This window comes from Trichoplax adhaerens, genomic scaffold (assembly GCF_000150275.1).
Source record: "Trichoplax adhaerens TRIADscaffold_6 genomic scaffold, whole genome shotgun sequence".
Lineage (NCBI taxonomy): Eukaryota > Metazoa > Placozoa > Uniplacotomia > Trichoplacea > Trichoplacidae > Trichoplax > Trichoplax adhaerens.
The window spans coordinates 5,283,868-5,494,883 of record NW_002060948.1 but is presented as its reverse complement, the minus strand read 5'-3'; the positions used below and the strand labels follow the sequence as shown (position 1 = coordinate 5,494,883).

Below are 211,016 nucleotides of genomic sequence, written 5' to 3'. Positions count from 1 at the left end.
ATCCAATCGTTATAATTTTTTCTCTATAACTGTATTTTCTTATGTCGGAGACAACGACATAGGAAACATATAGTTTTGAGTATATAATAGGATGAACAAGGATACATTGTATAGCTGTTATCCTGAAATGGTCTACATATACTTTACGTTGGAGACAACACCAAACAAAAGAATATAGCTTTGAATGTGGAAGAGCAAGGATAGATTATGATAATCTGGATAGTCTTCACATACCTTATGTATTATACTAATATATTTTAACAGGTATAAAAATATTTGAAATTCTTTACACGTACGACCATGATCCAAACGACTTTTAAATTATAGATATAGCCTACTAGTGCGAAAATAGTGTGAACAAAATAAATAAATAATATCTGCAACTCCAGTAAGAGTAGACGAAAGTCATCTGCGCCCAAGTATGAGCAGTCTTTAGTGATAAAGTAAAAAAGGACTGAAATTAGTTCTAGTGATCTAGCTATAGTTTCATCGAATTAAATACAGTATTTTATACATGTGTCACAATTTCACTTCTGCGACAAGGTAATGTACAGTAAAAGTCTATAAGTAGCTACTGACTTAAACGCTCTTTTACTTAACGTTAAACACATACAGCAAAATACTGTAAAGATGAAACTTTTATTAGCAAAGATACATCTACAACTTTTTACCACACCACTCAACTCAAATGTTCCCGTTTATATAGGAACCGTCCAATTTGTAAACAACAACAGTATTGTGATTATACCTTACTAGGAGAAACATCTCGAACTGAGATATTCCTTATTACCTAGCTTTCCTATCAGTAAATATTTTGAATCTCTTACTCATACTTAATCTTAATCTAAGCTCGTAGGTTGTCTAATTCAACTATCATCAATTAGAACTTGAATCATCTTACTGCTATCTATCACACAGTAACAATCAATATCAAATATGTAATGAAGTATCGCAAACAACATCCACGTTAAGGCATTACTTATCTTACCTAGCCCTACAAATATGGATATTCTCCATACTAGCTACTACTGTACTTATTAAACTATCCTAATGATAAGGCAACACCGTAACAACATGAGAATAAAGTATCTCTATAAAAATTGAAGCGATACCCACTAATGGCATCAATACGACTGAAATTAGTTTCTTTGATTTATTTATAGTTTCATCGAATTAAAGTATTTTGTAGATGGAAAAATCAAGGATAACTGTCTAGTATAGCCAATATTTAGAGATGGTAGGAGATAACTGGAAATCTCTACTGAATTATCCACGATTCTATTGAATTGTACGCAGTCTCGTAGAATTAAACTATTGGTATAATATTTAAACTTTAGAGTTTGTATATTGTTTAAAGAATGATTATGAAATAACAAACAAAATTTTTATCACTTAAGGTAACGATCATGGAATAATAAATATTATATACCTGATTCATATCAGGTCTATTTGATTAATTCATTATCTTATTAAATCTTGCAAAATTGATCAAAATTATAATCTAGTTGGTCTTATGGATGTAAAATATAATATGACAAGTTATGAAAACGGTTTATTCACACACCGTTTAAGAGCAACTAAAAATATGTTATCGACTAATTTTAACTACGAAATCTAACTAACAGTATTAAAAATTGATGATTCGGATTACTAGATAAAAAAATTAAATGATCAGAGACACCAGTAACATGGACTACTGAGAATTTCTACTATGTTTTAATTTCTGGTAGTCTATGTAGGCATTATAAATTATAGTATTCGAAGCTCAGAAACTGATAAAATATTTGACATCTAGCCATTGTCTGTGGTATATTACCTATGTTCCAATTATTAGACCATTTAAATCGGTCGTTATAGATCGGCTATCTCAAATCTTGAGAAAAGGAATTATAGGTATTAGCAGCTGTTAAAATGTTCTGTAGTGTATTCACATTGTTTAAAGTCACAAAAATCGTCTTTTTGATTGAACAATGAATTGTTTAATTAAAACGTCATTCACTTAAACTAGTCGAACAGAATTAATGCCTAGTAACCTTAAAAACAAAACCATGTCATAAGAGATGCGGTAAAATAGAAATAGTAACAGCTATGAAAGATAAATAGCATGGAGATAATAGAATTTAGTCAGATAAAAATGATGTTATTAATATAGGCATTATCTATTTAATTAAGTATTATACGAGTAAATAACCAGAATTAGCCTCAGTACAATTATCAGCATGAAGCGAATAAATAATTTATCAAATTAAATAAAAATTAACAATTGAGATAATACCAGAATTTAAAACAGGATAAAAATGAAATATATTACTATAAAGAGAAAAACAATTTCAGTCATAATTATAATGATTACTTTGACCACCAAATTATCAATACTATGGAAAGCCAAATTAATCAGTAAAATAAGGAATAGCTCTTCCATAGCATAACAAATTGGTTACATATTTATTTAATATAGCAAAAGTTGAATGAGAAATAACTTATTATAGAATAAAGTGATATAGCATACGTTGTATCGCTATTAACTATATATAATATACTTATTCATATTAATAATTTTCCACAGGTACAGTTATCACTTATTGTACTAAAAAAAATGATCTTATCTCTATAGAATCGTTCGAACCACTTTAAATAAACATAATTAGCAAGTTATTCAATTATATAAAGTAAAGATTAAAATCATGCTACGATAAACTATCAGCCTAAACTATATCAGATAGGAATATGTTTATATCGGCTTTCTATCGACTTAAATTTTCTACAAAGATATTGATGTAATGCAGATCATCATTATAATAGCTTAATAAATTATTATCAAATTTATTTTTGGTATTATGCGCACATATTCTATATATATGGCGCGATATAACTTTGCAATTTTGTTTTTAAAGTTGAATTGCAGTGAATAAAAACAGTAGCGCTTAAGTCAATAATAATAAATCTTAACCGTAAGAAGAAGGTTACTAGAATAAGCTTATAACTTGGTACATATAATGCTGCATATTTCACAATCTTACGTACAAAATAGACAAATAGCGAATAAAAAGATATAAAGACAGTAAATCAATCCAAAACCAATGTGATTATATGATTATCACAGTGTTCTTAAAATTACAGAAAGAACGTATAACCCGTAAAGATTACCAGTGTCCTTAAAAGTCAACTCAAAACCCGACTTGAACCCTATTCGAGAGAGGGGTTCGAGTTAAGTAATTCTGTACCGATATAGTATTTGTATGGCGATTTAACTCATTTCGGGTTTGAAAGTCAACAGTTTGGTTGGGTTTTATCGGGTTCGAGTGGTGTATTTACTCCATTTAGGGACTCTAAAGACTAGGATCCACTTGATTCAAATATGGATATTGAAATAGGCATTCATATTCTTATTTTCTATAAAATCATTTATAACATTTATAAAGCCGTATTTCATTAGCGATTGCTAGATTTTAAAGCAAATAAAAATTTTCAACAACAGAGTAGACATTTGAAATGCAAATCCAATTTTCGACATGGTGTGGTAAAATTTTACCGGACTTGTTAAAAGTATCAACAAATATATCTTATTTATTTAGGACTAATATTGTAGTAGAATGATGTAACAGTACCGTTTAAATTTAACTTCTGAACAATAAGATCGAGCAAATCCATAATACCTTCATCAATATTTTACTCAAATGACGATTTAGCGGGAGTTCTCTGTCTTGACTTTCGATTATTATAATAAAAAATCGCCCTCAAGGCTTGATTTAGAGATTGCTGCTAAAATGTTGATGAGCAGGAAGACATGAAATTTTGAAATCTCTTAATGCCTCATTTTTAAGTCATTGTTCGATGCCATTCTAAGAAAATTGCAAAAGCAACCATGTTCATCTGCATTCTATCATGCTATTTTCAAGACGACTATTTTAAATGATCAATTCTAATAGTTTTTCAGGTTAATAACGCCTTTCCGCTGGATAAACTTATTCCGCATAATAATAGAATTTTTCGTTGTCTTACTGTGCATAAATACTTATATAGCTGAAATTAGTATATTCCAGGAGAATATAACAGCATAATGATGATTTTATCTCAAAATTATAATTTTAAATTGGTCTCAGCTTTTAGTGCCATATAAACGATAAAATTTTACCAAGCCATCGTCTTCCATCGTATCTTAATAATAGATACAAGTAGATTGACTATTTTGTGCAAAGTAATCGTATAACATCAAATGTTAGCGATATTGAGAAAATCAAGCATGCAATGAACACAGTTGTAATATCGGAAAGACTTTTTGGGATATTTGAGATAGAAAATTACTATCAACCCCAAATAGATCTAGTCATGTCATGATTACCCATTCAACTAGCTTAGAAATGAGTCACCTCACGGATATCATGAATACGATGTGGATGGGCTTCACAATTAGTAGTTGTGCTAACTGTTTCGCCTTTACCACTCGATGTGAATGTTTTACGATTACTTCGAGACCGTGGATATCTACCATGTGGATTATAGGCAATGTCAATCACTTCATCTTTAATCGTTGTTGTTAGAGCAACATACAAGATCGGATTGATGGCTTGATGGAAAAATATTAGCAAGACGAGAATATTAATAATCGATGTTGTCTCGGCAATTTGACTGGGAGAGCGTGACAATACCAGATAGCATATGCAGTAGGGCAACCAACATAAAATGTACAGAGTCACAATTAATGCTAATTGTTGAAATGATTTCATATTAGTTTTGCATCGCGTGGCATGATATAGCGAAATTTGATTTAAAAACTGGGCACGAGAGAATACAATCATAACGATACGAATATAGAGGAAAATAGTGCAAGCACATGGTAGAATGTAAATATGGCATACCAAGAGCCAATTTAACATCCGAACTAATAGAGCATCCATTGGGTTTTGTAAGAAATGTCTTAAAATAAAATCAACAATTGGAATGATAAAGCAAAATAGATAACAAGATAATGTAGCGCTGGCAATAACTGTTTTAGTCATGATACTTTTATAACGTATAGGCTCACAAACGCGCAAAAATCGATTAAATGTTACGACAGCAATCAAATAGTTAAAGACAGCAATAAATCCTTGTTGAAAAACTAAAATTAGATCCATTTTAAATAGTACCTTATGGATAATGTTGGCAGTAGCTGTTCCAGTAGCTGCTAAAAACATACCGCATAGGTAAAAATTATTCCATTTACGCAGTCTTTTGCGACAGATGATGATTAAAAATATGCTCAAATTGATAAAAATAGTTAAACCACTAATGATTACATGAAGAATATTTAAAATGGCTTGCAAGGATGGACAGAACGTAGAATTTGGAAATTGCGTTATAAAATAATCGACTGTGGTTTGATTGATATCCTCATCTATATCTATCGTTGTATTTTCCATGTCTTGTTGCAGTTGTAGTTCCAAGGCTAATAATGAAGAAACTGGAACTGAAAATATCAAGTTGAAATTAATATTTTTTTTAATAGCCACCTTACGCACTATATAGCATATTTCGACTACAAATGATGAGAAGCTAAATGGTAAATCTAGAAGTTTAATGATGAGGGCGATAGGATAGGAAAGAAGTTTAATCAGTCACACAGTTAGTTACTAACCGCATGAGTTTAGAAATAAACATTTATTTTATATCTCGTTTGCATGATAAAATTTTACTAAAATTTCTGCATAAAGTATAACCATTTTTAGCTACATTAAAAACTCACCTTTCTTCTTCACCAAGGAATGCTTCAACTGGTGTTGTCAAGCGGAAATATTGCCCGACTAACATGAGGATAATATTAACATGAGATTAAGTATAATCTTAAAACCAAATCATCTATGCATGATTTCATTCGATAAGGGAATATTTAATGCATTTCATTTTATTCTAAGGACAATGAGTCCGATAATAGATTACATAAACTATAGATCAGTAAATAAATATAATTCTCAAAATATACGCTAATAGAGTATGTTTTCATGATACAATTAAAGTGGAAACTATTCTTATATGTTTGATATTCTATTCCTAGGTTAACGATAGCAAAACTTTCCCAACTCAGACAAGATTAAAAATCGACTATAAAAGCATTCTTAAAGTTGCATCTGTCAGCAAGAAATTAGTATAAAACTTTTGCAATATCTGGAAAATATGACTTGTGAATGATATAAAGTGTGATAGATTGATTTAGAACTAGAATTTAGTTCAATGTTAATAATAAGGCCCTGGTACGAAGCCTTAATGCTAAATTAAATGCTATCGTTGATTGACAATTAGATTTATTAAAGATTTATAGATTAAAAGTATTGTTTGAGGATCACTTTATTAAGTTATCCAACTCTGTTTAGGAGAATATTCTGAATAATATCATGTATATACATTCCTGTCTAACAACAATTATGCATGAAATAGCTATATATGCCTTTCTACGCTAGCATGGAAATAAGGTGCATATGCGTACACAATAATAGTCCGTACTCTGGAAGGTCTTTATGTTATAGAATAAAGACATATTTTTATTGCTTATTATGTTATGTTGTTTAAGATTTATGAGAATTATGCGCAAGCTGACTCGAATAAATACTCGAATAGAATATTTCTAATATTAGTAAAAATGTTTTTCTAGTAAAATAAGATAAATAGTTGGCTAAAGGTGAACTAAGAATAGAATATATTTCCATCGCTTATTGTATAATATCGTTTATGATTTATAGAAAGCATATTTATATCTGCTTGAATAAAATGCTTGAAGAGAATACTTATAATATTAATCAAGATGCGATTTCTAGTAAAGACAATATAAACAAAGAAGCTAAAGCTAATTTATCACTGTACAGTATATTACATAACTGTCTTCTGCCTTTTAGTGATGAGAAGTTGAAGGACTTGATCTAATATGGCAATAACCGATAATGGTTTAATGTTCTATTTGTATTAGGCAACGCTAATCATACAAGTCTTATGTTGTTGAGAAATTTGAATAATAACTTTTATTTAACGTGTTATCATATCAGTATGAAGTCAGAAAATGAATAAAACGAAATCTACTCGTAAAAAGTATATCATATTCTCCCAAACTTAATAAAATTTTAGGATAGTAAAGGTATATAATAGTTTTTATTATCATATTAATAAAAATATTCGAGATCATATTTCAATGGATTACATTTAGTTTGCTATTCTAGTTTAAAATTAGGTTTCTTGTCGCTAAAAACATCCAATTTCAACAATAAAGTCTAAGTCTCATATTGTTATGAAATTTGCATACTAATTTTTTATTAGCATGTGATCATGTAAGTACAAAGTAAGAAAAGGAATAAAACGAAACCTATAGATGAAAACAGGTCTTGTTCTCCTTCTTACTGAAAATTGATGATGGCCGAGGTATGTAATTTTTTACCATTTCATTAAATATATCCGAGATCAGATTACAATGGATTATTTGGTTGCTTTTATAGTTTAAAATTAGACTTTCTTGTCGCCAAAAATGCCTAATTTCAACAATAAATGTCTAGGCATATTTAATATTAATAAGGCTTACTAAAGCGTTCTTCTGACGGATATTTACCATTGCCGTCTTGGCCATGCATATCTAATTATTAATAATGATAACTGTTCTATCATACAAATGATTTGCACTTCCAGCACTAGCTTCTGGAGGAACAGAAACTGTATTGAAAATTCCCTGCTACAGTAATTCGTATTTACAGCATAGAGTTTATTTTATATATGATATACTTTACTGAGGCAAATTAAGTAAAATTCTCACTTAAGTAGTACAAATTGAATATAACACTTTTCATAACTTTATATCAGCTAGGAATGAAAAACGCTCTGGAATCATTTACAATTCTAAAATAAAATTGCAAGTTTAGATGCATTGGTCAAATAATTTAACTATTTGCTGTTTATTTTTCCCCTTAAGTATTTATACTGGCTTTGCTTGTTATATGTACGGTATCTAGGGCATATTAATCGAAAGTTACCTCCACTATTTAAGAGGTATTATATTTGTAACAGGAGGGATCATAATTAAGATATGAAATATTTAAACTCTCAATTGGCAATGCATCAGCGATGGCCAAAAATGGTGATTATTACGTTAAGATCTCTACGTAAAAGGTATCATTTTTAATTAATAGGTTAATTGACCTTCCGAGTGCATTACAGCTAGATATATATGCTAGTTAATGATTTAGAAATGAACACTATAGGTTGTCTAAGCATCTAGGCAATGGAATAAATTAATATTATTCTAAGGCTATTTAACATCGTCCACGATATCGATAATTAATGATCATCTATCTCCATAGGCCTTCGCAATTCTAATAAAACATCACCCACTGAATGTCTGTAAGCTGTGATCTTTATCAGATTTAAAATGAAGTCGATTTATAGGATATCGAAATTAGAAATTTATAATGCTAACGATTTTAATTGCCCTTAATATCAGTTGTCTAGGAGCAGGAACTTGTCATAATCCAAATACCATACTGTACGCAACTATCTACCAAATATTTAAAAGTTGAACATATTTCTTTCTAATTTTGCCATTAAGCAATGCCATAGTTCTACTTGCGGATATTCTCGTATCTAAATTTCATTATTCAATTCATTATTTATACAATATTTTGATGAATTAACTGTCTTTCATATTTAATGATCAGGCAATAGCAAGTTTAACATTTAGAATATTGTAAATTCCCACGTAAAGAAATTTTTGAAATATCCATCTGCTAAGTTCTCTAGAGCATAGGTATTTATAAAATAACATCATGCAATAAAAATATCATTGTATGAAAATCTCTTACCAGAAAATTTATTTATCAATATTTTTACGCTACAATAGCAATTTCTAAGTTGCGAGCGAAATTTACGGGGCTGCTACGGTGCTTTGCCACCGTAAGGTAATTACTTACGACAATGAAATATGATCATTAATTGTTAATTGAATTTGGAATATTAACTTTAGTTGTAAATGCACTATTGCACTTCGGACAGTTGATGAATATAGTTTTGTATTAAGTAATCTAACTGGTAATAACTTGCACCTATGAAATTTTGCAGAGCTCCGAGGCTCAGAGAGTATGAAAGGAGCGAGCTCTTAATGACTAGTTGTTTCGAAATTCAGTAGTCACGAAGGCTCGTTGAGCGAGATAATAAACTTACTACTGAACACTTTTCGAGTAATCGATTACCTATGCGTACCTCGAGAGCATTAGGATATTACTTACTAGAGGAGTGAACGGTTCACAAAGAAGAAAATTTGTGACAATGGCCTAAATCTGTATAGAAAACTTCTCCCCTTTAGCGTGACTAAGTATGCATAAAATTCAATAGGTGTATTATGGGTTTCTACCGCAAAACTACTGGTGAGACTACTTAAAATCTACTAAATATTATAATGAAGTGACATATAATTGAACATTTACTTTTATAATATAAAGTAATCTTTAAAGTGCAACTTGTTATGTTTAGATTAAAGAACGTTAGAGAATGTTAGGTCCTGCAAATAATGACAAAATTTGCTCTATGAACTTTTTGTCAACATGGATGAGATTCTCTTTAAATGTTCATTTGTACCATGTGTAATATAAGGAGATTCAAAAAGTATGGTAGCTATCGTAATTATAGAAGTCCTAGAGACGGATAGTTAGGTCCACTTGGGAGAGTTACTCAAGGCTAAGCTACTTAATAACCATTTTACTAATGTAAGGGAGGATACAAATATTAGGAAGTCTGCTTAGTTAAGGATACAAACCGCCTATTAGGTTGAGTGGCGTATTTAGGCTGTATGGCATCACGCAATTTTGACTTTATACAATAAAATAATTTGTCTATCGCTAGTTTATTTATACCGTGCATTAATGATGATATAATGATAATATTATCTTGCTAAAGTGCTGTGTATATTTTTAATGAAAGCTCGACATAGTGTATATGTTTGGAATTAGCCATTATACCACTGAATCAATGCTTATGCACAAAGTAATCTGCAATAGACAACTCTTGCTAGGCTTAAGCTAAAAATCCTAGAACGCTATTTCTACTAACGGCTACAAATTTTAATTGTCTATACCTACTCTAAGTAGCCATCTTTAGCATACAAAGGACGAAATTTCTCATTATATATTTATACAAGCGGTATACGATTTTTGCTACGCATCGAATCGCTACATGCATATTATAGAGATTGTCTGAAACATTACTCTTGCAAGGTTAAATGTAGGAAATATTTCCAAAATAAATATCTAACGATAAAAATTTACTCGCATCTTGCGATTTAACACTACGGTCTTTTGCCTATAATGGACGAAATTGCTCTTTTAATATTCATATGACCCATTCATGTCTACAACTGTGCATCGTAGCACTGAAAGCATGCTTTAATATTGCAATGTAATCTGAAATAATACTCGTACCAGTTTTAACCTAAAAACTGCTATTTTTGCAATACATCATGATGGTTAGTCTAAAGCAAACAAAAATACTTATTATTTTTTATGCTTAAGGAATAAGATTGCAATGATACATCTACCACTGAATGCAAACTTTACACAATGTAGACTATAGAGTACTTTAAAATTATTCTCGCCAGGCTTAACCTAAAAATGTGTCATTTGCACCATAAATATGTACTAGTACATGTTTATATTTATACTAGCTCGTATAAAGCAACCCTAAACTCCAATCTTTAGTTAATAATTAAAAGACGAAAATGCTCGTTTAATATTTATACAATCCGCGCATGATTGTAAATATACTTTATAGCATTAAATATATGATTTTATACAATTTAAAGTTTTCACGATCACTAAATATGGAAAAGGAGATTAAGAATTCTAATAGAAATAAGGTACTGTTATAGAAACGAGCGAAGAACTTCATATGAACATGCAGCGTATATCACTCCAAGAACATATTTCAAGTTAAATTCAGTATGAAATGTACATGTACAGACAGCTGTAAATTACTTTAACTGCCAGATATCTACATTATATTACTTCAATACACGATACTTTACATTTAGAAAACTATATCAACAGTTGTTCAAATCCTTGAATCTCACTACGTTTAGTTTAGGGAAGGCTATTTCTACAATAGTTACAAATTCATTTATGTCTACTCACTGTATGCTATATTCCTTGGTTTATAAAGAAGGAAATTGCTTATTCAATATTTATGAATGTGGTATATGATTGCAAACATACGTCATACTATAAACTGCTGTTATGAAATGTAAGTAGTTAGAAGAGATGGAGTAGTGTATTTAGAATATACTGTAACTATATTCTACTCTTAAATATAGACATGTTGTATTGCTCTTATATTTAGACAGATCTATAGTCCGCTTACTCTAAATTCATATATAGACTACTGTATTTAGTTATTACGGTACTCTCTGTTTTCTACAATCATCTGCTATTTTGTAACCTGTTATGGTATATGTTGTATCTAATTCCACAATCCTATTCTCCGCATGTGCACTATCTTTAAAACTACAAATACCGGTGATTTCTACCTCAGAGTTCGTTAGCCTCTCAGTTAGTCTTCTAGTTAGTCTCTCACAGTCTAATACTTCTACTCGTTACTCACGACAGCTTGCACGCTGATCTACCGTAACTACCTCACTGTACTTCACATTACTAACCTACAATAAAGCATAACTTTTATAAACCCCTTTGGTGTAATAATTGTAAATGGCGACTAAATTTCAATCTTCTGAGACATTGAACCCTCCATCACAGATAGCTTTAAATAGGTTTAACCTAGAGAATATCATTTAACTGATTGATTGCTCTATACACGATCTTAGTCTATAATAGATAAAGTTCTCCGTTTTACGTAACATAGTGTGTTAATGTAGGCAAGATATTATGCTAAAGAATAGAATTTGATGGTCAGTAACACATTTGCATACAATATACAGTGTTTATGACAGACAGAGAAGGCATCTTTAGGATGGTGGAATATGCTATAATATCGGCAGATATATAAAATTTTAGATAAGTACAAAACACGCATAATTTGAATAGAATATACTTGTTCGAGGTTACTTATCTAGTAATTTGATCTGTTAAATTTTAGAATATATATATATCATGTTCAATTTGAAGTTCTCAGTAAATTTATTAGTGAATTGTGGAAATTATACGCTATGACAACGACAAAATATGACCACTGGCAAGATGATATGGTAACACAGTTTAGCATATTAAGAATTAAGGAGCTTTTAAATAGCGTCGGTTAACTTTCATGCAGATACTTTTATATGCCAATCTATAATCAACTATTAATTTAATAATAACTCATAAATTTATATTAGTAATAATTGCTATATTAAACTGGGATTCTGTATGAAATCTACTTGCAAACTTTGGTTAGCTTCCTGAATTAGTTACCGTAGAGTATGCATACGCTCGCATGAATAATGTTACGGTACGTATAGTAATTGTCAGCAAGTTATTTCACAAACTACTGGAAGAAATAATGATATTATAATTTGACAGACATTGGCCCATTTACCGAGATTGTTTTTAAATTGTCACTATAGCCTGGTTTATAAGGAACTAATCATGCTCAGTGAAAGTCAACAAATATAGACAAATAAGCTGATTTCCGAAATACGCTGCGTAGAATATTGCAGATTATTATTTTGTTGATATGAAGCAATCCATTTACTAAAGAAAAATAATCTTTGTTAAATTAATCAAATACAATATTCAAGAAAGGGCTTTTTTACGTCATTACTGCTATAATCATATTTGAAATTCATTCTGAGCTGATCTCTTATTATACAAACAGAAATATTAATTACGGTATAGCCTCCCTATTACTTTAGTCTGATAATTAAGTATGTATAATAATTCAATAATAAATGGCATGTATAAATGGATAGCAGTAATTTCAGAAAATGTAACTTTTAAAAGATGTTTATTATAGACAGTTTAGGACTGCGAAAAGTGCAAAAGAAATCAACATCACTAATGTATCGTATTTGTCGGTGTATATCCTGTAATTTTTAAATACAATAACATTGTAAAAATACTATACAATTTCTTTAATCTAGTACGTCAAGCGATGAATATAATGGTCATTGTGCTATTCAAATTTATATGCCATCAATCATTTTTATTGATTTCACAGTATTTGCGTGTGCAATTATAATGTCTATGTATAATAAACATTTCAATTATAAACACCTTAAGCTCTTATTGTTTGCTTTTAACAAAGGTAACTTATAGATTGTCGAATGATGGATGATATAGATCAAGTATCCAGCTTAAGCATGTACTTTGAATCGATTGCGTTCACGTAGAGCGTAGTATAAAAAAGAACTGAGTTTATGGATAATGGTTAATATTACTATCTATATCAATGTACAAACATGATCGTTTAATCATTTTTATGCATTGATTTCGATATTACACAGACTACTAAAACGATATTTAGTAGCCAATTAGTTAGTGTAACGGAGTAATTTTGATAGTTTAGAAACTTCACTTCGCTACATAAGTCTTATTCGCTTCCTGTGTAGAACGAAATGAAAAATTGTAATTTTTTTGTTTACTATTTATAATTTTAAGTTAATTTACTACAATCATTTACATATTAATAAATGATCTTTCTTTTTTAGTCAACAAATAATAGAAATTTTTTTGTTTTGTTATTATTCATGGTTCGCTGGGCTTTATCTTGTTATTGAGTCTTAATATTTGATCATCTAAAACTTAACTATAGCTTTACTAGATCAGGTTAAACATTTCCTTATTTGTCCAAAAAGAAACTATTAAATGACATTATTATATTTATATTTAGACGTTTTACAGTTCACTAAACTTTATCATATTATTTACTTAAATCGACTAGCATTAGAGAAATTTGTTTTGTAGCTCTGTCAATCTTTCTCTATATTATAGCGTACGAATATCATTAGTCAAGAAGTAGATTAAGCTAAGAAAAAAACAATTATATTTAGATATTACATAAGACACCGTAACTAACATTTATATATAGATATTGTATGGTATTGTTGTAAAGCCGTCCAGTAAAATCATTAAAGCTATTATCGTAGAATATGTTTTGAAAGCGGCAAAAGGAATTGCTCGTTTGCATAGCTTTCAATCAGATAGATCACTTTCATAAAATTAGAATTCGCGACCTTAAGTTTATATTTAGATATTTTACTTTATCTTATTATGAAATTTCGATACTAGATATATTTGTGGTATTTAATTAGTTTTTTAATCAATTACATTATTAATACAGAGTTACCTTCGATAAGAGGTAGAATTTCAGATTACTGTGTTTAAATACTTGCTATACAGTATATTAGTTACTGGCACAAAATTTTTTTATACATTTCAATTAATATAATATTCACTGATGTAGTCATACGATGTAGTTACAGTATTATCGATTTCGATCTGATCGTGACGCATTGATTTCATACTACATTAGATTTTTTAATAAACAGTATCCGTTAGGCTTTATATGCCACATCGTAATATCAATTTTAAAAGATAAAATATAGCTTAGACTTATATCGAATAACATACAGTGCTGGCTTCTTTACACTTAACAAAGTAAATCTTTAATTGTTTATAAACAAGTAAAATAATTGCATATTTTTTCATAGTCTTTAATATGAATACTATGGTAAAGGAATTACTAATAAAATTATTAGTTGCTGTAACCATTTCCTTTTGGCATAATGTATATTTTCGACATCTATTATCAATTTTAGTATATATTTATTGCTTAGTGATCAGTGATTCTTTATGCTAGGCTAATTTAAACGATTATATCAAATAATGAAAGAATGATCGTATTTAGCTCCTTTTAATAAGCAAGACACATCTGCTGCATTTATTATCCAGATCGAGTGTTAAAAATAAATTTATTATTAAAATAAAGGCATTAAAATCAATAAATAATAAAATTATTGACGTATAATAAGACGTCAGAAGTTTGTATATATGTGTTAACAAGAATTTATAGCTGCAATCTTATATATTACAACAAGCATTGCCTCATATTGATATCAATGTGTTCAAAAATAAAGCGCCATTGTACTAAATAATGCCGTAGTTTCATTAAATATGAATTGTAAATAATCATATCGCGAACAATATTTTCTACTTACTATTAAAATAAGTTAACAAAATATTAGTATAAGACATTTTTGCCATTATGGTAGGATCAAGGTATAGATACTATGGTATTGGGTGTTAATTTTGTATTATACCCAGAATTGTATTAAAAGAATAATTTTATGCCGTTAGTTAGTTTGCATAAAGCTCGGCTTGTTTACATTGACGGTGTGTATATTCTAGGTGACTTGATCAATTCTACTAAAAAAGCAGATCTTAATTATGATATTATTTTTTCGTCCTAAATCAGCTAACTATCATTAATTCCAATTGTAAGCAAATACCAAAGCAACTAGTCAGCTTCATGAGACCATGAAATTTTAAAATGCAAGTGCCGAGTATCAAACTTTCTTCGATCTATTTCCTCCAAATAATTCATTATAATATATATCTAATGGACAGTTCCATATGCTAATCAGTAGATACTGTAGTAGTAATCTTCTCGATATACTTTAGTGCATTTATTTTTATTCTAAGTTGATTATTTAAGGTTCTATTACTGTAGATTGTAACACTGTAACTTTGTTTAATCTACAATATTAATATTTTTAACTAAACTAGACAATTCATGCCGATATGCAAATTATATTTTGAAAAAAGACGTTTAGGATAGTAGTTCGGATGTTAAAATAGGGATCTACCTAAAATTGTTTTCCGTGATTGTATCATATCTATATAGTTCGAATTTTTATTTATAGCTTGCCCTGATATGATGTCTATCTCTATTAATAGTGTTCTATCCATCTGTAATGTAACTTAGTATTGTGATTGTAGACTGTTAGCCATGTGTAGTATAATGTACGGTAGATATTTATCCTAAGAGATATTTGGTAGCTGTAACTATAGACTGTAGTGGTAGAGACTCTATGCTAGAGTACAGATGACTATATACAGTAAGCTGTTGAGTTACTAATATGGCTATAGGTAAAAATAGAACTGTAAATCATATATTAGGATATGGTTAATTCATTGTACTTTGGCTGGTGTGAATAATGTCTACGTAAGTACTGTAGTCGTATCCATATTGGATTAATGATGGTCCGCAGTAGAATAGTCTTACTAAGAATAATTTAACTATGTGTAAAATAAGGTAAAAGGTTGCCATGCGGATTGTAGCTGCGAATGCTACGAAAAGTATAAAGCATGCAACTTTAGATTATTCTGTTAGTTCGTTCTAGAAGTCTTTAGAAGTAGTATTCGGCTAGAGTAGAGCTGTGTAGTTAATCTTTGTATAAGATTCAATAAAGCCCTTATTTTTCTAAAATTTGGAATTTCGTGATTGGTATATATCACACCATCTTCAGCTGCATTTTGCTGCACTATTATATCATGAAATATTCATATCAATCACTAATGTATCTTACAATAGGCTAGATTATGGTGGTTTGAAAGTAAAAATGTGCATATTGTTATTATGATCCTACTTGTATATATTTATTATTAGCGACGTTCGAGATATTATTACTGTCAGCTGCGATATACGTCATATTAGCATTAATTACAGTAAATAGACTGGTAAGCGAAGTACTGATAATTATTCTTGCATTTCCGTGTCCGGTATTAAAAAAATTGTGATTGGCTGGTGTTACTAAGGCACATCTTGACCATATTTTTCTATTTCAATAATTATAGCCCTTTCAACATCCATCAAACTAGAGAAAAAGACAGTACTTAAACGTTCATTATCTACCGACAGCTAATAATAGTTTTCCAATACTTTTGAGCGTCAATGTCTACTCCTACAACTATGCTGTATGTCACTTTATATTTAATTAGTAAACTTATATCACTCAAGGATATCTAGATCATTTATAATGAGATGCCTGGCGGCTGATTGAAACTCATTGTATTAGATCGATATAACAGAACCACAAATATTTTAAACACTAAGACAAATCGTATCAGTAACATTCTACTCGGAGGGGCCCTAATATTTCATTTAGCATTTGACTATGGTAATTTGATGACCGGAACTTTGCTAATTGCAGTAATAATTATATAATATCTGAGCTACGGATATTTTGACTTTCATTACTTAATTCATCGGATGCCATTTGGTTATGGCTGATCCATTAATTGATCAATCGCACCTATTCGATCGGCAAATTCATAAAGATATTGTCCGATCACGAGCGATTCTAATTTAGTATCAAAATATCAAATACTTTATAATAATTAATGTAATAACTGTAACTCAGTACCATAGTAAAATGAAACATCATCTATGCATGCAACAATTATTCTTTAGATTTAAATTTATTTTAGTATAAAAGTCTGTATTTTATTCGCTATTTCAAACAAGAGACGATGTCGCTTACCAGTAGTACAATTAAACTGAAAATGGTGATTCTTCTGTCATTCTTCACTATCAACTTATATGCATGGGATCAAGCAAGCTTTTGGACCTCATTTCTTTAATAATATTAGTAGGCTCTTCTCTCTATCATATGTTTACGCTTCTTAGCGGTATCTACAGCTATTTCTTGCTATTACTGTACATATTTTTATCTTAGATACGTAAGTTAAACAATTTAATGGCTCGTTCGATCGGATAAGACCATGTATTTGCTTTCATTAGAATTGACTTGTTTGGATGCTTAGAAATGATTTATATCTGCAGTAATAGTCATGCAGAAATGGCAGTCTCAATACTAATATATCTTGTGTTTATATGGCAAAATATTGAATCGCAAAAAATTAAATAAAGCTAGACAGAAACAAGCAATTCTGTAATCGTAATTCTATCATCTGCTATTATAATCATATCGCACTACGGTGTTTTGCTTGATAGTGAATGCATATTTACTAATTCAGGCGATTGCCTTTTAGTAGGCCAGTAGTCATCAATTTCTTTTTATTTTGATATTACGAACATTAAAATACCACTATAGTAGCAATAATAGTTAGATTACGATTGTATTAATGTTGAGAGTTTGTGTTTAAGACTATGCTGTTCAAATATGATTCCAGTTAATCGCTAATCAGCAACCACATATCGATCGAGATCTTAATTAGTTTTATATTTATTCAAATTGTAAAGTTAACATCAGTGTTATATTACCGAAATGTTAATCAATTTGCGTTATTGTACAGCTAGATTCAGGAGTAAAAACATATGGTAAGTTAGCATGGAGCTTTTATTGAGACATTTATAATTTTTCAACTATTTAATTGAATACCAGGTGCAGTAATTAGTCAGAATATCTTATAAGCTCCCCAGGCTCTGCCATTAATTAATACTTATACTAACGGCAATACAAGTATTAATCTAATTTTAGTAAAAGATGTTTAAACTATGTAAATATATAGCATTGGGTTGGCAGTAGAAATAAATGCTATAATTATTTGATTTTTTATTCTTCAAAATTCTGTAAATGTATAAGTACGTAGCAATTGAATATGGATCAGCCGAATTGCAAAATCGATTCGATGATAATGATCATTCTAAAATCTCATTCTAGCCTGGTAACTTTTATTTTTGGATATCAGATAAATATATGTAAAAAATAAATATGAGTACTGATAGATGAACTAAAGCATTCCAGAAAAGTAATTGAATATTGTGTTAGATCGCTTAGGAAAATCATTACGACCTCGTTAATAATCAGTAGAATAATATCAGATAGAGTAGGAAGATAATTACTTGTAACGTTGCATTACAATAGAAAAATTTAAAGAAAAACGAATTCAATTCCATTCTTTTTGTTGAATCATTTAAATTTTGATTAGAATGTAAAGTTACTGACAATTATAAAAGATTATATCCTTGACAATGTCAGATCTAATATTCAAAATATCCTTGAATTTTATCAAATAAATGGAAGTTAATTTTGGATACAAATCAGTAGAGTTGAGAGCTTTTTTTAAGATATGATCGTAGCCTATGACAAACCTGAAGTTTCTCGCTTCCATCTTCAAAATTTGAAGGTATATAAATTATCGGATACTCAATTATTGACTGATATACAATACAATCAACCAATAGATACACAAATATCAATTTCTAGACTAAATTGAAAATCCATCTACTTATTTGCAAATAAACGAAAGTACAGTCCAAAGTTTTTTATTTAATAAGTACTTAAATTTTCTGCTGCGTTATATAAAATTTTATACATCAATAAATAAAACATTTTTATTCTCTAAATACCGTATAAAGGTGTCAAAATAGATTTTATTAAACAGGCAATAATAATGCTGATCAATATAACTATTTGAAGGAGACACAATAGTTTTCTAGACAATAGAGTCGTTCTCATGACATACATATAAGTAGATGCTTATAACATAATTTCCTAGAAACGGATAAATAAGAAATGGGTGAATTGAAAGCAAAAAATTGATATAACGCAAATATGAAGATAAGTCCTTTTCGTCTCTAAAAGTTTTAGTACTTAATTTATTGCAAAATTTGACGCAACATTTGTACTGTAATATTTTCAAACCAATTTGTATTCCTGCATCATTAATAAGAATTAGAGTGGTCGGATGAATCGAATAGCAGATTAAAATCGCTTTTACTAAGCTACTTGGCATCAAATTATTTATGAATCTATATGCGTTCATTTTTGACTTGGCGCAATGTTTTTATGATCAACAGATTTCCTATATTTTATCATATGCTTCTGCTCATTAATTTCATGCTAACTTATTTTGCATGAGTAGCTATCGATTAATTGGATACTAGCCAGCTATAAAGCCGATGGAGTCTTATCTTTGCAGAAGGTTAACACGATAGACATACTCTTCTTTCGTACAAAAGCTTGTAGCCATAGTCAATAATTAATTTATGTTATAGATTGCGCCACATATAAGCTATTTTGTAGTATTATGTTGTTGGTTTCGTCTCTGTATTGAACCTTGACTCATTATTCCTGAGTTCAATAGAGGCATTTTCGGTTATATCAACTGTAACTTTATGTGTTAATTAAAAACTTTCGATGTCAAATTTTACATTAAGAGGTGAAAACTTACGAATATCTATTTAGATCATTGATCGATTACATTAGTCTTTGATAGATCAAGGCCAATTGTGAATCCCAGTTATCGTCAAGTTGAGATATTGAATCTTTTCTAAGCTTGTAGCTTTATAATTTCGAATTGCAAATATATATATGTCGCTACCAGTAAGCGTTGCGATGGATATAGTCTAAATACTATCAAACATTTTTATCCCAGAGAATTTAGGTTTATAATTCCAGGAAAATCATTTCGTTATAGTTTCTAGGTCGAGATTTCGAGTAAATACTGTATTATGTAGATACATGTAAGTACAGTATATCTGAAAAAAGATATATATATAAATATGTCTTCTCTTTGACTCCTTTCTCAATTAAACTGAATGCCGCAAATTCTAATATAACAATGAATAAGACAGAAGAAGAGCTACATTTAGTATTGCATAACTTGAGCGATTAAATATTCCCAGCTATAAGTTTCTTCGCTGCCGTTTGATGAGGTAATAAGGTAATAAGGCTGTTTAATAAATGTTTAATATTAGAATACAATGGAATTGAAATTAAAGATATTTAACTATCTAAACCGCGTATAATATATAAGAAAAGCCGACAGATTATCTATTATTAATTATTCAAAATCAATCACTAATCAATTTTGGTAATGTACTATGAGTAGAATCATGGGAACTTTTAGAAGCCTATCACTTTTAGATATTAAAATTTAAAGGAAAGGAGAATCATAGCTAATACAAAAGAATTCTCTAGTTGTTTTTTGTAATTCCGATACATAAAAAACGGAAATGAAATATAACGTTGTATTACATCGTTTATGACTCATAGGATAAGGATAAGTAGTAACAATGTCTGGCGGTAAATCAAAGTATATGAAATACAAAATGCGTTTCCAATCTAATTTGAGGTTACACTCGATATAGAATTAATTTTTGATTTTAATTTTTTTACGTAAGATGAATTACTGTGCCTAGATAGTTTAGATTGGGTTACATTGATCAACTGGTATCTTCATACTCTTGAGGTATATTTAACTCTTCAGGAATTCCTCTACGAATAAAGAAATAAATGAATCATAAGAATGAAAGACGCTAATTTAATGTAAATTTAAGTATCTTGAGTCTTAACTACAGTGAAAGGACTATTTTTCTAATTCTCTCACTACATTCTATCCATACTATAGCATGGTTAATAGCGATGTTCATTCCATACACTGTGTAAATATTAAACCATGAAAAACTTTGATGTCTTTCTTTCAATAATATTTTTTAAGCTATAAAAAGCCTACGATAACTTTTACATCTCTATACACTCTGCTCAATCTATTGCTTACCCTCAAGACAGGTTAGACGAAGGTATTGAAATTAGGTTAATTTGATTTTATATGAGTAGATTTACTGACAGCTTAGAGGGTAATTAAATTTTAGTATTCTATATACTATAATACTTTAATTTTCAGCTCAACAACAGTACAAGCCTTAATCGTAATTTAACAACTTATTGCAATTAAAGTTTAATTAATTTACGCGTGCTAAGCATGGAACAGCTTTCTTACTCATAGTCATTAGTTAACTGTCTGATAACGTAGGATGTAATGTTTTCTTTGAAGGGACGTATATGAGTATCTCATGATATATTATTAACACCGTGCAGGCTGCATTCTTATTAAAAGGGCATTGGTCTAAAAGTTCAGATGCCCTTGTAGAGTTTAAGCATTCGCTTATACGTGTATGTTACCTTGATTCTGTTATTTAATATAAACGATTCAGTTTTCCTCAATTTCTTGGGGTATCAGTCTGCAGGTATCAGAAAATTTGATGAAACACTTGAAACGATACCGCAATTAATTGAAACTTGGCATTTTATTTTGTTCCATTAATATTCAAGTTTCATCTAAAGTAATACAGACTGCCATTGTAATGCGGCTTCTGTCAATATAAATTCTATTTATTATTAATATTATTTCACGAACTTAAGGGGAAATAAAAACAATTCAATTTTTAAGGTATACGTCAATTTGGAGGCTGGCAATATTTTCATTTTTATCTGCATTTACTTTGGCGCTTACCTCTAATAAGACAATAATACTTTGTTTTAAACTGGATGAGGGTTGAATATAATAGTAAGACATTTATCTTGGCAATTTCTTCAATGGTAACAGTATGCAGATGGATAAGGAAGTGATATTATACAATAATTTTTTAAATAATACGTACACATACAAGAAAGTATGCTGTTACAGGATCTAAGACAAATTTATTGGAATTATATTAGTACTCATCATCCGTTTACTTACGTACTTGGATCATTAACATCCTTACTTGACAATAATGGATAGGAAGTCTAAGTTGCGATAGTATTGATGACATTCATGTTGTCCTTTGTGCATATAGAGCCTGATTGGAAGTTCACTAACATCGCGTGATGTGCTTGATTTTCTTTTTTATTATCCAATGCTATTATATTAAGCCGTATTTATATGTAAATGTACTGTAAGTCAAATTGGGGGCAGTTATATAATATAAATTAAAAGGATGTATATCATCTGGAGACTTTTTATGCGATTTCTTCGAGTTTATTAACCACGGGCCGTGCCATTATCATCCGAGAACGTTACTCACATGCTCATTCTCAGGTCTTACATTAATAATATATGCAGTTGTTCTGCAATTGGGAATGTATATAACATTGATTTTATTACCTATAGGCAAAGATGAGCCATTCATAAGAATTAAAGAAAATGTGATCTCATGAACATGACCTAGTAAAATTGTATCTACACCGGTAATTACAGGCTTTATTGATTCCTTTATGATTACCAGGCGAAATTATCAAGTCAACATTACCGGTTGAAGAATAGGCTATAAAGACGATATTTGGACCCCCGATTGCAACTAAAAGATCGGAAGTAAAAAGAAATTAAAATATTAGCCCACCTCTATTTTGTATTCTATTATTACTATTGTTCTTATAACCTATTGTACGGAATATTAACAGAACCTTATTGATTGGCCTGCTTTGATCTAATCCTAGGCATCATATTTGATAAAACTTACTTAACATTATTATGTCTACGATATAGTGGCAATTGAAAGCAGAGTTCAATTAATACTATCATATTAAATTGACGGCTAGGCCCAGTAACATCATCGAAGAATACAATACTTAAGCGGGCATTACAATATACTAGCTAGAGGACATGGCCAGGTGCTTTTTTACTTCCGAAAATATGATTATTGTATGATTTTCAATTGTTCACATTATTAGTAATAAATTAAGGATTCAATCAAATTGGACTAGGCTAATGAATTATCGAGAAATAAAAAATGTTTCGATGAAATATTTTTATGAGTTATCATGTTCAACTTATTCCTTGCAACAATGACCATTAATTTATGCCATTGCAAAATGCCATCATGTCTTCTGCTACCCATACAATAGCTACTAGAGGTAATCTCCACGCAAAATTGAATTAAAATTGTTAGTTAATCAAGCATGATTTTGTCTGCTTTTACTTTGTAGTCCTACATCGATATTTTATCCCCTTTTAAATGATCGTTATTATAATTCTGTTGTTTGAAAGTCATCTATTGACTTTGTTAAGTGATTCATAATTCATGCATGAAATTATTGCTAGCCATGATATTGTGAAACTTAGCAGCGTGATCATATCATCTTTGAATCCATTCTCCAATTGGATAGTATCACTTTTCTCCTATATAATATCATCTTTTCTACCTAAATATCCAGTTCATTCGTTCAATTATGACTGCTACTAGCCTGGTAAAATTTTAATATCGAATTCTATAATCAATAAATCGACATATAACGCAGTTTTAATTTTCTATGACATGTTGTACTGATATATTTTCCCTAAATCGCATAATATTCATATTCAGTAGTCGTCTAAACTGAAAAATTCTCAGTATGATTTATTTCAACAAAAATACGTCATTAGGTTTTTATTTAACTGCAATGTTTATATAGGGTAGATCTATAGTTCGACCAGATCGCTTAGATGATCAATTCTAATACTCAGGAATCCGATGATATCTATATTGAAGGCTGCCATGACGTAATTAAATATTTATTACCTAGACTGTAGGGATATTCCTTAACATTTTATTCGATTTAGTAAGGTATTTTAGCATTATCGGTGGCTGTTCTAGTCCTGTCACTCATCTACTTCTAATATTTTAAATTGGATATTATTTGTAAATTATTACCCAAAGTAATAAGTTACTAAACTTTTAATTTCGATATAATTTATTCTCATTCCGTACAGTATAAATAAGTAAGTGTAGATTGTCATTACTTTGATAATGTGCTAATTCAAAATTATTAAGTGTTTTACTGGAGGGTATAAATTTTAGTCAATGCTGGTAAGTAATGGCAATCAAAGTATTGCCAATTATTTACTATTTAATGACATTAAAGTGGATTGAAAATGAATGATAATTTTTATTAGCTCCAACTCCACTCCTTTCCCTTAAGCTTGGATTACAGAAAATTTCGATCATCATTTCTACGTTGTACTGATAAAAATTGGATGCTATTTTTAAATATTGTAGCAACATAATGATACTATATGTCAATAAAGTAAATAAATATAAAAAGTAAAACCAAAGATTGATGCTGAAAATGTCTTCTTTGATCGATTTCATATCCTATATTGTCAACAGAGTGAATGATAATGGCAGCTTCTAAAAGATCTATTTTGACATATTTTTCTCTAGGGACTTGACCTGAGGGGAATATATGCAATGAATTGTTTTCTATCCTTAAAGTTGTAGATTAGTGGGTGTACATGTCGCTTTTACCTAACCGAAACAATAACATGATCTCACTTATATTAATACATTGATAGCAACAACAACAACAACATCAGTGTTGATAATAACAATAGGAACAACAAATCCATATTTTACCTGTGACAGTTCATGTAATGTAAATGGATAAAAGAATAGCAACTTCTATCGGATGTTTTCATAATTTCTATGCGTTTTTTTTATAACGGAATTAAGTCGGTCAAAAAAAGTACAACTGGAACATATGTGAATTAAAATTTGAGCCGAAATACAGTAAAGTAAAAAATGAAGCTTATTTACTTCTAGCGCATCACGATTCTATCTATTCAATAGAATAAATCTCTGTATGTTCATTTAGCCAACAATATTATGGCGAAATAAATAGTATTTAGCAAATTGAATATGATAAGTGTGAATTCCATCGTACAGGGCAAAAAAATATCAATACTATTCGTTAATTGTCTATTCTCTATATTTTAATTTGCAATTGGCTGGACCACTATAAGAGCGATGATAACAATATACTGTTACACTATCTTGAATGTCTAGAGGAATAAGGTGGAAGGGCGAGACTTTCATTTTTTAAAATTTGAATACTTTGCTAGACTATAATAAACGCTAGCTCCTCCTTCTTTATTTATGCCTTTGCCATCAATGTCGGTTTATAAGTCAATTACTTTCGATACGTTTACGCTCTGTAACGATACAAATAGCATCTCTGATCGATAAATTGGCAATACCAAAGTTCAATAAAACTATGAATAAAGGAGTTAATAGGCAATAAAAATTTCATTCTTTCCATTGATTAAGAGATCATAGATAATTTAAAATAGCGGAAAAAAGAATAGAGGAAGAGGAGTGGGTAAAAAAGTATTACATAGTGGTTTGGTGCTATTTCATTGATTTAACCGATTGAATGTTCATGCTCGCATCCTTTACGTCAATATCTCAATTTCCAAGCAATTCATCGATATTATTTGTCTTCACGCAAGTTGGCCCTTTATTTCAATTGATCCATAGCTATTGACTAAAAAATATTTACTGATTGAGCCGAGTCAACATCGCATTTAGTATCCAATGATTTTCATTCTATATCATTAAATCATTGATCGAATTATTGATTGAGAATATACAAGTATGAGAGGTAAATCTGACTTAATTCATTATTTATTGATTGATGTCGAAAGCTGGCGACGCAGCAGTAGCAATTTATTTTTGATCTCTTTCTGTTACAAAAATACACACACTGATTTAATGCTTGATGGTCCATGGTTAGTATGATCGGTAAAGACTTATTGCGTATTAAAATGAACTGTTAATTAATAAAATAACCTATAAAAAAATGAAATTGCTTCAATTTAGTTCCATCAAATTTTTAATAATCTTAATCGGTAATGGATCAACTACGCTGATATTACTATAATCAAAATAGTAGCATTTTATTAATCTACAGCAATCTACTCGTATATTACATGTAAGTAAGGTAGCTATTTTGCCAGTAGTAGCCTCAGGGCATAGAAATTAAGGTGACCCAGTCTGATTTGTTTTAGATATCAAATAAGTTAATAATTAAAAAAAATTTTTTTCATTTTTCTTTTTGACACCATTAGTTGATAATTTAAAATATTTACTAGTATAGCCATTAAATATATTGATTGAGGTCGCAAGATTGATTTAGAAAGGTTGTTTTATTATTCTACATCTATTTCAATTTGCTGGCATCTATCGTTTTAGCATTTATTTTATATCTGTTACGTATTCTCTTCACTCCATAGATTTGCAGGACATTACAGGTTCTTCTCAAAATTTTTAATATTATTGAACTACATGTTTCATAATTGTTTTTCTGCAGTAAAAATTGAGTCCAACATGACATAAAGCGATCATTAACTCATAGTAACCTCTTTCAATTGGATTAATTAAGAAGATATATTGACATACAATATCTAGAACTAATTTCAATTTTATTAATTGGCAGATAGCATTTAAATAATTTAAAACTAATGATGATAGAGCGTAAGCATTGGCAATCTAGTTGCATTTAATTCGATCTAATTTCACCCTAAATTACTTAAAGCATTGGGTATCACTAATTTTTATTTCACTAATTATTGTCATCTGATTGGATATATACTTGTGCCTGTTGTAAAACTCATTACTGTCATAGAGTTGTAGATAAAAGTAATCGATTTAGACGTTTAATAACTTTCTCTTTCTGATCTTCCCATTGCTCAGATTACCGATAACTAACTAATAGAATTGGACCGTAACCTATTGCATCAAAGACTGTAATACCGAGGTAATTATCAACTAATCGTTAGATCGAAATATAGTCCCTTATTTTGTCTTAAAAGGAAAATTTTGAATAACGTTTCTATATCAGTTTTGATTGTTTCTTTTCAGTAATTGCGGTAGCTATAATATAACTATTACAACTTTGGATTAGAAAAGTTTATAAACCTTCCACTATTTGGCTTCTTCACAACTCGCTTCTAAGGTACTATTCTTATTCTTGAATATTATTTTCGCTTAGTTTATCCTAATCATTTGACGATTTACGGCTAAGTAGATTCACAACCTAATAGAAGTATTAAGATGCAGAAAAAAAATTTTCAGACACTTTCTGGTACTGAATGCTACAAAATAATGCATTCTATGTATTTATTTTTTATGCAGTTATATCGCCAATATTTTTTGTAATGATAAAATTTTGTGGAGTATCGTAATTAAGAAAGAAATCTCACGGTATATCTACGAGTAATGATTAATCCAACTGAATTATTCGTATTACCAATTTTGTAACTATTAGTGGTATGCTAAAAATATAGTCAATAGCACATTAGAAAAGGAATTACTGTTATTTTCTGACATGGTTCTTTACTTGTTCTCATGCCTTTAAGTTAAGTATCCATTACAATAATTAGATCATTTAAACACGTTACTCTAGTGTAAATTTATTGTTATCCTAGGTGAGTTAAGAAAAATTACGCTAGCTAGTGTATCCATTTCATTCTAACTAGAAAATAATAAAAAATTGCTATTTCAATATCAGTACCTTAATTTAGTAATCTAGGATTTGTAGAATTGCCAAATATGAATCCATTCACAATTTTGACGATATTGAAATTAATTGAATACTACATAACCTAATTCCAAGTTTAAAGAGATACAGTATTCTCATTCATACTTTTGTATTTTGATATTTAGATTTGCAATATCTCTCTTCAAACAAATAAGTCATTGATAGCCCCAATTGGCATGAGAATATTCAAAGTATTGCGGAAAGTAATGGATGTCATCACTGTGAATAGCATCATTCTGTAACATAAAGAGTTGTTTTCTTAATATTACTATCGCCACAACTTGAAACAAAAGCAAAATATTAATACGACTATTTAAGTCATTATTGATAAAACTTGAAATATCAGTCTTCAAGAAGAATTGCAAATCAAACAGGAAAGGTCTTTATATCGCTAGACGCTAGCTAACTCAAGAAAAAAATGTCCTCTTCAAATGATAATCCAATGAGTGATCCTGACAACTTTATTGACTCAGTTGCGTATGAAATTACTGCAGTGTCCATTGGCTGTCTCGCTGTTATGACTAATGTAGCGGTTATGATGCTAATTTGTGCGCGTAAAAGGCTACATAATTCATCCAATCTAATCTTGTGTAGTAAATTTTTCGCCGGTGCTCTCTTCGGTGGACTCTATGTTATACCAACATTTGGTTTCCCTCAAATCCAAACATTTTTCCCCTTCTGCATTATATTACCATTATTAGCTCAATCTATGTCGATTAATATTAATTATCATATAAGTTTAATTAGTTACGATCGTTACTGTCATGTTATTTATCCATTACACTCACCTTTAACCCCAGTTAAAAAATCTCTGTCTATTTTATTAATTTGGATTGCTTCACTGGCTGCACCAGCTATCGTTACTATGTCAGTTGTGCCACCAGGAAATATGACAGCCTGTGATGTCAATTTTCAGCTCGATACTGGTAGTCAATTGCTGTTAAAATCATTTTCTGCACTCCTCTTTTTCATACCATTGGGTGTAACTATTATTTTTTATGTTCGTATACTAATCGTAATTTGGTCACGTAAACGATCCATTTCAGCGCTAGTTTCTAATAGACCGTTAATATTGCGAGCGAAAAGGAAAACAAGAGCTATAACTCATATTTTAATGATTATTGGTATCTTTTCCTTTTGTTGGTCGCCTTATATCATTTCAAGTTTTATTAATGGTTGGCTTAATGAAGATGTATTTTACTATGTTTACGGTATTTCAATTTTGCTAATCTTTATTTATGCCACCGTTAATCCACTGGTCTACTTATTCAATACTCAGAGTTTACGTATAGAAATGGTTGAAGTTATTTGTATTTTTAAAAGTAAATTCCTTAATCATAATCACAATAGTTGGCAAGAAACTTCCTTTCATTCTACCGCTCCAGTCGCAGCACGTACTTGGTCCCTCTGGAGTACTACAGTTTAAGTATGCCAATCTTGGGCTGTAGGACTATTCTATTTGTGCCATATAGAGAAAGTAAATAAAGATCTTATTTAATTGAATTTAATATATCTAAATCAGAATATTGATTGAAAGTGTAAAATCAATTTTTTTTTCAAGTTATGTTATTTCAGTTACCTTGCTAGCCGTGGTTAATCATTATATCTATATTATTGGGTATCTGTAATTTTGCATTTACTCTTAAATACTCTTTTCCTAATTATGCTGTTATTCCTTATTGTATTCTGCTACGGTCCAAGAAATCGGAAAAATAATTAATTGAGTTGACCGATTACTTCAAATAACTGCAGATATCGAAAATATAAAAATGGCGATCATACTCTTAAATATCCATTTTTACATAGCGATTTATCCTCTGCTGATAGATTCTACCGATATATTGCTTGATGTTTTACTCTATTCCTAAAATTTTCTATTTAATATACTTCGTATCCTTTATTAATCTATGAGGCTATACTTTATAATGAATGATCGTTATTATGCATTCATTATTAAAGTAAAATCTTGTAGGGCATGGTAAAATTTTTAAAACTGTTTTATGCCAGTAACTGTTGAAACTAGGATACTGGCTAATATTACTGTGAATCATTTTACTAACTACTATTCATAGTATTTCATATCATTTTAGAAAGTGTATCTTTCTTTCGAAATTATGTTCTTAATCTTACTTCTCCATAGTACGGTATAACCTCTGTCAAATAAAGTACAGGCAATTTGACATCACGCCATTTATTTTCACGATTAGATTGGTCGAAAATTAATAAATCATTCACGAACAGCAACGTTTGGTTTATACAACTGAGTATGATATTGCTTTATAATGCTCTTAATTTAAAATACCGTACGTATTTTCTTGATCTTAAAGCAAATAATAAAATACTATTGATAGCTTCAATGTCAATTGACAATGATTGACATTAAATTAAATTATAGTTCGTAAATTTGCTTATTAATTGTTAGTCATTGATTTATCTAACACGGCTAGCGGAAATAAGTGTCGTAGATTACATTTTGTCACCTATAAATATACTCTATACCACGTTGGATAGAAGCGTAATTCCATAAAATGTAATTCCACGTGGAAAGATAGCCATTATAACGCATCAATATATCTAAAGTATATATATATATATATATGAACACACTAAAAAATAAATGACATCCCCTAATATGCGGTAGATTAATGTGAATGGACTACGACTTTACACAATTTTACAGTATCGAGTACTGTGATACCATAACCGGTAGCATATCAAATATCCAAAGTACATATCCATTAATAAATAGTATTCTTTTATATGGGATATACAGTATTTATTATTAATATACGCGTAGATGGACTATGGCCTTATATGATTTTACAGGGTACTATGAAACTATTGCCGGTAGCATGTCTTGTAATTACAATATTATACTATAGAAATAGTCTGGTTGATTATATAATGGCCATTGCCTACACGTTGTCTAGTACCTAACTTTATCATAGTCGATATAGGATCTGAAATGATTATTTTGCTTTCGATTTCAGTTATGAACGATGAATATACGATGTTTGAGACAGTATCATTATCAATCATGAACAATTGCGGTATCCAGTTTTGTATAGGCAAAGGTTTGAATATGGGCTACTAGAAATTATAGTATTTCTAATAGTTCATGGTATAGGGTAGACGGTGGAAGTGAAAATTTGATATTATTTTAGATACTTACAGTACAGTTTCTTACAACCAGAAGCTTGGCTTTAATGTGCAGTTACCTTGCGGTAAATGTATGAATAATGTTTTTTTGCGATTGGCATGGCACCTGTACTAAGACTGATTATAGAGGTGGTCTAATGATTAAACATTAATTAAAAACATCTGAACATCCGTAGAGGTAGGTATTTTTTGTTCGTGCTACTATAATACACGTAGACAATACCTGTCTGTAGCATATACAAATAAAAATGACATAAATATTTAGTAATTGTGCAAGATTTCAGTAACAAAAGTGTCTTAGCCTCTTCAAGATCATTAAGGACTGATCACAATAAAGGTATATGCTAATTCTACCGGAATTTCTTTCCGAGAGAGTACGAAGATGCCTATTCAAGATGATTAAATATGTTACATATGTTTCTGAGAAAAACATGCCATTATTCTAGATTTCTTCCAGACCGTCTATTGATCAGCAAAGATATTTTGAAAACTACTATTGCTTTAGCTGTTTTCGTAGAGATTCATTGAAGTGCCATGATTTTCAAATGGAATTAAGGTTAAATAAAATAGTGCAATCCTATTTATGTGGCAGAAATGGGTATATTTTGTTATGTAGTGACAATATTGAACCACCTATAGGACTCGATTTGTGCTGGATTACTTAATGGTACGGTATTTACAGCATACTGTAGCTACTCTATCGAAGTGCCATGATTTGTTAGTCGAAGTAACCTTTAGCAAGATGGTATAACCCTACTTAAAGAGATAGAAATTGGTGTATTCGATCATCTACTGTACTGACAACTTTGACCCACATACAGTTCTCGATTGCGCTAGATAACTTCATAGTACTTCTAGCTAATACGCGTAGATACGAATCTACGACTTACAGTAATCTGGCAAGGACAACTCAGTTAATAAGTTGAAAATAGTGCATTTGTTAACGACTTGAGCCAGATGGTATTAAGTAAAGAATTGTATTTTGGATCATCGTTAGGGAAGCATGATGTCAGCATTTGGTACCCCTCTCCGTTAGAATACGTAATACTATAATTCGATCAATCACTGGTACAAGCGTTGGCAGGTTTAATGCCTACAACCTGCAAGCGTCGACTAGGATTGGCAGATATTACGTCGTGGAGGCTCTTTCCTGTAGAAAGAGGAGATTATTAATGTTTGCAGTACTGTAATGTCCATGATTGACATCCACCTGAGGTGCTAAATTGGTTTTGTGCAGTATGACAGGCGATTTCGTTGATAGCATATAGTAGAATGACCAAAAAAATGATAGCCTCTACATTATTTGCGCTGAACGGCCACTTCTCCTCCTTCTCTTTCTTAGTACTATACTTCCTGTAGCAGACACTTTGAAGGGAAAAGTCCATGATTGCTGTAGTCTCATAAGACTCTTTGGCAGTCCAAATCATCACATTCGTCAATGCTAAGTCCGACTACAGAGTGCTGACTGTGAAGCATTTTATTTATTTATTTATTGTCCCTCTCGTTAGTCTGCACCGATTGTAGGACAGTCGGTAGTAGTTTCTATCCTCTTGATCAGTACAACACTAACGTGAAACATATCGAGTGAATGCTTGCTTGTCAAAATATCAACCTGCAAAGTTGCTGAAATTGAAGAACTTAATATAAATTTATAATTTGTATGTTTGCTGTAAAAGTAACCAACATTTAATAAAATAATTTATTTAAACGATGTGATTGCCAATACACCGTATGTATCCAATAACAATGTTCTGTATCCTGTCATCAAAATCGATAGTAAATAACGAACGCTGGCCCACATCATACAGTGCTAATAGTCATCTAGTGTAGACCAGTTGAAAATTTTGTTTAGTAGTCCATGATTAAGATTACCTTTGACGAGTTTTAGCAAGATAGTATGTCCAGTCGATACAGTACGCACAATCGTGTATCTGCAATGTACGTAGTGATACTATGTACAGCTGTGTATATTTTGCTTTCAGAATCTTGTTCATAATTAAACAAACTACATTAAGTTAAATATTCTTATGTACCCGTAGGTAATTGGTATGCAATTGATAGGCATTTTTCATCATTTAAAGTACCTCGAGAAAGGATTTTGGCAATCTGAAAACAAAATAAACACAGCGTACAGTACAGTATAGTTCAAGGGTAGGAAAGGCAAGAAAAGAAAGCGACTGCTGTACTGTAGTATATAGTACAGTCTGATTATTTTCCATAGCACCGTGAAAAAATAGAATTGTGTAAGTTAAATCAGGCCCAAACTAGATCAATACTATATTTATATGTAGGCTACTAACTCAGGAATGCCAATTGGGTTCTTATTTCTCTCGATATTGGAAATTTTTCCCATAAAATTAGTCAGAAGTTGAAAATCTCGACAGTGCTAAATGCAACTTTTCTACAGTACAGTACAGTATAGTCCGTCACAACCGTCCATGCCTCGCCAATTTTTGAGTCAGTATTATTATACGAAGGGGTGCCCGCGTACGCTATCCTACATAATCCTTTCCTTGCTGGATGATCATCATTAATAACTGCTTTTACTGAATTAATAAATAGTAGAAGAATAACCACAAGCATCAATCAAGTAATACAATAGCGCAGAACTACAGGAAAGTACAGCAGATTACTCTGGATGATAAATAACACCTTTCTCCCGAACGTAATGAAGCTATAAATTGACGAGATTGACGACGTAAAATCGACTTTAAATTGATTTCCAGTTTAATACGACGATCAAGGAAGCCAACAATCGTCTAAGGCGCCAAAAGAATATCTTTCTCAACTGGCTACTACTTTGCTCAGCGTAGACAAGTTAGCTATTATTTGTAGTAATGACTAAAGCGAACTGCCAATGAATGTTAAGGTGATCACTCGAGTGGTTGATCAACAAACAATCATGATTAATCAAGGCTGAATTCATTTGTGGACTCCTGATTGAACCTTCAACATGGTGCTCATGGATTAAGTATTTTAATCATTCACTCTGAAAAAATTCCGATATTGATTGAAAGTGTTTCGTCAGCAATTTAATTTCTTTATTTTATCAACAGTTTTTTATCTTCCTTTTCGAAATCAATGCCATTATACCATATTATGACCCTGAAAGACAAGTTACGCAATTGTCTACGTGATTGGTATGCAAAAGTAGCCAGCTGCCTAGCCCATTGTCGGAGAGATTATCAAAAATATCGATGGAGAAATACTTACAATCGCAGCGAAGTAACCGCTCCTTACCAACGATCCTATATCATTTACGGCTATCGAGAAAGCGACTTAACAGTGATAGAATGTATCTTGAGCACTTTGTCATTCAACAATGACTGTATCAACGTATGGCTGTGCTTCATCAATTGCATCTATTTAACTGTAAGGCTAGTGAAACATCTACACAATGTTGCTTTTTGGTATGATGGAAGAGCTTATCCCTTGATGTGTTATGCATGTGGTGCTTTATGTTATTTTATTGCTCTGTTACTCTCTCATTTGCTATCAGCAACTTCTGAACCAGCGAGAGGTAGAGTTATGTTTCTATATCGATCGTCAACAACAATATTCTACGTAGGCTTATCAATAGCTCTGTATCACTTTTCGAGACCTGCTATTTTCCCTTACATGCAACTATATCTTTACACAACTGCTCTTTTGGCAATGTTATCCACTACCATATTAAATCTTAGTCATTACCAACGTAATATCAATGCAACTTGGTTGAGAGCAATTCACTTGTCAACTTATTTTTGGATGGCAACAATCAGTCATGTTTTCCTTATATTAAGATTTACTTCTTGCTTACCCATTGATTGCAATTGGTTGTCACTACCCTTATTTACTTGGCAATTGGTTTTCTTTTGTATCATTGTCTTAGCGTACATTTTGAAATTTCCGGAATACTATTGGCCTGGTACTTTTGATAAACTTGGTCACAGTCGGCATTGGATATATGTGTTTACTTTAATTTTGATCAAGTTCCAACTTGATGCATTGATATCTGATGCTATAGAGCGAATAGACACCACCAATCTAACTGTGCCAACGATCTTTTCAACTTACTTTCTTATGCTCGTTGTATTTGCCTACAACGCTGGATTAATGAGGTATCATATCAAGAAGGAATCTACTAAGAATGTAACTGGTCACAATAACTTGCCTTATGATGATTCATAGCGGTACTGTATCGTCGAATCAAATTGAAGTACTGGTTAAAAGATTACATACGAATATATTCAACAACGGTTTCATTTAGTTTATTTATTTAAGTATTATCTATGTACTGACAACTATGCTAAATTTTTTAACTTTCCTATATCTAGAGCACTGTTATCGACCTCTTGTAATAATTATTTATCATCATCCCAGTTCATGTTATGAAAGTTAAATTATGGAATGTTTTTGTTCGATATGATATTCGCATATCTTACTATAGTGGTACGAAGATGCCATTGAAAGCTGTATTGGAGAAAAATAAAAAGATTTAAAAATGGTGGTAATAATTTGCAAAGTAGAGCTGTTTATCTTTGTACGCGTACAAATGAATAACATAAAATAGACGAAAAGATAAGAAAGTTTAAATTAAACATTTTAATCTTTGGATATCAGTTTAATTCGTTATCATGCTCTGTACGCTATTACACTGTAGAAAAAGTAACCTGACGTTAAAATTGCGATCGTACAAAAAGGAGTTTTTATGCTGTAGAAGCACTACATCTCTCAAAACCTCCGTTTGGAATAAGATACGGAGGCGTATTGGTGGAATATCTTATCGCTAACTCAGTTCCCTCGTACCGTAAGAATTAATTATTAGGCTGTCAAATTTAAACTGGGTATATTAACGTTACGTTGCTAGGGTAACATCATGAACTAAAATGTCCAAAAACTTTTTCGTATTTCCTGTATGGTATAGTCTTGTGTAGTGCCATAAACTGGCAACGAAAATATCATTCAGACAAAATTTGAAGGGAGGAGGAGTATAGTCCGATTTGCTTAGGTAATTGCTAAGATAGAGACTAATGTACATCAAAAGAAATTCATGTAAAGCATAAACAGATAGTCTGTACAATGTAGCAACAGATTGCATACAAGTTATGAAATAAAGTGCCGTTATACTTTATTGAATAAGAAATGAAAGAATATGCGAAGACCACTAAACAACGCACATATCGAAATTATGAACCATGAAGAATTAGCAAAGAATTATAATGTTCACCTGGTTTACAAACGAATTATAGTACAAGGCTGCCAGAGCTATTATATTAAAAGTCGGTTTTAGGTTTACTGTTATTGACTAGTATACTCTATTCGTTGACTAATCTTTTCAATTGTATGTCATGTATTTTGGAGTTGAACTGAATTTAGCGTATGCCTTGATAACTTTATTAACAGCTTCCAAGAAATCCTTTTCCGTTGCAACCTAATATGATACGGAAAACAATGTAAGACGGCGATTATAAATATCAGAAAGAAATACATCTACTATTACGGGCTAAAAAAGTAATGACCTTTCTCCTAGCTCTAATAGCAAACATCCCTGCTTCTGTACAAACGCTACGTATTTCAGCTCCTATAAAATGAAAGAGGCAATAAATTTAGAATCTCCGTTGTGTATAAGCAAAAACCTTAAGCATCTTTTAATCCATTCAATGCAATGAAAGTAGTACCTGTGCTATTGGGACATAACCTAGCTAGCAATTCATAACGAATTCCCTTCTCTACGTTCATTGATCGTGCATGAATTTTAAATATATGTGACCTTCCCTAAATGCACCAATGAATACGTACTTTTTACATCAACTGTGTTAAGTCCATCATAATATTTTAAAGAAATTATCACAGCATCATTGCCAGTACATTATATGGGTATGATATGATATACCTCAAGGTCGGGCAATCCAAATTCCACCTTTCGATCTAGACGACCTGGACGCATTAAGGCCGGGTCTAAAGTGTCAGGTCTAAAAATATGGTGTCGAAATTTAAGTATTGCTATCAGAGCCTTGGCTGACAAATTTTGAAATAATCACCTGTTTGTCGCCATAAGAACCTTAATATTCCCTCGAGGATCGAAGCCGTCTAATTGATTAATAAGTTCTAACATAGTCCTTTGTACCTCATTATCACCACCAGCACCATCATCAAATCTTGCACCACCGATGGCATCGATTTCATCGAAAAATATGATACATGCCTTCTTACTACGGGCCAATTCAAACAACTCTCTTACCATACGAGCACCCTAACATACGAAATTGAATTTTTTATAATAAAAAGGATTTCATGGTAGAATTACAGAATTATTTCATAAATGAGATTATTCGTGTGAAATACCTCCCCAACATATTTCTGTACTAGCTCTGAGCCAATAACACGTATAAAACACGCATCTGTTCTGTTAGCCACGGCTCTAGCACACAAAGTTTTTCCTGTTCCAGGAGGACCAAATAGTAGGACACCCTTTGGGGGCTCAATTCCCAGATTTACAAACTTTTCCGGCTATTGAGAACATTCATTGTTGCAAATTAGAAGTTGGATGGAAAAGCTTTTACTTTACGACGAGTAAATGAGACGTACTCAATAACTATAACCGTACTTACGTGTAACATCGGCATTTCAACAACTTCTCTTAATTTATCTATCTGTTCTTTACATCCTCCTACATCTGAATAAGTCACATCTGGCTTATCTTCCACCTATGACCATTTAAGTCGAAAATATTTCCTTAGTACCGAAAAGGAATGCATATAAAACGCCCGTATATTACCGAACCTGCATCATTGTAACAGCAGGATCAATCTTCGGAGGTAGTGGTAAATGAATTTGATATTTATTGCGATCCACTCTAAATCAGCATAGGGATATTAAATATGAAATTTTTACTAACGATTATCGGAGAATTTTTAGTTATGAGACTAATCATGATAAAATAAAGACAAGACGTTTTATTTTCTTTACCCAACTCTCATTCCCTCTTCAATGTCAGTAGGTGCGACATGATCTTTTAAATCTACCACAAATTTAGCAAATTGTTTAACATTGATGATATAGCGTGGATCTTCGCCTTCAGCATTGATGATTTTTGTGCAACGGGCAACCTGTACAAGTTAATATGAAAGTATTTATTACTTTGTTGAAATGATCAAGGGATTCTAGTTCTTCAATAGATTTATAGCATTATTATGCTGAGAATTTGAATCATTTATTAAATAATAATGTTGATATTACTGGTAATGATGTTAATTATTTGGTAAGAAATTTTACACTGGTAACTAACTTGCTCACTACAAAATTACTTAATGGTATCGATATTATTTTGAAAAAGTTGTACTGTAATAGGATAGCAAATTTTTATTTCGCCTAATGCAATGTTAAACAGATGTTGAAGTGATTTAGAAGAAATGTAACGTGATAACTTCATTATTTACGATGAAAGTACTGAGCTTGATCCAGTACTAAACTTACTTGCAGAGGTTGTTCTGCCTGAAGTGTTTGTTTATCCGCAGGCAAATCCCACATCGCTGGAGGAGCGAGTCCAGTATCTGATTCTTTGGTGCCTGGATTATTTGAAATTATAGCAGAAATACGAGCATTTAATTGTATTTAGAGATATTGTACTAAAATACACATGTAAGGCCGTAGTTGTAGGACGTCAAAAATTAAGCTATCGATTACTGATTCTGCTCCTAAGATGTACTTCTCATACCCGTTATTGTTCGAGAATAGGCAATAGATATAGTGCGCTAATCAAAATTACTTACCAACCAACTGTTTAATTTTCTTAGAAAGGCTCAGTATACTGTCATCAGCAACTTTGATACGTTTATCGTAGGTACCTGCACCCTATAGAATGACAGTGACAAAGTGCATTATGATAATCAGCTAAAGGTACTGATTTTAGCTTATTGGAATTTTCTATTGAGCTATGCAATTAAATTGAATAATTGCAGGAAATTGTAGAAAAGCTAATCCACACTTTTAGCATTGAGTAGAGGAAAGTGAAATGATATCACTGCAAGCAGCATGTAATACTGTCCTAAACTACCACAATCATTCCGTCCGATGGCGGAGTAGTAAAGAAGGTCTCAAGTCTAAGCTAACTATACAGTATGATAGCAGTCAAACTTTGACTTGGTAAAATACTGTCTTGTTGCACTGGACTGTACTCTTCCTAATCGAGGTACGATTTTGTGCTGGACAAGAATAAGATGTAGGCATTTCTATCCAGATTACTTACATAAGTCTTCAATAATGCAATATCACCTTCATCCAGTGCTAGAAATGATGAAATCAATATCCAAGGTTAATTCAAATTACCATAGAAAGAATAGCGTGATTTAAGATTGGTGCAATAAACTAGCAGTTCATTCTTGACATGCGCTTTATCATTGTACAGACTACAGTATCTACATAGTCCGTTGAAAGTAGTATACCCGTCCATGGATAGGATAGGTTTCCTCTAGTGAATGCGGGAAAAGTAGACAACGGATAGAGTAGAAGGCTACGAAAGAAGCGATTAACTTTGTATACTACAATATGTCATAGTTATCAACAGGAATTCACTGACGCTAAACTACAAGATGTTCAGATCAATTGATGAATTTTGACCGATTTCCAGTATAGATTAAGCAACCCAAGTTTCATTCAATGTTGTACAATAAAGTGAAACGGAAGCATTTCAACGCACTATAGGAAACAAATCGTGTCGAATACACTGGTAGAGTACCTTTGAATGGTTTATCATCCTTTTCATCGTCGTCATGAACTTTTCTCATATCATTTCCTAAGTGGTCCGGCATTTTAATTGCTCTATCTTTCTTACACGATCTTCAAAAAGAAAATGGTGCCAACACAGTAGACAGTTCTAGAGGGACTGGTAGATCAGTGTTGAAGGAACAAGACGTTAGCGATTGACTGGCTGACTGCAGTACTTGTACAGTAGTGTCGATTTTTTGAAACGTCACTTCGCCTGTGCGTCGTCTCTCGTCACTGATAATAATTGATGCGACTTTAGCCACGATCGTGGCGAATGCTGAACAAGCGCTCTTCCAGTACTTTACACTGTGTAATACAGTACACTGTACTGTAGTGTACAGTACTGTAATGACTCAGGAGAGAGAAAAGCTGGAACAACACTACTGTACTGTACAGTACAGTATGACTCCTCTATGGTAACAGTACAGGTAGTTCTAGACTTTACCCACGATCGTGGCGAAAGCTGGAACAAGCGCTCTTACAGTACTTTTGACCCTGGTCTACAGTATCGTACACTGTAAAATGCAGTATACTGTACTGTAGTGTAATCACTCAGGAGAGAGAAAAGCTCGAACAACAACAGTGCAGACAGGTAACAGTACAGTACAGTATGACTGCCTCTATGGTACAGTACCGTACAGTGGTACTAGACTTCACCCACGATCGTGGCGAATGCTGGAACAAGCGCTCTTACAGTACTTTTGACCCTGTCAACAGTACTTTGTACTGTAGAAGACAGTATACTGTACTGTAGCGTAATCACTCAGGAGAGAGAAAAGCTGGAACAATAGTACAGTACACAGTACTGTATGACTTCCTCTATGGTAACAGTAAAGTACCGTACTGTACTGTATGTCTGCCTCTATGGTAACAGTACAGTATGTCTTCCTCTATGGTAGTACTAGACTTTACCCACGATCGTGGCGAATGCTGAACAAGCGCTCTTACAGTACTTTAAACTGTGCGATACAGTATACAGTACTGTAATCACTCAGGAGAGAAAAAAACTCCAACAACAGTACTGTAGTTTTTGACTACCACTATGGTGGTCCAGTACTCAAGAGAAAAGAGAGTGACTTGACTACGATACAGTGTACGGTACAGCAGAGTACTATACTTTTTTCCAACAAAAAGAAAGGAAGAAAAGAAAGAAAGAAAGATGGATGAAAGAAAAGTACGTAAAGTACTCTAGTACACTACGGTACCAGTACACTGTACAGTACTGTACAGTACAGGCTTGCAGTACGACCGGTTCTAGTAGTTTTTGCTGACTCCAGTACCGAAGTCTTGACGTCCTTGATTACAGTGTACAGTACGTCTATTCGTACTGTACACTGTGCTGCATCAATTTTTTCAATTTTTGACCTCATCCTTTGTACAGTACAGTATAATACTGTGTCTACTGTATCTACAGTACAGTACATACAGTACAGTATGTACTGTACTGTACTGACTGTATAGAAAATCCTTTTTATTTATTCCCTATTTATTTAAACGGGGGAGTTGATAAGGGAGTCGACGTGGGGGTATTTCATCGACCTGAGGCAGTTGATGCCACGGTACGGTACGGTATGGTATGGCACGGTACAGTACGGTACGGTATAGTACGGTACGGTACCGTACTGTACTTAGTGCCAAGTACTCAAAGATGGGCTACTAAAGCACGGTATTCGCTGACTGTCGGCGTCCGATGTCTAGCTTCTAACTGGCAAGGAACTTGGCTACCAACTGGCCACAATCATGGCTTCTGATGACCTCTGTGTACTGTACAAATAGACTGTACTGTACTGTACCGTATTCGGATGACGGAAATTTGGCCGTACTGCTGCTGGCGATGTTTACAGTTGAAAATTTCATTTGGGCACCCAGGCAGGTTAAAGTCCGCGATATTTTAACTTGGATGCTGTCTTCAAGAGCACATTTCTGAGCAAGGAAAATGGCTGACGTAGCAAACAAGACTCCTTCAACGACAGGATCTGAAGTAAGCACGTTGACATTCATCTGCATGTATTACAGTCTACTCGTTTACTGAATAGCAGCCTGTTATTGACAAGACTGCGTTAGGCTAAGTCAATTGTTGAATCATTTTCAAGGGTGGCAAGGATGCCACACCAGGAGCTGAAGAAGGAAAAAAAGAACAAGCTGCCTCCAATACGCCATCATCCAATCAATCGGAAACCGTTCGTGAAAATATGGTAGGATACGCCGTAGTTGTAGTACTGTAGTGTAGTAGGTGTTCATCGTCATTCTATTCGATCCAATACAGTACTGTACAGCACATTTAAACTATCATCATCAGATGGACAAGATAGTATTCACCATAGTACTTGCTGCCTTGGATGTAGCGCCATCAACAGCTTGTTGATGATGATACCCTTGACAGTGTATTCATTCAATCAATCATCTAGATATCAACTGCCGTTAAATTTCTTCAAAATCCCAAAGTACGACAAAGCCCTTTCCCTCAACGAAAAGCATTTTTACTCAAAAAAGGTACTGTGATACTTCACCTTAATAATATACCATGTTGAAGCTCTTGCCTACCGTGGACAGCAATCGACGACTTTCACGATTAAATTCAATTCTACTTTATCAACGCTTTAGGTTTAACCGCCAAAGAACTACAAGTTGCTATTGATCGATCTGGTACAGCTAGCGATGAGGTAATTCCACGACACTTGTACAACAGCTTAGTTTATCCCAATTTGCTTTCATGATACAAGCTACAACATAAAATGCTATCATTTCTAGCATCGCCCTATTCAAAATCTGACCAATAACCAAGCCACCATATCACCAACTCAACCTGCAAGTGTTGTGGCTGTACCCAATACGCAAGAAGTCGTTCCGACAACAGCAGCTATTGCTTCCAGGCATTACAGATGGAGAGATATTGCAGTTATTGCCGCTTTAGTTGCAGGGGCATTTTATGGAATCAAGGTGTTAATAACTGTAAGTAGGCACTGTACTAGGCAATCATTTCAAATCGTCTATCCCTATGACAACAAATATAGCTATAGCTAGGGTGTTGTACTACAGTAGTAACTAAACAGGCATTCATATTGAATATATTTCAATATATAGAGATTTATTATGCCTTGGTTTAAGCAGCAAAAGGATAATAAAGAACATTTAAGAAGAATCGAAACAAGCGTAGGAGAATTAAGAGCTGATGTGGCTATCACCGGTAGGCTGATATAGATCCCAAGTTACGCTAGATGTTATTAAAGTTATTCAGCTCGCTTTCTTATTCCTTTTCAATTTTTAAATTATACTATAGTAGGAGGTCTCCAGTCAACTTTAGAATCTGTCAAGGTATTGCATAAAATAATGAATTGAAAAATTGATTGCTTGACCATCTTCATTGAAAATGAATCTTATTTCCAATATTTATATATCAGGATAGCGTGAGCGACTTACAAACCAAAGTAGATATGATAACAAGAGGCCCATTAAATCAGGTTGACTGAATGATGATGTTGAACTATTTGTTATCTTAGTGTTTATGTTACGTTTACAGATAATGGAAATTTTGTTCAATGGTTAGGGTGGTAACGTTGAATCACACGTGGTTGGCGAGTTAAAGAAAGATCTAGCAACAATTAAAGGTCTTATGCTAAGCAGGTAAATCTATAAATATGGATGTTGGACTGCCATGACTAGAAAATCGTATCAAAAATGTTCCTAGTAATGATTGATATTGATTTCTATGTCATCAACTAGACAACAATTTCCCTCTGCACCGAAATTGCCTCAACGTAATTCATCAATCCCTTCCTGGCAAAAGAGTTCTACAGAAGTAGGCAAGTTAACCAATGGAAGTAAGTAATGGAAAGGGCTATTTTGTTCGCTTCTGCACAATATAAATGTTCTTTATCATGACTCATTTTTAAGTTAATTGATAACATGACCTATGTATTGACGGTTTTGCCTTAATAGGTATTGAAAATGGAATAGACAAAAAGATTGATAACAAATTTACCGCTGTCAACAACGAAGTAAACGATGATGAAAGTACAAATCATCGGGAAGATGCTGCATCGGAATTGCATGAAGTACAGTCAAATGATGTTGAAATTAACGGCATTGCAAGTGAAGCAGACGAAAGATATGGATAATTTCAATAATAAAAACCTTGTTTAAATGTCTAATCTCTCGTACTCTATAGGCGTTATGCCAATAAAATGATCTAACTCCTTATTATATAATGATCAACTGTATATTACAAAAAATTTCTGTAATTTTTCTAATTTTGTATTGAAGCGTTTCTCAAGGCTTAAAGATAACATGTTAAAATCAAGATTAGGGAATGTTTTGTGAACATGGTTACATTTATGTCTTAATTTTTAGAACGATGTTACTTTACAGACCTTAGTGTAAAGAGCACTTTGAAAGCATACTATTGCTTTTTAATTTCAATCTTAGCATGATAAATGATGAAATCGATGTGAGATTATACAGTAGTATTATGGGTCCTTGATATGCTATCATTTGTGCTATCATCAGCAGTGTCATAGTCATAATCTGCGTCGCCTTCGTACAGACGTATCTATTCGACTGCTTTAATACTTATGTTTAACGCACATCCAATTTTTATTGTCTCGATCATACGCAACTTCAATCTTGTGATAATTAACCATATAATTCCTAAAATGAAACTTATTTGAATTGATTTACAGCTTGCATTAAAATAAAAAATCGACATATAACAAGAGTTGATTTTTATACATTAGTCGTTATTCTAAAGGGAGCAATATCAGTATTTTGTATTTTTATTTTATTCCATTTTGCTTCATTAGGCTTCTGCTGTAACGTATCGTACTGTATGGGCATGTCATAGAATTTTAACTAGTAACATACATTGTACTGTATGATGAAATACGGCTTCCAGTATTGCGTACTCCTTGATACGTTTGTTTAGAACAGAAAAATTTGATCCAAGTAAATAATCTGCGAGTTTTTTTACGGTAGTACGCACATACCTAAGCCTTGTAATGGCTTATCTGTAATAGTATAACTTGACCGTATGTATCGGCATAGCATTTTAATGATTCAATTCAGCTAGATATACTATTCCGTCAACCACGTAAGGCTTAACGTCGGTAAACTCTTCCTTTAACCTGGGTGGGTCATCTTCCATTAACTCCTGGAAAGCCTTTTGATCAAATTAAAGTATGTTTTTTTATTTGTATTAGCCACATAAGTTATATATTTATGCTGGCCATAATAGAACAACAGTACAATAGTCTGCTATAGAAATAAGAATTGCAAGAAAATAGGAGTATCTTTAAATTACTTACAACACAGGCAGAATTTTCTAAATTATTTCCCCAAACATAGAGGCCCATAAGTGTTTGATTTTTGGATAATGAATCAGCAATAGCACACAATCCGGATCCACTAATACAATTGCTTGCTATATGTAAGCTAAATATAATCGTAATTAAAAATTCGGTCTTAATCATGTATTCTACGAATCGAATGTTACAATAGGTATAGTATTAAATCAGATCTCACTTTAATTAAATAAAGCTGTAAAAAAATACCTTTGTAAATGTGTATTAAATGATAAAACTCTACTAAGGTGAATTGCTCCATCACTTTCTATTCTATTAAAATCCAAATTAAGGTGCTTTAATGGAGTATTTTGTAGCAACAACTTGGAGATATGACCGGCACCATCTCGAGTAATGCGATTACTGTATTCAGTTTAAGAAACATGAGTTCAGTATAATATCTTCAATTGTTGTAATATTGTTTCACGTACCAGCTTAGATCCAATTCTTCTAAAGCAGTATTATAAATTAATGCTTCTACGAGTCTTTCAGCGCCAAAATCACGAATATCATGCTTTGATAGATGTAATTTCCGCAGCGAGCTATTTACCTATTGTAAATAATTCATCTAATTTTATCAACAATATCAATTGAAAATAATTTAATGGTTCTCTATCTGATATTCTTTCGTTACCTTCAACATGTTAGCAATGTGGACTGTAGTCTCTTCCTAACGAAGGGTTTAGAGATTTTGTTTAAAATATAGTTATAACCAGTAAATTCATAGTAGAACTTTTAACTGATAAAGAATATGAAGACGTTAAGCTTATTTATTTAAGAATGTACTTGTTGGCTGAATAGCAATGGCCTATCGATATTAAGGATCTGTACAATATTGTTTTGTCGTAGAACAGTCGCTATAGCTACGACACATTCAGTTTTCTGAAATCAATAAAGGTTTTGAAAAATTTTAGAAAAATAGGCAATAATAAATTAATACCTAGCACTATTGAAATTCTTTACCATATCTGTATTGGCCAAATATAATTCTTTTACTGATAAATTGACCTATTGATGCATTGTTACAAAAAGCGATTGATTATTTCTTTTTGCAAATTATACCACCTTTAGCTTAGATTCAGTACAATTGAGATATGGCATCTGATTCAGTTTAACCTGTAAAGCTCCTGCAATAGCTAGAACTCCTTTACTTTTCAGCTTGTTTCCACTGAGATCAAGAACTGTAAGTGTTTCGGTCATCTATAATTAAAGTTTGACATTCTATCAATATTCAACGATTAAGTCATAATCTACGTTATTTAAATGTTTTACCTGAATTCCTTTAGCAATGTATTCTCCACCAGCTGGGCCGATATCGCAATATGAAAGATTTAAAAGTCGTAGAGGATGATTTTCCTAATCATAAATAAGCACTGAATTAGGGAAAGACAGGATCTAGCATCGTGAATATGTAGTCGAACAAGAAGTGTCTAGTTATTCTCACCAGTAGTTTTCCAATACACTTTGCACCCTCGTCAGATATGTTATTATAAGCCAAATTTAAGGTTGCAACATGAAAATTCACCTTCATTGTCCTGCAGATCATGTTGGCATCCTAAAATTTAGAAGTTATTACGTTATTAGCACTTTCTTTGTAGCATACTGGATTTTAAATCCTCTAACAGTTAGATTTGCAATGATCAGAGATTTTAGAGCTATGATGCTATAACTACAGTGTCTCCGTTAATAACTATATCTGCTAGATATGTATGATTCTCTTAATTCACACGATTCGTATACAATATTTGTATGACAGTATATACTAGCAAACTGCATCGAATGTAAATTTAACTGTGATTTGCTGAAATAACATATAATATCAATAGATCATGATTGCTGTAACGCAGCAACTGGTATAATGTAACTATAAGATTTTTATGCTTCAAGTTAGATCATTCATTGACAATATTACAATTTTGCTACCCAAAATACGAGTATACAACATCACGATAACGCTGCTAAATGTGTCAAATATATAATATATTTCTTACATCATCATCTAAGCGTTGCTGCTGTATTAGAGGATTATTGCCTTTCATAGTTAGATGAAGTAAGTTTGTAGGATTCCTTTAATTGGTATGACAAATATGAGAATGAATAGGAATACAGTTGAAGAGTTATTATCATTTCCGTAGCCGCATGGTAGATAAAATTTGTAGAAAATTCTACTTTTGTAACGATCGTTGAAAGATGTATATTTATATTATTTACAGTGTATACTCTTCGTTAGCAGTTCTCATGGACATTTCGATAAATTTTGTTGGCCGCATATTTGCTTCTTTACAGATTTTCAAGTAATCGTTCTTTAATCCATCTGGGTTAACGGATGTTTGAACAAAATCTTGAGTGTGGATGCCGGCAAGATCTAAATTTGTCGCCATGTCTAAATCAATCGTGCGTACCGTTTAGTCCGATGCCTTAATAATATTATTGATCAATTGCTAGTATAATTGTATACTCGATGATGTGATTATTTCTGCCTTTTCTGCAGTGGTTAGTAATATCGACAAGTTGCCATGGAAACTAGGCCACGGATTATTTCTTTTTGAGTTAACCTTTCTGACTTCCTATCTACTGTATATTATTGTATATCCTTTTACTAGTAAATGGTATCGTAGCTGTAGTGACTTGTACAATACAGAGTACTCCTCAAAGTCAAAAATCGCTCAAGTTAAGAAATAGATCGTCTAATCCGAGACTACTAATAAGAGAGTAAACAGAAAGGTTTCATTTTACATGATTGTGATCCAATCTAAGTAATAATAATTATAGCGTCGCCTGCACTTACTATTCAGTATTGTACCGTACCACTGAAATCGTACACCATACTGTACAAAACCAACTTAGTAGCTCATTTGGATGACAATCATTATAGACAATACTGTATAGCCGAGGACATTTAAAAAGTACAGTACAGTATAGTATAGGATTACGGACCTACGTTACACTTAATATGGCCAACAAACTGTAGGCCTCACCATTTTAAGTAAACTGAACGATCATTTCCCGTTTGTCTCCTTTTTTAGTAGTATGGAAATCGACAAGGTAGACAGTAAAGTGCGGAGTAATATTTGTTGTACATGCTGTAATACCTAGGGTTAATCACGATCAATAAGCCATTATCGGATTACTGAGTTGGACTTGGAGATACCTCAGCCCTCAGGTATCTCGAAGTCCATGGCTGATGGTGCTGATGGAAATCGGAGGCGAGACACCTGATCACCCATACAGTACAGTAGAATTGCAAAAAACAAACATTTGACCAACTGGCAACAGGTACCCATAAAAAAAAAAGGGCTGGCTGCATAGAACCAAACCGAACTATAGACCTTTCGTAGTTTCGATAAAAATAGCGAGTTCTACAGACAGTATCTAGGGATTGATGATAGGAAGTCAAAGACTAAAACTTTGTCCATCTTTGTGCAAATAATCAGTCATACCTTGCATGCATTGATAGTATAATCTATTATTGAAGGAATAAATTTGCAGGTGACATCTCTTGTTGCGCACTATCAACATTGTCCTTCTTTTTTCTGTAACCCTCAATAGCACCCAACTGGACTCCCAAACCTTTACAGTGTACAGTGCACAGTACAATGTACACTAGTCTACAGTACCGTTGATTGATCGCCATAACAATGACTTCATCATCGTGAATCATCTTTTTCATACATTGGAAGGGCAAGCTTGAAGAAATTTTTCATATCCATCGATCCAATCTGTTGAATTACCACTTTAGTTCATCGTTGAGAAAAAAATTAGCTACCTGTAGTATTGATTTAGCATTAACGACCTTGACTGTATTGGGAATCATGCGAATCGTGGTCAAAGGTAACACTGGTGATATCCCGGTGGATGCAAGCCAAGACATGGAAGTGGAGAACTTTAAAGCATTACTGGAAGTCATGAGTGGTTTACCGGCTGATGTCATTAGTCTTTATCATAGCGGTGTTGAATTAAGCGATGGTAAAAAATCTTTACAAGCTTATAATGTACAAGATGGGAGCGTCTTGACGTATCAGCTAAAAGGAGCAGGTAATATTATTATATATAACTGTGATGATTGTAGGTAGCGTAATTAAACTGAAAGGATAAGTTGTTGTTGTTAGGACGATAGTAGGAATAGCAATCTCTTATTCACTTATTGATCATTTACTTGTTGATCATGCAATTCAATGATGATGTAATTTCCATATCTATGTGTTATCGTAGATGATAATGACTTACTAAATTCACATTCTTCTTTTTCTACATTGACAACCTTGACGGGTGTACATTGTACAGTAGATTTTATATCTTACGTGGACTAAAACAGTAAGATATTTTTGTAATTCGATTAATCACTATACTGTTATAAATCAGATCAAGTTCTATCAGTTTCCAACATTGAAATCCGAGCATCATTCAAAGTCGTAGTTTCGTAATGTAATTATGATGCTTCGGCTACCTTGGACATCCTCATTAAGTATAACATCTTACTCAATAGTGACGGCAAATCGAAGAGCAATTGCTTTGCAAGTCAAGTACTCGTATGGTTATGATAGTAGCGATTAAATTACCATTCGCTTTCTGCTTAATTTATTGAAATAGAATGGCTGGTCAATGGCCTAGTATATTTGTACTGTCTATGCTCTACTTGTACGTGGATGTTGCTGTATTATTAAGGCATATAGTTGCAGACTATTAAGTACCAGATAGAAAAGTATCTATCCAGTAATATGAGCTTAGCTTAATGCTGTCAATGACATCTTTCGATTAAGAGAAAAAATACAATTGTGATAATAACATCATATTGTAGTTTATAGTAATAGTGTATTTTACATCTACACATTGACGTACATACGTATACGTGAAGATGATCAACTTCTACAAACAAATGATTGCATAACATGAATTTTCACAGAATTAAGTAAGAACTTTGCTAAATCAGTCTCCTATCCACGATTTAACACCATGGCTAACTTGCGCGATTAATCGAACGGTTATCGTGAACTTGCCGTTGTTGATGCCAGTTTCATATTTTACCCATTTTTAGAGCCTAATCGCCAATCAACTAATCCCATTGGTACTACTAGTAATCCTTCAAGTAATGCTTCTTCAGCAACTAGTTCGATTATCCCGCAATTGGATTTCAGCTCTATTCCAGTCCCGCAAACAAGAGGTCACCAAAGTAGTTCCCAGTATGCTAGGCCAACATCAGCCGTTGGCGCTTTAGCTGGTAATAATACAAATATACTACCGCCTCAAATGACTAGCAGCTCTAACCGTTCGCAAGCGGCCGTTCCACAATTAAATTGGAATTCTATTGCCATCCCCGAGAATGTTCAACAAACTCAAAGTCAGGGTAGAGCTACTGAAGCGGAAATGATGCGTCAGGCATTACTCAATGATCCACGAAAACTAGCCATCTTGAAAGAACGTAATCCTAATTTGGCCGATAACATTCATAATGCATCCAAATTTGCACAGATAGCTGAAGAACAGCATCAACAGATTGCCGAAGAACAACTGAAAACTATACGTGCTATGAATGCTGATTTATTTGATCCGGAAGCTCAAAGACATATTGAAGAATTAATTCATAGACAGAATATCAATGAAAATATGGAGGGAGCAATGGAATATAACCCAGAAGCTTTTGGCCAGGTAAGATTACTAATATTCTTGGTTGTAATAACAATATTCTCCATCACTGGCAGCCTCAGTTTTAGGCTCAAATAATGTACATTGCAGCACAATATGCAAATCGATTCACTATGGCATACCAGTGCTCACACAAGTAGATTAATTAGTATCACAATTTTATTTTTAAATGTTAAATGACTACTCATTTCCAGATCATACTACACACGTTATATGTACATCATAAAAATCAATATATTAAGTATTTCTTCAATATGATTATCTTAATCTCTACGTTATTTTTAAGATTGAAAAGTGAGTATTAAAAGGTCAAATTCGTTGGTAATAGGCAATATTCTACCACTAAATAATTGCGTTCTAATAGTGATAACCTGTTTCAACTAACTGGCGTATTTCACAATCACTAGGTAACCATGTTATACATTAAATGCAATGTGAATGGATATCCGGTCAAAGCTTTTGTTGATTCTGGAGCTCAACATACAATCATGAGTGAAAATTGTGCTAAACGCTGTAATATTGTGCGCCTAGTTGACAAAAGATTTCGTGGAGTAGCTGTAGGCGTCGGCAAACAAGAGATAATTGGTAGAATTCATATGGTAGATATTCAAATTGAAGCAGATTTCCTTACATCATCATTTTCTGTGCTTAAAGACCAGTCAATAGATATGTTACTAGGACTGGATATGCTAAAAAGACATCAGGTAAGATTGTTTTAGTACTTAATTAGCTCTACAGATAAAGTTGATACAAGCTTCTAAATTGATGTTTTTTGCTCTGCTTGCATATTAACGTCAATCACCATACCAAATTATGTTGAAACATATTTTGTAATTCCATTTTACTGGTTCTACTGACCTATTAGTGCTGCATCGATTTAAAGGAAAATATTTTAAAGATTGGTACGACTGGTACATCAACACCATTTCTACCTGAATCAGAGTTGCCGGATCACGCTAAATTAATCTCGCAAATGCATTCACCAGATGGAGTCGAAGGCAGCAATATTGGTGGTAGTAGCTTTGGAAACTAGTGTTGTCTGATAGTTAAACGATCGTATTACAATTTTAAACTTACACTAAATGTGTCAGTAGAATTCTTCGTATGGTTATTATTTGGATTTCGTTTAAATCTAGCCTAGTAATCAATGTAAATTTCATACAATTTTGATTTATTTAAGTGCATTACTGTATGATCAATGCTATAAGGAATTAGGGTCATATCGGGAATTTTGAACTTTCTTAATTATATATTATTAGTTGGTTGATTGATCCTCAAATAAAGCAAGTAACAAATTCAGTTATAAGCTATTTATGTGCTGCATTCCTTTCTTTACTGATTTAGTAATAACGTGCATTTATGAATGACTTCTGTTTAAAGTCTTTTCGGATACATATTTATAAGGTGACAAATTCTTAATAATTACATAATATTACATAACGGACAAATATAGTCATCTAGCTGATACAGTCATCAGGATCGATAGGGATTAAATTGCTATTTCAATTTAATGTGCCGGTACTGTAGTTTAATCTTAGCTTGCTTTTCTCGTTAACTCTGACTATTTATGGTATTACTACTGAAAAGTTTGGCCAATATTACGTGCAATAACGAGCAATCTAGTATAGTGACGCGATGGCTATCTAAAAGTTCTATTATTGCAATCATATACAAATAACTTCAAGTAGAAATTGTTGTGAATGTCGTTTTATTAACGTCGAATTAATAAAAAAAAAAAACAGTTAACAAATAATGTTATATACAGAAAGTAAAGTTTTGTTACATGAAGCAAAAATTGTAATATTATTAGGTCGATCATGGAAGCAGATTCGCGAGAATCTGACTCTAAAGTTTATCTTCCTTATTATATTTCATGTTTATCAGTCGATATGTTTGCTATCATCCAAATAGCAAACTAATACGATATAAATGTATGTAAAATTGAAGTAGGTGCATTTAAAAACATTGATATTTTTTAAAATTAGCTATACCAAAAGTAATTATAGGCTTGATAAAACGGCTTGAAACTGCGTAAAAAGCATGTAAAAAATTTTTCTAAATGTTCTTCCTGTTATTAGAAAATCTTAAATTTAGATTCAAACTGGAACTATAGAATTGGAATAAGTTAAAAATTCTATTACCATTAGCCGTAAGGATTTACATAAATTCTTTAATACGTACAGATCGAGACAATTATTTTAGCATTGCTGATTTTTTCTCATCTTAAAAATGTCAGCAATAGAATTTAATTTAATTAGTTAAAAAACAAAGAGCTATTGGATTATTAACATTATAATTCTATCAATCACAAATATAAAGTTAGTAAGTAGGCAGTTATTGCTATAGCTTATAAATACAATAGGCTCAAACTATTTTTCATTGCAATCTTCACTAATACTGCCGCATAAACATGTACACATCTCAGTAGATATGTTTTCATTTCAAAATGATCTAAATCAATCGATTTTGAATTCTATCTTAGAAGTAAAAAATTAAACCTATTCATTGCGCAATTAACAAATTGAATCGTAGTAAGTCTTCATTATCGCTTGCCATCTCAACTCTTAACTGTACTATCTCAACATTGTTTACAGTATAATATTATTAAAGAGAAATTTACGATTAGAAATAACAATGTAAGAAATCAATTATCTTTAATTTATATTATTTAAAGTTATATCGATCCTGCCATCGATAGTAAAATTCTTGCAATAATTTTCTTCTCTTCCTATTTAAAAGTTGGCGTAAACGGCAGCGATTAGAAGCCCATGCATGCCATGATCCTAGTACCTGTAATTGTATTTCCCAAGTCATTAGTATGAATAAACTTGAAATTTTGGAATTCTATACAATATTCTTAACTCCAAGTTCGAAATAAATATACTGTATATGAAGTAAACGCCTAACAATGTTACAACTAATTTTTAAAAGCATCATAAGAAAGAGGAAGAAATTACCTTGCTTAGCAACTGTTTATTATCCTGCTCGACGAAGAGATTAACAACCCGTATTCGAATAAATAATCTCCTCCACTGGCTCCAAGCATTATCCAGTAGGCATAGTTGTCGCTATAATAGTTAGTAAAGGAAGTTTGTCAAATAACGATAACAAGTGAACTTACTATCAACATTAAATCTATTCCAGAGTATCCAATTTGATGATCCAATTTTAATATTTTAATTAATCCTGAAATCGTAATACGTACCATTTTTTTCGCTTTTATCTGATTTATTGCCCTTGTTTTCCAAGATAAATAATATTTGATTAATAATTGGCGCTTTTCCATTTTAAGTTGATTTCTTTCCACGTACGACTGCTTCCAATCAATAAAGTATTCTCTACTACAAGTTAATGTGTAAGAAAAATTAGTTAAACTTGTATAAAATGATAATTTTAAAACAACTAAATAGATTCTTGTACCTTAAATTGCTATAGCTTTGCATTAAAGCAGTCGTTAATAAAGCCTAGAAGTTTTGATCATCATGTAGAATTAATTAAATTAGTATGATTATCATAATATCTTTATCTTATATGGCATAAGTGATCGCATATTTAATTCAACATGCTTATTACCTCAAGCTTAGCAGATTTCTCTTGTAACTTCTTACTTTGGACTTTCATGACATTGAAAACCTGCAAAAATTAATTATAAGATGGAAGAAATGCACAGCGTCCGTATTGTTTATAACAGAGTTGACGAGTAAATAAGTTATACTGATGCCTAAGATAGAACTAAATATAAATACTATATTTCTTACCATCATTAACTTTTTTTTTATATGAAATCGATCTGCTCGACATTCCAAGGCGTTTATTTTAAATTCATGAATTACCATTTGCTTTAACTTATCCTCACGTTTCTGTTTAAGTATTGTTACAGCAGTCTTTGCTTTCACAGCAATCTTAAATTGCTCTTTCCATTTCATAAATTGCTGCTTCAACTATAAGTGCAAAATTTGAAACATATCCAAATATATTAAAAAACTTCAGATAAATAGCAACGACAATTAACTTACTAGAATAGGCCAAAATAATATCTAATGCAGTATTATCTACCCTAAAAATTTTAGCAATCTAGCATCGTGGTCAGACATATATTCATTAAGTAGTTTAGACATGCAATTTCAAAAGTCGTAATTTCGTATAGTAACATAATAGAGGGATTTAATCTGTTAATTTAAAGTAGTACTTTGAGAATTTCTAATATAATGTTAACTAAACGCACCCTACGATTTGCAATTTGTTGCTGGATTTGTTTAATGTTGCTCTTTTCTACTTTCTTTGCGCCGCTATGCTCCAGCCAAGGAGTCCAAATTCTATGTTTAAAAAAATACCTCATAGTTAGGACTAATTCATCCTTTTACTTAAAAAAATGTCTATTAAGGATTCACTCTAATTAAGGCACTATTCTTTTAAGATAGATGAGCTAGATCCAGAAATAGTACATATTGCCTTACTTCATCATCAAGTGTTGCTGATAATGTTTTATTGCAGATTGGCTGGCTTTAGTCGTTTTATTCCAGTAATAAAATGTCAATTGAACTTGGCGAGAAATTTGTTCTATTTTATATTTCTGACTCATATTTCGACATGTTTTCACTTCTGCATTATCATTAAAAAATATAATAGTCAGTATGATCGTTATTCTGTTTTACTGCTATAATAAACTAAACTAAATTTATTCAATTCTGTAATTATTCTTATTACTTATAACGATATGATAATAGGATGCCTCAATCGATCATATTAGCATTACATACTTATGACGTATTGATGCCACTTGTAAAATATGGTTGATAACTTTGAATACTTTACAACCTAGAATAAAGATTTATTGTAGAATTTCTTAGTATTGCTACTATATAAATCCAAAGCAATACTTGTATTCGTCCAGCCTTATTGCATAGGTTAAAAGTACCTCTTGGCCCTTTCTTGTCAATCTTTCTTCACGGAAGCGCTTCATCCATAACTTAAAATGCTACGATAGAAAGATAAAATCATTATGTAAGAATATATTAACCAATTTTTACGACTGCATACTTCATATATAATCAAAAAGAAGGTAGAACAATATCATACTTTGGCTTGACATCTACGGATTTGCACCACTTCTAGTCGCTGATAGATTACTGCTAATCTCCAATTTACCAAAGTGTTGCGCAATGCTATGGAATCCTTCTTTTTTGAAAAGTCTTCCAGAATCAATTTGCATTTATTTACTTGTTTTAGAGCATCTTTCCACACAACGAACGCTTCTTGTATCTGTAAAGTCGTAATAAATATCCCAGAATACGAGTGTTATATGACGAATGAATAGTATATTAACCTTTGCTTTGATTAGACGTTATATAGTCATAAACAGTTACCTGATATTGGTTTCTTTTACAAATAAGACTATTTATTTTCATTTTCTTGGTTTTAATTTCAGAAGTGTACAATTTCCAAGCATGAAAGATTCTAAAGATTGCAATTATATCACATGCTAATTTAATAGCAGAAAACCCATAATCAAGTAGAATAGTCTCTTTATTTTAATCAAGGAGATTTGTAGAATTTTATTTATCCTCCATTTGGTAACTACGTGTAAACACTGAAATAATGCTTGTACCTTTTCGTTATCATTTTCTTGCACCTATTTTTACTAAACCACATTGTTCGCCATCGATAAAATATTCCTTTCATCAATTTTCGATCCAATGAAGTGGAAAATGCATTAGCGGCAGCGTTCATGTCTTTAACATCTGTATTATAAATAAAGTGAGTATCAGTTTATAAAATTATAGCCGTTTATGTTGAAATCCAGCTATATGCTATTTTGATACGTTTAATAGAACTAAAGCAGCCTTACCTCGGCCTGCCTTATACCAACTTAGTATATACACTCTCAGTAGACTAATTTTGCTCTGTAGGTTTCATAGAAAATTGTGTATATTAATTTAAAAGTTAGCCAGAGATATACTATCAGATATAAGTAAAGTAATAGATTTTTGTAAGAAAAATAATCATTTATGGGTTAGGTACAAACCTTCCTCAATGATTGATATTCTTGTGTCCAAATATCGTAGTACTGACGATGCAAGAAGCCAAATTATATTTATTAATATTGCACTCACGCGTAATGTTACACGACATTAAGTATAAAGTTCTGTATTGCTACATACTAGTTCATTATAACGTAAGTAAACACTAAGCTACATAGTTCTAATAGCCTCATTTAGATATAGCTAAAGTGAATTTTCGAGTTAATATGTGGTCAGTCCGTAAATCCAGTCAAATATATAATACCGATAACCTTATAAAAATATTTACAGAAACTAGACACCACCGATACATTTAATTTTTAATCTGTGAAACTTATTCTACCTTTTTCATAACCATTTTTTCACAATATCGATTTTTTCTTATTTCCAATGCGTGCATCCGCAATGCGATAAAAGCATCGTGCGCTACTTTCATTATTCTCTTATGGCAATTATTTTTGACTAATTTTTCCGTTTCATGAGCATTCTTCCAAAGAGTCAGCGCCTTTTTTAACTGAAATTGTAATTGCAAGTATTAGAATTATGTATTGGATCGACGATCTATAGGAATACTTATTAGATAAAATATATAGGCAGTAGTCATAGCTATATGCTATGACTTACAATTATCAAAGGACACTTACCAGCTGGTTTACAATTTGTTTCCGCAATTGATCTTCTTGCTTCCTGAGTAAGGCACGCTTGTGAGCAACTTGATGCCAATTAATTAATACTCTACTAATTCAAATGTTGGAAAAATGAATGACAAAACGTTTAATTAATTGTAGATGATGTTATTATAAGAAAGTAGATATATTGGACATACTTTTTAGCTAAGTTGTTATTGTAATGTTGTTTAGCTCGAATAGAGTAATTCCACTGATTAATCCATCTTTGAAAATATCTCTTTCTTTTCAAGCCTTGTATATGGCTATAGTACTCCATGGCTATTTGCTTTTGCCTTTTACTTTCTATTTATTTCATATATAGATAAAATATAGTTATAAGTATTATTGCATTCTGATAGACATTATAAAGGGCTTCAAAAGAAACATAATCAATGTAACTACCATCCGCAAAATTTTAATGACGCGTTACTAAAAATCTATATCTAAGCGTGATCGTACCTGCTGACCACCATCTCCAAATTTTCATGATTTTTATCATATTATTTTTATTTATCGCCTATAAAATAAAAAATAGATAAAGCATCCGGTGTCAATCATACTGCCGTAATCATTAAATCAGATATAAATTTATTTCAAGATTCATTTCTATGTTGTCAAAGAGTGAATTCCAAATTTTGCTATATATTAATTTTACCTTTCTGTAAAGATTATTGCAATTTAACGTATAGATTTCCATATCTTACCTCTTCCATATTGCGACTATCCACTTTAGAATTAGCGCTAAATCGCCAATGATTGAAAATTTTCCTTAGACAAGTTCGTACTATGAAGTCATGGCATAAATTCTCTCTGTCTTTACTCTTCTGGAAGCTCGTAAACCAATACTTGAATTTACTAAGTTTCAAATTATAAATAAGGATAGAATGCAGTATTTAGATTATATATTTGATCGATATGATAGTATTAGAAATAGTTTATATGCCAATAGTTATATTAGTAGATTCTCCTTCTCTTTATAGGCCGAGGTGAGAATGTAGTATTAAGATTAAAGACTATTACCGATCGATACGGCAGTATTCGAAATCGTTCATAAATCAATTGTTAAATTTACTAGGGTCTATGTTACAAAATGTTGCTAGAATATGATATTTAGACTAGTGACCGTTATTGATTTATATGATAATAATTTCTTACAGGAATAGCCCATAATTCTTTGTTTAAATTTACTACATTTTATGTCAACACTTTAAAACAGATTTTAAGACTTTTAGTATCGTAATTAATATTGATCCTTATTACCTTTTACATAAGTTTTCTTCATAAAATTGACGAGCAAATTGTTGGTGTTTGGATGCACTCAGCCAAATATTGAACGAAATTCTTAATTTCCTTTTATGGCAGATTTGCACAAATTTTCTTCTGGTATCTTCTAATTGCTTATCTTTAGCTACAGAATTACGCCATACAAATAAAACAAGTATTGGTTACGTAATCGATTGAAACAACGAAGTAAATCATATCTACATATTACAATTATTTTATGCAATTAAAGGAGCAAACATATAAGACATACCTTCTACTATTAATCCTAATTTCTGGAATTGATCTTCATATTTTTGCTTGCTAGATGTCTAAATAAGAAAACATGTATAAGCAATTGATTTTTTTAATAAAAAATTTGTATCTGTTATAATAAAAATCGGATTATAGCGAAGATCATTTTTTACCGTTCTTCTAGAGATATAAATTCTTTTCCCAATTTTACATACCCTTTCAAGCCAATGGATAAAGAATCGTTGTATGAGAAGGCGTTGATGGAGTTGCATCGCTAACGCCTGTCGGTCTTTCTTATGTGCTCGATATTCTTTATATTTATATAATTGCATTAATGCACTTTCCATCAGCAGAGATTTCTATATTTTGATAATATTGAATCTATAATTAATAATTGGCTGCATGCTAATAAATAGAATTTGCCAACTAACTTGTAATCTACTAGCTTGTACACTTTTTCTGTAAGCTCCCTTCCATCTTAGAAAGAATTCTTCCAATCTATCATTATCGTTTCCATCGATAATTTTCTTCAATATCTCTTGACGTTTACTCTGTACATCAATAAATGAGCGCCATTTCAGATAAGTATCTTGAATAATTTTTTCTCTCTTTTCTTGGCTGATAGGGTGACTGTAGGATCGGAAAGCAATATAAAGAAGAAGAAAATTTATCAGAAAAGCCATCTGAATTAAGATCATCAAATATAATATCCTAAATTTAAAGCACAATTTAAAGTAGAAGATACGGAGAGCATGATATGAAGCTAATATTAACCACAGATCTTTCGGTTGAAGCTTCTAATTATTATTACTACAACTAGCTAAATATCTAAGCCGAAAGGGCATCAAAGCAGGAGTGATACTAAACCACTCTACATTTCAAGACTTTTCTATCCATAAGTTATTACATTATCAGTTATTTGCAATAATCCGATCTAATATGCGATACAAATCAAAATTAATGAAGGTAAAATACTTGGTAATTCCATAGCAATGTATAGTATATGTCTATGTAATTATTGTCGGTATTGAATATATATTAAGATGATAGATCTACGTGCTTATAGCACTGCAATATATATTTATATATTTGTATTATTTGTATGTTAAAATTACTGGTAATCATATTTACTACTTTCCGTTGACAAATTTTAAGAAATTTGTAGAGCAGGCGTTTGTTATCATTCTTCATTACAAGAATAAAAATGAAAACGTACAATTTCTCAGCAATGAGGATGTAAATGCAGAAGAATATCATGAGCAATTCATAGTATGGTTACAGTACCTTTTGAGAATGTAATTAAATTTATTTGGCTTCCTTATGGTGCCGCGATTTCTAAGTTGAGACTGTTGATTTAATCCATTTAGTTGTAATCGACGAATATCGTTAACGTTTCTTTCAGCAACTATCTTTTTCTTGATATCATCTATCGATGGCTTTGAATCAGTATATGATCTCTTTTTTGTCGGTGTAACTAAACTAGATAAAGATGGATTACTCTTTAACTCTAAAAGTGATCGCCCACGATGGCGTAAACCTATAAGTGGATCATAATATCTTTGATTAAGATCCTCTGTAGCCAACTGGATACCGGAACTTTCACTACCTAAACTATCACGCTTGAGATGCATATCCACTAGTTGATATTCGCTATTTATATCAGGATCATTTTTAAACTCAGGGCTACTATCATCATGATGACTATTATGCAGATTAGATGCATAAGGAATATTACTGCCATTGCCATAATCTTGATATTCAGGCCAATGATTAATATCATATACATGGTCTCTTTCAATTGGGCTATTCTCACTAGTGCCTTCAATACTAGAACCTTTACCGGTTTCTTCATCCATTTTGCTATCATGTTGGCTAGACTTCTTTGAATAATAGCGATCAGTCATTTGAGCTATATAATTAAAATGCTCACCCTCAGTAGTATCATTACGATATGCTCGTATAAGTATATCTGGCGATATTTCCGAAGTACTTTCAGAAAGTGCATTTTCGTCACTATAAGATGATAACATCGTATTAGTAAACAAGGATTGCGATCGATCTGTTAAATAATCAATATAGGATCCAAATTGATCGATATTTGGATTGTTATTGGGGGTAACAGTTTCAACGGATTGTTGTGATGAAATTTCTGATTCATCTTGCTGACCACGTTGTGCATTTTCGTGATGGTAAGAATCGATCAGGGTTTGTTGCTTATTACTTTTCGCTTGGTGGTTAATGAAGATATCGGAGTCGTTGTCATGTAGTCCTTCACTATAAATAATCGGGCCGCCAGGCTTTGAGGAGCTAATGCTAGAAATATCCCCAGAATAAGCATCTGCATGTGTGCAAACGCTGCTACCATCTTTCGTTTCATGCTCTGAGTGCTTTAGACCTGATCCATCGCTATTTTGAGATGGCCAACTGTCGATACTATGTGTTCTCATTAAACTTTGAGTAATTGTCCAAGTTGGTATATCTAAACTTTGTCTTTGATTTAAATACATTCGAGCTTGAACCTCGCTATAATCATCATCAACACGATCTGTCCATAATTCTGCAACATCCTCATATTCAGTTGTAATAATGATTGGTAAACTCATGCCTCGTGTTGCTTTTCTCTTAGGAATATCATTTTGATCTGATAGCAAAGGATTATCAATACTGTCAGGTGTTTGCTCTTTTTTCTTATCGTAATTAGAACGAAGGCAAAATTCATTTTCCGATTGGCAACGATGAAAAGGTGGTGGCATGAATTTAATAGCGCCAGTTTTGGGGCTCATGCGTTTTAATATATATCTTGTGGGAGTATTTTTTATGGATTTAAAACTTTGTTTCATGTTTTCATCCAACAAATTAGATATATCAGCTTTCCTAATCGCGGACTTTTTAACTTGTTGATAGATTTGCAGGCTATCAGTAATACTTGTAAAATATAAGGGATGTAACTTTGGATGTTTCGTTAAATTATTGTTTTGTAATTGAAATTCTTTATATTCCAATACTTTGGTAGCAATATCGTGCCATAGGTTAAAATATCGCTTTAAATGTTCACGATTAGCATTTTCCTTGTATCCGCTGAAAAATTAGAAATAATTTGAAATTAATGGCAATTGGAAATTGGATAATTTATTTCAAGCGCATAATCTTTTCTACTCTTAGATAATAGAAAGATAGTGTTATTTCCCCTATGTGTCTACTACGTCATCCAATGCACTCATATAAACTACCATTCGCCTAATCTATGAGAATAGTGACTATAGGATATGTATGTACGTGGACAGTATATGCTTGCACATAATCGACATCACAAGATCTACATTATACTATCTAGTAGTAATTTAAATGTACTACGATTAACACTGTCAGTTGCCTATAATTGCTGTACAGTAGGTATATCATAGGTCTATTTTAAGTAAAATTACTTTCTACCTTTAGTATTAAAGAAATTTATCATTTTCTCCTATACTATAGTAGGTAGTAAAACATCAAAGATATCTAAATAAATAGAATTCTGAGGGAAGACATAGCACAATACAGTTAATATATTTTAAATCTTATGCAGGCTATGCTAGCTTGAGTAAGATTGTCTAATTTTACTCAAAATACTAGTATATACAGTATACAATATTAGATTACTATCGGAATATAAGTAGTGCAGTCAAAATCTCCTTACTTAGCCATTTTATAGAGTTTATAATAACGAATCCAGGCGTAAAATTTTGAACTTAACGTTTCCCAATCTTTGTATTTCTTATTGAATTTTAGTAACCAAAGTTTAAAACTACTTCTTAGTAATGCTTTTTCCCGAGCCTAAGAATATATAATAAAAGAGATCGTTAATAAAAAATGAGATTGCAATAATTGCTAACATCAATTCATGGAAAAATTAATGCTTTCGACTATTAATAATTTCTTAAATTTCAATTACCAATGTCGCCATTTTTACTTCTAGTTCTTGATTAATATTTTCAAATTTAGATTTCCACTGTCGGAATATTCGTTTCGTTCTTAAATTTCGCCCATATCGATCCATAATACTGGGATATTGATGTGAATAATACATCTCTAGTGTAGAATAAATAAGAATAGTTTCACCCCCTTAGATAGGAATCAAAATTAATCGTTAAATCTAATTAGTTAATACTCCATATTATTGATTAATCAGTAGTAAGTAAATTATACCTTTCCAACGATTGAAAACATTTTGTAATTTCTTCGATTGTACTTTATTAAGAAATTGATCAGACAACTGCTTCGTAATGCATTTATCCCTAATGTTCGATTAAGTAAGAGGTTAAAATAGCTATAACAGGTTATCATATTTTGTAAAACAGATAATGTGCATTGATATAATGTTAAATGTAATGAATAACTGGAGCATTCTTACTTCCATGTATGAAAGATATTTTCTTTTTTTTGTCTTTGATATAAATCGTATAAATCTTGATGTTGTTGACGTTGTTTAATAAATAAATACCATCTATCGAAAGCTCTGTTTCGATTTTTGTAAGAATAATAAGCAATGATTATTAATAAGCATAATCAAGTTATCAGTGGCAAAAACAAGTGCTATGATATCTGATTTTACAACTTATTTGTTAGGATAAAAAATATATTATAAATTGATAAGTGATAATTAGCAAAATCTTTAATTAGTATAATTTTGGTATCCTGAATTTCATTATCAATAAATCATAATCATTGGATAATAAGCTTGCAATTCCATGAAATATTTCTAACTTTCACTATAGATTAGTTACATAATAGTAGACCTACTTGTTGACTATTTTTCGGTGAACTCTTGCTAATAATGGAGCAATCAGTCTTGATCGATACAGCTGTAGCCTCCATTTATTAAATATATTACGAGTAAGTTGATGATTTAGTATAAGGCGACCTCGTTGAATGCTCTGCTCTCGCATTCGAATCTGTTCATAAGCTGCACACCAGCGATGAAAGGAAGCTAAAAATATTAAAGTAAGAAAAATAAATAACAATAGGACATATATAATTTGCCGATATCAAATTATATCCATCTGAATAAGGGAATGATGATGATTACAGCATACCTTGTAGCATGACATAGCGACGATGGGATTGAAAGTGTTCTGCTTCATCCTTTAATTTTCTCCTTTCCAGTAATTTCAACCATTTACTAGCAGTTTTCCTAAAGAATGCCCAGTAACGTTCAGGATCAATTAATTCTATACTTTTACTTCATTTTACTCTACCGTAGCTACATTTCTATGCAAAAGCATATTTCTATCATATCGTCACTAGTTTTCTACCTGATCAATCTTTGGCGTAATTTCTGTTTCACAACTTGACGTAGGAAACGATTTTCTAATTTTTGTTTCCATAATCTTAAGACGGACATCATTTGTAGACGTTCGATCGATGTTACAGCAGCTATCTGACATTGTCTAAAATGAACGAGCATGAAGTAGATTTCAAGTTGATTAGGATAGTTTGACAAGATGAAAAGTTAAAAAATGATTTAGAACAATTTAAAATATGATGGGGTACCTAAGATCGCCCAAGACTCTTGTATTTTGTTTCCAATGTAAAAAGTACATTCTTAAGCGAACTAATTTTAGACGTTGAATGAATTTTTGACGAACGGTCCATGTTTCGATAGCATTTTCTCTCCATTTTAGCAGTATTCTTCTTTGCAGACACTATTAGAAGAAAATATGAGAAAGTTTGCTTGTTGGATGATCAATCGAAATATCCAATAACAAATGCAATATTGCTGAAATAAATTCTACGTATTAGGATAGTGCTAATACCTTTTTGCCCTTATTTTCTGCTAGTTGATGGAGGTGTAGTTTACTGTGGTATTTAATAATCCATACATTTATATATTTCCTAAAATTATTGTAAAACGATTATAAGATACCAATTTTTAGTACATTCATAATGCTGATAATTTCGTTTCTTCTGTTCTTGTATAGATTAAAATAACCTTATGTTTGTAGTGTTTATACATAATATAACTAAGAATTTTAATAAGTTCTTACTTCATTAATTTTGTATGGCAAGTTTTATCAGCCATTGCATCCTTGAATTTCTCTTGCCATCTACGTTTATTAAGGATAAGAATTTTTATGGATTATGTTACTTTGACCAGCATATATACTGGATAGTAAAGGTAAATATGCATTTCAATGTCTCTATTTTATTACCTGCTTAACATGGACTGAACCAGAATAATTTTACGGTGTTCCATAGCGGTACTATTTTGATGGAGGTGGTAAGCCCTAATTTGAAGTAAATCATTTAAAAATATTTCAATTTTATAACATTGCTGCGGTTTATGCTAATTTGCGAATTGGATATTTAGTAACAGTGTAATATATCAATTAAGCTGCATGCTATCGTTTATATAGGTTACCTTGAATGTTGTGCCCAGTCATGCCATTGCTTTAAATATTTACTGAATGATTTGCATCTGTTGAGGATAGTTATAGATCTTAGAAATTAATAACTTGTAATACTAATGATTACTTAGCGAAACTTTCATAGTGATATTTAAAAATATTTTGATATTGGGATTAGGAAGTGTTTAGGTTAGATTGTAAGATATAGACAGTATCTGCAGAGAATAATTTAAGTTTTATAGACTGTCTTTCTATTGCCGACTTTCGCTAGCATACATATAGCGTAAATAAATATCATTAATATTTGATAGTTTATTGATTCGAATCGACTGCAATATTAAGATATTGGATATACATGAAATGGGAGTATGATTTCTTTTGTTATGGGTACGAAGTAACTAAAGGAGATCTTTAAACGGAAAAAATTAGATTTTACTAAGTTATGTAGTCTACTTTTGGAATATGATTTATTTTATTAGGAGTAAGAAGCAACTGAATGAGATCGTAGAAGTGAATACTTTAGTTTACTACTGCTGCGTGCAATTTACATTTTCTCTCTTAACTCCAATTGCTAAGACTACAAGATTTAGAACTAATTGTAATTTGACTTTAAACTATATTTTATATCTGTATTAAAACACTTGCAATTTAATGCTACTGACATTACGGTATTAGTAAAAACGAGGGTATATTTTATCTATAATCCCAGTTACATTCAATTTTTTATAGAAAGCAATCCGGAAATTTAGTTGACGAATAAATTACCCTATTAAGGTAAAATTAATGTAACGAATATCTTACTTGTAATAAGTTTTCGCCTTTTGATGCCTTTGAAACGATTCCTTAATTAGTGGAAATATTCTCTTTATAGTACTTTCTTCTCGAAATATTCTAATAATTTTAAAATATAAAGCTTTGAACAATATTCTATTTCCAATAAGTATGTAGTACATTTTTGTGCACTAATAAATGACTGAAATAGAATCACACAGTCTGTAAACCATGACTGTAGAACATGTAGGGATGTAAGCTTTCGAGATTGAATTTTATATTCACCTAGCAACTTCGTTTTGGCGTTTCTTAATCCTTTCATTAATTATAAATGTTCTCCAATCATTCCAATGTTTCGATAAGAGGGTTATCCTTAAAGAATTGAATTTAAATAATAATTACTGGCTGTAATTTTATTAAAAGATTGCTTCAGATAAAAGTCATAAGATACTCTACTATATTCGTACATAAACCAAATTACAGCAAAAAATTAGGTTTAGTGGCGACTCAAATATACTTCTAGCTATTTCCAATATTATGATTACAGATAAATTCTAACAAAAGTTGGTTAAAATCTTATTTTAGCTGTCTCTAATATCACAATCACTGTCAATTCTAAAGAAGCTTATTGAAATTATAAGTGCCGACTCAAATATACAGTATATCAATATTACAACCAGAATCTAAAGGATTATATTAAATTATTAGTGCCGATACAAGTTTATTTTTAACTATCTCTAACATCAAGGTTATTGCCCAACCTAAGGCTATATTTAAAATATTTGTACAAGTATTTGCTCAGCTATCTCTAACATCATGAGTATTGCTCAGTTTAAAACTGTATTTTTAACTATTAGTACAATATCTATTTAACTATCTCTATGCAACGGTTGAGCCCAATTTTAAGCTACATATTAAAGTATTATTATGAGTATCCACTTGACTACCTACAAATTTTGATTGCAGCTAATTGTTTGATTCCATTAAACAATTTTTTAACTATCTACAAAATCATTATTTCACTCAATTCTCAAGCAGTCTATTCAGCTTACTTGTAATGTAAAGAAGAGATCTTCAACGCTTGCCCTTGGGAAAACTTTGCTTTCCATATCTTATAGGACGTAATGAGTACCTGTCTTTTATAATTATTTTTTAAAATGGTTGCCCTGGAAATAAGACAAGAAAATTTGTTTCAGTTTAATAGGATCAATAACTACCTTACTTCTGTATTTAATGCAATCGAAATAAATAAAGTTTATTGTAAAAATGAGATGCAGGAAAATTGTGGAAAGCTTTCTTATAAAAGTAATAATCACTGTTTCTAAAGCATCTGTTGATTAGCTCAACTTTTTTTTACGAAAAGCTATTGCTGGTTATGGAAATGCTACCTTGCCGATGTAATGACAAACTGTCGCCAGGAAGAAAATGCTTGCCGAATCATGGTATAGCGACGATCAGCATATCTCTTTTGCCACTATTGAATGTTTAAGATAGAGATGAAAATGATTCAATATAGCATTTTCCTTCTTACAAAGCAAATATACAGTTGTGATAAATAAAGGATAATTAGATCATCCAAAGGGTATAGTTCAAGAATTACCGTTAGCCAAGACTTTTCTAGGATTCGTTTATTTACATGTCTATGATGAATATCTAGTTTTTCTTTATCACACATTGTTAACCAATGCCAACTATTAAATCCATGGTTTAATAGATGAACTCTCCTTAGTTTATCCGCTAATAATTCCTGAACAGGCCTTCTTAAGCGCCAAGCACGGAAGCATTTCGACAAAAGATTGCGACGATAGTGTTGATTAACTCTATCAATATCGATGTGTGTAGATATGAAATTTAGAAATGACTATGAGGTATTTCAGTACGTTTGCCTTTTATAACTTTTATGCTGTCTAGATATTTAAGGTAATTTTAACAACTTTAGCTTTAATACGTGTATGAGACATTCATACTGAATACTTGCATATGCACTATGAAAGCTCAGCTTACTTTTGACTAGGTAACGAATAGCTAAAAGTAGCAGTTGTAATAAACACTTATTCGATAGTTATTGTTGCTAATAAATGGAATATGGGTATTTCAATATATTTAGCGTTTCTCTATTTTGTAATATTCAAGAACGGGGCAGCTATGGTAAATCAGCACAGAATATTGTCTGCAAGACGACATTATGATTTAACTCAATTTTAAATCACTTTAAGTTGAATACATGTAGATGTATTACTATGAGGGGTATGCTGTTTAAAGCCTAGTTTATTCTTTGGTAGATCAATCTTAATTGAATGCTGCTGTATTTAGTTCCTTTATGAAAGAATCTTGCTAGTAGTGAATCGAAAAATTATCGGAAATGAAGAAGCATGATACTATCTTATTGATCGTGAGGAATCGTCCTGATTATCCAAAAATTGATAACAGTGGTTCTTAGATTATTATTATCACCACGACTGACCTCTTTACAATGGAATATTGATGCTTCTTTAACGACTTTATTAATCGAACATTTAAATACCAAAGACAGAAATACCGAGCCTAGTTTTTACGGTAGAAGAAGAAATCAATAGGAGTCAATATTCCTATTCAATCGATAAATGGTGAGAATAGGCCATGCCTATACAACAGTTAGCACCCTGTTTATCCTATCTTGATACTTACCAGAGGCAATTTTTTTTGCTGCTCTACGATATTAGGAGTAATCCGTCGAACAATCGTTAGAGCCCATCCTGCAGGGCTAGAATATTGGCTACTGAGATTGATATAGTGGTTGAATTTATCTGGTTTGTCGTTTTGGATTAGATAGGAAGACAGATTAGAGTTTATGCTATCGTTATTCAGAGATTGTTGAAGATCTCTATCGTAATGCCATGATGAGGATGTTAATCCTACTGGATATTCTTCGATATTGCTTTGACGGGAGTAACTGTATAACTAGTAAGAGTTGAGAGGTAAAGCTTTATTTGATGTTACATCAGTTGAGAAATAAAATGGCCATATACAAGTATAACAATCGAAGGCCACAGAGATTTTACATGTGTACATTATTACGCACAAAACGGTTGAGTATCAGGTAGAAAAATGATTTTACAGTGTTTTATGCCCTATTTTAACAGGTTTTAAGTTTATTAAAAGTGGAAATTGTATACTGATACCAGATCGCAGCAGTTCTTTTTAAAGTAGTATGGTAATTTAGCTTAACTACGTGGTAACTGTTATGGCGCACGACAATTTAAAAAGGTAAGGTATTAGTATGTCGTAGCGTATCCTCACAGGATATTCAGAGAACTTGTATATAAGATTAAATTGCTTGAAATGAGTCTCCAATGTCTTTAACTTAGCTACTCGCTTGCCGAAAAAGCATAAAAGTATAGAGATAGGTATGTTAACGAACTGCTTCTAGCTATACTGGATGATATGTAAATAATATAACCAGTCTAAACAGGGTAAGTTAAGTTAAGATATTGAAAACATTAAGACTGAGATATCACTGTTTGAAAAATGGGCAAAATTGATCGATACTTATATAAACTTGAAATAAAAACGAAAATAATAACGACATATTATTCTGTAGTTCTAAGATCGGAGTTTGATCTACTTGATATTATCCATGAATTACAATCAAAGAATCATAATAAAAAATTAGCTATGAAGGCAAAACTGAAATCCAAAATGTATCTACTTAAAGTCTGTCAGAGAGTGGGGATGAATCTCTGATTAATTGGTACAAGAGTAATAGAACTTTTCGTTTAAAAGTCTATGAAATTACGATCAAAGAGTGGGCTAAATGGATCGATACTCATGACCTAGTAACCTTCAAGAACGAGAATAATCATGATAGCTATTCTGCACTTACAGGGTAAGAGTATATTCTACTTGATATTATCAGTAAAGTACAATCGGGAATACTACTGTAGTATCATGATGAAAAATTAACTATTTAATGGTCAATTGAATTCCAAAACGTATTTATTTAGAACCTACGAGATTGTGAATCCATCTTCATGAATTAATATGACTGGAGAAATTGAAGTTTCCACTTAATAGAAAATTGAAGCTTACCTTTTTTACTTTCCTTTTCAATATCGATCGATTTTGCTTGGATCCTTGATCGCTATCGGAAGGTACATTGGTGGTTTTATTTTGACTTGTGTGATTAAATAATTTATGGAAACTATCATGATCGTTCATGCTATAGAAAAGATTAGTATTTCTATTGGTATCTTGATGATTCGAATTTGGATCGTATAATGTTAAACTATGTGATTGAGATGGTTTAGAATGAATATCGGATTTTCTGCTACTACGGCTACTACTACGACTTATACTATCGGGCTTAACTTTGGACGAAAACGATGATGCCAAAGGACTATTTGTTTGCTTGTGTTTTGTTGATGGTTGTTTTGAAACAAAATAAGAAAGATATTTATCCGGTATTTTAACTGGTCGTCGAGGGGAAATGGTGGATGATGTCGTCGATGATGAATTTTCCCTCCAATAGAGGCTGTCTGTAATAGCATCCGACAGTTGTGCCATTTCTTTCCGCTTTTTATCATTGTTAATCGATGATGATGGGGTTTGATGTCGGCTAGTATGGCGGTCTTGCGATGCTTGCAAGGAACTGTCTAAGATTCTGGTGTCGATATTGGAACTTCTAGCGTTTGTCGATCTTTTAGTGTAGCTAACATAATTACTCTTACTGCCACCATGATTATAATTGAAATCTGACGGTAAAATATCATATACAATAGCGTTAAATTAAATCAAGAAGGTTATATTTCAAATTTAGCTCTACCGATCTGACGGTAAAAATATCGTATGCAATAGTGTTAAATTAAATCAACAAGGATATATTTCAAATTTAGCACTACCAATCTGACGGTAAAAATATCATATGCAATAGTGTTAAATTAAATCAACAAGGTTATATTTCAAATTTAGCACTATCAATCTGACGGTAAAAATATCATATGCAATAGTGTTAAATTAAATCAACAAGGTCATTTTTCAAATTTAGTACTACCAATCGCTTTCAATTTTGAATTGCTTCTTTAAAGTGACTAGATGCAGCAGTTATCGGGCAATGTTATATTACGAATTGCAATATCGTACCTCCAAATATGAGTCAATTCACAAACTATCGGCTAATTTTATACTATTAAGTAAAAGTAACATTACAGTATCTTGTCTCCAAAATGTGACTAGATCCATCAACTATCACCTAATTTGATGATGCTATATGGAAATAGAAATTGTTGTATTTTGCCTCTAAAATACGACAAAATTCACAAGCTATCCGATAGTAAAAGGTAGAATAGTATAGTCAATAGTAAGAGTGGACAGTATCGTGCTTGAATTGTGCTGGTTAATGATAAATAAAAAATTACTTGCCTTGAGATGATTTCAGCCAGGAATCTAAATCTTGACGATTTTGTCTATTGCGAGTATTGAGTGTGATCTAAAACCACAATGATAATACCTTTAGCTTATCTAATATCGCCTAATTAATAAGTAGAAGTTGGCAGCATATTAAGGAAAAAGAAGCAGACATCTGTAATTACCTTCGGCGGATCCATCCTGGCGATAAAATGATATCAATATGCTATTTTATCGTCCTGCTTGCCATATTTCTTCCTACCGTCTGCAATTCAATAACAACATGGAAATGAAAACCAGTCAATTACGTCAATTTCATCATGGACATTGCTACTCCTTCGACAATTAACTTCCTCGCCATGTTAACTTTATTATTATGGATCACGGAAACTATTCACTTGTATCTAATATGCCAATTTATTTACTTACTTACTACAGCAATAATATACGCAACTCGAATAGCACTTCATGCATGTTATAACTTAATTCAGTGCCATTTAGGCCATTTCTGTCGATAAAGGGCAACAAATTGAAAGTCTGAAGTTAATCGAACTCTTTGAAGAAGTGGTTATTGACTAGATAGCGAATCGATAAGTTTAAAATAAACTATTTTACTATGCTTTGTAAGTGGTATCATTAACTACATTGAATAGTAACTATGGGATATATTAAGTGAGAATGCTGGTCTTTCGTGGACTCCAACTGTTCTATCAATGAGTGACATGATGAGTAATTTTTTCCATGTCCTTTCTGTTTATTTCAATCTACCGTACAACTGCTACGATAATAACGAACAAATTAATCGTTTACAATATAACGAAATTGAGATATCATCATCTTGCGAATCTATTCGAGAAAAAAATTTCATTGTCCAACCATGTATACTCCAACTAACTTCACCAATACAATCTAAATTGAATTTATGGCGGGATAGAATCTAATTACTGTAAAATAGCGTATTTAATTTCTTCAATATGTCCTTTTTAAAATCCATTTCACTCTCGGCTATTTTATAAGCTTATTCTACGTGTCATGTTGAAGTGAAATAAAAGTTAATATGGAAAATATCAACTTAAAAGAGGATTAGAATTAGTTCACAGACTTTGTTAAGATGGCGTCGTTCTCTTGAAACAATATACACGCATTATAGTCATTCTTAAACAAGGCTATTAACATATTGTATAATATGTGGCTACCTGAACAAGATGTTCATCAATTCTAATTTTAAATCATCTCATGTTCAATTGAGTCAAGGTAATAAAGTAAATAAAGTACAAAGTTAATTACCGATAGATGATAAATGAATTGGAAGATTTCTTAGAATGTAAGATAGCACTAACGTTGATAGCAGCAGACTCTATTTGAAGAAAAAATCACTGGAAAAGAGGATCTCTTTTGCACTAAACTAGCGACTGCTACAATTCCATAAGCGAGTGTTCATTCCCGCCTATTCTACTCTATTTTTTGAAGCCGTAATATTTAATAAAGAAAAATTGGACCACTAAAATCATAATTAATTGACTTTGAAGCCGGCTTAGCGATAGTTTTAGTAGATGAAAAGAAAGCTAATAGGAAGCAAAAAAGAAAAGAACATACGATAGGCAATGGGAAAGCCAGCATTAAAAGCGGAGGACAGCAAATTAGGAAGAAGAATGTCAAAACGGGTAGGAAAGTTCAAAATAGGCTGAGCTTTAATCAATTTTATAGATGATTTATTAGACTAACGCCATGGTAGTACCTGCTAATCAACATCTCATGATCGGCTATGAGATACTTTAAATATGTAGTTAACCGCAAATTACTCTAGGTTCAATTCCGTATTTGTCATTGAAATGGTCATGGCGATTGGACTGTATTGATGCTGTCGACTCGATAGGGCAACGGTATGATCAAGTCGTTTAATAGTAATTTTAGTTGATTATTAGCTTTAATATTCCACTTGAATAGGTAAAATAGTATAGGAACTTTTTCCTTCCATTGATCAAGCACTGACTGTGATATTATATTGTTGAACGAATTAGTTAACCCAACCCTCTAATTGCATGTGTCAAGACGAATCATTGACGAATAGGCATAAGTAGAAATATCATTTTAATAACTTAATATTCCAACGGAGGGGTACAATTAGAGAGGACATTCAATAAATTCCCATAGGGCACGACTATAATTTGAACAATATAAAAATTATGCCCTATAGCTTTGTCTTGACACAGTTTATCCTTATTATTCTTAACAGAGTTGTCAGTGCCATTATCAAAGGTAGAAAAAGCCGTTTCGTTCTGATATCGACGACTAAACTGGAATAGAACTTGGGGTTATTGTTGTTCATGGCAACTTTTGTTCTCTTCAGTAATTATTTTGAACCTCCTTTCTGAGGAATACGTATTTGTTGTGATTTGTAGCTATTCATGTATCGAACAGGATAAGGCGAATAAAAAAAAAGTGCTAATGTTGTATGGCAGATTTTCATGACAAAGTAAAATGGGATAATCGACTTTTGATAATAGATCCATATTGCATTTCTGTTCAATGTTTTACATCGCCGACTGGCTTCTATAAGAGGGTCATTTGATAGGGAATGAGATTATTGATAAATTGAGTTTAAGAAAGGTTTGATAGATTTTTTATTTCCAACATAATGTCTACCTGCATGATAGTCTATGTATTTGTCTATATCGATCATGTCATGAATGGCATTTATTTGCTACCTCCTACAAGGAACTAAAATTAGAATGATTAATCTCTTTTCAACGAGATCGGCGTTCGCTTTATTCTTTTAAATACTACAATGATTAAAAAGTAGATAGAGCACAGATCAATAACATCTGCTTCTATAGATACAGTATCATCTTGTTGATAGGATGGATGGAGGCCATCTATTTTTTTGTGATTGTTAATTACAGTGTTGTCTAATCATCTAATTAAGGCTAAGTTTGAAATAATCCCCTATCTAGAAGGACAATCACTTTCAATCTGAGCGTAAATGTCGATAATCCTACAGCGAAAGCCTTTACAGATTGAATAGCTATCCAATGATGAAGCTAAAAGAAGCGATAGAAAAAGAGTCATTCTACAAATATCTTCATCTCGATGGTATATTTGTAATTGAAGAAAGGGGTCAATAATAATTAGGAAGTCACAATGATCAGTCAATAAGAAACATGTAACTTGCTACAGGATTGCATTAATGAAGTGATGACAAAGGATAGCGTCTCTTGTCTACAGTTTTAAATTGGCATGAAAGATAATTTCTATCCCAGAGTTTACTGTGGTTAAGATAGAAGATCAAGTAAAAAATGAAGGGATATCATCAGTTATGATTATATTACAGTATGTTATCTTAATAGAAGTCGTGGTCAAGGTTATTAAGAAAATAAAAGCTAAAATCGACTTCATGTCGTTGTAGAATTTTGACCAAGGCATCATTTCAAGTTATAATCATCGGCGTATTGATATGTTTTCAACACTTTGAATAATCTCTTTAGCATTGGTCTGTCTTCTATTGAGTTGATAGCATAGCTACGATATCATTATTTAGTCAGCGTTATCCATTATCATTGACATTACATAGACGTGAAAGAGATCAAATAATATAGGATTGAAGGGATAAGTTAAGGGCTAGATATCATGGCATTGAAGGAGTCATTTTAGTTTCGTGTTATGGCGGTAGCACAAGAATTGATGATTAAAATAGAATTTAAAGTCGTCATCAACTTGTACTCTTTCAATAAAAGAAAAAAAAAAAACAATATACTATCATGAGCGATGAGTAAAAACAGCTGTTACCTTTACTAATTTTAGATCATATATTCGATCGAAGAGAGATTACTAAAATAAAAAAAATGAGACGTTGTTTGCTACAGCAAAGTACAGGTAATGCTTTGACTAGTAAAGGTCAAAAAGAAAAAAATCATTTGACTGTAGATGGTAAAACTATTTATCACTGTCTTCTTATTGTGTTGTTTACCGTTATTATAAAATCAAGGAAAGATTCGTGAACGTTTTATAACATGAATCCTTTTGATATTTAAGCAAAAGGTAGTGTAACAGCCATGATGATAATCAAAGCTAGCACGTCAACTAGGTAAACAACGGCAGCAGACGTCAAGGTAAAACAAAAAATGATTCTCCGTTAGCGAGGAGAAAATGAACTCAAGAGATCAATCATTCCTTCAAGCATTGCCATGCATGAAATAAAGTGTAAATACGGTTTATCTATACACTATAACTATAATTAGAGTTATTACGTGAAGCCATCCCATTTTTCAAAATTGCTTTGGGATAAAGTAGTAAACTGATGATTGAATAAAATGATAGTTGTCCTGACAATATAGCAATCGGAGTCATGATGGCGTCAACATGCTGCGTCTTAAAAAGCCAGCTAAAATGACAATTGTATTATTACTGACTAACCTTGTTGTTATTGATGCTAATTTAATGGATCCAACATGGAAAATGTTGAAAATTAGCACAGTGATAGAATTGATGTTGGATAAGTATTCTTAATCGCACGATTGGATACTGCAACTCTTGTTATCATGTAAATGGATGGCTTAAAATGGAATGGAGAAAGATCTACGCGGCGTAGTAATTATCGTTAACAGGCATGATCAAGACAGTAGAGTTGCGCTATCGTTCAATCTATTTCCAGTTTTTACATAGCAATACGATCAAGTTATTGTAGTCTAATTAATTTAAATCTGGATCCACTCCAATAGGAAAAGCTATAGCACGCTAATTCTCCTTCTTTACTCTAATTAATTATTACTATTCTTTTGTTTGTATTGACAATCTTTCAACTAGTGATCGCTCTTATTTGTCTAAATAGCATTTATGCGTCCATATCTTTATTGGATGTGATCAACAATTATTTTTCTCCACAACAATAGTCGTCAAATGTACACTGACAAGATATACAATAACTGATCATTAACTTGAACATTTCTATTGCCTAGGTATACATGGCTTTTGTTCTAATTCTACAAAATAGCCGATACAATCATGTTGGTTATCCTTATTTTCATACTTGAATCATCATAATGTACCATGGCTTCAATATTAGTCCATTAAATCAAATATTATTGGTCCTTATTTATTCTACCAAATCAGTCGATATTTCCATCAACAATATCAATACAAAATTCATGATCAACGTAACTGGATGGTGTTGGTAGACGAGTTGTTTTCCTATTCTAAGAGTGTGTTGATTGGATAGAGTACAAATGGGATAGAAATAATTACATTATTCCTTTTTTAGTTACTATTATCGTACAGCATACTGTAAAATGAACTTTCATGCCTTTCTCCCTAATTTTTTATAAAAGTAGTCCCACCAAGTTCTATTGTGTTGGATAATAGAGTAAGGCAATGTGCAATTTAATCGCTTTTTAATGAGTTAATGTGTAGTATTCCTACTCAGTAAGCTGTAGTGAAAATACTTTAAAATAATACAGTTATGAGATGTTTCAAACGATGGGATCATCTTCCCTTTCGCTTACAGCCAGTGATAATCTATAAGAATCAAGATGAGATTTTATGACCAATGTAGTAATATCGAATCAACATCATTTGTCTATTCTATGCGTGTCTTTTTCTTCTTTTAACTTGATTACGATGATGTTAGTCATGAAAGTTCAAGTCTGATAGCGTTATGAGTAAAAAAAATTGAATACTAGCTTGTGGGATTAACGTTAGTCCTTTATTAGCAACAGTCTGATTACAATTAACGTCAATGTATGTGCATATCTATAACAATAACTGAATCAATCGACTTCTTCTATGGCTTTTGTAGATATGCTTATTAGTCTAGCTATCCTAATCATGCATCAATACATGTTTGTTCAATAGTTAATTTTTTGTTTTCTAATTAACATTGCATGCGGCAAAGTATTGTACTATACAACATATGCTGATAGGCGTATTGTATACGAAAAAGGAGTATGCTTATAATATTGGATTGTAAGAGGACTATTCTAATGACAATCTCACGAAGAAAGCCTTTATTTCCTTTTTGTAGTAGTAAGCTTTCTTAGTCAGAATTCATGTAGGATTGTAATTTTAGTTGAAAGATAAAAACTAGATATTAGTATAGGAATGGAGAATTTTAGGCAACAAGCAAGTTTTCTTACTCATCAGTCTAAAAGGGAGAGATGCAGGCTATATATTTAGTCAGTACGATATTCAAGTACAGTATTGCAACAGTTTCAGTTGAAAAGAAAGGGGTTCATACTAAGTATAAGTACATATGCGCATTAATTATAATTATCCAGTAAATGATGTTGCTAATTAGCCAACAAGATGCTAAGACTTGATCAATGCATTGTTGGATAGAGTGGATTTAAATTTAGGCAACAATTTTTTGGGGGACAATTAATCTATAACGGTCGGGCTCGGGTTGGGTCAAGGATCGAAATTTTCGCATTTGTGGAACGCTGGTCTATATGATTGTAAAACAGAGGGAGGTATGCAGATTTAGCCAGTATTCAAGTATTGTTGCAATTTCATTAAAAAAGAAATAGATTAACGCAAAGTACGTTTCAGTATGCGTATTGATTATATTTAAATTATCAAGTCAATTGTGCTAATGATATTCACATGTCGGCACAACTTGGGATGATTTTAGGCAACAAGCAATTTTCCTTACAGATCAGTCTGCTTCAACCAAGCCATACATGTAGGCTTTTAGTCAGTATTGAAGTACTGTCATGTTGCCATTTCAGTAAAAAGAAATGGGCATACACAAATATACTTATTGCTTGGTTATCAAGTAAATGGTGCTACTCATTCAAATCAGTCAGTCGGATGCTAATAGACTCCATCAATACATTGATGGATGTGCTCGAGGTGATTTTTAGGCTACAAACAATTTTTCTTGCAAATGTGTCTAAAAAGAGAGGGATGCATGCAGGTGCATAACTTGATTACTGTACCACCTGTCATGGCTATTCTCTGGGATCATCCACGTCATGTGTGATCGTGTAATACTGTTTGGACACTTTATTTTATGTCCTATTCAACATCTACGTCAAGCCGGTCTCCCAGTTGGAACATTTTGTTTATTATAATTGCTTGTATAATGACTTCTCATTTTGTTATTGCAAATGTATAATTTGAATCAATGGATGGACTGGATCAACATTTGAAAAGCTATCAGTCAATGTACGTATTGGAGGTAATATCGCTGCGTCTAAAAGGATAAAAGATGCGTAAAAGTTGATTGAAGGAATAAAAAGTGAGTTGAAAGCGGAAGATCGATACCGTGTAGAATTATTCCGATAGGGTTGATACCCATGAATATGACACACCGACCCGTTAGCAAGCAGTCGAACCAAGATCACTGTTCTACCTGATAGCCTACGTGTACTTTAGCTAAAATTAGCCTTACTGCAGTTTCCAACGGGCTAGTAGGAAGTGAATTAGGATGAACTTCATTTTGCGAAGACATCAAGGTGTTTTTCTACACTAACATAGGTGAAAAGCAAAATTGGACATTTTGAAATCCGATGTCCGTTTAGCTGATTCACTTTTTTTCATGACAGGGGTGTAATATACTGTACAGTTATAAATATTGAATAGTAATCCATTCTCAATTTTACTGTATCAAATTACTAACTATCGTTGAGGAAAACAGATCTGAACTCTTTCCGTTATTTATTTATTTTTATTTTATTTAAGATAATAATAAAATAAATAAAGTTTGATTGACCTTGTGCAACTGCCGAGAGCGCCTGGTTTTTTGCTAGATTATATAGGGGGAGGGATACCCAATGTTGGTGTTGGATGTTGTAAAAGGGTAATACTAATAATTATTATTATTCGACCTCAACATCTGCCTCATACGCCATAGCGTCCAACCAATTTTTGTTAATTCATTCCTGCAAGCAAGAACTTTAAGCCAAAGTGCATTAGGCATTTAGCTACGGAGGCTACAGAGTACGCGAGGGGCTCAAAATGCACGCGGACCACTCAAGTCCAGTCGAAGGTCGATTTGACTCTCTCGTGCCCTGTGATCAAGTAGGAAGATAGGTCGAGACTTGTGTACCACGCCCATTGTATCAAGCTCCAGCAGCCTTTAAATTTGAATGGGAACGCTACAATTTTGCCATAACAGTTGCCGCCGGATGGCTGCAATTTTCCACATAACGTCGATAGTTACGTTTTTCCATAGAGTAGGACAAGTAATTACGGTAGTGGCTGTAGTAATATCATGAGGGGGGTACAGGAAAGAAGAAGAGAGGGACCACCCGTAGTAGTAAAAAAGTCAGATTTTGGTTTTTGGTATCTGGTCTGGGTCAATCTCATGACATGGCAGTTCCCAACTTGCCATTACCCTATCGTCATGGCAAGTTATGGCAATACAATATTATACGAATATGCAAGTGTATCTAGTCGAAACTGTACAGAGTGTACTGTAGTCAATACTGTACTGTAAAAAATGCTGCAATCCAGTGTGATTGGGGTAAAAATAGTGCATCAATTGTTATTTTATAGTTGTTTTAGAGAGACCACAAGATTTTAAAATCAGCCGAAATTAAATTTCAATCAGCGGCACAGGAAAGACCTTTCATCGACACCCTAGTGTACACTCTACAGTACTTTATTGTGCGGCAATGTGCACGGCATGGTACTGTCTGAGTGTCTGTATACTACAGTACATACTGCACGTCCAACACTGTAAAAAGTACTGGATTATACAGTACAGTACAGTACAGTACTGTACTGTACAGTACATCCTGCACGTCCAACACTGTAAAAAGTACTGGATTATACTGTACTGAACAGTACAGTACTGTACTGTACAGTACATCCTGCACGTCCAACACTGTAAAAAGTACTGGATTATACTGTACAGTGTACAGTACAGTACACTGAGTACGGTACAGTACATACTGTAGGGTACTGTACTGTACTGTACTGTAACATGTAGTCTGTCTGTCCTGTAGTTGGGTTGAAGGTGGGAGATCCGTGGCAAAGATTTCATCCTGGTCTGGTAGTATTCAACGGATCTTGTACAGCACAACTATCCCCAACCTCAGGCCAAGTCTGCCAGTACCGCACAAGGCGAGTGACGATTTAAAGCTGCCTAAACTCCAAGTCCACGCCAGGATTTGAAATCATCTTTCGTCAATCTGTCCGGTTCGTTACAATAATCGGTAGGTGTTTGTCCTTTTTATTCGACAATTTTGATTTATGCTGAATAGAGTTTGAATCTATCCTATCGTTAATCTTGAAATCATGGTTATGCTGGTAAAAATGGCCCATGCAGTGCAATACTGTATCTCTCTTTCTCTTTACACGTACAGTAACGCAAGGCATCCTCGTAGTAACGACTAAGAAGTCATTTAAACGCAGTCATCAAACCTAGATCCGGCTAGGAAATGAGCCAAACACCCACAAATGCAACATAACCACATTTCAGATTGCGGGGTGGATACAGTTGACGAATCAACTTAAAAGTTGATCCCAGTTCACTATTGAAGTGGATATTTTTCTCTCCACTCATTTTCACTGGTTGACTAAAATAATAATTTTCCTTGTGTATTACGTATTGCAGCAGTGTTGTCCCTTTTAAAATTACCTTTTCCATTACTGTACATGATTTCGTTGGATATATTATCTGCTTACTAGTACTATACGCGTACAAGCAATAGTGTTGTAGGATTTTCAGGGTATGCAGTAATGCATTGGGTAAAATTGCGAACATCAATTTCGATTCCTACTACGATACTGCACTGGGAAGATGGATTGCAATATACTCTACTATACACGTTGAAAATGGAAAAGTTGAAAGGTTGAGATCGTCTAACTACAGTACTGTACAGTATATCAAGGTTGAGTGTCCAGTTATAAAAATAATAATCTTGCGATACTGTATCTTTTCTCTGATGCGATAATGTCAGGGCGTGACTATTGAAGTTATCGTACTTGTAGAAAATCGTTTACTGCTGAAAGGCTTTGATTTGATATTTCAATTTTACATCTCCATTGACATTGCACAGATGGACACACTAGTACACTGTACAGTATATGCTTCAGCCAACTCCTATGGTTTTACTATCTTCCCCATACAGTACCTCTTGGACTACAAAGTCAGTGGTGTAGTATTGAAGATGATCGCTGATGTTTTCACAAATTTTATTATTCATGTCGTCCATTGACATCGTATAAAGTAGAAAGTAAGACGTTAGTGACTCGTCGACTTTTAGACAGAAAATCACTGATTGACTCAGTAGCTACTAGCGAGCTTTTAACTACTGGATGAGTTCCGTAGCTTCGTCTTCTCTGACGACATACTGTATAGTAGCACTGTCTAGGTGTAACCGTAGTGTGTTGTATTGATCATTTTTGGGGGGTCCTAACTGGCTACAGTATTTCACCTTCAGTACAGTAACTGCGATCATAGCTTACTGTATTCATAGGTAATGTGTCCAGTACAGTATACTGCTTTTGAGTTGAAAAAAGAACATTTTATGGGCATAAAATAGGGAGGGTCCACCAAGCCATCCATTGTCATCCACTGCTGGAGTCTGGTAGGAAGCAAAAAAGCAGCTGAGGAAGCTGGCGAAAAATACTTATTTTGCAAGTGCAATACTGCCTGACTGAAGTTACTCAATCAATGCTATCGTTACTTAGTGTACACTATACACGTGTACCTGATTTGAACTACAGCCATGCGATTGAGGAAGACTCCCGAAAACGGTCACAACACAGTGTACAGTGTACAGTGTACAGTACTGTAAATAAACAGTACAATGTCTCTTTCAAGAACAAATTTCTCCAGTGTGCACAGTTCATCCAATCCATCACATACTGTACACTACTGCACTGTTGTGTACTGTACGCCAGCGAGAAAAAGTCACCGGATACCTCCCACCGTACAGTACTGTCCTGTCATGTACTGTAGCCTTCCAGGACCGGACTCAAATACTGCGTAGGGTACAGCCATGGTACAGTACAGGACTGCACAGTTGTTCACTGTTGAAGATCAACGTGCTGTTGTCGTTGAGGTTGGAATTTCTAGAGAAAAATTATCCATCCACTCCAGCTAAACTGGTATCCTGGATAGCAGATTCAACGGTAGATGTTCATTTCTTATCCATACATGCACTGTTGTTGATCAAAAGTGGCTTGTTTCCTCTATCAGTGTACTGATGTAGTTCAATTGATGAAAAACATTTTCGATAGAGGTTTTTATCTAGTCATACCAACGTGCCCCGTCGATTTGTCGGGCGCACACAGCTTCCCATTGCAACATCATCTTCCTACATCATTTCTTCCCTGATGTACATACGGTAAAAAGCTGTGTATACAATACAGTATTACTACAGTTGATACAGTCAAGAGTCAATGAATTGAATAATACAGGTAGAAAGTCATGATAAAATGGACATTTGGATAGAACTGACAACGATACGGATGTACAAGTGTTTTTAGCCAACCTTTCAATACAGTAGTCGTTGTCTTTCACCAACGCTTATGGGTGCGTACACAAAAGACGAGATATTTGTCTACTCTGTTTATATATCACGATAGTGTACTCGTGCGTAGCCGCAACAAATAGTGGATAATCGTAATAATTAATCTTCATTCAATGGCTTCTGTTATGCGAGGCACGTCTCGCCATGGAGAGATGTGTATTATGTCCCAAGGTATTTTCCAGACACGGATGATAGTCAATACGGGCATACAATGACAGAAATAAAAGACAGCATCAATTTTGACAATCTTATTTTGTCTATACGTTTGATAATTATAATTTGGACCTATCTCTATATCTTCTCTATTAATATTTAATCATGACCGGCTAGTTCACTTACAGTAAGATATGGAATATATTACTTTTATAATAATGTTAATATCAATGACATTGTTGGTGCGGAAAGCCTGCCTTAGAGTTATCACGACAGGCTGATTGAACGTACGATTACCATGATAACTTTAAATGTTTACAAAGATACAGTACAGTATAACCTACTGTTCGAGTCATCGAGTAGAGCAGATTGGTACGATTTAAATGAATACAATCCTATGCTAATTCATGCTACCTCTAGAATTATCACACTGTACAGTATGCTTTTTCGTGCGCCTGTAGCATGTGTTGCTTCTTGGTCGTACCCACTGATTGTGATGATATTATCATGGATCATATCGATTGCCTAACCTTATTTAGAGGTCGTTGAAAGAGTTTGTGCAAAGAGTACCAATCACTCTGATTAAATCATTCAATCATTGTTTATTATTACAAATATAACAATTGGAACTGCCGTCTTGAAACTGATGTGACAGTACTATTTCTTAAATATAGAAATTACAAGTTAGTAACTACATTGGGAACGAGGAAAGTAACAAATAGGCAAAAAATAGAAAGTATGGACACAATTTCTGATGTGGTGGATGATCAGAAACCAGATTACCCACAGGCTTTTCCTCCTTTGCCTACAAGTTCACGACCGCAAGAAACAACAACCAACATGAAATGGGGTCCGTCAGCTTTGCCAAGCATTCCTTCATCTAGTATAACACAGGTAACAATAGAAAATGATATTGATTCAAGGCTAACGTAGTTATTCATCTCTAGCCAGCTTGATTTTTATGCAGTAACAATCAGGGAGAATCTATTACATTCTACTTAGTGATTGAATGCTTTTCTGTATGTATGTAAGACAGACATTCAAATGAAATAGAATTAAATAGTTTGATACAATATTTAAATGTCGTAGCTGTATTTTCTATAAATCCATGTTGAATTTGTACGGTACGGTACTACTGATATCCAAGTCATAAATTATTACATTATTTGTATAAAACATGGCGGTCTTGTTGCTTTTCGTAGTAAATGTACGTTACAATTACTGTATGCATGTAGCGGTTTAAGAACTAGCGGTATCATACAAATTAAAACGCATACTGTGCGATAAACCACCAATACTTAGGAAATAGTTATTGAACAATTCATTTCGCCTTTATAATACCTATCTACGACTTATTCCATATAAATTGACTAGGAAGTGATTAAAATGATAACTCATTGATAATAATGAATAAATAAGAAAGCTCCATCGGTATCCATAAATATAGTTCGTAATAATGAAACACTAACAATGATTTAATGATGACATGAATGGTATTAATGCTTTTAGTAAAACGTCATGGAATGTGTTGAAATCAATTTTCTATCTATCCTAATTTAAAACATAAATGAATAATATACAATTTTAAAAGGCATTTGAATTTAAAATTTCTACTTTGCAAGATAAATAATTAGCAATGACATAAAATGACGTGTTCATGTAATATTGCCCTTTAGCTTGTATTAAACGGCCGATTAGATTATATGCTATAATTGTTCATTACTTAATAATTACGTAACTATGTTATGATTTACGCTACTGTAAAACAACGATGACATCTGTATGCGACACAAGTATACATCGTATACGAATGTATTATACACTGAGATAGATGATATCGACTACTACAACTTTCTTGATGTTCTATATTGGAGATTGAATTTGCTATGACAATTGTTGGATAGGTGTTTCACGTTCCAATGGAAGAACGCAAATTTGGCCGACATGGTGAACAAGTGCTTGGACCGGAACAACAACAAGCTCAAGTTTGCAAGGAGGTTATGCAGAAAACTAATACTACTATAGAAGTAAGCTCAACTAAAGATCAAACGCTAACCATAATGGTAACTGGTAAAAAGGATGCCGTAGCAAAAGCTAAAAGATTAATCTTGATCGGGTTACAAAAACAGGTATGATAATAATTGACGATGGATATGAAATTATTGCAAAGTACCGATATAAAAAATACATATCGACATCATTTACAATGTATATTTGTGATATATATTCAATGAGATGATTTTAACCTGAAGGTATAGATATTTTAATGGAATAGACAGTACTATAGGAGGGAAATGATCGTTGTAAAATTGGGCAATATGTGGTAGCTTACAATGATTTTTTTTCGTTTCTTTCATTCCGAAATAGAGTGCGATTGAACTTCCAGTACAGAAGGAATATTTAGGTGCTATTCTTGGTAGAGGTGGTAAATCCTTACAACAATTAGAATTAACTACCTCCACTAAAATAAAAGTCATTGGTGAAGGCCCGATTGTCAATATCCGTATTACTGGATCACGCGATAAGATAGATGACGCGCGGCATCAAATTCTTGTATTAGTCGATCAGCAGGTCGGATATTTTATTTTGGCAAATAAGAGTAATCGTTGTATTCAACTTTAAACTGGATAGCTCTAATGTTTTGTTTAGTTTTTGTATTTTTAACTATTAATAGTAAATTTTTAACAAAATTTATGCCAACCATTGGGATATAAATTAGGAAAAGCTAGCTCATGAAAGATTGAATATTTCGAAAATTTATCATCCATTTATTTCTGGCCCAAATGGTTCTATAATTAAGACAATCTCTGAAAAAACTGGAGCTCGTATTCATGTACCACCTATTTCGGTAGAAAAGGATGAGATTGTCGTGTCTGGCGAGAAAGATGGAGTATTGAAGGCTGTAAAAGAAATAAGTGCAATTTATAACGAAAAGGTATTGCTAATAACGTTCTCGTGTTTTATGTGGTAAACAGATATACCGTAGATTTGCGTTTCTAACCGAATTTTTTGTTTGATATTGGCAGAGGCGAAAATGTAAGACGGTATCGGTTGAGGTAAAGAAATCTCAGCATAAATACGTTATCGGACACCGTGGACAAGGATTGCAAGAGATTTTAGAATTAACTGGTAATTTCATTTTATTAGTTACTATGCTCTTATATGGTTTGTATATGTAAAGAAAGCATATCGACTCTAGTTAAGCTCTCTGCTGCGATGATGAGACTTTAGATGCTCTAAAATTACTTTAAAAAAGGACCTTTTAATTACATCTAGGTGTCTCAGTTGAAGTTCCTCCTAGTGATAGTAATTCGGAAACAATAACATTACGAGGTGAACAAGAGCACTTGGGCAATGCTTTAACTCATGTTTATGAAAAGGTATCTGGTCTTTAATAATAGTTCATACTGTGATTATATTATCTTGTTTCAAATCTTGATTGCTGAAACTAAAAAATGACTTAACGCTTATTTTGTAACCTCAGGCAAATAGTACAATCAGTGAAAAAGTTGATGCTCCTGTTTGGCTGCATAGGCATCTAATAGGAAAGAAAGGAGAAAATATCTCGAAAGTATTGCAGGACATGTCCAAAGTAAAGTATAGATTAGATATGCTCAAGATAATTGCTTTATTATTAGTTCATCTGAACGTTATATGAATGTGATTAAAATTGCTTGTTTTATAGCTTCATGTCGAATTTGAGAGAGATCGAGATCTAATTATTCTAGAAGGTAAACCAGAGGAAGTTCAAGTCGTAAAGAAAAACTTGCAAAAATTTATGAAAAATTTGGTAAGACTTATCAATTAATCGCTAACATTACTCTTAATAAGTTTATTTTCTTAGTTACTGTAGATTTTATAAGTTTTGTTTATGATCTAATGTATTATTAATGTATTGTAGGTGGATAAAATGGATCACATTGAAATCAAAATTAACCGACGATTTTACAAGCAGCTTATCGGCAAAAATAAGGCTAACAGTATGTATTTTTTTATTAACTGTTATTGATAAATATTCTTATATGGGTATAATTGAAATTGATATAATTTTGCTTCCTTTTCTAAATTACTTTGTAGTAAATGCGATTAAAAATCAAACTGGTACTATGATTTATTTCCCATCTGATGAAAGTAGCGAAGTTATTTCCATAGAAGGAGATTCTGATGGTGTTAAATTAGCTAAAGAAAAAATTCTTAGCCTTGTTAAAAAATGGGTACGAAGTAATAATGATATAGATTGCACTTGAGCTTGAACTAAATTTTACGGTTCATGCTTTAGGAAAATGAAAGGGTTAAAGACCTGGTTTTCGAACAGAAATTCCATAGAAGGATAATCGGATCAAAGGGTAGTAATATTCGAGAAATAAGCGCTGCATATCCGGAGATTAGCATTAATTTTCCCGATCCACAAAGCGATAGCGATGTTGTTCAAGTACGTGGTCCGAAGGATGATGTAGACAAGGTTTGCAGTAAATTGAAGAAAATTTATTCGAACTTGATAGAAAGCAATCACGTAGAAGAGTTCAGTGTTTTCAAGCAATTTCATCGTAATATAATTGGGAAAGGTGGAATCACGATTAGAAAGGTATACTGTTATATATTCTTATTATTGTATCCTTGATCGTAATTTATAAGCTGTTGTGATTTCTAATCCTTGATGATTAGATCCGAGAGGAAACAAACACAAGGATAGATATTCCAAATGAAAATAGTGGTAGTGATATTATTAAGGTAACTGGTCGTCAGAAAGATGTGAAAATGGCAAGGGAAAAGATCTTAGCTATTCAAAAGGAACTCGTACGTGTTTTATACTTACCTTAACTTATTAAAATTGTAATTGCTTTAAATGCTTGTATTGCTACGATATGTATAGTATATACCTTTGCTATATGAATGGTTTTATTATATTACAGGCCAATGTTGAAGAAATTACTGTCTCTATACCACAAAAATATCATAATAGACTGATTGGTAGTAAAGGAAAATTAATTCGCTCTATTAGTAATGACTGTGGTGGGGTTATTATCAAGATACCTGATGGTAAGACAACCAGCGATAAAATTGTTATTAGAGGACCCAAAGACGATATCAAAAATGCTAAGGCAATGCTATTGGAGATTGCTAACGAGCAGGTATCCCATTATACTTGTATAGCAGCTTAGATATATTGCTATTGGCTTCCATTAATGGTAAAATTTTACTTCCCGCCAGGAATTGCATAGTTTTACTACTGAAGTTCGCGCCAAGCCAGAATTTCATAGATTTTTAATTGGTGCTGGTGGCCGAAAGATTAACAAGGTAATTTAGTATGAATTGATGTTAATTTACTAAAGTTTACTCATTGTAAATTTTTAATGATCTAATTCTTTTATAGTTAAAGCAGAATACTTCTACTCGAATTATATTTCCAACGCAAAAGGATGAAGATAAAGAACTTATCGTCATTATAGGTACTAAAGAAAACATTGAGAAAACCAAAGCTGAATTAGAAGATCAGATACGCGAGCTGGTATAATTTATGATTTGCTGTACCACCTTATCAATTATATAATTTCTGTTTTTAACATTCTTTTTAATATTGTAGCATCTGTTGTAGTAAATATTGAACTATTCACGGATTTTTATTTAGGAAAACACTAAAGAAGAGACAATATCAATTGCTCCAAAATATTATAAACGCCTTCTCGCAAATGGTAGACAGGTACGTGAACAATTAAACAATGATATAAGGGAAAGAATTTAAATTCCATTTTATGCTTATCAGATTTTAAGGGAAATCTCGGAAGAAAATGGCAATGTAATAATTTCTATACCAAGAGATAACGCCTCAGATAAAGTCATTATTAAAGGATCAAGTAGCTGTGTTGATAGTGCCAAAGTGAAATTATTAGAAATTGTGGATGAAATCGTTAGTGTTGATCTTAATCAGGATTGTTCATTTTTTGGATCAAGTCTCATATAACATAAATGTTGTATATTAGGATTCTATGGTTACCATTGATTGTCAGGTTTCTCAGAAATATCATAAGAACATACTAGGTGTAAAAGGATGTAACATACAGCAAGTTGTATCTGATTTTAAAGTTGATGTGAAGTTTCCTAATAAATCAGGTAATTAACATGAATCCTAATATGCATATAGATGAATACTATTTTTTAATCATTGGCATTTATACCTTTCGATTAGGTGCAGCTAATCGTCAGAAAAATTTACCTAATGGAGGTGCAGTCGATGATAATGATCCAATCAAGACAGATATCATTACAATTACAGGACTACCCGCCAATGTTGAAGGCGCTAAAGAAGCTATCTTGGTAAGTGACAGTCAGTATTGTTAATGTAAACTTTATTTTTTATGTCGAAAGTAGTCATTCTTTACAATTAATATGCTCATTGTATTTATGATTATTAGTCATTTGTGCCTATAAGCGAAGAGATGAATGTCTCCATCGAATATCATCGCTCTCTAATTGGAGTGAAAGGCCGAGATATTCGTGCAATGATGGAAAAATACAGCGTTAACATTTCAGTACCTCCTGCTGATCAACATAGTGATTGTATCAAAATTTTTGGAACCCCAAGTCAAATTGAAAAAGCCAAATCAGCCATACTGGATAGAATTAAAGAATTAGAAGAGGAAAAAGAGGATAAGGTAATAATTTGTTGGAATGATTTGTAAGTTGGAAATGTTGTAACAACCGTTGCATTATCGTAATAGAAAAAGAGAAATTTCCAAATAGTTGTTGAAGTTGATCCTTGTCATCATTCCAAAATCATTGGCCCGAAAGGTTCGACAATTAGCAAGATTCGTGCTGATCATAATGTTCAAGTGAAAGTTCCTTCAGACAAAGAAAGCAACGATCGTAAAATCGTCATTACTGGTTATGAAAATGAAGCTAATGCTGCCAAGCTTAAAATAGAAAAGATCGTTCAAGATTTGGTTAGAAAACACATTTGAGCTCTTTAAGTAATTCTTTAAATAGCTTATGCTAACGGTCTTTTTTATTCCGATATAGGAAAATCAGATTGTTGAATCATACACTATGGAATACCGCATACAAAGAAATATTAGTCGTCTTCCTGATATTCGCGAAATAACCAAAGATCGCAAAGTCAGCATTAAATTTTCCAAAGATCAAGAGAATAACAACGTTGAAATAACTGGATTAGCAGAAAATATTGAGGGTGCTAAGAAAGACCTTGATAAGCTAATTGAAACTGAAGTAAGTATTCATTAAATTTATTGTGCATAGGTAAATACCACGAAATTGTTGCCTTTAATGGCTGGCTATTGTATATTTTCTTGGCGTATGTAGCGGGAAAAGATCGAAGAAAAAGAACTTTTAAGTCATTATATGTATAAACGAGAAGAACGCCAGGATCATCAATCGTCGAGCCGAGGGAGAAATTCGAAAAGTAGAGGCTATGTTGTTAGAAATGCACCTTGGGATCACTCACAGGGATTATCACCTCCAAGTACTACTGACACTCAAGCTTTTCCAGCTTTTGGTGATTCCATAGATTCAAATGGACCCAATAGCAATTGGGGTCCTAGTCAAAATACTGCTCTATCTGGTAGGAATATTCAAGACTACTAAGTAATAAATTGATTAACTCAGAATAAATTTTGATAATTAATTTGTCTCAAATTTTAATCATCGAGAATATATCCAAGATATGTGCTATGTTATTGCTCCTTTGGATCGTTCATAAATGTATTCATGTTATAGTACAAGTAATTGTGTACTGTAAATTATTAAAATTGACAGTGATCATTATACATTGATCGGGAGTAAATGCATAAGCATAAACAGCAATGAAATCTTTGAAATCTTATATTATAGGAAATTAAAAAAAAATAGCTTTCATGTTTTCCGCAGTAACTGATTTGTGGAGTAATAATGTTGCCTAAGATGTTAACTGTGTTTAGTTCGTTGTCTTCTGAGTATAGCACAGGCATACACTAGAAATGTTTCTAAAAATTTCTATTTAGCTTACGATATTTTTAACTAACTGTATTTTACTTGCCGTTTATGTCTATTCCGGCTCAGTACCGTAGAAATGAATAAATTCGGGCTTAAAAGCATGGATTCAATGATTAGTAATTTACAGATTTCTTTGTAGAAGAAATACTGATTATAGCTGTCGGAATTAATCAAATGCAGGTGGTAGAGATTTTGTTCGCTAGTACAGTACAGTATAGCACTAACATTTAGTTGGGCAATTAATAGATTCGTATATCTCATAAAAGTACCGTTTTATAGAACATAAATCTTTATCACTCTGGATATAACAAAAACTATACAGATACCATTTAAATAACATTTGATAAATATTTATGACTTAATTATACTTTGTATCAGTACGACTTAAGTAAATATAATTAAGTTCTATTACGAATGCTAGATTTAATGATTCGTCAGTTGAAACTTCGAGAGAATGTTCGATGCACAATTTCTACATTATTTTAACAGATACCGAAAATTGTTTTCGTTGACTTATCGACAAATTACTCAAATAAATGCTGATTGTCTTTTTCAATGTTGCTGCTGTGTGATCTTTGTCTGAAATTAGCTGATATCTGATTTACGTGTCTTAGCTGACACATTTTTTATTTTGAATTCTAGTGGCTTGAAACGGATGTTTTATATGATATTATTGACGTAGTATTTATTACAATAACTAACTGATGATCAAATGTAAAGAAAATATTAAGTCATGGATATTGACTTTAGCGATATTAAGTTTGTAATTTTATTTCTCAGCTGTTGCGTATTTCTTACTTTAGTAACTAAATGTGAGATCGCACTCAATAGTGCGAACGAGATAATCGGTGATTCACCGTATCAAGTTACCTGCCTCAATCTTCACTTCAACAAAAGTATATATTAATCATTGATCAATCGATGCTTTGAATTTTTGCTTTGCAAGTCCTTTTAGTCTTGGTGTGTTGTAAGCAATAAGTTTAATGGGTTTTCGGATTAATAGGTGATTTCATATCGGATTAATGATAGGTTTGAATATACACTTACGTATGCACATACTTAAGTTCTTAACAGAATTGGAGCTGCTCAATGAAGCAGTTATTCTTGCGTAACTTACACTAATATGCGAACGCCTATTTGACTCTTGTTGACATTCGTGTATGTATGAATATAATTGTTTACAATATTGAAGATAACTGTCGAGTTGGAAAACATGCATATACGTACAGTAGTCAGAATATCATACCAAGCAAACTATAATTCAGAACACCTTAGTTAATCGAGAATTTATGATATACTCGTACGTGACATACGTATACTCGGTAGTGAATTAAAAGCTGTCATTCACGAACAGGAGTTGCCGAAATTTCATGATATACCACTGAAATAAGACTTGTATTATGCTCAATAATCTATAATTTACGACGCCGCAAGCGATCGAAACCACAATAAATAGTCAAGCAGTAAATTGATACAATCAGGTATCATTTCCTTCTGAGTGACAGTCTGCAATCATCATTGAATGTAACATAAAACGATTCAGTTTATTAATAATAATTGTAACATTAAGGCGCCTACTATGCAAGATTACAATTATAATACAAAAAAATACAATTTGGTGATGATTCTTTGAAATCGATGATGTCCATGACTCGTAACATACGGGTATACTGTAGTACAAGCATACTTTGATTTGACTTTATCAAGAATGTCCATGGTGATCGAGTATAGATATCCTTTTTCTTATTTGTCAAATCATTCTTGTGGATAGAATGTGGCAAACGTTAAATAACCAGTATGGCCTGGAGTGGTTGCTACGGGAAATGTTGATAGTAATTCTCGTTTACTTTTATTTTCATGATGACTCGTTGATGGATCACTACGCTCGTTGGATTGGAAGGATTCGCAATTACCAGTATTAGCGATAGGCAATTCCATTTTCTTAACACGATACGGTCTTAATATCGTTTCTAGAACTTTGACATCGATAAAACCATGATCACGTAAGCACATACAACTTCTTTGCACTTGTTCGATACAAGGGGAGAAACAGCAAATTCTACCACCCGGTTTGAGTGCTTGTTTTGCATATGGAATTGCTTCCCAGGGAATGGGTAAATCTAAAATAACTGCATCTGCTTCCGATGTTATATCAAATCCTTCTTGGCAAACATTGCGACAGTGTACCGTAACTAGATGATTTAATCCATTAAGTTTAAAATCATTTTCAGCTTTATCTGCTCGTTCGTTATGAAATTCATACGTTAACAGCTTGCCATTTGGCGAAACAGCTCGGATAATCGCATGAGATAATGATCCACTCCCTGTACCCGATTCAATTACTAAGCATCCAGGCATAATTTCTAATTCACTTATAATCATACTAATATCCGTACTATAAATTACTTGAGTTCGATGTAGTAGTGATAAAGTCCATAATTCAGCTGTAGGATGAAGAATATACAGCCAACCTTTATTATTTCTAGCCCAAATTTTACTTCCAAATGTTTTCCCGACCATCCAATCGTGAGGAAATGCACCATATTTGCTGTGCATGACTTGACCTCGTTGCACGACCAAAGGATAGAAATGGTTCATTCCAACAAAGATGATCGCTCTATCGCCATATTCAACGATTGCCTTGTATTCAACAATGCTCATGGTGTTTTACAGGCAGAGCAATATAACGTATTCTGCAAAATGCCAGCTAAATCAGTCAATGGATGTGTAGTGTGTTAGGGTTTTCCTCTTCCTCTTATGATCGATTGATGATGGTTTATGGTTTTGTTGGTTTATGATCATACTAACAGTACAGCGATCGTCCGTGTGTTAAGCTATTACCATCCACACCATGCGGTAGCATATACTGTACTAGTAATACTCTACTACTGTACTGTAGACGAGAGATAGGGCGGAGTTGAACCACACTGGTACTGCAGACACTACCGTAGTAAGGTAAGCTAAGGTAGCTGGTTGCGCCACCTAGCAACGTGAGCGTTCTGTTTGTCGTAATTAACTTAGTTAGCATTCAAATTGACATTTTTCATCCTAACGATATGCATGAAATTGATGGTTCTGCATACTCTGAGTTCTAGTGCAAAAGTTCATCGTCTTAATCAATTATATTTAGCATTCAAAGTGACATTTTTCATGGTAACGAAATGAATGGAATGGATTGCTAACGAATAGCTAAAGAATAGCTAACTCGTTAGTTAGCTAGCTAATTGATAGCTAACGAAATGAATGAAATTGAGAGGTTTGCATGCTCTGAGTTCTAGTACAAAAGTTCATCGTCTTAATCAATTATATTTAGCATTCAAAGTGACATTTTTCATGGTAACGAAATGAATGGAATGGATTGCTAACGAATAGCTAAAGAATAGCTAACTCGTTAGTTAGCTAGCTAATTGATAGCTAACGAAATGAATGAAATTGAGAGGTTTGCATGCTCTGAGTTCTAGTACAAAAGTTCATCGTCTTAATCAATTATACTTAGCATTCAAAGTGACATTTTTCATGGTAACGATATGAATGAAATTGATGGTTTTGTATACTCTGACTTCTAATATAAAAGTTCATCGATTTATGATACAGATAGTAAACAAGTCATAACCGTAATGTGTATACGGGACACATCGGCTCCCCTATAAAAATAGACAACTCTTTCTGGCAGTCAATGATACATTGACAAAAGTATAAGAGTTTACAAATTAAATTTACGTCCTTGAATTCATCTTTTTACTACATAAGATGGTAAAAGTAAAGGTAATCCATTTGTAAGCTTGAAATATTTATTATGATAATATCAACACGAATATAAGGCTAAACTAGGCGTAGCTACGTTTCAAATTAACCTTGCATCCTTAAATTCACCTTCTTCTACTGCCCGAGATGATAGAAGTAATGGTAATAAAATTCGTAAGATTAAGACTTTTTTTCGGATAGTAGCAAGCTTTAGGGATTGATTATAACATGCCTAACGTCCAGTAACATTCATGGCTCTCATGAATTTCCACTCACCAACTTGTAGTGCCGTGAATTTAGCACTAAAGTTGAATTCTTAACCGGTACCGAAATCACGAATAGGTGCCGCATTAAGATGTAATGCTCGCATAGCAACATGATTCGTTGCTTGTGCTCAGACAGTGTAGATGTACCTATATACTATCTGGCTGGCTACACTACTCTATCGGTATAAAAATTCTTTGTCTCACCATGTTGTAGTCTAGGAGTAGCTACTTTACAAAGTAAATTTGCATCCTCTAATTTACCTTCTATGCATGAGATGATATCAACCAAGGTAATAAATTCACAAGCCTAGAATATTTATATGAATAACAGTAGACTTTAGGGATTAATCAAAAAGTGTCTATGCAACGTGCAGCAATATTGATAGCCTTAATCAATTTATATCCTACCTGCTCTATCGGCATAAAATTCTTTATTTCATAATGCCGTTTTTCAAGCACATTCTTTATGGAAAATCGGAAACTTATAAAGATATGAAATATTTTATCGTTAAATACCAGTTACGACAGATAGCAATCTATAGATGCTGCAAGTCTGCAAAAGGATATCGTCTGATACAACTTCTTGATTTGTAAATAACTACTCCACTACTACCAGATGATCTAGTTCATGTAAAATGTGCCGAATGTGAATCTACAAATTCTTCTTACTTCACAGCATTTTAAGAATTCGTATAATCCATATTTTTTAGCTATAATTAATTCTTTATCTCATTACACGCGTACACATCCTGTTATTCACTAATGTTTTACATGGAAGGTGAGAAAGAGATGGGGGTCTGAAGCGGCTCATTTCGATTGTAATGAGTTAAGATCTGTCAGCTCTTATGGATTCAATGTGATGCAACTATAATTACAGATGTGACAAAGACTAGAATGACTAATCAATATTCACCAAAATAATTCATATTAGGTGGCTCATTCTCATGTTTTGTATCAATAATATAGTATATTCGTTGCTCTAAGAGAAATAAGCAAATGTTTCATGTAGTACTACCCTTCAAATTGGAGATAAATTTATTTATTTTATAACTATAGTGCTATGCGGCCTTTGATAACGACCGGCTAAACGTGTCATTATTAGTAACCCCCTGGTAACATTAGTAAATCATGAGATGTAATTTCTAGATGTCTTTATTACAGATTTCGATCACAATATGATCCAATCCATTCTGCATTTGCTTTCAGCTATTAACCCGGTAAAGAAAGGCTAATAATGGTGCCAGATTTCTAGCGCATACAATTTTTATTGGAAGGCAATATGCAATGTACTCTACAATCGTCACAAGAGTTTTGCAATTATCCAGTGTCATATTATTCATAATAGAATCATCGCTGCTAATATAGAATCAACTTTTCTGTATTGATTGCATGAAAATATTGGCAGGTTAATCTACGAATGCTAGTACTGCAAATAATGGCTTGCACTTATTACTAGTTATCACCACATATTGTAAAACTATATAAGTGTATTAACAAGTGTATAAACTTCAACAGAATCTTAACAGGTGCTGTAAGCTAAAGTTTGTTACACATTCAATTGCTTCAATTAGGACTTTTTAACCTTTTCTTTTCTACGACAACATACATTAGCAATTCCTTTCCACACTAATTTCATTAGTTTAATGAATAAATAACATATTATTATAAGAACTGCATAAACATCGATCAAATACAATTCATACCATCTTAAATTATATTCTTCAGTCCGTAAATAATTTCCTCCTTCACTACCTAACGCAAATTCAACCCAGTCTCCGGCTTCTTGTGCTGGTGTTCTACCATTAGGTCTGTTCTTGATAAATGCTGATATCTTTGTAGCATTTTCTGCGATAAATTTATCGGTTACGACATTGATGATTGCATTGGATAGATCATTGCTCGTCATCGTTTTGATATCTAGTATCACACCGATATTTCTAGCTATAATCTTTTGAGCATGATTCATTCCATCAGCAGCAATAGGAATACCAATCATAGGTACACCATGGTAGGCAGCTTCTAGGACACTATTTAAGCCACAATGTGTTACCAAAGCTTTGACATTATGATGGCCAAGTAGGTCATTTTGCGGCAACCACTGAACGACTTTTAAATTATCGGGAATGTGATGGGTGATTTTATCACTAAATTTCCATATGACATTGTAAGGTAATTGACCAAAAGCTTGGAAAAATATTTCTAGGTCAGTGACATATTTTAAACCAATCATGACTGAACCAAAGGAGACTACAATAGTCCCGTTTTTGTTAGCAGAGGCAAACTGTTGTAAGTCGTCAGGAAGAGTTTGAGCGGGTTTTGGTAATAAAGGGCCTACTACTTTTGTTGCTGGTGTAATTGGTCGAGGGTAATCAACAGCGAAATCACCGTTAGCAATCAGAAATGTGGATCTTCTGAGTTCAAAGCTAGGTGGTGAGTTGAAGCCTAAATTAGTTATGTTAGCAGACCGATACATGTTACTAAACATAAAGGTTCGTAAGAGAGTGATCATAATGCCGTAAAAGATGACATTTTGTGTGCGTTGATATAAATTCATTTTGTTAGTCGCGATGACTGCCATTTGTGGGACGTAGGCAGGAGGACCTGGTATATGATATGGCGAAGTTGTTAATGGATCAAGCAGACCGATTGGTGATACATCTACTTGGACTTTGATGTTGATATATTCAGCAACAATCAAGCATGCATAGCTTGCTACGTCGCAAATTAATCCATCTAGACGATGACAAATTGAGAAAGAGTTTGGTCATTGAAAATTAGAATCCGCATTAATAGAAGTACTATAAGCGTAAAGTGCTATACTATACAAGCTACTAGGATTAGAAAGAGTCGGTTGCTAGCACTACTCGATGCAATGCGATGCATGCATACTATTGCCACTCCAGCTTGCAAAACTCCCACTTCACATTTCTGAACCAGAGACTGCCCAAGTAAAAGTGTTACCCTTCTTCCATCGTCTCCCACTCCTCTCTCTTACTATATCATCTCTGGGGATTATAGTGTGAGAGAGAGAGAGAAAGTAGACGGTGGAAAGGGGGTAACATTTTTACTTGAGTAGTCCCTGGCTGAACTAGCTCTATTGTTTCGTTGAAGGTTTTTGCAAGCTAAGATGGCGTAATAGACGCATGTCTGGTATTTATGTAATGTTACTCAAAATCATTTACCGAAATTTTCACGCTTTAATTCATCCAGTAGCTCCTTTCCATTGGTAAAAGCAAGAATATCATCTCGAAAAAGCCGATTGCACGCTGATAGTAGAGGATCTTGATTTTTTAATGATTGCGCGGTACAATCTGCGAGGTCTTGATCTCTGACAGGCGTCTGATAATATCGAACTTTAAATTCTTTGCTGGACAAGGATTGGACAGCTTGAGCTGCAACCATCGTTACTGCATGACCTCTGGCATGCAATTCATCTCCAACTGCTGCAACTACCTGTGCATGGCTATGATAGTGTTGGACGACTAATAATATTTTAGCTGAATGGCACGACTTGGTTAAGGCTAATAAGATAGTGATGGCAATGGAAATGGATGCGATAGCAACTCTGCCCAAACCCATTCTATCCGATCAAAGTATTCAAATTCCTATACTGCACATCAATTGTCTATCATTGAAGTGGAATGAATTTTCTTGCACTATTTGCAGACTAGCACGGTTAAGAATTGATGTTGTAGCTCTTACCAATATTAATTTTACCTCATTTCCAAGAGCTTCTTCCCGTCTTGCATTCGTTTTAAGCTGGTGGAGCTTCTGACCACTTAATGTGGTGCCGATTCAATACTCGTAACAGTACTGTTCTGTATCGAATTGTAGAACTGTATTGCATCCTACTATAACGCATAGCCTCTCACTGACTTGTTTACAAATATGCTTGTCCAGGATAGACTCCCGCTTGGACGGACAGACATGATCGATCTCATCTTATTCCACTATTGTGCCAAACCCATCATGATGGCAGTACTTAAGTATGGAGATGGTAGATTTTGAACGGACTGATTTATTCTAAATAAAGTTATATTACGTTAAATCATATTATCGGTTATTAAGCTACGCTTAGAAGCAGTTCTATAAGATGTGTCGATGTTCTTGAAATTAGTACCAGTGATTTAGGAAACAGACACAAAAGAACCATACTAAGTAGCCATTTTTCGACAAGCAAGGGAAGTCCGTCTGTCGGAGGGTGTCCAAGTCTTCTTCTACTAGTATAGTGATTATTAGGGACGAGCTCTCGACCAGTCTAGTACTGTACAAATCGCTTGTGTTGATTCAATACTGGTGAAAGTAGTCTTCTGTATAGTATTGCAAAATGGCGATGCTTCCTACTCTACTTGAGCATAGTACCAAGTCCTACTACAAGAGGAACAACCTTGAGTAGCCTGTGGCACACTGTTGTACAATTTACCAACTCTTTGGACTACAAATACAGATGATTGATGAACATATTAATGAATGGCTGTGCCAAAATCAGCAATTCTCAGCATGTCCAATTGTCCAATTGTCCATTGCCCGATGGACCGGGTATCAGACGACCAGACAGAGTGGACTAGTGGAACAATCGTAGCCTATGGTGCAGTACAGTAGTGCGCTTTGTACACTTTAGTATAGCAGACTGGATCATCTTTTGATACTGACGATAGCATCAACCATTTGTTTTGCTTAGTAATGCTGGTTTCCCCTTAGTGAAATCCATTTCGCCAACTCTTTTAAAGTAACAATATTACACACGAACTGATGTATTGGACACTGTACTCATGCTACTGCTCGAGGACTAGGTTAGTGACGTCAACTGTTCATCATTGAAATCGTCATCAAGATGGAGGCGTTGAGAGTCTAGAATCAACTCCATTAACTCATCATCGTCTCTACCAGGTAAAAAAAGGTTGTTGGAAAGACCAAAAAGTAGACATTAAACTAAGAAATCTTGACCTTTTCCTTGAAGATTTTGGGTAAGATCCATTGCAATCATCGGTTATGACTAAGCAGAATACTATCGTGTAGTGGCGGCGTGTTGATGGCATAGATGAGAAGAGGCACTTGTTGGGTTAATTAATAGAATCATCACTGTTTTCTGTTGTAGGACTTTAACAGAGCTTGGACGTAGCCTTGGCTCATCATGGTTTACATTGACAAAAATGGTAAGATAGCTGTCAGTGTGATGCATTGGAGCAAGAAAAATACCCATCCAACTTCACAAAATGTAAAATCTTTTGTTAGCCGTTTCTTCCCCAGTTCGACGTTATACAGTCATGACTATTATCAAGAAGAATACACGTAGTCTCAATATACAGTTACTCTTCATCTTGTGTGTTGACATGGAAAGGATGTAAGGAAACTTGATCATCAGAAGAATGTCGACTTCAAATTGGTATCAATTCCATCTAGTAGATGATTATTTTCTCCACTAGTGTAGACGTGTAGGATAATGGGCTTGATACTGGACTATGGATTCTTCTTCCTGTACAGTATGTGTTGTATGGAAATTTCATCATGAGATCATGAGCAGAGAATCGACTTGAAATTCTACATCAATTCAATATTATTTTGACGAGTATATTGCTGCGAATCTACACTGAATGCATTAGAAAATATCTCACTTGCGATTCTATCTGTATAGTCGTAGCGAAAAGAATAATCACCAACTTACTGTAAAGTGCACTACTAGTAATCTGTATAGGCTTTCATCACATTTTTCCTTTACGAGATGATCATTCTCTCCACTTGTGTGTATGTATATGTATACATAGGATAATTTATGAATAGAATCCAACATTTTTGTCGTAGAATCAACGCTAAAAAATATCATGTAATATCCAATGACCAAACCATTTGCTTTAGCAATATTAAAAACACCAAGTCTGATTCAATTGGGTACCATAGCCGTTTCTTCCATCCATTGAAATAATAACTCAACTTAATAGGAGGATAAGCACAAAGTCAACCTTATACTAGACTACCAATTCAGCGCTCTAGTCAGGTCGCACATAACAGAAATGGCCTGTGGATGGATAAACAGTATACGCGTAAATCTTCCCGACAAGGATAGCAATAATGATAACCATAATGATCGTATAAAATCCATTTGTACAGGAGTAACATATTTGATAGACATGAGAAACAGAATTATAGCTAGAAATGAGTAGGTTGAGTTTCATCTCGCTATCGATTCGCTATCATGGTGATATGATTTGGACGGTGCTATAGAAAAGAAGCACTTTTTCATCTACTTCCTTTAGCATTGACTAGTAGAGTAGAATGAGTGATGGGTCTTTAAATATAAACTTTCGCATCATTCATTCGCAAATTCTTATTGCATATGATTAGATGCACGTAAGAATACATTGACAACATGGATATTGCATACGTAGGAGTTTACATCATAAGTGTATATCTAATTTAGTAACTAGAAATACTTAGATAAGTTTTTACATTGGACTTAACGATGCTATTGATATACTTAGGTCAACTCGTTCAAGGAAACAGCCCGTGGACGCTGTCTTCTATAAAGAATTTCTTCACAACATTTGTAGCGTGCATGGTGCTATTGTAAGTATTAAGAGTGAAATAATATGGAAAGAATAGACTTGGCTTATATACTCATTTCTTGCAATACAAGCTCTATTTAGTTTAATTGTTGAATGCTTATAGAAACATCAACTACTGTTTGTAATATCATACCATAAAGACTCTCCCTAGTAATGTTGTAGTACTACAGCAATACGAATAACAACATCATTGTCATGAAATGGCTTATTGATTACAATAATCTAAAATTTTTTATTCTATCTTATTTTACAACAGCATTAAGTCGATGCTTCTGGTAAGTTCTTTCATTGTTATCGTGATATAGCCTATGTACTTTCTTTTTCGTTATTTGAAAGAATGATAGATATAAAAATTATTTACTAATACTACTACAATTTCTCCAATTAGCTTGATAACGACAAGAAGAAAGAAACCCCGACTTTCCGACCAGATAAAAGGTCCGTCTTTGCCATGACACATCGTGCTCTATAATGATAATGACACAAAAGTAGAATTAATTATTGGATTAGCTTCATATTGGACGATAACTTTGTATTCATTTAATTTCCTCTGCTCTACACTATGGAATGACTTACTACTGTACTGTTATTCCTTATAGACTATTTAGTATTACAATATCAAAATAACTGTTGACATGTTATGTTTAACTATATTCATAAGTGCATTGAAGTCACTGGATTATCATTGCATTTGATCATCCATTGCTACAGCTTAATTTTGTTCTACTTTTTCCACTGAACATAATGTAGAATCACTTACTTTGTACTGTATTCCTTATGGACTATTTAATAATATTAAGAATTAAAACAACTCGTTTACGTGTTATGCTTTGGCCATTTCAATATGTAAACTAAAATCACTGAATTATCTTCACATTCGACTATCCATTTGCAAGAGCTTAAACTTACTGTACTTTTCTATATAATACTTGTAAAATCGCTTGTCTACTAGACCGTTAAAGATTTTCTAGAACTAAAGTTAAAATAATCGTTCATTTATAGACCACCGCCGGGACCGCCTCGGAAAAAGATTGGCAGAATTAATCCAGGAGGACAAAGTATGTTTTACATTAGTTTGCAAGTGATTTTACGCCTATAAAACTAATTTCGAAGTGAGAATCATTGATGTGTTCTACTCCTACCAATAGATGGTCCAGCTAGTCCTCCCATGGCTGGTGGCGGTGGCGGATGAGGAAGGTAAAAATGAGAATCCTAAGTTGATATTACTTGATCATCGATGAAATCATTAGATACTGGGATGGGCATGATTGACGGTGTGTTTTCCATTTTTATAGGTAAAGCGCTTGCTGATTTAACTATTGGCAAGCGCTAAATACCAAACTGAAAAGTTTGGTAGCACCTCAATGCAACCTTTATTTGTTCTTGTAATGATGTCATAGCAGGTAACTCATTCAATGTCAAGAGGCTACTATGATTGATGAAACTACGAGGTTGCAGACAACTCAACGGTTTAACCTACACCTTATACCAACTAAATTGTAGCTGTTTCATTTTGTTAACAGGCTAGAATTATTATAAATTTTATGATATGGTGACATCATTTGTAATTCCTTGTGATGTCGATGTGTCAAAAAGTTAATTTTGATACTGTGATGATGGGCTCCTCATTCAATATTGAAGGAGAGCATCATGGTCATAGTTAGCAAGAAGTTACACAAGTACTAGACCTTAGCATCAAAAATTTACTTGTTAGATGAAAAGTATATCAGCGATAAAAATAATTTGGCAGTTCTCGATTGTTTTCAGATTGGTGGAAACTTACCCGTCAGTTTTACTACATACATGTAAAGATTTACATTCCATTATTGTACAGTAGCATACTACTAGATTATGACATTTTATCTTGCTATTCTGATTACTATTTATGGATAAAATCTAGGAGAGCGTGCTACTAATAAAATTCATACTTTATTCGACTACTGATGTGGTTATTGTACGTACTTATACATTAAAAGTTATCTCTTCATTTAGCCGATAGACTCATGTTTTCGCCTATTTGTATATGATATAGTGTAAAAAATTCTGGGTCTGTTCAATGCTCTTGATCCAAACATCCAAATTATCCCGCCACGCTCCTAAGCAACTGTCCCCTATTCCTCAAAGAGGAGAACGGGAACTATTAAACGAAAAATTGTCCCATGCTCCTAATCAACTCTCTCGCATTCCCAAAGAGAAGAACAACGACTACTAAACAGAGAATTGTCTCCCCCTCCCCACTCCTAATCAACTTTCCCGTAATCCCCAAAGAGAAGGAAAAGGACTACTAAACAAAGAGTTGCCCCCACTCCTAATCAACTTTCGTCTATTTCCCAAAGAGAAGAGCAGGGACTACTAAACAAAAAATTGTTCCCCGCTCCTAACTAACTTTCCTCTATTCCTCCACAAATACGCCTTCTTCTTTCTACGCGGCTTCATTTAGAAGAAGAAATTTGCCACGTCTTGTTATTTAAGATAGTACTAATACCTTAAATTGTGAGCAAGTTGTCTCCAAGCATGTTGCTAGTTGAACAAGCAAGGAGATAATGTCGATCTACGCTATCCTGTTAAGTTATAAGTTGATTCAACGTCCAATTTCATCTACCTGTCTGTCGGATAAACATTAATCGACCTCAGGATTTGGGGCTAAAGAATTCATTAAGGTTAATTTATCAGTCCCTGGTCCGGTAGACTACAGGCGTGTAATCTCATGAGATTAGTTCAGCTCTAAGTGTACTACTAACTATTCGAACAAGCAAGGAGACAACACCGATCGACTCCATCGTGTTAAGTTTGAAATGGATCTAATGTCAATTTTTATCGACTTCAAGATTGCTGGTCAAATAAATTAATGACCGTAAAGTACTGAGTAAGCGCCCCCCCCCCTAAAAAAAGTTCTAAATTAATATTCCTGTCGTTAATTACCGTAATTCTTAAATCTGTGCTACATTGTGTGGGGGAGTTTTCAGTAGAAAAAAGAGCAATTGGAAGGATGCGCTTACCATATACCAAAATTAGAAGTATGGGGTAATCACCCCCCCCCCTGTGAAAATTTTCATGATGCAGCTTCAGCAAAGTAGACTGAAGGCGTGAAGTCTCTTCAATTGTGAGCATGCCACTAATCAAACAAGCTAAGAGACAACGTTGATCTACTCTGTCATCTTGAATTATAAATTGATCCAATATCTAATTTCATCTACTTGTCTTGAGGGATTAACGTCTCAGAATCAGTCTCAGGATTAGAGGTTAAATAATTCATCAATCCTTATACATTAGGATGCAGGCGCATAATCCCTTAAATTCACGCCAAGAGAAAACACCTATCTACTTTATCATATTAAGTTTAAAGCTGATCCAACGTCAATTTTTATCGACTTGCCTTGACGGATAGATTTGTTAGGTAATTGAAATAACTTCAAGATTAGGGGTCAATTCATTACCATTCTTTAGTCCTAGTAAGGTAGGCTAACAGGCATAAAATCTCTTGTGAGCAAGCTGTTCTAGAGCATGTTGCTAATTATGCTAATTAATCAAACAACCAACAAGACAACCATCATCTACGCTATCATATTAAGTTTTAAGTAGATCCTAGGTCAAATTTCATCGACTTGCCTTGGCGGATTGATTCCTTAAAATTGACCTTAGGATTAAATTGTCAGTAACTTGTCTCTAAATGTCTTGAATTTCAAACAAGTAAGGGGCAACGTTGATCCATTCTATCATATTAATAATTTTTTAAAATAGTCCAGCATCGATTTTTATCCACTTATCTTGACAGATTGATTACTTATTGTAGTATCGGTGCAGCTGGCGGCACGTCTGTAATTTCTTCAATTATGAATTTATGACCAAGTTCTTTACACTATGTTGCTATTCAAACGAGTCAGGAAGTAGCCATGATCTTCTCTATCATATTAAGTTTTAAGTTAATCCAACGCTAATAGTTACTTACTTCTCGATAAATTGATTGTTGTTAACAAACTGAACAGACTTTCGGATTAAGGTTCAAATAATAAGTTAACTACTGTAGCACTGGTACGGTAGACTGCAAGCATGTAATCTCTTGAATTGTGACCAAGTTGTCTTCAGGCTTGTTGCTAGAAAATAATAATGATAGTACATAACAAGTACTGCAGAATGTACCCTATTATAGTTTTGATTTTAGTTCCTGACGAATTCGTAAACTAATCGAGTATCAAATTAGGTGGATCTGTTGGCAACTTGGTAAGGTTAACTACCAATACTAACACCAGATATTACGAATTTTGATGCAAACCTTATATTGTAGAAATGGAATGCATACTGCAGCAGTTGCTACTATTTTTGTTCTGACAGATAACATATTTTACTGTTCTTAAATTTTTGTAAAATTGGAAGCTAAATCGCTTTTCTGGTACAATATTTTTCCATTGTAAGAAATCAAGGATCATAGTTCATGTTGTAAACATTCGTGTAGAAATACCTTTTGTGGGTGAAATTTGACGTATAATAAATTCCTCGGCAACTCGAAATTAAAGTTTAGCTCAGTAGACGTAGTAAACATGGGTGATATCTGCTGTTATTCTCGTTAATTTATGGATTAATTGATAGTCGTTATTATCGCGATAAAATTGAAAATGAAACAATATTAAAATAATTAATACAATAAATCTTTCCTAGAGAACTGTTTTGCAGCTTTGCCTCGAACAGAACGTAGACGAAGTGTTCAGATTGGTGGTGATCTTAAGGGAAAAGATTCTTATATTGTATTGGAAATCATGTTATAATCCGATATAGCGAGGTATTTGGAGTGCCGTAAATTCGTTAAAGTAGACTAAATATCATTTGCTCTAATATGGCTCTTAGCATAGTCTTGTATTAAGTATATATATTGTAATACAATTAATAACGCTATGATGACAAATATTCTTAAATAGCTCGCCATGCACAGTACAGTATAATATGCTAGAAAAGATGAGAGTAGATATAAAAAGGTTCGCATATAAGTAGAATGTTAGGTTTTGGAAAAACTAATTGTCGCGTCGAAATCCATAACAGTAAGAATAAGCTTTACCGTTTAAGTCTGTGTGCCATTTCTATTATTCGAATTTCCATCACATGGAGCACTTAGATATCGTAATACAAATATTGAATTACTTCCATCTCAAGATAGATAGATAGAAGTATACACAATAAAAAACTTGGAAAATCACATTAAAATCACATTAAATCATATGAAATAGAGTCGTGTCTTACATCTAAATATCTCTCATTGTTGAACTCTGCTCGAGCAAATAAGTATAGCTCCTTTTATTATATTCTACCAACAGTTGAAAGAGTAATATACCGTGCAACGTGCATTTAATCATTTACGAGCAATTAAATTATTCATAGATAGCAAGTACTAGCCTACATTAAGGTATAATATTAAGATGCGCATTTCGTAAAGTACATTAATCGTCAGTATTTATAGCAATAGCTATCCACATTTCGATATGAATAAATTGGTAGACTAATAACTATAAGTTACGATATGTAGTGTTTGGGATCTTGTTGTGGTAGCGCGTTTTCTTGCGTATAATAAACTGTAGTTATGAGCTATGATATTGAAGGTTGAATTTAATATTATGTATTAACGAATCCTGGAAAATATCACCATTAGCGATAATAAACGGCTTATAGTAAATGACTACGATAAACTATCGTCTTACTAGACTGATATACGAACTAATATCGCCAGTATATACATAAGCACGAAAGTGGCATTATCTATCATGGCGAGTTCTGTGTGAAATCATACTACAGTCACATTGAAAGAACAACCTGTTAGTAGCAAATGGAGACTCGTGTTTGATTTAGCAGTGACCTTGTTGGCATATACTATTAATTAGATCATGTTGCTGATTTAATTTCAATGTTTTGCTCAATAGTATGTTATGAGTAAGCTGTAAGTTCATTAAATCATGATTGAAAGAAAGTATTATCATACCCAAGTTAAAGTATAGGATACCGTTGACTATTAGTAAAATAGATTAAATTCAATTAATGAAGCATTTAGAGTAGGCGGTAGAATTGCACATTAAGCATGATGAAGGATGTGATTATGCTATAGCAAAGAAAGTTGGATTCAAATAGTATAGGCAATGATTATTGAACTTTACTAGTTTCCATTTGCGTGATAAGTTGCGCCTATAATTAGTTACACTCCATTTATTGACTACAAGCTCGAGCTGAGTAAGCCTACTGTAAAACTTCATCTTGAACTTATGTACGATAAAAGACTCACTCAGCAATATGTATTTATTGACTTCCTTCTGCTTGCAATTGAATAGATTATTGGACAATACGAGTTAATATTATGTTGCTCTTCTTAATCTAATCTTCGAAGCTACTTAACAATATGCTTTTCTCTCCCTCTTTCTAACATCATGACCATGAATGTAGAAATAAGAAAGGAGGAAGAAGATAGGTTCTTGAGTAGTCCTTGGTACACGCTATATTGCTTGCTCTGCTTTATTCCATTTTCAAACACCATATATTAAATAACTATACATCAACCCTAGTCATGCTATATATGCTTCTATATAGCTAAAATTTGTAAATTTAGAGATGCAAACTGTACCCAGGGTAGAGTGTCGACGACGAACAACTAATATTTATTTAGTGCACAGAAAAGCCAAACCCATCCATATTGAAAGGTGGATAACTTGTGTGCTTTATAGGATAACTAAATTCGAAATCAAAAATTGAACACCAGTAGCTGAAGGCTGGCAGACTAGGACCTCTAATTAATCGTACATCAGTATCTATCTGTATTTTTTAATCTCATATTGGATATCAAACTCCATTTGCGCCACCATGCATTCTCGACAATCGTGCACGCGCATATCTAACTTTAATAGGGAGATTTCCATTTCTGAAGCGTTTATAACACTTTCGTTTTTAATATAGAATGAGTTATTATTTCTCCACCATCCTATCATGGATTTCTATTCGTATTTTGACTAGTATTTAAATGGATGATATCATGGAGTAGAGACCATTTTAATGGCTGAAACATGACTAACTAATCACGCCATTGATCATTTCGACTTTCTGGCCGATTTCGCTAGTAAAATCTTTTACCTTATAGTGTCTATCCTAGTCGATAGCAATGCAATGGCGGATCTACGTGGCATAGGAACACTGCAATAGTATTCTATCATCCTTATTAGAGTATTTTAGGGGATAATGGAGTAGAGACGATCTGAGTAGATGCCAAAATTGCGAACCATGTCACGCCATTTTTTTAATGGCAATCCTATGGCTATAGTCTACTGTATTATGCGCGTCGATGCGTTATAGGAATATGACCAGGGCGTGAATCAATCCATTTATGGCTATGAGTATGCAGGACCAATGGGAAGTTAGGCTACTAAAATCCACCCACCAAATCTTTATACAAACTACTGCCATCACTGATCAGTATTTAGTATCAGCACAGCATTTCTATTTGGCTCTCTTTTGATAGTCTAGTAGACGACAACCTCCAATAAGCCTTCTACTTTTCTACGCCGCCTTGTCTTGAAGAAGAAATCCGCCATGTCTTGTAATTTAAGTAAGTGATATTGCCTTAAATTGGGAGTAAGTTGTCTTCAAGCATGTTGTTAGACGAACAATCAAGGAGATAATGTCGATCTACGCTATCCTATTAAGTTCTAAGTTGATCCAACGTCTAATTTTATCTACTTGTCGATCGCGTAAACATTAATCGCCCTTAGGATTAACGGCTAACGAATTCATTCAAGTGATTTCGTTAGTCCTGGTACAGTAGGCTGTAGGCGTGTAATTTGCTAAATTAGGAGTTAAATTTGTCTCTCTAAGCGTCTTGCTATTCGAATACGCAAGAAGACAGTGCCGATCGACTCTATCCTGCTAATTTTGAAATGGATCCTACGTCAATTTTTATCGACTAATCTTGATCGATAGATTGCTTCATAAATTGTATTGATGTCATGATTGAGGGTCAAATAAATGAATATTCCTCATCGTAATATTCTGTGATGGTAGGCTGTATGCATATAGTCTCTTCAGTTGTGAGCATGTTATTCATTAGACAAGCAAAGAGACAATGTGGATCTACTCTATCATGTTGAGTTATAAATTGATCGTGCATTACATTTCATCTACTTTTCCTGAAGAATTGGCATCATGAAATAGGGGTCAAATAATTGATTAGTCCTTGTACGTTAGGCTGCAGGCACGTAATCTCTTGAATTGTGAGTTTTTAGTTTATCTCCAAGCGTGTTGCTATTGGAACACGCATAGAGACCATATCGATCGACTCTATCGTATGAAATTGGAAGTAGATCCAACTTTAATTTTTATCGACTTGTCTTGATGGAATAGATTTGTTAGCAAATTGAATCGACTTCCAGCATGACGGGTCATGTAAATTCATTAATTCATGACGGTAATACTGCTATGGTAGGCTGATAAATTGATCCAACATCCAGTTTTATCGACTTGTCTTGAGGGATTGACGTCTTAGAATTGGTCTCAGGATTAGGGGTCAAATAATAATAATTCAGTAGTCCTAGGCTCCTTGAACATTAGGCTGCAGGCGCTTAATCTCTTAAATTGGAAGTTTAGTTGTCTCCAAGTGTATTGCTATTGAAATACACTAGGAGACAATGTCGATCGACTCTATCGTGCTAAGTTTAAAGCTGATCCAACGTCAATTTTTATCGACTTGCCTTGACAGATAGATTTGTGAGCTTCATTGAATCGATTTCAAGATTAGGGGTCAAATAATTACAATTTTTTTAGTCCTGCTACGATAGGCTATAGGTGTGTAATCTCTCGTAAGCAAGCTCTTTTAGAACATGTTGCTAATGAAACAAGCAAATAGACAATCATCATCTAGTCTATCATATTAAATTTTAAGCTAAACCAAGTTTACTTCTTGATAAATTGATTGTTGTTAGCAAATTGAATAGACTTCAAGATTACGGTTCAAATAAATAATTAACAAATTAACGACAGTAGCACTGGTACGGTAGACTGCAAGCATGCAATCTCTTGAATTGTGAGTGATCAAGTTATCTTCAACCTTGTTGCTAGAAAATAAGAATAATGATAGTACATAACAAGTACTACGGAAAGTACTCTACTATACTTTTGATTTGGTCATGATAAAGTCGTAAGCTAATCAAGTATCAGATCAGGTGTGACGATTTACAACTCTGCTAGGTTAACTACCAATACTAACACCAGATACTACGAATTTGGATGCAAACCTTATATTACAGAAATGAAATGTAGAGTGGAGTAGTTGCTACTATTTTTGCTCTGACAGAAAACACATTTTACTATTCTTAACTTTTTGTAAATCAGAAGCTAAATTGCTTTTCTGGTACAGTATTTTTCCATTGTAAGAAATAAAGGATCATAGTTCATGTTGTAAACATTCTTGTAGAAATACATTTCATGGATGCTATTTGACGTACAAGAAATTCCTGAGCAATAAGAAATTAAAATTTAACTCAGTAGACATAGTAAAGAGGTGTGATATCTGCCGATGTTCTCGTTAATTTAAGGATTAATCGGTAGTCGTTATTATAGCTATAAAATTAAAAATAATATTAAAATGATTAATACATTAAATCTTTTCTAGAGAACTGCTTTGCAGCTTTGCCTCGAACAGAACGTGGACGAAGTGTTCAGATTGGTGGCGATCCTAAGGGCAAAAATTTCTTATATTGTATTGGAAACCATGTTATAATCAGAAATATCGAGGTATTTGGAGCACTTAGATACCGTGATACAAATATTGAATTACTTTCATCTAGAGATCGGTATACAGTACTATACAACTTTAATTCCTTGCAAAGGCGTCTACAAAATCCTGACAACATTTGATATATAATACTACTGTAATGATAAAGAATTTGAATGCTCTACATCATGTGTTATTAATCGTCAAATTGACTCAGTAAATCATTAATTACTAAATCAAAAATTAACTAATGATATTAACGTCCACAGAACTTAGCTGAAAGTGATGTTTATGCTCAACATGCTCTGCAAACAACAGTTGCACGCTATGCTCCGAGTGGGTTCTATATTGCATCTGCTGGTAAGCAAATTCCATAGAACGATTTCTCCATTCTTCATATGAATGTGATCAAAATTACGACTATATTCATTGTTACTGCTACCTATATTCAGACACTGGAGGAAAAATTCGAATTTGGGACACTACACAGCGTGAACATTTGTTAAAGTATGAGTATCAACCCCACGGAGCGATTTATGATCTTTGTTGGTCACCAGACAGTAAGAGGATCATTACCGCTGGTGATGGTAGAGAGAAGTAGGGCTCTATTCAGACAATAATACTTTCATAGGGATAAAAAGTCTAATTGCTTATATTTTGTATTGATAAGGTTCGCGAGCGCCTTCTTATGGGACAGCGGAAGTAGCGTCGGTACTATCACTGGTCATCATAAGCCAATAACTTGTGTTGACTTCAAACCATCACGACCATACAAGGTTGCTACTGGAGGAGAAGACATGCAGATCGCGTTTCATTCTGGACCACCTTTTAAATTCGATCAAAAGATCAATGTAATGATCATTTATTTAGTGATCGATTAATTTTACTGTTATACTGGAATACTTTATTAAAGCTTATTTTACCTATTCATAGAGCCATTCTAAGTTTATTAATACCATTAAATTTTCTCCTAATGGAGAAAAATTCGTATCTGGTGGAGCAGATGGAAGAGCATTTTTGTATAACGGTAAGACTGCAGAAAAAGAAGGAGAACTTGGCAATCCCGCTCATAGTGGTGGAATCTATGGGGTAGAGTAATGTATTAATTATCCATTTTTCCACAGTAGTTATAAAAGTATTAATAATAGCTATATCATGATAGCTTAGGAAAGATACTTGATTATATCAATTCGTTTTATTTTAAAACAGTCTGCCTGGAAAGCAGACTCAGCCCAACTTATTACTTGTTCCGCGGATAAATCTGTCAAATTATGGGATGCTAATACGCTTGAGCTGATGGGGTAAATATTTAGTCGCTTATACTACTTATTGAATTTATACATAAATTTGGATTTACATCTTTTTGACATGAAAATTTTTTAGTACAATTAACGTAGGCAGTAAGTTACTCGATCAACAATTGGGATGCTTGTGGCAAGGGGATCATATTCTATCAGTATCACTTTCCGGCTACATAAACTATTTAGACTTTAGTAATTCAGCTTTGACGAAAGTTATTAAGGTATAATCATAAAGGTTCAATTGCTCTAAACTTAAACGTTCTTTGAAGCAATACTTATTCATATTAATCATCTATTTGTTAATATAGGGACATCAAAAGGCTATTACTGCTATAACCTTATCGGCTGACAAGAAAAAGATATACACTGTAGACTATACCGGATTAACAAATATCTTTTCGATCGTCTAACTGTAACCCGTATTTTACTGTATAGATAACGTTACCATTACAGAATTAAATGAATTTTTAGATTGTTTTATGTCTTTAACCTATGACACTATCTTGGGATACTACCACTGGAGATAACGATGAAATTAAAGGCGTCGGTCATAACAATCAAGTTAACGCTATGCTTACCGTTGGAGACGAAGTTTACACCGTAGGAATTGACGATTGCATGAAAAAGTTTTCAACCGCATCTAACGAGTACAGGTATGTTATAGCAGTAGATTACTATAGAAATTATTTTTAGTGAAAATATAATCGATTTTTATAACTTTGTTTTAGTTCTTATTCCCTGAAATTAGACTCTCAACCTCGCGCTTTGTGTAGTGGGGGAGGCAACATTATTTTTGTTGCGTGCATGAACGAGGTACATAATACATGAAATTAGACAAGGCCTTTCAAGATTTGTTTATCAAACGGTAATTTCGTTTCTATTATATTTACGTTATGATATCAGATCTCGATCACTAATGAAGGCCAAAAAGAAAATAGTTTACTTGTGAAGTATGAGCCAAACAGTATCTCATTCAACTCTGTAACTTGTGAACTAGCTGTTGGAAGTAGCAAGGTACAAGATAGCTAAATTAAATTGGCAAAATAACACTTGTTACAGAAATATGTTGTAAGTAGTTTTAATATTTGAATATAGGAAAATTTCGTGTATGTTTACAAAGTAAGCGGGTATAACTTGGAAGAAATAACTAAGGTATCTGTGAGAGGTACTCCGTCGCATCTGGCATATTCGCCAAATGGCGAATTGTTAGCTGTTGGAGATTCTCAAAGATGTCTCACCGTAATGGCAACAAAGGCTTACTCTGTAGTAAGAAGCATTATTTGATATCATGAATCTTCAATTATACAACTTAGCGATTATTGTATTTCCGATTATTAATGTCATTTGAAATATATTGTAGACACTACATAGTTGGAGTTATCATACCGCCCGAGTATCGTACCTTGCTTGGTCACCTGATTCTACATATATTGCATCTGGTGGCATTGATTCCAATGTTATATTGTGGTCAGTTGCCGATGCTGGCAAGAAAGCAATCGTCAAAGGTACAGTATAACTGTAGTTCCGACTCACTAAAAGTTTAGGCCTGTATATTGTAGTAATGAAGGAGATTTTATAAATAATTAGGTATTACCTTAATGGAAACAGTTATCGATTATACTTAACTTTAAATATATCTGTAGGAGCCCATCCGATGTCCCCTGTGAATGGTATTGTCTGGTTGGACAATTCTTCATTCGTATCTGTTGGCAGCGACTGTTGTACAAGATTATGGGATATATAGTTTTGATCGCTTTATTACTATAAGTTATAATTAAGGGAATTCCTTATTTTCTTTACTTACTGATAATTTTGATTAAGATAATTTACTAGATTATGAATGTCGCCAACAATTCCAATAGCTATTCAAATTTTGATACGAATAAATTAGTAGGCTAATGGGTATAAGTTACAATACGTACTGTTAGGGACTCTGTTGTGGTAGCAATGATGCGTTTTCTTGCGTATAATAAACTGTAGTTATGAGTTATTATATTGAAGGTTGATTTTAATATTATGTATTGATGAATCCTGAAAAATATCACCATTTCGACAACAAACGGTTTATAGTAAATTATTACGATAAACTACGGTCTTACTGGACTGATGTACGAACTAATGCGCTATGTAATAGCGAGTTACTACAGCATTGTAGTGTCATGAAATGAGAGAAGGCCTTTGAATTGTAACAAGTTCTTCAAAAAAAAAACTTCTTAACTCTCTACTCGAAATTTTCTGATTCACAGTTTGAAATAAATTTATCGTACATTACGTCCTACGATGCTTACATCTGGTTGTTGATAGATAATTATAATATATTACTATAGTTTATTGCTTTGTGATACTTTGGTATATTTGATTTACGAAACAGAATATGAAGAGAAGCAATTAACAGAACAACAATATTAATACCAATTCAGGATTTTGTAGCAACAATACCAAGTTGTGTTTGGCTTGAAAGCAAATTCAATCAAAGAATAGATCGCAAACTTGTTAGGAAATTCCAGATCAGTTAAATTTTATCGCTAATTTGAGATTCCGAAGTGTACCATTTTACATAGATAATAAATAACGATATAATGAGTAACTAACACAAAATTTTACATGTTAGCTACTTAAGCTCCAAGTCTCAAAATGTGAAAATTAAGTTCCATAAATACAGACAAACAATCTAATGTGGGCGTCTTTTATTACTCGAAAAATTATGCTGTAGGATGTAACAAAGTCAATTCGTTGGGGTACATAATGATAACATTAAACAAATCGGATTTAATTAATGTAATGAATTAAACTTTTGTTACAGTAAAATCTTAAACCGCTAAAGAATCTACAACATACGCATAGGCAAGAACTACCGATCTACTCGATGCATCAGTTTATATACCTTAGTACATAACCTATTAAGAAGCAATACTAAACTCACGGCATTGCCTAGGATTACCTAAATGAGCAAAGGAAAAGATACCAACAGAGTTTGCAGGTTCAAAACGATAATAACAGTAAATTGTTGGCAATCGTTCATTATTCGTTCAAAGCCATGTATTAAACTCTACTGTGGTTTCTTTTTTAAAATTATGGCGTACAAATTTCTGACTGTAAATAAATATAGTATTGTACCGTAATTTCAATTTTAGAAAAATTTCTTGTGTATGAATTGAAAGATTTTTAGAATTATAAAAAGTGCAATAAAAAATATAGTGAAAATATCTATTAAATATAGTTTATACCATGGTATTGTATATTCCATAGTTCGAAGATAATGTCCTCCTTCATTGCCTAGTGCATATTCTATCCAGTCTACAGCTTCCTCAACTGGTGTTCTGTTATTAGGTCTATTTTTAATGCATTTAGCTACTCGTTTAACACTTGCAATAATACTTTTATCAGTTGTCACTTGCATAATGGCATTAAATACTTCGTCACTAGTAATCGTCTTAACGTCCAAAACAACGCCTATATTTTTAGCTAAAATTTTTTGAGCATGATCATATCCATCACCCGCTACAGGAATAGCTACCATAGGTACGCCATGATAGGCAGCTTCAAGGACACTATTTAATCCACAATGTGTAACGAAAGCTATCACATTTGGATGTCCAAGAAGATCGTTTTGTGGCAGCCATTGAACTGTCTTGATAGAGTTATCCATATTTACACGATTTTCATCGGGATATTTCCATATAACATTGTAAGGTAACCGATCAAATGAATGGAAAAAAATTTGAATATCGGTTAAAAACTTTAAGGCACTAAAAACTGAACCAAACGATACCACAATTGTGCCTTTATTATTAGAATTGATAAATTGCTGTAAATTAGGGGGTAATGCTGCTGGTGGCCTTGGAAGAATTGGACCAACGACTTTCGTCGTTGGAGTAATTGGACGTGAGTTCTCAAGAGCAAAATCGGAGTTGACAAGCAAGAAGGTAGATCTTTTAATGCTGTAATTTGGCAAGGAATCAAGGCCAAGATTTGTAGTATTGATAGCTGCATACATCGGATTAAACATGAATTGATCGATGAAAAAGGGCACAATCAATCTTAAGATGACATTAAATGTACGATGATATAAACCCATTTTGTACGGTGATGTTAATCCAACTTGACGAACATAAGCTAATGGACTAGGAATATTGAATGCACGCGCCAGCAAAGGATCACCAAATCCAAATAGGGATACATCCACTTGGATCTTAATATCAATATATTCGGCTACTACTTGACACATGTAGCAGCTAACATCGCACACTATCGCATCTATGAATAATACCAATGACTAGCATCAGTAATAGTTATTTCAATGTTTTACCTAAACTATGTTGTTAAGTACACTAATGATAAAAATAATAGCATTACAGCAGCAATCAAAATCAAATGACTTACTTCTATCGTGAGGTGCGCTAAAATTTAAAACAACTAAAGAAGTAAAATATACCCACAAGGTATGATTTATCTTTATTCTCGTTGACGTAAACAACCATAACATAGTAGTGATAGATAGAGATTCGTAAATTACTCTAAACTGCATCTATTGTTTGCATTCTTTTACTACATTTGTGGTGCATAAACGCAAATTGATCTGTTACTACATACATGGTAAACAATAATCTGCTGTTTAAGTTTATCGATTATTTACAGCCTTTCATTAGTATTCATTTGCAGCCTGTTTTTATTGTATGTCAATTTATAACTGATAGTATCCAAATCTTTTAGATCTGCCTAGGTAATGCTATGCTTCATGACCATATCGCTCAATCAATTGCTTACCAAAATTTTCATTCTTTAATTCATCCAATAGCTTCTTATCATTGCTAAATGCTCGTGCATCGCTGATAATTAATTCATAACATGCCGTCAGTAGAGGGTCATTGTTTTGTAACGCTATAGCAGAACAATCTGATATAGCTGATTTTGTTACTGGTGTCTGATAGTATTTGGTTTTAAATTGATACTCCTGAAGATCTTGTACAGTCTCACTGATAGATGAAATAACAAGGACAACGGAGTGATCTCTTGCTTGTAATTGGGCTGCTATTTCCTTCATAACTCTTGCATGACTTGGATAGAATAGTGCAATAGATAATATTTTAGCACCATTACCATATTGTGGATTTGTCATGAAGAGAAGGCATAGCATTACCACTGCTATTGCCTGCCATGGCTTGTTGAAGAGCAGCATTACCGAGATAGGAATGGGAGAATGTAGCACTACTGTAGAAATTTTAAGGTACCTTTATATTCGTCTTGCACTCAATTGCCTAGCTATTAATACAAGATTGAAATTAACAATGGTTATCGATCAGTCAATGCAAGTTTTATAAGCGTTAATAAGCTGGTCAGTAATTATGCAAACTGACCCTAATTACTGAGTTAATCCTTGCCCTTTCACTATTTCTTCAATCATTCGATAAGCAAGCAATATAAATATATGATTGAAGATAGTTATCACCGATCAATGTGATCAACGTAAATCTAGTATGCGTCTATAATTTAGCTCGTAATAACCTAGCCTGATCGCTGAGTTAGATGCATATACTCTTCCACAATCTCTGCAGTCAATTGCCAACTAATACAAGCATGAGATTGAAGATATAACAATTATTAGCAATGATTACTAAGTTAACCCTAGTGTGTCCTCTTGGATTATTTCTGGAGTTAAGTGTTTATGTCTTTGTTTAAACTAGCGGTTAATGCTGTGTGCGAGATTGAAGATATAGTGGTTATTGTCTGCCACCATTTCTGCAACCCAGTGATATTAGGTACTAATACAAGTTGAGATTATTGAAGATACAGTAAATATTAACGATGATTTGCTGAGTTATCCTTTAGCAAATTCTTTTTCTTACTTATAAGGTAGGTTGTTTTATATAAATTAGTAATTAATACAAGCAGAGATTGAAGATATAGTAAATTATTACCAATGATTACTGACTTAATCGTGGTGTGCACTCTTCTACTACTATTGTACTAAGCAATCAGCTAGTAATACATATAAGATCGAAGATACAGTAATCGCTAGCGAACATTGTTAAGCTGCTTGTGAAGACTCTTTCACTCTTTTCTGTAGGGTAGTTATTATCAACAGCCGCACAAATTTGAGATGAAAGGGAGCTATCGCTCATCACTTATTGAGCTAGTCTTTACGTATACTCGCTCACTATTTCTGCAGTCAAGTATAGAATTACGAACTCAGATATGTGGATAAAAATATAGTAGCTACAACTGATCATAGTTAAGTAAATGGTTGTACGTACTCTTGCACTATTGCTGCATTTAGGTAATTCATTACTAACACAAGTAGGACGTGGAAGAAAGTTATTACCGCTAATGCCAACGTGTATTCTTCCACCATAGCTATTGCAGTTAAGGCAATGTACTCACTACTAATACAAATAGGACGTAGAGGATAGGTATTACAGTTGATTATTAAGTTAATGCTAGAACGTATTCTTCCACTATTTCTGCAGTCAATTGTTTATTTATGTGTATAGATTAGTAATTAGCACATATTAAGATTGTAGATACAGTCATATTTACCGATGATCATCGAGTTCATCCTGGAAGCTCTTGCACAATCTTTGCTATCAAACCATTAGCTACTAATGCAAGTTGAAGAAGGAAGATAGTTCTCATCGATGACTTGTTAAGTTTATCTTGTGTATCTCTTCCACTGCTTCTGCAGCCAAGCTATTACTACAAAAGATTGCAAACTCTATCGCATGATATTGCCACTAGTAATCTTCGAGAGATCCCCCCTGGGAATGCAAAGGTACTCTTCAAGCAGCTGGTTGCTAGGAGCTATTTCCATGGTTGCGGTTCTGATCCAAAGTGCTTTTAAATCTCTATGGTAGTACTCGTACAGTACATTGCAATGCGCATAGCAAATGGAGTAAAAACAGACAACTAGTCAATGGTAGTTACTACTTCACCTGATTGAATCAGTACCCAGTAAGCCAATTTCATCACATTATCCCACTCGACTGCCGAACACTCGAGTATCGCGCATGCGCATCTTCCTCTCCTCCTAGGGCAGTTCGATACCAGTTTGAATTTGGTCTGCGCCCGCGCAAATTTTATTTCCAACTTGAAATTGCTCACTGCCTCCATGGCGGAAGATTTCCAAGAGAAAATTGATCCTAATTCTGATCATTCAGAGTACTACGCTATCCTTAACGTTCGACGTGATGTAAGTAGAGTTATAGCATCGATAAATACTCGATTATAGTAAATTCAATGTATTCGATTGGACTATTTCCATTCTGAAAGTGATGTTGTCCAATCGGCATGTATCAAGATGAATTAATCAATTTGCTAAAATTGTGAACTATCGTAAGAGCTAGGCAACAACATTCTTAGCTTCCATCTGTATTATGCATGGAAGCAGTATAGGTTAGATTAGTTAAGCAATGGAATACTTTACTACTTATTATGATTGTTTATGAATGTGTGGAAACAGCATCAGCAGTCAGATTGAGAAAGAAGAGAAATTGCACATGTGGCCTTTGGGTATAAGTATCATGCTCTTGCATTGGATTGCATCAGACGAGTATAGTCGTATACAGTAAAACGATTTTAAAGAGATTATGCATACTATGGGTATGAGGTATTGAAAAATCTACCGATCACAAGAAGCTTTGCACTTTGCAGTGACATAGAAAACTACAAGTAGATCTGCTTAGTCCTGGACTAGTAGTTTACGGTATCAAATTGGTGAAATGTACTCGTACTACCTACGTATTAGTCATATAGATACATTTGAAATCTTAATCTGTGGACGACAATACTTGCAGGTAGATTAGGAAAGAAGATTTATACATGCGACCTATACCGCAGGTGCTTTTGGTATAAGGATAGAACTAGTTTTTTGAGCAATCTAGAGAAAACAAGAGGATTATTGTGACTTAGTAGACTGAGAATAGGCTTCCACTCAATGTATTACTAGTAATTTAGGGTATGCATTCATCTTTTCAAATTTGTAGCTAGATTAACAAAAGTATTTGCACAGGTTGTCTGCGTTGGGTATATTGCGATGCTGTTATATTAATGAGATGAATATATTGAAGGTCTTACAAGCAATCTACAGATCATAAGAAGGTTTGTAATAACGTAGAGGACTGAAAACAGATTTTCGTATTCTGTTGCTGGTAGTTTACCATATGGACTTGATGGGAACATGCTGGACATAAAGATACAATCGTAATCTTAATCCATGGAAAGTTATACTTGCACTCAGATTGAGAAAGAAGCTTTACACATGTAGCTTACCACTTGACGTTTTACGTATATTATTTCACATCAGTTCTTGAGTAAGGTGTCGATAATAAGAGGGTTTATACTTATGTAAAAACTAAAAATAGACCTAGAACAATTTCTAGTAGCTTATAGTGTGATGGGAACATGCTAGTAACAATGTGAATACATTTTGAGTTGATGGAATTCTAGTAGTCTAAGTTGAAGCATGAGCCTGGAGTAGTGGATAGATATTATCTTTATATTGAGATTACACCCAATTGGCGTGTTGCCCTGTAGATTCTGCAAGAGGTATATATCATTTTACAATACTTGCATGAGCATGGGTATGAAATTTACTGTATCTTGTTGTCATTTACTCTTTGAATATCAACTATATTGAACGATTACTTGCTCTATCGAATGCAATTACTGTACTACTGTATCAAAATAGTAGTAGGAAACAATCAGCACACGACCTATTTTACATAAGTTTATGGATCTTAAAATTACCATCGTAGCACTTCTGGCAATTTGGACGTACTTGAATATTATGCAAGTAAGCGATACACTATGTGATAGATACTGGGTAGGAGCGGAAAATATTACCTGGGTTCATCATAATAATTTTGTGGTTGTCGAATAGCAACTAGGAATTGTAGGATTGCTTAATGAATTATTCCGCAAAAACAGTTCTGGTTGAACCCTGAAAAAGATAGTAATCGAGATTCTTTGACAATGTAACAAGTGATTATATTGTTTATTAGATAGTTACATCAGCAGTTAAAATAGGTTCCGAAATTTGTAAAACCATTGAAACTCTTTAGCTAAGAAAGCTTAAAAATCTCTCCGAACGGGAAAATTTATTTATTTATTTAGAAATGCTTGCATGTGTACACAAAAATATATACGACTTTAAAACTAGGGATTGCTGTAAAGCATACTCGCATTTCATGTTATTTCTGCTTTCATAAGTGCACTATTGTAAAGGTGATGTCTACATTCTTAATAGGCCGTGATCTATCTGTATTCAATTGTCTTAGATATTGTCATAATGCGTTAACTTATTAATATTTTGCAAACCAAATCTTCTGATAGGCTTCCCCTGAAGAATTACGAACTGCTTACCGTCGCATGTGCGTAGTTTACCATCCTGACAAACACGCTGATCCTACCAAGAAACAGGTAAGGATGGTATCGCTTTACTAACGTTATCGCAACAGCCATTCTATGATAAAATTGTCTTCGTATAAATGGATAACCTTTAGTCGAACAAAGCAGCGGTTAGCAATTTTTTTCACCAAAGAACAGTAGTAATTGCAGCGTTACGTGTTACACAATATTTTACTGCGTACATCCGCAGTACTTCTGATGACTTTTATTACACGATTCAAATTTCATCATCTGTGTTTTTATACGCAGCATCAAACCTTCTAGTTGTTGATTTGTAACTAGTGTTGCTAACTCATGATGAGACATTAGAACTATATATGTATATAGTTAATGTTGTTTAAGTAAGTCTAGACAACCCAATCACAGATGTATGAAAACAAATCACTTTATAGAAACATTTCATCTAATTATCCGTATGACATTTACAAATTCGTAGATCGCTGAAGAACTCTTTGCCAAGTTACATAACGCTTATAGAGGTAAATATAAAATCGGAAAACATAAAATCTAACGTATTCTTCACTCAGTAAAAAATGCTTTCTTAAATACTATAGTTCTAAGTGATCCTAACAAGCGTCAGATTTACGATATTTACGGTGAAGCGGGACTAGAAGCCGGATGGGAGGTAAGCAAATTTTACTAAGTGATTGCCAATCTCAGTATTTACCAATGCATACTTAACTGAAAATCTGAATTCGTGGTATCAGTTAATAATTCCTGACATACGCATATCATTCTTTAAACAATAGGTTGTCTCACGAAAACGAACACCTGCGGAGGTACTTGTTAATTGTGAACAACTAGCAATAGCTGCTTTTAGTTTTTAAAATTTAGTCAAATTTTATTGCAGATATACGCAGATTTCGAACGCCTTAAAGAAACCAGAGATAAGCAGAAATTAGAAGAGAGGACTAACCCCAAAGTAGGAATTGCCGTCACATTATCTGATATGATATGAATTTTGCCAATTTTACATGAATAATATAGTGATTTATAACCCACTATACGAAATGCATGATAATCAATATATATCTTATTTAGGGAACATTTTCCATTGGTATTGACGCAACAGATCTATTTAATCGTTATGATGACGGTTATGATGGAATCGAAAGGTTTATTACTTGATCAATGTTCTTGTTTCTTCTTTCAAAGACAACAAATCCATACTATTAATTGATTTGCTAAACCACTTCTCTTGCTTCTGCCTTTTTTCTAGGGAAATGCCAAATATCGAAGTCCGAGAAATGGAAATATCTCAGGCAATCGATGTATGTATCCTATTTCATTCATGGCAGGTATGAAAACTCGGTTAGAGAACTTTCTTTTTCTCATTTAGTTTCCAGTTACGGTTAACAACACCGTTACACTATCCGGAGCGTTGGCATCTCGAAACGGTATTGGAGGAGGCAATGCATTGCTAACTTTCAGAAATCGTATTGCTACAGGATGGCATGAGGTAATTCTACTACGTAGCGATTGTAGAGATTTATAGTTTGCTACCATCTGCGTATCGTTTGTATTTGGTTCATTATATTTTAATTTATGTATTAGGTTGAAGTAGGAGCCGGAAATGGTATTTTATTCAATGTTGGCGGTTGCAGATATATTGGTAAACACAGGTAACAAATAGAGTCATGATATGAGATCTCAACTTATCAAGGTTTCATTATGATTAAATGGAATAGCAACTCAAGGGCTTCAATTAATATCGCGTTTTTCTTTAATTTTTTTCAGTCACTCAGTAGTCAAATTGAACTCACAAATCACTAATGGTTACCTTCGCCCAGGGTTAACTGCAAGTAAGGATGATACTATCATGTTCTTAATTGATATTGTATAATAGATATTACCATGGTATATTTTATCAATCACGAAGTTGCATTACATATTATAATTTTACTACTGTAGTGTTCGTACAACAACTAGACAGTCATACTATTGGCTACCTAACATGGAGAGCGGGAATTCAATCATCTATAAATACAACTGTCGTGCACGATGATGGCACCAATCAAGTCGTTGTTGGTTTGCAGGTTGTAGACATCACTATATTTCTTTATACTCTATGTGTTTGATATTGTACGTCTGTCATGCTTACGATAGTGCAATAATACAATATAACAATTAATTCTTAATCTTGTTTGAATAGAAATGTATATTGATCATATCAAATTTTTAATTTAAGGTTGGTTTTGCTGACACATTCCTTATGGCTAGATATGTGAGGCGCTTTCAGAGTGAATCGAGACTTTTTGCTGAAGCTAGGTCTGTTATCTGTAGTAAAACCCTTCGCAAATAATAACTTGTTAGTTATGGTATTTTGTCTTTGTCTTCTAGATATGGATTATTATCTATGGCTCTAATATATGGAGCTGAAACCAAAGTAACGAAACACAGTTTACTTTCTGCAGCTGTTTCAGTTTCCGTCCCGCGCGGTATTACGTTGAAACTTAAGTACGACATTTATTGTTCGCTTATATTATCCATATGTTACTTAATTTAAGATATGAAAAGATGCCATGGAATCTAGGACTGATTGTGATGTTGTTTCATAATTAAAACTTTCCTCTTGCAATTATCAATATTAGAGTTACGCGTGGAACACAAACATACAAGTTGCCCATATATCTCTCTGAAGAAGTCGATCGAACTATTGTCTTTTACGCAACAGTTGTTCCATTGTTAACTTATTGGACAGTCCAGTCCTTAATCATAAAACCATTTATAGCGAGAATGAAGCGAGAAGAAGACAAATACAATGCTGAAACTAGAGCAGAAACGAGACGGAAAGCGAAACGTGAAGCTGAATCGGCTATAAAACTTATGGAAGAAAGCTATAATAGATCAGTAGACAGTGAAAGATCTAAAGGTGGTAAGTATACAGTAAAGGCACATCTGTAAATCTTGATGTAATGATTTTTCAGCATTGGTTGGTACTTTTTTATTGCAGGCTTAATAATTGTAAGAGCTTGGTTTGGGAAGCTTTTATCTAGCTCTCGAGAAGACATAAATAAAATTATTGATGTAACGATTCCGCTGCAATGTCAAGTGAAAGATTCTCGCTTAATAATCCCAGAAGGAGAAAAGGTGAATATTGATTTAGCAGTAAAGTTTAAGCATATTATCGGCTATAAAATAGGATAACGTAATATTTAACTACTCTTAGAACGAGATATTAGGCTTTTACGACCCATGCCCTGGTGAAGAGAAGATGTTGCGAATCGAATATGAATTTCGTCTAATATCTCATGAAGTTACTATCAATGAAAAAGAAGCTTTACGCGTCCCAAAGCAATGTAAATACAGTTTATTGTCAGTACGGTGACATACTTTTGGGTGAACTTCTAGCTGACTATCGCTAATTTTTGGTATATTTACTTTCAGCTCACCGAATACAAGGACAAGAGTAACGGCATCATCATGCACTTATGCTCAGTTACGCAAAAAGAATTTCTGAATATATTTTGTACTTATGTTGCATGACTACCTTTCTAAAATTTAATACATGATAAAGGGTTTTGTCGAATTTTCTGTCCTAAAGACCAATTCATTATGTCTTAGAGCTGCACTATCCAAAAAAGGAGATCTATCAGTTAACTTAGTTACGCGCAAGGTCAGTCATTGCAGAGGGCTTTTACAGAGGGTACTGCGGTTTGCACAGACCGAAATTAGTGCATCATGTAATTAAAATTTTTACAGTACACTCTATTCTTGAAATATCATTACAAAGCGAGAATTTAAAATCACTCGGCTAAGCTTTTATAGTTGCTTTCAAATCTTATAAAAGATTAATGTCGCGTGTATAATATAATAAATTTGTAGAAAAATTTTGATAATGGAAAGCTTTATTTTAATTTACAAGAAAGATATGCATCTTCCATTTGGTACAATTGGTTTTAAAAGCTGGTCAATATAAGCTTATCTATTATATATTTTGTGAGATTGCAATACAATATGTCGATATCTATTATAGCTAAAAAGACCTCATACATACACACCGAAATGTAGTGTGGCACTAAACTTACCTGGCTAATTGTGATTTTTAAGAAATCAGTCTATGTAGTTTATTAGCTTTAGTAACTGATGGTTTCAAGTGAATTTATATCGAAGTTAATGGAATAAAAAGTAACTCGTATTTATGCTATTACCATTACCATTATTCTAAAATTTTAAAGAACGAATACGTAAGCCAAACGAATTGCTCTAATCGCATCACCACTGCGTTGATAGTATGTTATCGGCCTAGACACGCAGCTCTTAAGGTTCATTGGAAGGATATTTTATAGAGCGTAAGGGCACCAATGATTCCTTAATTGATTGGGGTGAGGCCCATTTCAAAAGGTAAGTGCTCATGCCGGCTTTATCATTTGTACCTAATCGAAGATTTATATTTATTTATTAATAAGTTTATTGCACACCATGAAATGATACGTTACACTCTAATTTAAATTTTTCTCCTTATCAAATTTCAAATACTCGAAGAGCAAGATTAATCGTTCTCTTGCGAACGTCTAAGGCAATACACTTCAATTGTTCAATCCTATGCTCAGGAATAGTTGGCTATTCGATATTTTTGGCAGTATTAATTGATTAATTATCTCAAATACAGTATTAACTAATCATGACGTGAATACAACACAGCCAAGAATTAACATACAGTATTCTACATTATTGATCGAAGAATTCTGACAAGCATCACTTAATTAAATATAAGCTAAACTGAGTGAGTTTACGGAAAGTAGAGAATAACAGGTCCTAAATGTTACTTTAAGCGGCTAATATTAATAATCAGATTACCAGAAAGACGGCTACCACCGAAAGGTTGTTGACCGACCACGGACCCAGTCGACTTGTCATTTATGTAAAAATTTCCAGCAGAATCTCTTAGAGCAGCCATGGCTTTTTGAACGAATTTTCTAAGAACGAATAAATAATATGATGAAATTTAGGGCTGTCATTACTATTTCATATAGTTCAAGAAAAATTGTACCTATCTTCGCCGTATATAGCTCCAGTTAGAGCGAATGCTGTAGAGTCGCTAACCTATTCGATCGTAATTTTGGAATTTATACAGATAATTGAATTAGAAAGTCACTAAGGGTTACTAAAATAAAAAGATTTCTTATTACCAGTTTTAGTGTTTCTTCAATCTTGTCATCAGGATATACATATATTGTTAAGACGGGCCCAAATATTTCCTATTAAAATTTATAAATCAACCAACAGTTATTAGAAACAGCAAAATTATCCAACGTAACCTTAATCAAGTCTAACGTTACTAAAGAGCCGAATTAAGCCGCCAGTATCATGCCTCATTCATTTTATTTACTTACATACCTCTTTAATAATTTTGTCATGAGGATCCTTCGTCACAACTACAGTTGGGTTAATATAGTATCCCTTACTATGTAATAAATTACAAGATCATCTTTTAGTAAAAAGTAATCAACCTAGAAAAGCGGAGAATTACTAATTTGCTGACATCTAGAAACGTAGATTGCGACATTACCTATTATCATAGCTACCACCATAAATGATTTCCAAATTTGGGCTACTCTTAGCATGATCAATGTATCCCTTGATACGATCAAATGCCTTATCATCAATAACTGCTGAAACAAAGGTTGCAAACTCATCAGCGGGACCAACTTTAACTCCTTTACATTCTTGAAGCAATTTAGATTTTATTTCATCCCACTTGCTATCTGGGACATACATCCTTGAACACGCAGAACATTTTTGTCCGCCATATTCAAACGCAGAACGAATTGTGCCGTTAATGACACTGTCTGTATATAAGACATCAGATAAATCCATTACTACTAGCAATAATATTCAACAAAGTACTAATAATATCGACTATCAAGATCTTAATTTCGATCAACATACCTATATTTGCACTTGAATGAACGAAATGGTAATTTTTGCCACCACATTCTAAAGGGCAAATCATCAACAATTGAATGCCAATAACATAATCAATTCAAGAAATAAGTACTCACCACCAATAAGTCTTGGAAAATTCCTAAGATATCAACATGTAGAATATAGAAAGTTTCCATGGTTAAAAACATCATATAAATACCGAAAAATCATAAAAATTAATAATACTCTATTAATTACTAACCTATAAGTTTCTAGATTTTCAGCAACCTGCTTCCATAAACGTCGGAAGGTCCTATAAAAATTATCCGCCTTAGCTTCTTAATTTATTCACAACATAACGTAAGATAAAATAATATGCGCATATATCCGATTCTAATCGCATTTTAAGAAGATAAATCTACATTAATCCTATTAATAATATAAAACAATAAAATATCCAGTATAGTATTGAAGGAATTGAAGTCGTACGATATCTTTTTATGTGACCCATAAATGATTAGTTAACTTAAGAGAAGATGTCGTATAAATGAATATTTGGCTTACGGAACGCTTCCTGTAAAGTTGATAGCTGCAAGATCTTTGGATTTGACTACAGTATCTCCAAAAGTAGGACCATCTGCAGGTACGAAATTGATAACACCATCAGGCAATCCGCATTCTTGAAGGATCTTATATACGAAATAGTTTGATAGCATGGCAGTATCCGAAGGCTTCCAGACCACAACATTGCCCTAGTAAATACGTACTTTTAAATATCACAAGTTCCTAAAGCAAGAATTGCTGAGACCTCTTAAAGAGATCGCTTTACTATACTGAACTAAAAACAGATTGAGCTATCCATACCATCAAAGCTGGTGCGGTACATAAGTTAGCACCAATAGCTGTAAAATTAAATGGGGAAATTGCTGCAACAAATCCCTACATTATTAGAAATGATGTCTTAACTTAGATGACGTATTGAGCTTTTGTATGAACAAAATTGATTATTTACAAGACATTACACTTGCCACATCGAGAATATCATAAGAGTGCTACCTCAAGTCCTCGATACGATAAAGCGTTCAAAGTATGCTTGGCAACTGGATGATCAGGCTGACTTTGATAAATCTCCTTGGCATACTTCACGTTAAACCGGAAGAAGTCAATTAATTCACAAGTAGCGTCAATTTCTGCTTGTTGGATATTCTTGGCCTAACCAATAATACACATAGACGGTTAATTAGCATATAATCCATCAACTTGTACAGAAGTGACAAGTCCAAAAATATTTTCCCTTACCTGTCCAAGCATTGTAGAAGCTAATATCTTGCCACGATAGCATGTACTAATTAAATCTGCTGCCTTGAGAAGGATTGATGCTCTGAATACGAAAACAAATAACGTTGTTTGCCATTGACTGGATTGAACTATTTCCAATAAGAAATTTAAAACAATTCTAACCTATGCTCAAATGGAGTCCTTTCCCATTCTACGCGAACCTCCATAGAATTTTTTATTGCTTTGTTAATAAGAGCCTAAAGAACAGGTTAATAGATAGTCGCATTCATTATCCAAGCTAATCGATTCAATATTTAGCCTACTAGTTAATTGATTGATGAAAAATATATATTAACAGAGATTGTTAATATCGCTATACCTCATCAGCTAAATGAAATCTGGCGATTTTGCAGGAATGTTCGAAAGGCTAAATAAAATGAAAACGGTTGCTTTAAGTGCTGATCAGCGATATTAGAAGCTTGTAGGAGATTACCGAAACTTGATATTTGGTATTTCCGGTATAGATTTCTTCACCATTAACGATGCATGGGATTTCCTCCGTTTTTGCTTTCATTTCACGCACTGCCTAGGAGATAAAAGTAATAGCCATTTTCATAATTTGTTGAGTTGTTTAAATTAATGGATCAATTAACTAGAGATCTAAAATGAAAAAAATCGAGTGATAGTACATGCAATAATCGCAAAAATCCTTAATGGTGACTTTAGGCAGCACGTATAAGATCAGAGAACTGTATTGTTTAATTGTATATTTATTTATTGTGTGCATTCACCTATCTAACACTGAATACTGTAAGCATTTGCCCAGCTAGACTTACATCATAACCAATTATTTACGCGTATGTATAAAATTAGCGATTGAAATATACCTCTTCTACAGCCTTTCTTTCCGCACTTCCTGGTCTAAACTCCAAAATTGGTTCATTTTCGACTTTCGGAATGATTCCTGCGGAAGAATACCTAGCAAGTCTAGGCGATTGTGATAAATACCAATTTACATACAGTCTAATTAAATGATCAATATGACGTGTATTTCAAATATCTACATATTTGCAGTTTCTATATGCAAATGCTATGTTTACTCTAGCTATTGCATCAGCATTGGGACTTTGATGAAACTGAAATATACTCACTCCTATTGCTTCAGTTCTCTACAATACATGTTAGCATATCTACGGATATAGCGCTTGTAATTACTGCAGGAAAGGAGATTATTTCTAAGATACGAGTAATTAAAAATAGAAACTACAGATATGAATGAGCTAGGCTGGTAACTAGAGTGTAGAATGTCAATCGACGATAATGTTGTAAACTCTGCAGTACTAAGCAAGCAAGAGCAAAATTTGCGAAGTTTTGCCAATTTAAAGAAACTTATTCTTGGCGCACACTTGTTTGCGGGTTGATAGTTTCCACAATGATAAAATCTCCGTCATGTATTGTTCGATTAATATTACTGTCAAGGTAGTATGAGAGCAATGCTCGATGTTTATGGCAATGATAATCATGGATACATGGTTCATCGTTATAATTGTTCTATGAGAAGGTTGAAATATCCTCTACCAAAATAGAGTATTGTTCAAAATTCAAACTTTCAAAAAAAGAAGCATACTAAGGATTCGTAATTTTGCAGAGAATCAATAGCATTAAAGGCAATTTGACTGGGCATTGTACCGCCGATCTAGTTTCTATCTATCCATAGTGCATTTTAGCCATAACAGCCTCAATGGATATTGCTGTATTCAAGATCATGTCGATAGTTCACGGAAGCAGACGGAAGATATCTGAACGTACAGTACAATGGTAAAACGATTTGATCATTAGCATTCGCTACAACACAGCACAGTACTCTATTTCTTTGGCTATGTGAGTTACAAGTAGATCAACTCATACGCTTAAGTTATAACATGAATGCGTCTACCGGCTTAAAATGGTTTGTAAGTTTATTTGAATACTCTATTTTTGACCTGTTCACGCTAAATTACTTTATTCTAATTCTACGGATTGATTCAGCATTTCACTTTCATGAATTGTTTGCGGGTATAAAAAACAGTAAGCTGCATTGATCTTATTGTCAGCTACATATGTACCGATAAAAGATTGGCTTTTCAGATTGGACCCACTACAAAAAGTCAGGAGTAAAATAAGCCTTGATAGGTACGATTTTTGTAGTTGCTGAATGGAATATAATTGGATCCATGAGCATCTGTTGGTATCATTGCTCGTGAGGTATACTCACGGGTCTACTATACTCAATCATGACATAGAAACGATTTCAATTGCATTTTAGCAGGCATCCATCCATTCAAACTACTGTAGTAAGAGGTATTTTCTTGTATCATAATATGCAGCATCTCCTTGCATGAACATATTGCCTCTATTCTGTAGATCATGTTGATATTTGGAAGACAGTCAGCGAGCATGTTACTGATGATTAAATGAAACAAGTTGCACAGGATGGCCAACATTGTCCTTTTGACTTGTAGATATTGATTAATATGATGCTAGTCTATCTTAATCTATCCGTTGTATAGTCTCACCTGGGTAAATAACGAGAGACGATGTGCCTTGCAGACAACATGATGTTCTTTCAATTCTATTTACTAGCTGCCTAAAAATGAATTCGATGAAGATCAATGCTACCGAACAGCAATGGCAATCCGCTTCTCTTCCAGCTCGAAGCAGATGATTATTAGTTGGCGTTGGTCCCTGGGTCCAAGGTAGCTCGAACCGGAGCAGTGCCAGCTTGCAGTCCTTTGATTTTACAGTGTACAGTGCAGCGTACTGTAGGGTAGGGTACGCTGGACTTTGTACTGCTTGTAGCGATCCCGCATGCACGAAAAGGGATGTCACAGGTGGTGGCAATTTTGTAATGTATCGATGTGGCACTTTAAGCACGTAGAGTGACATTATTTTTGCTTGAGGTGCACTGCATACCTACACCATGCTCAAATCGTGTAGATGCCTTTCCAATATTGTGGTCCTACTGATCATCCTTTTGGTTTAGCGTAGTATAAAAATTGAGGTAGATTGCAGATATTTTCGAAAAATGGATTGTTTTCCATTCGACTGCTAGATTTACGGTAGCGTCATAGACTGCCAAATACTCAGAATAGTAGTAGGCATGTAGGTGCTGTATGGAAATCTACTGTTGTCATACGGTGGTCTATAACGCCAGGAAAGGAGTTAAGGGGGTGGGGTGGCCGATTTGGGTCACCCAACCCCCCTGTCTCGTTTCCTGACTGGCCAGTGACATCGACCACAAGAAGGTCCTAGTGGTCCACGCAAGTGATCACCGACTACAAGATATTGAATTCCATTACGAATTACGATTAATTACTAACAATTTTTTAATTTCGCATTATCCCAGGCCTGATCCACCATAGCCAGTTAGTACAGTGTACCATAGACTACTGGAAAAAAGAAGGGACTTTGAAGAGAAATGTACAGTACCACTTGTTCCATTTTACAGTACAACGTACTGTAACGTAAATGCCTCGCTGGTTAAACAAATACTGTACAGTACTGTACTGTACCGCGGACTACGGTACTACTGTAGATGCGCATCATGGTCTATGGCGGAAATTGCTCATTACTGAGCGTGCGCATCGCGGTCTATGGCGGAAATCGCTCATGACTTGAGAGTGATGGCGGTGTCTGTGGCCCTCTCTCGCTGGCTTAATTAGTCCTGTCCAGAAAAAAAATGACTTGCTTCTTTTCGAGGACACTATTTGCAGGCATTTTTAGATAGAATAAAATATAAATTGCTTAAAAAATCAATTTTAAAACTCAATATTTCCCAACAGCTTCACGCTTTAGTATACAGTATACTACACTGAGTACGGTATACAGTAGGAGTGGCAGTCTCGTGATAGAAATTCTCAAGGAATTCTAGTTGCTCAAAGTGGTCCATTTCCCTTTCAAATTACTGATCCAACGCCGCCATTTTTGTCATTTTTAAAAATGGCGTTACGGGCTAAATGTGTACAGTACGTAATTAATTGCAAATTGAACACCTTGATGAGAAATGAGTGACAAAATCATTACATTAGGCGATATCATCATTGACCAGGCACTTCTACCTGCATACTGTAGCCTAGTGTAATACATGCTTACAGTGTTGAACAGATCATTGATAATGCTGAAATAAAGATGGCTGGAGAAACAAAAAGAAATCGCCTTGTAGGCTTCTGATCAAGTGTTGTTATATGGGCTAGAGCTACGTTGAGATTACTTTATATTAGTCAGAGAAGAAAAATGCAAATACTCACTTACCTCTGTCTTCGGATTGCAGAGAATCTTTCTTATATCAAGAGTAGGAGTAGATCAGAAATCGATATTTCTTAGCTTAGAACTTACAACGCTAGTGCAAAATCGTTCTACTTCTTGCCTCTCTACCTGAAGTAGTATGGGTTTAGCTTGCTGATCTCTGAAAGACCATTTTATAGCATGCTCACTACAACCATGGATATTGAACAACCATAAACACTCTTTCTAGGTTAGCCCGTAGCTAAGCTAGCTGTATTCCACTACAATATCATCTTCAACTGAATCTTCAGTTTGGACTGGCGCATTTTGGCTCCAACAGCCCAACGTAAGCCAGTTAACAAAAACTACTTCCACTACATTCTAAAGCGCCATGTCTTAAGATCCCTATCCACTCTTGCTAATAGCAAGGATACATAAAAGACAATTATGGTCGATCTGATGATCGACCGGGGTACTACTTGATTTTATACTACCAAAATTACTTCCAAGACTAAAATAAAAGGGCTATAACATCACTATTGATATAAAAGTATATAAAATCACTGAAAAATCCCTTATAAAATAGGCTATCTATTAAAACTGAAATGGCTCAAAACTTATTCATTCGACTCTTTACTACTGGACATTACTGGTGCTTGGTAGGCATTAGAATGAGGATGTTCATTCAATAACTTTATTTTATTCAATATATAGCAAGAAACACACTTGATGAATGTGAAAGGCATATCCACCAGAGCTCAATAACACATGATCATTAACTACTATTCGTATTAATAAACATGACATCATTTGACCTCCAAATATCAGTTAACTACAAGTAATAAATTAAAGAAATTCATAATAAAATTATCATTTTATCGGTTTGATGTAGAGGAATTGAACATTGACACTCTGAGTTGTCCTAACTGTATTCCGACAAAATTTAAATTCATTAGCCAAGTCTAATAGGATGTCAACTGGAATTCAAATTAATTTGTTAACACGGACGGTTATAAATCAATACTTTCATTTTTATGTATTATTGTATGGTGTCTATAATCCTAAAGTATTATAAATGTAAAGGAAACATCATACTTTTAGAACTGTTCTTTTCTTTCTTGCATTCAAATAATAATGTCTACTACAGGCTTCTATTTTCAAATCACTAACCATAAACAGTCTATCGCTCAGTTACAATTGATCATCACCAACTGCTCCCGCTTCCATGTCGGCATTTTTGCCAACTGCAACATGAACATCATCATCTTCATGGCGAGGAGGACAAAATGGTAAATATCTTGTGCAAGAAGCCTTATGAAAAAATTTAGTTAAACCAAATGGCAGATCGTACACCCTGCGTATTTCTGCTTGGATACGTTTATCGCGGGCAGAATTACTACCCGCTTCTTTAAGCCATACATGCATGCCACGCTCTTCTAACGTTCCTGGTATAGTATTATCCAGTATAAATGCCAATATTCCACCCACGGCCATACTGGTGCTAAGTAAAACGACAATGATTTGATTTAATTCTGGAACGGTAGTATCAATAGATTCGGCATTATTGCCCGTTGCAAGCCAACTTGGAAAGACCAAGCCGAAGATGATCGAAAAACCGGTAATGAAGATATTGCGAGAAGAATTCATATTGCAAAACTGTAAATTGGACAATCCAACCGCAGTGATCATGCCAAACATGACAATAAATACACCGCCAATAACAGGATCTGGAATAGTTGAAAATAATGCTCCAAATTTGCTCAAAATACCCAATATAATCATCAAGATAGCTCCACATTGAACAACAGCGCGACTTGCTACCTATAAATTGAGTGATGATATTGATATAATTTATTGTTGGATGAGAAACAAGGCTACGTCATATTCTCTCACTTTCTATAAGATTGTTTGTTTCTAATTAAAATATAGTTATACGAGTAAACGTATTTCTCAAGCTGATTAGTCTCTAAATAAGTAGTGGCTGGTTACATTGTTTTTGTAATATAGCTGGAAATGATAACAAGATCCTTCGTGTGTGTTTTTTTTTACTGTAAACAGCTCAATTACTGCAGCTTTCTTAGGGATGCTTTACCTTAGTAATACCGATAGCGCCGACATTTTCACTGTAAGAAGTTGTTCCATTTCCCGACCCGATCATACCAGCTAAGATACTACCTATGCCTTCGATGGCGATGCCACGGTTTACAGCATGCTGTGGCGGCGGTCGAGTACCAGCAAGCCTAGCACATGCATAATAATCACCTAGTGATTCAATCATGGAAGCTAAAACACCAGCAAGCATTCCAAATACCCCAGCAACAGATACAGTAGGTAGCCCCCATTGAACTGAAGATTAAACAATTAATTATTAAATAATCAAAATGGGTTAATTTATAGTTCCGACAATCTATTTTATCATCAAATCTATTCTGTATGCAATATTTATGGATACTTAAGAGTATTAACCCTGGCAGGTTAAATCTGTATACTGTTAAAGCAAAAATAGAGGGATAAAATTTGAAAAGTTCAGTCTTTTAATCAATAAGCCAAACTTACACGGATAAGGAAAACGAATCCAGGGAGAATTTATTAAAACTGATCCTCTCGCATCTGTTCTTGCCCTGTAGGCAGGTGCATTTTGATCATCAGGAAACCCACCGGCAGCTGTAATAATGGCTGAAATGCACCAAGCAACAATGATCGCAAGCAATACCTATGCATATATCATAAATTGAAAAAGAAATGAGAGCGTTAACAGTACCCGTTTACAATATCATTCTTTAACTTATCCGGCTCACATTGCCACTCAGCAGTAACATGCGAGTTACTATACTAATGACTACAGTAGTAAAAAGAAAAACTGCACAGTCAGTTTACGTAGATAAAAAACGTAATTTACACTAGGACGATTAAAGAAATATTTCTAAATAGACTACATTATGTATTAATGATATAGATATTAAACAGGTTAAAATTAGGGTACAATAATCACAATCCTGCAATGTAAATTAGCGTATAAAGCTCAATAATGTCATGATAGCAGTAATCAATTAAGTTCTAGCACTGTAAATACCGCCAATAGTGATTATCTACTTACAGGAAATAGTCGGAATACATGAATCCATCCAATGTGGCATTTCTTTTCTTTGTTGTAGACCGGGAGTGGAATTGCAAATCTCTCCAAATATTGCGAGAATAGAACAATCAAAGTAATCGTCCTATAACGTGAATAAAATATCATTTTTAATATTCATGAAGTAGCAGGAATTGGTTATAAATTGCAATATGCGGGCATTTAAAATAAATTGAAAAATTCTAGCTTTAATGACGTTAATTTTTTTATACGTATATTTGCTATTTTAACTTACAAAATCGCCATACCCCAGTGTGAGGCTGAAGAAGAAGGAAGAAAGTAAAAAAAAATGGCTTAAACAAAATTCTTAGCAGTCAATTTTATTCCATATGTTTTAATTCCATTATGATCTTGTAGCGAATACTGACTACTAAAAATTAACCGATTGATTTTAAGGCCGTAATCCAAAATATATAAATCTGATCAGGTAACAAATCAGCCCATAATGATGTGATTAAGACGAAAACTGATCATCAATAATAAGCAACAATCAACGATTAATGCAACCCTACATGCATAAAATTTTGCAGCGTCGATTAAAGCTAGCCCAACTAAAGCGATAGTTGGAGCTATAGTCAAAGGTCCAATAAATCTCAAGCACAAGCCCATTAATCCAGTAAAACCAATTACGACTTGAAAAAATGATGATATTATGATTGAGCCTTGAATCTACATATTATAGTTTAATAAAAGTAGGTAATTAATCAACATACTAATATTATTGCAATCACTATAGTATAAGATAACTTCAATATAGCAAGAAAAATATTAAATTGACTTTATTCCAGCTATCCAAAAAATGGCTATTCTAACAACCACTCGATTGATCTATACTTGGCAATTTGCAAAATTACAGAATTTTAAGAAATTTATTTTACTTCTCTCATCCTTGATTGCCACATCTCAGTTTGAATAGCTTGTTGTGCTACGGTAAGGTCTATTATTTTAAAGAATAATTTGTTATTATACGATATAGGGGTAATAAAACCTTCTACAGCATAGAAATGCATTATTTTTAATACTCTCGTCGTAATAGTCAATATCTTATATGTAAATTTATTGTAAAAGGGTGATAGTTGTATTGAGACCGCCAAATAGTCATATTACGTGTAGGTATCCGATTTAATTTAGCTGTCTTAGCTGTAAAGATACCATGGCTAACTTACTGTCAAATGGAACCACATTAGGACTACATGATAATTTCCATTTATCAAGGCTCATTATGGCAATGGTTGGAGTTACTAAAGCAAAAGTTCCTCCTTGGACAATTGGCAATCTAGGTGTGAGGATACAGGTGAATAATTAATATTTCAAATTTCTAACATATAGATATAATTTTCACCATGATGTCATTCTCAATCAACCTCTTCGTACTAGGATTATCAATATTAAATTAGACTCAGTAAGAATTGCAATACTAGCTACTAATTGAGCTGTTTGGGCTTGTATGCGGTTATAACGTCGAAGCTATATCAAACTACGATAACACTCGCTAACAAATTGATAACGCAAATAGCAATAGGCTAAAGTTTTACCTGATACCAAATACCGATTGTAAGAGAGTGCTAATCCCGGAAACGAAAAAAATTGTAGAGATCAAATCACTAATTGCCAGAGGATTATTTCCAATACACAGAGGCGCAGCCAAAACGAATGGAATTGAAACAGTGGAGCCAAACATGGTTAAGTAATGCTAAATTGTAAAAAAATCAAATTGAGATTGAATGAATATATCGTACGAATGTTGAGCATTGATTACATATATGTATAACAAACAAATCTAATTGCCATCTTTCATATCATATTCAAACTATACTGCTGCTTTGCTCACCTGCAAACCGAGCCCAATAGTAACAAGTATGGAAGGTACCTCCTCCAATTTATAGATAACTAATAAAGATATTAACTCGGTAATTTAAATCAAGAAAATTTCAATAGTTTAATGTATAGTCTGTCTTATTTACTTACTTGTTGGCTTATTTGCCTAGTGGTTAAAATGCCCATAATCAGCAAATGAAGTAGGCGCAAGTTAAAATAAATGGAATTGAAGTTATTTACGTGATAATAAAAGTGTTCAATGAAGAGTGAAATTCTATGCAAAATGACATAACCTATCTAACAATACCCTTAAAATAAATTAGCGTCCTATTTTCTACTTATAGTGTAGCTAGAGTAGAATAATTTACAATCGTTAATATGATAATTGTTCAGCTTATCCTAGATTCTAAATACACGAATAATGTGCGTAGTAGTATTATGAAACGCGTTAAATGTAGCTAGTTCGTGAAGAAAGCCTTGCTAATTTATTTTCAATCGTAAAATAAATACTACGAGAAAATTAATATAGAAAAGAGCTCAGACTAGGGTTAAATCTAGAGTTAGAGTAGCTATATTGTACTATACAAATATGCTGATAGTAATATTTTAATAGTACAGTCTTGTATTTCGTACATCTTCTTCTTCGTCCAAATAAGTTTCTTCATTATCTTGGACATGGGGTGAGTCTTGATCGTCAGCCATATTGGACAGTGTATAATTGTTTTCTTAGATTGTACTAAAAAGCAAATGCAACTATCCAGCACAATCAGAGAAATATAAACCAATTTTGCAATTTAAACAGCCGAATAATTTGTCTTTAATAATAATCACAAACTTAAAGCTAGGCATGTGGTCTGACGTAGTTTATTTGCAACGCTATGTGGTCACGAATGCTATGAATTGTTTGTTACCATTAATAGAAAAAATTGAAATTCATTCAAAGCCTAATTTGTTCAGAACGATCCATTCTACATTTTATCCGGTATTTTAGTAGATGTCATTGTAATGTACAAAGATTTCATCAAATTTTAAGGTCAGCGCTATCATCGATATGGTATCAATCCAATTGGAAAACAGCAATATTTGGTAGCTATTAAAATTGAACTATAATTTAAACTCGCTGAGTATTACCCGTAGGAGGCATCTTCACGTTGCAGGTAAATTATCGCTGATTGGATAAGTTCACAGATTGATTATTATTTTAAAACTCTCTGAAACTATTTCACAAGATAAGTAAAAGATATTTTTTACGCGACAATCTTTTAAATAATAAACGGGTGTGGTACATCAAGCAACGATATCATGCGTAAGAATTTTTTCCTCATAGTTAAAAAATACTTTGTCATGCAAAGTTAGCTCAAAGTTTTTTCTATTATTAGATATAAATCAACTCTACATCTAAAGTAATTCTGATTAAGATTCAACATCCGATCGTAAACTAGGTCGACACACATATATACGTATACAGCATAATTCAAATACTGTGCGGTCGTGACATATTGTTTTTATTTAAATAATCTAGATATATCTCAAAGGCTTGTTAAGAAATGATGTAGTAGGAAAGCATTTCAATCTTTCCGAAACAATACATAAATGATCTATCGCTATGCCACGGTATTGCAGTTGCTGTTAAAAACTCTATTAAATGGTATTATCTATAAAGATGGGATGTTTAAATATTGTCTTTCAAACTACTACATCGCTTTATTAGGTTAGTGGCTTACTCGTCGAGTACCCTTACAAGAGCCATAATTGTCCAAAATTATCTAACAAATATTCTATCCAAACATTAGATAGCTCATATTATAATTATCATAAATAAGTATAAGTAACGTAAAATGCTTTTGAAAAAGTGATAAAACAACACCGAGATTTTTCTAGAATATGAAACACTATTACTACTGAAATTCTTCAACTCCATCGGAAGATTTAATAGTTAAAATTCGAGGCTTTGCGTATCATATCGACTTTAGAGCTTGAAATAATTTTTAATATAACTTCTTATATATGCATACTGATAGTAATAATTTTATTGAGACTAATGGTGGTTGTAGTGTATGTGGAAATCTGTTCGTTCTACGTTCTAGAATCTATTGATCTTGTCCTGCAGATGCGTGTAACTAGTACATGTATTTCTGTCCATCAAGATAGTCAAATAAAATTTCATATAAATAGCTTTCAACTGTATCAATAACATTTAAATCCAATAATAACTATCCAGTATGAACTTAATAATTATAAAATGCATCGATTGCCGGTGCTTCCACTAAAAAGTTCATAGTACAGTTTCGCCAGTTCTCGGATATCTTCTATCCATCAGTTCGATAGCGACTATTAGTTAATACGCGTATATCTAATTCTGCAATGAATATATAAAAGTAAGCTGTATGAGTGTGCTATAGTTTTATAATAACTAGTAAACCCCAGACCGTGACACCCATGTTCATGATACTTTGCGTACTTAGTTTATGGATTGTAAAATACTTCAGTGTGCTCTATATATGTCACGGTCCTTATGAACGTTTTCTAGTACGTTGCCCGGGCATGGACCATGACATATACTGTTATTTGAGGAGTTGATAGAACGCAGATGGTTCATATGTAATTATTACGCTATTACACGAGTAATTTTATTTAAAGAGTAATACAGTTTAGGGTATAAGAATACTTAGGGCTATTTAGGAATAAAAGTGCTAAACTGTAAAGTTCTGTATACTGCACTCTTGGACTCCTTTAAGAAAAAAGCTATTGAAACATTTTGGGTGCTGCACATCCTAATTATGTCAATAATTTCGGATTACAGGCAAAGTTTTCTATTCTCATTGGTCCTACTGTTAGGGATCGTCATCAATTAGTCATCCTTACCATCAAGAAATAAATAGAGATTTTTAGGAATAGGAAATAAATAATATTATCAGAAATGATTGATTATATTATTGTTAAAAATATATGTTACGATAATATCGGCTGAACTGATCACCTGACTACGAAAAGCAATGAAATATGGAAAGGAATGAACGTTTTCTGATATAGAACATATAATAAATAACGAAATGAGATTTCAGTGATACTAATCACAGCATAACAGACGGTTCTTTCAGCGAAATTATAATCCTGTATATAGCATAGGCGAAAAAGACTCTCTAAACTACTTATACAGTATGTACGTACTTACTAATATCTGGATCTACAAAAGTGGACCTACTTTAACATATATCACATCAAAAGGCAAATTAAGTAATTTAGATTACTGCTAGGGACTGAGTTTTAACCCTAAAATACCCTGATACTTTTTCCTTGGATCGGAACGAAATTCACATCCTGTAAATCTAATAACCAGTGGAAGATTAAATTCTCCAGCGTAAATTTCCATTTAACAAACCATTATCCTACACTTGAAAGATAGAATAGTTCTATATAGAAGTTAATGTAAATATTAAGTAGCAATTACTGCACATTAATTTAATTTTAATTTTCCATATAGTAAACAAATGTATCAAGATAGAATATACGAGATACTCATCAATTTTTTGCACGAACTAAAGCAATTATTTAATGCATATTAATCAATCACTAATATGCATAATGTCTCTGCACAGCAATCATAATTACATATAATTAAGCTATGTGAGAATTCTTAATTATGCATACTAGTCTTAACTTGCTCCTTTCAAAAGGAGCCGATATGTCTGAAAGTAAAGCTGACTACACTCCCATAACAGATATTTAATACGACACATAATCTATTGACATGCTTGAGCATTAATAGACTACTTTGAAGTATAACTTTCGTGACAATTTATGCTGATACATTTATTTGGCTAAACTGCTCATTCTTAACTACTCACTAATCAATATTACACCGAAATGTGAAGTATCTAATCTATTAGCATCTACCAGATAGTCTGCTAAGCCTGTATCTGATTTCTATTTAGATTATCATCGGACACAAGTAAGATATACTAACGATTTGTTATTGCTAATGTAGAATTATTTATTCTAAAGTAATGAATTTAATTTGCTATACAGAATGCAGCATCCGTAGTTCATTACATTCGTCCACATAAAATTTTATCCAAAAACTACTCGTAGACAATAGTTACGAACCATTCCCAAACAATTTTAGATAAAATTGGAAAATCATCATGATTGATTGTGTCTACCCTTTGCCGAAGTATTGCAGTGCATAAGATACTTTATTGATTGGCCGAATGTAGAACTGATCCAATGGCCATAAAGCGTCTCGCAGAGTTCACGAAGTAGCAGCAAAATGAATGAAATGATAGGTTAAGTGAATCAAAATGGATAGTATGAGTTGGCCAGGCAAGGCAACGATTTACTGAAGAATTCTACTTGTAAGTACGCAAATGTTGTATACAGAAATAGAAATAGAGTGTCTTCGCATTGCTATTGACACTATGGTAATAGTCGAAGTCGCAGTGATTCGAATACTATTCAATTAATTATTCAACAGGATAAGTGCTAGCTAATTTTGATCAGTAACTAGCTTCTTAAAAAATTAAATGAGGTTATAAAATATTAGTATTTCTTGACTTTTTTGATTATCATACAATAGTAAGTATTACATGTTTAAAGTTTATTATTTTTTAGTTGCTAGTATTTTGATAAATAATAGGAAGCATGCAAAAAGTGAAAAATAAAACGTAGGTACAAGCAGTTTGTTCCACTACAATAATAATATTGTAAATAAATAATATCAGAACAAACACGCCTTTAATAACTTTAAAATTTGCTGCCGCTATATTCAGCGAATTATAATATCATTTATATTCGTAGAGGTGAAAACTAACATATTTTACCAGATAAATACACCGGAATAATTAAAATTGGTACTTTTTTTCACTCTATAGTAACTAGCAAAGATTATTAATTGTTATTATTTATATTGAAAATAGCTGTAAAATGAGTAGTATGAAACTAGAGCAACTAACAACTATCGCAGTCCAAATCTAAGCCATTTCTCATACGCTGCTAGTATTGATGATTTTTCCTATTTCTAAGTCTCTGTGTTGTTCTGATTCTTCTTCTATATCGTAATGTGGTGCACAAAAGGGTATATAGCTTGAACAAGTAAACCTACGAAAGAATTCCGATATCCCGAATGGGAGATCGTAAGTTTTTTTCATTTCTTTCACGTATTCTTCAGTCATTTTACCAGACTTATTTTCAGTTTCTTGAAACCATGCACGCATACCACGTTCTTCTAAAGTGCCAGGAATAATATTATCAAGGATTAAGGCCGTTACTCCTCCAACGGCCATATTAGTACTGAGTAAAACAACAATAATTTGATCAAGTTCGGGTACGGTAGTTTTAATTACGGACGAGTTAGTGCTCAACCAAGTAGGGAAAGCCATACCAAAGATAATAGAAAAACCAACAATAAAGACATTTCTAGGAGAATTCATATCACAAAACTGCAAATTTGATATTCCAACTGCCGTCACCATTCCAAACATAATAACGAATACGCCACCAACAACAGGATTGGGTATAGAAGCAAAGAGTGCTCCAAATTTGCTTACTATGGCTAACACGATCATTATAACTGATCCACACTGGATTACAGCTCGACTAGCAACCTTTAATATATCGATACAGGACAAAATTAGAGCTAGTTCATAATGATGTAAGAAAGCTAAGATATTTTTATGGCACGCGAATTACTACGGCAATGCATTATAGAATTATAACTATTCAAGATTCTACCAATCCCTCATTCTGTACAATTTGTAAAATTTTGTATTTGTTAAAAATACTACTAATCCCTTTATACCATACAATTTATTATCGTAAAATAGTATTTCCGCAGTCAATGAGTCTTTTTCTAATGATTTAGTTATATCGATAAATATCTTAAAGCGATCAAATTACTCGATATAATTGATTTACGCATATGTATGAACGTCCAAACGTGATAGAAAATGGGCACCCACAGTATTAATTTTTACATTCTTTGTATTTGAAAAAGCTATATTAGCAATAAATATATCATACCCCTGTTATGCCAATAGCTCCTATATTTTCGCTGTAGGAGGTTGTTCCGGCACCTGAACCAATCATACCAGCTAAGACACATCCGATTCCTTCCATGCCAATACCACGGTTAATAGCATGCTTTGGAGGAGGTCTAGTTTCAACAAGTCTAGCACAAGCATAATAGTCGCCAATCGACTCGATCATAGACGCTAAAACCCCTGCCAACATACCAAATACACCGGCAACAGAAGTAGTAGGTATGCCCCATTGGACTAAAATATTAAATAGAAGGTACAGGTAAGATGAGGCGATTAAAAGGCAATCATATTAGTGAATTTAAAGAAGCGATTTCATCACTAGGGTATATTAACAATGAATTTATATTATTATCTACTAAAATTGTAGTGATTTGTAAATAAAATTATCATACAAGGATACGGGAACCGAAGCCATGGTGAAGTTTCCAATACAGCAATTCTTGCATCAGTTCTAGCGAAATAGCCCGGATTGGATCGATCAGAAGTGAACGCACCAGCAGCTGTAAGGATGGCCGAAACTACCCATGATGCTATAATAGCCAGTAACACCTAATTCAGAAAAAAATTATTAAGAACATTGTTATCTCGTGTTCTAATGATAGTTGGCTCCCAGCACGAAAAAATCGGAAGCAATGCAAACCGTTAAAATTTTACTTGCATCAATCTTAAAATTACTTTATTATTTTTTTTTTTAATTTAAATTTTTATAAGAGAAAGTCATAGCTTCATTTCTGTACCATTATCCTATCATTATTATAAAATATGAAATATTTATAGCACCTAGGTTAAAATTAACGTTTTATATATAGAGAGCAACTGATTCACATAATTTTGTAACCGATTGAAATTTACCTATTGCAATATACTAATCTATTACTAGCGATTAATCACTGTTAGTAATCGAGATTTTCTTACCGGAAAGAGTCTAAATATATGAGCTTTACTGATATAACAGCCTTTGCCTCTCTGATAACCTGGTAGTGGAACAGCATATTTCTCCAGAATTTGAGAGAAAAGGGTTACAAAGAAAATTGTCCTACCATATTTTTTAATAGATATTAGACAAATTGTTATGAACGGCTACAATTGTTACAACTTTTGATGGTAGCGTTAGTAATTTGATGGTTTTAATTAATTGGAGTTTTTACTTACAATACTGCTATGCCCCAATTAGAAGCTGTAATCAAATTTATTATCATAGTTAGTATCCGAATTTCGGCATTTAAATTTACTTTAAAGATTTTATTGCTACTGAAAAACAGGATTGTCAGTTGTTTCATATATTTTAGAATTTATATCGACAAGATTGTAAACATCTATTATTTTCTTACATGCATAAAGGGTCGCTGTACTAACTAGCGTTAATCCAACTAAAGTGATTGTGCAAGCAACAGTAATAGGTCCAATAAATCGTAGGCAAAGACCAACTAAGCCGGTAAACCCAATGACTACTTGAAACAGCGATGCCAACATGATTCCACCTTGAATCTTAACATATGCATTGATAATAATTTTTTACGCATAGAAAGCAATTTTTCTTAATTTATTTAAAATTTGCATAAGTTATTAGCGAGATAAAAACATTTGAAAAGAATGAATTGTTTACGTAGAATCGTTAGACATGATGAAAAATAGTTGATTGGAATTATATAGTAGTATGCAAATTCGTTATCTTACTGCTCCATGGGTATCCCTGACTATCTATAAGGACAGGAGTAAATTACCTCTCGAATACGAGACTGCCACATTTCTGTTTGATTGTTTTGCTGGTCTAATGTCAAATCTACATGAATTATTAAGTAGAACATCATTGAATTTTTACATTATTAGTGCTATCTTGGCTACTATTATTTATGTTTATAAAGAATCAATAAAAGTGTATTCTATTTGATTAGTAATATGATAAAAATCGAAATGATGATTGAGTTATGAAAAGATAGCTAGTAAATATCCTGCATCATGACTTACTCGCCCAAGGTACAGTATTGGGACTACATGTACTTTTCCATTTCTCAAGCGACATTATAGCGAAAGTTGGTGTCACGAAGGCATACGATGCTCCTTGTACGATAGGTAGCCTGTAAATGAATTGGATACAACTTGTTGGTTTAATAATCAATATAATGATTACAGATTAATGGACAATCTACTTTTAAAATGCTTGGCTGAATCAAATAGGCTAAAGAAACGATCGATGACCAGAGAACATAACAGATATCAAAGGCTAATGACTAATACCCGGTATATTTAAATCATGAAGATATTGATTCTATCGTTCGTATTATGTTGACAAATTGTACTACCATGGCGTTGTTGAGGATAAAGTAGTAATGATGAAGAAATTTATTCATGGGTATCAATTGACGCTATACTGTATAGAACATTCGTACGGTAGAGCAACTACTATTTAAATCGGTAGGTTAAGCTTGGATGGTCGACGTAATTATTCAAGCCATAACAACCTTATAATCCCTACTGTATTATCTTGGAAGAAAAGCCAACAAACAGATCAAATAAAGTAGTGTGAATGAATATTATTGAAATTAAGTTATACCTCTACTATGCAAGAGAAAGAAATTCTAATTGGGGCTTTCTTAAAATTAAGTAAATCACTTTGCATAAAAGCATAGGACTTTTTATAATGCAGAAGTAGAATTTGTTATGTATGTAAGAATACAGTGACTTGTTGTACTGCACCTAACGTGTTAGCATAAGATAAGGTAATGAATTACTAAGATAAGGGTATAATACGCCATTACAGCTATACTATTTAAATGCAGTAAATCCTAAATAAAAGGGACTTTTTCAGTAAGCTTACTAGTAGGAGTGTATCAAAGTTCCTCGTGTTAACGTTAACGACTAAGAGTGGAAACACAACGGAATTTATTGCTTTATGAGGTACAATCAATTTTACTATAGCATCAAATTGTACGGATCTATTAAAGATATCAATACATTAAGAAGAACCATTGATACGCTTTATTGAATGTAAACTAACCTGACTCCAAATGTTACTTGCAATAAGGTAGCAATGCCGGAAACAAAGAAAACAGTGGAAATTAAATCGCTAATGGCTAATGGATTATTGTTACCAATGCAAAGCGGAGCCGATACAACAAACGGCAATGAAATAGTACCACCAAACATGGTTAAATAATGCTGCCGGAAAATAGTAGGATCGGATAAATTATTTAATTAGTTATTGTAGAATAACGTTGACCTTTAACAAGTATCGAAATGGTAATTCAATATTTAATGAAAAAATAAAAACAGTACAAGTACTAGCTACATAACTACCATTAAATCGGTAGTCTATTGTACTTTGCATAATACTACACGATTACTTGGAATGCTAGGCCAATGGTAAACATAATTGGAGGAACTTCATGAAGCTTAAAAACAACTATAAAGCAAGTCAGATTAGTTGTAGTGGGAATTTATCAACTATAAGAGATTAATCTGTTATCAAGACAAACTAGGTCTTTCATATCTTGTTGCCTAATGCCTTGGATAGAATACTTACTAAGGCTTTTCTTTTCATGTCGGGATGTCTTTGAGTCCAAATGAAAGAATGAATAAAATGATGAGAATTAATTAGACATGAACATCGGCTATCATTTCATAGCGTATGAACATTTTATCTTTAATTGATTTGACTATTGATGTCTCGATCGTGTACTATATTATCGACTGCTACTAGTATTTTTTCTCCTTATCAATCTATTTTATCATCCTAATCTATCTCGTATCTCTCGGATATCTATCATGACGATTAAATAATATGCGTGTCTAATTCTTGTTACCTTACAGAACGCTATCGATCGTTGTTGATGTATGGCAAGTTGATTAAAGTACATATTGACATAAACGTATTTACTTGAAGGAGAAAGAAAGCTACGTGCATCCTACCTGATTAGCACTGCTGTGATTTGCCTCACGTTGGTCGCTCTCGACGATCAGTTCCTCCTGATGATTTGAATTGTTCGTCATTTTACTTTCTCGCCTTGCGATTGAAATTTATTTGACCGCGAAAGGAAAGCGGTTGAAGGAAATAATTAATAAATTAAAAAGGGATTAGAAAAATAACAAACTACACTGTCTTATGCAACGTCTGCTTCGGAACAATCGCTTTTATTTTCTAACGCGACTTGCTATGACGTAAGTTATTAGGGTGGTCTTGAGATGAATTACATCTACGTCCTGGAGTTTGTAAACCATTTACTATCCTTTGTTCACCACTCTCCGTTAATAATTACTCTCTTCCCTATTTATCTACATAAAGTTAAGACTTCAATAAGAAATGAAGAAGGAAAAGAATACTCCTGTATGCTTTACAGTGCCCACAAACATTCAATATGATTCATATATGGTAGCTATACTAATATTCAACTGAGGAAATGATAATCACTGCCAAGGCGAGCTATTCATTTCCTTGGCGGTCGTGCCGATACATAGACTGGCTTTGAACGATTATGTTAAACATCCGGATTATTGATTAGAATTAAGAGAGAGAGAGGGTAATCTGTATGCCAGACTGTCTGTTTAAGAATACAAGTTTTTTTTAACCTTCTCCTGCCCTTTCAATCCCCAGACAAAACTAGATGTTATAGCGCGGCCGCTTATGATATAACGCTTATTCACTCTGGTTAAGCAGCTTTCTTTCAAAATAATATTTTAACGCCCATCGAATAAGTAAAACATTATACATTGAACATAAGCGATGTTGAAAGAATAACGTTAGCGATAGAGATATGGCTGGATATTATTCATCCAATAATAGCAAGATAGGATGAATTGATGCACGATTCATTGAAGATTATGTAATTTATTATTATGTAATTTGAATTTGCCTACTATAGCAAAATAATAGAGGGAGAAGATAATGATAAAGTATTCTTTCCATCTTTAATAGAATCATGCTAATGAACAAATGATAGTTTCTGCTGTATGACAGATAGTTGGAAGAGGACAATTGCCTTGAAGGCGTGAAGAAAACAGGTCTAGGCCTTATGGAACAATAACTTGTAGAGCGCTATTGATTTGATTGTCCTCAAAGAGATCTGGTTGTAATTAATTGTACATACATACCACACAGTATGCACAAAGTGCAAGGACTGCATGGATACAAGAAGGACAGTGCTAGCCATCATCATACAACATAATTTCCAATAACTTTACAAAACAAAAATATTAAATTGATCCTGACCGCGTGCAACATGAATATATATGTTAAGGGCATTCCTAAGAATGATTTTGTCCTTAAGATTGGTTACGGCCAATGCTAAGATTGCGGCCATTTCTAAGAATGACCGCCCATTCCTAGGAAGGGCCGACTAACATATATATAAACAGATGTTGTTTCAAATCGTTTGGTCCCCTGTGGGACTCCTGCAATGAGGGTCAAAGTCATTACGAAAGTCAACAGAAGAACTACAGGACAATAAAACGTTCAACAATATGTTTTACGCCGTAGTAATCAAAGTTAACTCTTAATCATTAATAACATACTAATAATATCAAATCATGACTGTTATTGTCCGCGATTAATATTAAGGAAATTCAATCAGTGATCCAAATTGCCAAGTTATTGAATTTCAACAATGCTATGGATAATGCATACCTTTACGTCTCCAATTCAGGCATATTTATTTTGACAATAAAAACTGACAATTATAATTAGACTTCGTCGAGCGAAATGCTATAGTGTTACTCCGTAGAGGAAATCATTGCATACACTTCACTGTAGGCGAGATAGAACAAGGAGATCGATCTTACAAACAATGTCGACTAATTATGGAAAGGTATGCTAGTCCATAGATAAATATGGTACTACCATGAGTGACAAAACTGCAAGATAGCATTTAAAATCCTAATTTCATAACGAATAGGATTGACAGTCTCCTGAGTCGCTTTCCTGCAATGTATCGATCTTTACAAAATGGCTGTCAAACAATTTATTTTATTCAGCTGTAGGGCAGTCCCAAATAAGCTTAAGACTATAATTATACGCGCATGACATAATAAAATGAAGTATTACAAGAAACTGTAGTTCTTATTGCATGTTTAATAAGATATTTTTATCACATCAGCATAGAGATGTAAAAATGATAGCTAGTAATATTACGCAACTTTACAGGCCTCCAAATTGTCAGTAGCCATCAGTCATGCACGGTATTATTCAATGCAGTGATACAAGATTAAATAAAGAAAGGGATCACCGCGATTAATTTATTTTTATTGTTTTTATCTTTCATTTTAATAGTTATTGCAGTAACTATCAATACTGTAGATATCAGATTAGCATTTTATTTTCAGTTAATAGGAATAGATTTAGGCAATATCGGATTACATAATTAAGGTAGACTATATAATGCCGCAACTACTTATTTTCTACCAGAGCCTGATACGTTTACGTCGATGGCACTTGTAGTGTATTTAGTTTGTACTGTAACTACTATATTCTTAAACATAACCGTTAACATAGCTACCTGCTACAGTTTTGTTGCAATATATTCATATATAGCTTGCCTTGGTTATTTATAGCCCGTATAGTTTTATTCCTTTCTACAATCATTCGCTAGTACATAGTCTACTATGATATACCCATTTGTTGTATTTAATCCTACAATCCTTTTTCTGCATGTATGCTGTCTTCAAATTATAAATATCGTTGATTTCTATCTAGGATATCGTTGAGTAGCAGTAGTAGTATTAATATTTCCTCACTTTACTTTAAGTCAGTTTGTACGCTGTTCTACCATAACAACCACATATACGCAATTACAGTCTACAGCATAATATAGTATCCAATTTTTCGTATAAAACATTGGTATATTTCTTCGCATGGCAACAAAGTCCGCACCACTGAATCACTGAACTCCTCATCACATTGTTAAAATAAATCTTATTAGAATTAATTAAGAGATTGTACAGTTTAATTTTACTCGATCGAATGAAATCTTCTATCAGTTCACTCGTCATTGAATGCAGCTATAAAAGACCTTCAGTATAAAATAAAGATTGTGTAGTCTGTCTTTTAACATCTGTTAACTATAAACTAGCTATCAGATTATTTACTTTCAGTTAATAGTATTGAAATCAGTGATTTCAAAAGAATGAACGATCTTACTGCCTGTGCTATACCAACCATAATCGATATTAGATTAATCGATCATCTTCAAGTAAGGAGAAAAGTTGCCGCTATCTTTTAACGTTGATTAACTGCAAGCTAGAAGTCAGATTATTAACTTTTCAGACGATAGTACTGATGATAAATAACGTAATTTGGAAGAATAAACAAAGATGATAGCTTATACTACTCCAACCATAATCGATATCAGATCAATCGATAGTATTTAACTATTATGAAGTAAGGATTGCCTCTATCCATTAACATTAACTGCAAACTAACGATCAGATTATATACCATTCAATCAATGGCATTGCAGCTAATGATTTAGAAAGAATGAAAAAAGTCATAGCTTGTCTAACCTACTAATCGATATCAGATCAATCAATCAGTCAATAATACACTTGAAATCTTTAACTCAATAGAAAAATTACCTCCTCTACCTTTTAACATCGAGTAGCTGCAAGCTAGCTATTAGATTATTTGCTCTTCAATCGATGGTAATGAGATAAGTAACTTGGAAAGAATGAGCAAAATGATAGCTTGTGATAGATCTATGGCTAGTCTTCAACTAAGACATATTGCTTCTATCTTTTAAAATTGATGGACTGCAAACTGATCATCGGATGATTAACTTTTCAATCAATACCATTGAAATCAGTGACTTCGAAAGAATGAACAAAGTGATAGCTTATGCAAAACCAACTGTGGTCGATAATAGATCGATCGAGGGTTTCCAACGGAGAGTAAAAATTGCCTGTCTTTTAACATCGACGAGCTGCAAACTTACTATCAGATTATTACTGTTTAATCGACAGTATTGAAATATGCAATATAGAAAAAAATGGACAATATGATCGCTTGTGCAACACCAGTCGTAATCGATATTACATCAATCGATGATAGTGAAGTTAGAAGTCAAAACTGCTCCAGTAACTTATATTATAGATCAATTTCATAAGCTTTACTTTTTAGACCAAAGATGTAGAGTAAATTAATTAATGTCAGAATGACTGGAGGTTACTACACTGGATAATATGAATGTTATATTCGGCCATTACGAAGAGGAATGAAATCGCTGATTACTGAATGGATGACGTTGAATTAACTACTTATAAAACTTATTAATGGATCTATTTATTACGAATGGAAATCATGCAATGAGGATATTATACTCGACATATAAGAAATTAATTAAGAATGAAGATGTCTGTCAACTGTGAAGGCCAGGATATAATCTTGTAAAACAATAGTTAAATTGAGGTGTTAATAGCAAAGATAATAACCCAACAAGTTCAACACTTCTTATCCTAGCTGTAAGTAAATAGAGTACAAGGTAGTAATAACAATTTGCTAGGCACGTAGACTATCTCTAGGATTTTAGGTTAGGCTAGGATAACTTGCATGTCATGGACAACTCGTTGCTGGAAAAAACAATTTGATGTTTATTTGCTTACCGCTTAAAACACAAGTAGCATGTTGTGCAATCCTGATCAATATCTTTAATTTATCCTAATTGGAAGGTTATAATTCCTTTTACAGTAAATAGACTCAATAGGATGTGGAATGTCGAATGGCAAATTTAAGTAACGTCATTCATCATCGTTTTAAAGACTAATCATGCCAGAGATTCCTGAGGCATAATTCAATTTGATATAGTATGATTTTACACTCCATTCAAGATACTAATTAATATTTTCTCGTGTGAAGATCATTCTTTGTAATAAAATGCCTTTAAATATTAATCATTCCTAATTCAATTTCATTAAATTACGTCAATAAACGAATACATACGCTAGCGTGCGTAATATACGACTGAAAATAGCCTTTCATAGTCGTATAGTATTGAAATAGAGTTTCTTTAAGTTCTTGTAGATCTTATCTAAGGCCATATTTATCGCACTTTGTATGAAAAATTCGTTATGTTAATTTCTGTTATATCAACCGGTAATGCTCTTTTTTAGCTTCTGAAAATGCTATTAAATTCATCGAAAGAGATAAATGTTTGGCAAGAATTGCCCATTATTATAGCTATTAATTAGGATCAATTTTGCTATTTTATTATTAGATCAAAATTTCTTGAAGAGTTCAATTTTGATTTATCTTTCCCATTTGGATAATAGAGCAATTATAACATTGAATATCGCCTAAGCTTTAGTCTTACTATTACTCTATAATTAAAAAATTTCAACCTAGATACTGCCCGCCTCAACATTATCAAATTAATTACGTTAAATGATACAGTTACATTTATCAATACCTGAGGAGCGAAAATCCATTAAAGAAATAAATGGTTGGTAATCTAATTACTGCCTTGGCTTTTGTTTTGTAGTTTAAAATTAATTGAAAGGAATCCGATTGATTGTGCTTATCAATGAAATAGTTGATTCAATATTTTGATAACGTATCTCGAATTTTAAATGTAAAATATCAATATGCACAATTTTGGCTCAATTAGCAAACATATGTAATAAAATAAATAATACGTAGTGAAATCAAATTTTCAAAAACTATTATTAAGTTTCGATTCCACTTCGCGCAATCTAGTCGACTTAACGGCACTTTAACGCCAAGTAAATCGGGAAATGATAAAACAACAATTTATTAAAAACCTATGAGAAAGATAAGGTCAAATAACCTTTAAAATAACTAATTACCAAGATTTTTAGTAAAATGATAAGGAAAGACAGGACTAAAGTGTCAATAACCAAGTAACCTTACAAAAAAAGTGAACAATTTCATTCATAGCCAACCGAGATAGAATGTATTTGAATTTCAAGTAATCCTTCAAAATAGCTCTATTTTACTCTTAACTTTTAGTTTTCTGGTTGTACTACTATTTATAGGCTTCATACAGTTCTTGATGGTATTTAAAACTAAACATTTATAGATCAATCATTCCGAAATTAACTTGAGAAAAATACTTTGCATCATTTAGGAAAACAAAAATCTCATAAAGTTCAGACACAATTTACCTGTATCATAACGCTAATTTTATTTGAAACAATCGGATTCAGTTTTAAGGCAATTTTAGTCAAAACCATGTGGCTCACAAGCGCTATATTACGGATTTAATTACGTGGTCGGTTTTATCACAGATTCTTTATACTCATGCATAGTTCATATTTTAAAATTTTTTTAAATTATTCCTCTAATAGTGGAAAGGAATTTTTACGGGGTACCGAATTTGCTAAGAGTATTATAGTTATTCCTTAAGTTTTTCAATCGTTGTTAAATTTAAACTCCCTTGACATTCTAAGTATCTCTTATCAACTTCAACATATGATCATATTCTGAATCGTTATGTGTCTTGACTACATGTATACAGATGTTTTTCAACTAATAATAAATTTAGCAGAAAGCAGCTGAACCTTTACAGTCGATTAAATGCGATCTATTGACTTTTATTATACGTAAGTTTTCGTTGAGAAACTTTATTAGAAATGTATTATCTTCACAAATAGCTCTTAAATAGCTCCTTTAGAATTGCTATATTATGTAATGGAGTTGATCACTTATAGGTTAAAAATATTTTACAAGATACCTTATACAGTATCATCGGTCAACATTAGGTCCTGGATATGGAGATGGCGAAAAAATTTTGTCCCGGAAAAATCAATCATCTTAGCAACATATATATATGGTTTTTACGGCGTAAACGGCATGTTAGATGCAGGTTATCCGTAGAACTTATCAAATGGTACTATAACATCCTGCAGATCTTGCAAATTGTTTAATAAGATACTTGAAATGATAGATTAACTGATCTGTAGTGAACAGTGCAGTGGCCAATCGGTGTCTAAAATTCGGTATGTGAACGATTCCGTAAAGAATACCATAACGGTACTATTTATAAATGCTTGAACATTATTTAATATACTTATACTGTATTTCAAATTATAACTGATATCAAGTACTATAAAAGACAATCACGATATTCTGTATGCATTGTCCATTTCTATAAAGTAAATTCGGGTAATGATTTATTGAATAACATTTACTGTTCTTCTTAAAATGTAATTACACAAAGTAAAGTAAATAGAGGTATATCAAAAATCGATACAGTTTATATAACCAAGACTATAAACAAGGTTGTCTAGAATGTCTTAAAACACCACTGGCTAACAGAATATACTGACAACAATCATCGTTTAATAGCATTATTGAACTTTTGTTGCTAAAATTACTTGCAAAATGGTATGATAAATGTATTTTCCCCTTGCGTTAATGCTACAGCACAGTATTACTGTATTCAATTTATTTACTATAATAATTGCTATCAACTTAGATCAGTCACGAGAGCAAAAATCAATCCAAGGATAAACTATATTTAGCTTTTGTTATCATAGAATAAAAAGTATCTCATATTCAACGATTTTTAGTTATTGCTACCATAAACTTTATTTTCATTAATAGTTTGCAATGGAAAGCCCTAGTGTGCAACGTTCACTTTACTACATTAATCTAGTCCAAAAGGATATCACAACAAACATGCATTCAGTTACTGTAAAATTTACTACTACAACCTCACTCAAATCATAAAGCCATTTATATTAAACTGATCTAAAAGTTTATCCTCTCTCTATCAAATACGTTAAAGTATACGTTTAAATTAATAATTTTATCACATGATATTAGGTATTTTAGTTAGATTAATAACTATTATTTATCATGAAAAATGGAAGTGTGATAAAGTGATCTTCAAAACAATGAATCAAGAACTACAGTTTCTTGCAAATTTCACTTTATTACAGAAGTTAGGTTCGTCTAACTACCAAGGACTATCTGACTATCTGACAATCTACTTATTACAGCAAAATTCACGATTTATACACGATTAGTTGCAGAATGCTTTTACTGTAACAAATCTTATCTTGCCCATTAAGTCGCAAGATCAGATATAAATTTACTATCGCGCAATCTATTCATAAATCGCGCGTCTATTTAAAGCATTACAATACAATACTTACAGTACTAGCATACTTAGCGCAAATCTATTTATATCTCAGATCTTTATATAAACATCTTAATAGATTCGCTGCAATACGTATTGTAAACGTCTTCTACAAATAGACTCTTACACAATCTTACACTCTAGCTTACAAGTTAAGTTATTCTCGTACAGTCTTATAATAGTAATCTAAGCTATATTTGGGGCTGCACTACAGGAAGTAATAGTTCGAAATTTGAAAGTAAAGTAATTAATAATTACTGCTATGCTATTAATTAGTTACTTATAATCTATAACTAAGATATTCTTTTCCAGTCTCTGGATCTAGATATTGCTCTGATTCATCGGTCAAATCATCGTAACGCGGTGGACAGAATGGCAGGTATTTTGTACATGTAAATTTATGAAAGAAATTGGACAGTCCAAACGGAAGATCATATGTTCTTTTCATTTCTTTCACGTATTCATTACTCATCTGATTTGATGCCTTCGAAGATTCTTGATGCCAAATATGCATACCACGATCTTCCAAAGTACCAGGTATTACATTATCAAGGATTAAAGCTACCAATCCTCCAATAGCAATGTTAGTACTGAGTAAAACGACAATAATTTGATCTAGTTCTTTTACAGTAGTTTTAATTACAGATGAATTAGTGCCCGTTCTCAGCCAAGTAGGAAAAGCCATACCAAAAATGAGTGACAAACCAACGATAAAGATATTTCTTGGCAAATTCATATTACAGAATTGCAGATTGGATATACCGACTGCCGTTACTAGTCCAAACATAACAATAAAAACGCCGCCGACAACAGGATTAGGTATCGATGCAAAAAGCGCTCCAAATTTGCTTATAATAGCTAAGATGATCATTATTACTGCTCCACATTGGATTACAGCACGACTAGCCACCTTCGATATAACGAAACGGGAAAAATCACAGATTATTTTACATTCAATTCATGATACAACCGTATTGATACTTTGTCTCTCTCGTTAATAAAACTATTTAAAAAAATCATAACCTACCCTAGTTATACCAATGGCTCCAATATTTTCACTGTATGAGGTCGTTCCACTACCAGTGCCAATCATCCCAGCTAATACACATCCTATTCCTTCCATACCGATACCGCGATTAATAGCGTGTGTCGGTGGAGGTTTAGCACCAGCAAGTCTAGCACAAGCGTAATAATCGCCAATCGATTCGATCATAGATGCCAATACTCCCGCTAACATACCAAATACACTAGCAACAGAGATTGTTGGTGTACCCCATTGGACTAAAGTTAAATTAATTGTAATCAGTAAATTGAGTCAATATGATATTAAAATATGCGTAATTCCATTAATCTAAAAAAGTTAGATAGTTAATCAGTTATATGACTATATTAACTTGATGATTACAGTAAAATTGTAATAATTTGTATTCATATAATATTATATTAGGAGTTAAAGTCATTTGTTAATGCACTCATCATACAAGGATATGGAAATCGAAACCACGGTGACGTTTCCAGTACAGAAATTCTTGCATCGGTTCTAGCAAAGTAAGTTGGATTAGTTCGATCAGAAGGGAAAGCACCAGCAGCTGTAAGGATAGCCGATACGATCCATGATACTATGATAGCAATCAATACCTAAATTTAGGGAAATTTATCAGAATATTGATATGTTATACTCTAAATATCATTACTACATCATATGCAGACGAATTGGAGACTACTTATAAAACACAAAGGTTACTCCAGTTTACTATTTTCTGAAGATTTTATTATTTATATCGATCTCAAAATAATCTTAGTATTTTACCTTTATAATATTTACGTATATAAGATAAAGGATTAATTTTATACTATTCTAAAACCATTCTTATCGCAAAGTTTGATGCTGTATTACTGCATCTCACTTCTAATAAGGATAAAATTTACTTCAACTAATTTCATACCGGGAAGAGCCTGAATATGTGAACTCTAGTGACATAACAGCCTTTTCCTCTTTTGAAAGCGGGCATTGGGACAGGAAATCTTTCCAGAACTTGTGAGAAAAGGGCAATAAAGAATATTGTCCTAAAAATTCAATGCGTAAAGAGCGAAATACGCCTATTAGGAATCATTTTTTCTAACATTTAAATTTAGTTTGAGTAATATGATTTAACATTTTACTTCATTATAATATAAATTATATTTACAATAACGCCATGCCCCAATGAGAAGCTATAATGAAAATGGATAACATATAGTCAATATTAAAGAAATTAATATTTGAAATTTATTTTACTATAAACAGATTATCATAAGTAAATATATGACTATAAATCTCTACACAATTGAAGTTCTATTAATCAGATATAAATATTAATCATTTCCTTACACGAATAAAATGTAGCCGCATCGATTAACGTTAATCCAACCAAAGTAATCGTAGGAGCAATAGTGATCGGTCCAATAAATCTTAGACAAAGTCCAATTATACCAGAAAAACCAATGATTATTTGAAACAGCGATGATAGCATGATACCTCCTTGGATCTTTTGATAAATATAAGATTATTATTACTAGCTTGAACATACGCTGGTAGTTTAAATATAAACAAGTTGTTAGTATAGTAAATATATTGAAGACCTTAAAATTATCTAGACTTTGGCTTTATAAAGAAGACATAATTACATTTCTACAGAAATGTGTAAATTTATCGTCCTACCGTTACTTAGCCATTACAACTGGCTAACTAACTATATAAAGAAAATTTACCTCTCGTATGCGAGATTGCCACATTTCTGTTTGATTTCTTTGCTGGGCCAATGTCAGGTCTACGTAGATCATCAAGGAAAATGTTATTTAGTTAGCAATAAAGTATTCTTTCATTGCCTCACCCTCAACTTATATCTGGCAATCAATAAAGTGATAGCATATATAAGTGGGTCAAGAAAGAATAATGCAAGCATATACTACACTATTCTGATAAATGTTAATCATGTACTGTACAAGTGTACATGGTATATAGCGAAACATGAGCGAAGAAGATGATAATAAAATTCTTTAAAATAACTTACTTGCCCAAGGCAAAACATTCGGACTACAAGTATCCTTCCATTTATCAAGTGCCATAATAGCGACAATTGGTGCTACAAAGGCAAAGGATCCTCCTTGCACGATTGGCAGCCTGTAAATTTTGTTTGTTAATCATTTATTTGTTAATGAAATGACTATAGTTATGTAAACAATCACGAAAGTGCAGCACTATGTAGTTAAAATAGGTGTATTATACGATACAAAAAAAACTACATTATAGCGGGCGTTAAAGGTTGTATGTCTACCGATAACTTTTCGTATAGAAGCTAGCTATTTTCATTTCTTATTCATAATAAAAGGGTTCTAGGTCAATAGTTAGAATAAAATTAGGTAAGACCTTTGCGCCACTGACTGTAGTTAGTAACATGTCTATTGATGATACCATGAACAATTTGATCACTAAGTTAATTATAATTAGATATGCGAGCCATTTGCGTAACGGTAGAATCACTGCTATCATATAAACTGTTAGCAATTTATAGCAGGCTGAGTTTAATAATGCTGCGGAAATTAAATCGCTCAATCTTGATTAGCTCAAAAATCCAAAAGACTGACAGTAAAATAAAACTAGAGTTTTAGTTCCTCTGTTCTGATTTAGTAAGTACATAACTACATCCGTATTTGAACCAATCCACGGTAATACGAGTTATACAAATAATAAAATTGTGACAAACCTGATACCAAATGTTGCTTGCAATAACGTAGCAATGCCAGATACAAAAAAAATGGTGGAAATCAAGTCGCTTATAGCTAATGGATTGTTATTCCCAATGCACAGAGGTGCCGCTAGCACAAATGGTAAAGAAATAGTAGCCCCAAACATAGTCAAGTAATGCTATAGAAAATAATAGGAACAGTTATTAATCAATCAATTATACTCGAATAGCGCCAAGAGTTCACTGTAATAATATTGAAAATGTTTAATGAAAATAAAATCAATCTAGTAAAAAAGAACCAGTCATATTACTATCGTAGAATTAAACCCGAGTTCATGTAAGACTAAGTCATTACTTGTAAACCTAGACCAATAGTATATAGAAATGGAGGAACTTCATGAAGTTCATAGATAACTAAAAAAAGTGATCCAGAATGGTTTGATTAATTATTTTAATGAATATATTTCGCAATAGAAAAATCAATCATAATCGATGGGCATCATATACTTACCAAAGCGTTTCTTATCATTCTGGATCATGATTTAAATGGATTGAAATGATAGAATAAAAAAGATATAATTAATAATCTGAATGTTAATATGACATTTAGAATATTGGATTATCTATTAGCACTCAATAAAGTTAGCGAAATCGATATCCGCAGCAACAGTAAATTTATTCATCAAGACTTTATCTTGATATTTAAAAACGTTAACCTAGCCCTTAATTGATTGTAACATTAGAGAAAGATATCAACCGTTGCTAAAACACAAGTGATATAAAACATAAGTTGCTAACACCTATTTTATTTGTACCAAGTGAAACTATTATACCTTGGTAGTACCGTCGTGATTTTCCTGTTGGCAGTTTTCTGTCGTTGTATCATCATTGGAATGAGTCGCCATTGCTAATGTTACGAAGAGATTTTATTCCCGAAGTGGTGACTCACTTAATTACCAGTAACATATCTCGCAGAAATATGGCACATTATACAGGCAATGTATCCTTGTATTTGTATTGTATTGTAGCAATGTATTTATTTTTTTGTAACTATTTTTGACGTAATACCGGGGTGGTCTTAAGCGAAATAATATAAGAAATGTCCTGCAGTTTGAAGTAAATTTAAATATCTTTTGTTCAGACTTTTCTTCCAGTAATTATCCTTTCCTTTTTTCTACGAGACTGTGGGCGCGATATGAGATCAAGGAAGAAGATAATACAGCGATTTGTTTTATACGCTTCAACGTTGGTTCAAACAGAAGTAATATTTTTAACTCCATATAGAACTACACACTAAGGTTATCGTCATGATACATTTTTACGTTTGAAGATACATGTACGGATAAGTTAATACGCTTCATATTAAAACTCTTTTAAATATGATAATTTGCTTGATTTAGTCATAAAAATAGCAAATAGTGTCGAGTTGATGGTACTTTTTCATTTTTATTTCATTCATATACCGTCCCGTCTTACTTATAGCTCATTAAATAATACGCTAATGTTATGTAACTAAGGAGCATAAGTATATTTACTTAAGTCATTGAAGGACGGCCATGTACAACAATATATTAAGTATAGTATACAATTAATTTCATTATATTCATTGATGGAGTTTAATTCATTATCAAGTACTGTATGATAAAAAATTAGCATATAGTACAGTACTCCAGTGCCTAGAGGTCTATGAAGGTACAATCGCTTTAATAGGCTATTGACACAAATTCTGTTGGATGACAAAAAATAGTAAGTAGACAATGATGACCCTGATATGCATTAAATAGATGCAGCCCAGTAAAACAATAAATACAAAATTAACACTAACTCGATTGTATCTATAAACTGATACTAAGGCAAAAGTATTATACTCTCCAAAAACTCAATGTATTGATGTTTCAATATAGACTTTAATTAATTATCTAAAATAAATCAAGAAATTGAACTTGATTGTAGCAAGAAGGCAAATAGTCGTAATTAATATCGAATCATCGTGGCAGCAAAATACGTATATAGCATAATTAGGGATACAAAGGAATATTAAGTGTAGCTTTACAACTTATTTGGGTGAAATTGATCTAGAAAACTGCGTTCAATGTGGGTTACTGTTGAGAAAATAAAGTATTTCCAGCCTTAAGCTAGCGCCAACAACAGTTCTGCTTCCATGTGTAGTCCTTATTGGACCCTTTTAGTTTATTATGCATGTTCGTATACGATGCACATTAATAAGGTTAGGGGTAGACGGGTAGTGCAAGTCACAAGTACAGTTTGCGTTATTGAAAGGGTCTGTAATCAGACATTATTACAGCGCTAAGTTTAATTTCCATCAATTAACGGTAAGCAAAATATCTTTATGCTTGTAATTACGATCAGGATTTTCGATGCTGATATTGCTAATATGTAAAACTTGTATGGCTGTACTTCTTTAGCTATTATGAAACCTAATATACTAAGTTTTATGTTGCCGTTTCAGCAATGCTAATGACTTATGCGGTATCATGTTTTAATAAAAAAAGATAGACGATATTCGTGATGGAACGATAAATTATTAGCTCTATTTAATTTAATTTCTGTGGTGATGCTTGATATTTTGTAACAGGATCATCATTAGGAATCGTCAGTAAATTTTAATGGTAGCCTCCAAATCTAACTTTAGTTAATCCTGTATGATGAAGTTTATTGGTAAATGCAATAAATATAATAAAAAAATCATTTGTTGCAACGGCTAATCACGATTGAGACTGCGTATGTCCCATAATTTTATTCAAGTCTATAGGCTCGGCACAAATTATAGAAATGTTTGTTTTCTACTACTGATGGAGATGTATGGGCTGGGCCTTTTGGAGAACTAGCTGGTCTCGTGCATATAGGCGTGAATTGTTAATGGCAAATGGTGTTCTGTAAACGAATAACAAATACGAGTATTCTCCTGATACATCTAACTGACTCAAGCATTGTACTTTATGAAGGATTACTATAAGGCATAGAAGTAAGCTGCTACTGATCTTGGAGTCTTTTACGGTCATAAGCGTGTAAAAGTGCATCAAATCATCTTCTACTATCGATTGAAGGATTTAAGATTTGTCAAAGATACTATGATTTAGGTTGCTTGGATAAAATAATTATTATAATAGTCGTCTGACTAATTATTCAGTTTTGAACTGATAGCATATTTTTGAAGAAAGTACTATCCAAATAATAAATAAGACTACATAACTGATATTTTAATCCAGTTACTTCAAAATATCTCCAGCTGTTTGCTATTAAAGGAAATAAAAAAAAAAAAAGGAAATTGCACTGTCCGATTGCAACTATAGTCCATATAAATTGGTAGATTAATTAATTAATTCATGTTTCAGATTACGAGATGCAGGACTTGTTCAAATAGGATGACATACATTATCCTGTTTTTTCTTACAGTAACTGTAACCAGCTATTGGTCGATGTGCTATTAGACTGGATGATTTTAAAACAATTAATATCAAGAATACTATCAGATCATTTTGCTCTTGAAATGTAACCTTACATAGGATACTCGAGTTGTGACCATCTCAAACTGTACAAAACGATGGCAGCTAATTTGCAAGCGCGGTGGTGATGTTCAGCATAGTACAGTTAAAATGACCAGCAACATATTGTACTCGGTCCTGATATTTTGGTCTATGAAAAATCATTCCCTGTCCCTCTCTCGTTTTCTTTAGGCGAAAACCTAGTAGCTATACGATACGTGTCCGTATATCAGATATACTGTATATAAAACTGGCTCTACACTACGAGCAATATGCTGCAAAATCATCACCCGCTGCCTTGCCGGTGGTCTCCCTAGCTAATATTAGTGCATGGTAGAGTAAAGTAGCAAGCACAAGAACAGTACGCAAAGTATAACAAGTCAATTTTTTCCTTTTACCTATATGGTGTCTACTAGTTGACATCAATTGTACGCTTCAAAATACAGTAGAGTATCCCCAATCTGCACTACTAAAATAACACCTGGACTGGACACGAAATGTCATATTTTCGACTCATGTTGTAATTTACTCTTCCAAATACCATCCAACGTTGTTACTCTAGTATGCCACATTCACGATTAACTCAGTTACTCTATTCTTTTTATGAAGCGATCTTTGGTTGAAATTAACTTGAATCTATAATATTGTACCGTGGATGAGTTCTATAACCCATCAATGTGTTCAAATTCGTGCATGTACTGCCGAAAAAGCAGATCGAAGATGTCCATACTAACTCCTCCTTCTTACACTATTTTTTATTTTTTTTTTTTCCATTTTCGGCCAATCTCTGTCTGCTTTGGGTGGGGTTGTTAATCTATGTCCGTTCCGATCCGGTCCGGTCCGACCCGGGTTTTCTTTTAGTGATTCATGACAGTACAGTACCTCACAGTATTAAGTACTGTACTTTACAGTATTTTCACTGTATAGTGGTGAGTGGACACTGTAGCATTAGCGTTAACAGGTGTCATCGATTTGAACTAGAAATACCTCTGGCCCACCGTATGGTACTATTCAGGTGATTGAGACATACAGCCAAGTATAGTAGTGAACTTTAGGTATTGCACATAGTTTGCCGCGTTGAATATTGATTTCTTAGTCTTAAAATAGAAAAGTAACAAATTTATAGTACATTCTGATGTAAGAGAGTAAATGGCTCATTACATTTATTATCTTCATGTAATGCATTATACATAACTGTTTAAATCATCACTTTTAACGTGAATGGATGTTAATAACCTCTCATTACTGGGTAAAATCAAATTCCTGAATAGTAACTGTGATATATTTTGTAACGTTAACGTATAGAAGAGTACTACTGGAATCCGTAAAATGACCATCATGGATTAGTGTAGTAAATGAGGACAAGGCCGAGTCACGTCTGAAGTATTATTGTAAAATAATATTCTATAAGTATCATATTATAAGAATATAATCCGCCACCAAAGCGACGGGAGTTTGTAATATTATAACAACGTAATCCGTCAGCATAACGATGGGACTTTGTACTAGTTAATTATAATTAGTTACACATAATCAATAAATTAAATTTTATTTTATCAACCTTGCTAAGTGTAAACATAAAGTGTTATAAGTGCATCAAGTTTTATTTTAGCAAACTAAGATTGTCCATCCATTATTTTGGGACCAATGTGATTTCAGTTATTTCATAATTGAATGCAATCATATTTTCCCTACAAGTAAGGATATCATTCATATCAATATTAGATCCATTGCTATCGTAATGTACGTGTAGCGCAGCCCAAAATATAGCTTGGATTATGATTGTAAGATTATACGAAAGTAGTAGTACTCGTTTGTTAAATAGTGCGATTTTGAAGATATCTATTTGTAGCAGAGGTTTACATATGTATTGTCTTGATACTATTGAGATGTTTACATTAAGATTTCATAATAGTAATAGATAGCGCTGATTATGTTAGTACTGTGAGAATTGTATTGTGGCGCTTTAATTAGACGCGTAAACAATGAATAGCTCGCGCGATGATAAACTATTATCTTGCGACTTAATTGGCAAGATATGTTTGCAATGTGTAAAATTCATTCTGTAACAAGGGGTATATAAACCGCGAGCTTTCGCTGTAAAAGATAATTCAGAGATAGTCCTATTGAAGCGAGGTAGTCCTTGGTAGCTATGAGACGAACCTAATCTTATGTAATAAAGTGAAGTTTATAAGAAACTGTAGTTCGTGTTGTATTTTTGAGAAGACACTTTATCACAGTAGGTAATGTAATGATAATTTTTAAATAGACGATACAATGGAATAAGATCACAGCCTGTACTGGCGTCCTTAAATATCATGCACTAATAATCTTACTAGTTATAGCAAAGCATACGATTATTTGAATATGGAATTAGGCAGTTATACGGTAGTTAGAGAGGACAGAAGTTTCGAAAAATTTACCAATCTAGATTACTAAACACCGACTGATTAGAACTAGTTATAAAAAGTAGAAAATATTTATAAGTTAAACCGCTCTCGACTAACATCGTTGATAAGAGTATTAGCTGGAGAACATCCATCTAAGAATGGAAGAAAAGCATTACAACAGTTGCCTTTTTATGATGGATATTACAAAGCTGGTACTTTAATTAATAAATATTCAATGCTGCTCAATAAGAGATAAGGTTATCAACTATTATTATTTGTAATATAGAATAGAATAAAAAATTTGAGAGGCAAAGTTGCAGATTTGAAACGAATGCAATTAATAATTACTGCTGTACTAAATTTAGTCAATCGTTTATAAATCAGTATTAATGCATTCTTTTCTAGATTCTAGATCTATACGTTGATCCGATTCTTCGAGCAGATCATCATAACGTGGCGGACAGAATGGCAGGTATTTTGTACATGTAAATTTATGAAAGAAATCGGACAGTCCAAACGGAAGATCATATGATCTTTTCATATCTTTTATGTATTCATTGCTTAGTTCATTCGATGCAATCGAAGTTTCTTGAGACCACATATGTAGACCACGTTCTTCCACAGTACCAGGAAGAATATTATCAAGGATTAAAGCAATTATTCCTCCAATAGCAATATTAGTACTGAGTAAAACGACAATAATTTGATCTAGTTCTACTACGTTAGTTTTGATTACAGATGAATTAGTGCCCGTTCTCAGCCAAGTAGGGAAAGCCATACCAAAAATGAGTGACAAACCAACGATAAAGATATTTCTCGGCGAATTCATATTACAGTACTGTAAATTGGATATACCAACTGCTGTTACTAGTCCAAACATAACAATAAAAACGCCGCCAACAACAGGATTAGGTATCGATGCAAAAAGTGCTCCAAATTTGCTAAATATGGCTAGGATAACCATTATAATTGCTCCACATTGAATTACAGCCCGACTACCAACCTTTAGCATAATGATAAATATGATGTTCAAAAATTATTTGATAGTGCTCGTATGCAATCCACGATATAACTATATTAATCCTTCGCCTTTTTCGTTAAGAAACTTATTCAATAAAATCATAACTTACCCTAGTTATACCAATGGCTCCAATATTTTCACTGTACGACGTTGTTCCACTACCAGTGCCAATCATCCCAGCTAATACACATCCTATTCCTTCCATACCGATACCGCGATTAATAGCATGCGTCGGTGGAGGTTTAGCACCAGCAAGTCTAGCACAAGCGTAATAATCGCCAATCGATTCGATCATAGATGCCAATACTCCCGCTAGCATACCAAATACGCTAGCAATAGAGACAGTAGGCATACCCCATTGAACTAAAGTGAATCAAGATGACATTAAGATATGCGAAATTCTATTAATCTAATAAAGTTAGTCAGTTATATAATCGATTATATTAACGTAATGATTACAGTATAATTATAATAAATTTGTATTCATATAATATTATATTAGGAGTTAAAGTGATTTATCATACAAGGATATGGAAATCGAAACCACGGTGATGATTCCAGTACAGAAATTCTAGCATCAGTTCTAGCAAAATAAGTTGGATTAGCTGGATCAGAGGTGAAAGCACCAGCAGCTGTAAGGATAGCCGATACGATCCATGATGCTATAACAGCAATCATCACCTAAATTTGGGAAAAGTCAATAGAATATTGATACGTCACGTTCTATATATCATTATTGCATGGAAAAAAGGAAAATAGGGAAGTAAAATTCAAAGGTTACTCCAGTTTACTATTTTCTGAAGATTTTATTAGTGGCGTTCCCAAAATAATTTTAGTATTTTACTTTTACAATATTTACGTATATAAAATAAGGATTAATTTATACTATTAAATAGCTACTACTATTGTTATCATAAAGTATGATACTGTATTATTACATCTCCCTTCCAATAAGAATAAGATTTACTTCAGCTAATTGATGAAGTTTTATAATTATTAATAGAATCAAGATACTCTAAATCATTAAAATATCATGAGCGATTTCTATACCGGGAAGAGTCTAAATATGTGGACTCTAGTGATATAACAGCCTTTCCCTCTCTGAAAAGCGGGTATTGGAATAGGAAATCTTTCCAGAACTTGTGAGAAAAGGCCAATAAAGAATATTGTCCTAAGAATTCGAATGTGTAAAAAGCGAAATGCATGTATTAGAGAGCTAATGTTTTTCTAATATTTAGATTTAGTTTAAGTAATATGATTTAATACTTCATCATATTATACCGGTACCTTATACTTATACTTACAATATCGCCATACCCCAGTGAGAAGCTATAATGAAAATGGATAACATAAAGTTAGTGTTAAAGAAATTAATATTTAAAATGTAATATACTAAATATATGATTATATGCAATATTTCTACATAATTATAGCTCTTTAAATCAGTTAAAAATTCTAATCGCTTTCATACACGAATAAAAGGTAGCTGGATCGATTAACGTTAATCCAACTAAAGTAATCGTAGGAGCAATAGTGATCGGTCCAATAAATCTTAGGCAAAGTCCAATTATGCCAGAAAAACCAATGATTAACTGAAATAGCGATGATAGCATGACAGCTCCTTGGATCTTGTAATAAAGTAGAACATTTTTATTACTAGCTTATGCATGATTTAAATATAAACAAGTTGTTAGTATAATAAAGATATTGGAGAGCTTATAAAAATTACCTAGACTTGGACTTTATAAAGAAGACATGATTACATTTCTACAGAAATGTGTAAACTTATCGTTCTGCTGTTACTTAGCCATTACCAACTAATTAACTAGCGAATGACATAAAGAAAAATTACCTCTCGCATACGAGATTGCCACATTTCTGTTTGATTTTCTTGCTGGGCCAATGTCAGGTCTACGTAGATCATCAAGGAAAATGTTATTTAGTTAGCAATAAAGCATTCTTTCATTGCTGTAACGTCAATTTATTTCTGGTGGTTAATAAAATGATAGGAAATATGTATGAGCTAAGAAAGAATACATGCAAGTACATGCTATACTATTCTGATGAATGTTTAGTCATGTGTTGTACATAGCATATAGCGAAACATGCAGAGTAGGAAATGATAGTAAAATTCTTTAATATAACTTACTTGCCCAAGGCAAAACATTCGGACTACAAGTACCCTTCCATTTATCAAGTGCCATAATAGCGACAGTTGGTGCTACAAAGGTAAAGGATCCTCCTTGCACGATTGGCAGCCTGTAAATTTTGTTTGTTAATCATTTATTTGTTAATGAAATGACTATAGTTATGTAAACAATCACGAAAATCCTATATGTGATTATGTGATACGAAAAAGTGAACTTAAGATGTACAACATCGCGAACGTTAAAAGTTGCATGTGTGTCAATAAAAATTTTTCTCTAGAAATTAGCTATTTTTTATTTCATATTTCATGTTGAAATGGGTTCTGGTGATATGTATATTGATGGTACATGTAACAATTTTCATCGCGAAGTTAATTAATATTAGATATAAGAGGCATTTGAGCTATACTTATAATAAAAATAAGACAAACCTGATGCCAAATGTTGCTTGCAATAACGTTGAAATACCAGATACAAAAAAAATGGTGGAAATCAAGTTGCTTATAGCTAATGGATTATTAAAACCAATGCAAAGTGGTGCCGCTAAGACAAATGGTAAAGAAATAGTTGCCCCGAACATTGTCAAGTAATGCTATAGAAAATTATAAGAACAGTTGCAATCAATCAATTATGCTCGAATAAAGCTAAGAGTTAACTTTAATACTGTTTAAACAACTTAATGAAAATAAAATCAATCCAGTAAAAAGAATCAGCTATACGAGTATTGCCACTGTAGATGAAAAATCGATTGGATAAACACAAAGTTATTACTTGTAATCCTAGACCAATAGTATATAGAAATGGAGGAACTTCATGAAGCTTATAGACAACTAAAAAAGTGATCAAGAATCATTTGATCAATTTAATTTATGAGTTTAGCAATGGAGAAATCAATCATAATCAAGAGTAAACGAAGTTTGTCATCATTTAATTATTATCGTTTATCTATAACATTTTATCGGCATTAGATACTTACCAAAGCTTTTCTCATCATTCTGTATCATGAGATAATGAATATTGAAAAGATAGAATAAAAAATACATACAATAAATAATCTGAATATTAATATGATATTTAAAATATAGGATTAGCTATTGGAATCTGCTGATATTGGTGAAATCGATATCCCAGCAGCAGCAAATTGATGTATCAAGACTTCTTTATCTTAATATTTAAAAGCATTAACCTAAACCATTAATTTTTTGTAAAATTAGAGAACGATATCAACTGTTGCTACAATCTAGGTAAATTGAAATACAGGCTTCTAAATACATGCTTATTTGTACCCGAAGTAAAACTAACATACCTTGATGGTACCATTGCAATTTTCCTGTTGGTGATTTTCTGTCATCGTATCATCATGATTGGAATTAATTGCCATTGCTAATGTCACGGCGAGATTTTATTCGTGAAGAGGTGATTAAAATAAATTGATTAGCAACTTAGATGTTGGAAATATGGCACAAGCAATGTCTCCTCGAAGCAAGCGCTTAATTTTTTTGTAAATAATTTTGAGGTAGCACCGGGGTAGTCTTTTGCTACAATATATATTATCAGTATCAAATCAAGGCGGCGGCAAAAAAATATGGGAAATTTACATAATTGACATTGTTGTAAAGGCGGTAAAAAAAAATAGTTTGCTCGTATGTATGTTTAAGCAGTTTGTTTATTTATCTCTTATGGTTAAATATTTTATCTATTCTGGGACTTGTCGTACTTAGAAATGGCTACTCCAAATAATTGCGTTCATAGAGTAGAATAAAATAATTTGATATCCAAAGGATTATAAGAAACGTCATAAGCATAGCGTTACAACGCATTTAAAAGCTAGCACTAATAACAGTTGTGCTTCCATTTTACAGTTCTTATTTTACTCTTTTAGTCTATCATATACGACGTATGGTTAGAACCAGGGGCAGGGTTAACAAATAAATAATTTGCAATACGTCATTACTCCAGTCAAGTTTAACTTTCATCAATAGACGGCAAACAACAATATCTCTAAGCTTTTACTTGCTGTCAGGATTTTCTACAATGACATTGCTAATAAACAAAGTTTTTATGGCCGTAATTGTTTGACCACCATGAGACCCAATATACTATAGTGCGAATGAGGTACCGTACTTTAATGGAAGAGAGGGATGATATTCATGATGGAGCGATAAATCGTTAGCTGTGATTATTTAATTTTTCTGGTGCTGGTTGGTATTTTGTGGCAGGATGATCATTTACAATCGTTAGTAAATTTCAGTGATAGGCACTAAGTCTAGTTTTGATTTATCATGTACGATGAAGTTTATTGGTAAATAAAGACCATAAAAAGTAAATTGTTACAAAGGCTAATCATGATTAAGATCACACAGGTCCTACAGTTTTTATTAAAGTCTACAGGCCTGCAGAACAGATCAATCTTGTGTATATAGGCCTTAATTGTCAATAGCAAGTTTTATTCTGCAAATGAATAGAATATATTCTCTTCGCGCATTTAACTGACTCCTACCTCATACTTTATAAAGGATTAGCTTAATTTTTTAAGCACAGAAGTAAGCTAATACTGATTAAGCATTATTTATGGCCTTAAAGTGCGTAAAAATGGATCAAATTATGCACTATCGATTAAAGGATGTAAGGTTCATTCAAGATATTATGGTTCAGGCTATTCGGGCAAAATAATTGTAATAGTTGTCTGGTTATTCAATTTTGAACTGATAGCATACTTTGGAAGTAAGTAATATCGAAATAATAAACAACAACTTTACGTAACTGGCTTTTTAAAGCTGCTGCAAAATATCTCCAGTCACTTGCTATCAAAGGAAACAAAACGGAAATGGCGATGAATGAAATTATACAGTCAGATTGCATCTATGGTCAATATAAATTGATAATCAATGTATGTTTTAGGTAAAGTGATGTTAGGCTTGTTAAAATGGGAATACATAATGTACAATATGCCATTTTTTCCTTACGGCAACTGTAACCCGGGTATCAGCTGATTTACTTTTGGAGTCGATGATTGTGAAGCATTGGGTATCGAAAGAGCTGGCAATAAACTTATAATAGTCTGTACTTCAGAGGTGATATTCGCTATTAGATAACTTATTGGTGAATGGATAGTATTGAATTGAGAAGTAAAGTTCTCGAGAATCATACATCGCAAGAAAACAAAAATTTTTTGAATTATAATTTATATTACAAAGTACAGTATATTAATTGGTGCACGATTCATTTATTGAATAGCAGAAAGGCAGAAAGCATGAGCTTAATTTAATAATTGCAAATTTGGAATAAATTTGCGTAGATTTATAAAATTGATCGGACTTGATTAGTGTTATAAAGTTTAATAATGAAATTCAATACAAAAATATAGATATACAGCAATTACGATGTTACATATAATTAATTCATCACAGATTAATTTGATTAGGATTGTCTTATACTCTGGAAGTTAATACATATGCAAAACTTAGGATTTTGCATATTAATTCAGAGGCAATACATAGCACAACAGGTTCAGCACTTCTTACCAAAGCATAGATACTCGTATACAGTATATAAGAAGACTACATGCAAAATAGAATACGATGACATCAATAACTATATATTAGACAGTTATACTACCCTTGCATTTCTATAATTGTTTAAGAAAATAATTTCATAGAAGGACATATACTGACCTGCTACTACAATGAAGTAATTTCTACTCTTTATATCTTGATATAGAATTATATAATTTTAATCTAAATTAATGAATTTAACTAATCATAATTGTATTTGTTCAAAATTTTTATAAACTGTTTCATATTTTATTCTATTAGTGTTATTTAGAACAATAATTTTTTAGTAGTAAATGTGTAAGGTAGTCATATAGGCATTTAAATATCTTTACAATTTGGTGATCGTTTAACGAAATCCTCCTAATGAAATCGAATTTCAGATACTAAAATTTTACGCTAATTCAAGAATCTGACTAAGATTATCTCGCGTGATGCATAAGAATTTAATTTTCTAATCTACTCTTAAAATATTGTACCGGTATCAATCATTCCTGTGATAAATACAATCAAATTGGGTCGGCTTTGGTTGGATTGAATTAGAAGAAAAACGATAATAGTAATTCTAATTTTTAATTATAGGTTACCTTATAGACCCCAAGCGATCATGAGTACTGCTGACTGATAAGAATGGCATAAATAATATACTGTAAGGTACAGGTATAAAGATGATTTACATAATTCAAAAGTGCTCACAGTTATAATTTACTGCGCTATTCTCAGAGCAGTAATCCGTTTATCTAAGATAATTAATCTAGCCACTTTCAACTGTTTTATTAGGTAGGTAAGAATTCATACGATGAGCTTCTTGCAATGAACAATATTGTATTACGTATAACAAAATATCGTTAAGAAGCATTTTACAAAGCATTCTCTAACTAGCGATCATCGTATCTCTGTACTGCAATTTTCATCATCTACTAAGTCAATAATGAAAAATGCTTTTAATCTTATAATGCATTACTGCTGTGGTGTAAATAATATCTGAAAGTCAAATTTTATAGTAGCAGAAATCATGAAACTCATATTTTAATAGGATCAGAGGAGATCGCTATTTACGAGAATACGCATTACCAGCTATGCAAGTAAATAAGTTAATTATAAGTTATTACTAATTGTTCATTACGTCTATTCATATCTTTTTCGATTTCTCAATTTATGAACGTATACTAATTCATTCATAATAACAAGCTTATGCTAATGTCAAAATTAAATGGGAAAATCTTTGATTTTTAATCTTCATTACCTTAGAGTATTAGAGATCTCTTGTGTCAACACCGGTGTCGAGGTTTTTCAAATCGGAAAATCACACTATGTAAAATTATTATAATATTGCTGCTATACGAGTAAAAATAATAATTAACACTTTAAATACCGATAACAATCTGGAAAAATTTTTAGCAATCTCCGTCCTTTACAAAAGTATTAGCTTCCTAACCCGATCTTCGAGTATTAATGCAGAATTCAGAATTCTTTTCCTATATTACTATTGGACTTTTTTCCTTCGTTATACATCGCTGAGAACAGCCTGTATGTTATAGAATCTCTGAATTACAAATATTTATATATATTCATTAGATATCGTAATGTTTATTATAATCATAGTAGTTACTAACCGGGTTAAATTGGAACAGCTATAGCTGAACATTTACATAGAATTACTGTAAATGGTCAAATAAATTTCATAGAAAAGGCATGAAAGTAGTAGAATAGAATTTATGCACCTTAGTTGGATCCTAGAATAACTAAGGGGTTGCGAATGATTTCAGTATAGATATATTAAGATATCGATTACTAAAAGTTTCTAATCATAGATGCGGTAGTCCTTTATATGACTTAGCTACGATCTGTATTCATTATTCAAATCATGACCGTAACTTTTTTATGTTCGGTATATAATTTCTTATTTAAAATATAAAATATGTACTGTTCAATGCCATAATTTCCATTCAAGGATGATCGAATATAAGGGAAAAATCAGAATAATGATAAATTATTTCTTGCTTTATTTACCATAGAATAAGAATGTAATCCAGCTCCAAAAATTAACCTAGAATTAAAGTTGGCTTATATTCAACTCATGAAGGCTACTAAATAAGGTGTAAATGAAAGTTTTATAGAGAGTCATCGTTAGTGAGAACATTAGCTGGAGAACATCAAGTTAAGAACAGAAGAAACCCTAAGAGCATAACAACAGTTGTATTTCTCTAGCGGATATTATAAAGTTGGTACTTAAACTGACAATGTTCAACACCGTTTTAATCTCGATAAAGTTAGTATCGGCTATTATTTATAATATATGATAATAATAAAAATAAAAGCGTAGTGAGAAATTTAAAGCAAAAGCTATTAATGCTGCTGCTGTACTAAATTAAACCAATTATTTATACTACAGTACTAATGTATTCTTTCCTAGATTCCAGATCTATGTGTTGCTCTGATTCTTCTATCAGATCATCATAACGTGGTGGACAGAATGGCAGATAATTTGTGCATGCAAATTTCTGGAAGAAAGTAGACATTCCAAATGGAAGATCATATGATCTTTTTATATCTTTTGCGTATTCATAACTCATTACATTCGATGCATTCGCTGTTTCTCGAGACCATATATGCATACCACGTTCTTCCAAAGTACCAGGAAGAATATTGTCAAGGATTAAAGCAACAAATCCTCCAACAGCAATGTTAGTACTGAGTAAAACGATAATAATTTGATCCAGTTCTGTTACGTTAGTTTTAATTACAGATGAGTTAGTGCCCGTTCTTAGCCAAGTAGGGAAAGCCATACCAAAAATAATCGATATACCAACAACAAAGATGTTTCTTGGCGAATTCATATTACAGAACTGAAGATTGGATAGGCCAACTGATGTTACTAGTCCAAACATAACAAGGAATACTCCCCCAACGATAGGATTAGGTACTGATGCAAAAATGGCTCCAAATTTGCTTATAATGGCTAAGATGATCATTATAACAGCTCCACACTGGACTACAGCACGGCTGCCAACCTTTAGCATAATAGCAAAGACAATAATCAACAATTGTTTTGTAAATTCAAAGAGCTACAGTAGAAAGTACATTGAATCATCGTCTATACGGTTAATAAAATTATTCAGTAATATCATAACTTACCCTAGTTATACCAATGGCTCCTACATTTTGGCTATAGGAGGTGGTTCCGTTACCAGAGCCAATCATACCAGCTAACACACATCCTATTCCTTCCATACCAATACCACGATTAATAGCATGTCTCGGTGGAGGTTTGGCACCAGCAAGTCTAGCACAAGCATAATAATCGCCAATCGATTCGATCATAGATGCTAATACTCCCGCCAGCATACCAAATACACTAGCAACAGAGACTGTAGGTGTACCCCATTGAACTAAAGTTAAATGTATTGTAATTAGTAAAGTAAGCCAAGTCATTCGGTTATACGATTATATGTATATAAACGATTAAAGTATAATTATAATTAATTTGCATTCATATTTTACATTAGGAGTTAAAGTGATTTGTTAATGCATTTATCATACAAGGATATGGAAATCGAAACCAAGGTGATGTTTGTAATACAGAGATTCTAGCATCAGTTCTGGCAAAATAGGTTGGATTAGCTCGATTTGAGGTGAAAGCACCAGCAGATGTAAGGATAGCCGATAATACCCATGATGTTATGACAGCAATCAATACCTAAATTTAGAAAAAGTCATTAGAGTGTTAATATTTCGGATTCCAGACATCATTTTTACATCATACGCGTATATAGACCAATTCGAGAGTAAATTACAAAGGCTGCTCAGATTTACTATTTTCTGTAGTTTTTATTATATTGTTACTTACGAGTATTTTCTATACCCAAATATTTTTAGTATTTTTTTATTTTACAATTTGTTTATCACTTCGATATAACGATAAGATTTACTCGGGGTAAATGATAAACTGTTATAATCATTAATAGAACAGATATATCGTAAAGTATTTAATTATCATCAACGATTATCGTACCGGGAAGAGCCTGAATATGTGCACTCTAGTAACATAACAGCCTTTCCCTCTCTGAAAAGCGGGCATTGGAACAGGAAATCTCTCCAGAACTTGTGAGAAAAGGGCGATAAAGAATACCGTCCTAACAAATTATAATGATGTACGAGAGCAAATTATACAGGACTTCTTATTCTAACATTTAAATTCATTTAATTTAACACTTCATCATAATATAACTTATACTTACAATATCGCTATGCCCCAGTGGGAAGCTATAATCAAAAATAGATACCCAGAGTTAATATTAAGAATTTAGCATGTAAAATTTATCAAAATTACTTTATTATGACTAGATATTTGATCACATATTTCTATACAATTATAACTCTATTGACTGATTATTAACTTTAAATATTTATCATTTTCATACATGAATAAAATGTAGCCGCACTAATTATCGATAACCCAATTAAAGTAATCGTCGGAGCGATGGTAATTGGTCCAATAAATCGTAGGCAAAGTCCAATTATACCAGAAAAACCAATGAATATTTGAAATAGGGATGATAGCATGATAGCTCCTTGGATCTTTTAATAAATATAACGTTATTATTACCAGTTTCAGTATAGTTAAAATATAAATTAGTTACCGGTAAGCAAAATATATTTAGGAATACTCGTTTATTCGAGTTGGACTCACTAAGAAGCATAATTTCATTTATGTGAAATTAGAAACGAATTCACCGCGTTGTAGCTACTAACTTATTACTACCTATAATTCTCGACTTCGACAAGGATAAATTACCTCTCGCATCCGAACTTGCCACATTTCTGTTTGATTTACTTGCTCATCCATTGTAAGATCTAAACAATCAAAAAGCCAAGTAATATTTATTTAATAATTCTCTCTGCATTACTCAGTCTTCTATTTTATTTCTGGTGGCTAAGAATACTATGGCAAATTTCAGATGATGAGAAAGAATGTATGCAAGTACATATAGTACAATTTAATACTTGATTTAGTTAAGTATAGAAATGGTAAAGCCTGCAATGAAGAAGATAGTACTACAGTATTCTATACAATCACGTACTTGCCCAGGGTAAAATATTTGGTCTGCAAGTGCTTTTCCATTTATCCAGTGACATAATAGCAATAGTTGGAGCTATAAAGGCAAAGGATCCTCCCTGTACGATTGGTAGCCTATAAATTTGGTTTATTAATCACTTGTTGTATTCATTAAAAGACAAACTATAGTTTGGTAAACAATGCCAAAAGGACTGTGTAATATGCATGTTAAAGGACACAAATGGACCAACTTAAGAGATCTAGCACAACTGATATTAAAGAGTAATTATCTGTGAATAAAACTTTCTATAAGCTCTATTTTTTGGTGGTTGTCTTACTAAAATTGTCCCAGATCAAGTGATTAACATAAATAAATATGGAACAAATAGTTTTTCCTTCGGAAGTAGTTACCGTCTACCACATATATTAGCTCTGCATTAATGATATGATTTTAAATCGGAATTAATTATATGAACTATTTAAATAATCTAATAATCATTGCTAGCACGGAATTCAATGGTAAATGAAACGGTCCAAGATGACCATTTACTGAAATAAGATGCCAGCGAATCATGAGAAAGTTGCCTCTCAGTATAGTACGAATTTCATGGCTAATGTTTGTTCATTCGTGCAGCCGAAGGACTTACGGTAAAATGAAAAAAAAAAAAATTATACTCTCTACTCTAATTCAGTGTAGAGCTCCATCCGCTTTTGAATTAAATTATAGAAATGTAAGTTATAAACATTATAAAAATGACCTATTTAGACAAACCTGACGCCAAATGTTGATTGCAATAACGTAGCAAGGCCAGACATGAAAAAAATGGTGGAAATCAACTGACTTATGGCTAATGGATTATTATTACCGATGCAAAGCGGTGCGGCGAGGACAAATGGTAAAGAAACAGTGCTCCCAAACATCGTTAAGTAATGCTACAGAAATAGTGGGAGCAATTAGTATCGGCAATCAATTCATTATGGTGTGATAACGCTGGCACTTGACGTGAATTATATTAAAAAATATTGAGTGAAAACGAAATCAATCTAGTGAAAAGAATTAGTCCTATTGCTACCGTAGATGCAAAACCGATGAAATATAACTCGAAGTCATTACTTGTAGTCCTAGAGCAATAGTATACAGAAATGGAGGAACTTCATGAAGTTTATAGACCACTAAAAGAAAGTGATTCAAATGGTTTAATCTTATTTACAAGTTTAAGCCAAGTTTACCATCATTAATGATTATCATTTATCACTTAATATTGTATCAACATTAGGTACTAACCAGCGCTTTTCTTATCATCCTAAATCATGAGTTCAATATATTGAAATGATAGAATAAAAATGATAGACATAATAAGTGAGTACAATGTTAAAATAACGCGTTAAATAGGTGCATAAGATTCAACAAAGTCGATGAAGTGGATATCGGTAGCAACAAGTTAAATTATTAAGACCTTTTATCTTGATGCTTAAATAATTAGCCTATCCCATTTAGATAGCTACAAAGTAACATAGGTATCAGCTCCTGGTAACTGATACTTTAATTAAAATACATGCTGCACCCACGTATTTATTTGCATCAGAAGGAAGACTAATTTTATACCTGGGTAGCACTGTCGTGATTTTGATGTTGATGATTCTCCATCATTGGTTTCTCCTGGTCAGTTTTGGTCGCCATTGCTAATGCTACTCCGAGATTTCAATAGCAATAATGATGGCTTGGTTAATTAAAGCCAATTGATTAGAAGTAAGATGGTATACTAGTAATGTCTTCTTGTAACAATCTTTCTGTTCTATAGTGACGAGCTTTGACGTAAACCGGGTGGATCTTACGTTGAATTAAATTTAAATCTTTTGTTCAGGACTTTCTTTCCCGTAATTACCTTATTCCCTTGCGTTTTAGAACTAAGGTACAATAAAAAGTCAAAGAAGAGGATAAAACAGTAACTTCGTATACTTAACGGTAGTTAATGACTTAAACAATTACCTTCAGCTCTTCCAAAAATTGCATAATAAAATTGCCACTATGAAAAATTGACCTATTCGTGCATGTATAGTCCATTTATATTCTTTATTTTAAAGCTCTATTTAAAAAAATAATTTTCTTAATTACTTTAAAGAAGTAAGCCTCGTCAATAGGATTTTTTTATTTCATTATTATAAGTGTCTATATTGCGATATTTAATACAACCTAATGAATGGCTCACTATGCCATTCCCCCACATATAAAAATATATTTACTAAGGTTATTAAAGAACATCGTATATATTATTGAATTATTAATTAAATTATATTCATCGTAACGGACTGATTAGTGATTATGAAGTACTACCGTATGCAATAATCATTAGCATAGAATAGAATCTGATATCATGCTGCAAATAGCAACAAATATCTATAACCAACGATGTAGCTATCTAGTTAAAGCAGTTACTGTGAATTGTTCTGAAGTATTTATGACTGAATAAGACGGTACAAGATTTATGAATTATTACTAGTATGAAAATCTTAAGTTGGTGATGAATTAATATTTTAAATGATGGGCATTAAAATAAGACTTTAGGTCTTGCAACTTTATTGCAGTAACATAATCTGTTATCAAGTCCTTTCCATTTGAATGGAAGGTGTTTAAATCAGTGATATCACTAGGTTAAGAATGATATAGCAGAGGCTGAACATTGCTATAGGCCACTGTTACGGCGTGATTTGTATGTTGGTTGAACCCGACCGTACATGTACCAGTGACAATTGGTTTGCATTAGAGTTTTAAAGAAATAAAGTAACTTAATACTGCAGTAAAAATGAATAGAAATATCAAGAGCCAATGGTTCAAGGTTGTAACATTCTGTTTATGTAGAATCTGAGCCAAATTTAATGTAAATGCCTTGAAAATTTAAAAGATCTAATAAGCCGCCGTACTATGCTAAACAGCTTTCAACCAGTATAGAGAGCTCACAACGCCCCAGAAATAGTGGTCTATTAATTATTAGCCCATTCGCTATGCAACGGCTAGCTTGAATTAAGAAGTTCTAAACAATTTTTTTAATTTCCATTTTGTATTATGAAATACAGAGTACTGTGTTAGTAAGTACAAGGCTCTATGGAAGTCAATTTTATCCTTGCTAAAATAAAATGAGATAGTGATTAACCTAATCTAGGAAATGGTAAAGGTTATAGAATGATTCATTACAGGCCAGATTAGCTGTTGATGATCGCTATTCTAAATTATACAGATGCAAATTGAGTGTTTCAGTACTAAAGTCAGCTTTAGTGTCTAGATATGATCAGTTTCATTGCTAAAGGATGCTTATGTCCTATCAAAGCATAAATGGTCTAGCATTTCAGACAATAAACATTTGTAGAGAGTTAACTTTGAAATTACCGAGAAATCAAATTGGTGATCTGTAAATAATTAACTTTACCTTTACTATGCATGCTCAAAGTTATACTAAATTTTAGTCGGTCCGCCATACAGCAAATGTTGAGGTCTACAGTATTTAGGAGGACATGATCTAATCTTAGTCTTTCAAAGAGATATTACAAATCTCTTAAGCTAGAATCAACTGCGATATTTTATAGATATAGTATAGTGAATTAAGCATTAAAATTAATTCCTATTTAGTACCTGAAATTGCTAATATAGTTGCGAGATTAGAGTGGGGTAATTATGGAGCAGATGCCATTACTTGTCTGTGTGGGGCTAGGATATGCTATTTCAACTTTTATGTTTACAGTAACATGTTCATGCCAGCAATAGTAAATGAGTATTAATCGTAATAATGATGTTACTGTTACTATTGCGATTTCGTAGTTTATACACTAAACTACATAAACTGATGAGTCAAGTAGGTCAGTAATTCCTATTGATATCCTATAGATACACTGACAGTTCAAGATTGACTGTAATACAGTATACAAAATTTATCTTCATCAGACCTAGTTAGATTAGAATTTTATTGTAGATACTATCGATACGACTTTACTGCTATAGATTTGTTGAGAGTATTTTCTACTGCAGCTACTCTTGTATAACAAATTCATAGTCTTTCCGTACTTATTTATTGTTTTATTATAACTACAATACGGAGTAGATTTCTATAAGCAGTTAAACTATAAACATATTGCCTAGAGTGTTGATTCTATCAGTTTCTTCATCGGAAGCTAACAGGAATAGCATCAAAAGATTCTTTCTGTTGATTAGTTGAGGATAGTAAATCTTTCCATTAAATAGGATCTCTATACAAATTACGACACGCAGTGATTTCTATTCGTAGAGAGCTCTTTTATTAAATATCTCCAAATCTGAAATATTGAAGAATATCAGCGACGACTATCTACATCAAGCATTATATATATGTATGTGTATCGTAGACATGATAGAATACATAGAATAAATAAATTTGTTGTCCATTCATCGATTATCTTAACAAATTAGGGATACTTAATTCAATATGCCTTAGTTTCTTTTATTGACTATGCTTAAAGGATTACTTTGTTATATTCATCTCTTTTTGTTATAAAATCGATTGAGTGATGAAAACTGTAAGAATATAATGAAGGAAACAAATAATTGGTTAATGATTCGAATTTCGCCTCTGGGTATGTAGATGTTGACGAGGATGATTTTTATTGCGGAACAAGGACTTTATGTTCATGAATTTGATTATCCACCATTAATATTTTATAGGCTTTGTTTTTATCATTGGCGACCTATTTGCTTGCCTTTCTCTACTTGTTACATCCAGATCAAATTGAACTCACTGGCTTCCGACTACAGCGTCATGTTTTCGACATGGGTAAGAAAGTGCTTCTAGAGCATGGATATCTTCTGTATTGCAGAGGAAATGATTTTACCTGTATACAAGTTTAAATATTTTCCATAAGTAGATTGAAATCCTGATGAAAATTTACATTTCATCACTCTTTTAGTCAAGAAAGCTATAGTCGGTAAATCCAATAAAATAAGAAAGTAGTTGCTACTTGCATAAGATGCTTCATTTCTCTTGAAGGCGATATGTTCTATCCTAGTTGATTTATTATTCACCAATTTCTTATTAGATGTCTCTAATTTATGGTTTATTTAGTCTCTGTATTAATAATTTACAGGAGAAATCCTTTCATTTTTTAGTCATACTATATCGTATCAGAAAACAATACAATAGTTGCTACGTTAGTCGTTTGTTTATAGTATTTAGAAATTGGTCTGCTATCTAGAAATACAGTAGAATGAAAATGGCTATAAACTGTGATATTTAGCGATAACAATTTAATCCAACTGAGATTTTATTAATTTCATTGAGGATTTCTGTTACAGTTTACAGGTACATGTGTGAAATAAAAATTTATTTCATTATATTGCATTCTCAGCTATTAATAATAGCAGTAGGAAGTAAAGCATTATTGTATACATGTTGTTTACTCATTCTACTTCGCATGAATAATATGATTTAGATACAGAAAAACGATTTGTTGTTAATGAAGGATTTAACGATGTCTACTTGGTACTCTTTGAGAATTATCTGGAAAAATATAACAGCTTACTAAAGGAAAATTATAAAGTACATAATGCCGAAGACTTATTAAAACTGTCAGATAATGATTACCAGAAAGTTGGTTTAAAGAATGATCAAATTCGCGGACTTCGAAGGTCTTTGCTAATTAAAGGTTATGGAACAAAAAAGGAGAAGAAAAAAATAAGAGTTAGAGTAAGTTAAAAAATTGATATCAGTATAAAATGAATATCAAAGTAACAGTGCTGATATTTACGATAGCGCCAATAATGGTTCGCTAAAAGATCTTTTTAAAAGCATACAATGCTTTGCTTAATTTACCTAATAACTAAATTTATAGAGTTATTAAGTATTAAGCTACATTAAGATAGCTATCGGACTTAATCTTCTCAACTTGTACAAATTTATTAGTACTGCTAATACTATTCTAAAGTAATGCGTGAAAACCCTAAAATAATCTTGTCTTGAGTCAACGTGAGTATTAATAAATTTCGGAGAAGTATTCATTCATGTGAGGCAATTTAGTCCATTTATTTTTATTTAGGTGATTCTAAATTTAATTTGCTAGAGAACTAGTAATAATAGCTACGAGATGGGGAAGTTAAATAAAGAAACCATAAAACTTACTTAGATAGTATTGCTTGTTCAATGTTTAGAAAAGTGAAAGTTTAGCTACGCTAGAAAAGATTCCGCAAGTAGCAAATAACAATCATGGCATGGAAAGACTGGCTAGTTTGGCTTCTATCCCCACTTTTGCTAAAACAGAGAGCCATCAGGTTAGAGTTAAATTTTAGGTTAAGTTTCCACTTAATTAAGATAACAGCTACTTAAAAGTTATAGTTACAGCACATTATCCTTAGCAGTCAAGAATTTTCAGTGTTGTTAAATAAGAAGAGCAACAGCTATTTAAAAGTCGTAATACTATACATTAACCTTTAGCAGTAGGTGTTACTTTTAGCGATCATTGTATCTTTAGAAGAGTGATAATATTTAGGAAATTAATACTCTTAAGAAATATGGCAATACTACTTTACTCGGCTACACAAATATTTTGTCTCAAGAAATTGCAACTATATTTGGACGATATATCTGCTCACTTTATCCCACTATCAGTTAAATCGTTGGCTTATAAAATGATTACGATCTGTATTAATTAATAGACTATCGAACGGCTGTAACGTTTTGTATATTTCTGTAGTGCTAGTCGATATTTAGTGTACAATTTAAGAATGAATAGTAGATATGCAAAGAGAATCTACTAGTACTAGATATTATAAATGTCAAATTAAATCAATACGAGTATAACCTAAGGAAACTGGCAAAATCGTGTTCAGGTTGAAACTGAAAATCTATAAATGCAATTTTAAATGTTGCAAACATTCTGTATTCACAAATTCACCGTTAACTTTATTAGAATTCCAAGAGGAAAAAATCAAATCCATTAGTTGAAGATCATGCACTATCGGATGCAATTAATAAAGTATCTTTTGCCAATGATATCAAGATAGAAAACAATTCAAGTACTGAAAGCTCCAGGGCAAATATCAATCGGATCAGTATTAAAGGGGCATCAAGGTTACAAAATGAATCCGTTAACAGTCAGCCCTATTCAGCACCTCAGAATAGCATTAATCATTCTTCTTTGGATCAAGACGTTTATCTACCATCTACTTCAGCAAAATTGTTAAGTAATCGTTATCCGCAGTCAATATTTCGCCTTCCACCATTTGACAAAGCAATTGAAACCTATCCCAGCTTAGGTGGCGGAAATTATAGATTATCATTAGATCGTTTACAAGGAATTGAATTATCGGTTCAAGCAAATCCAATAGAAAGCTGGACAGAAATTATTATAACATGTCTGTATGCTGATCCACCCTATTTTTATTCTGCTACTGATGATTCTCAGTATTTAACTCATGCTACTACATCAGTCATGCTACAACCTTATGATTTTACTCTTAACTACGATAAAAGTAATTTCGATCTGCCCAATCAATCATTAACAAATCCAATCCGAAAACCAATATTACAGTTGCCATTATTTGATTTTTGCGATATTCTGGATAACATCAATAGTTGTTTAGTGGAAGATAACGCGATTTACGATCTTAAAAATCCGCCACCCTTAATTATTTGCTCGAGTGATACGACTCTTGATCAGGAGCCGCGATGGAGAAGACATTATATTGATTACGAAATTCGCATTTTAAACGATAAGAAGGCTTATGTGGTGTTTGCAGTTGAAAAATTTTCCCTTTTTACCGTATTTTATCCTTTTCCTAATGCAATCATTACGAAATTATCGCTGGGCCCGATGCGATGGTATCCACCACAATTTATTTATGCTGACTGCTTAATTTTAATGACCAGTAGCCAACGAAGTTCTCCAGAATTTTCAATTATCGTAGCATTAATTACTAACTACAATCAAAATTTGCAAATCCTTGAAAGCTATACTACCATGGTCGGAATTTATCGAAGATTATTGCTACCTACTGGTAATTATAAACTAGAAATAAAAGGTAAATTTTCGCCATCATCTAAAATGGGAGAGAAAAAAATGGTTCGAGAGATGCGCTTTCATGGGCGAAATGTTTTTATTCAATTTGCTTGTCAGTTAGATGAAAATTGTCCGTCGATTCCAGCCTACTTTGGTGTAGTTAATATTCGACATACAGTTATAACAAAGACAGGAGAATTTATGGTTCATATGCTTGAGGTTAGATTACTTTTTCAATAATGTAGATATAGCCGTTCAAAGGTCTACTTGACTTATAAATTTATCAAATGTATTACAATTCTATTGAGAAATAACCGCATATTGCGAAGTTTAAATAGCAACGTAAGATATAATAAATCGAAAATATCCGTTCACAGGAATGGATCCCTAATAGATACGATAGCTATAAAATGCTACAATACCATCATATGCAACGTTATAGTGATTTATTATATTAAGCTATTTCAAATTGGCTTGGTATGGAAGCTCATTGCTGAAGAACCTTAATTGCTGGAACATGAGTATATTGAGCTTAGGTTAAAAACAGCACGAAAGTATATTGTGATAAATACGGTAGTGAATTATTGAAATTAAAGCATTTATAGTATTACTATCGGCAGTTTATGACTTCAATTCAGTTCAGAATTTGCTAGAGAAACCTTACATCATAGCCAATTAATTTTAACAGTGGCCCATGTGAATCTATCTCCAAATCTTATATATATATTTAAAGTAGTCCTTGCGTAATATTTAAGATAATTGTGTTAATGTATCCTGCTAGTTGTTTAGCTCATAACACTGCCGATAAATGTTTTCGTAGATTATTAAAGCTCTACCATAGTAAAATTTCGTATCAGAAATATGCTGCTATAATAAATTTCTTTACAGTAGCTAATTTTTGAAGTTTACAAACATGAGACTAGGGCTCAAAAATTTACGGAAAACTGAAACTTTATCAATGCGATATTAAAGCTAATAAACTTTATAGCTTACCCTTGAAGGGTGGCAAGGTTGCCATTTCCACTGCTAAGGAGGCTCCATATTTCAACCCCTAAAGTAACGGAGATTACGTGCTTTAGAATTATTAAAAAATAACAATTAAAATTGTAATCGTGATAAATATAAATTTTTGCTTCGTTTATCATCGTATGTGTCATATAAATAATGCTTTTAATTTAAATAATTTTTTTCATTTTTTGCCACTTAGCCGAAGGAATTTTCACCAGCATCCAAGGCAATTGATCAACTAAAAAGTATGTATATTGGTAACGAAAAGCAACATCATTTAGAGCTTTGTAAGATAACAGTATAATTCATAGCACTTGCTGCAAAGTAGGTAACTATGTAATAAGTATAAGATAGCGTTGATCGACATTATATAAAGGCCAGTTCTCATATTAGCTAAATATCATGAGAAAGATAATTAAAGTAATATTGATTGAGAGATGATATTAGAATATTTTATATTCTCTTTATCGTATGATAACAGAAATATTCAGAGTATATTCGGATTTGTTAAATTGGTCCAATGTATATTTCTTAGGGTCTTCACAGATGCTCACTATTACTAATATCATGGGCGATAAATTAGCTGATCGCTGGGAAGAGCTTGCATGTGAACTTGGTTTACATAAGAAAGAACGCAATGAAATCGATAACTTGGATATTAAAAATGCCGAAAAGGGCATAGAAGTCTTAAAACGATGGAAAATGTTACTAGGAAGGGAAGCTACTATGGAAAGTTTCTTCGTAGTGCTTAAAAAACTCCATTATCATGATTTAGCTATTTTACTTGAATTTTAAACCAGTTAGCATTCCTATTGGCTCATCGACGCATGCATCACTATTCCCAATAATTAAAACTTATAATCTGCATGATCTACTCATCTATCCGTCTATAAAATATGAACATTTCAATCTATTCCATTAATAGCTATTGCTTTACCGATTACTGATAAATGATTCGGCTTACGCATTTCTGATTTTATTTAATATTTTCAAATCTATATAATACTGTGAATATTCGTATAGCATTTATTCATTAGTTGAACTATCTTTGCTCTATCTGGAATATATTCATTCAAGAAGAATTTTGGAAGGACATATTTACTACATACTTATATACCTCGCTTAAACTTGTGCCTTATACTTTTAAAGATAATCGGTAGTTGCCACAGAAAAATATCATATATCTATGTAAATGAAGCAAATTTTAAAAGATATCAACTAGCATTATGCATCCATTCATATTATTTATTTATACGCGAAACCGTTGAAAAACTCTCAATCTTTGTTCAAGTTTTAATTATGATGAAGCATCTCTTGAATATCAATATTCATGGAATAAATATATTTCAAGAATAAGATAACTACTTCTCCATTTTAATTTATTTATTTAAAGCACCATAACCTAAGTCAAAATCCTCTAGAGCAAAAGGTGAAGAATAATCAATTTAACTATGAAGCACTGTAGTATGAATACAAAGTGTATATGGGCTTAAAGATCTTAGATATAATCGATGCTGCCTCTTTCAACCTAGGGAAATTGATGGTAGCTTTATTGTTCAATAGAAAGTAATCCATATTATAAATATCGATTAAGTAAGATCAAGATTTTCTAGTACCTATAATGACATTATCTCATTAGTGTTAATTTACATTAATTTTAATTTATGTAAACATACGTCGTACAGTCAGCTTGCAAATATCGCTTTCTCTATTTAGCAGATATTGTTACCCAGTAGATTCTTTCACTTAATAAATTGAGATGAGAATGTCAGAAGGTAGTATTTTCATATGAAATTGATTGCTGAAAATTGGAAATTCTGGTTCATCGATTATGATTATAGACAACATTGCTAAGCAGATTTTGCGGAGGTTCTGATTAGCATTCTACGCGTATTATCAGTAAATAATAATATTTCGGACACATTTCATCAGGAGTAATTGCAAACATATTTAGCTGAAGAGAAGTAGAGATTAAATTCTGCACGCATATATATAACTCAGTGCTCACTATGACTCACTATAGTAGCATGCAGATATCTCAATGGTGTACTCATACTGTACACGCAACTATAATAAAGAATTTGGCTAAATTGTTATTATTGTTCCAATTATAAATCTACGCCCAAAGCTGTACAGAATAAGATATTTTATTCTATGTAGCTTATCATTAATTTAGGTAAGTTAATAGAAATCCGAAGATGCAAAGTTCCCTCGGCCATATAAAATTAGACTAACCATTCCATATTGATTTAGTTAGTAAGAAATATTCTCTTAAGCTTACTTGGAAATTTTTAAAATATAATGATCTAAGATATGAATTTAAATTAGAATATCCTGAGTGAAAGTAATTTATTGGATTCATACTGTGTATCAGATTTATAAAATTATCTTACTATTTAATTATAATAATTTAATAAAGATATAGCAAAACAAACGGAACTATAGATGTCTTTCAATTACAATTAGTGTGTACTTTCGATATTTTTATTACAGCATTTCTATTATCGACACCAAAAATCGAACATCAGTAGCTTCGTCGAAAAATTTTATAATTTCGTAAATACAGCACTTAGATATGCATAATGCCACAATCATGCATAATTTGGTCATCTTACACGAAATATGTTGCTTGTTAAAATACAATATATTTTACTTTATAAAACTCTCTAATACTTCCTAACATATTGCAGAATAGCCCATTACAAAATTGACTGGTAAGTTCATTGTCGGTTTACGGCAATAAAATCTAGCTTTTTAAATTAATATTCTTCGTTTGATCCTTGTTTACAAGGAGTCTGGCCATCTATTCAATCCTAAAAAACCTAGACTTACTGTGTGTTTACAAATATCATCGGTATTATAATTTTAAAGCAATTTATTTTACAATAATTATAAACTAACAATTGAATAATCTACAATAATGGAGTCTGTCTGGTAGAATTGAAATAATTATAACAGTTTTTTGAATATTTTTTTACTTCGTAGCAGACAGGCGGTACCTTTGAATGGAATAATAGTATTATAATTTAATTTGAATATCAATTATTATTTAAATCATATTGCTACTTATCTACGATGATAATTTTAAGAGCCTCTTTCCGGTGACTGCAAAATTGTAATTGATGCCGCATTACAGCTTCTATATGATCGTTAAATCCTAACAAGATGCGGTTGAGAATCTTTATGACCACTATCAATTCGCATCATTACTTACGTTATGTACAGTATGAGCTAAATTTTGTTAATCATCCATACTAAATCGGATTGTAAAGTTTTGAATTCAATGAGTAACAGTAACCAATTAAAACTATTAAAAACGGTTGCACCAGTGTTGATTTCATGAAATTGGCCAATCTTCGAATGCATTTAATAAACATGATGTCGAATAATCCAACTTTGCCATCATAATGATCTTATCCGATAAACTTTAATTGATATTTTACCTGCAGCAGTTATACAAATTTGAATCATGGATTCTTAGTAGACTTAAGGGATAGTTCAATAGTTACCTGAATAAAATCAATGAAGTAAAATAACGGGTTATATTTATCTTATCTAAAAGAATATAGTTGATAGCTTCTTCGATTTGTTTTTTCATTGAAACTAAATCTGGAATTAAAATTATTATAATTTACTTGTATGGACAATACGAAACGAATTTTCATTCAAGAAATTCCTAATTGGCACACTGTTGGTATTTAAAATCACGGCTCATTCTTTACGATAACAAAGCCAAGTAATATTATTTTTACTATTAATATATGTAAAAGAATTGAAATATTCTCCTCCGTATGAAAACACATTAACGATGGCTTATTTACTTTTACGATTGTTTGATAGCCTGAATGACTATCATAGGAAGTAACTTATGAGTAGCTGTCGAAATTTCATCTCATGTTATATTTCGTTGATTCATTACAAAGATATTTTCTATTAATAGCATCCAATTTTTGATCTTTTTCTTAACTATGAAGATATTATATTCTAAAAGTAAAATTAAGTTTCCTAGCACATCCTAAACAATAAAACAAAACTCGGCTATGAGTCTTTGCTACTTGACTGTTTATTGACAAATCTAACAACCAATTTTAAAATCTTTTCCATATCCACAGAGATGGCTAAATGTAAAGTAATATTTTCATTGTTTAGCAGAGAGAAAAAACTTATCAATGTAGCCAATGATTATTCTCTAGAACATTTCGGCTGTTTTGGAATTGCTTGTGCAATAATATATTGAATCATTCTGATATCTCATAGATTGCTGTTTTAACGATACACAAATGAATATGCAATAAAACTAATAACTACATGTAACCGATAATAGCTAGTGTTATATCAAAAAAATAGCGTATTATATTACAATTATCTCTGGTCGCAAAGAAATTTTTATATTTCAATGATAAGATCTGGTTTTCAACTGAAAAATAGGCTAAAAAGTTCTTTAGGATAGTAATATTTGTAAATGTTGTATGATATACAACATTAACAAAAACTTAAGATAATTCAGGATTAGTCGAAATAGAATGCTTCGGTTTCCTTGACAGTTGATGCGTACGTATAAAGGTCTTGCCTAGTCGATATACTGCAGATTATGAAAGACATTTTATTTTATGAACCTGTTTATTATAAAGTTAGTCAACTATTTTTGCATAGTTACAGCTCTTTAACTATCAAGAAATTAAATAGAAAAGTTTTTATTGCATATTCAATACGCGGTAATGAAGACTATCAATTTACACCATTATATCGAGTGTTCCATTGATAGCTATCATTTCGTTTACTGAGCGCTTTCAATTAACGAAAAGTTTACACAACTAGAAAATTCAATTCCCCCCCCCCCCCAATTACTTCTAATAAAACTAACTATTGTAACTTTAAGGTGAATTAAACAGTTACATTATTAATAAAGATAAATCTGTTTTTGCCTTCAATTTATGATTTAGTCTTAATAGCAATACCAGTATGCAATTCATGATTTGATTTCCAAGAGTGTTTAATTATTAAAAATCATAATTCAATCATTTATGCAATCAGTATTATTATCCTGAAATAGAAAGTGTATCCGTAATTGTATAATGCAAAGTATAAATACTATGGCGAAGTAATATATATATTCTCTACGATTCAGGGCTAAATCACAACCGTAGCGAAATGTATTTGCCCAATCATTAGGATCAAAAGAATCATCTATATGTGTGGTATCCTATAGAGCATAGGTTGGACTGTTTACTGTCACCTTTGACAATAGTTATTGTGCTTACTTGTCCAATAAAATATTTAAAAAGAAGGAAAGTGAAACCGGTTTATTGTATTCACTGATATAGATTTACATCAGTTTCTCTGCTATGACTGATGAGGAACTACATTACTTCTGTTATGGCAATCATAATTTTCAATTCCTTTAGTAGTAGCAGCGAACTAATAAATAAGAAATAATTCTTAGTAATTGATTCAGCAAATATTATTTTGTATCCCGGATAAATTCGAATTTTTGTACGTAGCCCTATCTTTTAATCTTTTACTTTAATATTCGCGGGTGAAATATACATATTAAAAGCATCGTAGGTTGTGATACTGACATTGGTCAGAAGGTTTTTTCTGGGTAAAGGATACCTCTATCGAGAATGCCAACGTTACTTTTATCATGAGTCCAGGATAGTTATGCGAGATCGTTTAATGGTTCAACGTGAGAATTATGTATTATTCAATAAAGAATAGGCATTCTAGAATTACTATTGGGATTTTTGTACATGAGAGAACTATTCAAAGTATAGCAAATGCATAGACTTTGAAGCGCCAAGGAACTAAAGGAGTGTCTACAACAATAGAATCGATATTATAACGTTTTATAATTGTTGCAATAGTAGATTCAGTCTACTGTCACTATTCAAATATAAATAACTACATATATACGTATATGCATGTGTATAGATATATCATAGAGTATAACTTTAGCTTTAAAGAATATTATATAATCATATTGTAAACATGATATAGCCTTACAGGCCGGCAAATTATTACTATTAATGGAATTGCTACAGTAAATCAGAAATGGGTTATACAAGTACCATATAACTAAATGTAAAAACATTTTACTGTACGTGTATATCATAAGAATATCATTACTGTTGCCCAATATTATTTTGCAAACTTTTTACAGGTTTAAATAATGAAATAGATTATAATGAACTAACTTACCATTGTGATATTAGATCCATGGTATTACAACAAAAGCGTAACTAAGATAAATGCTATAGCGCAATCATATTTCAATACGTGAGGGTACCCTAATTTGCGTGATCACTCATACGGAAAGGAATACAATTAAGCTAATTGAGACAAAATTGATATCTGTGCCTGAATTGCTCATTAATAACATCGGAAGATATAGACAATCTATAAGCTTACTAGGTACGTGAATTCAATCACTTACAGTAAATAGAGTAAGACAATAGTATGTGACTACTTTATAGGTGCCATGGTAACTCGGCATAAATATTACCAAGACAAAATTTTGTTTAATAGTTTACGGATAGACATTTTTCCAAAATAATAATTGAAATAATAAGTGATTGCATTGTGAAAAATTTCAGCTAAGAAGCATTCATACAAAGTTTATACATGTATACAAATACATAACATGATACGATACTCTGATTATCAAAGCTATCAAAATTATATTATCTTCATATTATGTTACAAATTATGCGGATTTCAATGAAATTAATTACATTTTAGACCTCATCGCTATGCGATAAAAATATAATAAAAAGAAAGAAATTATGACTTCTTTGTAGAAATGATTTTATATTCTGTTTATAGCCAGAACAATTCATTGCATTAATGTTCATTGCCTATGATATGTTGAAAGACAGCTATCAATAGCTTTTTGCGCTCTCGGATGTAATTAGGATTACGACATGATCTTTTATGAAGATTTCTTGGTTTCTTGTATGTATAAAAAGCTTTCTGTGTAAGGAAGTTACTGTGAATTAGATGAATTGCAGTGGCAAAGTATCGTCATAAGCACGTAAATCAATTTTCTAGTTAGATGTTTAATTCGATTATTAGTCTTTGCAGTTCTTTCTGCTTGATTATATGCAAGATATCAAAGATATCAAAATAATCATTCAAAGATTTTAAATTTTAAGTAGATAATTTGGAGGCTACTGGTAGAAAGTATGCTACGAAAAATTATTGCAGCTTTAAACGTCAATGAAAAGTTTATGTCTGAAAATCTCTGTTCAAGCGATAATTTTTTAAATCATGACTCTGCAAGTTTACAAAAAATGTATTGCTTTGCTATTCTGTAAAAGTTATTTTTTTGCTGAACAATACAGCTCTACTTCATTACTTTCGATATATTTGCGAATGAAATAGTTCCAATGCTAAAATATTTTAGCTAAGGATATTAGTGCTATTTCCAAGCAGGTTTTTATAATAGATTAATAAAAGCATAAAGTAGTTGAATAGAACCGGATTGTACTTTACCTTATGGAGAGATTTTTTCTCTTAAATGATAAAATTAATCACGTACTCTTTTGGATATACAGAAGTATTAGTTTCATATTCATATATGTATAAGAATTAACATAAATGTATTTTTGATATAGCATAAGCAATCTACCCGCATAAATTTACGTAACAGATAGTATCATCCGCGATCCAGTAAGGTATATAAGAACTTAAAGACTATTCATTATGAAAGTATCATCAATTAAAAGCTTTAGATGGCAAGTAGTATTGATATAAGTCTGGGATAAAATAAAAATATAATTCATGATACACCTGTTATCTAAAATTATATATTTCTTCAGTGCAAGACAAAAGCTCTGTATTAAAATTGAGCAATAGTTCAATATTCTCAGGAAACAATCAACTCTGCGCGATATAGCAGACTATGTAATATCAATACATGTAATATTTAAGTTGTATCGATGATGAATATTGCATTATAACTACTCTATCAGGCATGCATCTAGATAAGAGGATCATGTTGTCGTATTAACCGTTCTAATACCACATTTTGAACTATTATTTCTGACATATCAACAGAAAATTATCTCATAAACCAAAGCTAGGTAACTGTTAAAAATAGCTCGTAAAACAATTGATAGCCTCAGATACTTTCTCCTATACATGTATTGTCCTTAGCTAGTCAACGTTTCAAAAAATCTCTACTGATCAATAGATTGAAATCACAACAACATTTACTGGAAATCGGTTATTATAACTGATTAGTACTATTGATATTTCCATGATTATTAAGTCAATAATGACAGACTGAATATTTACTAGACTTTATATAATGTCTGCATTCCTGCGTTAAGTAGCAATATATAATCTTTCAATTTCCCGTTTGATGCCTTCTAACATTTAATATCTTTAGCGCTAATTTGAAAATATAGTATTCTTCCATTTTATCTTACTATTAGCTGACAAAACAAATTTTGACTAGAAATTCCTGGATAAAATACATGATAGAAAAATACGTGCAACTCAGCTAAATAACTGTAATATTGTTATTCTTGTAAATATGAATATAACTCGTTCTGCAAGTACAAGAAATCAAATGGTATTGATTTTATCACATAGAAATATACTGTATTTCTAGTAAGAAAGTCTAATTGCAGTTTGCTAGTGAGCGGAAATAGATTAAATTTATAAGAACAGACATTATTTAGAATTATTGAAATGTCGATGACATGTAATGACTCATCCATCTTAAGATGTCAAAGTGCAGTTACACTTATCGAACATTCAACTCAATTTATTGATATATTGATCGGTTCAAAATAAACCATTTCAATTTCATACCATTCATGCTAACTAAACCGGCATTAAAGTAAACTATTGGACGTATAGTCAGCGATCTAAGATACCAGCCGCTAAATAGTCTTTGTTTGTAAAGATTTATAATTGAAATCTACACGATGGAAATAGCTGACTAAATAGAGACCATCAAACTTGCATACTAAATACAACCATTAGTTTCTAGGTATGAATTATTTTCTATCAAAGACACTATTCCGATTGAATAACAATACTTTCCTTTGTTATATTCTAATAATGTGGTAAAAAGGGTTAATTGAACATAGTTTCTAAAACGAATGTTTTGTCCGTTAGACTTGCTAGAATAGAAATGGTAGGTCTAAAATATATTGGATTTGCTGAAGTCGTATGCTTTATATCATCGATAGGATTTTATTTCTTTCAAATAATGCATGAATTACAAATATGGCATTTGAGATGATCTATACAGTTTTTTTTATTAGAAATGGCGATATTGCAACAGTATTGAGATATAGTCTATTTCAAGGTAATAAAATTTTGGTGACCGATATTTAAAATTCGGCGGTCCTATAAAAATTACTTAACAATTTAATAAGATAAGGCTTTAATTGTTGCCTTCTACGAAGTCTAATTTCTACAGTAAATCACAAGTATTAATTGTTTTTTTATTCAATTAAAGGCCATGAAATGGAAGTATTTTCTATTTATAACAGTTCAAAATGAATGTAATGCTTTTTGTTAGTTATTATCTAATATGCATTTATTACACGTTAATCTAAATCCAACATTAATGGTAATCATGTTTTGAATGAAAGAATTTTTCTTTCTATGCAAGAAATATTGGCAAAACCTTAGTTAATGTAGCATATCTTAATGTATATATTTTAAAAATTTTTCTGTAGTACAATATGATTGAAGGTTATATTAGCTTATTAACTTTTCCATGGCCAACATCAGTGCAGTTAGGTATGTTCATGAATTCATCACGGCATTTATCTACTGCATGAGAGAAAACTTCTCGATACTCGATCTTGACAGAAGAGTAATAGTTTCTTCGATGTTACGAATTATCTAAGCTATGGCTTGATTAATATTTAAGTAAATATAGCTAATATTAAAATTTCTAGACTCTTCGAATTCCAAAAAAATCATGAATAAAATATTCTTATGACAACATTTACCTTTACATTAGAATCTCTTATTGACAAGGTGCTAAAATTGCTAACGGTAAACAATTTTTCATTTCCTAGATGATAATTTTCTTCCCGTTTCTTTTATCATAACGATAGACAGCTCATTCGGAATGTCAAACATGCTGAATAACAAATCTATGGTTATGCAGAAATTGAAGAAGGGAAAAAATTTGCATGAGTATCATACTATTAGAATTAGAAATTTAATATAGCTATAGCTAATTATTGTATAACCTATCGCGTACGATAGAATATTAACATAGTATGTTATCTTACCTGTTATGTCTCCAGAAAGTCTACTACCCTAGATCAAAATGTAGAAATTAAAGTCCATTAATAATTAATCAAGTTTACCTACCTAATAAGTTACAGTTGGGTGAATATATAAAATATTGAAGTGATCACGCAGTAACAATTGCAATTCACTCATTTTATAATAGGTAGATCAATGCATTGCATTATATTAAAGCTTTATGGAAAAACAAGACTAATTAAACAATTCGTAATCAATATTTAAAATTTTGAACATGGAATTTATAGCACCAACAATGTAAAAAGGGGTTGTTTTAATGATATGCCTATTATTTTTATCAATAGGTAGAAATCACGCCACTAATGGATTCTTTGCAATGGGAGACAATAATAATCGAAAGTATAAATTGATTCCCTTTATTTGATTCCATCCAATCAGAGTAAAGTGGAATGGTTACTGCTGTTGCTGTCCATTACTAACGAATAAAGTAAAAAAGATAAAATGTAAAATTGTTTGCTTACTCTAGCCGAACATTAATACTATCAACAATTAACTAAGTCTTGATTGCTTCCAATATTGCCTTAGATTAATCTTCTGATAACTTCAGCTATAATATCAGGAAGTACCCTAACAACAGTAATCACAGCAGACATTCTAAACGAATGGACTAAAATTATATCAACAGACTTTAGGGAAAGATGTAAATTTTAATTTGCATCATCTTAAGCAGATGGATTGATATCATTTGTAGATTGTTAATTTGGAAATTTTTTAAATTGATAAATCTATTTTAGAAAGAACAAAGCAATAACGTGACTAAAAAGTATAGATACACTATCAATAGCCATGAAAATAAAAGTAGATTGGTTGAACTGTGTAACCTTTGAGAATGTAAATTCTACAGATGATAATTTTATATCAAATCGTCTTTCTATCCTATTTTTCTTTTCTTTTTTCTAGGTATACGAATCATATGTTGCTGATTAAAAATCTCCTTCTTGTAGTATAATGATAAAGGGAATTTCACTACTCACTAGTCATAAATAAGCTGGTAATCTTGCCGTAAAAATAGGTCATTTGAAGAAATCTGTAATAGAAAAACACGTAGATGAGAATTTAATAGTATAGAAAGCTTCTTTTTAGGTCAAGGTGATAAAATGGTTGGAAATTATTTACAAGGATAGATGGTCTAAAATCAAGACCATGAACATAGCTTCAAAAGCAACAGAACCATTTTATTCAAGTTTTTCTTATAAATATGTGCAAATGAAAGGGCAATATTAACAGTATTAATATATTATATCTGTCTTACACATATTCAATGAGCATTATCTTATGAAATAAAATTTCCTTTCTCTTACGACTATTGAGTTGTTAGTGCTGTAATAATGTCTTCTAGCTACATGATAATGGTATATATTTATCTATACAGGATGTTATCAATAGTTGCTAGGATAAATGTTGTAGTAGTTGACATTTTTGAAGCTAGCATTTGATGCACAGGCAATCGGCAATGTCATTAATATAAAGCAAAATCTTACATAGAATCAATGAAATGTTACTCATTTGGATAGATACACTTGTATTATATTTACTATGAAGCATTTTGGTTATTACAGGATAGCAATTTCTTCCCTTATACGAATACTCAATTTTGAATAAGATTCCTGATGTATTCTAGTTGCAAAATACTATTATGGCATCAATTATGCACGAGGTATAACTTCAATATCTGCTCAGATATGTAGTACTTTTCTCAATTTTTTAAAGTTAATTCTGCAAAATAAGCTACAGCAACAGCTAAACATGAGATATTAAAATTTTAAAAATCGTACAAATATCTTAAATTTACATTATAAGTACTTTATACCTTCAATATATTTTAAAGTAATCATGTCTGCTAGCATAGGTTGAACCTTTAGGTCCTATTTTTCGCATATTATTGAATATGGGTATTAGTTTATGTTGGACGCTCTACTTGGTATGTTGTCAATTAGATATAGTCCATTCACTAGATTAAAACACTTAAACTTCCACTGCAGTCTTCAAGATTTTATGAAGGTTATGTCTAGAATCATAGATTATGCTGCGAAATGTTCTTAAATGATACGTTAGATTTTATAGATATATACAGTAGATATCGTAATGTAATTTTAATTCAGTAGCTATGAATTGCTGCACACCTTCTCTTGACCTTCACATTCTCCGTTATAGCATCCAAATGCAAAAGAAGGCATTCATTTACATTACAATTAAATTAACCAGCGTACGCCCAGCTTGTAATATTACTGATAGGTATAGACGAGAAAACGGTTTAATAAAAGTATACTTATTTCTATCTAAACCCCAGCGATTTTAATGCTGTCAATATTTTTACATCGCTAGGTAACCTCTCATTTACCTCACTTTCGCAATAGATTGACGCACGAGTATTCCTTATTAATCTTTAATAAAAGGTTGCATCTTTTTGATCGAATGATATTAATTAACACCAACTTTATTAATCACAGTACCAACGATAATAATGAAATTCAAAAATTTATATGCTCAAATACGCATATATTTATCATTATTATTCATTATTACTTCATCTAAAATTATATTACTGTGTTTTATTTTAAATTAATATAATTTATATGTCACAAGATTAAATTACCAACAAGAATTAAAAAGGATATTATTTTAAAATTATGGATAAGGTATTTAAGGTTCTTTAACTATCTAGTGCAACGTTAAGTAATCTTAACAGTAGCAACGTTTTTAAAGAATTATGCTACTGGCAAAAGAATATTAAGAATATTTAATATAAACGTATTTACCTTATGTATGTATTGACTAAATGCCATGAATGTAATAGCACCTGAGAAAATTGTTAAGTGAGATCTTTAGGTATACCAGCTGAAATGCTAACAAAATTTTATGCTTAATTTAAAATTAAATGATTATAAATAATAATTTAAAGATTATATTTCATTAATTATTTTAAGCTTAGGCTGTAATTTAATATATTCGGTAGTTTCGCACCACTTAATATATTAAAAAATGACATTACTTGACCTGTATCACTCGGACTTGTTTCTAATTATATTATAGCAAATTTATCTTCTGCATTAATAAGAAATTGCGTATATATTATGAAGCATGAAAATCTGAAGTCTTGCAATAACTAGTTTGATCTGATAAAAAAATTGAATAATGCGAGTATTTTAGCCATTGCATAGTAATTGATTTCAAAATTTGATAGAGTATAAGCTAATTTAAAAAAAAAATACGCTTATATAGCGTTATCGAGTAGCCGAATTGAATACAGTCAAAATTTTGTATGAGTTCTTTCTCATTCTGGTGACATTAACTCTTCCTATCGAATTCATCAATTATCTTCGTTCGTCCAAAAAAGTAACTTTTTCTCGCACTGAATTAATCATACCTTAAGATCATCATCAAAGAGGTTCTATATCCAGCTATCATGACTTAAGCAAATAACCTGAAGATACTTGGCACCTCTAGGACGTTTACGTATAATAGAGATGTAATGATCACTTGTAAATTTTCATACGTTTTGATGCATTTTCTAGGAGTATTTAATTTTAAGTTTGCGTAACTTAAGAAATTACAATTGAAATTGGGAGCGATATTGGTATGGGCTAATAAGATAGATATTTTACGCTTTAATTGATATACAATACTTGGCTTATTCATGCGTGAACATATTACTATAACAAAATTAAATGCTAAAATGATATAATCACAATTTTACAGTTTTCACTGTATTTTATGCTTGATATCAATGCGTAACGTTATGCTTCAGGATCAATTAACTATCAGAACTATTTGACTAGTTAATAATAAGAAATTACTATTAGCTATTACTGAGGTAATCTTGCTATTTAGGTATGCATGTATGATTTAAGTTGCGATACTAACAATTTTAATGCAATGCAAAATATAGGCGTATATTACCAAATTACATGAAGTAAGGATAATTTATCGATCTTTAGTTAATAAATATTGCAAAACAACGTCGTTTTAGGCTTGAAATTCAGAATCGATTTATTGTGTAACTTGATCTTAAATGCTCAAATGGAATGGGCATTGACAGTTGTTTGCATAGCAAAATCCTTTCTTATAAATACAGTTACGTTTATATCTAAGCGCTAATTTAAAAACATAGCTATTTACCGAAAGGCAATTTTTTTCCACCATTTTTGACATTAGTAATCATTATAAAATAATCAGTTCTAGATGTAATCGTAGCTCCTCAGTTGGATTTCTGTTTCTACGAAGCTGCTACTACGTATGACAGCTAAATAAAATTCCGAATAGCTGATCCGAACGTAGGATTAATAGAGTTATAAATGAGTGTTTTTGAGAATACCAATCATAGGAATAACATGGTATAAGGCTTGGTGATTAAGTAAGTAATATTTAAGATTAATATGAAAATGGTGATATCGAAATGGAGTCAGTTATACGAATATTAAAATTGAAACTGATGATAAAGAAGGAAAATTAAGTAAACAATATATTATAATGACTTTAAGGAATTTAATTTGACATTTTCATTCTACCATGTTCCGCTTTGAGTCATTATTCAATAATGTAGAAATATTACTGGTAGTATTACTGTACTGCGAACAATTTGATATAGAGTAAGAGTAGATTGTGAGATGATGAAAGAGTTAGATTGCCATCCTTGCTATAGTAAACAATAGGGTTGGATCGAGGTAAGCATTATTTACTTTAGCTAGAATATATTTTAAATTTTAATAATCATCCTCGTCATCTTCCTCATTATCATCATTTTCGTTATCATTATCATTTTCATCATTATCATCTTCATCATCTTCATCGTCTTCATCATCTTCATCATTTTCATCGTCTTCATCATCTTCATCATCATAGTAATAATCATCTACATCATCGTCGTTGTCCTGATAGAAGAACCGGTCTTGATGTTTAAGGTGTTGATGTGGTTGATCTTGTTGTTGCTGTTGCTGCTGTACTGCAGTTTGGACACGATCTGTTGATTGATAACCACGAACTAAAGCTGCTGTTGCAGATGATGGTTTATTCAGCAAATGATGCCTTTTTTTCCAACGATAAAGCCACATATTGGAAGCTTTAAAATCGGGTATACCCGTTTTATGTGCAATATATAATGCAATTTGTTGTAAGTCTTTATTCTTGACTCTTTGACCAGCAGATCGTTGCTGATAATAATAATTGAGCACACCTTCTTCAATTTCTCGAGAGCGAACTTGTCTTGAAAATTCAACTTTTCGCCGTCGTTTTTGCAGATCACCACTCATTTTTTTCAATTTATCATAGGTGTAATTCCATTCACGTACACGTTTACGATCGATGCCAAATTCTGTTGCAATTTTAGATACATTTTGCTGATTGGAATGGCGAAAAGCTTCCACTACATGGACTTTAAATTCGATAGTATAGGAACTACGACGACGTTTGGTACAGCGATGGGCTGGATAATTGGATGTAGTTGCATTTGCTGATATTGCCGATGATGTCATCGTTGGTTGAGGTGGTGCTGATGATGGTAAGTAATTTGTAATATTGGGATCGTTATTATTAACAAATTGGTACATCATTAACATTTTCATTTCAATATTATCAAATGTATGTATGAATAGAAATAATGCCGCATAAATTGTTGGCAGGGTTTATAAGTACTTGACTCTTCTCTCGCACACTTTATACGTGTCTTTCTTTCTTTCTTTCTCTTTCACTTTCCTACCTTGACGAGAGACGTTGTTAATGTGTCCCAATAGATTGCCTGCGGCTGATATTAATAAGGTTATAGTATCCAAGTGGGTGTAGATCTAATGCTATGTGGTCAAGTTCATCCTCCGACAATGATAACAATATCAAGGGGAGGTTTATAAAAACAACAACTATCATCATCCCTCCAGACTCTTTATTCATGTAACGAAGTCTTTTACCTATTCTAATTTGAATCTTGTCTGTAATAACAAGACAATACTTATCGTTAACAATCGACATCACCATCATTGATTTAATCATTCACATGTAGAAATTGGCCAAGTTAATTGAATTGGTAGGCATCATCCACCTTTAAATATAAATTTATAAGCGATATGATATTGTTCTACACAATATGAGTACAATCAATGGATTTGAAAGTAGCCTTTATATTGAATACCAACCAGTAACAACAGACGATAAAATCAATCGTTAAATCAAAATAAAAGTTGAAATAAAAAATAAAATAAAGAGATATCTTCAATTCCATCCATGATTAGGTACAACTGTAGTACCATCTAATTTTTGTCCACATAGCTAAAATAGGCGAATCATGACTATTCAGGTTATCTGCATAATTTGATGGTAATTGTGTTTGTTAACTAGCACTTATAAAATAAGACTATAAAATAGATTACATCGATGATGCTTAGCAGTGAAGAGGATACTGGAGCAAATAGATGTAGAGTATCACCAGTAATAAGTTTAGAATTATAAAAATTGTTTTTGCTTCTTCCACCAAAGAAATTCGATAATTACTGTAGACCAAGCTATCTCATAAATGTCATATTAATTTAGCTAATCGGTTATCAAAGACTAACATTTTCTTTTGTTTTTCTATCTGCCCCTTTTGTAAGGAAAGAATTATTATTGGCAATATTTTGCAACGCTTATTGGCCATTTCTACATACTTTACTTTTATTATTTTCTTCCATAACTATGGCCAGACAAATCAGTGATATTCATCAAAATGTAAATCAAATATATTTCAATGAATCAACTATTTCCTGATTCACAGTTGTCAAGTGGTAAATCAATGGAATCACAAGTTGCACAACATAAGCAATAACAACAACTATTCAACATCTTTCCGATATACTATTAATCAATCATAGGCGTGCATAATTTGAACTTATACATTGAATTATATCATTATAGCTTGTATTTCATGCATAAACTAACAATGTAAAACGATGAAGGGAATTGTTTCAAAAAGTGGCAGCTATAGACTCAATTTGTAGCCATCTCTTTGATGCTTCTACTTGGTCGTTAAACTGACCTTCATCATGGAGCTGTACCTTAATTGCAATCTAACATCAAAATGGCTAAAATTGCATAATTTATTGCATCTGTGGGAGTTGCGTGGGAGTCACTGAAATTCTTTTCCTTCGCCTAAAGGCCATGAACTATGAACAAACGGTCTAGATAGGTAGTTAACTTGACAAATCGATATTATTCTGACTGATTGCAGAAATCGAATCGATTTGAATAATATCGTATTATTCCCCTGCCATACAAATTGCAATCTATGCCTATTGAAATGGACTTTGCTTTCACATATGGCGCAAAAATTGTCTGATTCTTTTCACATCGATTGGAAAGCGACAACAAATTATTTCGTGGGTGTTATGCTTTAATCTTAATCTGCCTTAAGGTAGATTTAAAATTGAAATTAACCTATTAATTGAAACCTCATTTATATACAGGGCAAATATGGAATAATACTGATAGCTTGATACCCTGATTGAATTTTATTTTTCTTCTTTCGTACTTTCATTTTTGTCTCTCTCCTCTGAAATCGCATTTTTCGCTGGAGAGAAATACGATCCTGACCATTTCATAACTTATCTATAAACGGAAAATAATTTACGCTATACTTGATACAGTAAATTCCTTATTCAATTAATGATCTTCTCCCCTCTCCAAACTCCCCCCTTTCTCCCTAAAAAAATGTAAATATTTTACTTCCTAAAAGGATTAATCAATTAATCAAATAGTCAATAATGAGTAATTTTTGATGGTGAAGCTATCTTAGATTCGTATCTTACCTTAACGGCAGTATCTCAGGTTGGAATTATTGCGTATTATAGTATTATAATCGACTTTTACCTATAACTAAATCTATGGTTAGGATACAAAAATTATAATTAAAATATCATTTTGTTAATTCAGATCAATATCGAAAAACGATATCCGCAAATTATTAATTACATAAAGAAAGAAGAGTTTACTACACACTCTAAAATGTTATATCCGCAAAGAATTCTCATTTCTACACTCTTAAACATTCTTTAAGCTCATATTTATTCTAAGGATAATACTGACAGCACTTTGAACACACTTGGGATTATTATATCCTTAGAAATTTCTTAAAACAGTATTGACGGCGTCAGGTACAGCATGTTGTTTCTACTATAAATTAAATGAGTAGGGAAGATTGGAAATAATAAGAGGAATGATGACGAAAGATTTCAAATCCGGAGTTAAAACTACATTGTTAATACACGTATTATTTCAAGTGCTTTCTCTCCTTCTCTCAGGCAGCCACTTAAAATAAATTACCATAAGTAAAATGATTTGTGTTTACATCAGCATATTGTCTAGTTAATCTGCTTAGATAAGTTTCGTAATTTGAAGTTGTCCAGAAAATACTTATGTCATTAAATCGTTTTCATTATAACGTTAATTGCAAGCAGTGTAAGTCTGGTAACAATTTCAAAACGTAGAAATAATTTAACAGTAAGCTATAGTATTATGGCTAGCAATAACAATAAAATAATCAGACAACAAAGATAATAAGTAGTAATCAGGTAAAAAATTAAATCTCAGGTCTAAAGTTTGTCTTGCGATTAAAATATTATTATGATACAATCACCGATTTCAAAACAAAATTAATTTAACCATGAAAGAAACATCTGCAAGTGGCTATTGGTAACGATGCCTATGGCAATGCAGCAATTATTCAAGTTAGTAAGAGGAGAAGTGAGTGTGATATTGACATTGCAATCATTGACGATGCTATTGATTATAAACAACGACCAGGAAATGAAATTAGATCGTAAAAAATATGAAATCAAATCCAAGAAGTTACCATTATCAGCTTTAGATAATATTCCTTATAAATTGCGCAATAGTTTATATAATATGAGTAAGATTACATATCTCCTTCCTTATCCTCAGGTTAGACTACCAAAACGGAATTCATCGAAGGATAATGCTATTTACGCATGCATGATTTTACACGATTATTTATCTATCGAATTAGGACCACTGTTCTACTTTATTTTGAAATAAAGATATCCGTTTAGATTTTATTGGGTAGAAAGTGAACAATTTTATTACAAGTTTATTATGTCATAGTTGGCGCAACTGTTTATTGCCAGTCAATGTTTTTGCCTACCATTCGAATTGAAAGATAATTCAATCATCTATTCATTATCTATTGCTTTTCAGCTGGATTGATACTTTCACATTTACTGTCTCGATTTCTTATCGATCTATTTTCCTTTCATTCTATCTAAATCTAGATCTGATCAACCTAATTCAATCCTTCCATAAATTGCATTGTAGCAATTCACCAAAATCTAGATTTATTACAAGTGAGAAGTTATGTTGTCAAGAAAGTGATAACAACTTGGATTGAAGCATATTTATTACTTCCTATTTCCCACAACCTTTCAGACCATTAATAGCATATTTACTGTTGCTAAGTTCTTAATTTTAATTTAAAATTAGATTGAAATATACCAGTAACAGATATGATGTCAAAATTAATAATCATGCCATAAACTTACCCGTTTATAAATTGAGATCTAGCTAAGTAATGGCTTTTAATATCAATGGCTACAGGATCAATTTCAATATCCCTTTCTACGGTCTTCATTTTATTAACAATAACTTTCATGATTAGAATAAATTATCTATAAGCACTTGTCTTTATTTTTTATCGTTCAGATCTATATCACGCTTAACCTTTATTTCCTGTTATTCATACTATACTATTTCATTGAAGATAAGTGTAACCACAATTTACAGTTCAGTCAAATAAATGTAGATATTTTAACTTTTTCCGATTTATTCTCTCTATATTATCAACCCCCAGAAGCCCAGCATTACTATTCTACATTGATGTTACTGTCTTAGTAAATTATTTCCTGTTATTGTATCTGGAAATTTGATGTTACTGTATGTTTTGTCGCTAATATTTTTATGCTAGGCTTTTAGGCATAATATTGCACAGATTTAATTTTTTCTCTGTCTATGAACTCATACACATTAATAGACGTTCTAACAGAAGTTCCGTGTATTGTCTGGTCGAATTCCTGCGTTTCACATCATTTGGTTAATTAAGTTGCTAACTATCATTAATTGACAAATAGGAGCTAAAATCATGCTGCATAGTACTAGCAATACAATATGCTCCGATAGAAAGAATGCGCAACAGTGGCAGCTATGCTGTGAAATATAATCGATACGTTATGTCTAATGTTGCTATATAATACTATGTTGAACTTTCTGCTTAACTTGGTAACCCGCTTCTTAGCTTCAAATATTGCATTAATAGCATTTACTTTAAATTTTATCTTAATCATAAGCTGCAATATTTTTGACGAATTTAAAATTTTCATGAAGGAAACAGAAGGATGATTCTAGACAGTAACATTTAATATACAAAGAATTAGCTACCTATCATGATATGTCCTTTTATTGACGACAAGAAGAAATCTTCTTAAAAGAATGCCAAAATTTAGACAATGATTTTATCACGGTCTGTAAAATTGCTGGCATGTTGAAATAAAAGATTTTGCAATACTTGATCAAACATATGAATGAATTTATTTGGAAGAATCATGAAATAATATTCGTGCTGCTATTTAGCAGTTCTATAATATGTCTGCTGGTAGAAAAACCCAGCATATGCAATATTTAATAATAAGCAATTTCATCATAAATTTTACTAAAATATTATTTCTTTTCCCACATTGAAAGAAGTGAACGTATCTAGAACAAAGCAGGTTTAATTTTTATGTATTAAATAATCCAATTATTATAAGTGTTTCAAATAATCTATTAGGAAAGATGCCTGAAAATGGAAGGAAAATTTACATCTATTCAAATATTTAAAATGATTGCGATTTATAGTTATCAAATCTAAGTTCATTAAGTAAATCTAATTTTAAAGATTTACAATTAACTTACGACCGAGATTTTGACATAGTAGGTAATCTGATGTACCTGTTATACTTTAATCAGTATCAGCTAGCAAATCTACCTTGTAGCCCACAATAAATTGAACGTACCTTTTAATACTAGTTCTAGTTTGATTTGCAGGTACAACTGTGCCTGTTATATCCTACAAGCCATATTCTGATCGATATCTATAATCTCGCGTTAGATGATTAGAGCTAAAAATACATTTATTGATTAAATTACGATTTTTAATCCTATCGTAGATTTATGAATTAAATTCTAAGGGAATTGCTTTACAAAGATAATTATCTTGTATCTTCTAGCAGAGTTAGCATTAAACATGATATCTACTTTCGGGAAAAGTTTCTTTGCGTAGTGATTTATTACTATACTTGTTCTCTTTTTTCTTTTAAATCGAAGATAAATGCAATATGGTAATCCTTCCTTCTCCCGAAAATGATAGTGCGCAGTACAATTAAGCAAATTGTAGAGAAAAAGATCGATTAGCATGATTAACTTTCTGTTAGAAGCCATTATTGTTGTTCTTTCAAGGATATCGCAACTATTCAATTGTAATTTCCTTCCAACTAGGACAGTAATAGCACGATCTTAATATAATAGCATTAACGTAGTGTAAGATATGATTTTACGAAATTCTACATAAAATGCGGATATCCAGCTATGGATGTTCACAGAAAATTTGATAATCGTACTTACGACTATAGTTGGCATTTATCCATTGAATTGGAATAAAAAATGGCATTTTACCGCTATTAAGTGATTTCTATTATCTTTAGATTAAGAATCATTCCGGAAAAGCTGGGAAGGATGATAATACTTTCTATGCACCTACAAATATTCGTCGATCGTATTTTAAAAGTAATACTTAGATATTCATCTTATCCTAAATGCTAACAATAAATCCTTAGCAGTCACGATAAAAAACTTTCTCATAAGTTAATATAACTTAAAGCATAATCTCTCCAACAATTTATCATAGCGCACAAATATTTTATGTAAGTTTTACTTCCAACATTGCTTGACGCGATAAAAAGTTGGCAGATTTTAATCATTGTACCTTATTTCGTCTACACTTATAAATATCTTTTCCAACGTAGCATAACGTTCAGCATTATAAAGACCCATTAGTAATTGAAGATAAAATAAACTACAATATTTTGTTTAATATTTACGAATTATCTATTTTAAGTTTTCGTGTTATCTTATCTCGGGTTTTAGATTGTATAAATTATTTGAATATAGCACTTGTTCAAAGTTTATATTCTATAATTGTTCAGTGTATGAAGATGATCATTTCAGGTTCATAAATTATTTTTAATTTGCTAAAGTTAGATAATAAAAGGGTTTAGAAAAAGCGGTAAAACCAATTCAAGTAAAATTGATACCGGAAGCTATTCTTCATTACTTTTAGCGAAAGTATCGGTACCGATCAAAGTGATTCTAAAATTTGATTTCATCTGTAAACCATAGAGGTTTAATCGATTAATACTTTAAAGTAATGCAGTCTATTTGCTTTAGCAAATAAGTAGTGGATTTGGAACATACTATCTGCAAACATACAAATGATTCTACACATTCCTAAGAGGAGTCGAGGCCTGAAATGTTTGCGGATGGATTACCTTATTATATTGATATAATGCATATAATGTAATACATAAATAGGAAAAATTAAAATTTGATAATTTAACTAATAAAGCAATAATATCTGTTTTTATATTTATCACGCAAACTAGTTTATTATCAATGATAAATAGGGTTAAGCATAAATCATTCTTCGCTCTAATTAACTAAATCTACAGTTTGTTTTACTTCTTCGTAATGGATAGGACAATCAAGAAATATGATAACCTAAATAAAAGTATACCGTGACTCCATATTAAAACTAAATTTATCTAAAGGATTGCGCCATATCTTCATGTAATATTACATTATAACATTGCTCATGTTTACAGGAAATGCTTAGTTAGTTCGGACAATAAGAACATGAAAGTTGATGTAGTTTCAAACGCAAAACATGCAGCTTCTTTTTTATCATTCTTTGCAACGCAAAATCACTGATTCAATGTATAAAGTTTAGTTTTCACGTCACATCCTAAGTTCAGCTAGTAATAAAATAGCATATTTGCGTACATAGCATCCGTGGGATGAACTACTAAATAATGACAAGATAAATCTTACGGAAATACTTATAGTAATTGTAATATTTAAGAATATTTATAGTCTATGGACAGAAAAATTACGGAAGTAAACGTAATCACGTAAGAATTTTAAGACGATGACAAGGCTTAACGGATGACTAACAATTCTTTGTCGAATTATCGTTGTTTTTCTCCAAGATTTCTTATTAATCACTTTATCATATATTACAAAAAATGAAATGATGCAGGAAGCGATCAATGAAAATATTATGTCATAGTTAGCAAAATATATCTTGATATTGTAGATATTGTCAAATTTTATAGTTTAATTGCCTACATAATTCGATTTTGACGATACCGGTTTGAAGTTGAAATTTTTTATAGATGGTAGTAAGATAGTCTGTAAACTAAAGAAATTCATTGATAGAGTGATTTTTGCGCTCGAAAATAAGATCACATGATTTGAAAAATAACG

General features: G+C 32.4%; 22 protein-coding genes across 22 annotated transcripts; 8 read left to right on the top strand and 14 right to left on the bottom strand.

Moving 5' to 3' along the window:
* Positions 1 to 3,669: 3,669 nt before the first annotated feature.
* On the bottom strand, positions 3,670 to 5,402 carry TRIADDRAFT_57728 (uncharacterized protein; the record flags this gene model as incomplete). The annotated part of the gene is made up of 2 exons (XM_002113457.1): positions 3,670 to 3,762; positions 4,371 to 5,402. 2 exons carry the CDS (start codon positions 5,400 to 5,402, stop codon positions 3,670 to 3,672), a joined length of 1,125 nt encoding a protein of 374 aa, XP_002113493.1.
* A 23,031-nt stretch (positions 5,403 to 28,433) lies between these two features.
* On the top strand, positions 28,434 to 29,441 carry TRIADDRAFT_57727 (uncharacterized protein; the record flags this gene model as incomplete). Its single annotated transcript, XM_002113835.1, has 1 exon — positions 28,434 to 29,441. One exon carries the CDS (start codon positions 28,434 to 28,436, stop codon positions 29,439 to 29,441), a length of 1,008 nt encoding a protein of 335 aa, XP_002113871.1.
* Positions 29,442 to 36,491: 7,050 nt separating this feature from the next.
* On the bottom strand, positions 36,492 to 39,975 carry TRIADDRAFT_37893 (uncharacterized protein; the record flags this gene model as incomplete). The annotated part of the gene is made up of 13 exons (XM_002113456.1): positions 39,894 to 39,975; positions 39,405 to 39,442; positions 38,929 to 39,010; positions 38,633 to 38,724; positions 38,126 to 38,265; positions 37,940 to 38,012; positions 37,768 to 37,863; positions 37,502 to 37,666; positions 37,198 to 37,409; positions 37,050 to 37,128; positions 36,835 to 36,931; positions 36,676 to 36,737; positions 36,492 to 36,587 (listed from the first exon to the last, which is right to left on the bottom strand). Exons 1-13 carry the CDS (start codon positions 39,964 to 39,966, stop codon positions 36,492 to 36,494), a joined length of 1,305 nt encoding a protein of 434 aa, XP_002113492.1. The 5' UTR covers positions 39,967 to 39,975.
* A 1,883-nt stretch (positions 39,976 to 41,858) lies between these two features.
* TRIADDRAFT_57725 (uncharacterized protein) lies at positions 41,859 to 44,040 on the top strand (the record flags this gene model as incomplete). Its single annotated transcript, XM_002113834.1, has 11 exons — positions 41,859 to 41,903; positions 42,016 to 42,117; positions 42,331 to 42,415; positions 42,527 to 42,585; positions 42,674 to 42,874; positions 43,007 to 43,109; positions 43,203 to 43,237; positions 43,324 to 43,383; positions 43,470 to 43,546; positions 43,646 to 43,743; positions 43,862 to 44,040. The coding sequence occupies 11 exons, from the start codon at positions 41,859 to 41,861 to the stop codon at positions 44,038 to 44,040; spliced, it is 1,044 nt and encodes a 347-aa protein (XP_002113870.1).
* Positions 44,041 to 44,966: 926 nt separating this feature from the next.
* On the bottom strand, positions 44,967 to 47,639 carry TRIADDRAFT_57724 (uncharacterized protein; the record flags this gene model as incomplete). Its single annotated transcript, XM_002113455.1, has 12 exons — positions 44,967 to 45,077; positions 45,223 to 45,349; positions 45,469 to 45,621; positions 45,690 to 45,808; positions 45,893 to 45,928; positions 46,045 to 46,140; positions 46,222 to 46,266; positions 46,375 to 46,458; positions 46,531 to 46,614; positions 46,703 to 46,813; positions 47,250 to 47,325; positions 47,470 to 47,639. The coding sequence occupies 12 exons, from the start codon at positions 47,637 to 47,639 to the stop codon at positions 44,967 to 44,969; spliced, it is 1,212 nt and encodes a 403-aa protein (XP_002113491.1).
* Positions 47,640 to 53,565: 5,926 nt separating this feature from the next.
* Positions 53,566 to 67,933, bottom strand: TRIADDRAFT_57722 (uncharacterized protein; the record flags this gene model as incomplete). The annotated part of the gene is made up of 42 exons (XM_002113454.1): positions 53,566 to 53,691; positions 53,859 to 53,969; positions 54,107 to 54,242; positions 54,322 to 54,365; positions 54,475 to 54,534; positions 54,660 to 54,842; positions 55,127 to 55,217; positions 55,359 to 55,503; positions 55,662 to 55,719; positions 55,820 to 55,879; positions 55,981 to 56,163; positions 56,268 to 56,358; positions 56,510 to 56,642; positions 56,750 to 56,804; positions 56,927 to 56,968; positions 57,265 to 57,435; positions 57,566 to 57,659; positions 57,748 to 57,892; positions 58,049 to 58,106; positions 58,294 to 58,444; positions 58,850 to 58,997; positions 59,124 to 59,181; positions 59,320 to 59,463; positions 59,536 to 59,734; positions 60,389 to 62,182; positions 62,781 to 62,917; positions 63,036 to 63,205; positions 63,290 to 63,378; positions 63,495 to 63,599; positions 63,884 to 64,070; positions 64,177 to 64,274; positions 64,396 to 64,530; positions 64,634 to 64,785; positions 64,897 to 64,975; positions 65,128 to 65,187; positions 65,293 to 65,367; positions 65,502 to 65,558; positions 66,289 to 66,378; positions 66,544 to 66,630; positions 67,311 to 67,424; positions 67,647 to 67,732; positions 67,859 to 67,933. 42 exons carry the CDS (start codon positions 67,931 to 67,933, stop codon positions 53,566 to 53,568), a joined length of 6,276 nt encoding a protein of 2,091 aa, XP_002113490.1.
* Positions 67,934 to 68,547: 614 nt separating this feature from the next.
* Positions 68,548 to 71,840, bottom strand: TRIADDRAFT_57721 (uncharacterized protein; the record flags this gene model as incomplete). Its single annotated transcript, XM_002113453.1, has 6 exons — positions 68,548 to 68,592; positions 68,926 to 69,198; positions 70,327 to 70,988; positions 71,486 to 71,532; positions 71,652 to 71,722; positions 71,826 to 71,840. The coding sequence occupies 6 exons, from the start codon at positions 71,838 to 71,840 to the stop codon at positions 68,548 to 68,550; spliced, it is 1,113 nt and encodes a 370-aa protein (XP_002113489.1).
* A 12,168-nt stretch (positions 71,841 to 84,008) lies between these two features.
* On the top strand, positions 84,009 to 90,869 carry TRIADDRAFT_26766 (uncharacterized protein; the record flags this gene model as incomplete). The annotated part of the gene is made up of 23 exons (XM_002113833.1): positions 84,009 to 84,164; positions 85,175 to 85,399; positions 85,638 to 85,841; positions 85,990 to 86,205; positions 86,297 to 86,399; positions 86,547 to 86,650; positions 86,755 to 86,862; positions 86,956 to 87,060; positions 87,172 to 87,250; positions 87,348 to 87,484; positions 87,550 to 87,855; positions 87,936 to 88,067; positions 88,184 to 88,402; positions 88,482 to 88,568; positions 88,645 to 88,779; positions 88,900 to 88,971; positions 89,035 to 89,178; positions 89,252 to 89,381; positions 89,464 to 89,585; positions 89,684 to 89,923; positions 89,990 to 90,211; positions 90,288 to 90,494; positions 90,588 to 90,869. 23 exons carry the CDS (start codon positions 84,009 to 84,011, stop codon positions 90,867 to 90,869), a joined length of 3,735 nt encoding a protein of 1,244 aa, XP_002113869.1.
* Positions 90,870 to 93,011: 2,142 nt separating this feature from the next.
* Positions 93,012 to 93,917, bottom strand: TRIADDRAFT_50434 (uncharacterized protein; the record flags this gene model as incomplete). The annotated part of the gene is made up of 1 exon (XM_002113452.1): positions 93,012 to 93,917. One exon carries the CDS (start codon positions 93,915 to 93,917, stop codon positions 93,012 to 93,014), a length of 906 nt encoding a protein of 301 aa, XP_002113488.1.
* A 2,916-nt stretch (positions 93,918 to 96,833) lies between these two features.
* On the bottom strand, positions 96,834 to 98,845 carry TRIADDRAFT_57718 (uncharacterized protein; the record flags this gene model as incomplete). Its single annotated transcript, XM_002113451.1, has 2 exons — positions 96,834 to 97,999; positions 98,449 to 98,845. 2 exons carry the CDS (start codon positions 98,843 to 98,845, stop codon positions 96,834 to 96,836), a joined length of 1,563 nt encoding a protein of 520 aa, XP_002113487.1.
* A 921-nt stretch (positions 98,846 to 99,766) lies between these two features.
* On the top strand, positions 99,767 to 103,638 carry TRIADDRAFT_64041 (uncharacterized protein; the record flags this gene model as incomplete). Its single annotated transcript, XM_002113832.1, has 7 exons — positions 99,767 to 99,805; positions 100,157 to 100,233; positions 100,365 to 100,422; positions 102,218 to 102,267; positions 102,832 to 102,887; positions 103,080 to 103,124; positions 103,544 to 103,638. The coding sequence occupies 7 exons, from the start codon at positions 99,767 to 99,769 to the stop codon at positions 103,636 to 103,638; spliced, it is 420 nt and encodes a 139-aa protein (XP_002113868.1).
* A 6,585-nt stretch (positions 103,639 to 110,223) lies between these two features.
* On the top strand, positions 110,224 to 113,273 carry TRIADDRAFT_57716 (uncharacterized protein; the record flags this gene model as incomplete). The annotated part of the gene is made up of 9 exons (XM_002113831.1): positions 110,224 to 110,257; positions 111,461 to 111,582; positions 111,832 to 111,922; positions 112,015 to 112,159; positions 112,233 to 112,413; positions 112,496 to 112,651; positions 112,772 to 112,863; positions 112,946 to 113,084; positions 113,172 to 113,273. 9 exons carry the CDS (start codon positions 110,224 to 110,226, stop codon positions 113,271 to 113,273), a joined length of 1,062 nt encoding a protein of 353 aa, XP_002113867.1.
* Positions 113,274 to 113,433: 160 nt separating this feature from the next.
* Positions 113,434 to 114,607, top strand: TRIADDRAFT_57715 (uncharacterized protein; the record flags this gene model as incomplete). Its single annotated transcript, XM_002113830.1, has 6 exons — positions 113,434 to 113,516; positions 113,592 to 113,676; positions 113,767 to 113,877; positions 113,959 to 114,129; positions 114,224 to 114,368; positions 114,507 to 114,607. 6 exons carry the CDS (start codon positions 113,434 to 113,436, stop codon positions 114,605 to 114,607), a joined length of 696 nt encoding a protein of 231 aa, XP_002113866.1.
* A 1,407-nt stretch (positions 114,608 to 116,014) lies between these two features.
* On the bottom strand, positions 116,015 to 117,709 carry TRIADDRAFT_2560 (uncharacterized protein; the record flags this gene model as incomplete). The annotated part of the gene is made up of 2 exons (XM_002113450.1): positions 116,015 to 117,120; positions 117,631 to 117,709. Coding segments are annotated over 2 exons (1,185 nt in total), but the record flags the coding sequence as incomplete, so codon positions are not given.
* Positions 117,710 to 119,968: 2,259 nt separating this feature from the next.
* On the top strand, positions 119,969 to 125,593 carry TRIADDRAFT_27061 (uncharacterized protein; the record flags this gene model as incomplete). Its single annotated transcript, XM_002113829.1, has 17 exons — positions 119,969 to 120,049; positions 122,191 to 122,277; positions 122,702 to 122,744; positions 122,820 to 122,890; positions 123,015 to 123,044; positions 123,116 to 123,187; positions 123,307 to 123,380; positions 123,485 to 123,536; positions 123,605 to 123,724; positions 123,820 to 123,887; positions 124,003 to 124,067; positions 124,177 to 124,301; positions 124,454 to 124,533; positions 124,606 to 124,722; positions 124,857 to 125,140; positions 125,219 to 125,355; positions 125,435 to 125,593. The coding sequence occupies 17 exons, from the start codon at positions 119,969 to 119,971 to the stop codon at positions 125,591 to 125,593; spliced, it is 1,665 nt and encodes a 554-aa protein (XP_002113865.1).
* Positions 125,594 to 126,525: 932 nt separating this feature from the next.
* TRIADDRAFT_26837 (uncharacterized protein) lies at positions 126,526 to 130,364 on the bottom strand (the record flags this gene model as incomplete). Its single annotated transcript, XM_002113449.1, has 17 exons — positions 126,526 to 126,641; positions 127,066 to 127,184; positions 127,259 to 127,311; positions 127,398 to 127,466; positions 127,606 to 127,672; positions 127,778 to 128,057; positions 128,158 to 128,205; positions 128,271 to 128,293; positions 128,396 to 128,446; positions 128,698 to 128,885; positions 128,998 to 129,072; positions 129,190 to 129,345; positions 129,433 to 129,514; positions 129,595 to 129,668; positions 129,791 to 129,838; positions 129,905 to 129,997; positions 130,299 to 130,364. Coding segments are annotated over 17 exons (1,608 nt in total), but the record flags the coding sequence as incomplete, so codon positions are not given.
* A 4,501-nt stretch (positions 130,365 to 134,865) lies between these two features.
* Positions 134,866 to 139,327, bottom strand: TRIADDRAFT_57710 (uncharacterized protein; the record flags this gene model as incomplete). Its single annotated transcript, XM_002113448.1, has 13 exons — positions 134,866 to 135,495; positions 135,767 to 136,020; positions 136,231 to 136,387; positions 136,772 to 136,892; positions 137,043 to 137,067; positions 137,190 to 137,273; positions 137,320 to 137,476; positions 137,686 to 137,744; positions 137,974 to 138,083; positions 138,343 to 138,500; positions 138,639 to 138,697; positions 138,776 to 138,791; positions 139,259 to 139,327. 13 exons carry the CDS (start codon positions 139,325 to 139,327, stop codon positions 134,866 to 134,868), a joined length of 1,899 nt encoding a protein of 632 aa, XP_002113484.1.
* A 4,280-nt stretch (positions 139,328 to 143,607) lies between these two features.
* On the bottom strand, positions 143,608 to 148,653 carry TRIADDRAFT_57709 (uncharacterized protein; the record flags this gene model as incomplete). Its single annotated transcript, XM_002113447.1, has 10 exons — positions 143,608 to 144,228; positions 144,644 to 144,897; positions 145,056 to 145,212; positions 145,579 to 145,699; positions 145,816 to 145,840; positions 145,995 to 146,151; positions 146,388 to 146,446; positions 146,632 to 146,741; positions 147,662 to 147,822; positions 148,573 to 148,653. The coding sequence occupies 10 exons, from the start codon at positions 148,651 to 148,653 to the stop codon at positions 143,608 to 143,610; spliced, it is 1,746 nt and encodes a 581-aa protein (XP_002113483.1).
* An 8,373-nt stretch (positions 148,654 to 157,026) lies between these two features.
* Positions 157,027 to 160,889, bottom strand: TRIADDRAFT_26431 (uncharacterized protein; the record flags this gene model as incomplete). Its single annotated transcript, XM_002113446.1, has 10 exons — positions 157,027 to 157,656; positions 157,774 to 158,027; positions 158,228 to 158,384; positions 158,693 to 158,813; positions 158,936 to 158,960; positions 159,118 to 159,274; positions 159,498 to 159,556; positions 159,824 to 159,909; positions 160,493 to 160,653; positions 160,830 to 160,889. Coding segments are annotated over 10 exons (1,710 nt in total), but the record flags the coding sequence as incomplete, so codon positions are not given.
* Positions 160,890 to 166,743: 5,854 nt separating this feature from the next.
* TRIADDRAFT_64040 (expressed hypothetical protein) lies at positions 166,744 to 170,919 on the bottom strand (the record flags this gene model as incomplete). Its single annotated transcript, XM_002113445.1, has 12 exons — positions 166,744 to 167,373; positions 167,501 to 167,754; positions 167,916 to 168,072; positions 168,442 to 168,562; positions 168,696 to 168,720; positions 168,863 to 169,019; positions 169,244 to 169,302; positions 169,541 to 169,650; positions 169,970 to 170,130; positions 170,310 to 170,368; positions 170,515 to 170,533; positions 170,845 to 170,919. 12 exons carry the CDS (start codon positions 170,917 to 170,919, stop codon positions 166,744 to 166,746), a joined length of 1,827 nt encoding a protein of 608 aa, XP_002113481.1.
* A 4,554-nt stretch (positions 170,920 to 175,473) lies between these two features.
* Positions 175,474 to 179,331, bottom strand: TRIADDRAFT_26265 (uncharacterized protein; the record flags this gene model as incomplete). The annotated part of the gene is made up of 10 exons (XM_002113444.1): positions 175,474 to 176,103; positions 176,228 to 176,481; positions 176,633 to 176,789; positions 177,105 to 177,225; positions 177,331 to 177,355; positions 177,514 to 177,670; positions 177,888 to 177,946; positions 178,174 to 178,283; positions 178,921 to 179,081; positions 179,263 to 179,331. Coding segments are annotated over 10 exons (1,743 nt in total), but the record flags the coding sequence as incomplete, so codon positions are not given.
* A 3,612-nt stretch (positions 179,332 to 182,943) lies between these two features.
* TRIADDRAFT_57705 (uncharacterized protein) lies at positions 182,944 to 187,967 on the top strand (the record flags this gene model as incomplete). Its single annotated transcript, XM_002113828.1, has 6 exons — positions 182,944 to 182,947; positions 183,603 to 183,856; positions 184,318 to 184,437; positions 185,076 to 186,383; positions 187,372 to 187,459; positions 187,708 to 187,967. The coding sequence occupies 6 exons, from the start codon at positions 182,944 to 182,946 to the stop codon at positions 187,965 to 187,967; spliced, it is 2,034 nt and encodes a 677-aa protein (XP_002113864.1).
* Positions 187,968 to 211,016: the final 23,049 nt, after the last annotated feature.